Here is a 288,358-nt window from a genome sequence, read left to right as displayed (position 1 = left end):
GAAGATGTTATCATTTTTTTTTAGTACTCCATTGTGCAAATGTACCACATTTTCTTTACTCTTCAGTTGAAGGACATCTAGGTTGTTTCCAGGTTCTGGCTATTACAAATAGTGCTTCTATGAACATAGTTGATCAAATATTCTGTGGTATGATTGTGTCTCTTTTGGATATATTCCCAAAAGTGGTATTGCTGGGTCCTGAGGTAAATTGATTTCTAATTTTCTAAGATACTGCCATACTGATTTCCACAGCAGATATACAAGATTGTACTCCCACTAGCAATGGAGGAGTGTTCCCCTTAGTTCCCCTTACTGCACATCCTCTCCAGCATAAGTTCTCATCAGTGTTTTTGATCTTGGCCATTCTTACAGGTGTAAGATGGAATCTCAGAGTTGTTTTGTTTTGCATTTTTCTGATGACTAAGGATGTTGAGCATTTCCTTAAGTGTCTTTCCTCTGTCTTTTAGATTCCTCTGTTGAGAGTTCTCTGTTTAAGTCTGTACTCCATTTTTTATTGGATTATTTGTTCTTTTGATGATTAATTTCTTGAGTTCTTTGTATATTTTGGAGATCAGACCTTTGTCAGATGTAGGGTTGGGGAAGACGTTTTCCCATTCTGTAGGCAGCTGTTCTGACTTGTTTGTCATGTCCTTTATCTTACAGAAGCTCCTCAGTTTCAGGAGGTCCCATTTGTTAATTATTTCCTTCAGTGTCTATGCTACTGGGGTTATATTTAGGAAGTGGTCTAATGTACCAATGTGTTCGAAGATACTTCCCACTTTCCCTTACATGAGGTTCTGTGTGGTTGGTTTTATGTTGAGGCCTTTGGTCAATTTGGACTTGAGTTTTGTGCATAGTGATTGATATGGATCTATTTCATTCTTCTATATGTTGACATCCAGTTATGCCAGCATCATTTGTTGAGATGCTTTCTTTTTCTCTTTTTACATTTTTAGCTTCTTTTCCAAAAATCAGGTGTTCATAGGTATGTGGTTAATATCGGTTTCTTCAATCGTTACCTTTGGTTCACCTGTCTGTTTTAATTCCAATACTAGTCTTTTTTCATTACTGTAGCTCTATAATAGAGCTTGAAGTCAGGGGCATGATGCCTCCTAGTCTTTTTGGCTATCCTTGTTTTTTTTGTTTCTCCATACAAAATTTAGTATTGTTCTTTTGAGGTCTGTGAACAATTGTGTTGGTATTTTGATGAATATTTTGAATTCAATCTGTAGATTGAGTTTGGTAAGATTGCCATTTTTACTTTGTTAATCCTACGTATCCATGAGCATAGATCTATCCATTTTCTGATAACTTCTTCAATTTTGTTCTTCAAATATTTAAAATTCTTGTCATTCAGATCTTTCACTTGTTTGTTTTAGACTTACCCCAAGATATTTTATGTTGTTTGTGGTTATTGTGAAGGGTAATGTTTCTCTGATTTCTTTCTCAGCCTGTTTATCGTCTATACATAGGAAGGCTACTGATTTTTTTTAGTTGTTCTTGTATCTTGCCACATTACTGAAGGTGTTTGTCAACTGTTGGAGTTCCCCGGTAGAATTTCTATGGGTCATTTATGTATACTATCATATCATCAGCAAATAGTGAAAGGTTGACTTCTTTTCCAATTTGTATCCGCTTGATCTCCTTTGGTTGTTTTATTGTTCTAGCTAGGACTTTGAGTACAATATTGAATGCATATGGAGAGAGTGGAAAGCCTTGTCTTCTTCCTAATTTTAGTGGAATTGCTTTGAGTTTCTCTCCATTTCGTTTGATGTTGGCTGTTGGCTTGCTGTATATATTGCCTTTATTATGATTAGGAATGTTTCTTGTATCCTTGTTTTCTCCATCATAAAGGGGTGCTGGAATTTATCAAAGACTTTTTCAGTATCTAATGAGATGATCGTATGTTTTTTTTTTCTTTCAGTTTGTTTATATGGTGGGTTACATTGATGGATTTTCGTATGTTGAACTGTTGTTGCATCTCTGGGATGAAGCTGACTTGATCATGGCGGATGATGCTTCTGATGAGTTCTTGGATTGTGTTTACCAGTATTTTAGTGAGTACTTTTGTATCAGTGCTTATGAGGGAGATTGGTCTGTATTTTTCTTTCTTAGTTGTGTCTTTGTGTAGTTTGAGGATCAGGTAACTGTAGCCCTGCAAAAAGAGTTTGGCAGGATTACTTTTGCTTCTGTTGTGTGAAACAATTTGAGGAATATTAGTATTAGCTCTTCAAATTCTGGTAAAATTCTGTGCTGAAAGCATCTGGTCCTGGGCTTGTTTTGGTTGGGAGGCTTTTGATGACTACTTCTGTTTCCTTATGAGTTATAGATCTATTTAATTTTTTATCTGGTCTTGAATTAATTTTGGTATGTTGTATTTATCCAGAAAATTGTCCATTTCCTTTAAATTTTCCAACGTTGTGGAGTACAGGTTTTTGAAGTATGACCTGATGATTGGCTCTCTGAATTTCCTCAGTGTCTCTTGTTATGTTCTCCTTTTCATTCCTTATTTTGTTAATTTGAATATTCTCTGTCTCTGTCTTTTTGTTAGTTTGGGTAAAGATTTGTCAATCTTGTTGATTTTCTGGAAGAACCAACTCTTTGTTTCATTGATTCTTTGTAGTGTTTTCTGTAGGGAAATGTAAGCATTACAGCTTCGGAGTTGCAAAGATATCCTGACTTATCAGGAAGCCAGGCTATAATTAGAGACACAACAGGGCAGCTCTGGAGGGGTAGAGTCACAATAGTACAGTTCTGGAGGCTGGAGTCCCAAAAGGACAGCTTAGCCCTGGAGGGAAGGTGTCCTGACCTATTGGGAAGCCCAGGCTACCTGAAGCTGGGGTGCAGTGCAGGGGAGGGGGATGGTCTCCCAGCATGATATAGCAATCTTACTTTTCTCCTGGAGAGCTGCTACAACTGAGCTCTGCTCTGTTCCCCTAAGGGATCGTCCTGACAGAGCTATCAGCTTCTTCTCAGGCCAAGATGTTACTTCTTTGGCTAACACGCTCCTAAAGGGGAAGCGGAAGCTCCTGCAGAAATGTAGCAATCTCCTCAGGCTCCAGCGATAAATTGTTACTCTTTCTCCTCAGCCTTGCTCAGCCTCCCTTAGGGAGCATCCCAGCAAGGTTCTCCTGTTCTTCTGTTCTGCCCAGGCTTCCTCAGACCCCCTTAGGGAGCATCCCAGCAAGGTTCTTCTGTTCCTCTGTTCTGCTCAGCCTTGCTCAGCATCTCAGCAAGGTTTTTCAGCTCAATTCCCTAAGGGAAGTCCCAGCTAGGTTCTTCTATTCTGTACTGGCAAATGAAGATCATCACCCAAGACTCTTGAGAAAGAGATGTATTTTGGAGGGAGTCTGGAAAGTGGCTGCCTCTGCCAGTGTAATGTAAGACAGCCTCCAACTGAACAGGCAGTTAGGCTTATATAGGACTTCTTAGGCAGAGTTTTCCCAGGGAAAAGAGGGATTGGTTGTTTTCCCTGCTCAGGGATTGGTTAGTTTAGTTAGTCAGGGGCAGAGATGGCTCTGATTTTAGAGCCAAACTGTTTCTTTCACTGGTCCCTTTTAGCCTTTGACTCTAATCTTAGGACCAGGGCATATTCCTTTCACTGGCTCTGATACTATGGACAAAGATGTTTCTTTGGCACTGGTTTCAGAGTCGAGGCATGTTTCCCTGGTTGTGGGTTCAGGGATAAAGCTGTTTCTTTCCCTGGCTCAGGTCTCAAATACAGGGTGTATTTCTTTTACTGGCTCTGGATTTAGAGTCAGGATGCTCAGTGATTGGTTGGTTTCCTGCTCAGGGATTGGTTGATTCCATTAGTCAGTTGGTCAGTTGATCAGGGGCAGAGATGGTTTCCTGCTCCAGTTGGCCTTTTTACCCTACATTTTCTTTGTTTCTATTTTATTAATTTTGGTCCTCAATTTGATTATTTCTTGCCATCTACTCCTTCTGGGTGAGTTTGCTTATTTTTGTTCTAGATTTTTCAGGTGTGCTGTTAAGTTGCTCATGTGGGATTTTTCCAGCTTCTTTATGTAGGCGTTTAGTGCTATGAACTTTCCTCTTAGGACTGCTTTCACTGCGTCTCATAAGTTTGGGTATGATGTGTGGCCATTTTCATTGAATTCTAGGAAGTCTTTGATTCCTTTATTTCTTCCTTGACCTATTATTGGTGATTCAGCTGAGCTTTGTTCAGTTTCCATGTGTTTGTGGGCTTTCTGAAATTAGTGTTGCTGTTGAATTCTAATTTAAAGCCATGGTGATGCAATAAGACACATGGAGTTATCATAAACACTTTCAGTAATGTAGCAGGATACAAGATTAACACACACACACAAAAAATCAGTAACCCTCCTGTATACAGATGACAAATGGGCTGAGAAAGAAATCAGAGAAACATTACCCTTCACAATAGCCACAAACAGCATAAAATATCTTGGAGTAACTCTAACCAAACAAGTGGACTTGTATGACAAGAACTTTAAATCTTTGAAGAAAGAAATTGAAGAAGAGACTAGAAAGTGGAAAGATCTCCCATGCTCTTAACATAGTAAAAATGGCAATCTTACCAAAAGCAATCTACAGAGTGACTGCAATGCACATCAACATTCTTCACAGACCTCAAAAGAACGGTACTCAACTTCATATGGAAAAGCAAAAAACTAAAAAAAAAAAACTTGAGGAGGCATCACAATCCCTGACTTCAAGCTCTACTACTGAGCTACAGTACTGAAAACAGCCTGGTATTGGCATAAAAACAGACAGGAGGACCAATGGGACTGAATCAAAGACCCGGATATTAATCCACACTCCTTTGAACACCTGATTTTTGACAAAGAAGCAAAAAATATCAAATCGTAAAAAGAAAGCATATTTAACAAATAGTGCTAGCATAACTGGCTATCAACATGTAGAAAAATGAAAATAGTCCCATATCTATCACCATGCACAAAACTCAAGTTCAAATGGATCAAAGACCTCAACATAAAGCCAGCTACCCTGAACCTCATAGAAGAGAAAGTAGAAAGTACACTTGAATGCATTGGCACAGGAGACCACCTCCTAAATATAACCCCAGTAGCACAAACACAGAAACAATTAATAAATGGGACCTCCTGAAACTGAAAAGCTTCTGTAAAGCAAAGGACATGGTCAACAAGACAGAACAATAGCCTACAGAATGGGAAAAGGTCTTCACCAACCCCACATCAGACAAGAGGTCTGATCTCCAAAATATACAAAGAACTCAAGAAATTGGTCATCAAAAAAACAAATAATCTAATAAAAAAATTGAGTACAGACTTAAATAGAGAACTTTCAACAGAGGAATCTAAAATGGCTGAAAGACGCTTAAGGAAATGCTCAACATCCTTAGTCATCAGAGAAATGCAAATCAAAACATCTCTGAGATTCCATCTTACACCTGTAAGAATGGCCAAGATCAAAAACACTGATGACAACTTATGCTGGAAAGGTTGTGGGGTAAAGGGAACACTCCTGCATTGCTGGTGGGAGTGCAAGCTGGTACAGCCCCTTTGGATATCAGTGCGGCAATTTCTCAGAAAATTAGGGAACAACCTTCCTCAAGACTCAGCAATACCACGTTTGGGTATAATATCCAAAGGGTGCTCAACCATGCCACAAGGACATGTGCTCAACTGTGTTCATAGCAGCATTATTTGTCATAGCTGGAACCTGGAAACAACCTAAATGCCCCTCAACCAAAGAATGTATAAGGAAAATGTAATACATTTACACAATGGATTACTGCACAGCAGAAAAAAAAAATGACATTTTGAAATTTGCAGGCAAATGGATAGAACTAGAAAACATTATTTTGAGTGAGGTAACCCAGACCCAGAAAGACAGTAATCATATGTACTCACTCATAAGTGGTTTTAACCATAAAGCAAAGAAAACCAGCCTACAAATCACAATCCCATAGAACCTAGACAACAGTGAGGACTCTAAGAAAGACACACATGGATCTAATTTACATGGGAAGTAGAAAAAGACAAGAGCTCCTGAGTAAACTGGGAGTATTGAGACCTTGGGAGAGAGTTGAAGGGGAGGTGAGAGACAGGGAAGGGAGCAGAGAAAAATGTAGAGCTCAATAAAAGTCAATAAAAACATAAAAAAAAGATACATGGAGTTATTCCATTTCTTTTGTATCTGTTGAGGTTTGCTTTGTTAGCAATTATTTGGTCAATTTTTTGAGAAGGTTCTATGAGGTGCTGAGAAGAAGGTAATTTTTTTGTGTGTTTGGATGGAATGTTCTATAGATGTCTGTTAAGTCCATTTGAGTCATAGCATCTGTTAGGTTCCTTATTTCTCTGTTAATTTTTTTTGTCTGGCATACCTGTCCAGTGGTGACAAAGGGGTGTTGAAATCTCCCACTATTAGTGTGTGGGGTTTATGTATGATTTAAGCTTCAGAAGTGTTTCTTGTAGGAGGAGGGCCCTCTTGTTTGTCTTGGCCGCCCAGAATCAAAAAATCACACAGAAATTGTATTAATTAAATCACTGCTTGGCCCATTAGCTCTAACTTTTTATTGGCTAACTCTTACATCTTAGTTTAACCCATTTCTATTAATCTGTATATCGCCACGTGGCAGTGACTTAATGGGTAAAATTCTTAGTTGACTTTGCTTTCTTCCTCCCAGAATTCAGTTCTGTCTTCCCTGTCTACCTAAGTTCTGCCCTATCAACAGGCCAAGGCATTTCTTTGTTCATTAATGAAAGCAACACATAGACAGAAGGACCTCCTACACCTGTTTTTTTTTTTCATATGAGGGTGCCCTTGTATTCGAGGCATAGATGTTCAGTATTGAGATTTCATCCTGATGGATTTTTCTTGTGACTTACATGAAATGTCCTTCGTTCTCTCTTTTGATTGATTTTTAGTTTGAAGCCTATTTTGTTAGATATTAGGATAGTTGCACCAGCTTGTTTCTTAAGTCCATTTGATTGGAAAATCTTTTTCCAGCCCTTTACTCTGAGGCAATGTCTGTTGAAGTGCGTTTCTATATACAGCAGAAAATGGTATCCAATCTGTTAGCTTGGGTCTTTTTATAGGTGAGTTGAGTCCATTTATATTAAGGGGTATTAATGAGAAATGATTGCTAGTTCCTGTTATTTTAGTTTTCATTGCTGGTGATGTTATTGTGTGTGTTTTCACCTTCTTTGGGATTTGCTGCTATGAGGCCATCGATTGTCTGTGCTTTTGTGGATGTAGCTAACTGATTTCCTTGGGTTGGAGTTTTCCTTCTAGTACTTTGTGTAGGGCTAGGTTTGTGGTTAGGTATTGGTTAAATCTGGTTCTGCCATCTTGTTTTGTCCTTCTATGATGATTGAAAGTTTTGCTGGTATAATAGTCTGGGCTGGCTTCTGTGGTCTCTTAGTGTCTGCACAATGCTTGACCATGACCTTCTGGCTTTCATTGTTTCCATTGAGAAGTCAGGTGTAAATCTAATAGGTTTGCCTTAATATGCTACGTGGCTTTTTTCGTTTGCAGCTCTTCATATTCTTTCTTCATGCTGTAGTTATTGTGTAGTTCTGTATGTTTAGTGTTTTGATTATTATGTGGCAAGGGGACTTTTCTTTTTTCGATCCAGTCTGTTTGATGTTCTGTAAACTTCTTGTATCTTCATATGCATATATTTCTTTAGGTTGGGAAAGTTTTCTTCTATGATTTTGTTGAATATATTTTCTATGTTTTTGAGTTGGACTTCTTCCCCTTCTTCTATCCTTATTATTATTAGGTTTGGTCTTTTCATGGTGTCTCATATTTCCTGGAAATATTGTGTTAAATTTTTGTTAGATTTAATGTTTTCTTTGACTGACGAGTCTATTTCGTCTACCATATCATTATCTCTTGAGATTCTCTCTTCCATCTCTTGTATTCTGCTGTTTGTGCTTGCATTTGTGGTTCCTGATCATTTTCTCATATTTTCGGTTTCCAGAATTCTCTTAGTTTGTGTTTTCTTTATTGCCTCTATTTTGGTTTTCAAGTTTTGAATCATTTCTTCATCTGTTTGATTGCTTCTTCTTGGTTTTCTTTAAGGGATTTGTTGATTTCTTTCATTTTTTGTTTGTCTTTTTCTCCATTTCCTTGAGGGAATTTTTAATTTTCTATTTAAGGGCCTCAAACATTCTCCTAAAGTTATCTTTTTAAAATTTATTTATTTATTATGTATACAATATTCTGTCTGTATGTATATGCCTACAGGCCAGAAGAGGGCACCAGACCTCATTACAGATGGTTGTGAGCCACCATGTGGTTGCTGGGAATTGAACTCAGGACCTCTGGAAGAGCAGGCGGTATTCTTAACCGCTGAGCCGTTTCTCCAGCCCCCAAGTTATTTTTTAGGTCATTTTCTTCTGCTTCATCTGTATTGGGGTGTTTGTGTTGCCCAGATTACGAACCCAAGAGAGAGACCACCAGAGAGGTCCAGACTGTAATAAGCAAGGTTTAATCAGCATAATACAAACATGTTAGGAACTCATTTCCATCCCCGTTGTAGTGAGGTAGAGAGGAGTTGTATCTCCTCTGTGGGCTAAGCTTAAAGGCATAACTACAAAGAGAATCTTTGAAGTTGCTTTGGCACGGGTACAGGACTTTTGCTCCCTCCCATTTTGCTAAGTCAGCTTTCTCCTTGTTCTTAGTGCAAGGCCACTGTTCCTGAGTTAGGCCATCTTTATCAGCCTGTACCAGGAGGCTGGCTAGGCTGAGCTAAGTGACCTTGTGCTCGGAATCTCCCAGGTGGGAGAGGGGAAAGCCACTATCTTCCTGGTAAAACATTTTGCTAGGAAATTTCTTCTCGCCCCTTTGAGAATAAGGGTGAGGGTCCTACAGTGTTCAAGTCCTGCTGTTGTAGAGCCATTAGTTTTTGTTGGTGTCGTGTTGTTCTTTGTGGTGTTGAGTGTGTTCTTGTCTACCCATCTTTTCCTCTGATTGGTGTAGTTGGGGAGGTGTCTCTGATGATCAACCTTCCAGCTGCCAGTGGAGCCAAGGCTCAGATGGTTGCTCCTCCTGGTGTAGTCAGGGCCAGGGTTCCAGTCACGGGGGAGGGTGTCACTGGGCTTTCTGGAGGTTTCTTGTCACTCTCAGGAGCTGTTCTGTAATCCTGGAGGTCATTCAGGCCTGCCCCCAGGGAGGTTGCTGGCTCGGGCCTGCCCCCACGGAGGTTACAGCTCCAGCAGAGGTCCCTGGCTCTGGCCAGGTCCCACAGAGGTCCCTGGTTCAGGCCTACTGCCTTGGTGGTCGCTCCCTTGTAGAGGTCACTCCTCAGGCCTTTTCTAGCAGAGGTCCATAAAATATTTAATGTTCAAAAGAAATAAATTGGGCTGGAGAGATGGCTCAGAGGTTAAGAGCACTGACTGCTCTTCCAGAGGTACTGATTCAATTCCCAGCAACCACAAACCACGGCTTGTGTAAGCAAACATGCAAGCAGTACATTGTATACATAATAAATAAATAAATCTTTTTTTTTTTTTTTTAAAAAAAGAAATGCTGGTCAGTGATGGCTCATGTCCTTAATTCATCACGCGGGAGGCAGAGGTAGGCAGATCTCTGTGAGTTCAAGGACAGCTTGTTCTATAGAGCAAGTGCCATGACAGGCTTCAAAGCTACAGAGAAACCCTGCCTCGAAAGACCAAAAAGAGAAGAAGAAGAAAAAATGAAATGAGCTATCAAGTCCGGAGAAGACAGGGAAGGACCTTAAGTACATCTCATTAGCCACAATGGGATATCACTATGTAGCCATCAGAACACAAAGATGATAAAATAGTAGACAGTGAGCAGACTGTTAGATCTTGGGTACATTCATTTCCACACAAAACCTATCAATGACTGATTACAGTATCTTTATTTAAAATTGATAAACCCGGAAGCGAATGCGATGTGCTTGAGAGGGTCAATGAAAAACCTGTAGTCCATCTAGACAAGGGCGTGTTATGGTGCTAGAAAGAGCTGAACATGAAGCCTTAGCGAGAAGAAGGGGTGTTTTCCTGGTTCAGTGCTGAGTTAAGAGTCAAATGCAGGCGTTATGATTTTTGTGCTAGGCCACATCGCCATACACATACATTTAGCCTTATTTGCCTCAAATGGTATATTAAATATCAAAACTTTATTAAACAATAACACCCATACAACTGTAGCTGAATTGTTTAAATAGGATGCTGGCCCCGCCATATCAGAGATACATATGCTATAAACATTATTTTGAAAACATGCAATTAGTTGGTCAGGCTTAACCTGTGTAATATCACATGAAAGTCATTATAGAATAAGCAATAAATATTACTTAGTATAAAGTTTATTCCCATGTATAAAAAGTAAATGTAATAAGAAATTCATTAAAATAAAACACAGCTATTTTTTTTTTTTTTTAGGAAGGCTATGCATTCAAAAATGGGTTGCTTTTTCCAGATAACATGAATACTGATACAGTTGTACTGGTTAACTTCAAACTGCTAAGGACATGTTTGTAAAGCGAAACATGGCAGAAACACAGTTCATCAGACTGAAGGCATCGACATGAATTATACATGTTTCAGCTGGCCAAAGACAACATCTACAAAAGGTGATTATTTGTATTTATATCTTACTTTAATTAAAAATAATTTTAATTGCATTTATTTACTTATTGGAGGGTAGCGAATGTATGCATGCCACTCCACACATGTGAAAGCCATCAGAGATCAGTTTGCAGGAGAAACTTGTGAGACCTGGGGATTGAATTCAGGCAGTCCGTCTTAGCAGCAAGGGTCTTTACCCACTGAGCCTTCTCTTCAGCCCAGTATTGAAATTTGTTCACTTGGTGTTGGGGATCAAACCCAGGTGCCTGGTATAATAAGCAAAGTGTATATTCTACCACAGTTCCCTCAACCCAATATAGTATTTTGTTTGTTTGGCTTTGGTTTTCTTTTCTGTTTTTTTGTTTCTTTCCTTCTTTCATCCTTTTGATTGAGACAGAGTTTCATTCTGTAGTCAAGGTTGGCCTGGAAGCTGTATCAATCTTTTCCCCTTAGCTTCCTAAGTACTGGTATTTCTGGTATATATCCGCATGCCTGTCTCCAAAAATCTAATCTTTAAAAAAATTACAGAAATACTTGACATTCCTCTAATAGCATAAATGTCATCCATAACATTTCAGATCCAACAATGAGTAAAATTTAATTCACATTCAATTAAAACAAAAATATTATGAATAATATGAATTTTTGTTAAGCACAAGTAAATCTTTTAGCATTAAAATTCTCCTGTACATTTAGGAGGAGTATACATACAAATAAATTATATGAGAAATAGAAAAAATCTGATGAGAAATTTGGAGATCAATATAAGGGGGCGTTAGTACAAATCACTGCTAGAGAGTCTGTCTGGCATGTGCAAGGCCTTGGGTTTGATTCCCAGTGCCAACGTCACCGCAAGAAAGAAACACGTCTGGAGGTAAGTGGGAAAGCAGGGCGCAGAGGACCGTGATCCTCTCCAGCTGTGGCTCTCTCTGAGCGTCCCTCCCCCGCCCCTCCGCCCTCCTCACTCAGGAGCACATTGCTAACAGATGTGCAGCTCCCACAGCCCGAGCTCGTGCTTTTTTTCTGTCCTACGAAATGGTGTTTTACAGCTGCATCTTTGCCACTTTCAAATCTGATTATAGCCATATTCTATCCATTTCCTAATTGTAACGGAAGAAAAACTGGTCTATCAAAAATAAAACCTATGCGAAAACAGGCCTAATGTTTCACAACTGTCCACTCCCCGGAGAAGAAGGCTAAACTAAACAACAGACCAAACCGCCCCGCATTAACCACACTGAACAGCTCGGCACCAGAGGCACCGCGGGAAGGGAGCCGGCAGTGCGACCGAAGTCTGTGGCGGCTTTACACTGAGAGATCCCTTTCAGTTTTCCGCTGCTTGCTAACGGTGGTTCTGTTACAGTTCTCTGTTTGCAGTCCAAGTATCCTGACACCTAGATGCTCTAGAAACACCAGTGATTTCACAGTTTTCGTGGTGAATTTGAGATCCCTTCAAGTTAGAGTAGACAGCAAATGTAAGGCTGCAGATGGGACGGTGTGAGGCTGTCACAGGTCCTGAAGCTAACTTTGGGGTTAGGCTTGCGGAGGCAATAGACTATTTCAAATTAGGATTCAGTAAAAGAACAGGGTATGGTGTGTGGGGGCCAGGGGTTAAACTCTTCCCTATCATGAGCAAGGCCCTGCATTCTGATCCCCAGCACACTTGGGACGCAGAGGCAAGTGGATCTCTGAGTTCCAGGCTAGCCTGATCCACAGATGGAGTTCCGGGACATGTGTGCATGTCTGTGTGAGTGTATGCCACAAAAGTGCAGGTACCTGAAAAGACCAGAAGGTGGCACTGGATTACCCCCCCCCATGGCGTTATAGGTGGCTGTAAACAGCCCAATATGGATGCTGGGATCCCCTGGAAGAGCAACAAATGCTCTTAACCACTTGAACAATCTCTCCCACTCGCCCATGTCTTTTTGTCTGTACTTGTCCTATGTATTTAGGATTGTCCTCTCCTGTAGAGTGTGAGATGGGGCTAGATGAAGTGAATTACGCATCACAAACCCAGCTTTTATCAACCTAGCAGATTTCAGGCAATCATGCCTTAACTCTGCTGGTTACAAAGTGAGCAAGGTCAGTCCTAGGAACCTTTTCAGAAGAGAACTAAAGTCAGTGTCAAGCACATAATTGTACGAGGAAAGATGTTATGGAGAGAAGATACGAAGAACAGAACGTTAGAGGCAATATGGGTGACTTAAAAATACTTCTAATTACATGAAAGTGTTGACGGATGATTTATTTGTGACACGCAGCCTATCAGTCTGAAAATGTAAAAGGATAAAGGTTTCCAGTCTCTAAGGACTGCTGTCCTCCTTTTATCTGCCCTAATGAGGATCACGTTGTCTTGTGTTTGCTTTATCTGAGACAAGAGCTCGCTAATTACTCCACGTGACCTCTGACCTAAGGCTGTAGCCCAGCCTGTGCTCAAACTTGTGATCCTAAGTGGTGAGACTGCTGGAGTGTCACACCAGGTCCAACCAATCACAGTGCTATAAAAGAAACGCACACACACTTACATTCACACACTGCAAAATGATATGGATTTTCTAAATATTTAATTTGGGTGGAGCTATCAAATAAAAGCAGGTTGCAATCTCAACTCTATAACATTGTAAAACAAAGTAACAATTTATAAAGGATCTTAAGGAATAGGGAAATGTCTGACAGAAACAGACAACAAAGAAAAGCACCAGTGTTTTTTTCTAGTGATTTTTCAGGACTGTGTGGTTCCTGGATTCCAGAGAACCTGGTTCCTTGCCACGTAACAAGCAAACGAGCTCCAGCAGACAAGCATGTAAGTTAGTATGTGCTCCACGCTTAGGAGTCATGCTCTGCTACGGTTTGTTCTGGTGCTGGAGCTCTAACCCATGGTCCTGCACACATGTCAAGCACAGGCTTTTCCACTTCTACACCCTTATGACTACAATAGAGAAGCATCTGCTGAAACTGTGGTGTGTTTTTCCATATGTTAGGCTGTACTAGAAATGAGGGAGACTGAGAGTTTAGCTTAATGATACAGCATGTGCTTAGCATGTGTGATGCTCTGTTCAATATTCACACACACACACACACACACACACACACACACACACACACACACACACACAAAGGCTTTCTGATGACTTCAGTTGATATTGCTGAGGAATCTAACACCCAGGGTCTCAGGCATATGAAACCAGTGCTCAACCTCTTGCCTCTATCTTTCCCTCACTAAACTTCTAGCTCGATATTGTGCATGCGTATATGCATATGCATGCCAACACATGTATGTAGGGGCCAGAGGGTGATCCTGGTATCTTCTTCAGTTGCTCTCCACCTTAATTCATTTTTAATTTTTTTTTTATGATTTTTGAGACAGGGTTTCACTGTATAGTCCTAGTTGTACTGGAATTAACTCTGTAGACGAGGCTGGCCTCCTGAGTGCTGAATTAAATGCTTGCGCCACCGCTGCTAGACTCACTCCTTTTTTTCTTTCTTTCTTTCTTTCTTTCTTTCTTTCTTTCTTTCTTTCTTTCTTTCTTTCTTTCTTTCAGATTTCTCTGTGTAACAGTCTTGGCTGTCCTGGAACTCACTTTGTACACCAGGCTGGCTTTGAACTCACTGAGATCCACCTGTCTCTGCCTCCCAAGTGTTGGAATTAAAAGTGTGCACAACCACCGTCTGTCTTGTTCTTGTTTTTTTTTTTTTTTTTTGGCAGGCTTTTTAGCTGTCCTAGAATTCACAATGTAGAACAAGCTGGTCTTGAACTCACAGAGATCTCTGTCTCTTGAGTGCTGGGTGTAAAGGCGTGCACTACATCACTGGCTCTACCTTAACTTTTGAGACCAAGTCTCTCACTGAACTTGGAGGTTCCTGATTCAGCTACAGTGGCTAGCTACCAACCCCAGGGGTTCTCCTATGTCCTTCTCTCCAGTGCTAGGATTATAGGGATGCATCCAAGTACTCATGCTGCTGCTGTTGTTTTGTGTTTTTGTTTGTTTCAGACATGGATACTGAGGCTTGACCTCAGATACTTTTCCAAACTAGATGTCTCTTAAGCCTATGAATAGTAACTTTTAGAAACAACAACAAAACTCTCTTGGCCCTCTTATCCCACGGAAGCAAGATTGATAGCAAGTGAAAAAAACTAAGACCTGCAAATTTGGTGAAGGCTCTGCGCCAATTAAATCAGAAAACCAGGTGATTATATCAAGGCCCCAGATTTACACCAAAATGTCAAGTTCTGTGAAGGATTCTCAGCCAAGAAGAAATCCTAATGGAGAGAAGATCCAGTATCATGACTTGAAATAAACTAATGATTGACAGTTCCTAGTTTGCTCCTTCTACTAACTAACTTTGTCTTGTTTTGAGACAGGGTCTGGGTAGGGCTAAGACTGTCCTTGAACTCTCACCCCTCCCAGCTCAGTGTCCTAGGTGTGGGGATTATAGGCACGCACCGCATTACCCAGCTATAGCAAAGATTTCTGAGCCAGTACAACATACATTTATAGGCACACATCACACTACCCAGCTATAACAAAGATTTATGAACCAGTACAACGTACATTGCAAAATGGCACTTTCTTCTTCACTTCAAGGAAATGGAGCTGAAGTCTCTTACCAAGATGATAGAGATCCAGTTCCAGTCCGAGCCGGAAGCAGAACTGTGGTGAGTTCTGTTCAGTATGTATTGCTTCTTTATTCCTTGCAGTTTGTCATAGAAAGCTGAACAGGCAAGTCTTTTTTTGTTTTGGGAAGAACAAATCATTCAAACCACATGAATGTCTTACAGAAAGGCGGCAAGGTGGGCTTAGTGAGATGGGAGAGACATTGACTTTTTAAATACCCTGAATCCTTTGGCTGGCCCAGGATATGGAGGCGGTGGTGAGACGCTGTGTTTTCTGGTCAGTGCTACTGCCTGTTCATAGGAAGGTAGCCCTATGTCCTCTGAAGGCGGAGATGAAGGCAAGACAACCTCCTCAGGGCTTCTGAAGATGATGGAGGGTATGTGTCTGGTCCTTCTTGTGTAGACAGCTGAGGAACTAAAGAGAGAGATGACATTTAGGTTTAAGAAAGGCAAATTTCTGGGTTAAGGTATGACATTAAACATTCTAGAAGCCAGGCAGTGGTGGAACACTCCTTTAATCCCAGCACTCTGGAGGCAGAGGCAGACAGATCTCTATGAGTCTGAGGCTAGCCTGGTCTACACACTGAGTTCCAGGAGAGTCAGGGCTACATTGAGAAACTGTGCCTAGAAAAATTAAATGAAGAAAGAAATAAGGAAAGACATACAGACAGACAGACAGAGAGCACTAAAGTTACACGTGGGTCAGAAACTGTACTCTGTCATCCTGTGATCAAAGTCAAGCTCCCTGACTCAGGTTCCTCCTCTCTAAACTGGGTATAAAGCTATCTCAGCAGAGTTGTTGGTGTGGGCGGAGGAGGACGTTTGATGTAATACTTCCAGCAGAGTGACTCTCTTTCCCTCCTGCTCCGGAAACCAAACCCAGACTTTGCTGTGACGGGGCACGATGCTAAGCCACAGAGGTAGTCTCCACAGTCTTGCTGCCTGGTTGACCCTTGACCCTTTCTGTCAAGTGATCTAGACATGGCCTGCCCTCCATGTTTATGTACCTCCTGAACCCCCCTTTCCAAGCCTCCCTTACTCTGGCCTCATTGTGTTTTTCATAGCTTTCTTCTCTGTCAAATAGACAGAATTTTCAGGCCCCATCTGTCTCTCTGCTCTTTTTTCCACCCCCGAGACAGAGTCTGATGTAGCTCAGTCTGACCTCAAACTCACTATGTAGTTAAGGATGACTTCGAACTTCTGCCTCTACCTCCCCAGTATTGAGATTATAGGCATGAAGTGCTGGAGATTGAATCATTGACTCTATAAATGCTAGGCAAGGGATCTACAGCTGAGCTGCCCTGCAACCTGCTTCTCTGTGCCTTGACTGGTACTGTTACACTCTAGTCATGCTGTCTCTTTCTTTTCTCCAGTTTTAGTGACCTAAGCCCATTTACGCTTGGCCAAGCACATGGTAACGCAATAGCCTAGAGTATAAAGACCTGGCTCCACCCTCAGCACTGAAACACAAAGTTTAACCTCCTCTTCTCTTCTCCTGTTTTCTCTTTGTATTGGGATTGAGCCCAGAGTCATGGGCACGCTGGAAGGCAAGTACTGTCCCATTGAGTTACCATCTCTAGTCATTCTGAAATGTTAGTAAAGGGTCTTTTCAGGTTGCTGAGCTGGACTTGAACTCATTATAGTAACTGGCCTTAAACTGGAAAACCTCCTGAGTTCTAGAACTGCAGATTTGTACCACCACACCTAAAAAAATCCCTACAGTTTCACGAAACTTCATCAGCCAGTGAAAACTTAATGCCACATGGGTCTGATGTTTTCAGCCTATGGCTTTCCACTCTCTTCTGTGAATTGCAAACTACATTAAAAATTTTAAATCACATGTATATGTGTATATATATACATGTATACATAAACATGCACACACACATACACACACATACCACACTGTGCTTGTGGAAGTCCGAGAACAACTTTCTCAGTTGGTTCTCTTTATCATGTAGCGCTCTCTCTCTCTTTCTCTCTTTGGGGGGGGTGGGTTTTGAGACAGGGTTTCTCTGTAGCTTTTGAGCCTGTCCTGGAACTTGCTCTGTAGACCAGGCTGGCCTCAAACTCACAGAGATTCGCCTGTCTCTGCCTCCATGGTGCTGGGATTAAAGGTGTGCGCCACCACCGCCCGACTCATGAAAATCTTAAGGACTGAATTTGGGTCATCAAGATTGGTGGCAAGTCCTTTACCCACTGAACCATCTCACCAGTCCAGAAGGTACAATGTAAATGTTAGTAAACTGAGCTGTTTAGACTGTGAAGTTGGCTGACTATAAAGTATCAATGCATCAGCTAACCTCCTATGAATAAGGGTAATATGATAATTAAGATTCAGACAATTTTGACAAACCTCTAATTCATGTCTATAGAATTTTTACCACTAAAGGACAGTTCCCATAGGTCTAGGGAGTTGTCTTGCAAAGCTGATGGTAAAAGCCAGACACAGTAGCGAATGCGTGTGCAATCCCAGCATGCTCATCGTCATTTCAAGTGTTTGTTAGACATTTGTCTGTCTGCTTTGGAGAAAAGTCAGCTCAAGCCCTTTATCTTTTTATAGGTTGTCTTTTTTTGTTTTGCCCTTCCTTCAACTATCTTTTTTTTTTTTAAAAAAAAAAAAAACACTGTTTTGTTTTATATCAGTAGCCAGTGCTCTTAACTGCTGAGCCATCTCTTTCAGACCCTCTTAGTCTGTCTTTAAAAAAATCTTAGAAATAAAATATTATTTTATCCTGTCAAATCCCAGTTTCATTTTTCCCTCAGTCCTTCAGCCAGAAGTCAGGCCTCAGCTCACATTCTCTCTGTATGTCCTCCAGCTTCCTCATAGCCATCGAGTCTCACAGCTTCTCTTCCCTCAGACAAGTCCAGACTCCCGACTCCCCTGGGAGTCCCACGCTGGCATCCCAATGGGCGCTCCTCAACTTCACAGATTCTTCCTGTTCCGCTGCGTATTGTTTAAGAAATGTGTCTGCTTTTGCCATCACTATGTTCCCAGGAGGGAACAGATTACTGCTTTCTTAAAAACCTTTTCCCCAAAAGAAACTTTCTATTTCTCTTGTTCCACGGGGATCACCTGTGACCATCTTCCCTAAACTTAAATGACCTAATCCCATCATAATTTGAGCTCTCTTTCTCCCTCTCCCTCCCATTCTCTAGCCGAATGGTAACCACTCTATGTCTTTTTTGAACAACTCTCCTTCACAAGTCACAGAATCCCCCGACTAGGAGGTATACAGCAGCAACGGCAGCCCGTAGCTAGACACCAGCTGTGCAGAAGTTATACCAGGACTGGGGCAGATTCACTGTCATCTGCTGAGTTAAAAAAAAAAAAAACTTACTTATGACATGTCTTAACTTAAATTTCATATGAGCATATGAATGCTGTGTAAATCTATAATCAGTACAAGATCTGAACAGGTTTTGTGCTTGGTTATTTTAGGATGGAATCATATCTTAGAGGAATATGCCAGAAAATATAAATCAATCAGTGAATGCAAGTGTACAAGATGCTCAGTGTTTTGAAAATACTGTACCAGACTAACCAGTCAGACGAAGACTGTGTGGTTCCACTTATGTGAGTCAGAGTAGTAAGATTCACAGAGGTGGAAGGTAGGTTGGTGGTGAGCTTGGGCTGGGGGCTGGGGACTTGAGCAGAAGATGGGGAGTGGCTGGGTTCTCTGGCATGGAGCTGGAGATGACTGTAAAGTCATGTGAATGAGATGAATTCTGAACAGGAACTACTTACTTACAAATAACGAAGAAGATAGATTTTATTTTATGTAAACTACTATTCTCAAAATGCATTAAATCTACAATAGTGTTTTCTTTTTCTTTGTGTATGTGTATGGTATGTGTGTGTGTGTGTATGCTCATGGGTGTATTCATGTGCAGAGGACAACTTCGGGTGTTGTTCCTCAGGAGCTATTTTGGGGTGTTTCATTTGCTTGCTTGTTGGTTTGAGACAGGGTCTCTTATGTAGCCCTAGCTGCCCTAGAATTCTGAATGTAGATCAGGCTGGTCTTGAACTCACAGAGGGTCATCCTGGTTTTGTTTTTTGTTTTGTTTTGTTTTTGAGACAGGTCTCTCAACTCACTGAGACCAGTACTCACCAAATTCGCAAATTCGGCTGTCCTGGCTATCCAGAGAGCTCTAAGCATCCACCTGTCTGTCTGCCCAGTACTGGTAGTGCAAACACACGCCAGCCAACACGTGCTGCCTTTTTACATGGGTGCGAGGGTCCAGTTCAGACGCTCATGCCTGCATAGCCGGTGTATTACTGGCTGGCTATCTGCAGCCTCGTAGTTATTTCTTTCAGTTTTTGTTTTTTTGAGACAGGGTTTCTCTGTGTAACAGCCCTGGCTGTCTTAGAACTCGCTCTGTAGACCAGGCTGGCCTCAAACTCACAGAAATCTGCTTGCCTCTGCCTTCCTCTGTTGGGATTAAAGGCATGCATACCAGGAATTTTGTTTATTTCCTTATTTTAATTTTTACTTTGTTAACATTTTAAAACTTGTGAGTGTGTGTGTGCATGCATGTATGCATGTGTGTGCGTGCGTGCATGTAGGTCTGTGCAAATGAGTGCAGGTGTAGGTGGAGTCCTGTGTCCTGGAGTAAGAGTTTTAGGTGGCTGTGAGCTTCCTAATGTGGGTGCTGGGTATCAAAGTTGGGTCACCTGGAAAAGCAGCATACACTCTTGATGGCTGAGCTATCTCTCAGGACCCTAAAAACATTGTTTCCGTGGGCAAAAAAATAGGATGAAAAAATTTGAAGACCTTAATCTTCATTATCGATACCTTTTCAGACATTCACATAGCAATAAAATAACAAGTGATTCTCTCAGATGAGCTAATGGGAATGCTGTGCTGGCCTTGGACTGGCTATATTGCTGAGGATGCTCTTGCATTCCTGATCCCCCAGCTCTTCCTCCCAAGTGCTAGGATGGCAGTCACGGTCCACTCCTGGCTTATGTGGGGCTACAAATCAAACTCAGGGCTTTGCATGCTAAGCAAGAACTATACTAAGAGAACTTCATCCCTAGTCCCTGAGGAAATATACTCTACTAAATGTTGTGGAGAAATGTGTCCTTTGTATTTACTGATCCCATATAAAGGATTTTTATTTTTAAGTAAGTAACCTTTAAAATGATAATTCTAATGAACTAACAGCCAAAATCATAAAACCGGCAAAAGAAAGAAAAAGATACTATGAAATTTTTAGAGGAAGGTTTTTTGTTTTTCCTATTCATTTCAAAGATGAGGAAAACTTAAGGAGGGCAGGAGAGATGGCTCAGCTATTAAGATAGTACACTGCCCTTCCAGAGAACTCTTTGGTCCCCAGCACCCACACCAGTTAGCTCACAACTGCCTGTAACTCCAGCTCCAGGGGATTCAATGTTCTCTGGCATTCTCAGGCACTTGCACACATGTGGTGCACATAAATTCACACAAGTAAGCACATATGCAAAAATAATATTTTTTTTTAAATTAAGGAATTTAATGGGGCTTAGTGGTATGCCTGTAATTTCAGATTTTGGAATTTATTAATTCAAGGCCCACCTGGGATACAGAGTTTGAGGCTAGCATAAGTTACCTAGATAATGTCTCAAATGACAGAGAGCGAGGGGAGAATTTGCTTTCAGATCCATTATTAGATCCATTATTAAACAGTAGCAGAATTAGCATGAGAACCTTTGCCTTCTAATTACTAAGTGAGTATTCTTCCTCTGCAAATTATTCCATCATTTATTTATATCTGATATGAAATAATTAAGAACAGTCTTATCCCATTAGTTTAAAGAGTGCAATTAAAATTTTCTGGTTTCATATTGGTCTACATTTAGACTTGAATGGTTGTATAATCATCTTTTAAAATGAACAAAATGCTGGGCAGTGGTGCTGCATGCCTTAAAACCCAGAACACAGGAGGCAGAGGCAGGCAGATAGATCTCTGTGAGTTCGTGGCCAACCTGATCTACAGAGTGAGTTCCAGGACAGCTGGGGCTACAGAGTGAAGCCCTGTTTTGAAAACATGCCCCCCCCCCGCTCAAATTAAAATGGGGGCTGGAGAGATGGCTCAGTGGTTAAGAGCACTGGATACTCTTCCAGAGGACCTGGGTTCAATTCCCAGCACCCACATAGCAGCTCACAAATGTCTGTAACTCCAGTTCCATGGGATCTGGCATTCTCATTCAGACATACATGCAAGTAAAACACAGATGCACATGAAATAAGAGTAAATAAATTGTTGAATAAAAAATTAAAATGCACAAACACCTTCCATTTGTAACCAGTCCAGGGTGGGGCTATTACTTGGTGGTAGAACACTTGCCCCACCTGTGTGAGAGACACTCGCTTCCCCCGGGTGAGGCCTGGGCTCGGTTCCGAGCAGTGGGAAAAGGATATGGGGTCCCCAGTATGAGCCTCTTCGTTGACTTTGAAAGTGTGAGCAGGAATACGTGAGCATCAGTACTAGCAGCCTGCTTAGGCCTGGTGTGCCTTTCAGAAATGTCTCCACACTGAATCACCAAGATGCTCGGCAACTGCATTAGCTTTTGTCAGCTTGGCATGAGATGCAGTTACCTAGCTGGGCAGTGGTGGCGCACGCCTTTAGTCCCAGCACTCAGGAGGCAGAGTCAGGTGGATCTCTGTGAGTTCGAGGCCAGCCTGGTCTACAGAGTGAGTTCCAGTAAAGCCCGGACTGTTACAGAAAGAAATCCTGTCTTCAAAAAATTAAAACCAAAACCAAAAGAAAAGAAAAGAAAAGAAAAACCCAATAAAGAAGATAAAGAGGGCGGGCGGGCTGAACAGGCCGGGGGAGCACCGCAGGAAGCAGAGCCCCTCCGCGGCCTCTACTTCAGTTCTTGTCTCCGAGTTCCGGCCTTGGTTTTCCTCAGTAGACTGTGACCCAGGATTTGTAAGCCAAACAAACCCTTTCCTCCTCAAGTTGCTTTTTATCACAGCAGTAGAAACCCTAACCAAGACAGTTTTGCACATTATTATGGTCCCTATGAATTCTTATCGATCTCTGCTAATGTACTATTTAATCCTTAATTGGTAATAATTTTATTAATTTTAAGGTATCAGTAATAGGTTAAAGCCAGTCCCCTCTCCCTTGAAACAAAGTGTCCTATGTCCCAGGCTGGCTTCCACTTTGTTATGTAGCCGAGGGTGATCTCGGAACTTCTGACCCTCTGGCGGCCTCCACCTTCGTAGTGCTAGTGTTTGTAGGCGTGTGCCACCACACCAGGCTTATGCGGTACTGGGAACTGAAGCCGGGGCTTCTTGCACACTAGGCAAGCACTCTACCAACTGAGTTAAACCCTCAGTCCTTAAATTCTACACAGATCTATTAGGCTTATGACCCACTAAACTGCTGGACGTCCTGTTTGTGACACAGTCACAATGGGGCAGCAGTGTCGCAGGAGTGGTGTGTGCATTCGAGGCAAGTGCCCGCTGCTGACTGGCGTCTCTGGTCTCTGTATGGAGCCCAGACTGGTACTGATCTTGAATCCTGTTTCCCTACCTCCCGACTGCTGGGATTGTAGATCTGAGCAGCTACACCTAGATCTTGTATTCTTTCGAAGGATCTTAGAAATAGCATCTTTAGCACACGTTTGCCACGACACACAGGTGCCCATACACACATACACTAAATAGATAAATACATTTAAGAAATTTTAGAAGTAGCATCATTAGATTGTTAATGTGGATGTTAAAACATCTGTCAGCCTAGATTCTGGGAAGACGGAATTAGATGTTGTGTGGGGCCTTAACAGGCCCTGGAGTAGGGAGAGGACACTAACAGAGAAACTGGCAAAATGTAAGTATAGAGTTTAGTTAATGATGATAGTACAGTATGTGTGTGTGTGTGTGTGCGCGCGTGTGTGTGCATTGTGTGCGCGCGCGCATGTGTGCGTGCATTGTGTGCACGCACATATGTGTGTGCATTGTGTGTGCGTGCGCATGTGTGTGTGTGCATTGTGTGCGCGTGCTCATGTGTGTGTGTCAGAGGTCAGCATCAGTGTTTTTCTCAATTACACTCCTCCTTGATTTTTGAGACGGGGTCTCCCCCTGACCAGGAATTTGCTGAGTAACCTGGGCTGGCCAGCAAGCCCTAGGAAGCCTGTGTCCCCACCTCCCGGAAGTTGGATTACAGGCTCGTGCTGCCCCACCAAGCTTTTCTAACTGCTGGTGATCTGAACTCAGGACTTACGCTTGTGCAGAAAGCAGTTGACTACTGAGCCACATCTCCGGTCATATTTCCTTAGTTTCGACAGATCTAATATGGTAACATAATTGGAAATATTGAGAGAAACTGAGCAAAGGGTGAACAAAATTTCTCTGAACTGCCTTTGCAATCTTTTTGATTATCTAGGATTGTTCTAAAGTAAAAACCTCAAAACAAACAGCTATCAGTCTGACCCACTTAAATAACAAAACAGAATGTACATGAATGAAGTTAATGGTTGACTTACCCCAGATATGACTGCCTATTACATTTGGTGATACACAGATAGTAACCAAATAGGCCAAAAATAACCAAGAATACTCCAGCAGCAATTAGTCCAGTCAGAAGGCCCATAACATCTATCTTCTCTTTGTTAGCATCTTAAAAGGAAGCAGTAAAATAAGTTAATAGCATGACTGAAAAGCATCATCTATAATTTCAATAAATTCCACACATTATTAAGGAGAATTCATAATTGATAACTGACTTATTTATTCATTGCTTTTTTGAGACAGGGCTTCTCTGTGTAGCCTTTGCTGGCTCTGTAGACCAGTCTGGCCTCGAACACACAGAGATCCTCCTGCCTCTGATTCCTGAGTGCTGGGATTAAAGGTGTGCACAACAATACTGCCAGACAACATTTATTTATCTTAAAGTCTTTGTGTTAGAGACTCTACCTGAAAAAATTAAATAATATTTGTTATTTAAATTTATTTTTCTCTTTTTGAAAAATATTTATTGTGTGTGGGCATGTTGTCATGACACATGTGTGTATGTCAGAGGACAGTTTTTGAGAGTTTGTTTTTGCCTACTACCATGAGAGTTGAACGTGGGTTTGGTGGCAAGCATCTCTACCTACTGAGCCATTTTGCCAGCTCTTACATGATATTTCTTAGACTCCTAATTATGTTTATTATTTTTTTACTTAAGTAAGTCACATTATATGAAGAATATCCAACAGTAAGTGCGATAAACATGTCCTTGGCTCGGCTAGACGTAAGTGGCTACATTTATTAGGCAGCCATGTCACAGTCCCTACAGGAGGCGCCTAAGACGAATGAAAGAATCAAAGGCAGCTAGGAGAAACAGGTGGAAGGCATTACAAAAAATTGGTTATCAGGAACAGAATGACGATCAAGTAGGACCAGTCAGTAGCAAGCTGGAATAACTATTGTTGATAATCTAGTGGATATTTAAAAAACCTCAATAAATGGCAAATGTTTGATGTGACAGATATGCTAATTGTCCTGATTTGATTACCACACATTGTATATAAGTGTTTAAACACCACACTGTATTCCATAAACAGGTACAATTATTATGTATCAAACCATTATAAAGAAAAGCAAACAGCTTGAGATGACCACTACAGGTAAGGCAGGGGCTTTCCCTTTCCCAGAAGCTACGACTTCTAATGCTGTCCTCATGGTGCTTCTTGTTCTTCTCTTGGTGTTGCAGACTGAACCCAGGCTAAGCATGTGTTCTACCACTAAGATACATCTTCAGTCTTTCTCTTCTTCCTGCTCCTGGGGATGGGGTGGGGGTGGGGGAGCTGTGGTCTCCTAGGCTTCATGCAATCACTTCACTGCCTCACTGTGGGCACGCCCGTACCGAGTGCGTGTGCATGCGTGTGTGTGTGTGTGTGTGTGTTCCTTTCTGGAGATCAAGTCCAGGTGCATGAATTTGTAGTTAAGCATTCTCTATGTGCTGCAGCCCCAGCCCGACCTTCAGCCTTACCCAGCAATCTCATTTACTTGTCATGGGTATTTTGTTCACTTGTAATGCTAACAAAAGATAAAGTTGTACTATTTTATAAGCTGAAACTCACAGAGTCTTACTTTTGTGCAAGTTTTAACTTAGCCCAGCGGCTTAAACAACCTTTAAGCCCTTATCTCATTTCCCTAATATCTCACCAAACTTGATTTTCAGTATGTAAACAGAAGAAGGTAGCCTCTGTCTCTCACAGCTCAGCACATAATTGAGAAACCGTCCTTGGTATGCACGTTGAGCAATAGCCAAACTCAAACACGAAAACGAAAATGTGTTACAATGGTGAGAGTGAGGATGGCGCGCCCGTCTGTAGTTCACCTTACCTGATCGCGTGGTCGGTCCTTTCAGGGAATAATCCCGCCAAAATGTAATCTGCGGGAAAAAGGACATTTCACATTTCTCTACCTTAGGATCATTGCATTTGTTCCTGGTGTCCTAGATTGGAGGGTAAGCTCTTGGCATGTGACAGGCAGGAGCCCAGTTCAATCCAGCTGAAGGCACTGACTCATTGTGCTGTGTCTGCTGTCTGGTTAATTGTGAAAGGATCGCTGCTGGTCCCAGATCTCCACTGCCATGCCCCGCCAGTCTCCCTTACCCAGCTGCCCGTCTGGGAAAGGCTGGTTCTCTGCACTGGGGTGTGGGGCTCCGTTTACTAGGAGAGTTGAGTTTACTGACTTGCAAACTTATCTCTGAGGCTGTCCAAGTTCTATGTGCTTTGAAAAAATAGAAGAGTTTTGAGGAACCATGATTAAATTAGAACTTTTATTTTTTTGCTCTTTTTTTTTTTTTTGGTTTATCAAGACAGGGTTTTGCTATGTAGCCCCGGCTGTCCCTGAGCTCACTCTGTAGACCAGGCTGTACTCAAATTCAGAGATCCACGTGCCTCTGCCTGCCGAGAGCTGGGATTAAAGGTGTAAAACACCACTACCAGCTTAAAATATATTTTTTTTAAACTATGAAAAACATCATTAAATCCCAACAGGCACAACTACAAAAATACATTCTTTGTTTTCCCACTTCCTACATGTAGTAAACATTTGCCGGAAATGAGTGACTGGAAAAGGTTATGGAAAAATGAATAACTAGGTTCTCTCAGTATGAATTTGGAGGATCCCTGGGGAACTTCTTATTCAGCCAAGGGCAAAGGAGGACGGATGCCGAGGAAGGAGTGTGAGAGCTGGCAATATTTACATATGGAGGAAGTGATGCACTTAGCATTTCTCCAGAAATTTCCAAATGACAGCAGTGTTTTCTGTCTGTTTTTTGTATTATTTAGATTAACAGGCAGGATTTAATGGAGACTTAAAAAGAATTTTAAAAAAGTAAAACAACACTGGGGGCTGGAGAGATGGCTCAGTGGATTAGGAGCACTTTGTTGCTCTTGCCAGAGGACCCAGGACTGGTTCTCAGCGTCCACCATGTGGCTCACAGTCATCCATAACTCCAGTTCCAGGGAACTGGGAAGATGAGTCTGACCTCATCCAGCACGAGCCAGTATGTGATGTACAGATATACATGCAGAAAAAAACACTCATATGCATAAAAAATCGGCAATTAATTTTTAAAAAAGTCTTTTTCCCCACTTAGGCCAGGTATGGTGGCACATGCTTTTAATCTCAGCATTCAGGAGACAGAGTCAGGAGGTTCTCCACTTACCAAGACTCCCAACTCAAAAAGCAAAAAACAAAACCAACAAAACCACAACAAAAAACACCTTCCCTTAAACTTACACAGACAGATCAATAAAATCCTGAACACCAAAGGCCGCTTTACACCCTCAGTGCCAGAGGCTGCGAATGCCTCAGTGGTTGAGAGCTGCTGTGCAATCCTAAGGACCAGGGTTCAGACCCCAGCACTCAGGTGACAAGCAGCACATATATACACATAAATAAAGAAAAGAAATCTTTCTTTTTGCTTTTGTTTTTTGAGACAGGGTTTCTCTGTGTAATAGTCCTGGCAGTCCTGGAGCTAACTTTGAAGACCAGACTGGCCTTGAATTCACCAAGATCCACCTGCTTCTGCCTCCTGAGTGCTGCAATTAAAGGCTTGTCCCCATCCCCACCCTCACCCCCTCACCCTTACCCCTGGCTATAAAATAAAATAAATCTTCAAAAGAAAAGAAAAAACAAACACATATCATTCTCAGTGTCTGGCACATAGGAGACTGTCAATAAATAGTTGAACTATAGATATAGACAATCAAAAAGGTAAGATTACTAAGAAGAAAAATTGCGCTTAGTTTTCAATAATTGAATTTCAAGTTAAAGTACTAACTACTGATGTCTTAGTTGCTAGGAATGGAACCCAGGGCCTTGTGCTATCTAGTGCTGTGGCCTCTGAGTCATCTTCAAATAAGATTGTGAACTGAAATCCCCTGTTGCCTGAGACTATTTTTGGATATAATAAACACTGAACACATGGCCAGGCACAGTAGCACATGCCATTAATTCCAGCACTTGAGAGGCCAAGGCAGGAGGATCTCTGTGAGTCTGAGCACAGCCTGGTCTACATAGCAAGTTCTAGGATATCCAGGGCTACACAAAGAAACCATGTCTCAAATAAACAAACAAACAAATAATTTTTTAAAAAGTTAAACAAAATCATCACATAACTTGTAATTTGCTAATTACTATAAATGAAAGCTAATTAAGCACAAAGCCTACTTGAAAGAGGCTTACTTGGCACTTGAAGAAGAGGAAAGAGGTAACAGGCATACAGTTTAGATTTTGTTTAAAGCACACGGGTCTATGACATATTTGTCGCCACTTTCTCAAAGTACACTGAAATAACCTTCCAGGTGACTGACATCCCTAAGGCAAATTACCGTTTTCTCGTCATCCCTGAAGATCTCTTTGGCTTCTTCATAACTGCAAAACTCTTCATAGCATTCTCTCTCCAGGTCCCCGGGAGTGAAGAGCTCTAAATCAAACCTGTTGTACAGGAGACGGCGGTGCATGAAGACGTTTGCTGCTTCTTTTGATGCAAAGACTAAAAGAGAAATACAAAAAGATTTCTAACACAATTAAGCTAAGGCAGAAACTTTCTGTTTTAACTGATATGGGTAAATGATACCAGCCTTTCCTGGGTAGCTTCTAGTTTAGCCCCCAAAAATAGCTTTGGTGAAACGGCTTCTGGGAAATCTCGGCAATTCCGGACAATACTTGAGTTGTTTATGCCCCAAATTATTAACATAATAAAACTTATTCAAGTTTCAGCTGCCCTTCCCAGTGATTATTTTTTTCCTGAAAATAACAGACGAGACTACTTTCCCAAAGGTTGTTTCCCTATGATTTTCCCTGTTTTTCTTTTTAGTGCTAGACTGCAACCTAGGGCCTTAATGATAAGTTAGTATGCTTTTTTTTGGGCTGTGTGTGTGATGTGTGTGTTTATGTGTTGGTACACCTACCCATTTGGAGCCCAGAAGAGGATGTTAGGTGCCCTGTTCTATTACTTTCCATCTTACTCCTTTGAGGCAGGGTCTCTCACCGAACCTGAAGCTTGTAACTTTGGAAATGCTGGCTGGCCAGCAAGCTCCCAGAATTCACCTGTCTCTACTTGCCTGGCCTGGGGTTACAGGTGCACAAGTGGTCATTCTTGCTGTCAGGCTTGCATAGCAGGAACTCAGTCACTAAACTCAGTTCCCCAGCTCCAAGTTTACATTTTTATATTGAAGGTTTTATATAATCTGATACTAAAAGATAGAATTCTAAACTGTATATAAAATTATAGGCTAATTAGAAAATTAGCTTAGAGCCATTCAGTCCATCCCAAAGGAATGGCTCCTTTCACCAATGCATCTCACCCTCCAGACAGGCATTCACAGCACCTTGTGGGATTTTCTTCCACACTTGCTGAGAGATCAATGGGAAACACAATCGGGTGAAGCACATGACAGGATGAGGCAGGGCAAGCGTGAACTGAAAGTCAGCCTTGGCTACACAGCGAAGTGAGAAAAAAAACAACGTATGTGTGCGTGAGTGTGTGTGCACGTGTGTGCACGTGTGTGCACGTGTAGAGCAGGTTCCCAATATAGCTCTAATTGACCTGGAAAATTCTAGATAGCCCAGGATCAAGTTCTATGATCCCGAGGTGCAGGGATTGCATGTGTGAACCTCCCTAGTCAGTGATCAGAAGCATAGAGAATATCCCTTTACTAGGAATAGGAAGACAAAATTAGTTTTCCGCCAAGTAATTTTAAAAATAGGACTTTTAAAGCCCCTCACAATCAAAGTTTAATATATCTGTTTAAATATATTGAAATGAAGGTTTCTTGAAGGAAATGGTGGTACCTGAACAATTTTAGTTCCTAGCCCTTTATTATAAGTAGGTAGAATTACCTCTAGCAGGTTGCATTGTCTCTAGATTGTATGGTTTGTCTTGTTGGGTTGGGTTTGTGTGTGTGCATTCCTTCCGCTTTCCTTGTAGCCATATAAATCTTTGGAGCAAACATACCTTTATTTACTTAGAGAGTTGAGAATAGTGAGACGTATTTGTGAAGTTTCTAGTAATCTCCTTATATGTGATTTTGCTGACCTCTCTGTATGGAAGTATGTTTTGTCTAGGAGGGGGTATGATTTGTTGAGTTTTGTAATCTCAGACTGGCTATTATTCTTAGCATCATGAGAATACTCATATTTTGCCCAAGATCTTATTCTATACATTAACTATCTAAGTAGATTAGAATCTTCTAGATCCGTCTTGGCCAGTGTATGAGTTCCTGGCCATATATGTCGACTAAGCACTAAAAAAGTGGCTAGTCACCGGGCGGTGGTGGCGCACGCTTTTAATCCCAGCACTCGGGAGGCAGAGGCAGGAGGATCTCTGTGAGTTCGAGGCCAGCCTGGTCTACAAGAGCTAGTTCCAGGACAGGCTCCAAAAACTACAGAGAAACCCTGTCTCAAAAATCAAAAAAAAAAAAAAAGAAAGAAAAAAAGTGGCTAGTCTAACTGATGCATAAAACACAGAATTTTAGACTTCATATTGAAAAATATTTGAGAGAGCACAGGCAAGTTATATATTGTATATACTTTGAAAAGGCATTGTGGCTATAAGATAATATCATAAACATTATTAAAAATCTATTTCACCTATTTCCTTTTGCTTTGTAGAGGCCCAAAAATGTGAACCTAGTTCCACCTTGTCCGAATGTCAGAGAGTTTGGAGGTGGCTCAATATTTAACAACAACCAGGACTACACAGCCTGACCCAGGACGTGGTTACTTGGTTCTTTTGGCATTAAGATGGCACATACAGGTAGATCCACTCCATCCTGACAGATGGTCAGGATATGCAAGCGTACTTCTGCTCCTTTCTTTGTGATTGGAAGTTTAACCTGGGGAATGGTAGCTTCCAGGATACTTGGTCTAGCGTGACTTTACTGCCTAAGCAACAGAATGCTAATGACTTGATGTCTCAAAGTATTAAAACAATTAACTAGTCCAGTTCTCTGTTGTATCATGTTACAGAAATCTTTTGTTGTCTTCTTCCTCCTTTTGTATTGGGGTATAAAAACCCATGGAAAATGAACTGCAGCTGATTTTAATATTCACTGGAACTCCCTTCCTATACTATTCTATGTTTTCTGTTTTATTATTTTATTTGCGTCTTCATCTTCTTTATTATTTTTCTGATCTATACATCCCTACCCTGGCAAGTGGTATTTTTGTCCAGGCTGCCACAACATTGCTTGTTATTTTATTTTTGCTTTAAGTCATTAATTAATGAATTAATTAATCTAATTCATTAATTAATGAATTAAGGCAGGATCTCCCTATGCAGTTCTGGTTGGCCTGAAACTCACATGGGTCAGGCTGGTCTTGAACTTTTACAGAAATCCACAAGAACTGCTGGGATCCACACACTACCACACCTGACTTCTTTTTGGTTTTTATTATGCCTATTAGAAAAAAGTTAAATTATTTATGTGATTCATATAATATTTCTTTTATTATCATTATTCCAGAGTGTCAATTTTTTGCTCTTTTTTTCTGACAGTACTGGTAATCAAAGCCTAATATAGAAATAGGATAAAAGGGTAGACTATTGAATCCACTTTTATCCAAAAAAAGACTGTTAATCTCAAAGTATTTTAAATTGGTATGGATTTTAGTTTATCGATTAAAATTTAAGATTAACTTTTTATACTGTATATATATTTCTACTCTTGTTTAAAATATTGTGTTTATGCAGCTCAATTGAAAATGTAATTCATAATTAAGAAATACAGATTTATAAAAATATACTTAGTCATCTATAATAGCCAAACTTCTAGTCATGGTAATTAGGTTTTCTAGATATACAAAGATATATTTTGGATAGATAGGTATTCTTCAAACATTTCAAAAACCTACAGAATATGGCATTTAAAATGTTTTAATAACTTAAACTTTTCTTGACAGTGAGACATGTCTACTCCTGGCAGCACCAATATACTCAAGAAAAGATAAGGGGCATCAAAGTAACTCTGTATGGAGTTTATTTTCTTTCCTTTTTTTTTTTTTTAATTGTTTTGTTTGCTGTGGTTTTCTTTTCTTTTCTTTTCTTTTCTTTTCTTTTCTTTTCTTTTCTTTTCTTTTCTTTTCTTTTCTTTTTAAGACAGGGTTTCTCTGTAGCCTTGAAGCCTGTCCTGGGACTCACTTGGTAGATCAGGCTGGCTTTGAGCTCACAGAGATCCACCTGTGTCTGCCTTCTAAGTACTGGGATTAAAGGCGTGAATCACCACCATCCAGCAGAGTTTATTTTCTTTATGGCAAAGGCTAGCCAGATGAGCAAAGAAATTGCCCATGCCTCATCTACTGACAGTTATTGTCCCAACTGGGCCAGCAGAACACAAGAAAAGTGACTGCTGAGCTTTGCTAAGACAAAGTAGGAAGGTCTTTCAAAATCCTGATTTACAGGAAACTCTGTCAGATATGCTAGGCCTATAGGTCAAAGATAGATGCCCCAATGTTGCAGAGGAACAACAAAAACAAAAACAAAAAAACCCACCCCCCCCCCCCCCCGCCTCAAATGAAAACAAAACCTTTTTCTGGGTATGGTGGCAAAAATCTTTAATCCTAGCACTCAGAAGGCATAGGCAAGTGAATCTCTGTGAGTTTGGGGCTAGTCTGGTCTACTTGGCGAGTTTCAGGCCAATCAGGACTACATAATTACACTCTGTCTGAAATAATGAAAAATTTTTAAAAAATTACTTTCTTCCTACTTTGCCTTCTCAAAATCTTGTAGAAGCATTCTCAAAGAGTTAATAAAAATATTACATTAAAAACAAAACAAAGGCAGGTGGTGGTGGCACACACCTTTAATCCCAGTATGTGGGAGAGAGAGGTAGGCGGATCTCTGTGAGTTTGAGGTCAGTCTGGTCTATAGAGCGAGTTCCAAGACAGCCGGAGGTATATAGTGAACCCTGTCTTGAAAAATCAAAAACCAAATGCAAAAATAAACAAACAAAAAACCCAGAAATGTAACAAAACACAAAACCAACCAAACTTCCTAATGGCATCTACTTCCCACAGAGCGAACAGCAAAGCCCTCTGCCGTGGTCCTCTGCCGTGTGGTCCCCGCCGTTCTGGGCGGGTTCCTTCCACTCTCCTGTCTTCCGCTGCAGCTTGCTGTGACTCCCACCACACTGTGTCCTCCCCGCCTGTGTGATTTTCCCAAGAGGAACTTCCTTATTTTAGCCTGCTCTTTTACCTTCTCTGGGATTTAGTTCAATGTCACTCTGACCCCCATCCTATTCAGTCAGCATATTTTGTCATGTTCTGCTTTTCCTGACAGCACTGAGCCCCAACCTGCTTTTAATATTCCTCACTTACTATCTGTTATCATGAAGTTCTCTTTAAAATTTTTAAAATTAATTTATGCATATGCATATGTACCTAGGTGTGTTTATGTGTACAGTATATGTGCAGGTGCCTACGGAGGCCAGAGGGTGAGAGAGAGAGAGGAAGAGACAGACAGACAGACAGAGGGCGTGCAGAAAGCAAACACGAATGCGGAGGCCAGAAGGGGACATCTGGTGCTTTCTATTACTCTTAGCCCATTCCCTTGAAGCAGGGTTTTGCCCTGAACCTCCCTGGTAGGCCTAAAGCCAGCAGGCTTCAGCTGTCCTCTTGTCTGTCCGTCTCAGAGTTGTATTTACGGGCATGTGTAGGGTTTCTGGCTTGTTATGTGGGCGTTAGCATCTGAGCTCAGGTCCCCAGATTGTACAGCAAGCGCCCTTAACTGTCTCTCCAGCCCTTAACATGGACCTGAGCTCTATAGATGGAGTCAATTCATAGGAAAAAGCTGGTGTAACTCAATTTGGTGGAGGATTAAAGAGGAAACCCGTGGGGAAGACAGCTTAGAGCCTGCCCAGCTCAGCCTCATGAGCCTGCTGGGTACTGCTACTTCTCAGGAAAGCTCAGATCTTTACATTTTACTGGCTAAAGAGATAGTACCAATCAGTCATCAATCTTGGCACTTGGAAGGCTAAGCAGGGATAGATTACCATGCACATAGGAGAGCCTGGGTTTCAGAGTGAGATTATATCTTTGAAAAAGAAAACAAAGTAAAAAGAACTATAATGATGTTTTATCTATATTTCAATAAATAAAGCTTGCCTGAGGATCAGAGTGCAAAGTTAAGCCACTAGGCCAGGGAGTAGTGGCACACACCTTTAATCCCAGGACTCGGGAGTCAGAGGCAGACAGGTATCTGTGACTTCAAACTACCCTGGGTTACACAAGATTGATCCATAAACAGATGCAGACGGTGGTGGCTCACATCTTCAGTCCCAGTGTTTGGAAGTTACACACATTTAATCCCAGCACAAGGGAGGTGAAGTTGGAGGCAATATGACTGGGTGGAGAGAGGAACATAAAGGGGAAGAGAAGGAAGTCACTGGAGTGTGCAGTCTGAGGTTTGGTGGAGACACAGTGCAGTCGAGGCCGGTCTGAGCACTGGTAGAGGTAAAAGTTCTCTCTAGTGGCTACTGTTTCTCTGATCTTTGTCTTTAACCCCTATATCTATCTCTGGGTTTTTATTATTCATGTTACAAAGAACCATTGAGAACTTTCTCATGGACAGTCATCCAACTCATAAATACCCATCCAGCTTGCCCTAAGACCCAGCAAAGCTACTTTTCTTTTTGAATAAGGTGTTTCTATGTATCCCAAAACTGGTCTAGAACTTACTTACTATATAGTCCAGGCTGATTTTGAACCCACAAAGATTCTCCTAAGTGCTGGGATTATAGGCATGTGCTTCCACACCAGGCTATTAAAAATACTTTTAATTAGAAGACAAAAGACAAAGAGCTATGATACTTTTACTTTTCCTGCAATTATATTCCTGATAATGTCATAAATATAACCTATGGTTACCCATGACATTGTAATTGAACTTCACCTAAACGTGTCTTCTTGGGCTGGGTGGTGGCGGCGCACACCTTTAATCCCAGCACTCTGGACACAGAGGCAGGTGGATCTCTGTGAGTTCAAGGCCAGCCTGGTCTAGAGTGAGTTACAGGACAGCCAGGGCTGTAACACAGAGAAACCCTGTCTTAAAACAAACAAACAAACAAACAAACAAGCAAACAAACAAGCCCCCCCCCTCCAGAAAAAAAATGAAAACGAAAACCAAAAAGAGTGCCTTTGAGGATCTACAGTTTGCCTCTCCTCTGAGAGTGAGTGTCAGTTCTGCCAGGGCTAACCTTACACGTGACCTTCAGGGCCACTGCAGACTTCCCCAGCTTTACTCCTCATCTCAGGAGAAACACTGTCAAATTTGCCCCGTTTGGAATGCAGCAAACTTCCCTGGAGTGCCCAGTGCTCCCAGGGAAGGCTACTTCCTTCCACCCCCTGGATCACTGTGTATGTGTGTGTGTGTGGTGTGGTGTGTGTGTGTAGAGGTGGTGGGTGCTGGCCTTTGAGCCTGTGTGTATGTGGGGGAGGGGTGGCCGGTGTAGAGGCCTTTGAGTCTGTGTGTGTACGTGTGTGTGTGTGTAGAGGTGGTGGGTGCTCGCCTTTGAGCCTGGGAGGGGGTGCTGGTGTAGAGGGGGTGTTTTTCTTATCATGAATTCTCCTAAGAGGCTGGCTGTCTATGTAGTCCATTGTTACAAATCCAATACTCAAATATTCCATTCTTTTCTTCTTTTCCCTATGCTTTCTAAATAAGACCCTTCTAGTTCAACAGTGTCTTAAGATTTTTTTTTTTTTTTTTTTTGGTTTTTCGAGACAGGGTTTCTCTGTGGTTTTGGAGCCTGTCCTGGAACTAGCTCTTGTAGACCAGGCTGGTCTCGAACTCACAGAGATCCGCCTGCCTCTGCCTCCCAAGTGCTGGGATTAAAGGCGTGCGCCACCACCGCCCGGCTTTAAGATTTTTTTTTAATAGAGCTGTTCAGGGGGTTCCTTTCCTGACCCTCAGTTTTAGGGGTACTTCCGTATCCATGATCTTACTTTTTATAGTTTCAATTACCCCAGGTCAACTAATGTCTAAAAATATGGAATGGAAAAATTGTATGTCCTTCTGAGTGACGTGATAAAACTTCCTATTCCTTTCACTTCATTCTGTCCAAACTATGACTCGTCCCTTTGCTCAGTGTCCACAGTACGGGCACTACCTGCTCATTAGCCATCTGGTGGCCGTTCTGACAGACCGTGCCTGGAAGTGGGCTGTGTTTGCCCATAGGGTTCAATACTGTCTGAGGTTTCAGGGATCTGCTGGGGGTTTTAGGATGTACCCGCTGAAGATAAGGGGAGGATACTGTGCTTTGAACGTTTCCATTCACTCTTCTCATTTGCAGATGGAAACTTTGTGTTTCATACAGCTCTTCCAGCATGAGCGGCTGCCACTACTCTTTCCCATTTTCAGGGTCCTCCCTTCCTCCCTCTGTCACTGTGCTTGGGGAGAGCATCTGTTTACCCCACCTGGCCCAGCAGAACAAACTTTCCTCAAAGACAAGATAGCCCTCTCTACAACCCCAGCAGCCAGCAGAGGGCGTGACACATGTGTGTGCTTGTCTAGGGCTCCCGGCTCATTGCTACGAACATCCGAACATCCGTAAGGCCTCTCTGCACTTGCGTCTGACTTCTAGCTACTTCACGCTGTTTGTGATGGCAACGCCAGTCAATGCCTGTCACAAACGCACTCCTGATCAACCTAGAGCACTGTCTGCGTCCTACTGTGCATGGAGGCTTGGGAAGCCCAAGAAGGGTCCCCTCATTCTGAAAACTTGTCTGTTTCAAATCCATCTACCCAATCGCCTAGGCTAAATATTACCCCATCGTAACACACACACACACACACACACACACACACACACACACACGGCAGGGGAGCACACCTCACACTTTGTTAATCATTAATAAACCTGTCAGGAGTATTAGTAACAGAGCCTACTCAAGTGAAAAATGAACTGCGAACTGTGTTGTTGAATGTTAGCTGAAGATGTGTTACATTCTTTTATGCCGTGGGACGTTTGTTTAATGATGCAAATTGGGTTGCATTCTTTTACATCACATTTGTTTAACTCTGTGAAGCTGTGTTACTTTGCCTGTCTAAAACACCTGATCGGTTTAATAAAGAGCTGAACTGCCAATAGCGAGGCAGGAGAGGGATAGGCAGGGCTGGCAGGCAGAGAATAAAGAGAAGAATAGGTGAAGGAATGAAAAAAGGAGAAGGAGAAGAGTACATCCGGGGCCAGTGGGCCAGCCACCCGGCCACCCGGCCACCCACCCAGCTAGCCAGCCACCCTTGGAGTAAGAAGTCAAGGAAGGTCTTATCTATAGAAAGGTAAAAAGCCCAGAGGCAAAAGGTAGCCGGGATGATTTAAATTAAGCTAAACTGGCTAGAAACAAGCCAAGCTAAGGCTGAGTATTCTTAAATAAGAATAAATCTCTGTGTATTTATTTGAGAGCTGGGTGGTGGGCCCATCAAAGAGTAAAAGACCAACAACAACAAAAAACCTCATCAACAGAACTGGATCTGATCAAAAGGGATAAGGGACAGGAATGTGTGAGTAAATTCAAAGTTCAGTGACTAAGTAGGGGAAAGAGTGCAGAGAGCCTAGGGCTCTCTTTTTTCCCCTCCTGGTCTTGCTAGGTTCGGCTTTTAAAATGGAAGTAGGAACCAATCCGTTTGTGACCAGCAACCGAAAATTCTGGGCTAGCAAGCCACACACTTATCTCTCAATCACCTGCCTTTATATGGACAACATAACATTTGGGGAAAAAAGAAAAAAAAAAAAAGACCAGCGGGGTCATTCCGCCTCCCTGTGCCATCGTTCTACGGAGGAAGTTGGTCAAGACTAGGGGGGTAGAGTTCTTTGCTCGGGTCTCACAGGTCCAGACTGGCGGGCAGTGGTGTAGCGCTTCTCCATGCGGGGACTCCCAACAGCGCACCAGCAAGTCCTGACAAGAGTCTGGCCTCCCTCTCGGGCTTTCCAAGAAGCCTGCTCTTTACACATAGCTTCATATCGGAAAAGGCAACTCGAAGATTTTCGGACTTTGAAATAGGCCTTCAATTCAGTTAACCACAAACCAGGTGTTAAAAAATCTGTTTACCAAGGGAAACTCAGAGATAAATTTGTAGATATTGTAGTTAAAGAACATAAAAACCCACAACCCTATACCCCCCCCCATACACACACAAATTAAAACAAAAGATGCATTGTTGCTCTGTGGCTCACGAAGGTGTGAACCCTACCACACTTCGGCTTGAGATCTATATAGTAGACCACTCCTGGTTTTCAGAAGGGTTTTCTCCCAATAGGTGGCCAAACTTACTTACCTTCTTCTCGGACATGTTCGGAATCCTTTAGGCTTCTTGTCCAATGAGGAACCGCGAGGGTAAGTCTGGTCAGCTGGCTGAGAGCGATCAGAAGTGGAAACATAGTCTAGCGACTGTCATGCGAACTAAAACAAAAGTAATAAAGACACATTTTTTTTTTTTTTTTTTAAGGAAACAACAGCAACAACAAAAAACCCTGTGCCCCCGTCTCAGTGGATTGGGTTTGAGTGGGGACGGAGTCAGGGACCTGTTGTATCCAAAGCCGCCGTGCCACTGCGCCCCACGCGCGATATTTAATCTATCAGATCCAAGGCTCTCCAGGCAGGTGAAACCCCAAGGAGTGCCGGGGAGCAAAAGGTGCTCCCCGGAATCTGGAATCTGCGGAGGAGAGGTCGGACACTGGCCAAGGCAGACACGACTCTGGCCGGCGCAGACCCGCAACTAGATATCTGAACGCCACCGCATAGGCATCCCCTCCCGGTGACTCCCCACTTCGCCAACCCGTGCCGCACCTGTGTCCCCGAAAACATGTTCCACCAGGCCTTGGGCGGGAACCGAGTTGTCTCCTAGTCGCCGGGGCGGCCTGGCCCTGCGTCGCTGACGCTGTTTGGATCCTGGCGACAGTTGGAACCTCGTCCTTCACGGCGCCCGGGTGACACCAGCGCGCAGAGGAGGCATCTAGGGTCCGCGAAGGGGCGCTCGGGGTACGTGCGCGGCACTGAGCCCAGCCGGTGTTCCCCGGGCCGCCGTCACCGCTGCGGGACAGGGAGGAGAGACGAGTCTTTGGAGGCCACCTGGCTGAGCTCCTCCTCCTGGACCCAGTCCTCCGCCCTGTGCGACCGGTTGCAATGCTCTCAGCAGCTGGCGACAAAAGCAGACCGCCTGGGGCGCAAGGGGAGTTTTCCAAATTTAGATGCAAGACTTGGGCTCCTGAGGTTACCTTTGGCCAGCTGTTCTCACGGGGTGGGAGTGGGGGGTGTCCAGGGGTGAGAACACAATATTCATCCGAGAAAAATGCACTGTGTTCGTGATTTGAATTGACACGTGACCAAAAATTAATTAATTACTTTAGTTCTTTGATGGGTTCATCAGTTCTGGGATGTCTGTGGAATCCTTTCAAGATGTCTGCTATGTCAAAATTTTTTCCATGATAAGAAGATAGCAAGGCATACTTTCACCTCTTTCATTTTCATATTCTCTCTCTCTTTCCCTCCCTCTCTCCCTCCCTCCGTCCCTCCCTCTCATTTACAGTGGAAATTTCCAGAAGCTATTTGACATGCAATGATATCATCACTCTGCTAACGAATAAAACACCAGTGGATGAATGCTTGCGATTTTTAGTACCTCCCATTCTACCAGGTTAGTGTCCGCATGCAAATTTAAACAGACTTTAACAAATTGTACCCATTCTCAGTATGTTTCTGCTTTTATTGGGTATTTTTGGTCATAGCTACTGGGACAACTAATAACTTCATCCTTCTTGGACAAGTAATCTTAGATCTTGAACTTTTCGTTGAGTTTTTCAGAAACAAAAAGAACAATAAGCTTACTTCGTTGTCATGAGCTGAAGTAAAATTTTGGAAATGTCTCTTTTAAAACGTTATGTGAGAAATATCATTACAAAAAAACAATTCAAGATGCCCTGAGCTCACAGTTTGAGAATGAAGATAGGGACAGGACATCTCCACATTCTTCATGGCCAAATCACATGCTCTGTCACTCTTGGGAACAATATTTTACATTCTGTTCTCTGGCCAACGTGGCCTGGAATTTGGTAAAGGTGAAACAAGACGACTCCTTTCTATTCTTCAATTAATTCACTTTTGCCCAAATTCGTTTTTCCTCCCCACAATGCTATTATCTATTTTATTTTGATTAATGGAGCCAAGTATTTTCCCTAATCATCCATCAACACTTTTTGTTCCTTATAAACAGTGTCTGTGTCCACGCCTTTCCCTTTTCATGTCCGTCTTGGGTTTTAGACTGTCTGGATAATGAGTCTTCTTTCCCCCTTGTTTAAGCAATTGAGATCAGACTATGGAGAAGACAGAAATTTCTTTTTGTTGAACACAAGAACCGGAAATACCTTCCTGAGAATTAGCCATTCTTCTGCTTACCCGGTCAATCCACCACTGGAAGCCCTGACCGTGGAGAGATAAACTCCATTTTCCTTCGGGAGAACTGGATCTTTCTGAGATCTGTATCTAAGAATGCAGGCCTGTCAAGTTCTCCTAGACAAGAGCAGATTTCTTTACTTCCTTCACAGTACTTGGAAAAGGGCCCTCCTCATTTTTATATTCAGCACACTCTTTTTCCTTCTTTTCTTTCTTTCTCTCTCTCTCTCTCTCTCTCTCTCTCCTTCCTTCCTTCCTTCCTTCCTTCCTTCCTTCCTTCCTTCTTTCTTTCTTTCTTTCTTTCTTTCTTTCTTTCTTTCTTTCTTTCTTTCTTTCTTGGGGTGGTGGGTTCGAGACAGGGTTTCTCTGTGTAGCCCTGGACGTCCTGAGACTCACTCCCTACACTAGGCTGGCCTTGAACTCAGAGATCTGCCTGTCTTTGACTTAGTGCTGGGACTAAAGGCATGTGCTACCACCGAGATTTCATACAATGTAACTTGCTCATATTCACCTCTCCTACCCCACTCTTCCCATATCCTCCCTCACCTCTCTACCCACCCAACTTTGAGCCCCAACCCCCCCCTCCCCTGCCGCCAATCTAATCCAGTTTACATTGTCCTGCTACTCTTGGGAGAAGGGTTTTCCCTGCCCTATCAGGAATCACACATCATTAAGGAAAACTGAAGAATGTCAATAGCTCCTCAGCTGATGCTGGGCTTTGCCTGACTTGAGCTTTGGAAGGAGGGTCTTGGGCTTGCTGTCAGCTTCACACTATGTTGGGAGAGGCGCATTGTGGGAAGCTCCCTGCTGTGAGGTCAGCAGATGGGAATCTGACAGTATTCTTTGATAGAATGAGTCTACCCACATCTCTGGAAATTTGGGCTCAGACAATTGAGGCTTTGTGCTGGCAACAGATAACAGCCTTTATTCTGGCTGAGAGGGGAGTCAGAAAGACAAGGCTGTTTCTCAGTGGTGAATTTCAGCCTGCCTGCATGTTTCCTAAGAAGGGCACAATTGGCGCTCACCACTATGGAACTCAGATATTCCGAGGTAGCTGGGGGAGTGGGGGAGCTAGTAGCAGACTCCTGATTTCTTCTGTTGTTTACTTTCTGCATTTGAATTTTTATTTTACTTTTTTTTTTTAATAATCACAATATTCTTCCACTTTTTTTCCTAAAGTGTTTTGGGTTCTCTCCTAGACAGTGTTTCTCTTACTCTGGCGTCTGTGTGGTTGGGCCAGATGCTCTGATGCTCATCTCACACAGAGGGACAGCGAAGCATGGGGAGTGAATGCAGAGGAGCTGGGGTCTTGACTCTTTCCAGTGCTTGCTTTGAATTATTAAGCAATGAGGGCTATGGGCAAAGAATTATTTAATTTCAAAGGAAATAAGAGAAAACAAAAACAGAGCCATGCGATTAATGGACTTGGTTGATGTGTTGATGCAGCTCTGGGTTTGAGCACATCACGCCCACCCACTCACCTCTGTGAATTCAGGAATGAAATGGAAACTGGCTCCTGTGTGGGCACGAGGATGGACCCAAGGCTGTGACGGGAAACGCTCAGGTCATGGTCATCAAACTCTTGGATGTAAGGTCACATCCACGTCCTAGGAGACACACGGCTGACTGTAGCAATGGACTGTTTGGAACAGGAGAGGAACTGAACATATGTTCTGTGACATTTAGCCTTGACATTTCAACAGCAATTGACTGCGGTTTTAATTTATCCCAGTAAAATCAGCAAGCAGAAAAGAAAAGACTCCTACTTCTCGACAGTAATTGTGTATCCGTGTGCAGGTATTTTCCAGAGCTATTGCATAGGGGCTAAAGAGTCTATTTTAAACATTTGCCAGGGGCCCTCTTGGGAAACTTTTGACAGAGTTTAGATATAATTTCATCATTGAAGAGCAGTGATCATTAATAGGAAAACAATTCAATGAGATCAAGCACCCTGAGAAATGTCATCTATTTTCTCGTGCTATGGACCATTCTGAGAACCACACGTTACGGTTAGAAAATGTATAAATAACCCTGTAGTCCTTCCAAGGCACTCGGGAACTTGAAATGCTGTGGTTTCTGAGCTGCCCCAGGGCCCTGTGACAAGGACTTTTGCCACAGTTTGTCACAGAACTTTCGGTGTGCATGTGGACGTTGCATTTTTTTTTTTCCAGCTGTAATTAGTTCATTACTCCTGCTTAAACCTCTCGAAACTGGTATTACAGGTAGTCACCACCACTCCTGGTGCCACACAATTTTTCTGGCTTCTTTTGTAAACACATATTCAAATAATCATAGTATTCTGAATGGACAGATTTTTTTTAATGCAGATTTTATGCAGAATCATTTGCAAAAGCATACTTTCCATACAGGGCACATATAGGAACTGAAGCAAGCCATGCATTTCTATCCATGACAGCACCCACACGTTAGCATGGGTGAGAGATGCAGCTCACCAGGAGAGCGTTTGTCTAGCTTTTGGAAGGTGCTGGGTTCCATTCTCCACACCAGTAGGATGAGGAAGAAACCACATAGCGAGTTCCTATACCCTTAGCTACTCTGGAAGCTGAGGCAGGGGGATCATGAGCTTGGAGTCACGTGGGCAGCACAGCTGCACAGCACAGTAATGCAGTGGCTGTGGAGTGGCTCCTGGCTGACAGACAGGTTGCACGGGAGCGCTCCTAGGAAATGCGCACACAGGGTTCCTTTGTTGTCTTTTAATACTGAGTTATTTCACATAACATTCTGTCTTAAACTCTCAAATGTTACGATATGGAGTGTAGGTTTTTCAGTAATTTGCTGATTGTTCTTCCCATCTGGATAGTCTTGAATCACCTGCTTTTTTTTTTTTTTTTTTTTTTTTTGTAATTTTGGGATTTTGTTTGTTCGTTCTTGTTTTTGATATAGGATTTTTCTGTGTACCCTAGACTGGCCTTGAGCACTAAAGGAGTTTTCCTGCTCTAGATGGGTGAGATTACAGACAAGCCCCAGCATGTGCGGCATAATTAAGAACGTCTATGATTTTTTTTAAAAACTGTTTCACTTCCTCAATATTCCTTTTTAAAGATTTATCTTCTCTTTTCAGAACTTAGATTTGAAAAACATAAAGAATACATAATTATGAACACTGTCTTTCCTGACTTCCTGTTCTCTCTCTCTCTCTCTCTCTCTCTCTCTCTCTCTCTCTCTCTGCTTCCCATGCTAATGAAACATGTCAGTTAGCTTCCTGCCCCTACTGCCGTGCCATGGTTTCCCCACAATGCTCTCCTCCTGGAACTGTAAGCTGAAAAAAACTTTCTTCTCTAAAGAAAAGAAAGAGAAGAAGAAGAAGAAGAAGAAGAAGAAGAAGAAGAAGAGGAAGAGGAAGAGGAAGAGGAAGAGGAAGAGGAAGAGGAGGAGGAGGGGGAGGAGAAAGAGGGGGAGGAGGAGGGAGGGAGGGGAGGAAGAGGAGGGGGGGGAGGAGGAGGAGGAGAACAATGTCTTTTCTTTATAAAGTCTCAATGTCTTTTTTTTATAAAGTCTTAGACATTAAAAATTCTAAATGAATTAAATTATTTATTAAGAAATTATCTTTGGGCTAGGCATGGTAAGGTATGCCTTTAACGTCAACATTAGTGAAGCAGAGGCAGGCAGATCTCTGTGAGTTCAAGGTCAGCCAGGGTCACACATAGTGAGATTCTGTCTCAAAACAAATAACTCGTTTATTTTTTAATTTAAAATTAAAAATTTTATGTGTATGAGTGTTTTGCCTATATATAATGTCTTTGCACGACACAGGTACCTGGTATCTGTAATTACTCCAGACCCCCTGGAACTGGAGTTACAGACAGTTGGGAGCTGCCATGAGGGTGATGGGAATTGAGCCCAGGTCCTCTGAAAAAACAGCCAGGGCTCTTAACCATTGTACCATCTCCCCAATCTCAAAACTATTGCTTTTGATATCCTGTTCTCTTTTTGTTTTTGTATATTCCTTTTCTCCCTTCCCAATTTTAACTTTTTTCTCCTTTCATCCCTTTGAATTGCTTCAAAATTGGCTTGGTAAACATTCTAATGATTGTTATTTTTTTATCTTTCCCTCCCTCCCTCCCTCCCTCCCTCCCTCCCTCCCTCCCTCCCTCCCTCCCTCCCTCCCTCCCTCCCTTCCATCCTTCCTGTTTTGATGTTGGGGTTGCAGGACTTCACGCATGCTATACATGTGCTCTCCCACAGAGCTGTGTCCCAGAGTCTCAGTCCTCTGCTTATATTCTTTCCCTCTCTAAGGATTTGTGTAACCTTCTCAACCATATGAAAATACCATTTTTGTAAACTGAAAGTAAAGCATAAATACGACAGTCCAGCATTTGTAATTCCACACAGTTCAGCCTAACAGTTTTCCTCAGCAGGCAACATTTACCGAATGGATGACCAAGCGAAGGCTTTTCTCATGAAAGTATTCTAGGAAATTTACATTTAGAGTCCAAGGACTTGGTATCAGCTGTGAATTCAGGAGCTTTTTTTTTTTTTTTTTTTTTTTTGCCAAGTATTCTGGGCTATCCTCAAATTTGTCACCTCTGCTCCTCCATCCAGAATGCTGGGGTGATAAGCATGTGCCACCACTGGACACAGAGTGTGTAATCACAGACCATTACAGGACACTTGCCGAATGTTCATTCCTTTATCCTTGTCACTAATGTGTTCCAGAGAAGGCTCAGGATAATCTCCTGGTTCCCTACCTCAGTGCTATTCTCTACATGTTTGAATGGCAGTGAACAAAGTTACAGACATGCATCTTCTTGTGAGTGTTCCTATAGATACATATACATGAACTACCATCTCACAAAGCTACAGACACACATCTTCTTGTGTGTGATCCTATAGGTACATATACATTAACATCTCACAAAGTTACAGACACGCATCTTCTTGTGTGTGATCCTACAGGTACATATACATTAGCATCTCACAAAGTTACAGACACGCATCTTCTTGCGAGCGGTCCTACAGATACATATACATAAACTAACATCTCACAGATCTGAACTATTAGGAAAGAGATAAAAAGCTTGTTGACATATCACGGGCGTTGGAAGAAAGGTGAGGTTCCTTAAAATGAATTATCATTTCAGTCTCATTAGCAAATGTGGCATATCTGTGATTCCCAAGCCGTTCCCTCTGGCACTCTGCTATCCTCAGTGGGCCTCAGAACGGTTGAGCTTTGAGGTTACAGATGAGGCTTGCAGAGGAGACTTCCTAATTAGGGAAAACACTGAAGGTTCCTGAGACTGCTGCCTCTGTCTGTGGAGACTTGGACTTTAAGGTGCTTTTAGTATTTTAATATGGTAACTCATACGCTCGTGGCTTCGAGCAAATCAAAACGAGATCTTTCTTTAATGCACTGGCCAACAGGTGCAGAAGTTGTGAGAGATTAGTTTAAGGAAACTGGGTAAGTGAGTTAGGAGGGGCGATGAAACCAGGGTTTCTGGTTTCTACCGTAGCAGGATTTCGACTTCACCCCCTTGGCATTTGGATTCTACTTAATCATTCAGTAATTGCTCTTGTGATTCCTGCCCCATGAATCATGAAGGGAGGCTTTTGTTCTCTTTCAGTCACAAACAGGTGAAATTCAAGCTCTACTCTGACAAGGGCATCACCCGCTCATGCAATGAACGACATGCTTTATAATTATATTTTCATTTAAAAAAGAAAATTCCAAGTATTTGATATCAAAGCAACTGTATTTTTTTTTTTTATTTATTTTTTTTCTTCGAGAAAGGGTTTCTCTGTGTAAGCCTTGGCCATCCTGGAACTCACTTCATAGACCAGGCTGGCTTCGAACTCAGAGATCCGCCTGCCTCTCCCTCCCAGAGTGCTGGGATCAAAGGCATGCGCCACCTCTGCCCAGTTAAATTTAATTTTGTTGTTGTTTGTTTGTTTGAGACAAGATTTCTATGTGTAGCCCTGGCTGCCCTGAAACTTGCTCGGTAGCTGGCCTTGAACTCAGAGATCCGCCTGCCTCTGCTGCCTGAGTGCTGGGATCAAAGGTGTGCGCCTCCACCACCAGTCTACAACTGTACATATATATCAAATAATATAGAAGGATGCCTTTCCTAAAGTAAGACTATTAAAATCAGTTTAGTAAAAAGCATTTTTTAATTATTTTTTTTAAGATTTATTTATTTTAGTGCATGGGTGTTTTGCCTGCAGGTATGTATGTGTACCGATTGCATGCCTAGTGACCACGGAGGGTGTTGGATCCCCCTGGAACTGGACTTAGGAACAGTTGTGAGCCATCAAGTGAGTGCTGGGAATCTAACCCCAGGCATCAACCATAGCAAGGCTCTTAACTGCTGAGCCAACTTTTCAGCCCTAAGGGAAGTTTTTGCATAGCTCACACCTATTAAAATGAACCAGTTAGAACTAGTTTGCTTTGTTTTGTTGGGTTTTTGAGGTATCACAATGTAGCTCTGGCTGGCCTGGAACTTGCTATGCAGACAAGTTAACCTGGAACTCACAGAGATCGGTTTGCTTCTGCTTTCTGAATGCTGGGATTAAAGACCTTTGTCACCAAGCCTGTTTGAAGAATAGTTTTAAATAATTATGTTATAGGAAAATTTGCTGTGTTAACTGGTGATCGCTTGGACACTTTAATATTGTAACTATTTTCTTTGTATAGCATCTGTTGTGATACCTAAAGTTCTAAATGTTGATTTTTTTTTTAAAAAAAATATTTTATTTTATATGAATGGATGTTTTGCCTTCATGGAAGTCTGTGTACCTCTTAGTGCCTGTTGCTCAGGTCAGAAGATGGTGTTGGATTCCCTGGAACTGGGGTTACAGATGGTTGTGAGCCACCATGTAGGTGCTAATAATTGAACCCAGGTCCTCTGGAAGAACAGCCAGTGATCTTAACTACCGAACCATCTCTCTAGCCCTTGTAAATGTGTTTTAAGACACATTTTTAGTAGCCACTCTGAAATGAATTCCAAATGACTTTAAAGAAGTGAAATTTAAAAAATAAATATTAAATGAAACACTAGAAGAAAACTGTGTGTGAGCTAAGCAGCTACGTTCTCGGGGAGTGCAAGTGTACCCTCTTATCAAAGGGGCCTTATAGACTGTTTATATCCCCTTATAGAGTGGTGGTGGGGGGTCACAAGACTCATCTGAGTACCCAGTCACTCCCTGCTACCTGTTATATGTAACTGTGTGTTAATTGCATGAGACCTCAGGGAGGGGCTAGAGTAGACAGTCCAGACCGACCAGAGAACCGAATCCGTCTGTGCAGTTACACGGAAGCTCTCATTCCTGCCGGGTAAAGGCTTTCCAGATAGTGCCTTTTGGGGGAGGAGCACCCACGCCTTTGTAAGTCATCCTATCTAAGCTTTTCAGGTAAGCCCAATAAACTCAATGACTTCCCAAAGTAAACTTTGGTGGAACTGTGTTTGGTTTGGGACCCTGGGGAGCTGGGTAGATGCTGTTTACATCTCCCCTAAGGAAGAAATTTTAGCAACAAAATGCAAGTCTCTAATATCTTTATGGTATGGAAAGGATTCATAATAAAGTGAAAGAAAATTATTAAAGAAAACAGTAATAGATTTTGCCTCATAAGAGTCAAATACATTTAGGTATTATGATAAACCACTAAAACAAATGATAAGTGGAAAAATATTAGCATCGTATATGAGAAATGAAAGGTTAAGATGATTAATCTTTAAAGTGCATAAGTCAACCTGTTGAGTAGTTGAGAGAGCTTGCTACTCTTGCAGAGGACCAGAGTGAAGTGGCTAACAGCTGCCTGTAACCCTAACTCCAGGGCATTGGATGCCTCTTTCTGACCTCCATGAGTACCTGCCCACACAAGGCACATACATACAAATAACTAAATTATAAGATAAATCGCGAAGGTATAACAAGCCAGGCATTATGACACATGCCTTTAATCCCAGCGTTTAGGAGAAAGAAGTGGAACTCTTTGAGTCTGAGGCCAGCCTGGTCTACGTAGCAAGTTCCAGGCTTACGAACAGACAACTCATAAAAGAATAAACCGAAGTCGTCAGTAATCTTAAGAGATTACTAGACTGTAGTAAGCGAAGCAGTAAGGTTTCGTTTCTACTGCTTTGGTTGGCTTAAAAAGTGACACCATCAGGGCTGGGAAGGGCGTGGCTCCAGGGCGTTCTCAGTTCACAGCTGGAGTCACGGCTTCAGATGGCAGCTGTGCCCTTCTGTAACTGTGAGGATGCTGCTCTTCCGACACCTCAGCCTTGCCTCATCCATCTCTGTGAACTTAACCATTGCACTTGGCGGATGATTTCCTTAGGCACCTCGTGAGTCACTGTTTAATTACAGACCGTATTTCTTCAGTTTGTTCTGTATTTTACAACTTCATCATTTTCTGGACATACAATCACAAGCTCAAGAGAGTTCTAGTTTATTCATGAATTTAAAAAAAAATTAGAGTGACCTCAATAAAATCGAGCTAGCTAAATCCTGACCTCTATGAATCTTCAAAAAAATTAAATGCTTTTCATCAGCCTTGACTGGTGACAAAGGCTGAGATACCAGTACTTAGAAATGACAACTTCTAGGCTACCATGATCTACATAGCAAGTTCCAGGCCAGCCAGGGCTACAGACCTGCCTCAAAACAAGTAATCAAACCCCATCTCTGAGACACCAAAACTCTAAAAACTAAACAGACGTTTTATCATTTCTATTATAAAAGTAATAAGCCGGGAGGCGGTGGCGCACGCCTTTAATCCCAGCACTCAGGAGGCAGAGACAGGCGGATCTCTGGGAGTTCGAGGCCAACCTGGTCTACAAGAAGTAGTTCCAGGACAGGAACCAAAAGCTACGGAGAAACCCTGTCTCGAAAAATCCAAAAAAAAAAAAAAAAAAAAAAAAAAAAAAAAAAAAAACAGCTGTAGCCCTTCATCGGTGGTGTAGCAGAAACCGGAGGCCTTGAGTCACAATGGTTTGTGGCAATGAACTCTTGCAAGTAAGACGTATGGGCTAAAGGGCAAACTGTGACTCATGGGCCCCAGTGCAGCTTCCACTATAAGATAAGATTCCTCCTCCTCCTTCTTTTCTTCTCCTCCTCCTCCTTCTTCCCTTTTTCCCCTGTTTTTCTTTCTTTTCTTTCTTTCTTTCTTTCTTTCTTTCTTTCTTTTTTTTTAATTTGGTTGTGATTTGGAGGGAGGTTGCAAGGACAGAGAGCAGATGAGAAGATATGGGGAGAAAAGTGGGATCAGGACTCATGATGTGAAATCCATGAAAATTTAATAAAAGGGAAAGGAAGCAATAGCTGCATTCAGAACAGAAAAATAAGATGGGGGAGAACAAAAATTACAACTCTAAGTACACTAGTTGGAGGTGACCATTGCTGGCCCTAATCATATGTGTATATATTACACATGCTTTCAAATTAACCTCCAGAAAGGATTATAAATGTTTATGTAACAAAACAAGACAGAGGAATGCCTCACTGAGAAAAGGTACCAAGTCACATGGCTAACATAGACAAGAATTATGGGTTAATGTAAAATATAAGAGTTAATAAGTAGCCTGAGCTAATAGGCCAACCAGTTTATAATTAATGTAGACCTCTGTGTTTCTTTGGAACTGAACAACTGCGGGACTGGGCAGGACAGAAACCTCGGTCAACACATATTTATTTATTTAGGTGTTTTGTTGGTTTGTTTTTTGAGACAAGTTCTTGATATGTAGTTTGGCCTATCCTGACATTTTTTCCTTTCCTTTTGTGGTGTTGGGGTATATAAACAGGTTTTTGTTTTGTTTTTTAATTTTATCATCATTGATATTTTGCCTGCACGTATATCTGTGTGAGAGTATCAGAAACCCTGGAACTGCAGGTACAGACAGGTGTGAGTTGCCATGTGGGTGCTGGGAATTGAATCTGGGACCTCTGGAAGAACAACCAATGCTCTTAACTGCTGAGCCATCTCTCCAGCTTTAAACAAAGGGTTTTGTTCATGCTGGGTTAGTGCTGCATTGAGCCTCAAAGCCTCAAGATGTGGCTTGGGTTAGCTTTTAACTTTCATTCTTCCTACCTCAGTTCACTAATGCTAATATTACAGGCATGTGCAATAAGATGGTATTGTTTTGTTTTTTAAAATTTATGTAAAATTTACATATCAAAAATCACCATATCATTTTTTGTCTTTTATCTTTTTTCTATTTTCTTTTTTTCCCCCACTGAGACAGGGGTTCTCCGTAGTTTTGGGGCCTGTCCTGTAACTCGCTCTGTAGACCAGGCTGATCTCAAACTGACACAGATCTGCCTGTCTCTGCTTCCCTGGGATTAAACGCTGGGATTAAAGGCGTGTGCCACCACCGCCCAGCCCAAGTCATCATTTTATACGTACAATTCAAGAACTTTCAGTCTGTGCATAATGCTGTGCACAATCATCACCACCTAGAGCATTTCAATTTCCTTAAGAGAGGTCCCATAGCTGTTAATCACTCCCCATGCCCCCTTTTGCCAGTTTCTGACACCATGACCTTACTGTCTCTCTGTAAGGATTTGCCTTTTCTGCATATTTCATATAAATGGGATCGTGTAGTATGTGTTCTTAATAACTTGTTCTCAGTATTCATTGCAAAGTTTGTACATGCTCTAGCATATATCAGTACTTTCTTGTTTAGAGCTGATGGCTTTGAGAATGGGAGGCAGCTGTGCTACCACTGAGCTACACCCCCAGACTCTTCATTCCTTTGTATGGTTGAGTTTCTTGCATAGGTGAGTTATCATATCTGTTAACCAGTTGATGAACATTTGGATTGACTTGTTATCAATAATGTGAGTGTAAACACATAAGTACAAGTTTTTATGTAAACATGTATTTTGGTTTTCTTTTTTTTTAATTGATATTTATTGAGCTCTACATTTTTCTCTGCTCCCCTCCCTGCCTCTCCCCTCCCCGCTTCAACCTCCCCCAAGGTCCCCATGCTCCCAATTTACTCAGGATATCTTGTCTTTTCCTACTTTCTACTTCCCATTAGATGAGATCTATGTGATTCTCTCTTAGTGTCCTCATATGTTCTCTTACTCATCAGCCTGTGACACATAGATACAATCCAAAAACTTCCTGATATCCTTGTTTTTAACTGTTGTGGCTTGCTGTATCAGAGTCACCAAGTTTGAAATGAGTTCAATTATCATATCCTTCAAGAATTAACTCATTCTTCTGGACTTGAGAGACAGAACAAGCAACACCTGTCCTCATCCAAACCCTGTGGATGTATTTTTCACCCAAGAAATTTCGGATTTCAACCAAAGACCCATTCTCCTGAATAACAACATTGATGGGAAAGTGAGCATACACGGACCTCATCTTGTAGCGGAAGCCCAGCGTAACACCCTTGATCGTGTTTTGAACGTGGCTGCAGATGGTTCTGATGGTGGCCAGTTCCTTCCTGTTGCCCCGCCATTTGTCAACCTGGAGTCTCTTCTTCCCAAGAAGGCTCAGCTCTACATTGATGTGATAGAAGTCTCTCCGAGGTTCCGCTGAGGACCTTCACACTGTGTGCCCCTTTAGAGTGATGTCCACATTTTCTGGAATGTCGACTGTCTGACTGCTGAGAATGGTCTTCATTCTCTCAGTAGATGGGGCGAAGAGAGCTGGTGACCAATTTCGTGAGTTCTTTGTATATTTTGGAGATCAGACCTCTGTCTGATGTGGGATTAGTGAAGATCTTTTCCCATTCTGTAGGCTGTCGTTTTGTCTTGTTGACCGTGTTTTTTGCTTCACAGAAGCTTTTCAGTTTCAGGAGGTCCCATTTATTAATTGTTTCTCTCAGTGTCTGTGCTGCTGGGGTTATATTTAGGAAGTGGTTCCCTGTGCCAATGCATTCAAGTGTACTTCCCACTTTCTCTTCTATGAGGTTCAGTGTGACTGGCTTTATGTTGAGGTCTTTGATCCATTTGGACTTGAGTTTTGTGCATGGTGATAGATATGGGTCTATTTTCATTCTTCTACATGTTGATATCCAGTTATGTCAGCATCACTTGTTAAATATGCTTTCTTTTTTCCATTTGATATTTTTTTGCTTCCTTGTCAAAAATCAGGTGTTTGAAGATGTGTGGATTGATATCCAGGTCTTCTATTTGGTTCCATTGGTCCTCCTTCCTGTTCTTATGCCAATACCAGGCTGTTTTCAGTACTGTAGCTCTGTAGTAGAGTTTGGAGTCAGGGATTATGATGTCTTTTATTGTACAGGATTGTTTTTGCTATCCTTGGTTTTTTGCTTTTCCATATGAAGTTAAGCACTATTCTTTCGAAGTCTTTGAAGAATTTTGCTGGGCATTGCATTGAATCTGTTTGGTTTTTTGTTTTTTGAGATAGGGCTTCTCTGTGTAGCTTTGGAGCCTGTCCTGACACTTACTCTGTAGACCAGGCTGGCCTCAGATACACAGAAATCTGTCGGCCTCTTGTCTCCCAAGTGCTGAGATTAAAAGCGTGCACCACCAAGGTCTGGTGTAAACGTGTTTTAATTTTTTTGGTACACATTTAGGAACTGAATTGCTAGGTCATATGGTAATCCTATGATTAAGTTCTTGAGAAATATGTGGGTACTGTGTTCACGGTTGCTGGGAACTGAACTCATGTCCTCTGGGAGATCAGCTAGTGCTCTTAACCGCAAAGCCATTTTCCCAGTCCTTAGTTTAATTCTAACTAATTCTGGTCTTTTTGAGACAAGGTCTCTCTATTATGTGGCTCGAATTCACAGACATCTACCTTCCTCTGCCTCCCAAGTACTGGGATTAAAGGTGTGTGCCACCCTGCCTGGTTTCTGTTTTTATTTTTTAGTGTGTGTGTGTGTATGTGTGTGTGTGCTTGTGAGAAAGAGAGACACTTGGGTAAGCATTTGGCCTGCATTTTTTTAATCGAATCCTTACAACTTTGTGTAGCAGGTCTCATTATCTCATTATTCTGCTCATCATATAGGATTCTGACATTCAGGCATATTAAGCTACTTGTTCAAAAGCTCACGCTGGTTGACAGATCCAGCATCAATGTAATATAGTCTGGCTTCAGAACCTGAGATGCTGTTATCCTTATTGTTTTAGGACACATGAGAGAGCACACAGTTTTTTATTCTTTTGAAGGCACAGTGAAGGGAGAAGTAGAGGAGCTGTGTAATGTGTTTAGAGAACTGGAGGTGGAGAGTGGAGTATGAGAAGGAAGGGGCCTTTGACATGAATCTCAATCAGAAAATTCAAGAAGAGGAGCTAGGATGAATGCCAACTAAGTGAAAGGGCCATTGGAAAGTTGGCAAGTCAGTTTCACCTCCCGTGCCCAGTTCATTCCATTGGTAGCAGCAGCCTGTGGCTCAGCACGGAGACACTGTATCCCTGCTCAGTGGGAAAAGATGGGATGATTCATGAGTAGTGTCTGCCACAGGTGAGGGAAGGGAGATGTGTCATGCTGGTGACGTGAACTGTCATCACTGACTGATGACAGAGAGCTGAGAAACTATGGGTCATGCTTTAGAAGAGAGTGGCAATCCTGTGACCCTGAGTCCTACAGTATGTGCAGGAAAGTGGAGGCTGAGGTAAGAGATGAGCAACGAGGCTGCATTGGTGTGCATTAAATAACAGGCTGAAGACTTCACCCTCAGTTCACAGACAACGAATTGAAGCTCTCTGAACAGGGCACTAGAAGCACAGACACTCTGATACAGAACTGGTGGGGGCATGCAAGATGAACTGATACTGAGAAAGACTAAGCACAAGGGAAAATGCTATTTAGGGCAATATTGAACAAAGTCAGCTGTTGGAGATAAAGTCCCATGACAACAGGGAACTACCTTTTCCTCTATGAATTTGATAGAGGTTAAATGCAAATATGAGGAAATGAGTCCTGAATATTCTACTAGTGATACATTGGTTCAACTAGTCCCAAGGGTAACTTAGGAATATGTATACAAAGCCTTTAGAATGATCTATTCTTGTCAACAGTGGTGGTGCATGCTTGTAATTCCATCATTTGGGAGGCTGAAGTAGACTACAGACACAAATTCAAGGCCAGAATGGTTCTATGTGGTGAGTTCAAGACCAACCCACATTACACAATCTGTCTCAACAGCAACAAAAACCAACCAACCAACCAAACAAACAAAACTGTTCCCTTTAATGTATAGAAATTTGTGCCACAGGGTAGTCTTCGAGATTGCACAGACAGCACTCCAATGATGTTACTTGTATCACTATCAAAGACAATCATAAGCGGAGTATAGATGGATATTGCATGTTTGTTTCCTGGCCACCCAGTTCCGAATAATCACACAGAAACTATATTAATTACAACACTGTTTGGCCTATTAGTTCAGGCTTCCTATTAACTAACTCTTACATCTTAAGTTAACCCATTTCTATTCATCTGGGTATCAACATGAGGCTTTGGCTTACTGGTAAGGTTCTGAAGTCTTTCTCCTTTGGCAGCTACATGGCATCTGCCTGACTCTGCCTTCTTTCCTCCTCTGTCTCTACTTGGATTTCCTGCCTTGCTATATTTCTGCCCTGCCATAGGCCAACACAGTTTCTTTATTAACCAATGGTAATAAAACATATTCACAGGATACAGAGGGGAATTCCACACCACAGGAGAGTTGCTTAACCCCCAAATCCCACACCAACCCAAGCAACAGTCAGAAAAAAACATGTAACCTAGGTATTATCTGTGCATCTGTGCTTCCTACCAGAGAAACTGAGTCAGGACTCAGGTCACTTATACTCAACTTACAGAACTCTGCATGAAAACCGCTTAGCCATCAATGTTGGGTTTGTTAGAATATTTATGAGGGATGGAAGAAAATCTTTCTCCCAAATATTGAAGCTAGAGATGCTGCGTAGCTGTAGAATGAAAGCTTGGCATATGGGTTAGATCTCAGTACTAAAGAGTAAGTAAACAAATGAACAAATAAACATGAAAAATAGCTAACATGCAGCTTGATGTTTTCTCTCTGTGCATTGTTCTGTGATAGAATCCATGTTCTTGTTACTCTGTCCCACACAGCACGGGCTTCTTGTCCCTTTTTTCTTGTTAATTGTTTTTTTTTTTTTTTTTAAAAAAAGATTTATTTATTTACTATGTATACAGTGTTCTGCTCACATACCAGAAGAGGGCACCAGATCTCATTACAGATGGTTGTGAGCCACCATGTGGTTGCCGGGAATTAAACTCAGGATCTCTAGAAGAGCAGCCAGAGCTCTTAACCACTGAGCCATCTCCCCAGCCCCTTGTTATCTCTTTTAATTTAAGGATTTTATTTTTTTTACAGTTGATTTTAGAGTCCAGCCTTAGCAGGATTCTTTAAAAAGTTGGTTTGTTTTGAGAAAATTGTTATTAATAAATTTTTGTACAATATGTAAAAATGATTTAAAAAATGACATAAAGGCTGTATGTAGGGGCACACACCCATAATCTCAGCACTCAGGAATTTGAGGCAGAAGGCTTAAAAGTTCAAACTAACATAAACCATGTAATAAAACTCTGCCTCAATACAAGTGGAGCACCCTCTTCTGGTCTCATCAAAGTGGAACACCCTCTTCTGGTCTCATCATACTCATGCTGTGTGCATGCGCACAGGACACACAGACATACATTCAAGTAAAACACTAACACGCATAAAAGAAAGAATATTTCTTTTTTTAAAAAATTAAAGGATAGTTGGAGAAATGGCTTGGTGGTTAAAAGCACTTGTTGCTTTTACAGAGGACCTGGCTTCAATTCCTAGCACCCACATGGAAGTTCACAATCATCTGTCATTCTGGTTCCAAGGGACTTGATACCATCTTCTGACCTCCACAGGCACCAAGCACACAGGTGGTGTGTGTGTATTGTTTACACATGTGCAGGCAAAAGTCACACGCACATTCACACTAAAAAAATATTTAAATAGATCTAATTAAAATTTTTAAAGATTTGATTTGATTTATTCATGTAGGTGTCTGTGTGAACGTATGTACACATGTGTGTGCAGTTGTGCACACCTATGTGCACATGGGGAGGCAAGAAGAAGTGTCAGCATCTTCCTCTATCATTTTCTTCCTATTTCTTTAACAGGGTCTCTCCCTGAACCTGGAGTTTAAGTTTTCTCTGCAGCTCTGGGAGCTGGAGAACCCCGTCAACCCTGTCTCCATCCTTATTCAAGCTGTGGCTCCAAGCATGCACAGGAAGCTTCCTTACCTGTGTGCCAGAATTTGTGCATCAGGACCTGAGCGCCAGTGTCATAGCCGTACAGGAAGCTTCCTTACCTGCATCAGGACCTGAGCGCCAGTGTCATAGCCGTACAGGATGCTTCCTTACCTGCATCAGGACCTGAGCTCCAGTGTCATAGCTGCAGAGCAAGTGCTCTTGACGGCTCAGCTGCCCGTCTAGGTCCCTCGGTTCTAGACTTTGATGAAGTGAGAAGATGATTAATCGCGTCCATATCATTTGAGAATGCAGGCCTTGCTAAATTTATATGATTCAAGGTGTTTTTGTTAAAAGCACTTATTAGAAAAGCAGAAATCCTGGATAGTTGGCTCAACAGCTAAGAACACTTACTACTCTTGCAGAGGAGAGTTCCCAGCACTCAAGTTGGGTGACTCACAATGACCTGGAACTCTACTCAGGAGGACTTGATGCTTCTAGGAACACTGCACTCCTGTGCACAAACCCACTCAAAGACACACATATATACAGAATTAATTAATAAAGACAAATCTCTAAGGAAGAAAAAGCAATAATCTAATCACAAATGGTCACAAAACTAGTTTATGTCGATGGAATTAAACTTCCAGAGGACACCTAATACCGAGGTGTTTTATCCCTTCTCGTGTTGCGAGCTTTTAATTAGGGGACTCAGTGAGTAAAGACAATTGTTGCTCTACCTGACGACATGAGTTAAGTTCCTAGGACATACATCGCACAAGGAGAAAACAGACTCCCACAAGTTATGTTCTGACCACACATGCACCATGGCAAGGCGGCACTTGCATACACACACACACACACAACACACACACACACTAAATGTAAAAATTTTACTTAAGATATCTTTTACATGCTGCAAAATTTACCTTTTTTATTTATAACTCAGGGATCTTAGCATTTTCATAAGGTTTTGAAACTATTAAGCTGTTGTGGAATATTTAAGATGTGTTAGATTCGTTTATGCTGTGGAATATTTGTTTAATGATGCAAAGTTGTGTTGCAGTCTTTTATGTTGCATTTGTTATCTCTGTAAAGCTGTGTTACTTTGCCTGCCCAAAACACATGATTGGTCTAATAAAGAGCTGAATGCCAATAGCTAGGCAGGAGAGGGATGTGGAGTGGCTGCCAGGCAGAGAAAATAACTAGGAGGGGAAATCTAGGCTCAAGGGAAGAAGAGGAGAGGGAGGATGGAGAAAGAAGAAGGAGAAGAAGAGGCCAGGGGCCAGCCACCCAGCCACCCAGCCAGCCACAGAGTAAGAAGGAAAGAAAGAGATATAGAATATAGAAAGGTAAAAACACAGAGACAAAAAGTAGATGGGATAATTTAAGTTAAAAAACCTGGCTAGAAATAAGCCCAAAGGTCTGGCATTCATAAGTAAGAAAGAATAAATCTCCATGTATTTATTTGGGAGATGGCTGGCAGGCCCCCCAAAAAGTAAAAATAAAAGAAAACCCAGACCAACTGCATTAATTCCCAGGTATTTTTAGCATTCTCAAGTGAAACCCCGTCCTTCACAGTCATCCACGTCTCTCCTCTCCAGTTCCTATGAACTGTGAATCTACTTTCTGTCTCTATGATTCAGTATTTTTAGATTTGCTGTATATCTGGAATCATACAAAATTTTGTATAGAACTGCCAAACTATTTTCCAAAGTGACTGAACCATTGTATATTCCCACCAGCAATTTCTCCCTACCCTTGTCTGCACTGTTATTGCCTATCTTAATTTGCTGTTACTGACTCAACAATGGCTTTCTTTCTTCTCTGGTCTCCAAAACTCGATCTCACTTGCTGGCCATAATCTGCTCTTTCCCCTCCCTCTGCTCCTTCCTCTCCCACTTTCCCCTTCTTTTCTCCTTTCCTCCTTTCCTGGGAACTGAACCTAGGAACTCTCACATACTAGGCGAGCACCCTCACTGAATCTATCCCAGCCCTCTTTTTATTTTGAGATACAGTCCTGGAAGTTCCCCGGGCTAGCCTGGAAATCACTTTGTAGCCTGAGCAGGCCTTGAACATGTAGTCTTCTGGCCTCGGTGTCTCAGGTATGAGTCACTGGTATTACAAGCTGTGCCACCAGGCAAGCTGCACTTCACTTTGCATTGTTTATCTCAGCTCGTCTGTGGGTGACTGAAACTAGCAACCTACACAGCGTTTTAAAATTCAGGACCTTGCTAACTAGCCTGAAATGTTGGAGGCACTGGAAACAAGAATAGTTGTCTAGTCTAGTGATAGAGGCCTCCAACATCTATCTCTGTCTGTCTCACTCCTGCGGTAGCTCTAATAAACACCGTGACCCAGAGCGGCTTTTGAAGGAAAGGGTTTATGCCATTATATAGTGTATAATCCATCAGGATGAGAAGTCAGGACAGGCACTCAAGCAGGGCAGGAACCTGGAGGCGGGAGCTGAAGCACAGGCCATGAAGGAGCTGCTTCCTGGCTTGTTCTCCATGGCTCACTCAGCATTCCTTTTAATAATGTCCAGAGGGGCACTGCCAACAGTGGGCTGGGCCCTCTTGTATCATCATTTACCTAAAGGCCAATCTGATGGAGGCAATTTCTCAGTCATACAAGATGACTCTCATTTGTGTCAACTTGACAGCAAAACAAACAAACAAAACCCCCAAACTAACCAGCACAGCTTCCTTTTATATTTATTTTTAATATTTTTAAAAAGATACATTTTCAGCAATTACATTTATTTAGCTTACGTGTGTGCACATGTGCCATGGTGTGTGTAAGCCACAGTGTGCATATGGAGGTTAGAAGAAAACTGGTGGGTACCAGTCTATGGGTGGCAGGGACTGAACTCAGGTTGTCAAGTTTGGCTGCAGGAATCTTCACAGGCTGAGCCTTCTTGACAGCTCTCATTTATCATTATATTGGCCCCAAAGATAATTGAATTCAGAGCTGCCGATTAAAGACTTTTGGCATAACTTGATGGAGAAATATTGAATTTTCCAAGACATAAATTTAACCAGAGCTAGATATAATGTAACCTCTATGAGGAAAATTAGAAAACTTTATTGAAAGGAATAAAAGAACACATACATAAAGAGAAATAACATGTCCAAGCATAGAAAAGTTGAATTCTTCCTACTATACTCCAATTCAATATAATATGACAAATATCCCAACAGGACCATTTGTGGAAAGTTGACATTAGCAATTCTAAAATTGATGTGGAAAAACAGAAGATTAAAAATAACCAAGACTCTGTTAGAAGAGACTATGGTGGAAGGAGAATTGCCTCATCAGCTAATACCATGACTTACAGAGCTACAGGGAGTAAGACAGTATGATATCAGACTGACATAATCGCTGGAACTGAACACAGGGCTGGCAACAGACATACGGAGCATTCATGATGTTAAGCCATATTTGAATAGATGTGACATTGACATCGTAAGGACTAGAGGGCTGTTTCAGATGTCATACCAGGACAACGACGGAGAGGGATGAGTTAATGTGCACTGGCTTTGTGTTAGAGTATAAGATAGAGAAAGGGGGAACTAAAGAAAGTCCTATTTTTAAAACATTGTGCGCATGCGTGCACGTGTGTGTGTGTGTGTGTGTGTGTGAGACAGAGAGAGAGAGAGAGAGAGAGAGAGAGAGAGAGAGAGAGAGAGAGAGAGAGAGCGCAGTGTGAGCACAGTTCCCCCAGAGGCCAGCAGAGGCTATTGAGGCAACTGAAGCTGGAATTGAAGCTTTGTGAACTGCCCACCGTGGGTGCTGGGAACTAAACCCAGGTCCTTTGCAAGAGCAGCATTTTTAACTGCTGAGCTGTCTGTTCAGGTCTAAAGAAATACTTCACCTCATGGTCTCATGCATAGGTTGACTGGCTTTTTCCAAGATACTGAAATCTCAGGGGAGAAAAAAGAAAAGAAAATTGGAGGAAGTGACATATTTTCTTTTACAATTATGCATAAGGAATTACTACCCCTCAGGGAACTGGAACCAAAAACATTAATACACCAATGAGAAATGAGTTTCCTTTTCATTCCTTTTAGGTAGCTTGGTGAAGAAGTACTAGATTAATAATGTGAAACCTGGGGCTGGAGAGGTGGCTCAGTGGCTAAGAGCCCTTGCAGCTTTTGTGGAGGGCTTGGTTTAATTCCCAGCCACAGAGTGGCTCATAGCCACCTTCAGTTCCATAGGACTTTTTATTCTTTTTCTTGTCTTTGTGGGCATTGCACACTTATAGTGTACATACATATATGCAGGCAAAATTCTCATTTACATAAGAGAAAAAAAAGAATCCAAACCCTAAACTTTGGGCGGGCGCAGGAGGAGAAGGAGCGAATAGAGCGTCTGCTGCACAAGGGGAGGACCTGCCTCTGAGTCCCTAGCATCCGTGTAAAACGCTGGATAAGGCTGAGCATGCCTGTAACCCCAGGGCTGTGGGAGGCAGAGACAGGACTGCCGGGGTTTTCTGGCTGCCAGCCTAGCTCCAGGTTCGCGAGAGACCCTTTCTCCAGAGAATGATGGAGAACAGTGAGCAGTCACTCAATGTTCTCCTCTGGTTCCCACCCGTGTACTCAGAAGCAAACACGTGCAAATACCACACACACACACACACAGAGAGAGAGAGACAGAGAGACAGAGAGAGAGAGAGAGAACACCAAAAAGGAAACAAATAGGAAAAAAGAGAGCCAGCCTTCTAGTTTGACTGTGCCCTGAATTATTTGTTGACCTTGAGTCAATAACCGAGTCTCACTGAACTTGAGTTTCCTGACGAGACACTTGCCAAGGCTCAGCTTTACGTTGAGTCATCCCTTGTGCTAAAAAAAACCTCTCAGCCAAAAAAAAAAGGTAGGCATATGCATTCATCATTTTAATAAAGATATATTCTATTAATTTGGAAAAGCTGAAGAGAGTATTAATTTTCCTCCCACGGTCTTAATGAAGAAATAAGAAACTAATCTCCCATTACCATTCAAGGAGCAACCCACTCCTTCACAGCGCGAGAAATTAATGTAACAGAGCCAAGCAGCCGCACCATCTGCATGTTTCTTCCTCTCTCCCATCTATGGCTCTGAGCTTTTCTGCTGCATAAAAAAAGTTTGAAAAGTTAACCGAGAAGTAATGTAATTTTAAAATTCAAGCTTGCTGCATACTTACTTGGGACAAAATATCTGTAGCTTTCAGAGCGTTGTCTTAGTAAGATGTACTGGTTTCCTGACTGAAGTGCATCAACTGTTGTGTCTTTGGTAATCAGGGTCTCCCCAGTCACTGCGACTTGGACCCATCACACTTTCTTTTTCAAAGGTGTAATTTACAGATAGTAAGTCTTGACATATTGACAAGATATTATCTTGACAATATCTTAGCAAAGTTGGTTTGATTCTCATTTTTTCGAAGGTTTAAATTTAGAAAGAATGGGGAGGCAGCTTAGTAGTAAAGTGATTGCCATGAAAACGCGAGGATCTGAGTTTAAATCCCTGGCACAAACATAAGAAGCCAGGCCTGTAGTCCCAGCACTGGAGAGACCGAAACAGGTACATTCTCCAGGTTCTGTGGCCAGTCAACCTAGTGAAATTGTTGAACTTCAGGTTTAGTGAGAGATTCTTTCTCAAAAAATAAGGGGGAGAAGATTGAGGAAGTGTTGAACTCTGGCTTCTACACTGACGCACACACATGAGCATGTACAACCCAGCCCCGTTCCCAACACCAAAGGATTGGGATGAGATTGTAGCTCAGTTGGTAGAGAGCTTGCCTCGCATGAGTGAAGCCCGGGGTTTAATCCCCAACACCACATAAACCAGGTGTAGTTGTTCTACCTGTATTCCTAGCACTTGGGAGGTGGAGGCAGGGGGATCAGAAGTTCAAGAACATTCTCAGCTACTAAGAGAGTTTGAGGCCAGCCTGTGCTTCATGAGATCCTGCCTTAAATGTAGCTGGGCCATGATGGCACACACCTTTAATTCCAGCGCTTGGGAGACCGAGGTGGGCAGATCTCTGAGTTCAAGTCCAACGTGATCTAAAGAGTGAGTTCCCGGACAGCTAGAGCTACACAGAGAAATCCTGTCTCAAAAAACAAACAAACAAACAAACAAAAAACCCAAATAAGAAAGAAAGTAAGTAAATAAGTAAGTAAATGGAGCCAACCTGGAACACACTGTGTAGCCCAGGCTGGCCTCCAACTTACAGAGATCTGTCTGCCTCTGCCTCCTGAGTGCTGGGATTAAAGGAATGTGTCACCACCACCTGACTATATATGCATCCCTTGTTCTCACACTTTTCTTTCTTTTCTGTTGGATTTCACTGTTTTTATTTATGAATTCACCTCCTGATTAATTCCATTTCCAACTTGCACACTGCTTTCAAGGCAATTTTAATTTGTGTATGTCTGTGATTGGAGTGTTTGTGTTGTAAAGTATTCAAATGCGGGTGTGTCATGCTTGCACCTGAGCAGAGGCCAGAAGAGGACACTGGGTGGCCCTACCGTACCACTCCCCACTTTATTCCCTTGAGTCAGGGTCTCTCACTGAACCTGGAGGTAAGCTGGTGCTTAGTGAGTCCAAGAGATCCCCCTGTCTTCAATCCTACAGTGCTGGGTTCTGAAAGGTCCTCATGGTCACACAATAAATACTCAGACACTGAGCCATATTTCTAACTTGCAATTTTAATTTTGACAACTATCTTAAAATACAGCCTTTTCTGTTTTCAAATTATTTTGTTTTTATTAATGTTTATTTTGTTCTCATTAATTCAGTTTATTCCTGGGTCTTACTGAGAAAAAAAATCAGAAATGTACTAAATGTTTCTCATGTGTTTGTAGACAATTTATTTTAGAAACTGTCATTCCTCTGAATATTCTAGGTTTTTGTGGACAAGCTAATGCTGTTGCTTTTTCTTTTCTTCTTATTATGAGGCAGGAGTGTTGGCAGAGGCTGTTAGTTTGTTCCCGGCCACCCAGACCCAAAAATAATCACACAGAAACTATATTAATTGTAATACTGTTTGGCCAATAGCTTAAGCATATTTCTTAAGCTTGCTCTTACACCTTAAATTAATCCATTTATATTATTTTATAATTTTTCCATGAGGCTTGTGATTTACTGGTAAGGTTCCAGCTGGTGGCTCGTGTCTTTCTCCTTCAGCGGCTACATGGCATCTGTTTGGCTCTGCCTACTCTCCCTCTACATTTGTTTGTATTTTCTGCCTGGTTTTACTCTGTTAAGCCATTGGCTGAAAGCATCTTTATTTAACCAATTGCAATAAAACATATTCACAGCATACAGAGGGGAATCCCACATTACAGGAGCTCCCAGTGTTGTCCTTATATCTGTGTCCTTTTCCTGTCTCACCTTCCTGAGTGATGAGACTGCACAATCGAGACACCACACCAACAATCTTCAAGTTTTGTATTACAGCTTTGTCATCAGAGCCATACCCATGACTGTGGCTCTTTTTCCCCTCACCCTGTCTTAGTTACTCACTGTTCTGTTGCTGTGAAGAGATGTCATGACCAAAGCAACTTATAGAAGAAAGAGTTTATTTGGGGATCACAGTTTCAGTGGGTGAGCCCATGGCAGTCACGGTGGGGAGCATGGCAGCAGGCAGGCATGATGTTGGAGAAGTAACTAAGAGCTTACATCTTGATCCATAAACATGAGGCAGATAGAGACCAACTGGGAGACCTGTTGTGGCAGAGGCTCTGTAAGCAAGACTGGGGTTTCTGAGAAGGAAAAGTATATTATCTCACAAAGGGGACAATTATTTCTCCTATTCTTTAGTATGGCTTAAGATGAATCAGCCTTCCTAAAAGGTGGTCTCTTGGACAGGTGATTGACGGGCCCAACTGGATGAACTCTTCAGGGAGTAAACAACAGTATGAAATATTCTAATCTTTAGGGCAGATCAGAATGTCAGGTTTCCACCTAAGGCCAGAGTAGATTCCATTCTGTTGACTAAGCAGAGCCCTGATAACCTCAATGCCCTGTAAGGCTGCTGTAATGTTTTCCCCTTAAGAATGGAGACCCTAAAATCATTTGAGAGACAGGTTGAAAATAGGGAATAGATGTGATGCATTTCCATCATGAAAACCCAGTGGTATAATGCAGTGCTATTTACCAGATGAGATTGGCATCTGGACTGGCGTGTCAATACCACTCCCTTGTACAGTCTCCAGGTAGGAAGACTCATCCAGGAGGAGGAAAGAAATTCTCCAACAGAGAACTGAGAACATTTCCTGCTTTTGGCCAAAGATTGCTCTAGTTATGTATTTGTTTGTTTATTTACTAATTATGTATATAGTGTGTCAGCATGTTTGTCTGCAGGCCAGAAGAGGTCATCATATCTCATTATAGATTGTTTGAGCAACCATGTGGTTGCTGGGAATTGAATTCAGGATATCTGGAAGAACAGCCAATGTTCTTAAACCCTGAGCCATCTCTCCAGCCCCAAAAACTGCTCTTAAACTGCCTACCCATTTTCTATCTCCCGCCCTCATCGTTTTCTCATTCTCAAATTTTAGAATGTCTTCATGTTAGCCTAAACCTCCATTTGTAGCTCTGGATGGCCTTCACTCCTGATTGTCCTGCTTCCATCTCCTAAGTGTTAGGATTGTAGGCGGGCACCATCATGCCTGCTTTTACGAAGTGCTGAACTTGAACTCAGGAATTGTTCATACTAGACAAGAACTCTGCCATCTGAGCTGCATCTTCAACCTGAGAAAATTTTCTTTTAAAATACTTCATTCTTATTTTACATTATGTGTGTGTCTGTGGTTATGTGCACGTTGAGTGCAGCTCCCTGCAGATACCAGAAGAGGGCATCAGATCCCCTGTATCTGGAGTTACATGAAGACACATGTAACTTTAACTACGTAAAGATGTATTACATTTGTTTATGCTGTGGAATATTACTTTAACTATGTAAAGATGTGCTGCATTTGTTTAATGATACAAAGATGTGTGTTTAATTATGTAAAGATGTGTTGTATTTGTTTCACCTTGCCTGCCTAAGGCATCTGATTGGCCTAGTAAAAAGCTGAAAGGCCAATAGCTAGGCAGAAGAGGGAGAGGTGAGGCTGGAGGACAGAGAAAATAAATAGGAGAAGAAATCTAGGCTAGGAAGGAGAGAGAAGCGAGAATGAGGGAGAAAGAGAGAGGGATGCTCAGGGCCAGCCAGGCAGCTGCCATACAGAGAGACATGGACATACAGAATGGAAAAAAAGTAAAAAGCCCTAAGGCAAAACATAGATGAAGAGAAACAGGTTAATTTAAGTTATAAGAGCTAGTGGGGCAAACATAAGATATGGCCGAGCATTCATATCTAACAATAAGTCTCTGTGTAATGATTTGGGAGCTGGTTGGTGCTCAAAGAAAAAGCCTGCTACAGTCACAGGCAGTTGTGAGCTGACCAATGGGGGGTGTGTGTGTTGGGAACCAAACTAGGGTCCTGTGTAAGAGTAGGATGGCTCTTAACGACTGAGTCATCACTTCAGCTCCACAGAGACTTTCCTTCGCCTATCATTTTTATCAACAGGGGTTAGTATCAGAGCTGAATGGTGACTTTTTAGAATTTTGCCTTGTCTGGGTCCATGGTAGACTTGCCAAATGAGAATTCCCAACCTGCCACCTTTCTTCATCAAGGCTCTGGTTGTCCTATCCATGATCTCCAGAAAAGTCACTCACTGTATGGGCTGTTCTATGATTTGGACTTTGGGAAGTTAACTATTTTGGGAAAGTTTATTTAGAAGACTAGAGGTTTTCTTTTTCATAATGCTGTTTCTTCTCTATGCTAACAAACTGATAAGAACAAAACCATTATTTTAAGAGGTTTTGATTTGATAGAAATAACCATAATTAGAAATGGAATTGAAAAACATTTTCAAAGTTTTTCTGATCTGCTCACAGTGTAAATAATACACACAATAGACAGGAAATTTCTATATGGCAAGATTATTTAAACAACATTTATTATGGTAGGTCAGTTGGTTTACTATTTCATACTAAGGAAATGAGTCTTTGGCCCTGAGGAGGCACAAATGAATTTGGAATTAATTGTAGCTTACTTGACTTTGGGAACAGTGTTTGAATTCTCTGGACTACGACTTTATTTATTTATTTAAAGCTGTGGCACAGGAGTTTGAACTGAGATTTTTGTTTCCTTCTGACTCTAAAATCTTCGATGATACAGTTGAGTGCACATCTTGAGCCTGACACCGGTCAGGTTCACTGATGGGTGAGTGTGTGTGCCACACAGCACATGAGGTGGTTGGAGGCCAACTCTGTGGAGTTGGTTCTCTCTTTCCACCTTTCTGTATCTTCTGAGGTTTGAATTTAGGTGTCCAGGCTTGTAACAGCAAGTGCCTTTTCCCCCTGAGCCAAGCTCTTGCTGGTCCCCATTGGATGTTTTAAGCAACATTTCATTCAGCTAGAATTTGAATTTGCATGCTAGATAATTCTGGTGTAAAGACTTTTCTTGGTAGGCTACCTCACCTTGGCTTTGTGTTTATGTGTCTTGCTTAAGTTGGACCCACACATTGCATATGGCTCCTTACACTTGACTTGACCTTCTGAACTCTGTGAACAAAGGAGTCCAGCAAATATCCTGGGTACTTTATGAGTACGAGTTTTAAGAGCTCTTTCATCCTTTTCCCTCTCATGTGGGATTCCTATTACTGTTGCAGAGATTTATTGAGATTGAAAGAAGAGAGTCTGTGTCCTTGAAAAGTTGGGGAGCAATGTTCAGGCATAAAAATGGAACCACATGCTTATGAACATCATATAGAAGTTCAAAACGTTTGAAGACAGACAAATTAGAGGTTGAGGATATATCTAGTTAAGCGACTGAACAGAATTGGAAGGGCAAGTGAATTAATTATCTGGGTAGCTGCCTCAGTGTTCACTGTAAGGTTGAGACTCACTACTCAGACCGAGGAAGGAAATCACCTTTCTTTTGCATAAAAGGCTCTGTGTGAGACTGGAGAGATGCTAAGAGCACTGACTGCTCTTCCTGAGGATCTGGGTTTAACTCCTAATACCCATATGGCAACTCACAACCACCTGTAACTCCATTCCCAAGAGATCTGACACCCTCCTCTGGCCTTCCTGGGCACCAGATACACTTGTGGTGCATATACATGCATGTAGGTAAGACATCCATCCATACATATATAAAGAGGTCCTGTGCATTTGCATTACTGTGGCATTGATTCCAATGATAGAACATTATTGTATCTTTGATGTCAATGATAGAACTGCCTCTTTCTTGGGTAATTTTGTTCTTTGATGCTTTGTCATTGTAGCCACTTCTCTCTTCAGCAGTTAGAGTAATGGGGAAGCCTCCTAAATCAATCAGATGCTTTATCTACATTATGTAACTAATATTCAAGGAAGAAGGGTTATTGGTTGAACAGAGATGAACATTTATTGGATAATTTAGCCTAAGTGAGGGCTCTTTTTAATCTCAAAGCAAGTATCTAATGCGGAATGAATATCCCTTCTCCAATCACCAAAGGTACAAGACAGGGCTCAAGTAAACACAGGTTTACTTAAGATAGAGGGTGCGGTCTATCTTTTTAATCGAGGTATGGCAGAGAGAAGAAGAAAGGGAGTGTGGGAGGCTCAGCACAACCTGTGTACTTTCTGGGAAGTCCCTTAACTTATTGAACAGAATGATAATTCAGTATCTGAACACCAAGGCAAAAAGTAGGACCAACAGGCTGTTAATGCTGATGGAGTTAAATCCAACCCCCTTTCTGATACTTTCTATTATTATTATTATTATTATTAATTATTTATGTATATGAATATTTTGTTTGAATGTATGTCTGTGGGTCATGTGTGCGCTGGGTAACCTTGGAGACCATAAGCAGTTGGATCCCCCGGAACTAGAGTTACAGATGGGTGAAAGCTGCCATGTGGGTGCTGGGAATAGAACTTGGGTCACCTGGAAGAGCAGTCAGTGCTCTTAACCACTGATCCATCTCTCCAGCCTCTCCCTGGTATTTTAATCAGTTCTAGTTAGTAAAGAAAATTTCTGACCATGAAGAAAAAGGTAACTGGAAATGACAGCGTTTAGTCTAGCAAGACTACCAGTTTCAGTGAATTATGTACACATATTAGAATTAAATAGAATTCACATATTAGAATTAAAGAGAACCAGTCCTGATTAGTAGCCTAACTTTTAAATATAAAGATCTATGGCATCATGCCTCATTATATACCTAGGCTAATTAATTCATGCATATTGCTTCAGACATGGCAACATATGATAGTTACAATTTGGTGATTATTATTTTTAAAAATAATTTTATTATTTTAAAGTGTGTGTGGTCTTTTTATACTTGAATGCCAGTGCCAGTGGTCAGAGGCTTTGGCAGTCCCTGACCTGGAGTTACAGGCAGTTGTGAGCTGCCTGATATATTCTGAGAACAGAACTCAGGTCCTCTGAAAGAGCAATGTGTGCTCTTAGTTGCTGAGCCATCTCATCAGCTTATCCGGTCTTAAACTCCTGATCCTCTTGTCTCAGCTTCCAGTGCTGAGATTACTGGCGGGCATCACCATGTTTACGATGGAGGTGGATCCCAACGAACCCCAGACAAGCAAGGTCAGTGCAGTTGCTAAGGTCCATACACGAATGAGTTTGAGTTAATGAGATGTGACAGGTTGTCTGCTGGGAGGTTCCTGGGAAAGACTTTTCCCCTTTCTAAGTAGTCACTAGATAGTGAGGGCTTCTCTTCATCTTTGCATTATGGACCTGGATGTATAGTCCAATCTTCAGACCCAAAAGCTCTCATACTAGCCAGAGATGGTGCCCACCTCAGAGGACAAAACAAAGTGGATCATTGAGAAGATCCAGTAACAACATCTAGAGCCAACTGTTGGCTTCCCCATGGCCTGAAACAACATTTTTCCTAATTGATTAACTCAACTTAAATGGAATTTTTCTGTTATTTGTAGTAAAAAAGCATCCTGATAGTAATTAAAAATTCCATCCCAAAATGTTCACTTAAAAAATTTATTGCATTAAAGGACAACCCTATCCACCCATCTTTAGGACCCATTATTTCACTTTCTTTATCAAAATCTATGAGGAAGACCTTCAAATTGGAGGAAATGACTAAGAGAGAGTCTGATCCTATCGCTGTTAAGATTTTCTGGTTATCTGGGAGGATGATGATGTTATTAAAACACCAGTAAGGAAGTCAGAATGAGGCTTTAGCTCAGAGTACAGAGTGCCAAGAAGGCACTTTTATAAAATTGTCAAGTTACTCTTCTGTATCTTTATTAATTTTTCATTAAATTTAATTTTTCTGTGTGATTGTGAGCACATATGAGCGTATGCATGTGTGTGTGTGTGTGTACATGCAACATGCAGGAGTCAGTCCCTTCCTTTTACCATGTGGGGCCCTGGGGTAAAACTAATGTTGTCAGTCCTGGTGGCTGGCACTTTCACCTTTGGCCCTTCATTAAGTTTTGACTTAGAAGTTCAAACAAGCAGAACACCAGAAAAGATGAATCATTCTGTTAGGGGGAAAAGCCAAAGTCTGGGGAAGGATATAGATGAGTAAAGTAATATGAGGAACAATTGTATCTTTGTCATTGTTCAACTGCTTAAAGAGACACTATGACCAAGGCAATTCTATAAGAAAGCATTTAACTGGGGTTTGCTTATAATTTCAGAGGCTTGGTTCATTGTCATCATAGAAGAAAACAAGATGGTAGCAGACATGGTACTGGAGAAGCAGCTGAGGGTTATATCTTGATCAACAAGCAGAGAGAGACAGAGAGAGGGGGGGGAGAGAGGAGAGAAAAAAAGAGAGAGAGCCTGAGATGAGAGAGAGAGAGAGAGAGAGAGAGAGAGAGAGAGAGAGAGAGGAGAGTGGAGAGAAAAAGAGAGAGAGTGAGCCTGAGACTAGAGAGAGAGAGAGGAGAGAGGAGAGAAAAAGAGAGAGAGCGCGAGCCTGAGACTAGAGAGAAAGAGAGAGAGAAAGCTGAGAGGAGAGAAAAAGAGAGAGAGTGAGCCTGAGGCTAGCATGAGCTTCTGAAACCTCAGAGCCCACCCCCAGTGACATACAACAGGGCTACACCTACTCCAACAAGGCTGTATCTCTTAATCCTTCTAATCCTTTCAAATAGTTCCACTCCCTGGTGACTAAGCATTCAAATATATAAGCATATGGTGGCCATTCTTATCCAACCACCCCATTTTGATATTCTTTTTTTTTTTTATTTTTTTTTTAATTTTTTTTCCTTGCTGATTTTTTTTATTAATTAATTAATTTAATTATTAAAGATTTCTGCCTCTTCCCCGCCACCACCTCCCGTTCCCTCCCCCTCCCCCAATCAAGTCTTCCTTCCTCCTCAGCCCAAAGAGCAAGCAGGTTTCTCTGCCCTGTGGGAGGTCCAAGGACCACCCACCTCCATCCAGGTCTATTAAGGTGAGCATCCAAACTACCTGGGCTCCCACAAAGCCATTACATGCAATAGGATCAAGAACCCATTGCCATTGTTCTTCAGTTCTCAGTAGTCCTCATTGTCCATTATGTTCAGCGAGACCGGTTTTGTCCCATGCTTTTTCAGTCCCCGGCCAGCTGGCCTTGGTGAGTTCCCGATAGATCATCCCCATTGCCTCAGTGTGTGGGTGCACCCCTCGCCGTCCTGAGTTCCTTGCTCGTGCTCACTCTCCTTCTGCTCCTCCTTTGGATCGTGAGACTTCAGTCCAGTGCTCCAATGTTGGTCTCTGTCTCTGTCTTCTTTCATCGCCTGATGAAGGTTAATATTCAGGGGGATGCTTATATGTTTTTCTTTGGGTTCACCTTCTTATTTAGCTTCTCTAGAGTCACGAATTATAGTCTCAATGTCCTTTATTTATGGCTAGAAACCAAATATGAGTGAGTACATCCCATGTTCCTCTTTTTGGGTCTGGCTTACCTCACTCAGGATAGTGTTTTCAATTTCCGTCCATTTGTATGCAAAATTCAAGAAGTCATTGTTTTTTACTGCTGAGTAGTACTCTAATATGTATATATTCCATACTTTCTTCATCCATTCTTCCACTGAAGGACATCTAGGTTGTTTCCAGGTTCTGGCAATTACAAACAATGCTGCTATGAACATAGTTGAGCATATACTTTTGTTGTATGTTTGGGCATCTCTTGGGTATATTCCCAATAGTGGTATTGCTGGGTCAAGAGGTAGGTTGAACCCGACTTTCCTGAGAAACCACCACACTGCTTTCCAAAGTGGTTGCACAAGTTTGCATTCCCACCAGCAATGGATGAGAGTGCCCCTTTCTCCACAACCTCTCCAGCAGAGGCTATCATTGGTGTTTTTGATTTTAGCCATTCTGACCGGTGTAAGATGGTATCTTAATGTTGTCTTGATTTGCATTTCCCTGATTGCTAAGGAAGTTGAGCATGATCTTAAGTGACTTTTGGCCATTTGAACTTCTTCTGTTGAAAAGTCTCTGTTCAGCTCAGTGCCCCATTTTATAATTGGATTGATTAACCTTTTACGGTCTAATTTCTTGAGTTCTTTGTATATTTTGGATATCAGACCTTTGTCAGTTGCGGGGTTGGTGAAGATCTTCTCCCAGTCAGTGGGTTGCCTTTCTGTCTTAGTGACAGTGTCCTTTGCTTTACAGAAGCTTCTCAGTCTCAGGAGGTCCCATTTATTCAATGATGTCCTTAGTGTTTGTGCTGCTGGGGTTGTACGTAGGAAGTGTTCTCCTGTGCCCATGTGTTGTAGAGTACTTCCCACTTTCTCTTCTATCAGATTCAGTGTGTTTGGACTGATATTGAGGTCTTTAATCCATTTGGACTTGAGTTTTGTGCATGGTGATATATATGGATCTATTTTCATTCTTCTACAGATTGACTTCCAGTTTTGCCAGCACAATTTGTTGAAGATGCTCTCTTTTTTCCATTGTATACTTTTAGCTCCTTTATCGAAAATCAGGTGTTCATAGGTTTGTGGGCTAAAGTCAGGGTCTTCTATTCTATTCCATTGGTCGACTTCTCTGTTTTTATGCCAGTACCAAGCCGTTTTCAGTACTGTAGCTCTGTAATAGAGTTTGAAGTCAGGGATGGTAATGCCTCCAGACAATCCTTTATTGTATAAGATTGTTTTGGCTATCCTGGGTTTTTTGTCTTTCCATATAAAGTTGATCATTGTCTTCTCCAGATCTGTGAAGAATTTTGATGGGATTTTGATGGGGATTGCGTTGAATCTATAGATTGCTTTTGGTAGAATTGCCATTTTTACTATGTTGATCCTCCCAATCCAAGAGCAAGGGAGGTCCTTCCATTTTCTGGTGTCCTCTTCAATTTCTTTCTTCAAAGACTTAAAGTTCTTGCCAAATAGATCTTTCACTTCCTTGGTCAGAGTTACCCCAAGGTATTTTATGCTATTTGTGGCTATCGTGAAAGGTGATGCTTCTCTGATTTCCCTCTCTGCTTCCTTATCCTTAGTGTATAGGAAGGCAACTGATTTTTTGGAGTTGATTTTGTATCCTGCCACATTACCAAAGGTGTTTATCAGCTGTAGGAGTTCTTTGGTAGAGTTTTTGGGGTCGCTTATGTATACTATCATATCATCTGCAAATAATGAAAGCTTAACTTCTTCCTTTCCAATACGGATCCCCTTGATCCCCTTATGTTGTCTTATTGCTATTGCTAGAACTTCAAGCACTATATTGAAGAGGTATGGAGAGAGTGGACATCCTTGTCGTGTTCCTGATTTTAGTGGGATGGCTTTGAGTTTTTCTCCATTTAATTTAATGTTAGCTGTCGGCTTGCTGTAAATAGCTTTTATTATATTTAGGTATGCCCCTTGTATCCCTAATCTCTCCAAGACCTTTATCATAAAGGAGTGTTGAATTTTGTCGAATGCTTTTTCAGCATCTAATGAAATGATCATATGGTTTTTTTCTTTCAGTTTATTTATATGGTTGATTACATTGATAGATTTGCGTATGTTGAACCAGCCCTGCATCTCTGGAATGAAGCCTACTTGATCATAATGGATAACTTTTCTAATGTGTTCTTGGATTCGGTTTGCCAGTATTTTATTGAGAATTTTTGCGTCGATGTTCATGAGTGAGATAGGCCTGTAATTCTCTTTCTTGGTTGGGTCTTTGTGTGGTTTTGGTATCAGGGTAACTGTAGCTTCATAAAAGGAATTTGGCAATGACTCTTCTGTTTCTATATTGTGAAATACATTAAGAAGTATAGGTATTAGCTCTTCTTGGAAGTTCTGGTAGAATTCTGCATTGAAACCATCTGGCCCTGGGCTTTTTTTGGAAGGGAGATTTTTGATAACTGTTTCTAATTCTTCGCGACTAACAGGTCTATTTAGATCGTTCACCTGGTCTTGGTTTAGGTTTGGTATATGGTAATTATCTAAAAAAGTGTCCATTTCTTTTGCATTTTCCAGTTTTGTGGCATACAGGCTTTTGTAGTAAGATCTAATGATTCTCTGAATTTCCTCTGTGTCTGTGGTTATGTCCCCCTTTTCATTTCTGATCTTATTTATTTGCGTGTTCTCTCTCTGTCGTTTAATTAGTTTGGATAGGGGTTTGTCAATCTTGTTGATTTTCTCCAAGAACCAACTTTTTGTTTCATTGATTCTTTGGACTGTTTTCTGTGTTTCTATTTTGTTGATTTCTGCCCTCAGTTTGATTATTTCCAGTCTTCTACTCCTCCTGGGTGCGTCTGCTTCTTTTTTTTCTAGAGCTTTCAGGTGTGCTGTTAAGTCCCCAATGTATGCTTTCTCCGTTTTCTTTAAGTGGGCACTTAGTGCTATGAACTTTCCTCTTAGCACTGCTTTCATCGTGTCCCATAGGTTTGAGTATGTTGTCTCTTTGTTTTCATTAAATTCAAGGAAGACTTTAATTTCTTTCTTAATTTCTTCCTTGACCCAGGTGTGGTTCAGTAGTTGACTGTTCAGTTTCCATGAGTTTGCCAGCTTTCTGGGGGTAGCTTTGTTGGTGGCTTCTAACTTTAATCCGTGGTGATCTGATAAGACACAGGTGGACACTGATATTTTTTTGTATCTGTGGAGGTTTCCTTTGTTTCCAAGTATGTGGTCAATTTTCGAGAAGGTTCCATGAGCTGCAGAGAAGAAGGTGTATTCTTTCCTATTTGGGTGGAGTGTTCTATAGATGTCTGTTAAGTCCATTTGATTCATTACCTCCAACAATTCTCTTAATTCTCTATTAGTTTTCTGTCTGATTGACCTGTCCATTGGTGAGAGAGGTGTGTTGAAGTCTCCTACTACTAGTGTGTGTGATTTGATGTCTGCCTTGAGTTTTAGCAATATTTCTTTTACATAAGTGGGTGCTTTTATATTAGGGGCATAGATATTCAGGATTGAGACTTCATCCTGCTGAATCGTTCCTGTTATGAGTAGAAAGTGTCCCTCTCGATCTCTTCTGATTGATTTTAGTTTGAAGTCAGTTTTGTTAGAAATTAGTATGGCCACACCTGCTTTTTTCTTAGGACCATTTGCTTGAAAAACCTTTTCCCAACCCTTTACTCTGAGTAGATGCCTGTCTTTGTGGTTGAGATGAGTTTCTTGCAAACAGCAGACTGTTGGATCCTGTTTTCGTATCCAATCTCTTAGCCTGTGCCTTTTTATTGGTGAATTGAGACCATTAATATTAAGTGATATTAATGACCAGTGGTTGTTAACTCCGGTTATTCTTACTGCTTTTGGTAGAAGAGTTTGTGTGTCTCCCTTCTTTGAGTTGTGCTGTTGAAGGGTCGCTAGATGCCTGGGTTATTGTAGGCAGTGTTGGCAATGTTGGATTCCTTGGGTTGTGATTTTCCTTCTATTACTTTCTGTAGGGCTGGATTTGTGGCAACGTATTGTTTAAATTTGTTCTTATCCTGGAATGTCTTGTTTTCTCCATTGATAGTGAACGATAGCTTGGCTGGGTATAGTAGTTTGGGTTTGCATCCATGGTCTCTTAGTTTCTGTAGTACCTCTATCCAGGACCTTCTGGCTTTCATGGTTTCCATAGAGAAGTCAGGTGTAAGTCTGATCGGTTTACCTTTATAAGTTACTTGGCCTTTTTCCTTTGCAGCTCTTAATATTCTTTCTTTAATCTGTATATTTTGTGTTTTGATTATTATATGGCGAGGGGACGTTTTTTTTTGATCCAGTCTGTTTGGTGTTCTGTATGCTTCTTGAATATTCAAAGGAATATCTTTCTTTATGTTGGGGAAGTTTTCTTCCATAATTTTGTTAAAAATGTTTTCTGGACCTTTGAGCTGTGCCTCTTCTCCTTCTTCTATCCCTATTATTCTTAGGTTTGGTCTTTTTATTGTATCCCATATTTCCTGAATGTTTTGTGATGAGAATTTGTTGGTTTTGGTGTTTTCTTTGATCAGTCCGTTTATTTTCTCTATGTTGTCTTCAGAATCTGAGATTCTTTCTTCTATCTCTTGTATTCTATTGATTATGCTTGTTTCTGTAGTCTCTGCTCGTTGACCTATATTTGCCATATCCAGCTGGTCCTCAGTTTGTGTTTTCTTCCTTGCTTCCATTTCAGTTTTCAATTCTTGGACTGTTTCCATTACCTGTTTGATCGTTTTTTCTTGGCTTCCCAGGGTATCATTTACGTATTTACTCATTTCTTCAAACTTTTTGTTATACTTCTCATCCATTTCTATGAGGGCGTTTTTTACATGTTGTTTAAGGGACTCTATTGCTTTCAAAAAGTCAGTTTTTTCCTCTTCTCCTGTGATAGGGTGTTCAAGTCCTTGTGTTGTAAGATCATTGGGTTCTGGTGTTTTCATGTTGTTTTTCAGATTGTTGGGTGAATTCTTGCCTTGGCGTCTGCCCATCTCCTCTTACCGATGCTATCTATTGGGTTTGATTTAATTGTAGCGGGGCAATCTGTTCTCAGTGCAGGCTTCACTGTTTCTTGCCCGCACTATCCTGTATCCAGTGCCTCCGCCGCCCGGGCCTGCCTGCCGGTGCCTCCACCGCCCGGAATTGTCTGTGCGCCGGTGTTTCCGCCGCCTAGGCCTGCCTGCCGGTGCCTACGCCACCTGGGCCTGCCTGCGCGCCGGTGCTTCCGCCGCCTAGGCCTGCCTGCCGGGCCTGACTGTCGGTGCCTCCGCCACCCGGGCCTGCCTGCACGCCGGTGCCTCTGCCGCCCGGACTTGCCTGCGTGCTGGTGCCTCCGCTGCCCGGGCCTGCCTCCCATTTTGATATTCTTAAAACTTAAAAGAGTTTCAAAAGTTTTAGTCTGGCAGTGGTGGTGCATGCCTTTAATTGAGACTCAGATGCAGGAGGCAGAAGCAGGTGGATCTTTGTGAGTTTGAGGCCTGCCTGGTCTACAGAGCTAGTTCCAGGACAGCCAGGGCAACACAAACCCTTCCTTGAAAAACTGGAAAAAAAAGCAAAAAAAGAAAAAACTTTGGGTGTATGTTCATATGACTGCATGTGCACACAGTGCAGGTGTTTGAGGAGGCCAGGGGCATGTTGGAGTTTCAGGTGGTAGTGAGCCACCTGATTGGGGTGCTCTTACCTGCTGAAATATCTCTCCAGCACCACTTTTAATTTTTTCCATGTGACATATATGTAAACAAATATGTAAATAAATTCAATAAACCATAAATTCACAGTAGAATGTCTTCCATATATAGCACATAATTTAGATAATGTTTTCTAATAGATTCCTCCGTGATGTCTTAAATTCTATAGGTGATTGCCATGCTAAACACAGCAGAGATAAAAGTCAACAAATCCAGCGATTTTTAGAGACATCTCAGCCCCAGTTGGTACTACCAATTGTTATGTGAAAAGTTTGAGTTGTAAGTAACTTTTGCTTCCATTATTTATCTACAAATATGTGTCAAGCACCAGACTGAGGTTATAGGTACAAAATGACTAAGATTCTGTCTCTGATTGCCAGGCTTGGTGGTATGTGCCTATGGTTGCAGCAGTTTGGGAGGCTGAGGTGCAATGGTTAATTGGGTCTATGCTTCAGTCTTATCAACAACATAGCAAGGATTCCATCCCTCCAAAAAAAAAAAAAAGAAAAAAGAAAAAAAGAAGAAGAATTGAACTTTGTTTACAAGCATAGACACAAGTAACTATAATGAAGGGTGTTAATAATTGTGTAACTGTAACAAGAATCAGTACAGGTTTTCACTGCCATGTGTAGGTAGGTGAAGAAACCTGTTCATTTACTTAGCATAGATATTATCTCTTGTTATTCTCTTAGGGAGTTGTTGTGTTTATTTATAACACATTTTAGCTATGTAGGATGTGAAAACTGTGATCCGAGAAAGACTAGTTTGGGAGATATGGAAATATGATCACTCCCTTTATTACACCAAATAAAAACAACATTCTTTAACCCTTAGACAATTATGGTTAGAACTAGATTAAGGCAGTGTGAGGCTTTAAGTTATACCAAGTGCAAAAATAATTCTGCATTATAACCAAGATTCACTATGTATTTGTAAAGAAATCTATAGATTTTGTAGTCAGGAGAGGTCTTAACTGCATATATGTAAGACTACATTAAGTTGATTGGTTAGGTAAAACAGACAGGAAACAAGCAGGGAAGAAAGAGAGCTTCCTATCAGCTGGACATGGGCTCAGGTGGACTTATTACCTGGGCATAGTGGCATATAACTTTAGTTCCAACGCTCAGGAGATAAAGGGAGGTGGGCTTCTCTGTGAGTTTGAGGCCAGCCTATTTTACATAGTGAGTCCCACATGTATGGAGGTCACAACAGCTTTTTGGAGTAAGTCATCTCCTTCCACCTTTAGATTGGGGATTGAACTCAGGTCATCACTTGGTAGCAAGTGCCTTTACCCACTGAGCCAATTCACCAGCTCCTCAGACTCTTTTATGAAATAAGGTCTTGATATAAAGACCAGGATGGACTTAATGTGTGGTCTTCCTAATTCGGTCTTCTTTGTGCTTGGATTGTGCTGATGTGCCTGCCTAGGCTTTCATCTGGAAGGCTCCTGCCCCGACTTCCCTCAGTGATGAACTGACCATGCAGAAATGGAAGTCAAACAAACCCTTTTCTCCCCAGCTTGCTTTTGGCTATGGTGTTTCATGACAGCAACAGTAACCCTAACTAAGACAAAGGGTTGGATCCTTGGAACTAGAGTTATGGATGGTTGTGAACCACCAGGTGGGTGCTGGGAATTGAACCCTGGTCATCTGGAAGAGTACTAAGGTGCTCTTGACCACTGACTGAGCCATCTCCCCAGCCCTGAATTATTTTCTTGAAGCTCCAGCTGGCCTCTCAACTTTGATGGTTTTATGAGATACAAATAAAAATAAAGCAGGAAACGGTTATAGCAATGATTAGCAAGCTTCCTTGTTGGTGTCACCAGTTAACATCAAGCTATTAAAGTATTTTCTGCAGTAGGAATAGTTATACTTATTTATCAGTTCTGAATGACTGAAAAAATACAGTTTACCCATGTTATGAGCCGTTCAGTTTGATTTATTACACTTTGAGGAGCTACAAGGATAGCTGTTTTCTGTGTTCTCTCACTGGATGTAAAAGAAAAAAAATTAAAAGGGTTTAAGGCAAGTGCTTGTCATCATAACTTGAAAATTTAAAGTGTGGAGAGCAGGAAGAAAGCTCATAACACCCAGGCATGGTCTGCCGTGCGTCCTGGAAATAAACTGGAGACATATGCACAGAAGCTACTAGAAGAGGTGGGTAACAGCTGAACATTCCTAGAATTGATAGCCATATACAGCAGATCTTAAAAAGCAGGAGAGAACTCAGTTCATCCCAGAGAAATTGTCTCAGTCGGGGGTGTTGCCAGGCTACTGGAGAAGGAGCCAATCCCAGACACCAACAGGGCGCCACAGCCAAGCTCATGAGCCGGAGAAATGCCTCAGTTTTAAGAGTATGCACTGCTTGCTCTACCAAGGGATTCAAGTTCATCTCCCAGTACCCACGCTGGGTGGCTTAAACCACCTGTAACTCCAGCTCCAGGTTATTTGAATTTTATTTTAGATTTATTTTATTATTTTGTGGGTTATGAATGTTTGCATGTGTGTTGGTGGACTGTATGCGTGTCTGATGTCCACTGAGGCCAGAAGAGTGAGTCTCCTGGGATTGGAGGAATTAACAACTTTGAGCAGCCATGTGGATGCTGGGAATTGAACTTCAGTCCTTTGAAAGAGCAACAAGTACTCTTTGCCACTGAGCCAACTCTTCAGTCCATTTTTTTTTTTTTTTTAAATTACATGCGTGTATGAGTGCAGGTACCTGAGAAGGTCCGAAGCATGGAATCTCCTTGGCACCGAAATTACATCTGGTTGTGAGCCACTGGATATGGATGCTAGGAATTGAACTCAGACCTTCTTAACCACAGAGTCATCTCTCCAACTCCTAAATATGTTTTTATTGATAGCATGGTTAGAAATTTAAGTTCAGAGACCTTGTCATTCAGATATTGGTAGCATGGACAAACTCTGTAGGCCTAGAACATATTATATTAATACTTATGTTGAATGAGTTCTCAATAGTGCAATATTGTTAGGTGTCAGAATAGAGACTAGGTGCTTAAGGACTCTCTAACAGGCCTGAGAATGTCAAATGTGCCTTCATCCCTTCCCTCTCCCTTGCTAAATGGTTGGATTAGGTACCTAAAACTAGCACCAAGGTCTATTCCACTTCCTTCTGCCTGACTTAAACTCCAAGGCCCAGCAATCAGAATTTGTTACTTGGCTACACTGACTCACGCATCCAATGAGGACTTAGCAGCTCACCTTAGCCTGTGCTTTCTGCGCTTCCCAGAGACAGCTGTTACCATCTGACCCAGAGGACATCGCGCCTCCCTCGGTCACACCAGGGTAATGAATCTCCTTTTTGCTGAGAATTGGTGTCTGGGTGTGTTCTGCATCGACTCCGAGGCCCCTTCAGGTGCAATCATCAGTGTGAATAAAACTTCTTTTTCTTTAAAATTAAAAATAAAGCATTTGAACAAATAGAAATTTTATAGATGAATGCAATAAATCAGATTTTTTTCTGACTGCGATTTAAATATATATACTTTTATAAAATCTTTGAGGCTATTCTATAATGTTTTGATTATATCCACCCCCTCCAGATCCTTCTGGATTCACTTTCCATCTCCCAACACGTTCCCCATCTTATAAAAAATGACATTTGCTTCAATATATCTAATAAGTATATATATATATGTATAACTTTTTAAAAAAGCAAAACAAAACTCTTGTCTCTTTCTCCCCTTCTTTTCTCCACCCCCTCCACCTCCATGTTTTCTCAGTCTACAGAACCATCTTGTCAGTCCCTACATTTCCTTTTCTATTTAATATTTCACACACACACACACACACACACACACACACACACACACACGAAGTGACATTGTCGTCTTGAATGGAAACACATTCATGAGATTCAAACACCCCAAATTGTAAGGTCTTAAATGGAAAAGTGCCTCCACTCCTACTCTCACGCTTTTCATTGTTCCCAATAAGCAACACCTTTTTTGTTTGTTTTTGTTGTTTGAAGACGGGGTTTCTCTGTGTGTCCCTAGCTACCCTGGAACTCACTCTGTAGACCAGGCTGGCAGCAAATGCAAGGGATCCGCCTGTCTCTGCCTCCTGAGTGCTGGGATTAAAGTGGTTTTTTTTTTCCCCCTTTCTCTCTACTCGTTTCAAAGGCTGTTTAAAATGGATACTATCAGGGCGTGGTGGCACATGCCTTTAATTCCAGCACTTTGGGTGCAGAGGCAGGTGGATCTCCATGAGTTCCAGGCCAGCCTAGACGCCATAGTGGGACAGTCTCAACACCTCCCTCGCCCTCACCCCCTAAATAAAGATACAAAAGGCAATGGACGTTTAAAGAGAAGCATAGACCATCCTATTAATGTTTTTCATAGGCGCTTGTATCAAAACAATGAAATAAACTAAATGTTTAACAAAGTTTGTCGCAGGACCTTGGGGACGCCCATTATTCTCAGTTGCGGCTTGTAAACCGGAAGCGCCTTTGGGTGGGCAAAGATGAACCGGAAATGCTGAGCGGGCGACCCGGATCCCACGGTCTCCGCTGAGGTAACGGGACCCCTTGGTTGCTGTTGGGCCGTTTAGGAGGCGACGCTGGTATTTTCACCCTGGGTTCTTAGAAAGGTTGCCCTGGACATCGGGCGTTCCGTCGGTCGTCAGCCTCCAGTCTCTGTCAGGTGTGTCTAGAACCTTCCACCGCCAGCCGCCGCCCGCGGGTCTGCTGGTCGGCGCTGATGCCTGTGTGTAGTGAGAGACGCGTGTGCTGTGTGCTTTAGGGTTTTGCTTTTTACTATTTACTTTTTGGATACAACGTTGAATGTTGGACATTCTTGTGAAAAAGTTTTTAAAAGGTCGGCTGCTCAGAGTTTTGTCACATTGTAATAACTCAGTGAATTGGCGGGATTTACGGAATAGCCCAAGCATAGGGCAAAAATTCTAACTCTCCAAATTATGTAAGTATGGTTTCCTTGAAATGTTTAGGTTTTTTTTTTTTCTTTATTCTTCTAGTAATTTTCTTCTGTTAAAATTTGGGTTTTGAGTCAAGGTCTTGATTTTTAGTGCAGGATGACGTCTAACTCTTTATCCTCCTGACTTAGCCCCGGGATGCAGGGACTTGACAATATTCTTTAGGTGTGCTTTTTACAGACAGATTTAAATGAAAATTTTCTGGGAATAAAATTACTGTCTTCTTAATCCCTAAGATGCCGAAATTAATTATGGGTCTAAATTATTCCTGCATTGTCTTGCTCTTCTACCTCACGTTGAATTTTAGAAAAAAAAAAAAACTGAGTGTGAACTGTGAAAGAATTTATGGGAACTGCATAATTGCCGCCTTTCATTTGGGGCATATGGAATCCATTGAGAGTCGTCCATTTGGAAGAAGAATTGGACTTTGCTAATCTCCGGTCATTTTCTCTTTTGCCTTAGTTGTGACAAATGTCTATGACTATCTTTGTTTTGTACCTCAAGAAGCAAAAGAATCACGAGCCTCAAAATCAGCAAACTCTGTGTGGTGGAACACGCTCTCTAGTCTTTTTCAGTTCTTCCGCCCGTTTGTGTATTGACAACACTCGTCAGTTAATGGGTTGGCCCAAGGTGGTTAATGGGTTATGAAAAAAAAAAACAGATTTATACTTTGATAACATATGAAGTGTGTTTACGTGACTTGAGAATGTTTAATGGATGTTTTGCTTTTAAATCATAATGCCCACTAGGCGGCAGCATAGTGTTTCCAGTGTCGAGCTCTGCCAGTCCTAAACCCACTGATGCTGTTGATCTGACAGTAGTGAATTTCATATGCTGACAGCTTCTCCCGTGCCATGACCTGACCAAATGATTCATGCAGATACCGCAACCATAAAGTGTTCTAGGACATTGCTGTTTTTTTTTCTTATACCACATCCAAAATGCACGAACAATAGATACTTTTCTATTTTATTTATGTATAGGCAACTGCTCCATTAAAAGAAGTCCTGGTCAAGGTCTAAAACATTGATTTATTTTTATTATTTTTTTTGACATTTATTTATTTTTATTTTGTGTGTGTGTGTGTTTTGCCTGCATGTATGTCTACCATGTTCATGCAGTACCCACAGAGGCCAGAAGAGGGTGTCAGATCCCCCTTGAAGCTGGAGTTACAAACTGTAAACTACCATGCTGGAGCTGGAAATTGAATCCAGGTCCTCCGGAAGAGCAGCAAGTGCTTGTAAACGCTGAGCCCTCTCTCCAGCCCCCTACACTGATTTCTTGACTCATGAAGGGATCATTCTCTGTAGTTTTACTCCACTGTAGGGCCCTATTTTATTTTGTGATGAATTTATTAATGGAATGCACACTGGGACATGTGCAAAGGACTATAGTTGAAGGAAGTGAATGATGTTATGATTGCTAAATTATTTTCTGTTAGTTGTGGTAACAGATAAATGAGAATTATATTATTTATTGGAAATTTAATCTGTATAATCGACTTAGGCCTATAGTGAAATGAAGAACTTGAACAGGTTTGCAGACTAGATTCCCACAATACCGTTCTAGGAAGGTGGCAGTATCTGTAGTCCTTAGCTCACGATATCACGGTTCATATGATCCTCACACGGAGAACGCTTTCAGTTCCTTCACATCTTTGCACACTTCAGACTTACGTTTAGTTCATTTTAAAGTTTCTGTCAGGTTTTCTATCCCTCATAAAACTTGCTGAAAAGAGTAATCTTTCAAGAAACTCAAAATGTCCTTTTATGATTTTTCTAATACAGTAATTTAAATATTTATCAAATACCTACTGTTTTCGCGATTTGTTTTCCACTTAGAACTAAATGAACATTTTACAAATAGCTAATGAAAGACAACATTATGACAAAATTATAAATTAATAAAGAACAGAAGATATTTTTTAATTTTTTTTTTTTTATGATCATTGGAGTTTTGCCTACATCTATGTCTGTGTGATGGTGTCAGAGCCCTGAACTGGAGTTATAGACAGTTGTGAGCTGCCATGTGGATGCTGGGAATTGAACCCAGGTTCTTTGGAAGAGCAGCTAGTGGTCTTAACTGCTGAGCCATCTCTCTATCCCTCAAAACAGAATTATATAGAATAGGTCCTAAGAAAATGGGTGTATATGTAAGATGCTAATGACATGGTCTGAACCATAGGTGTAGCTTAGAAAAACAAGAAGTGAGGCATTCATTAGAAAAGGTTCACTTAGGAAGACTGGAGGGGCAGTTCAGCTGTTAAGAGCACTTGCTGCTCTTCCAGGGGACCAGGGTCTGGTTCCTAGCACCCATGTCAGGAGACTCAAAATTTCCTATAACTCCGGTTCCAGAGGGTCCAGTGACTCTTCTGTTCTCTAAAGGCACCCACACAATCATGACGTATACATATATACACATAATTAGAAATGAAGATAAATCTTAGTAAATACATAAAAATGTAAAATTTCATTTGTTTTATTTTTGTTTTTTGTGGCAACTTTGTTTATTTTCTTATTTAAAATATTTCTTCCATTTATGCCTTTAATTATTCTTTTTTCTCTTCTGAAATAACCTTGCCTAATTTTTCATTTTACTAATGTTCTGACTTTTTAGATTTGAAGCCTCGGCCTAGAAGTCACTTGCTTCTGTAAGTCTCACCTTCCCAAGATATCCTTGATTTTCCAATGCTGGCTTTGATATTCCTTCCTTGTGCTGCTGTAATATTCCCTGCAGATCTTTGCTGTCATATATGATCAAATTGTTACAATTTTATTTTATATGTACTTATGTTTCTGTTTTAGAATTCCTTGAGGAAAAAGTAAGTCTGAGTGCCTGTCTGTCTGCTTTCTTATTTTAAGATCAAGTTTTGCTATTCAGTTCAGGCAGGCCTGAACTAAATTCTCCTTGTAGCTAGTCTTGAACTCAGAATCCCCCTGCCTCAGTCTCCTGAGTGGTAGGTTCTGGAAAGATGGAACTTTTAGACTCAACTTCTATTCTTTTAAATCTGTTCTTGTTTTTAAATGGTTTTTTTTTTTTATGTGAAAGGTTGTTTGCCTGTATATATATGTACCCTGTGCATATCTGGTGTCCTCAGAGACCAGAACAGGTTGTTGAATCCCCTGGAACTCCAGGAGTTACCTGTGCTTGTGCTGGGAACTGAACCTGGTTCTTCTGAAAGAGCAGCTCTGAGCCATCTCTGGTCCCTGGATGTATTTCTGCTTGTATTATTTCTTTAGGCTTTAAGGTTCATGTTTTTGAAATTTTACAATCATTGTCATGGCTGACCTCAAGCTCATGGTCTTCCAACTTCCCAAGCAGCTGCGACCGTAGATGCATGGCACTGAGTCTGACTATGGTCACCCTGAATCCTATAATCTATTCATTTTGGAATTTCACTGTTACCTGCCTACTCGCTTAAGGAAGGGAAAGTAGATTTCCCTTTGTCCACAAAGCTCAGCATTCACTAAAAGTCCTCTGGACATTTGCTGTATCTTACTTCTTTGACTATTTTCCTTTCTGTTTTTTAATTGTGTGATATTTACTGGTTTCCTTCTACAAGATGGAAATAGTTTTCGGTTTTATGCTCTATCTTTTCTTGATTGCTTACGACCTTAAACCTCCTCCTTGTATCTCACTTCAGTCTCATTTTGTAAAAATAATTATCAATGACCTTGACTTCTTCAGATAAATCTGTGTTAGTTAACACTGCATTTCTATTCTCCAGACAAATTTGGTACCTCCTGTTTAATGTCTGTATGAAAATATTTCTCCAAGAACTATTTCTTGAAATCCTTAGTAGTCTAAAGTCTCTTTTTCCATAGGTTTGTAAAACCAGAGTTTCTATCTTGAGTGACAGTTTTTTTTCCATCTAATCTGATTTGCTGTTGTATTTGTAATTAGTTTTTACAAGACAGTACATTCACGGATTCATGGCCACACAAACAAACTTAGTGTGCCATCTTTATAGATGAGGTGGTTGAGGTGGGCACTGGGACTTTGGGTGTTTAGAATACCTTTCTTCTGTTTACTTGTTTACCTACTCTCTTTTTGTTTTGTTGGTGTTTTTTTTTTTTTTTTTTTTTGACAGAGTCTTTCTACATAGCCCTGGCTGTCCTGGAACTCTGAAACTCACCTGTCTCTGCCTTCCAAGTGCTAGGATTAAAGGTGTATACCCCCAAGCCCCACTCACTCTGTCTTTTATATCACATCTGATGTTTTATGCCTGTCATATCTTAGGCTATACTTAGTGGAATATATTCATTATCCATATTGTAAATACCTTTCTGGAAAGGCCATCAACTTAAATTTGTGTTACTTATTTCTAAAGCAGAAAGATGTAGTGAATTATGCTATTTTTCCTCTATTATCTATATACATATGAAGTATGACTTTTTTTAAAAAATACAAAGCTAGAAGTGTAGTTTACTTGTAGAATATCTGCCTATAATGAATGAGGCTTTGGGCTCAGCCTCTAATGCTACCACTGCCACCATCATCACCAGAAAAACAAATCTAGCCAGGTATGGTAGCATGCTGCCTGTAGTTCTAACTACTTGAGAAGTAGAGACAGGACAGTCACTTGAGCCCGGACTTCAGGACCAGCCTAAGCAGTACAGAATGGGCCCATCTTCACAAAATAAAATAAAAGTCTCTCTATAGATATTCTTCCATATTTTTTTATTGTATAATTATTTGTTTTGTAACGTCCTTTCTAGATTTTTTAAAAAAGCTTTATAATACCTTTAAAAACAATTATTTGGGGGCTGGAGAGATGGCTTAGTAGATAAGAGCACTTATTATAGCTTTGCAAAGGACCTGGGCTCAGTTCTCACTATCCAAAACAGGCATTTCAAAACTGCCTGGAATCACAGCTCCAGGGAGTCTGATGCCTCACTGGGAGTCTCCTGTCTACCAAGCCCTCTGTAATCTTATAGTATTGTAAATACCACATTTCTAAAGGGTCCCTCTACAAGCACCAGGCATGCATGTGGAGCACAAACATGCATGTAGTCACTCACACATAAAATAAAATGCATTAAAAACTAACCCCCGCCCCACACACACACTAAAACCAAGCCAAACCAAACCAACCAACCAACAACCAACCAAACAAACAAAAACAGCCAAAAAAACAAAACAAAACCCCCGGCTGGGTGGTATTAGCACATGCCTTTAATCCCAGTGCTAGGGAGGCAGAGGCAGGCGGATCTGTATGAGGCCAGCCTGGTATACAGATTGAGTTCCAGGTCCAGGACAGCCAGGGCTGTTACACAGAGAAATCCTGTCTTGAAAAACCAACCAATCAAACAAACAACAAAACAAAAGCAACCCAACCTGTCTGTTGGAAAACCATTTATCTTAGAATCACTCTGATTGCATATGCTGCCTTTCTTTGAATCATGGCTTCCTAATGTCCATTACTAGCTTTTCCAAAGGATATGAATGATCTTTTCTGTCCAGTGTATCATGCAGCTTTCCAGGTACTAATTAAATGTCTGCCTTTTGTAAATCATTGTATTTGATGAAGTGAGAATACAAAAGTGAGTAAGACCTGGTCACTGATTAAAAAAATTACAGAATAATGGCTAAGGCAACTATTGAAAATATAGGAGAGAATGTGTTAAGTGTGAATACAACCAGTTCCATAAAGGACCTCTCAGCTCTTTGCTTGTAGAGGGACCCTTTAGAAATGTGGTATTTACAATACTATAAGATTACAGAGGGCTTGGTAGACAGGAGACTCCCAGTGAGTCTTGTTGCCAATATGGTATTAGATAATTAGTGTTTGTCTTTTTAAATCAGTTTATAATTTTTATTAATCTTTTTCAGTGTACACATCACACCAGTTTATGTGTGACAAGTGGCTAGTTTTGCACCAGGATTCACTTTTTGTGACAAATATGATCTATATTTTGTAGTTAAATACAACTTTAGCAATTACTTATACAGGAGGTATATTTATCAGATGGAATTGATAATAAGTTTAAGTCCTAAATGTGTTGTTCCTAACAATGAAAGGAAGTGTGATCCAACCAGCTTTGGACACACATTAGAAATCTAGAAGTGATCATTGTTTAGCAAAGAATTTTTGGGAAAAAACGTTTTAGTTATTGAAGAATCAAGTTGTTTCTTACATTTATGAAGAAATTATTGACAATTTTGTTTTATTTTTGAAAGTTTTAGTTAATATCAAAGCCTACTTATTGTTATTATGTGAAACGATAGTGTGAAATTGATGCCGTTAGAGTATAACAATAGGACGTGACTCATGTAGTTTATGTACACACACTTTCAACTGTCGTGACAAACGGTTTCATGCTGTGTGATTAAATGCATATTAGCACTTGCCCTAGGCATTTGGTTATTACCATCTTGACTTCATTACATTTCCACACTGTGTGGCCATATAATTTATAAGATAATACACACATCGCTTTGTTGCTGATAGGAATTATTCTGTTTTATGGATGGTGTCCTTTAATTTTGCCTTTCATGGATTATAAAATTGGTTAATATCTGTTGAAGTGAATCACTGGAGAAGCAAATAAAGATGTTGGCCTCAGGTCACAGTGTCATTTGTGATACTGGCAAAATCTTACAGGCTCATTTATCCCTGTACATGATTGATAACAGCATGGGTTAAATGGAGAAAGCTTTGCTTCCATTAAAGGATCATCATGAATGAAGACCTCCCACTTAAAAGTCAGGCATGATGAGAAGACAAGAGACTATCTACAGGTCAAATTAAATAACTTAAATAATTTAAGTAGAATGACAGTGTCATTTGTCCATTTTGTGTTATTACTCTGACCCCTATCAGGATTCTAGGCTAACTTACTTTCACTGTAGAGTATTTAAGGTGTAATTTTTAATAAATACCTTCAAAGATAGAAAAGCCTTTATAGCTCTTAAATTTCAGCAAAATATAAATTTATATTATGGGCTTTTGAAAACCTTCTTAAAACCCGAGGTGCTCTTCATCTATAAGATCAGTGAAATACTGAGCACTGCAGTAGTACTCGAAGAGTTTTATCATAAATTGGTTTTACTTTACAAAGTTAATTTTTTTTATAAATTTTTATGTTTTTTGAGGCAAGGTATTTCTACATCACACTGGTTGGCTTGGAACTCTATTTAGACCAAACTGGACTCAAACTCACAGGAATCTGTCTGCCTCTGCCTCCTAAGTGCTTCACTTAATGGGAGTAGAAGTGTGCACCACCATACCTGGCTCACAATAATTTTAATAAGAAAGTATTTATAATGGCTATGAAGAATGTATGTATGTGTTACTATGCTAAACAATTATTTATTATCATTATGGATAATACATTTGTTATAGTAAATTCCTGTAAATAAATGGACTACTTATAAGAGTAAATTAGTAACAGTTTGAATCAAATGTTAAAATAATCATCAGTTTTTAATGGCTACTTTTTTTTTTTTTTGTTTTTGTGTTTTTACTTTTTTCGAGACAGGGTTTCTCTGTGGTTTTTGGAGCCTGTCCTGGAACTAGCTCTTGTAGACCAGGCTGGTCTCGAACTCACAGAGATCCGCCTGCCTCTGCCTCCCGAGTGCTGGGATTAAAAGCGTGCGCCACCACCGCCCGGCCTAATAGCTACTTTTGTATTGTTGTTTCATATAAGGAAGCATATATATTTTCAGAAATTCCTGTTATAAATTCTGTAATTGAAACATGAGACTATCTTGATCTGTGAAGAGCCAAAAGTGATGTATCTTGTACTCATAAGCATTCTCTTTTTTTTTCAGTCCTGAAGAGTAAACCCAGGGCATAATACAGTCTGATCAAGTGCTCTACCATTGAGCTACATCACAGCTCTGGTTGTTTCTTCAGTGGCTTTTGAACATTTACTATAAACTAGGACTTTATATATATTACCCTGCTTAATCCTCACATTGTGAAAGCACTATCGTTATTACATAGATTTTATGTAGATGAGTATGCTGAAACACACAGAGCTGACACAGCCAGTAAGAAGACAACAGCCATATATGTTGTGGATATTGTTAGAGGACTCTAAAAGAGGCATGTTTTAAATACTTAGCCGAGTGGTAGTGATGTATACCTTTAATCCCAGCTCTCAGGAGGTAGAGGCAGCTGGATCTTTGAGTTCTGAGTTCAAGGCCAGCCTGGTCTACAGATCAAGTTCCAGGACAGCCAGGGCTATACAGAGAAACCCTGTCTTGAAAAACAAAACAAACAAAAACAAAAAACTTAAAAAGAAATTTTGTATCACAAATTTCGAAACTGGTATATTTCTTACTGTATAATGCTACCTGTAACATTATAAAACATTCTAAAAAATTCAGATTTATTCACTTTACTTGGAATATTTTGCTTGTATGTGTATATATGCACCATGTGCATACATGTTGGATCAGGTAGAACTGGGGTGATGGATGACTGTGAATCACCATGTAGATGTTGGGAATTGAACACAGGTCTTTTGCAAGAGCAACAAGTACTTTTAATTGTTGGGCCATTTCTCTAGGCCCCCATAAAACATTTTTTTATTATTTTTATTGTATGTACAGTGATGTTTTCCCTGCAACTATGTCTGTGTGAGGTTATTGGGTCTCTTGGAACTGGAGTTACAGGCAGTTGTGAACTTCCATGTGGGTGCTGGGAATTGAACCCAGGTCCTCTGGAAGAGCAGCCTGTGTTCTTAACCACTGAGCCATCTCTTTAAACCCATAAAATATTTTTTGACAGTGATCCATAGTAAGAAATGTATTTTACATTTTGATCTTGTATATATACTATCTATATACATGGTTACATTGGCATGTAATTAAAGATTTATAAAACATGAATATTACTGATATGTTTTAAACCATTCTGGTGATTTTTTTCATAGAAATATTACTTTCAACTAAATTGATTTTTGTATATCTCTAAGGGTTGTGCTTCAACTTAAAGCTACAACAAAGTTTTCCTTTCATTATAGAAGTTTTATATGCATACATACATATATATGAATATATATATGTATACACACACATACACACAGCTTAAATGATCCTGGGGATCAAACTGAAGTCATCAGAATTGTTGGTGTCTTTACCCACTGAGCTATCTCATTGTCCTACTCACTTAAAAACATTTGTTTATACAGGGTCTCCCAATGTAGACCAGGCTGGGTCTAATTCAAAGATCTACCTGACTGTGCCTCCTGAGTGCTGGGATTAAAGCCATGAACCACCATGCTTGTCATCTTTGTATTGTTTGAGGACCACTCTCATTTAGAGTGTCATTCTACACACACTCATGTCTTTGTGATCAAATAGGAAACTGGTTTTGCAGTCTTATTTGAAATTCTAGGTTAGACATAGTGAACTAACCACATTCAATTTCTCCGCCACACTTGTTGTAATGGTTAAAGTATTCCAACTCATAGACAAGAGGGGGCAAGAGGTGATTGAAAGTTTTTGCTAGAGGGGCTGGAGAGATTGTTCAGTGGTTAAGAACACTGGCTACTCTTCCAGAGGACCTAAGTTCTATTTCCAGAGCCCACATGGCAGCTTACATGCATCTGTAACTCCAGTACTAAGGATCCGGTGCTCTCTCTGACCTCCACCAGCACTGCATACATGTGGTTCACAAACATACAAGTAGGCAGACTACCAATGCACAGAATTAAAATGAAGGCAAAAACAGAAACAGAACAGAACAAAACAAAACCCATGGATGTGTTTGTAATTTCCAGAAAGTAGGTAGAAGAGTAGTATGATTGTCTTCAAGTTTGGAAGTCGGCTTGACTCTTGGAAACACCGAGTCTTCTGAAAGGCATGGATAAGATTTGCTCATAATAAGGCAATTTTATTGAAAATCTATATTATGTGAATCTTTTCAGGTTTCCTGACCCAAAGAGATGGAAGTTGGTGCTCTGAAAAAAAAATAATTGTGGTAGTAGTGACAAACGCATACTGCTTATGACAGATGATATCTCTTGGGGATGAAAATGAAAACTGAGTAGAAATCTCACTGAACTTTGGAAACCTTACATCCGAGCTTTCATGCATCTGTCGGAGTGTACACTGCCCTTTTCCCTCTCTTTCACTTCAAGAAAATGGGAATTCTCTGGAGAAGATGAAAGGCCTGAGAGAAAACGTTGGAGGGAGAAACCCCTCGTGAGTTCTAGTTTTGTTACCCGATCAGCCTTTTCTCAGTGTTTCCGTTGATTTTTTTCACTGCATGCTTCCATTAAAAAAGAAAAAAAAATGGCCCCAGCTTTATTGAGGTAGATTTTCTGTGCTGCATAGTTCATTCAGAGTGTGTAAGTTGGTTATTTTTAGTACATTCACAGTTGTACAATGGTCATCACAATCAGTTCTAGAACATTTCCTTCAAGGAAACCTTACACCCATTGGTAGTCAGTCCTGAATCCCTCATAATACCCCTCCCACCTTGCTTGCCCTAAGCAACCATTGATCTGCAATCTATGTCTATGAGTTTGCCTATTCTGGACATTTAATATAACTAGAACAAAATGTATCTCTATTGATTATATTCCTACGATGTATATACTGACTGAAGTTAATCAAAACATTATTATTTTTGTATAATATTGTAGTTATATTTCTTTTATTTCTCTTTGGGTTTTTACAAGCTTCTGTCACACCCTTCATTCTCTTTATTTTACCTTCACACAGTTCTGTTGTCATTTTATAAATCAGAGGTAAGTTTTCTGACATATTTGCCATCATTCTTCCTCTTCCTCCTTCTCCTCTTCTTCTTCTTCTTCTTTTTTTTTTTTGACAGGGTTTCTCTGTGTAACAGTCTTGGCTGTCCTGGAACTTGCTTTGTGGACTAGGCTAGCTTCCATCCACCTCTGCGTCCTGAGTGCTGGGGTTAAAGATGTGCACCACACCATCCAGCTCATTTTTATTCTTCTTATATAATGTTTCAAACTTTCATCTCAGATAGGGTTCATTATTTTAAAATTCTTTTGTGAAGTTCTGTCAAATTTTCTGTTTCATTTTCTCTGAAAAAAATGTGCATTCTTTCCTCATGAAAATGTCATTTTTAGCTAGATATGGTGGTGGTGAATGTCTTTAATCCCAGCACTTGGGAGGCAGAGGTCAGTATATCTCTAGTAATTCCAAGCTGACAGGGGCCACATAGTGACACCCTGTTTTAAAAAAGGTCTTTTACAATTTCCTTTTTTTTTTTGTTTTTTTGAGACAGGGTTTCTCTGTGGTTTTGGAGCCTGTCCTGGAACTAGCTCTTGTAGACCAGGCTGGCCTCGAACTCCCAGAGATCCGCCTGCCTCTGCCTCCAGGGTGCTGGGATTAAAGGCGTGCGCCACTACCGCCCGGCTTTCCTTTCTTTTTTCATTCACTTAAAAATATCTTATTTTGTGCATATAAGTGTTTTGCCTTCATGTATGTCTGTGCATAGTGAGTGTGCTTGGTGCTGGCAGAAGTCAGGAGAGTGTTGGATCCTCTAGAACTGGAGTTACAGATGGTTGTGAACCAGTATGTGTGTGCTGAAATCTGAACCCAGGTCCTCTGCGAGAACAGCAGGTGCTCTTAGCCTCTGAGTCTTCTCTTTTGCCTCTTTCTCTTTTTTTAAACCTTAAACATACTTTCCTAAAACAGAATTGTAATTCTGTGAAATTCACACTTTTAAAACATACAGACCAGTAGTTTTGTAGCAAATTCTGAAAGTTGTGCAACTACCACCACCACTACCAAATTCCAGAGCATTCTGTTATCTCAAAGAGAAGCCGAGCCCTTACTACTTATTCCCTGTCTTCCCTCATACCTGGCAACCACTTACCTATTCCTGTCTGTATAGATTTGCCAACTCCAGATGCTTCATGTAAATGCAATCAAATAACATGTGGCCTTTTGTGTTTGGTTTCTTTTACTGAGCATAATGTTGTTTAGGCTCATACATCCTATAGCATGTAACAATATTTTATTCTTTTTTATGGCCCATACTGGCCTACGATATAGACATGCTGCATTGTCACTTTGTTTACCCATCCATCAGTTGGTGGACATTTGAGTTGTCTCTACTTCTTACTTACTGTGACGGATGCTGTGATGAACACTCATGCACAGTTGTTTTGATGGGGATTTCTGTTTTTACTGGACTTACACCTAGGGGTAGAATGCTGGTTATCTTGTAGCTCCATGTTTAACCTTTTGAGGAACTGCCAAACTGTTTTTCAGAGTAGCTTAATGATTTTATAATCCCACCAGTAATGTAAGTGATAAGTTTTCCTTGTCTTGCCAGTACTTGTTAATGTCTGTTTTGTATGTGTGTGTGCGTGCTCACATGTTCATGCATTGGGGATGCCTTGGGAAGAGGGGTTTGGGGTGAATCCAGGGCTTTACACATGCTAGGTAAGTACTCTGCTACTGAGCTACACATCTCTCTCTCTCTCTCTTTTTAAAATTTATTCAGCTGTTTTATCTTAATACTTCTGAAATGTATCTCTTTGTGGTTTTGATTTTTATCTCTTAATTAGTAATGATAGTAAATATATTTCATGATACTTGCCACATGTACACTTATGCACACACATAAACACATATGCTTTGGAAAAAATTTTATTCTAATCTCATGGCTGTTTTGTCTTTTTACTGTTTAATCATAGTAAGCTATTATATTTTCAGTGTAAAAGTTTTTTTGTCCGGTTTTATCCCATGCTTTTTTTTGACCCAGGGCAGCTGGCCTTGGTGAGTTCCCGATAGAGCATCCCCATTGTCTCAGTGTGTGGGTGCACCCCTCGCGGTCCTGAGTTCCTTGCTCGTGCTCTCTCTCCTTCTGCTCCTCATTTGGACCTTGAGATTTCAGTCCAGTGCTCCAATGTGTGTCTCTGTCTCTGTCTCCTTTCAACGCCTGATGAAGGTTAATATCCAGGAGGATAACTATATGTTTTTCTTTGGGTTCACCTTCTTATTTAGCTTCTCTAGGATTACGAATTATAGGCTCAATGTCCTTTATTTATGGCTAGAAACCCATTATGAGTGAGTACATACCATGTTCCTCTTTTTGGGTCTGGCTTACCACACTCAGGATTGTGTTTTCTATTTCCGTCCATTTGCATGCAAAATTCAAGAAGTCATTGTTTGTTACTGCAGAGTAGTACTCTAACCGGACTTGCTGAACATAGCGGACGAGGGCTGCTGAGAAGTCAAGAACAATGGCACTGGGTTTTGATCCTACTGCATGTACTGGCTTGTGGGAGCCTAGGCTGTTTGGATGCTCACCTTACTAGACCTGGAAGGAGGTGGGAGATCCTTGGACTTCCCACAAGGCAGGGAACCCTGACTGCTCTTCCGGCTGCTGAGGGAGGGGGAGTTGACTGGGAGAGGGGGAGGGAAATGGGAGGCGGTGGCGGGGAGGAGGCAGAAATCTTTAATAAATAAATAAAGAAAGAAAAAAAGAAAAAAAGGTTTTTGTCAAATATATGCTTTGCAAATATTTTTTTTACTTCATAGATTATCTTTATTATATTCTTCAAAGTACAAACATTTGAAATTTTGATAAATCCAGTCTGCAAAACCAAATACCTTTATGGTGTTCTTGTTCATTTCTTAAATGGAAAATTCTAAGCCTTTAGCAATTCAGTAGTTTTTTAACTGCATTTATTATTGTTGTGACCAAAATAGCTGACAAGAAATAACTTTACAGAAGGAAAGATTTATTTCAACTTTTGGTGTGAGAAGATTCTGTCCATCATGGTGGGAATGGTCTCTCAGATGGAGACAGCTAGGCTCCGTTTGTGGTGGCAGGAACTTGTAGCAGGTATTCATTTTTACATGTCGTTAACCGGAAAGCAAGGTTGGCTTGTGATCCTCAAGACCCATCCCACAGTAACCCTCATCATGCAGCTAGGTTCTACCTCCCAAAGGTTCCACAGATTCATCCCAACAGTATCACAGCTGGGAACTAAGCATTCCAACACGAGAGTCTGTGGGCAGCATTTCACATTCAGATCACAAACACCTGCTGCCCTGTGAGTTCTTCATAGATTCCCTCTATTAGGCTGGCATTCTCGTCTGTCCTTACTTTGTTGGGAATTTTATCATGAGAAGGTATTGGACTTTGTTAAATACTTTTCTTGCATTTATTAAGATGATCCTATTGTTCTTTTCCTTATCCCATCAATATGGTTTATTACACTGAAAGATTTTTTTAGCATATTAAAACAACCTTGTATTCCTAGGATAAGCCCTACTTGGTTATGATGTGTAATTCCTTTTGTGTATGTGGTAAAATTTTATTGAGCATTTACATGTTCTTATTCCTAAGGACTTTTGGTTTATGGTTTTACTTCCCTGTGAAATATTTGTCTTGTTTCAGTATGAAGATGATATTGGCTTTGCAAAATGAATTAGTAGTGTGTTTTCTTTTATATTGTTATCCAGAAAGTTTTGTGTATTTATTCTTTAAATTTTTGGTAAAATTTACCAGTAAAGAATCTGGTCCTGAGCTTTTTATTTTGTGAGAAATTTTCTAACACTAATTCTGTCTCCTTACTCATGAAAGGTTTATGTTGATTTTTGTCTTGAGTCAGTTGGGAAGTTTATCTGCTTTGAGGAATTGTCCCATTTATTCATAATACCTCATTTGTGGCTAACATTCTTTTCCATAGTAATGTGATGAAATGATTCATTTCTCCCATTTGACTCCGAGCAGAGCAGAGCAGTTTCAATACTGTTTAGGTAGTATTAATGTTAATCAACATCCATTTTAATTTTTTTTTCACTAAACAGCTCAGATGTTGAGGGCTGATTGGCTACCTAGGTGACAGTTGATGGACCATAGTTTGGTATGGTGCCTCTCTGCCTTGATTGCAGGATGCGCAACAAAGCAGCTCCTTTTTACCAGTTGTTCAGACCTCCCTCATGGCAGCTGCTTTGAATACTCTTTGGGTGTATTCAGTAAGCTACGCAGTATGTGACTCCAGAAGGCACTACAACTGTTCAAACAGCTTGGGCCAGTCTTTTTGCCATTGCCAGCCTCAGTGCACTCCTAATTCGAAGTCATTTTCATCCAGGCCAATGTGGAAGTTCTTTCCATGGTGACCCAGCAGAAGATCTATAATGGGGGCAAACACGATCCTCTATTTGCATGAAGGGGCATGGAATGACTGGTGCAAAATTCCCCTGCCACTCACCCCTTTGCTGGCTACATAAGCAGACTCCTTGACTTTCTTTTCAAGGCGTCCTGGTACTACTGTCTTGTGTGGCCTTCTGGTGGTGTATACTAGCTCCATTAAAAGGATTTTCTTAAGTGGGTTTGTCTCCTTTGATCTTTATCATTAGTAGAGCAGGCTGAGTTGGTAACTTAGAAGCTGTGTAGGCGGTAGTTGTGGCTGTAGGAGTAGTTGTGGCGCAGGAGAGTGGTGGTGGCAGGAGGGGTGGTGGTGGCAGCAGTAGCCGTGGTGGTTAGAGCATAGATGAGTAGGGGAAGAAACAGTGAGGAACAGAGATGCCAGGGCAGATTGCGGGTTCCAGTTGCTGGAAGAATTTCAGAGATAATGCCAAGCTTTAAGAGCCAAAGGTCCTGAAACCCAAGACTTGAGAGCTATAGCATTAGCTGCAGTCAAAGGCAGTAGTTCTGACACTGTAGAAAAGAGAGCTGTAACTGTTGCCACTGTAGTAGCTGAGAGTCCCAACACCCAGGCTTTCCCAGGGATTGTAACACTGCAGTCACTATCTGCTGTTGCTGCTCACTGCTATTGGAAGGTGGTAATGGCAACAGCTGGCAAGTGGCAGCGACACTGTGGTTAAAGGCCAGGGCAGTAAGCGTCTAGCTGAGGATCCAGAGCAGTAACTCACTGGCTTCTAAACCAGTAGTTTAGGTCTCTGACTCTCAGACCTGAAGTAAACCTCAAGGATGCTGGTCTAGCTCCTGGGTCATGGGTCGTCAGGGGTCTAGGGCTGCCAAACTAGAAGAGCCTCTTCACCTCTTCCTGTCTCCACAGCTTTGTTCATGCAGAACAGTAGGACTCAGGCAGCAGGCGGCATCAGCAACATGCCCTCATTCATCCTTGAGTTTTTGCCATCTGAATCTTGATAAGTCTACCTAAATGTTTGTCGGTTTTAAAAATATTTAATTTTTTTGCATCATTAACATTTGTCTCTTTCTAGTATCTGGTTAATTTATTTCTGTTCTCTCTTTGTAATTTTACTTTTGATCTCTCAGAACATGGTTGTCAACTTGACATACCTGGGAAGAGGAAACCTCAACTGAGGAATTGCCTTTATCAGATAGGCCTGTGAACATATCTGTGGGGAATTCTCTTGATTGCTGATGGGGTTGGGGAGAGCCTAGCTTACTGGCCACCCCTGGGCAAGTTGTATAGGGAAGGTAGATGAGCCAGTCAGTTTGCAGGATTACTCCATGGTCTCTGCTTTAGTTCCCACCTCCAGGCTCCTGCCTTGAATTCCTGCTTTGACTTCTCTCCATGATGGACTGTATTGTGTAAACTGAGATAAATTCTTTTCTCACCAAATTGCTTTTGGTCGTGGTGTTTATCACAGCAACAGAAAGCAAACTAGAACACTTATTATCACTCTAAGTGCTAATACTCTGAGAGTATCAATCTTTTTTCCTGTGGTTGATTTTTAAGATTTTTTTCACATTATTTTGGGTCACTTCACTGTGATAACTGTGTTGATTTTTTTATTTACTAATTGTGGCCAGTCTACTTCAAACATACCAGTTATCTGTTTTTTTTTAAATTATGTATCTTAGATAATAGAGATTTCAATGAATTAAAAAGTCTGCCAGTGGCACATACTTATAATCGATGAGAGGCTGAGTTAGGAGTATTGGAAGAGGGAGGTCAACCTAGGGAGACCCTGTCTTAACAACACCATGCTGTTTGATAATTTCAAGACTGGCCTTATTTCTTTAAACATAGTAATTATATGCTAATGAAGTGCATATCTGCTTCTCTTGTCACTCGCCTTTCTTTGCTGGTTCCTATAATGCCATACATCTTTCTTCTCCTCGTTAACTTTGTGTGCTGTTTATGGTCCTGGAAAAACTCTGTGTGAAAATTGTTTGACTTCTCAGGATAAAAGGAGGAACTTTATTTGCTTCTTCAAGTTTCTTCAGAACATTACCAGTGTAGAAACATTTAAAACTGTGTTAATAGTTTGAAGTTTCTTTCACTTAACAAATGTATCTGAAATTAAAATTAAGGTAACTGTTATAGAAGACTGGGAGAAGGGAATGTGGGAACAAAGGGGCCTGTGATAATGATAGGATTCTGCATTTTGATTGTGATATCAGCAGCAATAAATGTGCACAATAAATGTGTGTAAATATATATATACACACACAAATAAATCCATGTATCACTGTACAACTGTATGTATGGATTGTACTAATATCAGACATACATTTTAAATATTGCATCATTGTTATACAGGATGGTAATACTGAAGATGTCTCAATGATACTGGAGATGTCTGGTTCATAGGACTCCCTTGTGCTTATCTGTGCAACTGCTTTTGAGCTTATAATCATGTCAGACTGTGAACACTACCTTTGCAAAGTAGCTTCATGTGAAAGCAAAGTTCAGAAAGAGAATGCATGGCATCAAGTCTCTGGTGAAGGGTCAATATTAGGAACCCAGCCTTCACAAGTTTGGTGTGTAGGGTCAGAAAGTGTAGTCTTTTTTTTTTTTGGTTTTTCGAGATAGGGTTTCTCTGTGGTTTTGGAGCCTGTCCTGGAACTAGCTCTGTAGACCAGGCTGGTCTCGAACTCACAGAGATCCGCCTGCCTCTGCCTCCCGAGTGCTGGGATTAAAGGCGTGCGCCACCATCGCCCGGCTAGAAAGTGTAGTCTTAAAGGGTACGCAGGTACAAGAAAAACCCTCAAGCATGAGAAGTAGAATGAAGCCCGTGCTGCCGAGTGTCTTTCTATAAATATTGGAGTATGAGGGATAGCAACATTATTATTTAGTGTTGAACTTGGAGGATTATGGGGTAACGTCTTTTTATGGTAGCTGTGGATTTTCTAGAAAAACATAAGTAATCTTTTTGAATTGCAGGAAATGAAATAAAAATTAACATGGAGGATAGCACCAAATCCTCATCATCTACCTTCACGCTTCAGAGTTCCTTAGAGACAATGGCTTCTATTCAGCTCCTGGATTTCAGAACAAGTTTACTCGAAGCAGTGGAGGAGCTGCGCATGAGAAGGGTGAGCCCCTCTTAAGGTTTTAAATAGAAAGCTTTGATTTTTCCAGTTTCTTTTTTCTTTCAAGACTCCCGAACAACCTCCTATTTATAAAGAAAAAATAGGAGTTGTGGAGTTGGTTCTCTTCTTCCTTTTCTACTTGGGTTCTGGGGATCAAACTCAGCTCAGAAGGTATGTATGTGTATGTGTGGCTAGTATTTGTAAAACGTACTGGCTTTAACAGGTATGTTGGCTAGTTTTTCTGTTCCCTTGACACCGCTGAGGCCATCTGAGAATAAGGCATCTTAATTGAGACTGGACTGTAGGCAGGTCTGTAGGGCATTGTTTTGATAGATTTGGGAGGGTCCATTTACCCAGGGTGCCACCCCTGGGCAGATAGTTCTGGATGGTATGAGAATTTGAGCAAGCTAGAGAGAGCAAGCCGATAAGCAGCTGTCCTTCCTGGCCTCTGCCTTAGTTCCTGCTTCCAGGTTCCTGCCATCATGTCCTGTCTGGATTTCTCTGGACTAAAGCCTAGAAAATTTGATAAACTCTTTCCTCAAGCTGCTTTTGGTCATGGTATGTGTGCTGGCTAATTTTATGTCAGATTGACACAAGCTAGAGTCATCTGAAAAGACGGAACCTCAATTGAGAAAATGCTTTCATAAGATCCAGCTGTAGACAAGCCGGTAGGACATTTTCTTAATTAGTGATGGATGTAGGAAGGCCCAGCCTATTGTGAGTGGTGCCATCCCTGGACTGGTGACCCTGGGTTCTATAAGAAAACAGACTGAGCCGGGCGTGGTGGCGCACGCCTTTAATCCCAGCACTCGGGAGGCAGAGGCAGGCGGATCTCTGTGAGTTCGAGACCAGCCTGGTCTACAGAGCTAGTTCCAGGACAGGCTCCAAAGCCACAGAGAAACCCTGTCTCGAAAAACCAAAAAAAAAAAAAAAAAAAAAAAAAAAAAAAAACAGACTGAGCAAGCCATGAAAGAAAGCCAGAAAGCAACATATGTTCACAGCCTCTGCGTCTGCTTCTGCCTCCATATATCTGCCATATTTAAGTTCCTTGTCTTCAATGATGAACTGTTATGTGGAAATATAAGTGCAATAAACCCTTTCCTACCCAAGTTGCTTTTGGTCATGTGCTGTAGGAATTCCTACCACCAGTAGTCTTTAAGTTACCCGCCCACTTGGGCGTGGCCTCTTATGCTGATTAAAAGCGTGTGTCTGGCCTCTTTTCCTGCTGTGGGATTTGGTTGCTGTTCCCCTTTCCAGCAGAGGATTGTAATCTGTGAGTTTCAGTCCTGGAGTTTTACCACAGCGATATTAGCCCTAACTAAGACAGTGTTTTTATTATAGCAATAGAAACCCTAAGACAGCAAGATAGCTTTATAATGCAAAACTTCAAAAGCATTCTCTTCTGGGATTGTGCTGATCTAAGTCTGAAACCGTATTGTTAACTCTGTTGTAGGGTAGACTGCAGCTGCTTCTGGAAAGAGGAAATGAACAAAAGCCACTGTAGTAGTAATCTGGTTTTATTTGCTTGGCTTTGTTTCGGTTTGTTTTTGCTCTCATCTAATGTTCATTATTGATCAGTCACTCTCTTAGGTACTTTGTTGTTAGTATTTCTTTTCTTTTTTTAATTTTAAAACTTACCAATTTTTAAAGATTTATTTTATATAAATCTGTCTGCATGTATGCTTTTATGTCAGAAGAGGGCATCATATCCCATTATAAATGGTCATGATCCACCATGTAGTTGCTGGGAATTGAACTCAGGGCCTTTAGAAGAGCAGGTGCTCTTAACTACCAAGTCACATCTCCAAGTATTTTGTTTGTTTTGCGTTTTGAGACAGGGTTTCTCTGTGTCCATGCTGTCCTGGAACTTGCTTTGTAGACCAGGGTGGCCTCAAACTCACAGAGATCCGTCTGCCTCTGCCTCCTGAGTGCTGGGATTAAAGGTGTGTGCCACCACCACCTAGCTACTATTTCTTTTAACATTTGCAAAATCTCATCTTCTAGACAAGTGAACCAACACTCCTGTTCTGAAAATAAGCTACAAGTGAGAAAAAAAAGCTGAAACATTATAAACTTTGTTCTAAGTTTTAAATTATTGAAATTTACTATTATAAATTTCATGCTATTTAAGTTACCTATTAGTGTAATATCTTATATAATGATTTATATAAAAGTTATCTATTAGTGTAACAAAAATGTGTTTAAAGAAGAAATCCTGCAAAGTAATTTATAAAGTAATCTTTATAAAAACATGTCTTGATAAATGTAAAATGTTAACTTTCCTAAGTGAAACAACTTCAAGACACTAAAACTTCATGCTTTATGTTTCAAACGTTATATTTTGTTTGTTATTTGCAGATTGAAATTCATAACTCTTTAACTGTCTTCTGAGGAGGACTGGGTTTGATCTCCAACATCCATTAACAGCATGTGTGGTAGTTCAAGTAGTTAATCCCAGGGAGATAGAGTCAAGAGGTCAGAAATTCAAGGTCATCTTGGGCTACATAGTGAGTTTGAGGCTGGCATTGGCTACATAAGATCCTGTCTCAATCAAAGAAACCTTTGCTATATTTAAGGTTAGTAAAAGAACAGTGCATGTATTCAGTTAGTGTGTATGTGCATATCATTTGTGTGCGTGCGTGCACGTGTGTGTGTGCGCGCTAGAGATCAAACTTAAGTTTTTTAAAAATATGTTTATTATTTTTTTGAGATGGTTCACAGAAATTGCCTGCCTTCCAAGTGCTGAGATTAAAAATGTGAGCCACCATGCCCAATTTTAATACATGTTTTTGATAATTATTTAATAATTTCATATATTTTAGTTAAAAATTTATTTACTATTTTATTTTACTGTATGAATGTTTGCCTGCATGTATGTGTGTACATGTGTGCCTGCTTCCCACAGTGAAGAAAGAATCAGATCCCCTGGAACTGAAGATACAGACAGCTGTGATCAATCATGTGGGTACTGGGAATTGAACCTATGTCCTCTGGAAGAGTAATCAGTGCTCTAACTGCTGAGCCATTTCTCTAGCCCCTCTATATATGCTTGTATGTGTGGCCACCAACTGGAGTGTGTTCCATCTATGAGATGCCACACCATTAAGGAAAACTAACTTTCTCTCTCTCTCTCCTGGAAGCTATAGTTCATTATCTAGGCATAGGATTTCATGACTACTACTCTTTATATGCTGAATTTTTGTCAAGCTTGAGCTTGCATAGGTCTTGTATATGCTTTTACAACTACTGTGAATTCATTTTATATCTGGAAAACAGTTTTGCTGTTGTCATCTACTGCCTCTACTCTTACAGTCTTTCTTTTCCATTTTCTGTGTTATAGAGGTCCCATTTAGGTCTGAACACTTGGCAGTGTAGGCTGAAGTTTCTGTCCTACAAGCTGCTCCTAAGTAACTACACAGAGGCTTAATATTATATAAATGCTCAGGCTTATTACTAGCTAACTCTTACATTTTCAATTAACCTATATTTTTATCTATGCTTGCCATGTGACTTGGCACCTTTTCTCAGTACAGCATGTTCATCTTGCTTCTCTCTGCGTCTGCTCCCTACTCTTCTGATTCTACTCTTATTCTTCCCAGCATTTTCTGTTTGGCTCTTCCCCTAACCTTATCCTGTCCAGATGTTGGCCAGTCAGGTTCTTTATTAAACCAATCACAGAAAACATATATTCCCACAGTGTAAAAGAATATTTCATACTGCAGTCTCTTATTCTTTGCAGCTTATCTACTATGGGTCTCATGTTAATTGCCATCTCATCCAAAAAAGAAGTCTTTCTAATGACTTTTGAAAGATGTAGTAATTTATGGGTATAGCAATGTCATTAGGAGTAGGTTTAATACTATGTTCCTTTTGTTAATTAATGGCAGTAGGTTGTCCCCTATGGTATATGACCTTTCATTTTTTTCTCTTTCTTTCTTTCTTTCTTTCTTTCTTTCTTTCTTTCTTTCTTTCTTTCTTTCTTTCATTTATTTATTTATTTTGGTTTTTCAAGACAGGATTTCTCTGTAGCTTTGGAGCCTGTCCTGGAACTAGCTCTTGTAGACCAGGCTGTCCTCAAACTCACAGAGATCCACCTGCCTCTGCCTCCCGAGTGTGGCATATGATCTTTCTAGCCATATGTTTTTGGTCTCAATAATGGCCAGGTATGGGTTCTATCTTGGGAAGTGGCCTAAAACCCTAGAAAGGGGTTGGATACTCCCATGACATTCATGCCACTACTGTACTGGTGGGCATATCTTGTCAGGTTGGTCATTATTTTAGCTCATAGATTTCATAGGTGGGTAAAATTGATGCTTAATTTTTCCTCTGGTAGTGTACTTAGCACTGTGAAAGATTGCCATGGTTTAGGCAAGGGATGAAGCTTTCAGGTCAATAGCAGTTTGATTTCTTCGTGTTCTGTGACTCAGGTATGTGGTATCTTCACCAAGAGGGTCTTTTCATTAAGTTCTGGAGAGCTTGCAATAGTTGGGGAAATCTATGGGACTTCACTAGCCAACAACTACAATAGGAGTAACCCATTTCAGACATCAGATTTTTGTTAGCCTGTGATTTCTAGTTGAGGCATTATTGTCCTGCTATAGGGTAACTCCATAAACTCCTTTTATATATACAGATGCATATATTTATATTTTAGAAAGTTTTTTTTTTTCTGAAGTAGTTTTCATATGACTTTTTCAGAAGTCTTTAGTCTTAGTTACCCCTCCCTGTGTTCCCTACTCTACCTGCCCTCCCATCTCCCAACCTGTAGGCAGAGACTGCTTGTTCATTTCCAGGTCACCCTGACCCAAAATAATCACACAGAAACTATATTAATTAAAACACTGCTTGGCCTATTAGCTTATGCATATTTCTAGCTAGCTCTTACATCTTAAATTAATCCATCTCTATTAATCTGTATATCACCTTGAGGTGCCTCACTGGCAAGGTTCCAGTGGGCTCCAGTGAATGTCTTTCTCCTTCAGCGACTACATGGTGTCTCTCTGACTCTGCCTTTTTCCTTCTCTATCTGCTTAGAATTCCCACCTTACTCTATTCTGCCCTGTCATAGGCCAAAGCAGTTTTGTTCATTAACCAATCAAAGCAACACATATACAGAAGGACTTCCCACACCACCAACCTGTTTAATCCTCTCTGCTCCATTATCCCACTTTCTCCTTCTATCTCACTGTGTTCTTTCTTCCTTTCCTTGAAAGATCTAATTTTCTGATCTCTGGGTATTTCAAATGAAACACATGTATTCATTTATTTTTCTTGCCACAGGTGGTGCTACACACTTTTATTTATTTTAAGATGTTATATACAATATATTTAGGTCATACTCTTTCCCTTCTTCCAACTTCTATCAAATCCCCTATTTTCTACCGACTCAACTTCATATTCTTTTTTTTAAACAAACACAAAACCATTATGTTGTGATTTTGTCTTGTTTGAATTTGTGCAGATTCTGTGCATTTGTGTGTGTCAGCCCTGTTGTGTATGGAAAACATTGTCTCCTTTTATTCATCACCTCTGGCTCACAATTGTTCCAGCTCCTCTTTCACATAGATCTCTGAGTTTTGAGTGGAGGAAAAAACACATACTTACAGATTCAAAGCTTGTAGTGGGAGCTGCTGGCTGTGTTCCTGCCGCCCCAGCTCCTGGTTGCCTGGCTAGCTTATGCCCCAAAATAATGACACACAAACTATATTCTATTAAACACTGCCTGGCCCATTTCTATTCATGTGTGTAGCACCTTGAGGTGCCCTTACCAGGAAGATTCTAGCCTACGTCCATCCTGGGTCGGAACTTCATCGCATCTGCCCTGGCGATGAGCTGCATGGCGTCTGTCTCTGAGAGGAGCTGCCCTGAATCTGAGCTCACTTCCTCTTCCTCCCAGCATTCTGTTCTGTTTACTCCACCCACCTATGTTCTAACCTATGAGGGCCAAGCAGTTTCTTTATTAGCCAGTGACCTTCCTCCATCAAAAGCTAACACCCACAAATAATTCATTTTTCAGTTTTAGTAGACTAGGCTCATCATGTAGTCCTGGCTGGCCTGGCACTTGTTGTATAGATCAGACTGCCTTGAACTTGAAGGGCTCTACTTTCCTGTGTCTCCCCAGTGCTGGGATTAAAGGTGTTCACCACTATGTTGGGCTAAATTGGTAGGTAATGATACAATTTGAAAATAATTAAATGCTTTAAATTAGTAAAGATGTACAATTTAACAATCTGAGTCAACAAAATAGCCCATATTGAATCTATAGTATGTGCAATTTAGAATTTTGACTCCTTTTCTTATTTATTTTGAGGCAGTCTCCTGTGCTTCAGACTTGCCTTAAATTGGTGAAGCAAAGGATAGCCTTGAGTTCCTGATCATTCTGCCCCTGTCTCTGAAGTGCTAGATTTTAGATATGCACCAGTACATGCTGGGGATTGAACTCAGAAGGCTTCATTTATGCTAGACAAGCTTTCCATCAACTCATCCCAAGATTTGAGTCTGATAAATAACCTTGTCAGACAGACCCATGGGATTGCTGATAAGGAGTAAAAGTGATCCATAATAGCAAAGGGATCCCAAATTGAGGATTCGGGTGGTTGGTACATGACTGGCGTAGGGTAGGACTTATGCTGTACTTGAGAGTCTATATTGTATTGTATTGAAAGTAACACAGAAATTCCTATTTCAATGTAAAATCTGTTGGATTCTAAAAATTAGAAGGAGTTTGAATGTTTTTTAAAAAGATACATTTCTGATCCAAATCAGTTGTATAAGGAGGATGAAAGACATTTACCATGAGGCCTTCAGAACATTAAAATATACATTTACTTGATGTCCTCTTATAAACCATTTCTGGGTCTTGTACTTTAAGAAGGTCCCAGTTTTGTAGGTACAATATACCATGCCAGTTAAGAACTGTGTTACCACATAGTGTGCATCATGATAAAATTATAAATAAAATTACTTGAAAAATCTGTTAAGTATCCAAATAGTAATAAGTCCTTGGGCTCTATGTAAACAATAAATATAATTCAGTGGAATTTTGGATAGTGTGAAGTAACAATGATTTGCTAAGGAAACTAAGAGAAAACTGACCACACAGTAGTATATTCTGTAGAAAATAATCTTACATCATCTTTCTGTGCTGCAAAATCAATGCCACTACTATTGATTGAATCATTACAATCTGTAGAATACATATCTTTATTTTCAATGGAATTGGATAAATGGATATTAGCCATATTGCCAAAGTAGCATTGTTGCATACTTATACTTTCTTGGCATTTTGACTCCAAATTTTCCATTAAACTTATTTTTAATCTTTATTATTTAGATTTTATGTTTTTCTTTACTCTATCAAGTGACTTTAAAAAGTTTTAATAAAAATGCCTGTGAGATTGTCAACGAAAGAAAATAAATTTAGCAAGAAAAATCCTATCTCCAAGTTCAATAAAGTATCCCAGAATATAGGATCCTTAAAGTGCTTATTTTTTATTAGATGCCTTAGGACTACAAGGATTTAAGTGTTTTTACAAAAACAATAAAAGAGGAGTAATTTGATGGTTTATTTACTCTTTATAACCTTTAGAAAGTGTCGTGCCTTTTTAAAGTGCTTGCTTCAGGCTGTAGTTTTACAAGATGGGCTGTGTTGGTCAGACCCTTTCAATTCCTGACCCTGAACAGATTTAGGGACCTAGCACATACAGTAGACATGTGTTCAGGAAACCCAAACTGTAACTGGCTACTTTTAGTCTCCTTTCAAATTTATAATCTGTCTTTCTAAAATTGCTCAATTCAGTTTCTCCATGTTGTTTGGTAAAAATACTGTGCACTTTTCTGTATATTTTCTTAGTCTAATTAGCCAAAAGTTGCTTAAGATAAATATCTCTACTATTGATGAAATGACCCAAAAGTTCATTTTAAAATAGTATTAAAGAGGCTGTTTTTATATTAACAGATTACTATTAGGAAAGTTTCTCATTAACACATTCCTATTATTTATTTTTAAATTATTTATTTTTGCTTTAATTTAGATGTATGTATATGCGTCTCTTTGTGACTATGTGAGAGGCATCAGATGCCCCTTGAGCTGGAGTTACAGGCAGCCGTGTGCTGGCTGATGGGACTGCTGGGAATTGGAACTCATATCCTCTTAAACATTGTGCCACCTTTCAGCCCTCATATCAATTCTTAATTTTTATGTTTTTCATACGACAACTGTTTCTAAGTTTTATTTGAAAATGTTCTACCAAAATCAGAATGTACTTACATGTAGGCAAAAGATTTTAAAACACATGCATGCGCGAGTGTGTGTGCATGTGTGTGTGTGTGTGTTGTATTGATGGACTCAAATGTATCATGGCATGTGTGTAGAAACCAGAGATCAACGTTGATAGTCTGATCTTCCCTTCTATCATGTGGGTCCTAGGGGTTAAACTCAAGTCACCACACTTGTGCTGCAAGTACCTTTACCCACTGAGCCATCTTACTGACCCTGGTAAAGGATTTTCTAACTTGTGTGGGCTATAAAGAGTATGAAGACTTTTTCAAGCAGTGTATCATAACAATCCCTATGTCTTATCATATCCACAATCTTTCTCTCTCTTTTAAGATTTATTATGTATATAGTGTACTGTTTGCATGTATGCCTGCAGGCCAGAAGAGGGCGCCAGATCTCACTACAGATGGTTGTGAGCCACCATGTGGTTGCTGGGGATTGAACTCTGGACGCCTGGAAGAGCTGCCAGTGCTCTTAACCTCTGAGCCATCTCTCCAGCCCCATATCCACAATCTCTTAAAAATATAATTCAGTATTCAAGAGACTTTGGAGACAGATAATTTGGGATCAAATACAAACTCTTGACAGAGTTAAGACTGTTGTAGTATCCATTACTTGGGTGGTTGAGCCAGGAGTTACAGACTAACCTGGGCAGTATAGCAAGATCTTACTTCAAATATGAAACAAGAAAACAAATCAGCTGTCAACCTGACACAAACCTAGAGTCACCTGGGAAGAGGGAACCTCAACAAACTGCCCAGACAGATCAGACTGGCCAGTGAGCATGTGTGTGAGACATTTTCTTAATTGTAACTGATGTAAGAGAGTTTGCTCTACGGTGGGCAGTACCATTCTTGGCTCTGTGGGTCTGAAGGTAGTGAGGCAAACCAGTAAGCAGCAGTCCGTCATGGTCTCTGCTGCAGTTTCTGCCTCAGCTCCTGCCCTGACTTTCCTTGATGATGGAATGTAACCTGTAAGGCAAGTAAGCCCCTTCCTTCCTGTGCTTAGTGTTTTACAAGTTGACACAAATTAGAGTTGACTGGAAAGAGGGAAGAAGAAAGAGGAATTTTCCGTATTCGATGGCCTGTAAGCATATCTGTGGGGCATTTTCTTTCTTTTCTCTCTCTCTCTCTCTCTCTCTCTCTCTCCTTTCTTTCTTTCTTTCTTTCTTTCTTTCTTTCTTTCTTTCTTTCTTTCTTTCTTTCTTGTTTTTCTCCTTTTCTCTTTTTAAACTAAGATTTAAAAAATATTATCTTTCCCTATTTTACATATCTATCCCTGTTTCCACTCCCTCCCCTCCTCTTACCCCACCCTACCTCCACTCTTTAGAAAGGATAAGGTGTCCCATGAAGAGTCAACAAAGTCTGATACTTTGAGGCAAGACCAAACCTTTTCCCCCTATATCTAGACTGATAAAGGTATCCCTTCAAAGAGAATGTGCTCCTAGTTTGCCAGTTCAAGCACTAGGGATAAATCCTGGTCCCACTGCCAGTGGCCCCACAGACTGCCCAAGCCTCACAACTCCCCACAGTCAGTGGGCCTAGTTTGGTTCTATGCAGGTTCTCCTGCTATCAGTCCAAAGTCAGTGAGCTCTCACTAGCTCAGGTCAGCTGTTTTTGTGGGTATCATCATCATGGTCTTGACCCTTTTGCTCTTCTTTTGCGCCTCCCTCTCTTGAAATGTAAACCAAAACAACTCTGAGATACCATCTTACTCCAGTCAGAATGGCTAAGATTAAAAACACCAATAATAGCTAATGCTAGAGAGGATGCTGGTGGGAGTGCAAACTTGTACAGCCACTTTGGAAATCAGTGTGGCGGTTTCTCAGAAAATTGGGGATCTATCTACCTCAAGATCCAGCAATACCACTTTTGGGCATATACCCAAAGGATACACACTCATACCACAAGGACATTTGCTCAGCTGTGTTCATAGCAGCACTATTTGTAATAGCCAGCACCTGGAAACAACCTAGATGCCCCTCAACTAAAGAATGGATAAAGAAAATATGGTACATTTAAACAGTGGGGCATTTTCTTGATGGTTTTATTTGGGAGTAGCCAGCCTACTGTGGGTGCTGTCACCCCTGGGAAGGCGGTTTGGGTTTAGAAAGCAAGCAAAGCAAGCCAAAAGCAGTGGTTCTTCATGATCTCTGCTTTAGTTCCTGCCTCCAGGTTCCTGCCTTGAGTTGCTTCCTTGGCTTCCCTTGATGCTGGAATATAAACTGTGAATTGAAGTAAATCCTCTCCTTTCCCAAGTTGCTTTGGTCATGGTGTTTGTCACAGCATCAGAAAGCAAACTAGGACACTGAGAAACTATCCTTTTGCTACTTTGATTTTTTTCAACTAAAATAGTAAGAATACCTGTCTCATAAATCTTTTCCTGGATCAATCAATATATACATAAAACTGAGAACAGTATCATGATAAAATCTTACAATCTGCCTACTTAAAATAGTGTAACCACATGACATAGTGAAAGCTGTATCTTCTACATTAAAAAATCTTTTAAAAGATTTATTTGTTTTATATGTTTCAGTGTTTTCTCTTGTGCTCTTGAAGTTCAGAAGAGAATGGCTGATCCCCTGTAATTGGAATTAGTTGTAAGCTACCATGTAGGTGCTAGGAACCGAACCCAGGTCTCTCCTGAGAAATATGTGCTCTTAACTACTGATCTACCTCTCCAGTCCTCTTCTACATTTTAACACAACTTTTTTTCAGAATAAATGTATGCATATTGTGTATAATGCACATATATGTATTTATTTTTAGGTAAGTCTCCCAATGTTACTCAACCTGGTCTTGAACTTGAAATCTGTCTGTTTCCCTCTAGAGTAGGTGAGTTTACAGGCATGTACTACTATCTCTGACCATTCAATTTTAATTATAGATCATATTATTACAAGATATTCTAATGTCACCTTCACTTTTTGTGTAGCATATAATGTCGGTATTTGTTGGCATGAACTTTCTTCCTTCTTTCAAGTTTAGAAAAGCCATAGTTTTGTCTTAGGGTTTACTTCTTACTGGTGTGAGTCAGAGAAGTCCTCATTGGTAGTTATTCATGAAGTTCTTTTCTCTGCCAGTGACTTTATTTAGAGAGTACATGTAACCCCATTATGGTAATGAGATAATGGGGTGTGTGTGTTGGGAAGCTTCTAGGAAAGATTTCCTTTTTATTAAGACTGTTTTTTCTTTAAATAAAATTCTACTTATGATGATGATTATGATGTGTGTGTGTGCTCATCCTACAACATTTGTGTGCTGGTCAGAGAAAGCCTTTATAGAGTAGGGTTTTTTCTTCTCCCTTTACATGGATTCTAGGGTTTGAACTAAGACCATCAGGTTCTAAGAGATGCACCTGTGCCTGCTTCTGCCTCCCAAGTGCCAGGATTAAGGTTTATGCCACCATGCCTAACCTCTATCCAGATTTTAGATTACTTGATTGATACGGAACCACAGTCCTCTGCTGGATTTATAAATTTAATTTGAAGAATTCCAGGTTCCCCCCTGTGAATGTGAAGATGTGTCATTTCTGTCTCACTAGAAAGAGCTGGAACTAAATCTGTGAAGTTTTCATTTTTATAGCATTCTTTTTTCTTTTCAATTTAGGAAGCAGAGACTCAATATGAAAAGCAGATTGCTAAAATTATTATGGAGATACAGGAACTGAAATGGCAAAAGGTAAGTATTTCCTTCTCAGATTATCATCTTCAAGCATCTATTTAAAATACATTCCGGGGGTTGGAGAGATGGCTCAGTGATCAAGACCATGCTCCTCTCGCAGAGGACCTGTGTTCTTTTCCCAGTACCCAGATAGAGTTCATCATCATCCACTGCTCCAGTCCCAGGGCGTCTGATACCTTTTTCTGGTTTTTTCAGGTTCCAGACATGGACATAGTATATATACATACATGTAGGCAAAAACATGTAAACACCTAAAATAAATCTTATGCTCTAACATTTACTACAACATTTTAAAATTTCTCACATATATTTAGAGGTACTGTAGCATTTGAAATATAGGCTCATGACAGTTCCCACCAAAATCAATGATATTTGTGGCTTCAGAGTTTTTAAGCTTTCTAATATAACACCAAAGACAATTCTGCTGAAAACTCTGTTTGCATCTAACAAATACTATAGGGAATGAGTGTTTCTGAAGGTGCTGAAAGCTCAGGGTTAGGGCATGCTTTTGCAGGGTGGTATATCATGTACCCAAATAGAAAACGTATGAGCTATGATTTTATCTGTAATCTTATCTGCATTAAAACATCCAAGGTAACAGTTCTTACACCTTTCCACCAAAATAAAATACCCAAAGAGTAAAGATTAAGTTGATGTTGCCTCTTCTTAGGGGTAATATCTCAGATTAACAATTCAAATGACAGAGTTTAAATCTGACTAGAAATTAGGGGGCATTTGAAGGTAAGACTAGCAACCAGGGCAGGATTATGTAAGGGACAGATCTACAGTCCTGTCCATGGAGAGAAAACAGGTGAATACTAAGTGCAAATTGAACTATGAGTAGATTTTTAAATGTAAGTTGTGCTTGGCTTCTGAGTTTGTTTGAGACTGAGTCTTGTTGCATTCAGTCTGATCTTGAACATCTGTGCTCAAGTGATCTTTTTGCCTCAACTTTATAAATAGCTGGGATTACAGGTCTTTTCAGCTGCACCTGGCTATATCTTTTAGGAAGAATCAACAGTATTAAATTCAGAATAGGAGGATCTGGAGTGGTGGCTCAGCAATTATGAGCACTGACTGCTCTTCTAGAGGACTCAGGTTCAATTCCCAGTAACCACATGGTAGCTGACAACTGTTTGTAACTCTAGTTACAAACAAGAGATCCAGTGCCCTCTTCTGGCCTCCACAGGTACTAGGCATGCAAGTGGTACACAGATATACATGTAGACAAAAAACTCAAACACATAAAAAAAAATAAAAGTAATTCAGATAATTAAAAAGTTAATGTAATTCTTTTTAAAAATACCAAGAGCATGTTTGAGAGCTCTTAGGCTGATTCCAAGGCTTGTATTAACATAGAGGAATGGCTGGAAAGTATTAGAGAAAAAAGGAGAATGTAGTGGTATTTTGATCCTTAGACATATTATAAAGCTATAAAATAATTAAAATAGGGCTAGTAAGGTGGCTCAGCTGGTAAAGGCACTTACTGCCAAGCCTGATGCTTGAGTTCGATCTTCCCACTCACCAGCCTGTGACCTTCACACATGTGTTCATATACACACACGCATACACGCGTGTGCACACACACACACATTTAAAAAGTTAAAATAGTTTTGTTGTATATATGAGTGTATATTCAGCACATGTATCATAATACAACCCAGAAATAGAGCCAAATACAAATGGTAATTTAATTAATGATAGAATTAGCTTTCAAGTTAACAAGGAAGAATAGAATATTTAATAAATAGTATTGAAGCTGGGTTTTAGTGGAAGAAAAAATAGAGCCAGATTCCTATAGTACTTTATAGACTTGTATAAACTGTCCACACTGTTAGCAGTGTGAAAATGATTGTGCTGTGTTAATCAGAATGTCATCAAACAACCTGCTAAAAAATAGCCGTAATCTAACTCATTGTAGTTTGAACATTTTGTAATCTCAAGGTTCCAAAAGAGGCACATCAGGATGAGAATATAGAGAGGGTTTCTGGCTTTAGGCTCAAATGCCTTTATGTGGATCATTTTAAGTTGGAGGGTTGATAGGAATTGAAAAATTTGTGATGTAATGTTTTAAGATAGGTCAAGGTAACAGCATGAGAATCTTGAAGCTACTTTTGAGAATGAAGCATTTTTTTTTTAATAAACTAGGTATTTTACACAAGTAAATAAGTACTTTAAAGTTTCTGCATTGGTCCAAAACAGAAAATACTAGGCACAGTTTTCTTCCACAAACAAAATAATGTTGATGCTGGTGTTCTCAGACCTCTTAGTTCTGAATGTTCTTCTTTCAGTTCTCAGTCCTTCTTCCTTTCTTCATCCTGATCTGGAGAGGAGACTATTTTTATTTAGAATGTAATAAATCAAATCTACACTGTTTTATCAAGTCATGGTAGCTTGTATGATTGATCCTGGCAATGACTGTTTATAATATATATTATATTATATTATATTATATTATATTATATTATATTATATTATATTATATTATACTATATTATATATTTCCTGTCTTTTTATTATTGGTCCATTAGATAGGACAGTAGTTATAAAACAGTCCCATATTTGAACATGCCAACATGGAAAAATGCAAGGAAAAATGATTATTATCAATTATCCTAAATTGCTAAGAGCACCAATTTAAACCAAGAGAACAGAAACACAACTTCAGTCCATTATTGGACTCATCTCACAGGTGGCTGAGAATTCGGAAAGCAATATTGAGGCAAACAATTGGAGATATCACTTAAGAAATAGTATGCATTTACTCATTTAAGGTTCTGGACTGCCAACAAAGAGGAAATAAAATATTTAGGCATGTATAAGGAATTAAAACCCTCATAAAGCACTGCAGTTGGTGACTCTGATGACCTAGATTAGGAGACCACTTGCTTTTTATTTATAGAGCCATATGGTAAATATTTCAGACTTTGTAGATCAGATAGTCTTCCATCACAGCTATCTACCCTTAGATGAGTAACTATGTTCTTTTTGGGGGGGTTTCTTTGCAACTATTTAAAAATGTAAAAACAATTCTTTACTTACAGGTCCTGTAAGACAGGTAGATGGTCAAATCTGACCTGCAGATCCTAGTTTCTTCTTTTTATTTTATTTAATTTTTTTTAGAAGGTCTCACTTTATAGACCAGGCTGACCTGGAACTCACAGATTCATCTTCTGCCTCTGCTCTCTGAGTGCTGGGATTAAAGGCGTGTGCCACTATCCCAGGCAGATTCTAGTTTCTTGACTCCTGATGTAGCTCTAACTCTGTAGGCGCAAGAGTAAAGGCCGTCTGTATCATGTATTTGCCTTACTGACACATTTCCTTTGATTGGGAGCTGTTTTGTTTTGTTTTCCTAAGACAGTCTGTTTCTACAGTTTTCTTATCATTTTCTAGTCTTAAATCTCTTGGTAGCATAGAACTATAGGTATTGAAGAATGAAACCTAATATCTGTTCATTTAGGAGATCCCAAGATCTATGCCCTGGAATTTAGATATTGTGCTGAAAGCCAAAGTACCTGATACAATTTTTTCAAACATGGTTTTCAAGTATTTCATTTCTTTCGAGTCATTTTCAGAAGACATCTTTGAGTTTTTAGTCATGTAGAAGAAATGTGCTAACATTCAGTATTGATACGATTTTGAAACCTAGTACTTTTACTAGGTTTGATTGAAGTAAGGAAATACCTCAAATCGGGGGGCTCTGTTTTCCCTTAAGACTGCAGATGATGGAGACAGTGAGTTTCTGAATTAGGGGCAAGGGTTTACAAGGATTTCTGAGTGCTCTGTCACTACAGAGCCTGTTTAGAAACACATCAAGAAATTCTTTTTACTTTCACAATGGTACTTCCATGGCAAGACATTTTATTTTAGTCCATCCTGGGAAGAAGTAGGCAATGATGAGAACACAGTCAGAACCCATCATAGGGTTAATTTTAGGAAGTCCATTTACAGGAGCTGAGGTTAGGATATACAAGAATGACAGTTTAACCAGGAGGGCTCTGCTGACACAGGAAGTATCAGCAGGGACAGCCTCAGCAATCTTAGTAAAACTTCTGTTGGTGCTATAATTGAGTTTGTTTCCAGTCAGTCCTTATTCTGATGGGTAGTTTCATGTTTTTAAGAAATTCCATTAAGGTCCTCTGGTGCCACCAAGTGTTTGTCCTTAAAGTGTCCTGAAAGAGATTTCTTGTGTAATTTACAACCACATTTTCTTTATAGCATGGAGCCCTTTGTGAGCATTACAAATAACCTTTAAAAATCTCTCAAAAGATTTGGCTTTGGGGTATTACAGAGCCCAGGATCACGTATCAGTGAAGATTAGCTAGGGCATTTGCTTTCTGTTTTCGGTTATCCTTTAGTGCATATATGCCCTCAGGAAGCGTTAGAACACTGGAATGGTTGACTTGACAACTTGGATTCCTGCTGAAGTTTTAAATCTAAAACCTCCTTATTTCTATAGTATTCTGAAATCATGGCTGTCTACAGACGCACACCTGGTGATATGTTGACTCACTTCTCTCATGATAATTGGCAAGCTTTGCTGAGTAAGATAAGTTCTGTCATCTTGGTTGATTTACCTCTGTTAAGGAATCATAATATAGAGGTCAGTGGAGACTGTTGTAGCATGTCTGATAGTTCTCCTATTTCCATTAGAAATCTTAGCTATAAACAAATAAGATTGAACCTAGATTTAATTTAGAGAGAGTGCCTGTCTTAGTTAGGGTTTCTGTCATTATGAAGAGACACCATGACCATGGCAGCTCTTATAAAGGAAAACATTTAATTGGGGTGGCTCACATTCCCAGAGGTTTAGTTCACTATCATCATCGTGGACACGGCAGCATGCAGGCAGACATGGTGCTGGAGAAGGAACTACATCTTGATCCTGCAGGCAATAGGATGTGGTCTGGGGTACTGGGCATGGCTTTAGCATATATGAGACTTCAAAGCCTACCCCCACAGTGACACACTTCCTGCAACAAGGCCAAACCGATTGCAACAAAACCATAGCTCCTAATAGTGCTACTCACAGAGTTACCTGCTTCTGCTTTCTGAGTGCTAGGTGTACATACCACCACACTTGGCTGATCACTTTTCATTTAAAACTATATTACATCTAAATCCTAAAATACACATATATAAATAATATATAAAAATAAATGCCAATGTGTATTTATGTATGAATATAAAAATGAATAATATGTAAAAATAGAATAAATATCCTGTGTGTGTTGTGGAAAACTGTCCTCCAGGTATGACATGGCTGCTGCTGTCTTGAAATCAGAACCATGTGGCGACTGCACGAGACTCTCACACGAACTGGCCCACTGGTGAGAGATCACATGCCAGCTGCTGACATGCCGATGAGAAGGAGGTTCTGACTTACCATTTCTTACAGATGGGTTGTGGTGAGGTGTAAGGAAAAGAGAGTACAAATTGTATCTGTGTTAAATATCTCCCTATGGCATTTAAAATTTTGGGACCCATGAAAAAGATTTAATAATGAAGAATTGGAAAGTAAGGTAAAGATGAATCAAGGGAACAAGGCATAAGGGAAATAGGGTGTGATGTCCAGTTCACCAGGCTGGTTAGGACTGTGTTTTCCTCATAGTTGAGAAGGAGGAACCCTGGTTCTAGCATGGGTGTGTGAGAGTGTTTGTGGTCTTGCTAAACTCCACAGTGAGTTGTATTATCTTAAAGAGGCTCTGGTCCATCTGGGTGACTTAGATTGGCATATCAATTGGATTTGTAAAGTACAGAAGTGATCAAGAGGGGATGAGGAAAAAATAGAAAAAGGGACAAGATTTGTATCAAGACAAAGTATTTAGGAAAAAATAACAACAAACCAAATTTAGTGCTTTTAGGCCTGAACTCCAGAAAAGCAGCAGTGTTCTTAACCATTGAACCATCTCTGTAGCCCCTTAACTTTGAAATAAATAGAATAGAAAACACTTCAAATTAAGTATTGAACCTAAAGAATCAGACATATAACGTTCACCTGAAATAGGGGGGAGGTGAGAAATGGGATCATATAACTGCAATCAAAGAATGCCTGGGGACTAGAAAAATGGCCTCCTGGGTAAAGTGCTGTACAAACATGAGGACCTGAGTTCGGATTTTCAGAACCCATTTAAAAGCCAGGTGAGATAGTGTAAATTCCAGTGTTCCTACAGTGAAATGGGGAGGTGGAGACTGGTCAGTCCCTAGAAACTTGATTGCCAGTTAGCCTGAAGTACAAAGCAGTGAGTAAGAAACCCAGTTTCAAATAAGGTGGACCAACACTTGAGTTGTTTTTGACCTCCACACTTGCCTTTGTGGCACATGTGTAGACAGAAGTTTCTGTCCCGCTCAGCCCCTCAGCTATTCAGCTCCAAAGAAACATACAGAGGATTATATTAACTATAATCTGTTTGACCTATTAGCTCAGGCTTATTACTAACTAGCTCTTACAACTTAAATTAACCCATAATTCTTGTCTATGTTCAGCCACATGGCTTGGTACCTTTTCTCAGTAAGGCATTCTCATCTTGCTTCCTCTGCATCTGGCTGTGACTGTATCTCTGCTTTCCCTCTTCCCAGAATTTTCCTAGTCTGGTTGCTTCACCTATAGTTTCTGCCTGGCTACTGGTCAATCAGTGTTTTATTAAACCAATATGAGTTTATATGATCTATAAAGTGTATAAGAGCATTATCCCACAGAACACATGCAGGCTTGAACTCACAACACACATAAACAAAGATAAGAGAAAAAAGTGAAATTCTTTGCTGTACTTTGGTTTTACAAAAAATAGTTTGGCCAACTTAAAGAAGTAAATATTGGCTGGGCAGTGGTGGCGCATGCCTCTAATCCCAGCACTTGGGAGCCAGAGGCAGGCGGATCTCTGTGAGTTTGAGGCCAACCTGGACTACAAGAGCTAGTTCCAGGACAGGCTCCAAAGCTAAAGAGAAACACTGTCTCAAAAAAAAAAAAAAAGTAAAGGTCATTGATCATATATACTTAGATAATAAATTGGCTTCTCTGGGAATTCCAACCCCAAGACTAAATTCTTCTTGTATAGTAGGGCTGTTAATTTTAATCAATTTAGTTAGAATTTCTTCCATTTTTCTTCCCTCCCTCTCTCCCTCCCTCCTTCCTACCTTTCTTTTTTCCTTCTTTTTGTTCTTTCTTGACAGCTTAGGCTAACAGTCTCTGGAACCATGGTGGGCCTTGCATTCCTAATCTTCACCTTCTATATGCTATGACAACAGGTGCACTTCATCACATCTGGCTTGGCGTTGAAGAAAGTTTGAAGCCAACTGTTTCTAGAGTCTAATTTTTTTAAAAATTGTTTTATATATTTTTCTCTGCTCCTTTCCTATCCTATTTCCTCCCCTTCTGGCCTCTCCCATGATCCCCATGCTCCTAATTTACTCAGGAGATCTTGTCTTTTTTCTACTTCCCATATAGATCAGATCCATGTATGTCTCTCTTAGGGTCCTCTTTGTTGTCTAGGTTCTCTGGGATTGTGAATTATAGGTTGGTCTTTCTTTGCTTTATGTCTAAAAGCCACTTATGAGTGAGTACATATGATATTTACCTTTCTGGGTCTAAGTTACCTCACACAATAAGATGTTTTCTGGATCCATCCATTTGCTCACAAATGTCAAGATGTCATTATTTTTTTTCTGCTGTGTAAATGTACCACATTTTCCTTATCCATTTGTCTGTCAAGGGGTATTTAGGTTGTTTACAGGTTCTGGCTATGACAAATAATGCTGCTATAAACATAGTTGAGCATCCTTTGGGTATATACCCAAAAGTGGTATTGCTGGGTCTTGATGCAGGTAGAGTACAAAAATTTAAAAAGCAATGTGCTTTTATTATGAATAAGCAAATGAAACCAAAATTTATGTATAATTTTATCACCAAAAGCTAATGAAATTGATTAAAGTCATATTTCAAAGGAATAAATAGAAATAAATGTGCTTTAAAATATTTTCATTTTGATTATTTTTTATATGATGTTTTGTCTTTCTGTATGCATATGTATATCATGGGCATGTCTGGTGCCCACTAAGTCAGAAGAGGGTATCCAATTCCCTGGGAACTGGAGTTACCAATGATTTGAGCTACCACGTGGATGCTGAGCCTGGGTCTTCTGTAAGAACAGCAAGTGCTCTTAACCTCTGAGCCATCTCCCCAGCTGCCTGTGCTTAACTTATTTTAACTGTAAACCTAATTGAGTTTTAAAGTCAGAAAACTTACCAAACTTTGTTTTAAACTTCTCATAATGTTTTTTTCCTTTTCTCATAATTTAAAAAACAGGAGACTCTCCAGAATCAAAAGGAGGCGTTAATAAAGCAACATAAGGAAGCAATGGAAGTTTTTAAAAATCAGGTGATTTTCATGATGGACTAACTACAATTGAAAATTGTGTATTTTTTCTCTTTGCAGTGAATATTACGATAAACTATTCTCTGCACACACAGAAAACAAAAGAACATTATGGAAAACAAGAAATAAATTTTTTACTTATAACTCGTGCTAGTGTAGAGAAATTTGGAAAAATGTTTTCTTGGTGATATAGATGTATCTGTCCTTAATAATTTTGATATGTTCTCATTCATCCTCTTTCTTTTGTAAAAGTATGCTATTGCCATCCCTTTCCCATACTGCTCCTTTACAGAAGTTGATCTATTGAATCATGCATGGTGCTTGGGTCAGTTCACCAGTAATTAAAAATATTAAGAGGAAGATGTGAAACCAGGCATGGTGGCACATGCTTTTAATCCTAGCACTCAGGAAGCAGAAGCAGATGGATTTCTGTGAGTTCAGATTGATTTCAGTGAGTTCAAAGTCAGCCTAGTCTGTATTTTGAGTTCCAGGTCAGCTGGATACATAGAGAGACTTTGTCTCAACACAACAAAACAAAAAGCAAATATCAGCAGCAACAATACCCCCAAAAGAAAGAGGATATGAAGGAGGGAGAGAAGAGGTGATCCTTTTTGCTCTCTGCTGAAATATCCATGAATAACAGCTACCAGTAATTGAAAAATAAAGAAAATAAAACTAAAACATTTTAAAGTAATGAAAGCTATACCTTCATTACTTTAATTTTATCAACTTTGACTTTCTCAGATTCATCTCTGCTTACTAGAAAATGTTAGCTTAGATTTTCATTGGCATTAATTCTACTTAGCAAAAAATAATGCTTCCTGTAAAACAGCGACAGCAAAAGCAAATATTAGCTTAGGAAAATACACTCAGAAAATACAATACCTTCTAGAATGTTGTCTTTATATCCCACTGTTCTCATTCTTTCTTCCCTCGCTTTTGTCTTCATTTTCATACAACTATGTGTGGAGAAAAAGAAACACAAAGAAATAAACCTGTGTACCTAACATCATAGTTGGTTGAGGTTAGTGATAATTTATATCTTGGGATGAATTGTGTTAAACAAAGCAAACTTCCTTTTAATTTGAAATAATTCTAACCAATGCTGTAAGAGTTTTAGCTGAAGGGTTAGGAAGCAGAAGTCTAACACAGTGTTCTGGACTGCAAAGTCTGAGTCTTTGCCGTCACAAGACACCGAGCACATTGGAAGGTCCTGGTACCCTCGGGAGACATCTTCAGATTCTCACATTTGTTTATTTTATAGTACTAGAGCTCAAACACAGGGCCTTTCACATGGTTGGAAAGTTCTTATCACTGTGCTGCATTCACAGCCCGTGCTTATTTCTAAGTAAAGAACTATTGAATGCAAATGAAGAGTGTGGGAGAGATAGAGATGTCTCAAAGAAAAAGTATTGACAATTTTGTTAAAGTCCTTAATGCTGCTTAGGATATTTTATTTTTTCCTTTGGCATATTCACTTTCATCTTGCTATTTTAGAGTGACATTTTTAAAGTAATAAAAGTCATTTTAATTTCATTATCATAAGTATTTAATCAAACTCAGAATGTAAGTATTTCTCATGCAAATATAAATGCTGTGATTTCATATACTTATACCTTTAGAAAATGATACATGATATTGCTTAAAAGTAGATAGTAAATATTCAGACATTTAAGATTTCTGGAGGGTTAAACCAAACTTCAAGGGAATTATTGATATTTAAATGTGATTTAGTTATTATGTGCTTTAGTGATTGCCTTTCCTTCTCTTCCATTTATTTATGTTTTCTGAATGTGAGAATATGTTCAAATTGTATAAATTCAATATAGAAGTATAAAATGCTTTCGTATCCTTCCTGATGAGAAGAAATCACTAGTTTACTTACCTGTATTTTAATTTTAACTTACCAGCTGCAAATGAAGATGTATGCCTTGGAAGAAGAAAAGGTAGCTATTAATTTTAAGTTATAGTTAAATGAATTTAGCATCACTATTCACTATAATAGAAATGGGTGTCAGTAATGAAATAATGGAGAATGTTGGTTGATTAAAATCTTATAAGCAGAAAAAAACCTCAGGTCATCATGTTGCTTGACTTTATGATTTTCTGATTGAGAATATTCAGGCTCAACAGATGGGATGACTTTACATGGTAAAACTAGAATTCAGGCTTCTTCAGCTCCCAAAGGAATTGTGCTTCCTTCTGCCAGAGTGCTTCCTTCTACGGTCATCCCATGCTCTAGTGCGGTGGTTCTCAACATGTGGGTCATGGCCTCTTTGGGGGGGGTCACATATCAGATATCCTGCATATCAGATGTTTACACTGCGATTTACAACAGTAGCAAAATTACAGTAATGAAGTAGCAATGAAAACAATTTTATGGTTGGGGGTAACCACATGAAGATCTGTACTAAAGGGTCACAGAATAAGTAAGGCTGAGAACCACTGCTCTAGTGCCTTTCCAGTGTGAGCAACTGCTTTCAGTATAAACTCTTGAGATGATTTGTATCTGGTTGCCAGCTAATTTAGAGAAGAGACATGATTTCTAACAAATCAAGAAACTTACCTCGCACTAAATATTTTCTAATGTTAACAATTAACATGTATTATGTTAAGTATGCCAATGGACATCGAATTTACAATATTAATTTACACACATACTCTTAAGCAAGAGACTTTTAAGGAAAATTCTTCCTTATCTTTATACTCATAATATAGATGCACCTATGTCTTATTAATTAGAATATATTTGCCTCTCTGCATCCACAGTTTTGTATGCATAGTTTAACAACACTAATTAAAAATACTAGTTAAGAAAAATTGCTTCTGTGTGGATACATAGATTTTATTCACAACATCATTTCATAACCAGTGTCTTATGACAACTATTTATATATAATTTATATTGTTTTAAGTATTATAACTAATCTGGTGATAATTTGAAGTATATAAGAGAATGTATGTAGGTTATGTGCAAACACTATGAGCATCCTTAGATTTTGGTATTTATAGAGGGACTCTTAGACTCAGTTCCTTGTAAATTCTGAGAGATGATTGTATGTTCTATGTAAGAATTTAATAATTATATAGTGTCTATAAGTTTGCTTAAAAGTGTTCTTATAAATTGAGTTATAGTTAAAACATTTTATTTTATGATAATTATAATTATATAAAGGTTATTGCAGTGTTTGATGTTTAAAGGCCATTATAAGTATACTTTGTCATGTAGATGTTTGTTTAAAGTCTGTGAAATATTAGGTTTAAAATACAGGTTTTGGTTCTTGAGTTCTATTTTCTCCTTTTATATTTATGCTAAAAATAAAATATTGGAGTGTGACCTTTTTTTTTTCCTTAAAGGGAAAATACAAACTTGCTAAAGAAATCAAAGAAAAAGAAATTGAAGGATTGAAAGAAACATTAAAAACACTGCAGGTAAAGTAACTTACAGTTTAAAATTCAATTTTCTATTAGCATGCATCAATGAAACACCATGCAGCATGGCTAACAAAGCTAATAATAGTTTTTATTACATTATAATTTATATAATACTTTTGCTTGTGTACCATAATTTGAAATTTTAATTTCCGTTTGATAAATATTATAGTATATTAAATAGTATATACAGATATTAAGTAGAATACACATATACATATAGTATATGTATATTAAAGTAGCCTTCATTGTTTGTTACTGCAATATAGGTGACTTACTGTTTTATTGCTATGAAGAGAAACCATGATCAAGGCAGCTCTTATCAATGAAATCATTTAATTGGAGATTTGCTTACAGTATTAGAAGTTAGTCCATTATTATCATGGTGGAGAGCATGGTAACACACAAGCAGGCATGGTGTTAGAGAAGGAACTGGGAGTTCTGCATCCTGATACAAAGGCAGAGAGAGTGAGACTAGATCTGGCTTGGGCTTTTGAAAAGCCCACTCCCAGTGACACACTTCCTCTAGTAAGGCCACACCTACCCTAACAAGGCCACACCTCTTAATCGTTCTCAAATAGAGCCACCCCTAGTGACTAAGCATTGAGTCTGCGAGGCCTATTCTTATTCAAACCACCGTAGGTAAATAGCTGTAGTTTTTAACATTACATGTATGAGGAAAACAAGTAAGGCTTATATGTTACAATTTATCTGTTGCCCTTGAAAGTTAATAAGTATTCTAGCACGTGGGAGACAGAGAAAGGCAGATCTCTGAGTTAAAGGCCAGCCTACATAGTGAGTTTTAGGATAGCTGTGGCTACATAAGGGAGAGACCCTCTCTCAAAAAACAAAAACAAACAAAATTCTGGCCTTAACTGAATATTTGCTGCATGGTACAAGTATTACAACTCTGAAAGGAAAAGTAGTCGGAAGCCAGGCCACACCTACAACTCTGAAGAGAAAGGTATCCTGGCTGTCAGAAGTCAGGCCACACCTACAACTCTGAAGAGAAAGGTATCCTGGCTGTTTGTTGTGGTGGGGGTTGGTTTCCCCACCGGAATGTAATTCTCCAAGGGAGCTGTTACAGCTCAGCTCTCCTTGCCTCTGCTAGAGGAGTTTCCCCTCAGAAATGCCTGTTGTCTGTGCTCCAGAGAAAGTCGTTACTCTGCTTCATTCTGCTAAGGAGGACGCCCTCCTGCAGCAGAAATGGAGCAGTTTTCTTCTGTTCTGGCAAAAGTTGACAAGTTGTTACTTCTCTGCCCCACTCCAATCTGGGGAAAGAAGGTCTTCAACCAAAACTCATTCAAGAGATTATGGGAGGGCCGGGCGATGGCGGCTCACGCCTTTAATCCCAGCACTCGGGAGGCAGAAGCAGGTGGATCTCTGTGAGTTCGAGACCAGCCTGGTCTATAAGAGCTAGTTCCAGGACAGGCTCCAAAACCACAGAGAAACCCTGTCTCGAAAAACCAAAAAAAAAAAAAAAATTATGGGAGGGAGAAATTCAGGACAGTGGCTGCTTCTGCCTCAGTGGAAGTAGGTAGCTCCCAACTAGACAGTACAGGCTTATATAGGGCTTCATAGGGGTGGAGTTTTTCCAGGGTGAAGATTTTCTGGGTGGGAATTGGTCGGATTTCAATCCCAGAGTTTGGACAAGTTTAGAGATTGACTGGATTTTGTTATCAATGATTGACTTGTTTGTCTGCTCAAGGATTGGTTGGTTTTCATACTGAAGCAGAAGACCTCAGTTCAGGGGCAGAGTGTGTCTCCTTGACTCTGGTTTTAGGGCCAAAGTATGTTTCTTTAACTAGTTTTTGTTTCAAGTCAGTGTGTTTCTTTGACTGGCCCTTTTACTCTACACATGTGAAGTCCTGATTTTCTGCAAAGTTAAAGACTGAGAAATGATAGCCTTTGCCCTTAAATTGTTTAGTCTCATACTGGTAATTTATTCAGTACATGTGCACAGAAAGTCTGCTGTGTGCCAAACACTTTTCTTAGTGGGGTGGATACAGCGGTGAGCATAAAAGAGGAAAGATTTCTGCTTTGAGCCTACAAAACTAAAATTAAGTCAAAATGGAAATATTACTGCAGAAAATGTTTTTATGGTTTCAGAGTATTACCATATAGATAGCATTGCTTACCGAGAACAAATAAGAAGATCAAATGTAAAATTGCTGATTATGATTCCTTGGGTTCAGTGTCACTGTGACATAAGGAGCACATACCTTTATCTGTGTAATTTTTTACAACAAGCTTATACCAATCGAACACTGAAGAAACAATGAGAGACTGTCTCAAAAAACAGAACAAAAATTCTAGCATTAACTGAATAATTGCAACATGTGAATTCCTTATTTTCTGCAAATATAAAGGCTAAGAAATTATGGCTTTTGCTCTTAAATTTTTCTCAGTCTCATAGAAAATACAGAAGATATTCAGTTATAATTTGGAGTATCCCATTAAACAGCTGACTTGGGATATTAAAATCTGTCAGTGTTAAGTAGTAGTGGCACACACCTGTAGTTTTGGCACTTAAAAGGCTGAGACAGGAGGTTTATGAGTTTGAGGTCATCTTGGGCTACATACATACCCTGTATCAAAACAGAAAAAAAATTCACTCATAAAAAAAAGCAAAGGCAAAATACTTTTGCTTAGAGAGAAACTATATGCAATACATGGTCCTTGATTGGATCTTGCACCAAGGAAAGACATATCCATACAAAGAATAAGGTTTCAGTGGGGAGATCTGGATAGAACTATTTGTTAGACTCTAAAAATTACTGTTACTATTTCTCTGGGTGTAATTGGTATTGGGGTTGTATAGAACAAAGTCTTTGTTCTTAGAAAATGCTTAAAATATTAGGGGTGAAGTTTTCTGATTGAAAAATATAAAACATTGCTTAGAGAAATAAAAGGTGAGATATGACATGATTATTGAGTATGAGTCAGTAATTTTAAGACTTTGTTTTTGTTCTTCTGTGGACTACTTTTTTCTTGCCTGTATTTCTTTATCATCACTGGAAATTTTAACTAAAATTTACTCTAGTTCATTTTTCTTTTTAATTAGTAAATTTTGTTCTTTCAAGTTTATATATATATTCTGGTCCTGTTCTCTCCTACCCTTTCTTATTTTTTTCTTATCCCAACCAACACCCTGCAGTAAACTTCTTTTCCTGTTTGCTAGTTTTGTTTTTGTTTAGTGTCCCACAGAGTTTAATCAGGACCAATTATGTCAACCTGAGTTTTGAACTGACCATCAGAGCCTGATTAACTCACCAACGGTTACCCACTTGGATATTGTTCCCCTTCTCTCCTAAAATCTGTCAGTTGCCAGCAGATCAGCAGTGTATGGTAGGTCCCAGTGAGTCCATCCCCTTGCCCCATAACTGATCGTTGGGAGAGTCTGACTCTAATCTAGTGCTAGTGCACAACTGCTGAGTTTGTAATTGCTTTGACAGTGTCCTGCTTACAAGATGGGATTTTATATGAACCCACATATGGCTAAAGACTTGATCCCTGTTTCCAAAAATCTAGGAAGAACTGAGGAGCCCTCACAGTCAAGGTTTCTTAGCTGACCACTTGCTCCCCAGGGAACATCTTGCAGTACCTAGGGCAGTGGTTCTGTCGCGGCCCCCCTCGACCAGCAAGGAGGACGCGCAACACCGGAGCTCTTCTTGCTAAGCAGTTTATTCCAGGACTTTATTCACAGCAATCTTTTTCCCTTCTCTCCTTCTCTCTCTCTCCTTCTCGCTCTCTCTCCTTCTCTCTCCCCCAGCCCTTAAGTAGGCCTGGGCCGCCAGCCTCAGATTGCCAGGTGGGCACTGCCCGTAGGTCCATGCATATGCAAGCAGCTGACAGTCATTGCATGATAATAGCATAAGTCAGGCTTTAGCCATAGGGGTTGATTATCACAGAGAGCACTCGCTTTTTGGATCGCGGAGGGCGGGAGCCAGCACCATCAGGTGCGACTCCACGCAGCTCTCTACATTGCCATCAGGTGTGGCTTCATGCAGCTCACTACAGTTCTCTACCTTCCTAATGCTGCAACCCTTTAATACAGTTCCTCATGCTGTGCTGACCTCCCAACTGAAGGCGTAAGTCATAAACAATCCCACACCAGTTTGGAATTATGATTAATAGGGTGGTATTTATTTAAAGGGAAAAAAACTTACAGATCACTGTCCCAGACAACAGCCCTCTGCGCAATCAAGAAGAAGTCTAGTCGCCGGAACCAGAGCAGGAAGAGAGCAAGAAGGGAAGTATCCGCTTTTTTAAAGGGAGAGAGACCACGCCCCAGTGGGCTGGTATCTCAGTGGCTATTGGCTGGAGGAGCGGAAGGACCTTCTGCAACACCCAACCATAAAATTATTTTTGTTGTTACTTCATAAATATAAATTTGCTACTGTTATGGATCCTAATGTAAATATTTTTGGAAATAGAGGTTTGTCAAAGGAGTTGAGACCCACAGGCTGAGAACCCACTGGCCTAGAGAATTCCGTGGACAGTAGATGCTGCTACCATCTAGCAGGCAAGGCCAGGAATGCTACCTCACCCTCCAACACAAAGCACAAGGCAGCCATTGAGAGCAAAGAACTGTCAGGCCTAACACATCAGCAGTGCTGAGTTTGAAAATCTGCCTTAGAGTACCATCAGCAAAAGAGACCGCAACATCGCCTTTACCAGGGGTAAAATCAGAAAACTTACGGAAGAGGAGCCTTGGGCCGCATCTCTCCTCTCCAATTCCTCCCCAGTGGAGTTGGGAGATGCCTTTCCCAGGCTAAAGACAGGTTGGTGAAAGGATTAGGAAGATGACAAGAGGCATGGGCTGCTGTTGGATACAGTCCACAAAGGGAACTGTGGAGACCCTTCTTTAACTAGGAGAGGAGACTCCACGTGGAGCAGTATGACATCTGCCCATGTCAACTCAGGGCAGATGCGCCAAGATCCCTAAATACGGCTAGTATGTTTTGAAATCTCACAAGTCAAAGCATAAACTTTCAGGTTCACAAAGATCGTCTTTGGCATGCCAGCCTGTGGTGTACGTACAGATACATATTTTGCCCCTCCCCCCCATTATTTCTCACCACATAGTGGAGATTTGTTGTGAATCCATTTTATATCACATTAACTTTCCTTCTTTTCCTTTTCCTTTTCCTTCTCCTCCTCTTCCTCTTTCTTCTCCTCCTCCTTCTCTTTTCCTCTTCTTTCTTTTCTCCTCAAAACACCAAATGGCCGATGCAGCCAGGAGGAGATTATGAGGCCACAACTGCTTCCATGGGGGATCAGCAGCAGTTTTAGGGGCCATGGTTGTTGTCAAGGCCATGGCCATGGTTGAGGCCATGGGGCTTGTGGGGGTAAAGCCAAAGAGGAGTGGCTCCTCGTCTCCAGGCTGTGTCACCTAGTTAAGGACATGAAAATCACATCCCTGGAGAAGCTCTATCTGTTCTCCCTGCCCATTAAGGAACCAGAGATTATCGAGCTTTTCCTTGACGCATCCCTAAAGGATGAGGTTCTAAAGGTAACGACAGTGCAAAATCAGACTTGGACTGGCCAGTGGACCAGATTCAAGGCTTTTGTTGCTTTCGGGGACTACAGTGGTCATCTTGATCTTGGTGTTAAGTGCTCCAACAGATAGCCACTGCTATCCGAGGGACCACAATCTTGGCTAAACTTTCCATTGTCCCTGTGCAGAAAGTTGACTGTGGGAACAAGATTGGCAAGGCCCACACTGTTTTATGAAAAGTGACAGGCAGTTGTGGCTCAGTGCTGGTGCATCTCATCCCTGCCTTCAGAGGCACTGGCGTAGTCTCTGCTCTTATGCCCAAGAAGCTACTGACGATGACTACTACATATCAGGCAGGGGCTTCGCTGCCACCCTGGGCAACTTTGCCAAGCCCAGCTTTGATAACATCTCTAAGACCTACATTTATTTGATTCTCAGCCCCTGGAAAGAGATTGTGTTCACCAAGTCTCCTCTGTAGGTAGAGACTGCACTTTTCGTTTCCTGGTTGCCCAGACACGAATAATCACACAGAAACTATATTAATTACAACACTGCTTGGCCAATGACTTAGACATATTCCTAGCTAGCTCTTAAATCTTAAATTTATTCATTTCTATTAATCAGTGTATCATATCACCATGCAGCTTTGGCTTACCAGTAAGGTTCTGGCATCTTTCTCATTTGGTGGTTACATGGCGTCTCCTGGACTCTTGCCACTCTCTCTATGTATATATCTCTTTGTGTTCATCAAGTCTTCTTATCAGGAATTCATTGACTGTCTTGTTTAAACCTGCAACAGAGTCTCTGTTCAGAGGACCTAGACTCCAGCTGTGGCCACCATATAAAGATTTTTATAGAAGAAAAATAATGTTAATTAAGTCTGTTAAAAAAAAAGAAAATAGAAATCACTAACACTGTAACCATTATAAAAACACCCTTTCTAATTTGTGGGTTTTTTTTTTTTTTTTAAGATTTATTTATTATGTATACAGTGTTCTCCCTGCATGCCAGAAGAGGGCACCAGATCTCATTATGGATGGTTTGAGCCACCATGTGGTTGCTGGGAATTGAACTCAAGACCTCTGGAGTCAGTTTTATTGACTGTCCAGAAGCATGAAGAGGAAGATGGATAGAATGTGATTAAACTGGGTAGGGACTATGGCGATAGATGACCTCTATAGCTCTCTCTCATTATTTTCTCACTAACTTCATAGTGTTCTTATATACTATAGGATACTAATGACTTTTGCAGATCTGAAGGCATATTTAATAATTTGCTCTTTTTACTATTGAAGTTTAATGGTCTTAAGTCTCACCCAATCACTCTGATGAAAGAGAACAGAATTCTTGGAGCTGTGACTATGTGTATGTTTTGATCCATGAATAGGTCTTAGCCATTTGAATGATGTTTTCATCAGGAGGATAGAGGACATGTAACACAAAAGGTCTTGGAGTAAATGACAAATGATACTGGAACAAGTTGGCATTGTGAAAAACTGACTCTAAACACAGACATACAGTTGACACAAAATAACAAAATGGATCAGAGACCAAACTGTCAAATATAAAACTATAGCAATTCTATAGAACACAATGTAGGAAACAAATCTAGGAGGGTTTGGCATTGGCTTTTGAGGCATGAGACCAAAGGAATGATCCATGCAGTGACTGTAAACTGGGCGTCATGGAAATGAAAAGTTTCTGCTTTTTGAAAGACTTTCAACATAGTGAAAGACGAGCTCCAGATGAGAAGACAGTATCCACAGAAGGCTCTCCTGATGCAGACATAGTGAAAGACAAGCTCCAGATGAGAAGACAGTACCCGCAGAAGGCTCTCCTGATGCAGACATAGTGAAAGATGAGCTCCAGATGAGAAGACAGTATCCACAGAAGGCTTTCCTGATGCCGGCTGCTCTCCATCACATTCAGTGCTCCAGATGAGAAGACAGTATCCACAGAAGGCTCTCCTGATGCCGGCTGCTCTCCATCACATTCAGTGCTCCAGATGAGAAGACAGTATCCACAGAAGGCTCTCCTGATGCCGGCTGCTCTCCATCACATTCAGTGCTCCAGATGAGAAGACAGTACCCACAGAAGGCTCTCCTGATGCCGGCTGCTCTCCATCACATTCAGTGCTCCAGATGAGAAGACAGTATCCACAGAAGGCTCTCCTGATGCCGGCTGCTCTCCATCACATTCAGTGCTCCAGATGAGAAGACAGTATCCACAGAAGGCTCTCCTGATGCCGGCTGCTCTCCATCACATTCAGTGCTCCAGATGAGAAGACAGTACCCACAGAAGGCTCTCCTGATGCCGGCTGCTCTCCATCACATTCAGTGCTCCAGATGAGAAGACAGTACCCACAGAAGGCTCTCCTGATGCCGGCTGCTCTCCATCACATTCAGTGCTCCAGATGAGAAGACAGTATCCACAGAAGGCTCTCCTGATGCCGGCTGCTCTCCATCACATTCAGTGCTCCAGATGAGAAGACAGTATCCACAGAAGGCTCTCCTGATGCCGGCTGCTCTCCATCACATTCAGTGCTCCAGATGAGAAGACAGTATCCACAGAAGGCTCTCCTGATGCCGGCTGCTCTCCATCACATTCAGTGCTCCAGATGAGAAGACAGTACCCACAGAAGGCTCTCCTGATGCCGGCTGCTCTCCATCACATTCAGTTTCCTCTTAAACCCAGTAAGAGGAAAACAGACAACTCAAATAAAAAATATGCTGTAGATCTAACACAAACCTTACCAAAGATACACAGACAGAAGACATGTGCTCATATAAAAAGATGCTCCACATCATATGCTATGAAGGAATTGCAAAGTAAAGTGTCAAAAATAACACTGTGCTTTAAAATTGAAATAACCAAAATCTAGATCACAGAAAAGCTGTGGAGACAATTTGGCTGTTTCTTACAAAATTCAACATTCTTTGTTAAAAAGCAGAGGAAAAGAGTAAAAAAGAGACTGAAGCATGTTAATAGTGAAAACACTGTGTGTGGTGCTATAGTGCTGGGCACATATCATTACCCACTTGTCCAGACACATAGACTGTTCAAGAGTGAACCCTGTTGTAATCTGTGGACTTTGAGTGATAATGTGTCATTGTAGGCTCACTAATTGTAACAGGCACATAATTTGTGTGTGGGAGGGGAAAAGAGGAAGGAGGGAGGGAGGGAGGGAGGGAGGTGTTAATAGTCAGGGAGGTCATCTAGGTTGTTTCCAGGTTTTGGCTATTACAAACAATGCTGCTATGAACATAGTTGAACAGATACTTTTGTCATTTGATGGGGCATCTCTTGGGTATATTCCCAATAGTGGTATTACTGGATCTTGGGGTAGGTTGATCCCAAATTTCCTGAGAAATCGCCACACTGATTTCCAAAGTTGTTGCACAAGTTTGCATTCCCACCAGCAATGAATGAGTGTGCCCCTTTCTCCACAACCTCTCCAGCAAAGGCTATCATTGGTGTTTTTGATTTTAGCCATTCTGACAGGTGTAAGATGGTATAAAAAAAAAATAGTCAGGGAGGTTGCTCTTGTGTGAGGAGAGCAGGGAGTCTATGGGATATTTGTACTTTTCTCTCAGTTTTGCTATGAAACTGCATATATGTTTTTAAAATCTTGAAAAAGAGACCTACAGCTCTCTAAGTGGAGTCAGAATAATTCTTATCACCCAAATTTTTACCATCCTTCTAATTTTATATAATTCAAGGTTTATATTTTTGTGATGTGAAATTAATACTTTTGACCTTTTAAACTGTGATGACTTCAAGTTTTACCTTCCCCAATAATCTTCATCTTTTCTCCTTTCCATTTTTGTAGAAGATACATTCTGCATCTTCTCAGTGTGCCTTACGTGTCTTCGTACTCTCACACTTCCCTCGTCTCTGTGAGCTTGCTGTGTCTTACGTTGTTTCTTTACATTTATCTTCTAGTTCACTAATTTTTCAACTATGTTTTATTTGTCATGTAACATGTCCATTAAGTTTTTTATTTTATAACTGCATTTCTGTTTTATGGAAGTTCAATTTGGTACACTTTCAAATTTGCCTTTTTTATAGCATCTTATACTTTTCTCATGCTTTTTACTTTGTCTTTTACGTCTTTAATCATATAAAATAATTTTATATCTTTGAGATTTTTATCTCTTATCTCTAATTATTGATGGTCAAGTCTTCCTGTTTGCAGTGTCTGCCTGCTGAGTTTCCCCTTGGAGGTCTTTGTGTTTGATGTGGTTCATAAATTTTAACTTGCTAGCCCCTCTTCACAGGAAGTACATTTTCTGCTGAAACTATGTCATGTAACTTTTCTACAGAACTCATTTAGGATGCTTCCTTTTTTTCCTGAATCTCAAAATGTTAGTGATCATCCCCTGGTTGTGTACACATGCAGGGAATGCTTTATAATACATGTTTAGGGTTTTAGTTTTTCATGGGATAACTTTTATTTTTGAACAAGTTTTAGTTAAAAACAAAGTTTCTTGTGTTGGTATACTGAATGTCTTTGCAATTAGGAGCAGCTCACTGACAATATTTATTGCACATACTACTGGGCTACATAAGGATATTTTTCATACAAATATACATGTACTAGCCCATCTTACCCATACCTCCCCCCCCGTTATTCATTCTTGTTCCCCCAGTTCCACATCTACTTTCATGTCATATATACACATGATTTTATGTGTCTATGTAAAACCTATGAACCACAAATGAGAGAAAACGTATATTTGTCTTTCTGAGACTTATTTTAGTTTACTTATTATGATCATCTCTAATTGTGCCTATTTTCCTGTAAACCACATAATTTATTTTTTATTTTTAGCTAAAAATTCCATTTTTATTATGTACCATATTTATTTACCCAGTCCTCTGTTAGTGGATACCTGAATTCATTCCATACTTAGCTGTTATGGGATTGCTGCAGTAAACATTGGTGCACAAGCATCTCTGTCATATGTTGATGTGCTGGGCCCTATGGGAGATGCTGACTTCCATAGTATCTGGGCCAGTTTGCATTCACATCAATAGCATGTGAACGTTCCTGTTTGTGTACATCCTTGGGAACTTTATTTTTTGAGACAGGGTCTCATTGTGTAACCCTGACTAGGTTGGAACATGCTATGTAGACCAGGTGGTGGTCTTGAACTCACAGAGATCTGTTTCCTCCTGTCTTCTGAGTGTTTGGATTAAAGGTGTACATCACCAAGCTTGGAATTACTTGTTTTCTGAATGACTGTCATTCTGACTGGGTGGGATGATATACACTTAATTTGTGTTTTCTGATAACTAGCAAGAGTGGACATTTTTTAATATTTGTACTTCATCTTTTGATAACTTTTGTTAATTTTATTAGCACATTTATTGAGTGGGTTATTTGATTTTTTGCTATTTAGTTTTTTGAATTTTTTTTATAGACTAGATATTAATCTCAAAGATTTTCTCTCATTCTGTAGGTTGTCTCTTAATTCAGTTGTTTCCTTTGCTGTGGAGAAACGTTTTAGTTTTATGAAGTCCTATCTGTCAGTTGAAGACTGGTTTTATGCTTTCATAGGTACTGTGTTTAGGCAGTTGCATCCTGGTATTCCAGTCTGGGCTAAGGATTTAAATGTGCTAATTATCCAGGTGAAAGTGGACTGCTTTATAGATACATGAGTAATTTTCAATCTTTTATATACCACATTTTATTTATATAGTATTTATTATATTTATACTTAGTTTTCTTCCTTCTTTCTTAAGACTTTAACCACAAGTTGCTGACTCAGGAGGGTCTTTACCGACCATGCAATGAAATTACATTTCCTGATTGTTTTTCTTTAACTCTTACCATGTAGTTTAACTTAAGTACATTGCTTATGGCTTATCTTCCTCAGAATAAAAGTGAGCAAGCATTTCCTGGGTCCACTGTTGTTACTCCCAGTACCTGCATTTATGGACTTTCCTTACAGGGTCCAAGCAGTCAGTATTTACTGAAGAAGTGACATACACATAACTATTCTGTTGAGGTTATGGCAGCTAGCTAAGGCATTTGTTTCATAGTGAATGTGAAACAGTTATTTTATTTTTCTTAAAGTTTAACAAATCTAAGTTATTGAAGAAAATGAGAATTCATACATGGCTGGTTAGAGTTTAGCCTGGTCAGCTATTCTGGAGGACTAAGTGACAATTTTCAAAAACAAAAATGTATCCAGTGTGAGCTGGCCTGCAAGAAAAATATGAAAAAGCAGAGCGACGTTCTGTTAAGGGAAGGCCCAGAGATGAAGGGCTTCTGTCTCTGTCTGATAGCAGAGAATCAGAAGGACCATCCTCTACTATGCCCGGGGATTTGGAGATCTTGCAGCAGAAGCAAATGAGAAAGACATGGGACCCGAGCAGTTGAGCCCTTCACCTGTGTGCCTGGCACCAGGCTCACCATACACCTGCTTCGGTCTGTAGTGGTCACAGGTGGCAGCACCGATGGCATTCCCTTTGCCCCGAGTCAGCAGCTGGTAATCCCTTTGGTGCTTCCTTCCCTCAGGTAGCTTCTCTTTCTCTGGACCACTCCTGAGAGTGAGGAGCTGTACTCCTTCCTTCCTGCTCCAAAGTATTAAAAGTAACTTTGTAATTTTTTTTTTTAAAAAAGAACAAACCTTAGAAATTCTACTTTTTGAAATTTGTTCTGCTGAAATGACTACAAAATTCAAATATAAGCACATTTCAGAATAATTCACATTGTTAAAAAGCTGAAAACCAGGTAAGCCTATAAACATGAGAGGGATTAGGTAAATTGGTGAAGTTAAACATTGGGCTACTATATTTTATATAGCCATTGCAAATTCTAAGAGTCCTACAGACTGGGACATCTTTTGCCGTCATATCCCTCTAGCTCTCCTTTAAAGTTCAATTCACTAAAGCCAGAAGCACTAAAGTAGTCAGTACTTACGGAAGGTCCTGAGATTTTTTTTTTACTTAAAATAATTTTTAGTCCTATGTTTATTTGTTCTTTAATATGTCCTTCAACAAACACTAGTTTGAAGTATCAAACTCTACCAGATGCAGTTTCTTGAAGTTACCATTCTTTAACATGGTATAGTTCTTACCACTCACTGTCTGTCTACTATTACTGGACCAGAAAATACGCTCTTATGGCGAGGGACCTGTCTTATTCAAGCAGTATCCCAGGAACAGATGTAGTGATAGTGTTCCTGTAAATATATTGTGAACAAAGGCAATAAATGTATTTTTAAAGACAGGATCTCAACTATGTAACCCCTTCCTTCCAAGTGCTAGGATTATAGGCACAAGACACTGTACTGCCTTGAATATACTAGTGTTGTAAGAAGAGAGTTAATATAAAAAATTTGAAAAAAGTTCACTAAAAATTGTAATAGATAAATGCCACATTTGGTAGCATGCAGTTTTGATGTCAGAAGGAATTTAAAGTAAAGAATTCTAATAGATTTTCCTTCTCTTTTCAAGGTTTCTCAATATTCTTTACAGAAGAAAGTGGGTGAAATGGTAAGAAAATTGCATAATATATATTTTTACCACTTGGATTAGAACACAAGATCCATAGTAATATTGTAATATAACTGTGACTTTTAGTAAAAAAAAAATTCTAGAAAATTGATACTGGGTATTGTTACAGTTTAAAGGCCTGCCACAATTTCAAAGTCATTATAACTTAGATCAATTTTGCAAATTTATTTGTAGATTTTTTTTTTGAGACAGGGTTTCTCTGTGTAGCTGTGGTGCCTGTCCTGGGACTAGTTCTTGTAGACCAGGCTGGCCTCAAACTCACAGAGATCCGCCTGCCTCTGTCTCCAGAGTGCTGGGATTAAAGGTGTGCACCACCACTGCCCGGCCAGATTTCTTAATGCTTACATATTACAAATAAAATACGAGGCAATGTTCATCCTTTGTTGTTCTACATTCATGATAATTTATGGTATGGTACTTGTTATTGTCCAGGTAAGTATTTGCTTTTTATTTTTATGCATATAAAATTAATATTTACTTTACAGAATAACATTTCATGAAATACTTATTTTTTAATACTCTCCCTCATATTTAAGGAAGAGATTTTTGTTGCTGTTGTTATTGAGGTTTTTTTTGTGGTTTTAATTAAACAGAATTCTCACTATATCTACTTAAATCTTCAGAAGGCTTCTTGGGTGGGCTTATGCTATTACAATCTCATTCTTTGGAATAGACTGTAAAGCAAGTAAAATTAATTTTTGGCTATATTTTGGCTATTGCATAAATAAGAAATGGAGACTGTTGCTGTAACATTGAAAACCATTTTAAATATTTTGCTTCTTGAAATTATTTGAGGTGTTAAAAATAATAGGAAGATTGTTAGGCTTGATTGAATAGAAGATGTGAAAATTCTGTTGCTATTCAACTGAAGAGAATAAAGATGACATTGTCAGACTATTTTAAACTGTGATTTTAATTAAGAAGCTGAAAAACTATATTCCACTTTAGCTGTAAGTACCATGACATTTGTGCTGAAAGTCATCCTCAACGCTACAGTGGTTTTACACAAAATATAGAGAAATTGAATAATGTGCCCTTTGACCTGGGAGATAAGGCTACAGTGAAGGATCAAAGGCCACGTAAAATGTATTTTACTTTATTCCAGTTTAAAATTTCATTGAACAGATACTCATAATCTTTAAAAAAAAACCCACAGAAATATCTCCAAGTTTTTTGTTAGTATATGAATGATAAATTATATTTTTTTCCTGACAGTTGAAAGCATTATATCACTTTTCATTAAAACTATCTTATATATTGATATATTGATTTTCTTGCCCATTCATGGGCAATATTCTTATATAAAAGTTAAAAACCATATTTTTAAACAATATATTTGCCATATAATTCTTAATTTATTATTCTATTCTTATATAATTCTCATGACACTTTCTTTATTCAATGTTATTCTTATTTTATGAAAGTAGAACATTATCTTCTATACTATTTAGCACTATGGCAAATAGTCAGGAAACAGGATAGACATTCTAATATTATCCAGACAGAACTTGTAGAACAGCAGAGTATCCTAAAATGAGTAACTTAAAAATAGTATTGAGAAATTTTAAAGATGTCCATGACTCCATAGAGGTGAACATTTAACTCCTAACAAATGCCAATCTACAGGGAGTTCAAGAAACTGACTTCCCTGTAAAGGTGGAGATATGCCCCTACAGAAGCTAACACATCACAGATCAAAATACTTTTCTGTCTATCTCACCTTGGAAAAGTCATGATCATTACCAATAATAATGCAACAAAATACATTGAAAAGTAAATTTGGAACATCAAATTAGCCATTACTACAACTTGACCACTGAGGAAAATTCTATTGTATATAGTGGCAGCTGGTAGTGCACTTAGTTAAAGTTACAGATGACCATTATGACTGTACACTACTGTCTGCTTAATGTAGTAAAACCTTGTCCACTGCCCTTTGAGTCATGTTTGGCTTCTCTTTGTATATTACTTCCCTTTAAGGAAAGAAAAGAAGAAAGATGTCTTCTTTCAAAATTTCAATATTTCAGTGTTAAAAGTTTTGATAAAATTCAGAGTGACAGTACGTTTTCTTTCAGAATAAAATGTCTCAGTTTATATTGTTGATCTGTATATATTTGTGTCTGTGCACAGTGTGCATGCCTTGTGCCCACAGGTTCAAATGTCAATATATGACCAAGAGAACTAAAGGTGCCCATGGAATTTAAAAGTCTTAATAGTATTTATTTATCATGACCAGTGAATAGTCTGGAGTATCTGAAAAGCAGAATTTTATCATGCAAATCAATGAAATTTCTTTTCCTTGGATTTCACTTTGGCATGAAGCCAAGGATTTTTGGACTAAGTATATTACAGTTCAATATATATGTAGTTCTATGGATAAGGAGTGCCTGTGAAAGGAATCTCCAGACTTCGTTGTGTTTTTCACTAACAAGTTTATTAACTTTTATAGATTTTGACTGCCTACTTACTGCTTTTTAGCTAAAAGGCTAAGGAGACTGCTGTGGGATCATAAATTAATATGTAATAGACAGTGTTCTCTTAAAGACTACATTAGTATGGATTGAAAGTGAAAATGTCCTTGACTTGAAAATGTTCCATTAGATTCCAGTTAAACTGGGTTAGATTTTTGCATATCTGGTAAGAATTAATGTAATTCTCTTGTGAGAAATTAATGGTATTTAAATATAGTTCATTATTTTCTGTTGCTTAGTAATTGATAATAGTAGTGACCTAAGTGGATATAAATTTGTATTAATTTGTGGTATTAATCCTTCTCAGTAGGATTCAAATTTTACCAATTATGTCTCCAATTTTAGTATATTTTCTATGATGTTATATTGTCTTTCTGCCACTGCAAAGTATTGTTATTGGTCCCTATCATTCCATTTTTTTTATTAATTAATTTATTTAATTATTAAAGATTTCTGCCTCTTCCCCGCCACCACCTCCCATTCCCTCCCCCTCCCCCAATCAAGTCTTCCTTCCTCCTCAGCCCAAAGAGCAAGCAGGTTTCTCTGCCCTGTGGGAGGTCCAAGGACCACCCACCTCCATCCAGGTCTATTAAGGTGAGCATCCAAACTACCTGGGCTCCCACAAAGCCATTACGTGCAATAGGATCAAGAACCCATTGCCATTGTTCTTCAGTTCTCAGTAGTCCTCATTGTCCATTATGTTCAGCGAGACCGGTTTTGTCCCATGCTTTTTCAGTCCCCGGCCAGCTGGCCTTGGTGAGTTCCCGATAGAACATCCCCATTGCCTCAGTGTGTGGGTGCACCCCTCGCAGTCCTGAGTTCCTTGCTCGTGCTCACTCTCCTTCTGCTCCTCCTTTGGATCGTGAGACTTCAGTCCAGTGCTCCAATGTTGGTCTCTGTCTCTGTCTTCTTTCATCGCCTGATGAAGGTTAATATTCAGGGGGATGCTTATATGTTTTTCTTTGGGTTCACCTTCTTATTTAGCTTCTCTAGAATCACGAATTATAGTCTCAATGTCCTTTATTTATGGCTAGAAACCAAATATGAGTGAGTACATCCCATGTTCCTCTTTTTGGGTCTGGCTTACCTCACTCAGGATAGTGTTTTCAATTTCCGTCCATTTGTATGCAAAATTCAAGAAGTCATTGTTTTTTACTGCTGAGTAGTACTCTAATATGTATATATTCCATACTTTCTTCATCCATTCTTCCATTGAAGGACATCTAGGTTGTTTCCAGGTTCTGGCTATTACAAACAATGCTGCTATGAACATAGTTGAGCATATACTTTTGTTGTATGTTTGGGCATCTCTTGGGTATATTCCCAACAGTGGTATTGCTGGGTCGAGAGGTAGGTTGAACCCGACTTTCCTGAGAAACCGCCACACTGCTTTCCAAAGTGGTTGCACAAGTTTGCATTCCCACCAACAATGGATGAGAGTGCCCCTTTCTCCACAACCTCTCCAGCAGAGGCTATCATTGGTGTTTTTGATTTTAGCCATTCTGACCGGTGTAAGATGGTATCTTAATGTTGTCTTGATTTGCATTTCCCTGATTGCTAAGGAAGTTGAGCACGATCTTAAGTGTCTTTTGGCCATTTGAACTTCTTCTGTTGAAAAGTCTCTGTTCAGCTCAGTGCCCCATTTTATAATTGGATTGATTAACCTTTTACGGTCTAATTTCTTGAGTTCTTTGTATATTTTGGATATCAGACCTTTGTCAGTTGCGGGGTTGGTGAAGATCTTCTCCCAGTCAGTGGGTTGCCTTTCTGTCTTAGTGACAGTGTCCTTTGCTTTACAGAAGCTTCTCAGTCTCAGGAGGTCCCATTTATTCAATGATGTCCTTAGTGTTTGTGCTGCTGGGGTTATACGTAGGAAGTGTTCTCCTGTGCCCATGTGTTGTAGAGTACTTCCCACTTTCTCTTCTATCAGGTTCAGTGTGTTTGGACTGATATTGAGGTCTTTAATCCATTTGGACTTGATATCATTCCATTTTTTATTACATTTCTGCTTCGTGTGTGAGGATGGGGTGTGGTGGAGTATGCGCTCACTTGGGTCAGAGGAGAACTTGTGAGGCTGGTTCTCTTTTCCCACCATGTGGTTCCCAGGGCCTGAACTCAGTTCATCGGGCTTTGTGGCAAGTGCCTTTGCCTACTGAGTTATCTGTCTGACTCCTTGTCATTTGATTTTGAAAATTATGTATCATCATTGTATCTTTATACATACATGTAACATGACTTGCTTATGAAAATCAGAGGGCAACTATCAGAAGTTGTTATAAATGTATGTGTATGGTTATTTTATATATAACTTCAAATTTTTTCTTGAAAATAGGAACAAAAGGCCCATTTACACCATCTAGCTAAAGAAGATTATCACAAGCAACTGAATGAAATTGAAAAATACTATGTTAAAATAACAAATCAGTTTGGATTGGTGAGAGAAAATCATGTAAAGTTAGAACAAAATGGTAGGTTGATATTTTATCTAAGTTTGTATATTCAGTAGGGAATATTTAGTGGGCTTCCTTATTATTAGTAAATTAAACTTACCTGATAGCAAATGGCAGTTTAATGGAAATTAAATTAAGTTAGCATTATACATTGCATTAGGACTGTTTTATTTATATAATCTGTTTCTGATATCTTTTATGTTACAGTACAAGAAGCAATACAGTTAAACAAAAGACTTTCCACCTTAAATGAAAAACAAGAATCTGAAATAGACAGTTTAAAGAAGGTACGATTGATGTATTAAGCAAAAAAAACCTATAGTCTAAAATAATTAGTCTTATAAGATATTATGGAATATTGCAAGAAAACAGTTGAGTAATTTTTTTTGATAGAAGTTAGCAAAATATAAGTTCATAAGTATTAGGTATGATTATAGCAAATATAATGCATGTTTTTCCATCTATTAAAAAATATTATTTTTTCAATTTATCATCAGAGGTATGGCCTGTAATTCTTAGGGAAATAGGAATAGCCTGTAAAAAAATTTACTGTGTCAGCTAGATAGTTTGTTTACTTCTTCTTTCCTTCCTTCCTTCCTTCCTTCCTTCCTTCCTTCCTTCCTTCCTTCCTTCCTTCCTTCCTCCCTCCCTCCCTCCCTCCCTCCCTCCCTTCCTTCCTTCTTTCCTTTCTTCCTTCCTTCTTCAGGTAACATATATGTGCTAAGTAATATGTGGTGCTGAATATAACTATGAAGAATATAAAACATGTTCCTACTTTAATGAAGTTTATGGTATGTTTTAGTTTATTCACCTATTGATGTGCTTAAGGGGAAAAGGGTTTATTTTGACTTGCAGTCAATCACAGTAGGGAAGGCAACATAGTAAGTAGGAGCTTGAAGCATTTGGTCACATAATACCTACACTGAGAAACAAACCATGAAGAATGCTTGCTGTTGCTCAGCTCCCTTCCTTTACTTATACAATCAAGGATCCTAAGCAAGGGAATGGTGCTACCCACAATGGTCAGGTCTTCTCACTTCATTTAACCCAATCAAAATAATTCCCCAAAAGTATGGCCAGAGGTGTGTCTCCCAGGTGATTTTATTGCAATCAAATTGAGATCCTGGGGTCTCCATTGTAACTTAGGGTTCTCCCTAGAGCATCATGTAATGGTTTCTTCTTTTTTTCCCCCCAAGACAGGGTTTCTCTGTAGCTTTGGATCCTGTCCTGGAACTAGCTCTTGTAGCCCAGGCTGGCCTCAAACTCACAGAGCTCTGCTTGCCTCTGCCTCCCGAGTGCTGGGATTAAAGGTGTGCGCCACCACTGCCTGGCTATAATGTCTTCTTAAGATCTCTTTTCAGGCGTGCCCTGTGCCCTGGGTGCTTCTACGCCCAGCATTGCCACTCTGGCAACTACTGCAGCCTGTGCCCAACTGTGCCTCTGGCCTTTCGGGCTGCACTGTGCTCTGGCCTCCTGCAGCCCCTGGTGCCCTGCTAATGCGGCCGTGGAACTCAGCACACTGAGGGAGACAAAGCCTTTGTTGAATTCTTTTTTTTTCTCCCTTTCTTTCTTTCTTTCTTTCTTTCTTTCTTTCTTTCTTTCTTTCTTTCTTTTTCTTTTCTTTTTTTTTTTTGATTTTCGAGACAGGGTTTCTCCGTAGCTTTTGGTTCCTGTCCTGGAAGTAGCTCTTGTAGACCAGGATGGCCTCGAACTCACAGAGATCCACCTGCCTCTGCCTCCCGAGTGCTGGGATTAAAGGCGTGCGCCACCACCGCCCGGCTCTTTGTTGAATTCTTTTTTTTTTTTTTTTGGATTTTTCGAGACAGGGTTTCTCCGTAGCTTTTGGTTTCTGTCCTGGATCTAGCTCTTGTAGACCAGGCTGGCCTCGAACTCAGAGATCCGCCTGCCTCTGCCTCCCGAGTGCTGGGATTAAAGGCGTGCGCCACCACCGCCCGGCCTTTGTTGAATTCTTGATGGATGAAATTAAGGAAGAGAAGAAAATCCAGAAGCATAAGTCCCTTCCCCAGAATGTTTGGAGATTGGGAGCTGGAAGTGAATGGGACAGAGGCTAAATTATTACGCAAAGTTGCTGGAGAAAAGATCACTATCACCTTCAATATTAACAACAGCATCCTTCCAACATTTGATGGTGAGGAGGAACCCTCACAAGGCAGAAGGCTGAAGAACAGGAGCTGGAACTGACATCCACTCCCAATTTTGTGGTTGGAAGTTACAAAGAGTGATGGCAAGAAGACCCTTGTACTGGATTGTCACTACCTGAGGATGAGATCAGACAAGAAGAGGAGGCTGGGAGTGATATTTTCTCTATTAAGGAAGTTAGTTTTCAGGCTACTGGTGTGTTGGCTGAGGTTTCTATCCCTGTTAATCATAAACTGATTGGCCTAGTAAGTCGTGCTTAAATCCGTTCCTTTCTGTCTAGAATTACTTCCCAAGCTCTCTCAGGTTTTTTGTGGATGCAGCTGTCCACACATTGGGCACCATTTGTTGGCTGAGGTTTCTGTCTCACCAGTCCTGCAGTCTTTCAGTCCCAAAGAAATACACAAAGGCCTATGTTAATCATAAACTGCTTGGTCTAGTAACTCAGGCTTCTTATTACTCTCATAACTTAAATTATCTCGTAATTCTTGTCTGTGTCAGCCAAGTGGCTTAATACCCTTTTTGGTGAGGCAGTCATATCTTGCTTCCTCTGTGTCTGGGTGACAACTGAATCTTTTCTTTTCCCAGAATTCTCCTGTTCTCTTTGTCCTGTCTCTACTTTCTGCCTGGCTACTGGCCAATCAGTGTTTATTTAAAATACAATTGACAGGGTACAGACCACTGTCCCACAGCACTGGTGATTCCGAATCCACGCAGATTCCCTGGACTGGGCCTTGTATGACCACCTGATGGATTTCCTTATGGACCTAGGGGCAGACAACACTTTTGCAGATGAGTTGGTGGAGCTCAGTATAGTCCTAGAGCACCAAGAATTTATCACCTTTCTTGAGGACTTCAGAAGTTTTGTCAAGAGCCATAGAACTGTCAGAGACTGAGGGCTTTAATTTAAATGGCAAGTTTTGACCAGTGAACAAAAGCTACCTTGATGTCAGAATCATGCTTTGAAATGGCTGTCATCCTAATATGGGAGGAAAAAAGCAAGTTTAAATTATTTCTGTTAACGCTTCCATTTACTATTCATTTGGATATTTTTCTCCTGTACAAATCTATTATTTGTAGATTTTTGTATAATATAATGATGGATAATAAAATTAATGCTATCTACTCCAAAAAAAAAAAAAATCTCTTTGAAGAGCTTTAGTTCCAGCAGTTGGGGAGGCAGAGACAGGTGGAGAGTTTGAGGCCAGCATGGTCTACAAGAGCTAGTTCCAGGATAGGCTCCAAAGCTACAGAGAAACTCTGTCTCGAAAAACAAACGAACAATCCCCCCAAGAGACCCCCCCCCCAAAAAAGATTTCTTTGCTGGGATTCTGACCCTGCCTGGCTTCAACACTCTCTGGAATCAGGGATCTAGACATCATGACCCCTTCAACTTTTACCTCTTAGGTCTACAACCAGTACCGCTTGGGTAGTGCTGTCAAGTTCTGCTGCCAGATGCAGGTGTATCTTGCCCTTCATGGACCACACCTCTTATCAGCTTCTGTGTGCTAACCCTTGGGAGGCATTCTCCTAGGCAATTACTTTAGAGGAATAGGGAAGCAAACACTTTTCCCTAACTACATTCTTAGTTACACTATCTCCTTTCAAATAAGTTTGTATTTTGACAAGTTGGAGCCTTTGATGGGTGGGGTTTTGTCCTTAAGACACTATTCCTATTGTGTGCAGAACAGGAGGATTTTTCTTCTATAGTGTTGATCTCTTTAACAGTTACAAAATTGGTATGTTTATATCCACAAAATAACATGCTGTTTTGATTGATATTACACTGAATCTATAGATCAATTTAAGAAAAAGACCTGACATCTTGTCAAAATTGTCTTCCTTCCCTGGAACATGGATAATTTTCCATTATTTGGTTTTATTTCAAGTCAATTTGTATCTTTTATTAGTAGATACTAAAAATATAACAATATAATGGGTTTCACGAGAACATTATAATGCATGTATATGATATGTTTTAATTGCATTCAGCCTTCATTGCCTTGTTTCTCTGACACCAATTGATAGTCACCTTCTCAAATAGTTTCCCTTCTATTTTATTTTTTTTAATGACTGTGAGTTTTGTTAGGGAGCTTGGGTACCTTACCAATGGCTACATCACAGAAGATGTATATTCTTCCTCCAGCAACCATTAACTGGCTATAAATTCTCAGGCAGAGGCAGGGCCTTGTGAGTTCTTCCTCTCCTCCATAACAGGATGTTGGTGGCCCCAACCTTCTGCAAGTAATCGTAGCTTAAGTTCAGGATTGCAACAGCTATCTTATACCTGGGAGTCATTTTTTTTTTTTTTTTTTTTGGTTTTTTGAGACAGGGTTTCTCTGTGGTTTTGGAGCCTGTCCTGGAACTAGCTCTTGTAGACCAGGCTGGTCTCGAACTCACAGAGATCCGCCTGCCTCTGCCTCCCAAGTGCTGGGATTAAAGGCGTGCGCCACCACCGCCCGGCTCTGGGAGTCATTTTCCACACAACTCCATGCCCTTCCTCCAGCTCTTAATTCTTTCTAATCATTATAGTGTTCCCTGAGCCTTAGAGGGGGTGATATAGATGTCCTATTTATAGATGAGCATTAATCTCATATTTATTTTCATTTCTTTGGCCAGTTATAAACTTGTACATTTGCTGCTGCACTAGCCAAAACTGACAGCAGCACTAACCTATACACATAAACACAGTTGTTTTGAAGGCAGCTTGCCCATTTAACAACATAGCAGCAGTAGCGTGCACTCTAAGGCAGTGGTTTTTCAACCTGGAATGTAGGAAGGAATCGTGCTGGCCTAGCAAAGTGGCTGTAGTAGATTCTTTTCTAAGGTCCTCTAGCCCCAGGAAATAGGGTAGGGTTCTGATATCACACTTGATTTCCTCCTTTTTAGTGGGCCTTGAGTCCAGCTAGATAGCCGTTGGTTACCACCAATATGTGAGGGCTGTTTATTGGAACTTTTAGTTACTTTGTCATGCTGGTTATTGTTGTTTATAGGTATTACAACTGGGTAGAACTATTAATTTCTTCCCTACTTTGGTGCCTTGGATAATATTTTCCATTACCATGAAAGCTAGACTGCAGGAAGGGGCTTTCAGGTTAGATCCAGCTCTAATAATCACTTGAGCTTGGTGTCCTAAGTATGAGCTATCTTCAGCAATCAGGTCTTATCTTCAACCTCTGAGAGGCAGCCAAGGGCAACAGCAATCATCTCTCTTGTTTTGGGAGTCATTTGGATTACCCTGATTAACCATTTGAAAGAAGATTTCTGGTGCTTAGTACTGGGATTTTGTTCATCTGTGACTTAATAGCCTTTAATGTGTGTGTGTGTGTGATTGAATACATATACACTTACGTGACATATGTGTTGTGTATAATTTTAGGTAAATTTAAGATGTAGTGGTTTGGATAGGGATGGTCCTTATAGACTTATGTGTTTGAATACTTGGCCCATATGAAGCTGCACTATTAGGAGGTGTGGCCTTACTGGAGTAGTTGTAGCCTTGTTGAAGGAAGTGTGTCACTATGAAGGCAGGCTTTGAGGTTTCATATATGCTCGAACTACACCCAGTGTGACACACGGGGTTTCCTTCTGCTGCCTGTTGATCAAGATGTAGATTTCTCAGCTTCTTCTCCAGCACCATATCTGCTTGTATGCCTCCATGGCCAGCTGTGATGATAATCAACTAAGCCTCTGAAACTGAAGCCAGCCCCAATTAAATGTTTTTCTTTTTTTTCTTTTCTTTTCTTTTCTTTTCTTTTCTTTCTTCCTTCCTTCCTTCCTTCCTTCCTTCCTTCCTTCCTTCCTTCCTTTCTTTCTTTCTTTTTTTTTTTTTTTTTTTGGATTTTTGAGACAGGGTTTCTCCGTAGCTTTTGGTTCCTGTCCTGGAAGTAGCTCTTGTAGACCAGGCTGGCCTCGAACTCCCAGAGATCTGCCTGCCTCTGCCTCCCGAGTGCTGGGATTAAAGGCGTGCCCGGCCTAAATGTTTTTCTTAGTAAGAGTTGCCATAGTCATGATACCTCTTCATAACAATAGAAACACAAACGAAGACAAGGTAGTATGACTCCTTGAGTCTTTATTAAACAACATTGATATAATGTATCCCTTGTTTCTCCCTCCTTTTGTATTGATCTCCTCCCACTTCTCCAGTTGGAGCCCCTGCCCTGCTTTTCTGCTGTATTAATCTCTTACATTTCTTTTAGACACTTTTTTAGAATTTCTATATTTTACATCTTTGTTATTGAATTTATTTTAATTCAAATATTTACTTTATTAATAAGGGTTTTTAAAAGGTTCCCTGTTTGATGATTCCCACAATTTTGCCATATCTGATGGTTCTTATATTTGATTATGCTTTTATAAAATAGTTTCCCAGAAGGAAGGCCTTGCTAAGAAGAGGATTCTGTAACTTTCTTAGAAATGGTTTCTTTTTTTCCTGTACAAGGAGAATATTCACTAGTATCTTTTGTGAGTTCACAGTAGAGCTTCTATAGGGAAAGATAGCAGGAGTAGGTCCACAGGCCCCATGACTTATGCTCCTGGAGTTTCACACTAGCCTCCAGCAATTGACCAATTACATTTAAGGTTTTCCTAATCTGGCATTGATTCTTATAGAAATTGCTGCTCTGGTAAATGGAAACTCTTTCTGTTTGACTGTACCTTCATTTCTAGGCTAGCAAGTTTGTCCAGGATCTACCTTCTGTAACAAGTCTAAGAAGAACCGTTGACTTTTCCATTTGCTCTGGTTTCTACTTGTTAGAATACTTAAGTACCTTACATCGTCATAAAGAAACTAGAAGTCATTTATATGTATTTGTAATTTTGCTGAAATTAGTATTTTATTGAGCATCCAAAGACATGTACATATGTTTGAAAGAATTTGGAGTCTTTCAGATGAACTGTATACATTCTATTGCATAATTTAAGCAATCAGGAAATTTGTCTTTTTCTTGTCAGTCCACCTGAAGAACAGCAGCTCTCAGGATAAAGATTGACATACTGTCTAACATAACAGAATTCAAAGACCATTTATATCTGTTTCATTATACAATATTATTATAATATAGAAGTAGTAGCTGGGCGGTGGTGGCGCACGCCTTTAATCCCAGCACTTGGGAGGCAGAGGCAGGCGGATCTCTGTGAGTTCGAGACCAGCCTGGTCTACAAGAGCTAGTTCCAGGACAGGCTCCAAAACCACAGAGAAACCCTGTCTCGAAAAACCAAAAAAAAAAAAATAGAAGTAGTAAGTCTTTTGATGCCAGTAAATTAGTTTTATATTCTCTGAACTCTATTTTTATGTCTCAGGGGTTAGAAAGCAAAAGCATTAAGAACAGTAGAATACATAGTAAATAATCACATTTCTATCCCTTAGAAAAGGCCTTATGGCCAGGCATAACAGTGCAAGCCTGTAATCCCAGCAATTGTGGGTTTAGGAAGGAACATCAGGTGTTGAAAGCCAGCCTCATTTACATAGTGGCAGTTTGGGTTACCTAAGGTGCAGTTTCAAAAGGAAAAAAAAAGCCTTATGTGTAATTTAGACATATAAATGTTGCTTTGTGGATTTGAGAATTTTTTATTAATTTTTATTGAGCTCTACATTTTTCTCTGGTCCCATCCCTGCCTCTCCCCTCCCCTTCAACTCTCTCCCAAGGTCCCCTTGTTCTCAGTTTACTCAGGAGATCTTGTCTTTTTCTACTTCCCATGTAGATTAGATCTGTGTATGTCTCTCTTAGGGTCCTCATTGTTGTCTATGTTCTCTGAGATTGTGATTTTTGGTTTGGTTTTCTTTGTTTTATGTTTAAAAACCACTTATGAGTGAGTACATGTGATAATTGTCATTCTGGGTCTGGGTTACCTCACTCAAAATGATGTTCTCTAGCTCCATCCATTTGCCTGCAAAATTCAAGATGTCATTAATTTTTTCTACAGTTTGTTTCTTTTTGTTCTAAAGTTTTCAAATGTTCTGTTAATTCACTAGTGTGAGATTTTTCCAGCTTCTTTATGTAGGCATTTAGTGCTATGAATTTTCCTCTTCACACTGTTTTCATTGTGTCCCATAAATTTGGGTATGTTGTGTGGTCATTTTCATTGAATTTTAGGAAGTCTTTAATTTCTCCCTTTATTTCTTCCTTGACCCACTCACGTGAGCACTGTTTAATTTCCATATCTTTGTTGGCCTTCTGGAATTAGTATTGCTTTTGACTTCTAATTTAAACCATGGCGATCTAATAAAATACATGGGGTTATTTCAGTTTTTTTGTATTTGTTGAGGTTTGTTTTGTTACCGAGTATGTGGTCAATTTTTGAGACGGTTACATAAGGTGCTGAGAAGAAAGTATGTTCTTTTCTGTTTGGATGGAATATTCTATTCATGTCTGTTAAGTTCATTTGAGTCATAACATCTGTTAGTTCCCTTATTTCTCTGTTCATTTTTTGTCTGACTGACCTGTTCATTGGTGAGAGTGGAGTGTTGAAGTCTCCCACTATTAGTGTGTGTGGTTTAATGTATGATTTAAGTTTCAGAAGTGTTTCTTTTATATATGAGGGTGACCTTGTTTTGGGGGCATAGATGTTCAGTATTGAGATTTCCTCTTGGTGGCTTTTTCCTGTGACTAATATGAAATGTCCTTCTTTGTCTCTTTGGATTGATTTTAGTGTGAAGTCTTTTTTGTTAGATATTAGGATAGCTACACCAGCTTGTTTCTTAGGTCCATTTGATTGGAATATTTTTTCCCCAACCCTTTACTCTGAGGCAATGTCTGTCCTTGAGGTTGAGGTGTGTTTCTTGTATTCAGCAGAAGGATGGATTCTGTTTTCACATCCAATCTGTTAGCCTGAGTCTTTTAATAGTTGAGTTGAATCCATTTATATTAAGGGATATTAATGACCAATGATTGATATGTCCTGTTAATTTAGTTTTCATTGCTGGCGATGTTAATTTGTGTGTTTTTCCCTTCTTTGGGATTTGCTGCTATGACACCATCAATTGTGTTTTTGTTGATGTAGCTTACTTCCTTAGGTTGGAGTTTTCCTTCTAGTATTTTGTGTAGGGCTGGGTTTGTGGCTAGGTATTGGTTAAATCTGGTTCAGTCATGGAATATCTTGTTTTGTCCTTCTATGGTGACTGAAAGTTTTGCTAGGTATAGTAGTCTGGGCTGACCTCTGTGGTCTCTTAATGTCTATATAACACTTGACCACAACCTTCTGGCTTTCATTGTCTCTAATGAAAAGTCAGGTGTAATTCTGATAGGTCTACCTTTATATGTTACTTGGCCTTTTTCCTTTGCAGCTCTTAATATTCTTTCTTTAGTCTGTATGTTTAGTGTGTTGATTATTATGTGGCAAGGGGACTTTTTTTTTTGATCCAATCTGTTTGATGTTCTGTAAGCTTCTTGTATCTTTATAGGCTTATCTTTCTTTAGGTTGGGAAAGTTTTCTTTTATGATTTTGTTAACTATATTATTTTGTGCTTTTGAGTATAACTTCTCTTTCTTCTATACCTATTATTCTTAGGTTTGGCCTTTTCATGGTGTCCCATATTTCCTGGATATTTTGGGTTAAGCTTTTGCTAGATTTAAAGCTTTCTTTGATGAGTCTATTTCCTCTATTGTATCTTCATCGCCTGAGATTCTCTCTTCCATCTCTTGTATCCTTCTATTTATGCTTGTGTTTGTGGTTCCTGATTGTTTTTTTTTTTTTTTTTTTTTTTTTTTTTTTGGTTTTTTGAGACACGGTTTCTCTGTGGTTTTGGAGCCTGTCCTGGAACTAGCTCTTGTAGACCAGGCTGGTCTCGAACTCACAGAGATCCGCCTGCCTCTGCCTCCCAAGTGCTGGGATTAAAGGCGTGCGCCACCACCGCCCGGCTGTGGTTCCTGATTGTTTTCTCATGATTTCTGTTTCTATAATTCCCTCATCTTGTGTTTTCTTTATTATATCTTTTTCAGTTTTCAAGTCTTGAATAGTTTCTTTCATATGTTTGATTGCTTTTTCTTGGTTTTCTTTAAGGGATTTGCTGATGTCTTCCAATTTTTTGTTTGTCTTTTCCTCCATTTCTTTGAGGGAATTTCTCATTTCCTCTTTAAGAATTTCAAATATTCTCCTGACGTTATTTTTTAGGTCATTTTCTTCTGTTTCATCTATATTTGGTTGTTCAACTCTTGCTGTTGTAGGGTCTTTAGGTTTTACTGGTGCTGTATTGCTCTTTGTGGTGTTGTGTGTGTTCTTACCTTTTCTACTCATCTTTTCTTCTAGTAGAGTGGTTGGGGCTGTCTGTGATTCTGTTGATTAATCTTCTAGGTGCCAGTGAATCCAAGGCTCAGACGGTTGTTCCTGGTGGTACAGTCAGAGTCCCATGGTCTTAGTTACCTGGTTGGTCACTCTGTGTTCCTGGAGGTTACTCAGTGCTCCTGGGTTTTGCTCCGCTCCCTTGGATTTTGCTCTCTCAGGCCTGCACTAGCCTAGGTTGTCGGCTCAGACCTATTTCTGTAATGTCCCTGGTCTGGATCTGTTCTTGCAGAGGCTTCTGGCTTGGGGTTGGTCCTGTAAAGGACTCTGACTCCAAAATACTCCCTCAGAGGTCCCAGACTCATGCTCAGACCGGCAGAAGTTTCTGGTTCTTGCCTACTCCCTTCCATGTCCCAGACTGAAGCCTCTACCCACAGAGGTCCTGGCTCAGGCCTACTTCCTCAGAGGTCCCAAACTCATGCCTGGACCTGCAGAGATCTCTGGTTCCTGCCCACTCTCTCCAAGGTCCCAGATTCATGCCCAGACCCACAGTGGTCGGGGCTTAGGTCTACTCCTTTGAAGCTCCCAGATTCACGTCCAGACCTGCAGAGGTCTCTGGCTCTGGCCCACTCGCTCAGCGGTTGCTCCCCTGTATCTGCTCCTGTGGAGTCTGCGTCTCAGGTCTGCTCTAGCCCTGGTTGCTGCCTCAGTCCTGCCTCAGTCCTGGCAAATGTCCCTGGTCTGGATCTGCTCCCACTTCCATGGGACTTGCTTTCTGAGGCCCAAGCTGGCCTAGGTAGCTGGTTCAGTCTTACTCCCATGGAGCTTGTCGCCTCAGGCCTTCTCTGGCCCATCCCTGCTTCCACAAATGACCCTGGTCTGGATCCACTCCTGCTCTCATGGAGGTCACTGTCCGAGGCCTGCTCTGGCCCAGGTCACTGGTTCAGTCTTGCCCTCATGGAGTTCACTGCCTCAGGCCTGCTCTGGCCCGGTTTGCGGTTCAGTCCCACTGCTGTGGAATTTGTAGCCTCAGGCCAGCTTGAGCCCAAGGTGGAGTTCACTGCCTCAGGCCTACTCTGGCCTAGGTTACCAGCGCTGACCTGTTTCTCTAAATGCTGGCCATAGTTCCTCTCTGGGCTTGTGCATTCTCTTCCTAGACGAGCACAGTTTAGTACTGAGTCACATACTCAAAAGGCCACTTATACAAATTACTACACTTACCTAATTGTCTATCTTCTTTTTGGTCTTCTGCCTCCTGAGTTCTAGTTGGCAAATCTCACACTTCAGCAAAGGGCCATGCTGTGATGGCTATTCTTGGTGTTTACTTGACTACATCTAAAATTAACTAAAACTCAAGTGGCTAGTGTCATATGAGGGATTCTTCTTAAGTCACTTGAAGTAGGAAAAAATCACCTTTAATCTGAATCCTTTTAGTTGGGAAGATCCACCTTTCAGCTTCTGGTGAATCCTATGGGAAGGACATGGGAAAAGAGGCTCTTTGCTTTGACCTGCTTCCCCTCACTTTCCTTCACTGGCATTAGAGCCCACTTCTGCAGGCTTCCAGCCTGTACTAAAGACCAGCTGAGACATTTAGCCTTGTGGGATGAACTGGATTCTTGGACCTTCTGCTGGTAGACAGTCAGTGTTGGATTGGCAGACCCACACTCTGTAAGGCACGCTAATAAACCCTATATGGATAGATATAGATATATGGGTATAAAATACATAGATTCTTCCTATTAGCTCTGTTTCTCTATATAATCTTGACTATAAGCATGCTGTCTATGTTAAGCCTCTCTGTACCATGGTCTAAGTGTCTCTAAAGCTAGGCATAGCTCTCAGTAGCAGAACATTTGCCTGTCATTGGTTACCAGGATTTGTTTTGTCTTCTCCTTTTCTTTTTATCCTTTTATTGTATGGAATCATATATTTTGCTTTGGGGAAAAATGATGTGTTTGGATGGGAGGGAAACTCTGACTGTGTCTTTGTTACTGTCCTATTGCTGTGATCAAACATCATGAGCAATCAGGCTTGAAGGAAAGCATGATCTCTCTCAGCAACATTAATATATTGTAAGTGGGCCAGATCGCCAGACAAGAGTCATGACAGGTTTCTAATAGCCCCTAAACACTGAGTCACCAAGCAATCCTATAGTAACCCATAAACTTTTTGTTTAAACCCACCAATCAGCCCCAAGACTTATCTTTCTTCTCTGGAATTCCCCTAACCCTAACCCGGTTTAAAGGTGGGCCTGCCAGCCTCTCGGGTCATTGCTATGTGCCACCCCAACATGTTCGAATTTTAATAACGTGGTCTTCCTTATTGGATTCGTGACTGGTGGTCTTTGATGGCACTACTCACCGTCCTGGTGCACTTTTCTCCTTACACTGTACATTTTGTAATTTTTTTGGCTTCATTTGCTCCTTTGCATTATAGGACTTCATGAAAGTAATTACTAAAAGCCAAGTGACAGCTCAGTATTAGATGCTGGAATTTCCTATGCTAAGGAAATTCAAAACTGAAGCAGACTCTTTGGACAAGAGCAAAAACCAATCACATTTTTTACCGAAATTTCACAGGAATGGTATCTAGCTCAGTTGCTAACATTGTTCCCATTTGCAAGCCTGGCTCCTACTAGATTGGCCCATTAAGCCACACTTGCAGTATTCAACTGCTTTCCTTTCCCCCAAAGCCCAAAAACGTTTCGCATTTCTCTGCCACAGAGCATGGTCAGGCCTGTCACAGCTGTAGCCCCAATCCCAGTACCAACTTCTGTCCTTGTTATTTTTCTATTTCTATGACAAACAGCATGACCAAGATAACGTATACAAGAAAACATTTAATTTGGGGCTCATAGTTCCAGAGGGTTAGAGTCCATGACCATGATGGCATGGAGCATGTCAGTAGCCTGGCCATGGAGCAGTAGCTGGGAATCTGATGAACAAGGCGTGGGTTGGGGGAGAAACAGGGGTAGAGAAAGAGAAAGAAGGGGAGGGAAGAGAGAGTGCTAACTGGGAATGCCATGGCCTTTTGAAACCTCAAAGGCCATCCTCAGTGACACACCTCCTCCAACAAGGCCACACCTCCGAATCCTTCCCAAATAATTCCAGGAACTGGGGAGCAAGTATTCAAACACATGAGACTATGGGGCCATTCTCAGGCAACCTGACACAGTCTGGTGCCTGATACTCAGTCTGGGTGAAAATGAAAGTCACAGCATTTAGTTTTCTCATTGGCAATATTTCTGTCAAATATCTAAAATAATGACTATATTTCTATGTTAACTTTCTGACTCAGGAAAGGATTATAACTGAATCATTAGACAGGAAAAGATTATGAATGACTCATACGGCATATGGCCATCCGTACCTTATGCCAAATGTCCACAGCTATATAAACTAGGTTGTAGGATCAAATGGTATCACTACTGCAATGGCTACAGTGCAGATGTGCAATATGAAGGACAAGGCCAGAAGACTGCTTGATCAAGACAGGGCAAATGAACACTGACTAGAAGACTGAGAAGATGTGTCTGTCAGTCACTTGTCTCTTGCTGTGCTGGAATAGCATTATAAAAACAATTAAAGAGACACTTTTGAGTTATGGTCTAGAGGGACAGCACACAGCGTGACAGGGGGGCATGGCCACAGACGGGAAGGCTGAGAGCAGGAGCAGGAAACCAGCTGATCACATTCTCCTTCATTCCCAGGGATCAGAGGGAGATAACAGGAAAGTGGGGAGGCAATTCACACACAAAACCCTCACCCACCAGTGACATGCGTTTCCAACAAGGTTCTGCCTCGTTTATTCTGTGAAGGAGACAGAATCTTTAATATCTACTAACTTATATCTCCACATTTCTTAGTTTAAATTCCAGGGAAATTCTTCCAGATGAAAGAAAAACATGAGGAATGGCAAATTATACGATAATTTTTATTTTATGTTTTAATGACTTTAAACTCTATTACATAAAAATTGCATTAACAAACTGAAACCTAGTGAACAGAAAAGTTAAAAACAAGTTTATCACACATAAAATGGATTATTCTATAATCAGCAATGTCAAGGTTAAACACGAAATCCCCACTGCCACAGTGGGAATTGGTTATAATAATAGTAATCTAACAAATTAAGTAGAAAACATAACTTCAAATAGAATAAAACTTTTCAAATAATACAATACAACCCTAGCTAAGCCGAGGTTTGGATTCATTGAGACCTGAGATAAAAATGGATATTTGCAATTATGGTTATTTTTAATCAGCTTCCAAAACTAAGACTGATCCCATTAATTCTGGGAAAGCCTGTGTCTTTGGATGGCCATAATGCTTGTCTTTACAGTCCTGGACAGCAGGCAGCAGTTGGCCATATCCGATGGCCACACAGGTCTACATAAATCTTGGACAGGTGTCCAACAGCTTAGCCACACTCTTGAGCCACACAGGTCTACATGGGTCCTGAAAGGAGGCAGCAGCTTGACCACATCCTATGGTCACACAGGTCTACATGGGTCCTGGACAGGAGGCAGCAGCTTAGTCACATCCGATGGTCATACAGGTCTACATGAGTCCTGAAAGGAGGCAGCAGCTTGACCACATCCGATGGTCACACAGGTCTACATGGGTCCTGAAAGGAGGCAGCAGCTTGACCACGTCCTATGGTCACACAGGTCTACATGGGTCCTAGACTGGCAGGCAGCAGCTTGACCACATCCTATGGTCACACAGGTCTACATGAGCCCTGGACAGGAGGCAGCAGCTTAGTCACATCCGATGGTCACACAGGTCTACATGAGTCCTGGAAATGAGGCAGCAGCTTGGCCACGTCCTATGTTCACAGAGGTCTACATGAGTCCTGGAAATGAGGCAGCAGACTGACCACATTCTATGGTCACATATGTCCACAACCTAGGCAAGTCTAATAGGTTTCGGTGGGTCAGAAAAGAATCAGTTGGTACAATTCATTTTCCTTCATTATATGATACTCAAATGCTAAAAAAAAAAAAAAAAAAAAAAAAAAACTACATAAAACACAGCCCCAGCTTCAATTTAGCAGCTCATCACCAGCATTAGAGATGCTAGTTGACACTGCCTGCTTCCTCTTGTGGACGCTTCTCCTGATCTTCAGTAGGGATAACACTGTAATGGCAGGCCTTTCGGGGGTAAACAGTTCAAACAAGAAATAGAGTTGATAGTTATAATGATAATAATAGAAAAATAAAAGAAGTATTATAGAAATAATATTAATAATAATAGAAATTGACAACTGCCAAGGTTTACAAATGAGTTAATGAAACAAAATATAATAAGGGGGGCAAGAAGACAAAAAAACAATTCATAAACTAAATCCAGCATTAAACAATATATTGAAACGTGTTCTTCTGTGGGTTGAACAGCAGTTCCTAAGCTTGCAGTAGTTACATGCATCCTATAGGCGGCACTGGGCAGGACTCCCCAAGTTAGGACTACGTTGAAGAGACTGGGATTTATGCATGTTGGACAGCTCAGTATCTGTTGTCAATATTTTCAAACCATCCTGCTTGAGGTAAAGAGAAGCATCGATGGAAAAGTGCAGGGGTGCCATAGCCATAGCAACCGGGAGGATGTTGTTACAGTAAGTGACTGTGCAGGATCTCCCATACCATCCTCTTCCTAAAGATGGGCATGTGCTGCTGAGAAAAGGTGGCAGGTTGGTCTCTAGAAATGTAATCTGCATATTTGCAGGTAAACACGCCACAGTCGCTCCCGTTCAGCTGTTGAGGAATCTCCTCTGATGTCATGCTGTATTGCTTCCACTCCAAAGGGTTCAGCTCCATGTTCCTTCGAGTCTTGCTCTCATTTTGTAAATATTGAAAGATGGTCTCACAAATGCTCTGCCCTGTGTGTCCCATGGAGTCATAATATATAATACTCTGTTTTCGGAGGTCGATTTCTATTAGGCTCCAATGTGCGTTCTGGTGGATAGGCACTAAAATAATTTCCTTTTCAAAGAGATCCATTGCCCGAGTCCATCTCTTCACAGCACTGTAGCCGCCATGTTTTAGCTTGGGGTAAAAAAAAGTGCTAAACACATGGAGAGCAGGGTAGCTTTCCTTTTCACTTCTCTTAACCAGAAGATTCATGTAAAAATTGATTACCTCGTCATTGAGCCATTCACCAGGCTCTAGGGTCTGAATATCACCTCGAGTAATGTGCAGTTTGAATGCACTACTTAAGACCTCCTCTTGGGGCCCTGGACCTAGCGCCTTCTTGATTTCTTTTTCCATGTCCTCGGTAATATCACGCACTTCATCCGTTCCTCTGCACGTCCCTTGGTCTGCAACAGGCTTTTCCTGTGTTGTAAATACGGGCGTCTTGTTGGGGAGTAAGCTGCTGCTGCCACTATGCGGGATTTGAGCCCGTACTCGCTGCAAGTCAGACTCTGAGTGGTGTCTCCTTCTTTCTTCAAAGTTTACTCCAGCTTTCTTCTGTGCATCAGAAGATTCTTCTGGAGACATCTTTACTATTTTGTCTGGTGACAGACATTCTCTTGTGGCAGCAAGAGTAGATTGTTTAGGATCACACTTAGTTGTTCTGGATCCGTGACTGTGCTCTTCCACACAGCCTGTAACCTTCAAACTATCCGTAAGTGCCCTGTGAGCCCTGGGTGGGTCAGAAATCGTGTCATCATTGTATTGAAGGTGCTGGCGGAACTTTTGGTGCTTTACCCTATGGTGGTCTAGGGGAAATGCCTCCATGACCCAATAGGGCCGCTTACGACCCTTGCCACCATCAGGAGATTTTCTCCCAGTTACAGCCTGCTCCTGTGGACCTTTGGCCAAGTCTAGGATCTTTAGTTGTCTTGGCCTCTCCTCCCAGGGTTTCCGGGGCTGCTCCTTGACTGGCTGTTCTCTTTGAAGCCATCCATCTTGCTGTTCCTGAGCTAGCCTCTTCTGAGCCTTGCTGGGCTCTTCAAACTCCCAATCCGTTCGACCCTCTTCCTGGCGTTTCAATTTTCGACCATGTCTCAAAGCTTCTGACTCCGTCTCCGTGCCTCCTTCATCCTCGTGCTTCCTTTTTCGACATTGTCTGGAAGCTTCAGGCTTCACCTCCATCCCACACTGTCCCAGGTGCCACATGGTATCACTGTGTGGATTGCCCGTGTTGGGTGACCGACCCCGATGTATGGAGAACCACTTATTCCAGTAAATGATAGTTTCACAAGTTTGTTTAAGGTCAGAAATCTATCCAGTCAATGGATGAAGAGCTTTTCTTCAAAAACACAGTTGATTTGGGGGTTCAGGGTCAGCCAGAATATGAAGCCAACTGAGTGGGCAACGTCAGGAACCGATTGGTGAATCAATCAAGTGTTGGCAGTTCACCAGTGTAGGGGAAGCCCCGCCCAAGGGGGCGTGTTCGCCTCGGGCTAATGTTTACATATAAATTTGGAGGGCATGAGCCCCGCCCGGTCCTTTTTGTACTTCCTGCCCGTTGCTGGGTCCCTGGTGTTGTAAGCTATTCCTTCATTAAAGTTTACTATTTCATATTAAGCTAGCCTGGTTATTACGCCACATCACACCAGGGTCCACTGTGGGAAACCCCGTGGAGTTCTAAGAATCCTTCCTTAGAAGAGTCCCTCTAGAGTAAAGTAACCAGCTAAGGAACCAGGTCATCAAAATCAGACAGACTGTCCTAGTCACTGTAAGACACCAGGCCTTACCCGCGAGGCGAACACATCCAAGGCAAGCCTCACAAGTGATACCTGAGTCCGAGGTTGCCCTAGATACAACCTTCAACATTCCACAGCTGGTTGTGATGTGACCCGAGATAGCGTAACTCAAGTTCTTTGGAGGGTGGTGGCTCTGCTCACCCCAAACTGGGTTGAAGAGTTGGAGGACAGGGTTGGAGGGCTGTGAACTAATCACACACATCTCAGTTCCCTTCTGGAGAGCACAAGGTTACACAGATCATCTCAGCTAACCTAGTTCATCCTGATTACAATTTTTATCACTCAGAAAATTTTACATCAGGGTCAATAACAGAAAACAAAATATAATTGTCCTTCAAAATAGCTCCTCACAATGTGCTTATTAATTACAAAGAATAAGCAGAATTTCACATTTGTAAAACCCAGGAGGTACTGTTGTGTGACAAAACTTCTCATAGGGAAATGAAGCATGTGTCTCCTCTCCCTACATAGGGAGCCCAGGACGGACCAAAGTTCAGAGAAAACCAAAGTTCAGCTCAGTGAACCAATGAGTTTTATTGGGTTACTTACAAGATATGGGTGAGGGGTTTCTTACAGGAGCAGAAATGAAGCACAGACAGGTGCATCATCATAGCCCACCCTCAGCATGGGTGACAGCTCACAGAAGCTGGGGACCTGGAAGCACTTCACACCTTGCAGACAGCTCAGCAGGCTGCAGAGTGTCCTTTCCACGTGACTCCGTGGGCCTAGACCTCTTCAAAGCAGCTGTCTGGTTTCTGCTCCTTCCAGGCAGCTTGTCTGAGGTTGGCTCTTCTGAGAGTCTTCCTTGCTGCTCAGCTCTCTTCCATTTGAGAGGGACTCTCGGCTTTTATTACTTACTAAGGCAGGGAGGGGCATAGTGAATCTGGTTGGTTTCAGGCACTTTTGAGCTCTGTTGAGTTCTTTGCCTTCCCACTTAAGGGGCTTCCCTTCAGAGAGGAATGCTTCAATCTTTGAGGAAACTGTTGCACAACGGGTCCCAACTCACCAGGGATCAGTATGTTACCATGAGAGTGTAAATAAAACTCAGCATTGTCAATAGGATTCACTGAGAAAAAGGTACTCGCTGCCTTGGTGACGTCCTAGTAATAACAGAAGCCCTGAACTCATGCCTAGAAGACTCCAGGAGGAATTCCACCAGGGCTGGAGTTACAGATGTCTGGGTTTCTGGTGGGTGCAGGGATCTGAATGGCAGTCACCGTGTTTGGACAACAAGCACTTTCACTACTGGTTATCTCTGGCTTCTTGAGCCTCTCTTTCATCTACTTTCAAAGGTACAGAGACTTTTTAGAAATGTTGGGCAAACAGTCAGGTCACATATTGCGTGTTGCTCACACTGAAATGTGACCCCTTAACAAACTGTGCAAGGATATTTACACCAGTGATTACTGGAAGAAAAAGGTACTTTTCTCTGTGAAAGGTGTGAATGTCTTATGATATTACCCCAGGTGTCATTTTATTCTTATCAAGCTTCTTTCTCTTCTTTCTAACTACACCTCAAATGGATTTGTTCCCAAAGAGAGAAAAAAAGTTCAGGTCCCACACGATCCTCACATCACTGAAGAACCTGATGACCGAACTGCCTCTGTGAAGTGAGCACAAGGCTTAGAGGATAAATTTTCTGTGCTAGGCTTGTGAAAACAGGGTTTTAACTCGTGTCATTTACAAGGAAGTTGTGCCTACCTTGAATGTACCATGTCAGGGGCCCAGTATGAACCAATTCCTGGTGCAGTTTGTTGTAAGCTTTCTCATTAGGACCGTCAGTCCTCCAGTAACAACACGGACTTATTATGAAAGCTTGGCCATAGCTTAGGCTTTTGTCCACCAGCTCTTATAATGTAATTAACCTGTTTCTATTAATCTAAATTCGATCACATGGCTTGGTTACCTTTCCTCCATCTCCCATGTCTGACTTCTTCTGCTTCCCTTTTGCATCTCCCTAGTGTCCAGATACATTCCTCTCACTTCCTGACTTCTCTCTGCTGGGAATCCTGTCTATCTTCTCCTGCCATTGGCCATTCAGACCTTTATTACCCCAGTCACAGCAAGACATCCTCACACAGTGTACAAATATCCGACATGTCCCCCTCTTTGTCTAAATAAAAAGGAAAAGTTTGAACTCTATCATAGTAAAGCTATATTCAGGAACAATTCTCAGGTAAGGATTACATTCACAATGTTCGGTCCATTTATATTTGCAACATTTGGAGAAAGTACTGTATTATCTGTCTCATCTTGGTGAGTCCAAAGTTTTATTTAGAACCTAAACAATGTTGTACCATAACTTGTATTACCATCCTAAACATATCTTTTTAGACCTTAAGACATTTTTTTTTAGATATACAACTTAAGTTTTTATGTTTCTCAAACATAAACTTACATCTCTTACGTAGTTTCTCTTCTGAATTTGGTAACAAGGAAAGCTGTAACTGTAATTATCTAGGTTTCAACCCCATCAAAGAAAGAGAAGGATATAATATTACCTTAGTAAACAGGAAGTGCAGAGCAAACAACTTCCAGAACAATAGAAATGACAAAGACTGCTGGCTGCCTGGATAGTCACCTAAGGTTCCTCTGCAATGGTGAGGCATCCATCTTCAGTCTTCAGGCCTAGAGTGTCTTACAGATTTTCCTGTAAAGCAGGAATTTTGAAGGATTTCTTACCTTGTCTTGGTAAAGTTCAGCAGTCACTTCCTTTTGATTTCTTCTCATTCAATTTGGACATCGTACTATCAGCACTTAGGGCAAAGCAAGTTTCTTGCTCAGTGACTACGTTTGCCACATTGAAAGTTAGCTCCATATGGAGGTTCTTGGATACTTAATCATCCTGTTTTGAAGTAAATTGGTATTGCCAGGAGCAGACTTATTTCACTGTCATGAAAAGCCTTGTGTTAGTAAAACATCTTAAATGCTATATTCTGTAGATCTCTGAAGTGTTTTTAGACCATCTATCTATCTAAAATATGTTTGGCCTTGAAAACATACCTAACATTACTATAAGTTTGGTTGTTATAGAAGACTAACTACTAACTTGCATTTCTTAATTACCTTAAGTAGTTTATAATAATAGCTTTCAAGGACTAGACATTTACATTGCATAGTTAAGTGAAAGTAGTCACAATACCTTAAGCAAGTATAGAAACATATAAACCATATAACTAAAATAATATTAAATTTGTTGTGATATACAAAAGTCCATACCAGTGTAAAATATTTGAGACTAAGAGTTGCTTTTTGAATTTAAAAGTAGATTCAGCAATCTAACATTTTATCCTATCATTTCATTTTTATATATTTATTATTATTATTTAATTGAAAATTTATATATCAATCCCAGTTCCCACTCCATTTCCTGCTCCAACTCCCTCCACCTTCCCCTGCACTCTACCCCACATCCTTCCCATGTGGAGTCAATATAATCTAGCACATCGCTTTGAGGCAGAACCAAGGCCCTCCCCAATATATCAAGGCTGTGCTAGGTATCCCTCCAAAGGGAATGACCTCCAAAAAGCCAGTTCAAGCAATAGGGATAAATCCTGATCCCACTGACAGTGGCCCCACAGATCAACCCAGCCATACAACTGTCAGAGGGCTTGGTTTAGCCCTATGTTGGTTCCCCCACTGTCAGTCAGGATTCAGTGATTTCCCATTAGCTCAGGTAATCTGTTTCAGTGGGTATCCCCATTATGGTCTTGACTCCTTTGCTCATATTATCACACCTCCACCTCTTCGACTGGACTTTGGGAGCTCAGGCCAGTGCTTCATTGTAGATCTCTGCATCTGCTTCCATCAGTTGCTGGATGAAGGTTCTATGATGACAATTAAGGTGGTCATCAAGCTGATTGCAGGGGAAGGCCAGTTCAGGCACCCTCTTCACTTTTGCTTAGGGTCTTAGCTGGAGTCATCCTTATAAATTCCTGGATATTTCCCTAGTGCCAGGTTTCTTGCTAGTCCCATAATGGCTCCCTGCTTCTACCTTCCCCTTCAACCCTCTCCCAATGTCACTATGCTCCCAATTTACTCAGGAGATCTCGTCTTTTTCTACTTCCCATGTAGATTAGATCTATGTAAGTCTCTCTTAGGGTCCTCATTGTTGTCTAGGTTCTCTGGGATTGTGATTTGCGGGCTGTTTTTTTTTTGTTGTTGTCGTTTCGTTTTATGTTTAAAAACCACTTGTGAGTGAGTATATGTGATAATACTGTCCAGCTGGCCTTGGTGAGCTCCCAATAGATCAGCCCCACTGTCACAGTGGGTGGGTGCACCCCTAGCGGTCCTGACTTCCTTGCTCATGTTCTCCCTCCTTCTGTCCTCATTTGGACCTTGGGAGCTCAGTCCGGTGCTCCAATGTGGGTCTCTGTCTCTATCTCCATCCATTGCCAGATGAAGGTTCTAAGGTGATATGCAAGATATTCATCAATATGGGATAGGGTCATTTCAGGTTCCCTCTCCTTAGTTGTCCAAGGTACTAGCTGGGGACATCTCCCTGGACACCTGCAAGCCCCTCTAGAGTCAAGTCTCTTGCCAACCCTAAGATGGCTCCCTTAATTAGGATATATACTTCCCTGCTCCCATATCCACCCTTCCTTTATGTACTCCATTTTTTTAAAAAATTAGATTATTTGTTCTTTTGATGACCAATTTCTTGAGTTCTTTGTATATTTTGAAGATCAGACCTCTGTCTGATGTAGAATTAGTGAAGATCTTTTCCCATTCTATAGTCTGTCGTTTTGTCTTGTTGACCGTGTATGCCTTTTCTTTACAGAAGCTCTTCAGTTTCAGGAGGTCCCACTTATTGTTTCTCTCAGTGTCTGTGCTACTGGTGTTATGTTTAGGAAGTGGTCTCTTGTGCCAATGTGTTCAAGTGTACTTCCCATTTTCTCTTCTGTGAGATTCAGTGTGGCTGGCTTTATGTTGAGGTCTTTGATCCATTTGGACTTGAGTTTTGTGTGTGGTGATGGATATGGATCTACTTTCATTCTCCTACATGTTGATATCCAGTTATGCCAGCACTATTTGTTAAATATTCTTTCTTTTTTCCATTTAATATTTTGTTTTTCTTTGTCAAAAATCTGGGGTTTGAAGGTGTGTGAATTGATATTTGGGTCTTTGATTCAGTTTCATTGGTCCTCCTGTCTATTTTCATGCCAATACCAGGTTGTTTTCAGTACAGCCTGTAGTAGAGTTTGAAGTCAAGGATTGTGATGCCTCCAAAAGTTCTTTTATTGTACATGATTATTTTGGCTATCCTGGGTTTTTTGCTTTTCCATATGAAGTTGAGTATCGTTCTTTTGAGGTCTGTGAAGAATTTTGCTCCAAACTAACAAAAAAAGACAGAGAGAATATCCAAATTAACAAAATCAGAAATAAAAAGGGGGATATAACAACAGACATGGAGAAAATACAGAGAATCATCAGATCATATCTCAAAAACCTTTCCTGTACAAAATTGGGAAACTTAAAAGAAACGGAAAACTTTCTTGGTAAACATCATTTACCAAAATTAAATCAAGACCAGATAAGCAAATTAAACAGACCTATAACTGCTGAAGAAATAGAAGCAGTCATCAAAAATCTCCCAACCAAATATAGCCCAGTATCAGATGGTTTCAGCTCACATTTTTACAAGATTTTCAAAGAAGAACTAATACCAATACTCCTCAAATTATTCCACACAATAGAAACAGAAGGAACTTGGCAGACTCTTTTTATGAGACTACAATTACCCTGACACCCAAACCACAGAAAGACATTACTAAGAAACAGAATTACAGACCAGTCTCGCTGATGAACATTGATGCAAAATTACTAAATATAATACTGGCAAATCAAATCCAAGATCACATTAGAATCATCATCTACCATGATCAAGTCGGCTTGATCCCAGAGAAAATCTGTCAATGTAATCTACTACAAACTGAAAAATAAAAACCACATGATCATTTCATTAGATGCCAAAAAAGCATTTGACAAAATACAACATCCCTTCATGATAAAGGTCTTGGAGAGAGCAGGGATACAAGGAACATACCTAAACATAATAAAGAAAATATTACAGCAAGCCAACAGCCAACTTCAAACTAAATGAAGAGAAACTCCCAGCGATCTCACTGAAATCAGGAACAAGACCAAGGTTGTCCACTCTCTCCATATCTATTCAATATAGTTCTTGAGGTTCTAGCTAGAGCGATAAGACACCAAATGGAGATCAAGGGGATACAAAAGAAGATTGGAAAAGAAGTCAAACTCTCACTATTTGCTGATGATATGATAGTTTACATAAGTGACCCCAAAAATTCTACCAAGGAACTTCTACAACTCATAAACACTTTCAGTAAGCTAGCAGGATACAAGATTAACTAAAAAAAAAAATCAGTAGCCCTCCTGTACACAGATGATAAATGGGTTGAGAAAGAAATCAGAGAAACATCACCCTTCACAATAGCCAGAAGTAGCATAAAATATCTCGGAGTAACTGTAAGCAAACTAGTGGAAGACTTGTATGACAAGCTTTAAATCTTTGTGGAAAGAAATTGAAGAAGGCACCAGAAAGTAGAAAGATCTCCCATGCTCTTGGGTATGTAGAATTAACATAGTAAAAATGGCAGTCTTACTAAAAGCAATCTACAGATCAATGCAATACCCGTAAAAATCCTAGATTTGAGAATTTTAAATATAGACAGTTTAATATAAGAAAGGAGCTTGGTGTAGTGGTGCATGCCTTTAATCAAAGAAATTACCTGCAATCCCTAATCAAAGGTTTTAAAGAACCATTCAGTGCATAAACTTCAAATGAAAATTAATTCAATAGTTTAGAACCAGCACAATTTTAGTGATTGTTGAATCATTTATTTTATCTTGTTTTTACAGCACTGTAATTAAAGTTGGAACTTCATTGATGCTAGGCAAATTCTCTACCATTGTGCTACGTCCCCCCATTGTTGTCTCAATTATTTATCTTAAAATTATTTTCCAATTAATTTTGTTTAGTATACAAAATAATGGGTTTAAATTGGCATATTCATACATATGTGTCATTGTTCTTTATTCTCCTTTTCCCCATCCTCCTCCTCTCTCTCTCTGTTCTCTCCCTCTTTCACTTGGTACCCTTCTTCCAGTTAGTCCCTATTATGTGTATTCCTTCTTCCTGCTTCTTACTTCCCTTAAGATTTCTTCTCCACTCTCATGATCCCTTTTCTAGTTTATTCACCAACAAACATATATCTAAACAGACATACACACACTTTAAATGTTCACATATGAGAAAAAACATGCAGTATTTGTCTTTCTGAGTTTGTCTTATTTTACTTAATATAAAGATATCCAGTTTCATCTGTTTTCATAAAAATGTTATGGTTTCATTTTTCTTCATGGGTACATAAAATCTATCATGTAAATGTACCACATTTTCATCATTTATTTGTAATTGATGGACATCTAATCTGTCTTTTGTCTGACTACTGGAAATAGTTGAATAGTACAGCTATAAACATCCATGTGCAAATATTTCTGTGTGTTGGCTTACAGTTCTTTAGGTATACACCCAAAGTGGTATAAACTATATCATTCAGTAGTTCTATTTTTAGGTATTGAGGTTCTTCTGTATTGATCTCCATAGTGACCAATCTTACCAGCAGTAAGTCAGGATTTCTCTTTCCTAACATCCTCACCAGCCTTTGTTTTCTTTTCCTTTCTCCTCCTTTTTCTTTGCTTCAACAGGGTCTTATGTAGCATAGGCTGTTCTAAAACTATGTTATGTAGCTGAGGATGACTTTGAATTTCTGTTTCTCCTATGTTTACCTCCTGAGTACTCAACACCACACCCAGTTTCTGCATTGTTGAGGATTAAATCCAGGGCCTTGTGCGTGTTAACCAAGTACTCTACCACCTGTGCTTCTTCCCAGTGCCCATTTGTTTCCTTCCTAACAATTATTCTAACTGGGGTCAGATGGCATCCCCACTGCCCTGTGTGTGTGTGTGTGTGTGTGTGTGTGTGTGTGTATGAGAGAGAGCATAGAAGTCCACATTGGGTATCTTCCTCAGTTGAGATAGAGTTTTTCACTGAACTGGAGCGCAGTGATTTGGCTAGACTAGCTAGTCAGTAAGCCCTAGGGACCTGCCTGTCCATACCCTGTTGGTACTATGGTTATAGATTTTTTTGGTGATTCAGATTTAGGTCCTCTTGCTTTTGTGGCAAGAACTTTCACCATTGAGCCAGTCCCTCAAAGCAGTTTTAATTTGCGTGTGTCTGATGGCTAAGGATGTTGAATATTTTTAAAGGTATTCATTGGCTGTTTCTATTTCTTCTTTTGAGAATTCCCTATTTAGTTCAGGAATCCATTTATTGACTGAATGATTTTTGAAGTTTTTATGTTTAATTTTTATAGTTGTTTGTGTATCCTTCATATTAATCCCCTGGCTAATGAGTAGTTGGTAGCCGTGGCCTCCCCTTCTAAAAGTTGTCTTTTCACTCTGGTGATTGTTTTATTTACTGTGCAGAAGATTTGTCAGGTTCTTTAGGGAAACAGAACTGATAGAATGTATGGCGTGCATATGCATGTAATATATTTAATATATATTATGAGGGCAGGTTATTAGATTGGCTTGGGCTATGACCTATCGAATCAATAATGGCTATCCCTAGATGGAAAGGCCAAGAGTCTGGTAGTTGTTCAGTCCACAGGACCAGAGCTCCTAGAGAGTTTCTGGTCTCCAGTCTACATTGGAATCCTAAAGAAGTAGGTTCTAACACCAGTGAACGGATGCCTCAGCAGCAGGCTAAATGAACTTGCCAGCCGGAGGGGAGAGCAAGCAGGCAAAAAGCAAAAACTTCTTCCATGTTCTTTTATATGGGCTGCTACCAGAAGGCCCAAATTTAGAGTGGGTCTTCCCACTTTGAGGGATTCAATCAAGAAAATCTCCCACAGAGTGCTCAAGCTTTAGTTGATTTCGAGTGTATTCAAGTTAACAAGTTTCTTCATTTCATTTCCTTCTATTTGTCCATTCCTAGCACAATTCTGTCATTACTGGAATCCTATTCCAAAAGAGTCCTTACATATGCCTACATCTTGGAATGTCTTCCTTGGGACTTGCATTAAGGTCTTTGGTCCACTCTGAAGTGATTTTAGGAAAGGGTGAGAGATAAGGTCAGGTTTTGGAGTTCTGTTTGTGGAAATTCATTTTCTGTAGCATCATTTGTTAATGAAGCTTGCTTCTCTTACGTACAGTTTCGATAGTTTTGTAAAAAATTAGGTGGCTGTACTTGAGTTTATTTTTGGGTTCTCTATCCTATTTCATTAATCTGTGTGTCTTTGTATCTGTACCATGTTGTTTTTTCTACTTTGTCTCTGTAATTCAGGATTGGTACATTGGTACCTTCATCATCATTCTTTCTGCTAAGCACGCTTTGACTATTTGAGTCTTTTGTTTTCCATATGAATTTGGTAGTATTTTTTTTTTCAGCTTTCTGGAGGATGCCATTAGTATTTCGGTGGGGATTGCATTGATCTGTAGATTGCTTTTGTTAATAAAGGCATTTTCAAAATTTTGTTTCTGTCCATCCTTGAGCATAAGAGTGTCTTTTTTCAGTACAGTGTCTTAGTCTTATAGAATCCTTTTAACTCCTTACTTTTTATTCATATATATTTAAATATTTTGAAGCTGTTGTGACTAGGGTTCCTCTTCTGATTCCTTTCCTTCTGAGTGAGTTCATTATTTGTATGCAGAAAAACTACTGATCTGGTTATGCTGATTTGTATTCTGCTGCTTCCCTGAAAGTGTTTTTTGGATCTAAAAGCTGTTGTGGTTTAAGTGGAGGGCCATGTTATCTACAAACAGGGAGGATATGACTTTTTAATCTTTTATTTGTATGTTTTTTCTCTTGCATTATTGCTCTAGATAAGACTTTGAGTAATAATAAATATGAGAGGAGAGAATGGGCAGCCTTTTCTAAACTTCAGATTTTCAGAAAAAAACACTTTTAGTTTTTCACGAGTTAATATAATGGCTATAGATTTCTGTGTATAACCTTAATTACATTGAGTCATGTTCCCTCTAGTTTCTTCAAGGTTTTTATTATGAAGAGATTTTGAACTTGTTGAAAGCCTTTTTTGTGTGTGTCAATTTCAAGGATCATGTGGTTTCTGTTATTAAGTGTTTGAGTGCTAAATTACACTTACTGGTCTATGTATGTGGAACAGACTTTGGTCCCTAGAATTAAACCAACTTGTGGTATATGATCTTCTTAATATTTTTTCCTTTACTTTCTCTCTCTCTCTCTCTCTCTCTCTCTCTCTCTTGGCATGCTCTCACTATATATCCCTGTCTGACCTGAAACACACTATGCTGGCTTCAAACTTAGAGATCTGCCTACCTTTGTCTTCTAAGTGCTCTGATTGAAAGTATGTGACATCACGTTCAGATTTAATGTGTTATTTTAATCATTTGACAAGTTTCATTCACACACACATATACACAAAATGAATTTTTGTCATTTTTACCTTTTTCCCTGATGAAAACTCTTCTCCCCATCAAGTTCCCTTCCTACCTTCATGTCTTTCGTGGTGTGTGACTGTGTCAGGGTTACCACTGCTACGATGAAACACAACTTCTGCTTCCTTAGACAGGAACTCAAACAGGGCAGGAGCCTGATGGCAAGATCTGATGCAAAGGCCGTGGAGGAGTGCTGCTTACTGGCTTACTCTCTGTCACTTGTTCATCCTGCTGTCTTATAGAACCTAGGACCACCAGTCCAGGGATGGAACTTCCCACAATGGGATGTCCTGTAGCCCCCATCAATTACTAACTAAGAAAATGTTCCATATGCTTGTCTACAGCCTTTGTTTGTTTGTTTTCAAGACAGAGTTTCTCTGTGTAGCAGCTCTGGATGTCTTAGAACTTGTTTTGTAGACCAGGCTGGTGTTGAACTCACTGAAATCTACTTGCCTCTGCTTCCTGAGTGTTGAGATTAAAGGCATGAACCACCACTGCCCGGCCAATCTTCCCTTCTCCCGCAGTGGTATGTTTATTTTTTTCTTTTTTCTTTCTAAAAACTATCTTTTTTAATTTTACATACCTTAAATCATAGTTCCCACTCCCTCCCCTCTTCCCGTTCCCTCCATCTTTCCCCCCAACAACACCCTACACTTCTCCTCCTCAGAGAGGGTAAGGCACATTGCTTTAAAGAAGGATCAAGGTCCTCCCTACTATGTCTAGGCTGAGCAAGGTATCCCTCCAAAGAGAATAGGTTCCCAAAAAGCGAGTACAAAGGCAGGGATAAATCCTGGCCCCACTGCCAGTGGCCCCGCAGTCTGCCCCAGCCATCCAGCTGTCACCCACATTTCGGGGCCTAGTTTGGTCCTGTGCTGATTCTTTCCCTGTTCAGCTGAAGTTGGTGAGCTCCCATTAGCTCAGACCCCTTTGCTCATATTATTGCTCCTCCCATTCTTCGACTAGACTTTGGAAACTCAGCCCAGTGCTCTGCTATGGCTCTCTGACTCTGCTTCCATCAGTTGCTGGATGAAGGTTCTGTGGTGACATTTATGATAGTCATTAAAGATTTATTTATTTATTATGTATACAGTGTTCTGTCTCTCTGTATGCTTGCTGGCCAGAAGAGGGCACCAGATCTCATTACAGATGGCTGTGAGACACCATGTGGTTGCCGGGAATTGAACTCAGGACCTCTGGAAGAGCAGTCAGTGCTCTTAACCTCTGAGCCATCTCTCCAGCCCTGGGCCTATCAATCTTATGGGGGCATTTTTCTCAATTGACGTTCTCTCCGCTCACATAACTATAGCTTGTGTCAAGCTGACAAAACTAACCAGTACGGGGACCCACTGAATTTAATTAGGGTTGTTGCATGAGCATGGATAGAGGATTTTCACTAGAGCACAAGCAATCTAGTAGTAGATAAACCCCCAAGGAATGTGACACTCCCTTCCTCTAGTACCTGTTATTGCAATAGTCCCTTGGGAGGGTGGGTTCTTATAAACCCCTCCCGTTTGTTTCCATGATGAAATGTCTTGTCCTGATTGTGTGGCCATAGCTACTGTGAGTTAATGAGTGCATAGCCATGCCATAACTAGAAGACATCTATTTGAAGGGTTTTTCTTATCCTCTAGGTCTTACATTCTTTCTGCCTCTGATTCTGTAATGTTCTCTGAGCCTTGGAGGGGTGATCTAGATGTCCTTTTTAGGGCCATCACTCTGTACTTTAAGCAGTTATGAGTGTCTGCATTAACTCCCACCTGCTACAAGAAGCTTCTTTGACAAATCCTGAGAGCAGTGCTACTTTACTCATGATGTAAGCATGAGTATTTAGAAGGCAGTGTGAAAACATGTCCATCGACCAAAACAGTAACAGTAGTTATAGTCCTAGTGTGGTCACAGTGTAGCTGTAGTCATAGTAACAGTAGTTATAGTCCTAGTGTGGTCACAGTGTAGCTGTAGTCATAGTAACAGTAGTTATAGTCCTAGTGTGGTCACAGTGTAGCTGTAGTCATAGTAACAGTAGTTATAGTCCTAGTGTGGTCATAGTGTAGCTGTAGTCATAGTAACAGTAGTTATAGTCCTAGTGTGGTCATAGTGTAGCTGTAGTCATAGTAACAGTAGTTATAGTCCTAGTGTGGTCACAGTGTAGCTGTAGTCATAGTAACAGTAGTTATAGTCCTAGTGTGGTCACAGTGTAGCTGTAGTCATAGTAACAGTAGTTATAGTCCTAGTGTGGTCACAGTGTAGCTGTAGTCATAGTAACAGTAGTTATAGTCCTAGTGTGGTCATAGTGTAGCTGTAGTCATAGTAACAGTAGTTATAGTCCTAGTGTGGTCACAGTGTAGCTGTAGTCATAGTAACAGTAGTTATAGTCCTAGTGTGGTCATAGTGTAGCTGTAGTCATAGTAACAGTAGTTATAGTCCTAGTGTGGTCACAGTGTAGCTGTAGTCATAGTAACAGTAGTTATAGTCCTAGTGTGGTCATAGTGTAGCTGTAGTCATAGTAACAGTAGTTATAGTCCTAGTGTGGTCACAGTGTAGCTGTAGTCATAGTAACAGTAGTTATAGTCCTAGTGTGGTCATAGTGTAGCTGTAGTCATAGTAACAGTAGTTATAGTCCTAGTGTGGTCACAGTGTAGCTGTAGTCATAGTAACAGTAGTTATAGTCCTAGTGTGGTCATAGTGTAGCTGTAGTCATAGTAACAGTAGTTATAGTCCTAGTGTGGTCATAGTGTAGCTGTAGTCATAGTAACAGTAGTTATAGTCCTAGTGTGGTCATAGTGTAGCTGTAGTCATAGTAGTCGTCATAGCGGGGGGGGGAGGAGAGGAGGTGGCTCTCTCCGAGATCCTATGACCTCTTCTTCCACAGACTTTTGACCGAGTTTATAGTACCGGATATGAGTTCCCTCCTGTGAAGTATGTCTCAAATCCAAGCAGAAAGCAGTTGATCACCCCTGTCCTAATCATGCTACTGCTGCAGCAGTGGATACATCTTGCCTGACAGGCCACTATTGTAGTTCATATAGTTCCCAGGGCCATCTGCATGCATTGTGAGTTTAGGAATTGATCATTTTGGTGACTCTAGAAGCATACTGTGAGCTAGCTTTTTCTTTTCTGTGACCAATTATCTGAATAAACAATGATAGAAATAATTTATTTTAGCTCACTATTGCAGAGGTTTTAGCCCACAGTTATTGGCATACTTGCTTCTGAGCCATGATGGGAGAACATACTGACAGGGTGTGTATGTGGAGCAGAGCAGTTCACTTCTATTATGGACAGGAGGCATAGAAGGGCCTGGGACAAGAGACAACACAAATCCAGGACTCCAGTGATTTACTGGCTGGCCTAGACCTCACTATGTGGACCAGGCTGGTCTTAAACTCACAGAGATCTACCTGCCTTTGCTGCTCAAGTGCTGGGATTAAAAGTTTGCCTAATAAATCCTCCTGCCTCTTCCTGCCAAACCAACACTCCCTTTTTACTTTCCCCTTGAAATCACCTGTGACCTGCTATTCCCATTTCTAGAACCCACCCCCATGGTTCTTTTTCAGTTTCCATTTTTTTTAGTTACTCCAGGTTATATACTCATACATGAAGATAACCATAAATGTCTTTCTGGGTCTAGGTTATATCACCCAATATAATCTTTTCTAGATCCATCCATCTACCTGAAAATTTAATGATTCATTGTTCTTTAAAAGTAAATAATATTCTATAGTATATATGTACCACCTTTTCTTTATCCGTTCATCAGTTGAAGGATGTTTCTTTTCCTAACTGTTATAAACAGAGTGGCAGTAAATACGGCTGAGTAAGCATCTGTGGAAATGTATGTCGTTTGTGCATATACCAAGGAGTGGTATAATTGGATCTTATACCACATTTTTTGTTGTTGCTGAGAATTTTACACAATGATTTTCAGAGTGACTGGACCAGTTGCCATCCCACCAACAGCCAGTGAGCCTTCTCTTCTACCCACATACTTGTTAGCATTTGTTGTCTGTTGTTTTCTTGATCTTGATCATTCTGAGTAGGGTAAAGTGAAATCTCAAAGTGATCTTAATTTGTTTTTTCTTCATTGCTAGGGATGTGGAACCCTTTCTGAGATGTTTCTTAGCTACTTTTGTTTCTTCTTTTGAGAATGCTGTTCGGATACATAGCCCGTTTTTTTATTGGGTCATTTGTTTCTTGATCTTTTTTTGAGTTCTTTGTATATTCTAGTTATTAACTCTCTCATATGTGTAGCTGGCAAAGATTCCCACTCTGGGCTTTCTCTTTACTTGGTTGATTGTTTCCTTTGTTGTACAGAAGCATTTTAGTTTTATGAGATTCCATTTATCATTTGTTGGTCTTAGTTCATGAAAAATTAGAGTCCTACATAGAAAATTCTTCTCTATACCTATGTCTTGTATGGTGCTGCCTATATTTTCTTCTAGAAGTTTTATAATTTTGGGTTTCACATTGAGGTCTTTGATTCATCTGCAGTTGGCTTTTGTGTAGGTAATATTTACAGACCTAATTTCATTCTTACGCATGTGGACATTTTATTTTCCCAGCACTATTTGTTGAAGTTGCTGTCTTTTCTCCAGTTGAGTATTTTTTTTAATCCTTTGGCTGTAAAATTTCAGAGTGTTTAGACATTCTAGGTATTTTATTTTATGTTTTACAAAATTTTTACATAGTCTTTATTTTTAATCTTAGAAAAAACATTCTTTTTGAAAATTTCAGAAGCTAACCAACTAATTATATCAGTCATATCATTCACTTAAAACTCCTAATCATTAATTTTCTTAGAGATAATTTTGTTTCTTTTATACTGTTGTGTGATTTTGTCCAGAACAGTTAAATTATTGGTTTGTGATAAGGTAGAATTCCTTTTTTTGTGTGTGAAGCAAAATGAAACAGATCAAACTTCGTTGATAGATAAACTAGGTATTGCAGTTCTGTATGCTTCCTCCACTGTTGTGGCAATCGTGAAGAATCCTGATATTATCTATGGGCAGCATTCATGACCTCTGCTGTTTGTCTGAGTAAATGTCAGACTCTCCAGGAGACTGTGATATTAAGCAGACTCTCTTGTGCTGGAAAGGGAGGGGTGGGGAGAAAACAGCATGGTATTTATGACTGCAGGAACTATAAGCTGTAATTTCATGAGATCAAAGCATGTGCTGTTTATCTGTTACACTAACGGCTTTGAATAAAATGGTTAGAAAACAGACAATGTACTAAAAGTTCAGGATATTTTAAAGCTTATAAAGGCTGTAAAATTAAAAGCACAGCTTTTCAGTAGAAAATTATTTCACGGAGGTCTTTGATTTCAATTTATTATGCACTTAAGATTAATTAATATATACAAGAAAGAAAAGACATGAAATCATTACTGTTCACTTTTTCAGCCATCTATTAGTTTTCTATACCTATTTTCTTCTAACTTCTCTGTTTCATAATAATTATTTTAATGAAAATTAATACATTTTAGAGTGACTCCTAAAGACAACTAATTCCAGAAGTTCCACTTTTTGTATTACTGTAAAAGATAGGAAAGAGTCTGACAAAATGGCCTAACAGGTAATGGCACTTACCCCCAAGTTAGAGGACCTGAGTTTAATCCCTGGAACCCACGTGGTGCAAGGAAAGAACACAGGTTGTGTTCTGACGCCACATGTGTGCTGTGGTTCATACACCCATACATATACATACAAGTAAATACATAAATATAATTTAAGAGAAAAATGGAGAAAAGATGTTAATTGCATTTTATTGCCATAAAGAAGAAGAAAACCGTTAGACTACCAATTCTCATTGTATTCAGAGAGTTTTAAATTATATAAGTGACTTTACGCTTAGATGTACACCTCTTACTAACAGGCCATGGAAGCTTAGGAATGAACCTCGAGCACATTACTAGTATGAGACAACTAGCTTCAACTTAATTTCCAGTTTGTTTGAATCTTATTTACTTAATACAGTTATATCTTGGTGTAGGAAAAGCTAATATTAAAAAACTAAAATTTCAAAACCCATTTTCAGTTTTCCTCTGAAAGATATCTTTGCATAAGAAAGCAACCTGAAATTGCTTTTAGAAAGGCTATTAATTATATTAGGAAAAACATACATTATCATATATGATACTGGCATATTTAGCCAGTATTATTGGTATCTTTAAAAAATAGAACCAGTTGAGACTAGAGAAATGGCTCAGTGGTTAAGAGTGCTTTTGGCTCTTCCAGAGAAGAGCCAGGTTTGCTATCTAGCACCTTTATTGAATGTTTGACAACTACCTGTAACTTAAGCTCCAGGGGACCCAGTGCCTTCTTCTGGACCCATGGACACCCACATATATATATATATATATACAAAATTAAAAAATTCTTATTCAACCAGTTATCATATTATTAGATTAAATAATGTATAATATGAATATCAGTCAAATATTGTATAAGTCAGAGTAGAGATCAAAACTTTAGTATCCTTTAGCAGATATTTTACCTCTGCCTTAATTTTATACATTTTAAGATCTTAGATTATTGAAGTTTATCTTTCCTTCTGTCATTCTCCATAGTCATTTTAACTGGCGCCCCATTTTTTTTATGTTTACCAATGTGGGAAATGGTAAAAAAAATAAAATAGAATAAAATGTTCAAAAAGTTCAGTTAAAGAACATTTAGCCTATTGAAGACTAAAATAATGATTCATTCATTATATTGTTTCCTGACCAGAATACACTTGAATCTAGACTTAAAATACAGAATTATCCTATTTTAAACTCACAGGATAGGAATTCTTGTTTATAACAGTCCAGATTATTTCCCAGTCTCAAAATATAGTGCTCTTCTTAAAGTTGGCACAATGCTGATAACTCACACTGCTAAGCTTTACTTTTCCAGTTTGCTCATAAACTTCACTGGTCTACTCATCCCTAACACCAGCTACTTCTCTGTGATGTGGGTCTGAAGTGCGGTGTTGTTCCTTGAATGGAGGGAAGGTGGCTGTTCAGTCACAACTTCTCCGCACTGTACTTATGCCTATTACTTTCCAACCGTCTTGCAAATTGACTGTAAACTCTGCTACCATTAACAATAATCTGTTTGGCTGACTTTAAGTGCCTTCATCAAATGTTTTTATTGCCATTTACGTTATACTAAATAAATCAAACTTGACCAAATTTAATTTTCAGCAAAGGTAAGCCATATCTCTTTCAGAGTTATCATTCTTTTCCAAGTGTATTCATTACATCTTTTAGTTCCTCTTAAATTTCTGAAGATACTCAGGTATGATGGACTATAAGTTGTAAAACAAGATACTTTTCCTCAAGAAGCATATAGAGCTGTGATTGCCAACCTTCCTAATGCTGTGACCCTTTAGTATAGTTCTTCATGTTGTGGTGAGCTCCAACCATAAAATTATTTTCATTGTCTCTTCATAACTTTGCTACTGTTATTAATTGTAATATAAATATCTGATATGCAGGGTATCTGATATGTGACCTGCTGGTTGAGAACCACTATTATAGAGGGGAATTCACTACTGTTAGCCAGAGGGAATGAATCTTAATTCTTTAAATAAATAAAAGTAATACCTAATTATTCATGACCTGTATTAAGATGTCAGAGAACTTACATGTAGGAAACAATTCTGCATTGTACTGCATCTGTGACAATCACAGATTCCTTTACTCAACAGAGTAGGAATATCACAAAGTAGTTGCTCAGGAAACACAAGTTTCTTATCTGCATTTTGTAGATGAGAACATTAGAAATAAAATGGATTAAGTGACTTACCTAAATTTACACATTGAAAATAGAACCATAATTGAAATGCATATAAAATTTGGCCTAGAGCCTATGATCTTAAGAATTCTACAAATAATTATAGCAGCATATGTTGTTCATCCACACATGTTGCTGCATTAGCTGCAAGAGATCATATATTTGTCAAAATGGGAGTGTGTTCCACTTTCAATGACTGTGACAAAATACCTGACGAGAACATAGGGACGAATTGTTGTGGCTCACAGTTTCATAGGCTTCACTTTACATCCCATGGCTCCATTGATTCTAGGCCTGCAGTGAGGCAGAACATATGGCAGAGATCCTATGGAGAAGTTTCTTTCCTCATGAGGGACAGAGCATAGAGAGTGTGCTAACAGGAAGGGGCCAAGGGACACCCCTCCTCTGGTGTGGGACAATTGTCTATATTCTGTCAATTATATTTTAAATAAATGCTGATTGGTCATAGCCAGGCAGGAAGTATAGGCGGGACAGCCAGACAGGAAGTAGAGGTGGGTCAATGAGAGAAGGAGAATTCTGGGAAGAAGGAAGCCCATTCCTCTGTAGTCCTGACCAAGCCACAGAAGAAGCCAGATGTGAATGCCTCACTGATTATGGTACCGAGCCACATGGCTAACATAGACAAGAATAATGGGCTAATATAAGTTGTAAGAGTTAATAAGCCTGAGATACTAGGCCAATCAGTTTATAACTAATATAGACCTCTGTGTGATTCTGAGGGAACTGGGCAGGACAGAAAACCTCAGGCAACACTCCACAGTGACCAGCTTCCTTCACCTATGCTCCTCTTCCTTATTTTGCTACCTCCTAATATTTTGAATGCTGAAAGAATACTCATCAGATCCTACTGTTTGCCTAAAGCTTATCAGCTGACAGCCAAGCCTTCATACAGGGGCCTGTGGGAGACATTCTACCTTGCGTTCCTTCCAGACTTCTCATGTTCATCTCATAATGCAAAATGAAAAACCCAGTACAGGGCTGGTTAGATGGCTGAGCAGATAAAGGGGCTTCTACTAAGCTTGACAGCCTGACATTGCTCTCTGGATCAAACTCATAGCCACATAGTGGAAAGAGAGAATGGACTCCTCTGACATCACACACACCCACACACACAGTGAATAAATGTAAAAAAATAAGTATTTCTCTGCCAAATGAGAGAAATTAGAGTCAAAATTAAGCAATCTCTTGCAAAGTCTTAGGGGCATGAACAAATTGTAGATACGTTCTTGATCATAATGTAACACAGATATCTTAGCATTTCTCTTGTTATAATAAATACCATGACAGAAGGCAATTTGGTAAGGAAAGGGTTATTTCAACTTATAGCTCACACTCCATCACTGAGGGAAGTCAGGGCAGGAACTCAAGGCAGGAACTGAAGCAGCAGCCATGGAAAAACACTACTTACTGGCTTGCTCAACCTACCTTCTTAAACAACTCAGGGTTGTGTGCCCAAAGGTGCACCACCCCCAGTCGTCTGGGCCCTCCCACATCAATTATTAATCAAGACAATATCCCACAGACTTGACTTGAAGCCAGTCTCATGGAGGCATTTTCTCAACTGAGATTCCTCTTTCTAAAGGATTCTAGCTTGTGCCACACTGACAATAAATAAATAAATAACCAAGGCAGATGGCATCTAGTCCAATTCTGAATGGAGTCTTGTTCCCATCTGAAACTTCAGGAGTGTGATCTTTGCCCTCCATATTTACATCGGTTTTATTATCTAAGTTCCCGAAGGAACCATTCATTAAACTCTACTTACAACATTTTCAGGTTTCTGTAGCCCAATCTTTTCAAGTTCCTATCCCAATTGGTTTTGAAGGCTGTGGTGTTTTGAATAGTTGTGGCTCCCATAGACTTACGTGTTTGAGTGCTTGGCTCATAGCAAATGGCACCGTGAGGAGGTATGGCCTTGTTGAAGTAGGATCATCTAATCTGCCGGTTTTCATCTTTTTTATAAAAAAGCTGTGGAATGTTTTATGATGTGGGAGCTCAGTATTGAAACAAATAAATCTTGAGCATGTGAACCTGAAGAGAAACTTGGAAGAACTCTTGAGCCGTACCTGTTAGTTCCAGTTTTTATAAGAATCTCAGCAGAGCATTGCTGAGGCTTCTCAGAGCACAGTTTGAAAGCTGTAATCAGATCTAACAACTTTTTGCAGGGAGAGGAACTGAGACCTACGAGAAGGGTAGATTATTCAGTATCAAATAATAAACAAAAAAATCTCCACTTGCCACACTTTATTATAACATTTGTATTATTCTGGACAAACTGTAACCTTCACAATGTTAACTCTGGTCATGGTGATGTCAGCAGGTATTGCACTGCACACGATCAGTCTCAGCCAGTCACCATCTCCCCTCATGCTACTGTGAGGTTTGAGCAGGAGCATATGATACAGATTTCGTAAGCAAGAGGCAGTTGGAGGAAACTTTTTGTTGTTTTTATAGACTACCCAGAGCTGGCTGTGATGGTGCATACTTACAGTCACAGAACTTGGGAGGAAAAGCCAGCCTGCACAACATAGTGAGACTGTCTCAAAAAACAAAACAAATACTATTCCTGAGTGAGATAATTACTATATAATATCAAAATTGGCCTCTTGTTACAAGTCCAAGGAAAAATAATCCAGCAGACAGATATGACCAATTATTGGTAATGTATATTGAGTACTTGTGTTCTCTGTTATGTGATAGAGGATATCCTTATTATTTGATGGTTTAAGATGTGACATATAAACAAGAATGAAGTGATGAGAGAGAACAGAAAGGCTATTCAGTGAATTTCATGGTACTTGTGCAAGAGTGACCTATTTAAAGCGCCTTTCAGACTCTTGCTCTGGCTCACTGGTTATTTCCCCTTCCAGTCTTTCAAGACTTTGCCATGTGGTCTCTGTTTTTCTTTTTACTTTTCTTTTCATAGTTTTTCTTTAGTGAATTTGTATTCTTAATTCAGTGTCAACTCCACAAGATGATTTCACACATCTGTTTCCAGCTTCACATTTGCCTTAAGCTTCAGATTTTAGAACATCTCCACTGCCTTTCTCCTCTTTCTGCCCCCCCCCCCTTCTCTACCCTCCTCCTCTTCCTGCCTCTTTCCCTCCTTCTCATCCTCTCTCGGCTCCCTCAGCATTTTGTATTAAATCCCAGACTAGCTTTGAAACCCCAGACTCCCGCTGTCTTCTTATCTCAGCCACCCAAGGAACTGGTACTTTAATACAGCCTGAAGTACCACCCTTGCTCCTCTGCCATTTACTTTAAATTGCTGAAAGTTCTCTCTCTTTGTTCTTTATTGTAACATCTAAACTAACCAGCTACAGACCGGAGTTTGCTCCTCACCTTTTTTTGCATATCTGAAAGAGACAAACAAACAAATGCAAGTTTGAAAACTGAAACCGGACCATCCTGTGAGTGCTATGGCCGTTGAGAGTGAGTTATAACTGGATTACCAAAAACATCGTTCTGGGGAATTTATCATCTTTTATACTTTGAAAAGCAAAGTAAGAGGAACATTTTTTTAAAAAAAATTAACGGCTATGAACCAGGGTTGGTGATTTCTGCTTTTGGCTTTAAGTGTCTGTCCAGACATTTTCTATCCCTTCTCTTACACAGTTCATACATACTCTATGTTTTTCAACAGTAAAGCAGACTTCCCATTTCCTTTTCATTTTTATGTTCCTTTCTCGTTTCATGATCCCCTTGTCATTTCTTCTAACCTTACTTAGCTGCCCTGGAATCACCTTTGATTGATGTGGTTTTTTAATTCTTTCTTCAGTCTATCACATCTTCTTTCAGAGTGTCTCATATTATTTTGTCCACGGGCAGCAGGAATAGAGACACAGCTTCATTTCTTGCCTGGAGGATCCTGAGAAGTTCCCTTAATCTTTTAAAGATCTCAATTCAGGTAAAACCAGACCCTTGGATTCAACACATAAAAAAAATTTCAAGATGAGCCACTATGAGTTGGGGTTTATTAAAAATAGGAAGATATGGACTCAGGAAAAGCACACCCAAGTACTTTGGGCTTCTCAAAGAAGAGCCACAGTTTATTCAAAATCAAAAAATTACCACTGGATTACCTAAACCTTCACTCTGGGGAATTTATCATTTGTTATCTTTTATACTTTGAAAAAAAATGTAAAAGGAACATATTTTAGAAGAGTTTAATGTCTATGGGTCAGGATTGGTGATTTCTTTTAGGGACCTATAAAAGAATCAGTTTATTCAAGATCATTTTAAATACATATTTTAAACGGGGTGGAGGGTCTCCAGAAAGAAAATAATGACATGCCCAAGTGTGGGTATGGGCTTCTCAATTCAGTGTTTCAGCATTAGCCATATATATAGTTTTGCTGGCTCTCAGGTTACATCTTAAAAGGTTGCTTGACTTTTTTGATAAATAAGATTATGGGGTGACTCCAGAGAGGACTTGGTTGGATTATATCTGATAAAGAAAGCTGGGAGCTCCTAAAGCTGCACACAAGTTTAGGACATGTCTTTTTTTACTATAAATGGGGTTTTCTATTGAAATTCCTGGAAGCTTGTAGCTGGGAAAGGAGAAAAGCCATAAGCAAACATTAATCATGTTGGAATTCTTGGTTTCAACTGACAAGAGGCTTGTCAGAATCCTGGATGAGGGTTTTTCTTTTCCCATCATCCTGTCATTTCCCTGCATTTTTGACCTACCTCACACTTATCATCTCATGTTGGTTTTCATGCGTAATATATCAGTTAGCCCGTGTTCTGTTCTCTGTAGTTCTTCCCCTCTTTTAAACAAACCAATTTATTCAGCTGCAAGCTTAAGGGAGCACCTGTTGGCACTTGACACACAGTAACTACTTAGTAGGTGTAGAAAGAATGTTCAACTCAGTTCTTCTCCTTTACCTGCCAAATCCTGTCAGGGTCCCGTGCTAGCCCAGACCACAAATTCTTTCTCTGGACCAGACCCCAACATAAACTATCTCTCTCTGGACTGGCGTGGAGGTGCGGGAATAAAGACACAACTCACATGGCTTTATCAAGAGGGAGATTCTCAGAGATCCCTCATAATATCCTGAGTTCACATGCTGAAGAATTTCTCTCGTTTATTCTCCAAACAGTCTTTATACCAAAACGTAAACTGAGGGATAAATACATTAACATTCTGTTTCCTAGATAACCAGGTGCATGGCTTTTAGTCACTTGCACAACTACCTGTGCTTGCTATCACGTCTTCCAGGCCTATATGCTAGCTGTCATGTAAGCTGAATTAACATTTCTTTTTAGGTATCCTCCAAATTACAAAGAAAGAAGCGAAACAACATCCTGACCTTTTGTTAGGTTAGCAACAGCCTGTCTGGAAGGTTATGTGATCATCTCAGGTGTGGCCTATGGCTTTGGAGCCTGGCAGCCATACCATGTAGAAATATGAGCATACAATCCACTTTTATTAATTTTAATAAAATCTGTGCTTCTGCAACAGGACATGTGGTCATGCCTTGCTTGGGCAAAGACCTCTTCATTTATCCAAATTTTCCAGTCTCTGGAACAGGCATTCATATATGCAAGTTCCTGTCTTAGGCATCTGGGGAGAAGAAGCTTCAAACTCATCATTGACTGCTGATCTCTGTGAAGAAAAGAGATTAATGGAGAGAGATACTTTTTGGGCTTTGTGTCTTGGAGCCATATTTTCTTGCCAGGATAAATTTTAATTTCATTGCAGTCAGATCATCTCAGTAGGGCCTCTGGGTCTATGTGTGTGTCCCAAGTGTCTGGAAGCAGCTCAGCATCTGTCCCTCAGAGCAGCATGGCACCCTGCAGTGTGGAGTGGCAGTAGCAGGTCCTGTGATCAGGCCCACCTCTCTGTGGGGGCTGGGAAGACTGGATCATGGACTTTTCTCCAACTCCTCTATGGGATGTCATCAGGTCTGCCACTCCTTTACTGTATATGCAGTCATCTCATCCAGCTTTATTTTCTTTCTGTGAAAAAAGAACATAAACACATCCTCAACCCCAAATTAATATAGGTCGGATCTTTTCATAATTCATTGCAAGGGCTATTTTTCACCTTGCCTTAGCAAAAGTCACCTTGGTGCCATTATGCCAGATCTGTTTGCAGTATATCTGTCTGCAACTTTTATAAGTTGTTTTCAAGGAGCCATATCACGCTACACAGTTCCTTTTCATTAGTAATCATAAATGCAGTTCTTCCATTGGAAGAGCCATTTGTAAAATTCAGCATAACATCCTTTAAGGGATCTTTAGCTATAACATTAGCAAAATATAGTTGGGTGAATTGCAGCAATGATCATCTGGGAAAGATTATTACTCTGGCCCTTAAATTGAGTAAATACAATTGTTCAAGAATCACTATCTTAAATTATCAATTAATCTATTGCTTAGTATAAGAAACATTGATCATATTCAATTTTCTGTTAAACGATCTCCTAGATTTTATCCTGCTCTTCAGACAAGCTACTGCTTTAAATTAAGAGTTTAATATCTTAACTGGCAAAAATGGGAAGATGCAACAATAAAAGCATATTGTTTTTTCACAAAATTGCTGTAGAATAAGTTTTGTACTTAATACATACTTGTCATAGCAGAATCATAATTAATATACTGTACTTATTGATTATTGTATATCTACGTGTTGATTTATACTTTACCTGCTTGAGTACCTGTTTGGCAGCTTCTATAAGCTCTTTACTGAAAATTGGCTCTTTTTTTTTAAAGAATTTTCCTTTTATCTCAAGATTTTTCATAATATTGTAACTAAGGCCTTAACCATTGTATATCTCATTAAAAGTTTGTAAACTATCCTCTTCTTATGCCTAGCTGATAGGAAAATGGTGCTGGCCTAATTAGACATCAACATGTAGAAGAATGAAAATAGATTTATATTTATTTCTATGCATAAAACTCAAGTTTAAATGAATCAAAGACCTCAACATAAAACCATCCACATTGAACTTCACAGAAGAAAAAATTAAAAGTACACTTTGGCATATCTCAAACACAGCCTCAGTGGCACAGACATTGAGAGAAAGAATTAATAAATCAGATCTCCTGAACTGAGATGCTTCTATATAGCAAAGGACGTAGTCAACAAGATAATATCAGTCTATAGAGTGGGAAAATATCTTTACTTATCACTAATCCATTTCAAAAACATACGAAGAACTCAGGAAATTAGTTATTAAAAGAACAAATAATCAATAAAAATTTATGTTACAGACCTAAGCTGAAAACTCTCAATAGATGAATTTAAGATGACTGAAAGACACTCAAAAAATGCTCAAACACAACATCCTTAAGCATTAGAGAAATGCAAATCAAAACTCTGAGATTTTATCTTATCCCTGTAAGAATGACCAAGATTAAAAACACCTATGACAATGTATGCTTAAGAGAGTGTGGGGTAAAGAAAAAACTCCTCCACTGCTGGAGGAGTGCAAACTGGTACAGCCACTTTGGATTCTAGTGTGGTGACTTCTCAAAATTAGCCCTAAGTAGGACAGACTATTTTCTTTAAGGCTCAGGAAACATTGTGGATGAAGGGGTGGAAAGAATGTAAGAATTAGAAGATAAGAGAGAAGCGTTGTAAAATACGATCTTCTTGGCACGGCTCAGCTCTTGCAGTCATGATCTTAGCAACTGTAGTTGCCTGTACTGGGCCTGTGAAAGACTGAGCCTGCTGTCTTCAATCTTGGCTCAGGAAGGGGTTTGTGTGATCATACCCCATCCTGTCTAAAGTATTGACACTGATGGAATCTCAGAGAGAGGCAGTCAATATCTTCATTTGTGAACCCACAAATGAGCTCACCAGGCTCCACTGTATAGTTCAAAGCCCGTGGACACACAGACTGACAAGTTAAAAGTCAGTATGTCATGAGACAGAAAGATATGAATGTGAAGAAGAGACTTTTAAGGAGAAGAGGTTTAATAGAGGTGGGAGGGAAGATGGAGTGTGTGAGAGAGTAACCAGATGTGTTCTATATACATTGATGAAATTGTCAAAGAACTTTAATAAAATTTATATATAAAAATATTCTGTTGTTAAATGAAGTATAATTTTAAAGATTTGGACACTATCACGAAAACATCTTGCTTTGTTAAAATATGTATACTGAATTTCCTTTTTGTTTGTTATGTTAAGGAACTAAAAAGAGTAGCTTCAGAGTTGATTAAGTCCAAGGTCACATGTCAGCATAAGATGGAAGAAGAAACTATAGATCTGATAATTAAAGAACAAAAATATGAAGAGCTTCAAGAACGACTCGACATGGTATTTGATTAAATTTTCTCAAGTTTATAAAATTAAATCTTACTAAAAGTATGAGAACTGTGGGTTTTATTGCATGAAATATTTCTTCTATGTAAAGTAAAAATTAAAGTATGAATCTTTTTTAAGTTATTGAACTGTTACTTTAATCTCAGCACTTGGGAGGCAGAGACAGGATGATCTCAGTGAGTCTGAGGTTAGCCTGGTCTACCAAGTGAGTTCCAGGACAGTCAGGACAGTTACACAGAGAAACCCTTCTTGAAAAAACAAAAACCAGAAACAAAAACAAAATTTAACTTTTTTGTCATTAGTAAATCTAGAACAAAATAGGCTATAACAAATTTCATCCCACTCAGATATAGCTTCAGTGATTTTATGGCACAGTGGTGTCTCTCTAAGTCACGTCTAAGATGGGAAATTTTATAGTTTTAATGCTTATGTTTTTACTAGACTATATTAGGCTTCTTAATTCACTAGAGCCAGTGTCTCAACACAAACATGGGTGCTGAATCAAATATAGAATGTACTAAATTTTACATCATAACTTTAAAATTCTTCAACTTTAAAGGAATTGGAATTAAATAAGAAAATTAATGAAGAGATTACCCATATTCAAGAAGAAAAACAGGTAAGCACTACTCATATATTTTGGAAGTTAGTTAATATTTTCAAAACCAGTAGTAAGGTGAGAAGTAGATGTGAGATGATATTTGCCTAGGTGTGAAGTAGGCATTCAGCTAACATGTACTGAGTGGGCATGTTTGTATGTGTTTAACCAGTCGAATGTATACTGCTACTTTTTGTTAAAAAAGCCTTCCTTCCTTCCTTCCTTCCTTCCTTCGTTCCTTCCTTCCTTCCTTCCTTCCTTCCTTCCTTCCTTCCTTCCTTCCTTCCTTCCTTCCTTCCTTCCTTCCTTCCTTCCTTTCTTTGAGACAGGTTTTCACTAGGTAGCCCTAGTTGTCTTGGACTTACTTGGCAATGTAGATCAGGTTTGACTTTGAACTCACAGAAATCCACCTGCTTCTGCCTCCTGGGTTTAAAGGCCTGTGCCTTTACATCTATTTTTGTGTGTGTATGTGTCTTAGTATGTGCTCACATGTGTGTACACACATCTGTATATGTAGAGACCAGAACTTTTTAGTTCCTCTGAGCTGGAGTTGCAGATGCTTATGGGATGCCTGGCTTGTTAAGTGAATGCTGGAGACCAAGCCTGACCCTCATGATTGTGCAGCAGGCACTCTTAATTGCTGGGCCATTTTTTATGTCAGGGTCTCACTGTGTGGTATAGGATAGCCTGGAATATGTAGACCATGCTGGCCTCAAACTCATTGACAATCCTCCTATCCTATCACAGCCTTCCAGGTACTAAGATTATAGGCATCAGCCACATATTTCCTAGCTAAATTTCCATTTTTCAGAAGTAGCTTTATTATTTGTTAGTAATATCTTAGCAAATAATTACTGAAAATATATTAACATACCACATGTGATTTTAGAACAATTTCCTCTTATCTCAATTTATTCTTGTGTTTAAAGAATAGCTTGGAAAAACTAAAGTTATTTTAAATTTTTTAGATTTATCTTATGTATATGAATGTTTTACTGCATATGCATATGTGCACCATGTGTGTGCCTAGTGTATACAGAGACCAGAAGAGGGCATTGGATCCCCTGGAACTGGAGATACAGATGGTTGCGAGCCACCATGAGGGTGCTAGAAATTGAACCTGGGACCTCTACAAAAGCAACAAGTATTCTAAACTGGTGTGCTTTCTCTCCAGCCCCCTTTCTTCTGTTCTATCTTTTCTTTTTCTTGCTTTACCTTCATTTGATTGGTGATACCCTAGTCTACAGAAACATTTTATAATATTATAATTCATTTTAATAGAGATATATTTCTATATCTCTAGGTGATCAAGCCAACAGGTTTATTTCATTTTTAGATTCTTTATCTTATTCAGCAATATCATAGACTCTGGCACATTTCAAAATTATTTTACAAGCTAAGGGACTTTTAGAAATAATACTTGATAAAAATTTGTATAAATTATTTTAGATAATAAATCAGAGAAGTGCTATCATTTTAATATAAAATATCAAACTTAAGCTAAAACAATAATAGCTTAAAATCTAGAAATGTGCCAGGTGTTGGTAATGCACACCTTTAACCCTAGCATTGGGGAGGCAGAGACAGGAAGAGGATCTCTGTGAGTTTGAGGCCAGCCTGGCCTATAAAGCAAGTTCTGAGACAGCCAGGGCTCTGTTACACAGAGAAACCCTGTAACAGAAACGCAAAAATGTGAGCCCATTTTACCTTAACTGAAGGTCAGAGAGTTTGAGCTTTATCTTTGCTCTTTCAAAGTTGTTGACAACAGATGTGACTACAAAACAAGATATCCTAACCTAGGGTGTGGTGACTTGGTGTTTTGGACATTAAGATGGCCTGTAGAGGTAGATCTGCTCCACTTGACCAAAGATCAGAGAATTCAAGTATGCTTCTGCTCCTTATAAAACAGAAGGTTTAACTTTGGGAGTAGCTGCCTTCAGGATACTTTATCTAGGCTGTGTTCACTGCCCCAGATATCAAATGCTTTACTCAGAAATTAATGGCTTGATGTCTCAAGTATTGAAACGAATAACTGTTCTGGTTGTCCTTTGAATCATGTTCAAGAAGTCTTTTGCCATCTTTTCCCCTTTTGTATTGGGGCATAAAAGTGTATGAAAAATAAATGCTAGTGAACTCAGAACTTGAAATTCAACATTCAGTACTCAGCATTTGCTGAGTTGCTCTCCTGGTACTATCCTGTGTCTCTGTGCTTCTTTCTTATCTCTGTTCCTCCTACCTAATGTGTCTAATCTTCACACCCCTACCCTGGAACGTACTAACACACCATGGCTAGAATTGCAGCAGTCACCCCAAAAGGGCCGCTTGCAACAAAACCCTGTTTCGAAACAAAACAAAACAAAACAAAAATCCCAAATAAACAAGCAAAAAAAAAAAAAAAAAAACTAGAAATGTATCTGGAGAATGAACTTAGAAACATGGTATATTTTTATGTTTTTGAAGGATATCATCATTTCTTTTCAACACATGCAACAATTACTTCAGCAACAAACTCAAGCTAATATTGAAATTAATGAAGAATTGAAGGTGCTAAGGGAAAATAATCAGGTTATGTATATATTGTTTAAATATATTTCTATCTAATAAGCTTCCCATGTTTAGTTGCATTTAGGTATCTTGTTCTACCATTTGATTTAAAAAGGTAAAATACTAGATTCCTTCATCAGTTTTCAGCATCAATATCTAAAGTAATAAATATATTTTTTAACATTTAAGTAACTACTTAAATGTTAAGTTTTATCAAATATCCGACTTGAATTTTTTGATACAGGGTCTCTCTAATATAATCTTGGCTGTCCTAGAACTTTTTGTAGACAAGATTGGTCTCAAGCTCACAGAGATCCACCTGCCTCTGGTTTTAGTGCTAGGATTAAAGGCGTGCGCCATCATGACCAACTAGTATATGACTTTGTAATGGAATAAGTGTAAATTTTCTGTTTTAGGTTGTGACCAAGGTCAAAATTGAAGGTTGAAAAGAAAAAGTGTCAGTCACATTTAAAAAAAAGTGTCAGGATTTGGAGGCCTATCTTTATAAGAATATGACCAAACTACCATCATCTTCAGAGTAGGTAATGATTGGACTTCACACTCCAAAAGGAGAGGCTTCTCTCTTGCCTCCTTCTTTGGGGGAAGATCCAGCTAAATAAGGTGTCTACAAGGTAGATTCATTGTAAGACAATGAATGAAGGGGGGATGCTACCTTACTCCTTGACTGGGTGCTGGAGGTACCATAGATAATGGGGAGTCCCTCTGCTGTTGCTAGTAGAGTGAAGCGAAGTCAGTTCATGTAGAAATTTACCAAGAATAAGAGTCACGCTCAGGTCTGATCTAGACATTTAAAAGACTTTTCAAAGTGTTAGGAGTAAGCTATGTTTGAGAAATGTGTTGTGTTCCAGTCGAAAGTGGCCTTGGAAAGGTGAACAAGAGAACTTCGTTGATTCTGGACTCGACATGAAGGAACATGGGAGTGAGTGAAGGGGCAGGAACATGACTGGGTTTGACTATGCCAAGTGATGGGATGGCCACTCCATTATCTCATAAGGAGATGGGGCATGTTCAGATAGGGTGGCCAATCCATGCTTTTTAAGCCCCTTTGAAGGCAGCAAAGCAAGTAAATTGGAACATGTCCCATGACAACTATAGCCATCTCCCATGCAGGGACAGTCATCATAGAGAATTAGGGCTAACTTCGAGTGAGTAACTAGAGTGGTTACACAGGGACTTGTAGTGAGAAGTAAATGTCTTCCTTCTGTTTAATTTTGTTCTCAATGTCTTGAAGTTTTTAATGAATTTTTATCTTTTGAATTTATGTTTTGTAAGTTAAGTTATGGAAGTAAGTGCTGGAGGCTTGGAGCCCCAACAGGCATTTTCTTGTTTTTGTTGCCTCTCAGCCTTGGTTCTTGGCTGCTGGTTCTTCTGCCTTCTAGTGCCCTGGTGCCTTGCCTAACCACCCACTCCCCTGCATCTTTTCATTTGTTTGGGGAAATCTTACTTTTTAGTGAATGCATAGCTGCAATAGGAGAGGTTTGTTGTGGGTACATGTACCTTTCAGCACTCTGTGGAGAGGCATGGCAGCAGCTCTTCCTGTTTCAGGTTGGCAGCACCTTGGCATGGACAATGAGTATCCAGTCCAGTGCTGAATGTATCCCTGCCTATCACTCTAATCTTGCCACAGTTACCCTCTGCCCTGGGTTTATATAGAGGGCCCACGGAAAGGAAAGATCACTTCCTTTTCTGGCTAGAATGTGATGCATTGGGTGAAGCAGGTGGCAGGAAGAAGTGGGGCCCAGAAGGTTGTGACTCTTGTTCATGCTGAGTTGTCATGAAGCTTTTAGGCAGCTGTGTGGGACTTCAATTGTGCTGTAATTTTTTTCCTGGTCCAGAGAACCATGCCCTTAAATAGAAAATGAAACGTCCTATGGCAGAGAGAGAGATAAAGGAAAATTTACATATTTTAATACCTCTAATAGCTTGTTTCCTCTGCCTTTTTGTTTTGTACCACACAAATTTTGTTAGTCCATCGTCGTTGAATAGAACTAAACTTGAGCAGAGCAAAGCAATTTATCTCACCATTGCTGCCCTATGGCTTATCGTGTAAAGGGTTCTGCCTGACTTCAGTTATATAGGAATTAAAATGTCAAAAATACAAAGGGAGAGAAGTGGACCAGTAGAATCAAGCTATTCATCCCCTTAACCTCTTCACCCATTTTTATAAAAGACTAGTAGAAAACAACTTTTATAAGCAAGAGCCTCTTCACACCTTTTCCCAATAGCATATGATTTATTTTGGGGAGATATGGTATCACTCTGTAGCCCAGGTTTACCACAGCCTATGGAATGCTGATGTTGTAGGCATGTAAGCACCATGTCTGACTCAAGTTCATTATGAGTAGTTGTTACAAGGTCATCTGGTAATCCATGTGAAAGAATTGAACCATAGTTTCTGGGATGATCCAAGTATTAGAGGTTAGCTAGTTTATTCTGTGATGGAGTAGAGATCCAGAAAATAAGCAGTTTTGTTTGGGACCTTATAAATTATAGAAAAAGCAGTATTACAGCTTTGTCCTGGTCCCAATCTGTGTTATGTGCTCAACATATTTTCCTAGAAGCATGAGAGCTGTTAAGTTTGTGTTCCAGTTAGTTTCTGTCCACTTGATACAAACTAAAGTACACTGGGAAGAGAGAGCATCAGTTGAAGAATTGCCTCCATGGGATTAGCCTGTAAATATTTCTGTGTTGATGGAGGGGGTCAGCTTACTATAACTGGTGCCATCTCTGGTTAGTAGTCCTGGTTTGTATTAGAAAACCAATAAGCAAGTCATACAGAGTGGAGAGCAAGCAGTGCCCCGCCATGGTCTCTGCTGTAGTTCCTGCCTTCAGTTCTTGCCTCCAAGTTCCTGGCCTGACTTCCCTTGATGATAGAATCTCTTTGTGAACCAAATAAACCCTTAGCTTCTCAAATCACCTTTGGTCATAATATTTTTCACAGTGATATAAAATAAACTAAGCAAGTTTGTTAAATCAGTTGTACGAAAATTGTACTAAAATTTTGTGGTATCTATAGTGTTCATTGCTTTGAACTACTAACCAAGTCTGCAAGTATGGCCCTAGGATCTTTTAAATGTGCACCAATATGTTGAATATTCAAATGCCTTTCTTTTTAATTATTACAATTATTACCTGTCTCTTGATATTAAATAGAAAATTATATAATATCTTACAGTACATTTCAAAATATTGTCAAGTAGCCTGCTAAGAATGCAAACATTATCTTCCACTATCACCATAATTTTATAAAATATATGTATTTTAAAGATAATCTCAGGATAAAGGACAGAAAAAGGATAAGAAAAGTCATGTAATCACATCTGGCCATGGACTAGAGAAGTTTGTCATGGATCAGTGCTTAGCTGCAGACTGATGTCTAAGAACCCCTGATATATAGCATAACAAAATATTAATGCTGAGCTCTTGCTAAGGATCACATTGCTTAGATACGGCAAGGGTTTTCCTGAGGAGCATTCTAATTCCACATGCACTAAAAGGGATCGTTGCTCTTGCTAATGGCCAACTGGTTTTCAGTGCTCTGCAGCTAGACTATCATCCCTCTTATATTTTTAGCAGTAAATTTAGAAAGACCATAGATACCTAAATTCTAGTTATAACTTTAGTTATATTTCTATAGTCATACTATTAAGATTAATTTTCATATTTTACTCCTGTGGTTGTTATGTTATTACTGTATTAACTAGAGCAATATACTGCTTTTTGAAGGTTAAAGCATTTAGTGAATGATTTCAGTTTGACCTCTGACAATATCCTTTTTTCACAGATGTTTTTCAGATTTGCTAATTCAGTTGGAATAACAACAAATTTTCATGTATGTTTGTAATATGCACAAGTTTATGATCATGATAAATATGTCCATGAAGACAGCAGCAATGTAACAGCAGGATCATCAGTGCATGAGAGTGTCAAGCGTGCTGTGGACCTTGTGAAGTTTTATTAAATGAGTGAATAAACTTGGGCTATTTTCAACTCAGAAACTACTTGGCTAGGGCTCCCAGCTAAAGATGATTAATTAAACCTACATTCACTTCTGCCGCCTTGTGAAACTATTATAAAATGGCAATAAATCCACAAGGACATGAAAATGACAGAAGGAACACAAAAGGCTAAGTTTTAAAAGTGAACTATGTGTATAATTATCAGAAACAGAAAGTAGAAACCCAATTCAAAATCGTGGAAATGAGGCCTGGGATGTGGTTGAGTTGTAGGATCCTTGCCTGGCATTGTGAGTTTTATCTCAGCTTGGTATAAGCTAGAGTCATTTTGGACAAGGGAACCTCAGCTGAGAAAATGCCTCCACTAGATTGGCCTATGGGCAAGCCTGTAGTGCATTTTCTTAATTGATTGATGTGGGAGGACCCAGCTCGCTGTGGAAAGTTTCTCTCCCTGGAATGGTGGTCCTGGATGCTATAAGAAAGTGGGCTGCACAAGACATAGGGAGTCAGCCAGAAAGCAGCATCCTCCATGGCCTCTGCATCAGCTCCTGCCTCCAGGTTCCTGTCCTGTTTGAGTTCTTGCCCTGACTTCCCTCGATGATGGTTTTTGATAGGGAACTTTAAGATAAAATAAACCATTTTTTCCCCAAGTAGGTTTTGGTCATGGTGTTTTCTCACAGAAATAGAAAGCCTAAGACAGTGAGACACTGGATTGTATCTCTGCACCACCAAACAAAACTAAACCCAGAAATCCTGTGTTTTTGAATGGGATATGTAGTTAGTTGAAAGACCCAGATGGGAACACCTGTGTAAGACTCTATTGCAACCCCACATTCCTCCTCCCACCCCACTGGTTCTCTCCTCTTTGCTATAGACTTGGAGGTGTATGCTTAGAGTTTGAGAGAGAGCTGAGGTTGAAAGGAATCTAATAGTATGTTGGGGCTCCTTATAGTTAGGAAACTGGTTATCAAAATATTAGTGACCTGAAATTGATCATGTCTCTAGCAGAAATGACAACTATCGTAAATTAATTCTTCTCTCTGCCCCTCTCCTCTCCTTTCTCTCCACTTTCTGTCCTCTCTCCCTCCATCCCTTTTCTTTCCCTCCTGTTCGCCCTTCTTATCTTCATCTCTCCTCCCCTTTCCCTTTGCTCTATCTATTAATAAATACTCTTTTGGAAATATAGTGAAAATAAGTTCAATAGTCGAGCCTGTCATTGTAGTTCTCCTAGATACCAGACATCTATTCCAATTCCCAGAAAAGAGAATGGGAGTTTCCTTTCTGGGCAAACTAACCTGCCCAAAAGGAAGATTATGGTTCCTTTAGTTATTTTTCACAAGAGAAATCATTCAGGCAGAACTTCCTACAGTGAAGTCCAGTGTTTGACAAACTTTTGACGATCTTTTAAATACCTCATTCTTAAGTACAAATAGATTATTAAGTATTACTGGACACCTGAATAAAATCTCTCACGGTCTAAAAACCATGTAAGCAAAAACTGCTTAAAGGAAAAATACTAATCCACAGGACAAGAATTAGAAATTCATAAACACAGAATAAGAGAAACGCTACTAGAAATATACGTGCAGTGGAAAAGTTGTTAGGTAATGTTGAGATACTTGCTTAGAAAGTAGAATCAACAGAACCATGGATAAAATTGGGAAGTAGCTCAAGTGGTAAAGGGCTTGTTGTGCAAACAGGAAGTCCTGACTTAAGCACCCACTAACAAGTCAGCAGCTGTGAGCCAGACAGTGGTGGTGCACACAAAGGCAGGTGGATCTTGGTGAGTTTAAGGCCAGCCTGGTCTACAGAAAGAGTTCCAGGACAGCTAGGGCTGCACAGAGAAATCCTGTCTTGCAAAACAAAACAACAAACAAGCCAGCCGTGGTGGTGTGTGCTTTCGAGTGCTAGGAGGCAGAGTCAGGCAGATCCCTGGGGCTTATTGGCTGTTGAGCCAGATTACCCTACCTGGTTGGTGCTCTAGTTTAGTGAGAGATGCTGCTTCCGAAAAGTCCTGAGAAATGATGACACCTGAAGTGGACCTCTGGTCTCCCTGTGCATACACACGTGTGCACACAAGGTAAGGAGATGTAAATGAGAGAATACTTTGGGAATTAGCTTTCTCATAGGCAAAACTGGACATCAGGAAAAGAATGTAATTGTTTCTGCAAAGGTTGGGGAGATATTGCCAAAGCAGAGTTGTGCTACACTCAGCCAATCTAACTTCTCAGTAGCCATAGAGGATCCGAGAAACAGTTCCCATCCATGCCTGCTTTATCCTGACAACAGTTCGCAGTACCCGGAAAAGGAAGTAAAGGGACCTAGGAAACAGGAGACTGCAGGAGAGAAGGGAATCCTCACTGATCACCTGGCTTGTGCAGTCACTGGAAATAATAAATCAAGCTGTAAATGGAAGGATGGAAGGGCTCCAAAGAACTGCAACCAAATACCTGAAGGAGGTGGTCTTTTAAAGATAGGATACTAACCAAGAGCAATTGATTGACACACCTAATATGCACTGTTTCAAGAACATGATGCTATTGGTCATTTATTGTTAATAGAATAGAGATTGTGGTATGTTCGCTCATCTCTTTCCTAAACATCAATCCACTTTTTAAAATAGAGTATGCTGCCATATAAATAGATATTGTAAAAATATTTGTTAGAATGTTACAATCTAAGTGCCTATTAATTATACAACACTGTAAATATTTAGAAACTGCTCTATTAGATGTAACCATTATGTGGAAGTGTTCCCAATATCCTGAAGTAGAGCAATCAAAGTAGGTCTTCATTTAGATGTTTCAAAATTTCTAGTGGGACAGAGGACAGTGTTCTTGTCACAAGATACAAAATGCTTTTTATTGGATGTGGTGTCATAATTTCACAGACATATTTATACATTGATAGTCTAGATGTAACCAAGAACTCTTTAAGTAGCACGTCCTTACGACTTTTAAGTGAGCCGGGCGGTGGTGGCTCATGCCTTTAATCTCAGCACTCGGGAGGCAGAGGCAAAAATAAGACTTTTAAGTGAGATGAATTTATATTTAGTAGTATGGGAAGTGAATAAGACATAGTTTGCCTTTTAGAAAAGCAAACTACAGAGCAGTACGTTTGTGTGATAAGGTTCTCAACTGTGTATAAAGAATCTCATCACAGAAACTTGTAAAGTGCTAAGTGTTGGGAGGAGAACTCAAAAAGGCCATTTCCACCTTTCCCTTCTACGTTGTTTTGTGTAGCTAGAAGTTTTTACCCAGTTTACATAGTTTTATAAATAATAAACAGATGAACTTAAAATTCTAGATGCATTGGGTATATAGATACTTTTTTTTCGGTTTGCTTTAATTACAAATAGATAGTAAAGAGACCTAATAATGTTAGTGATAGTGACTCATAGTTCCAACATCCTAGCCTTAGAAAACACTCGACAATGTTTTTATTATTTCTAAATTTGTTAAACTTTTTATATATGCTTTATAGCTTTCACATCTTGTATTTTTTTATTTTAAAACAATCTTTTTTATTTTACATACCATTCCAATTCCCCCTCCCTCCCCTCCTCCTGCTCCTCCCACCTTCCTCTGACCCCACTCCCCATCCATTCCTCAGAGCAGGTGAGGCAGGACCAAGGCCCTCCCCCCCGTATCTAGGCTCCATAGGGAATGAGCCCCCAAAAAACAGTTCACATCATGTAAATTTTTATTTTTTTAAATTTATGTTTTTTTTTTTTGAGAGAATGGGATAGGGTGGTTCTATTACATTAGGTCAATGAAGTAACTAAGTGGTGTATTAAATAAGCCAAGCTAGAAAGTATTAATTTGAAATTAGAATTGTTTTTTAAGGGTTTCTATTTCTAGCTGGTTAATTTCTAAAATAAACAGGTAAAAACATCTTATGGTAGTTAAAATTTTTAGTAGGTTAGGCAGGATTATGCTACATTTCACGCTTTTCAATGCTGCACTTTATATTACTTTTTCAGTACATTAAAACTTATGCAGTGAAACTGAATAATGGCAATGTTTTTATACCCTTTTATAGCCGTTTCTTCATCATAGCCTCCCCCTATTTCCTGCTAGCTAAACTCTAAGTACCTTTCTGTTAATTTATGGAAATTGTTGTTGAGGTAGCATCACCACTAATCTGTACGGCACTTTCAGCATGTTTCACGCAAAGGTCTGAGCAACATAAAACACATCAAAATTCATTAATGTGGTATTGATTATTTTTTGGATAATTAATTTTATTGCAGACCCTTGAAAGAGATAATGAGCTGCAAAGGGAGAAGGTAAAGGGAAATGAAGAAAAGTTCCTTAGTCTCCAGAATGAGCATGAGAACGCACTTGGAACTTGGAAGAGACGTGTAGGTTCATTAAATTGTAAAATAGTGAAGTATTTAAAATAGCTATTGAGTACTAAAAAAATTACAGAATTGATGTCAGACAGTTTCTTCTTGTACTCTTATATTTGCCAAAGTGAGTGTATTTTTAAAAACTAAATTTAATAAAATTCCCTCTGGTGTTTTCATGCATAGAAGACTATATGTGTATGTTTTTATACACACATATAAAGCATATGTGACTATATAGAATAGCTATTAATATGTGACAAAGAAAAATTAACTTGCATCTAAATAAAATAATTAAGTATATCTTAGTGAATAGGAATCATATGTGAACTATTGGGCAAGATTGTTGTCCTCAGTAGTTTTGTTGAGATGTGTCAGAGCCATGTTAGAACATGTATGCAGTTCTGAGTGCTGTTGTACTAATATCTTACCAGGAGATTATATGTTGTAAACAGCTACTTCTTTTAAGTCATTTTTTCAATTACACTAAATGTTAATTTGATAAAATATGTAAAACAGTTGTAGAAAATGATGTTAATTCAAGTTGCAAAGCAAAATTTTACTTAGAAGACTGATGGATCACAAAATTGGATTTTCTTTCTTAAAACCAATTTTCATTGCTTTTACAATTCCTTAGAAAGGAATTAAGGTAATTGTCTCAAGCTATGGCATGTGGAAATCATGGCTTTAATCATTCTTTAAAAACAGAATTAACACAGTAGAAAGTCACAATGAGTTTATGAAGCTATTATATATATGTATATGATTCTATTTTAGACTTTTGTACTAATTATACCATTTCCACATATTATACTATTAGATATCTGAATATAAGTATTATGACATTTTGTGTAGATGATTTTATTTGATTTCTGATTTAAAAAAATTTATTTGTAGTTAATAAGTTTTCCTAATTTAGAGTTTCAAGAGATCAACTTGGTCATTGATGGTTTTGATATGCCTTATTCAAATCTAAGAAAAATATTTCATACTTCCATCACAATTCTAAAAGTTGGTTAATAATCTCCACCAGGAGAATGTATCATCAAGCAACAAGTACAGTAACTTCAATTAATCTGCTTTGCCTCCCAGTACCTTCCTTCTCATGCAGTCTTTAAAGGGCTGCGGAAGTTGTGCTGTGAGATGGGGGAAGCTGGGAAATAAAAGAAGCTGCAAATGACATAGAACAAACATGCTGCAAAAATTGGCACCTGTATATGGCACACACGTACACACACACACATATATACTATACATACATACACACATTGTGTGTGTGTGTGTGTGTGTGTGTGTGTGTGTGTGTATGCATGCAGATGTTTATATCTGGAAACTGGGCTTCCACTGCCTGTGCAGTTAAGTAAAGCAAACTAACATTCATTTTTCTCTTCTGAGAATACAACAGTGGCCATCTTCCAAGGGCAAAGAATAATTAAGAATAGAGGAAACGGGGCTGGAGAGATGGCGTATCTGTTGAGTCCTCTTGCAGGGTTAGCTCTCAGTGCCCACACTGGGAGGCTAACAACCAGGGTTTCTGATGCCCAGTTCTGGCCTCCATGAACACATACACATGTGCAAAAGTACACAAACAAACTAAATAATACATTTTTTAAAAAAGGAAAAACAGCTTTATTGGTGAGACTATAATTTATAAGTTTAAATAAAATGGTTTTATCATAATATTTTTTAGATTGTACAACTATAAACTTTCATAAACCACATATCATAAACTATCATAATCATAAATCAAAACTAAAATAATCTAAGCAAAATATAGTTGAATAAGAAAAACACTTTGGTTTTGTAAGAATTTTCTTTCTTTATTTTTATTTTTATTTTTATTTTATATACCTTGGTGTTTTGCCATGGGTGTCAGGTTCCCTGCACCTGAAGTTACAGACAGGTGTGAGCTGCCATGTGGGTGCTGGGAGTTGAACCTGGGTCCTCTGGAAGAGCAGTCAGTGCTCTTAACCACTGAGCCATCTCTACAGCCCCTGTAAGAATTTTCTTAAATGAAGATCAGGTCTATATAGTTTGTGTGTCTATCTGTTTGTAATCACATATGAAATTCCTGTGGAATAGCATCCCCCCAAGAAAGTGACTGTGAGCTGCACAGACAGTAGAAACCCAGTTTCCAGATGGAAACATGGGCTCAGGTGCCATGTCTGTTGTAACACTTGGTGTTCCACACGTCCAGCTAGCTCAGCTAAACTCTGCACATCCAGTGTGGTGCAATGATGAAGACAAGGTCATGCAGGTGGAACTTCTGTAGGATTTTAGGACTAAGGTTAAATTCTTTTTTTTTTTTTCTATAAGAAGGTATTTAGGGGCACAGGCTCTAGGTTCGATTTTTGGATTGCAATCCTGATTGCTACTTTCTGTCTGCACTAATGTGGTCAAGTTACTTAATCTTTCTAAGTCTGACATTTCTCAAAGAGGATGAATGAATATACAATCATGTTTGTTAACACTAGTCATTGTTACAGTGTTATCTCTTAAGTGTTTTAAGTAGTTAATTTTGCTGTTATTTTGACTATTTTATAAAACACTAATGTTTTCAGGTAAAATTTATGCACTTGCTCATTTTGACTTAATTTTATTCTAGGTTGAAGAACTTAATGGAGAAATGAATGAGATTAAAAATGAGTTGTCATTACTTAAGGAAACTCATGTTAAATTGCAAGAACATTACAACAAATTATTCGATCAGAAAAAAGATGAGGAATGTAAGAAGTTTCAGGTAAATTTAAATATGTTTTGGGGTATTAACTGCTAAATAGGAGCATCATTGGTGATTTTTTTCTTTTTATATTTTAAGTTGCCAGTTTTTAACAAGTTAGTTATAAACATGTTAGTCGTACATTTGGCTTCTAAGTCTAATATAAGGTTCAAGAATCCCTTGGATTTAGATTTTGAATTATTCCAGGGCCACATTTGTTGAAAACCCTGTTCTTGCCCAGCATAGTGGTTCGCACTTTAATCCCAGCACTCACAAGGCAGAAACAGGTGAATCTCTCTGAGTTCAAGGCCAGCCTGGTCTACATACCAAGTTCCAGAATAACCAGGACTACATAGAGAGATCCTGTCTCATGAAAGAAAAAAAAAAGAAAAGAAAGGAAGGAAGCAAACACTGTTGTTTCTTCTCGTGCTGTAGCTTGATACTTTCTTTGAAATCTGTGGGTCTACTTCTAGACTCTATTCTGTTGACTCTGTATTTATTAGACACATGAATTGATGCCAGCAGCACAATTTAGTGCAGCTCTAGAGTTCTTCAGTTTGGTTGTTTTACTTTTTAGTTGCGTTTTGCTGATGTAGATTTCTTACGTTTCCATTTCACTTTTAGAATTTATCAAGTTCTGAAAGAGAAGTCCTGCCAACCAGCTCCCAAATAATGACATGGAGACTTCTGATTAATTATGAAACTTCAGCCTATAGTTTACTTAGGCTTGTTCCTAACTAGCTCTTATAATTTAACCCATTTGTATTAATCTGTGTTCTGTCATGTGGCATTACCTCTCTTCTATCTTGCACCTCCTGTCTCCTTCTGTGTCTCCTGGAATCTGCACACCTAGATTCTTCCTCTTTCTTTCTCTCCCCAGATCCTGCCTATACCTCCTGCCTAGCTATTGGCCGTTTGGGGTTTTGCTTTGGTGTTTGGTTTTTCAAGACAGGGTTTCACTGTAGCTTTGGAGCCTGTCCTGAAACTAGGTATTGTAGACCAGGCTGAACTCGCAGAGATCCGCTTGCTCTGTCTCCCAAGTGCTGGGATTAAAGGGGTGTGCCACCACCGCCCGGCTAATTCAGCTTTCTTTTTACAACAGTCACAGCAGTGCATGTTCACCGTGTACAAACACCGCAAAACACAGCCAGCAAACACTCTCAGAGCTGTCTCCAGGTTCCTTCACTGAGTTTGTGCCTTGACTTCCCTCAGAATGGACTGTGACCGGGATTTGTATGGTGACATAAGCATTCTCTTCTCTAAGTTAGTTTTGCTCAATATTTTATCATAGCAGCAGAGATGAAAAGGAGGACACTGAGTGTTTTTTCTTAAGGTTGTTGCCATAGGATGTGTCCCTGCTTTTTTCTTAGTGAGTTCATTGGCCCATAGAAGATCTAGTGGGTTTTCTTTGTTGATTTTACCTTCCTTTGCTGGATTTACTTATCAGATCTGAGAGTTTTTAGGGAGAGTCATTGGTGTTTTTCTCAGTATAGGCTCATCATCTACAAGCAGGGATAATTTAACTTCTTCCTTTCCTATTTGTATTGTAAGACAAGGTGTCCTTGCCTTATTCCATTTTTAGTGGACATGTTTTCAGTTTTCCCCTCACTGAGTACCATGCTGGCTTTACAGACTTCTTAGTATGTTCAGGTGTAATCCTTTGAGCTCGGTTTCTTCAGAGCTTTTATGAATGATATTGATCTTCCCCCAAAAGTCTTTTCTCTTTTCTTTTTTTAAACTTTATTTATACTTTTATGTATATGTATGTATACCTGCACACTAGGTTGTGGGCCACCATGTGGTTGCTGGGAATTTAACTTAGGACCTCTGGAAGAGCAGCCAGTGCTCTTAACTTCTGAGCCATCTCCCCAGCCTGCTTTTTCTCTATTTATTTAGATGATCCTATAATTTTTATCCTTGACTCTGTTGCTAAGATAAGCTTATTGGTTGTGTATGCTGAAACATTCTTTTTTAACAATTTATTCTATGTGTTTTTCATATGATGTAGCTTAATCCCATTCATTCCCTGTCTCTTCGCATCTGCCCTCTGCCCCTGCTTCCCCTCCCCAGTAAAACAAAATTCAAGAGGAAAAAAGGAAGAAAATAAAATGAGAAAATTTTTTTTAAAAAAGGGAAGGAATTAAAAATCTCATAATGGAAGCTGCAGTGTGACCCAACAAGTCACACTATGCACCCTTTGTCCATACATCTCTACTTGCAAGTGTTCATTTCAAAGAGTCACTGGTCTAGTTTGAGGCACCTGTTTTCACTACACATTCAATACTGCCCCCCCCCCCCCACACACACACACTAGGACTCTTCCTGGACGTCCCTCTGCTACTTTGCAGCTTTGGGTCTACAGGTCAGGTCCCTTCATCTGCTCCAGCAGATCATAGATGGGTCGAGTGTTGGGGCAGGTCAAGTCATAGCCCTAGGTTCATGCCTGGGCAGATGTAGGAAATGGGAACAGCTATCCCATAGTCACAATTTCAGGGCTGGCTCACCTACACCTGCACTAATAGCGTTGGCTCTATTGTGCTGTCCTGGAAAGGTACAGGACCTGCTCTCCCAAGTGTTGCAGCTGGTGTGGGTCTGGGATGGCTCTCCCGTGCTTGTGATTACAAAGCCAGCTCTCCCACCTGACTCTGGTGTTTATGGGTGCCGGGGGAGGTGGGCAGTTCTCTCCCACTCATGTCACCACAGGATAGATGGGTAATGGGGGCGGCTCTCCCATGGTCAGTTTGGGGGCTGGCTCTCCCACACATGTGCTAACAGTGTTGACTCAATCGTGCTGCCCTAGTGAGGTGCAGGGTCTGAGAGTTGCAGCTGGTGGGATCAGGGATGGCTCCCCAACTCTGTTGAAACATTCTTGTGCCTCCAGGATGCATCTCAGTTGACTGTGGTGTACAATCTCTGTAGTGTGTTGTTGAATTCCGTGCCAGTTGTGCCTGATGTCTTATTTACACAGCTACTGCAGTGTATTTTCTATTGTTCTTTATATCTGCCTGACTGCAGGGATGCAGCCTTACTTTGGCCTAATTTTGAATAACCAGTGACTAATAAAATTAAGCACAAGTCTGTCGAGTCTTGGACATTTTGTTGTTGCTGCTGGAGAGTCTTTTAAAACTATTATTTAGATTCTACTGTATGTTATTGATTGGCTTACGTTTTCTTATATTTTATTGGTTCAATTTTATTTAATAGGTCATATTTGCCAAAAAATGTTCATTTATTTTATATTTTTAAGATGTATTGGATTGTAATTTTTCAAGATTGACCCTAATGATGATCCGGACTTCAGGGACATGTTATGTCCATTTTCATTTCTTGAGAGTGGGAATTCGAGTCTTTCTTTATCAGTTTGGTTAGAGGATTGTCTGCCTCTTCTGAGAACTAGGCTTCACTGGTTTCCCACACATTTTTCCCCTTGCTATTTTGATGTTGCCTCTTTTCTTCATACCAGTTATTTTGGATTTATTTCCTCTTTCCAGCTGCTGATTATTGCAGCTTAGAGTATCGATTGTTTACTTGCTTTCTATTTACAAGCTGTGAAGTTTCCTCTTGGCACTTTTAGCTGTATTCTATAAACTTTGATATAATTTTCACTCTCACTCAGTACTGTGGATTGAACCTAGAACTTTCCACGTGCTAGGAAACACTACAGCACTGAGCTAAATCTCAGCACTTGTAATTTTATCTTAAAATTATTATTATTATTATAAGACAGGGTTTCTCTGTATAGCCCAGGTTGTCCTTGAATTTGTGATCTTTCTGCCTCCATTTCCTAAATCTGGGATTACAGGTCTGTACCACCATGTCTAGAAGTTCAAAGTGTGTTTAGATTTTTATTGTGGGATATTTTTTGACACATATTAAAAGATTGCTTCCCTGAAAGGCTGTTTTAATTCATTCTCAGCCATCATAAGAGTTCCTGCCAACTCTCTCTCTCTCTTTCTGTCTCTCTGTCTGTGTGTGTGTGTGTGTGTGTCTCTTTTTCTCTTCTCCTCCCCCTCCTCTCTCTCACCATTTGGTTTTGGAGACAGATCTCATTGTGTAGCTTTTACTGGCTTGATTCTCACTATAGACCAGACTAGCCTCAAACTCATAACCTTAGCCTCCTGTGTACTGTGAACACAAGTGTACAGCCCCATGCCTGTTTTTTTAACCAGTTTTAATATGTATATTACTTTATTTTATGTGTTTGTCAGATTTCTTTCCTGGGTTTTAGTTTATGCTTTTACTTGTAATTAAACATGTTCAGCTATCTCCCACATACATCTCTAAATGACAAACTTTCAGCGAAATTAACCAAAAGAGATTATCTAAATTAATAAAATTAGAGATGAAAATGGAGACATTAAAATAGATATCAAGAAAATTCAGAGCTTCATAAGAACATTTTAAAAATCTATATTTTTCCAAGCTAGAAACCCTATATTTTTTGCTAGAAACTCTAAAAGAAGTAGATGGATTTCTAGATATATAAGGTCTATTAAAGTCAAATCAATATGAACTTAATAATTTAAATAGATTCGTAACATCCAGTGAGGTAGAAACAGTAATTTAAAATTTCTTAACTGAAAAAAGTCCAGGGCCAGCTGGATTTAGTGTAGAATTCTGCAAGACCTTCAAAAAGAGCTAATGCCAATTCTCAAATTATTCTGCAAAATAGAAACTGAAGGAATGTTTCTGAATTCCTTTTACAGAGTAGTATTGCCCTGATACCCAGACCAAAGATGCAAAAATAAATAAAAAAAAAGGAAAGAAAGAAAGAAAAAAGAAAATATAAGCTAATCTTTGATGGACATAGATGTACAAATTCTCAACAAAATACCTACAAACTGAATTCAGGGACACATGAAAATGATTACATACCATAATCAAATTTTCTTCATCCTAGAGATACAGGGATGGTTCAACATATATAGATCAGTAAAAATAATCCACCACATAAACAGACTAAGGGACAGAAGCCATGTGATCATCTCACCAAATGGAGAAGGGCCTTTGACAAAATCTAACATCCAATTCATGATTGAAGTTCTAAATCTATCTCTAAGCCTTTCCTTTCTATGTTGAGCCACATTTGCTGAGAAGCAAATTATGTTCTTTTTTCTTTCCTATTCCTAGTCATTCTTCTGCAGAAAAAAATCTGCATAAAACAATTACCCCAGCCCATCCACCAATCGCTCCATCCACTGGACACTACACCAGCAGACACTGTATCCAACATATACTTTCCAGTCTCTTTCAAGTGCTTGATTTTTTTTCCCCAAGGCCCTTTTCTCTGTCATTGCTTTGTTCTTTCCCTTTTACCTCCTAGACTGCCCCTTAAACTGGTAAAAAAAAAAAAAAAATTAAATAGCCCTTATTACCAGTAACTGAAGACAGTGTACTGTAAAGGTTTTGTATACATTATCAAATCATGACAGCATTTTCATGCTATCTATGGATGAGAAAGCAGGCAAACTTGAGGGTGAGCTGGGTTTAGTTAACTGGCTTAGAATGAAAAGTGAAGAATATTTCTTCTGCATTCATCTCCCTCTCAAGCCCCCCACCCTGCTCTCCCTATCCTCATATGTGACTCCTCATCATACTTCAAAGCAGGGACATAGGGATTCCATATAGTGCTGCATAGTCCCTGCTTTATTAAAGCTGTCTTCTTTCTTTTCCAGTATATATGCCAAACTAAGTTTTTTGAGGGTAGGGACTGTTTTGTTCATTATTGAATTCCAAAACCTACTGTGAGATCGGTATTTCTGTGTGAGAATGATTTTATTTTTCAAACAGGGTCCACACTGTAGCCTAAGCTGACCTGGAACAGCTAAAGTAAGTCCAGGCAGGTCCCAAACTCCTGATGATCCTCTTGCTTCAGCCTCTTAAGTGCTGGAAGTAGAAGTATGTGCCACTACTCCTGGTTTGTTTTCTGTCTTATGGGTGCATAAAATGCTACCTAAAACAATTTGCCTGGCCCAAACAAATCTTACCCCTAATTTGCTTGCCTGTGTGGTATAATAATATGATAGATATATTTGTTTTATTATTACTTTTTTTATTTTCGAGACAGGGTTTCTCCGTAGCTTTTGGTTCCTGTCCTGGAACTAGCTCTTATAGACCAGGCTGGTCTCGAACTCACAGATCTGCCTGCCTCTGCCTCCCGAGTGCTGGGATTAAAGGCGTGAGCCACCACTGCCCGGCTGATAGATATATTTGAAAGCATATTGAGCTTTTCAGTTTGTTCAAATGTGAGACTGTATACAGGGAACTTCAAAAGTCATTTGATTTTCAAATAGAAATTGCTGAATAGTTGAACTAAAATTCACTTTTATCAACAAAGTTTTCTCAAATATTTAACACATTTAAACAATCTTTTCTATTTTATACTAGAGTATTCCAGAACTAAATAATGAAAGTAATGAAAAATCCAGTGAAAAATCAGAAAATATCACCATGCAAAAATATAATTCTGATCAAGAAATATGGGGAAAAAATACAAGGAGTTTTTGTTTAGATACTGATTACTACAGAGAAAAGGAAAAAATTAAAGATGTACCTGTAGAAGAAATTGCAGAAGGTAACCTTAAAGCTACATTGATAAAGCTCCATGGGGGCTTTCTCTGGCATTTAGGGGGTTACAGTTACAGCTTTGCATGAGGACCTTCCAGTATAGTGGGGAAACACCTTTTCACCTGTGTGTAAACAAGCATTCTGCACGTGAGTCTATAACAGTGACTTTGCAGAGAGCATGCTCTGGGTCACCAGCACACTTTTGGTGAGCACACCACATTGCCCTTGATTTAGATGCCCACAGTAAGCACTGAGATGATTTCTAATTTCCCCACTTAAAGTGGCACTGGCCGAGGTGTTCAACTGAGGGTGGATAGCCACTCGGTGGAGACTTTGGATAAAAGTGATTGAACCAATATAGCCCTTAAGACCTGAAATTTATGTTCTAGGTTATTTTAACTATACTTGTGATTTGATGCCTATAGTTAAAGCAAAGATAAATAGAATTGTCTTGGGTAGGTAGGTTGACCCAAAATTTTCCAGAATTTTAAAATACTTATAGAGTAAGAAACAAAAAAATGATTGTTGTGAAACATGATCAAGCTAACTATCAACTTCTGAATGTTGTTAGACTTGGGCTGTAATGGAGGTTAGTATATACATTAATTTTTATCAGGATTGTACTTTATGCTTCAAAGGAAACTATAGGAAAAATAAAGACCATTGTGCAAATATTTAACACTGCTTGCCCCACTGGGGTAATTGCTATTGGGAACTAAAAAGTTTCAGGGCAAAGCCAAGAATTTAGCTTGCTTTAGTATAGGAATGCAAAATTTGAAAAAAATTGATGTCATCTTTGTATGATTAATGTCCAGTAGACTATTTAAGACTCAATATGTTTTCATAAAATGTAGGTGACATATGTTGTAAACAAACTTTACTGATAACATTTTATTGTGTCCTTTGCATGACAGACTTACAGCCTTTTGAAATAAGTGCCAAAAGCAAAATTAATACTATGGTGACTCAGGATGGACACCAAAGTGGAATGTCCCCGAGCAAAGCCCTTTGTGTAGATAATGATATAACTGATCAAGAACAAACCTTGAATGTTACTGACTACAGAAAGTCAGTCAGTGTAGAAGTAAAAGACAAGGTACGCTTGGAAAAGGACAAGGGATGTGCAGAATTTAAATCACTGAACAATTTCTTTATAGAGCGAGATGAATTACTGGAAGCAGAGAAGACGTGCCTGGAAGGGATTGAAGGACTAGGTCTTCTCCACAGTGGTGTAGATACTCCTCTGGAGACTGGGAGTGACAAAGAACCCCTTAATGGCATTTCAGATGAGATGGCCCACAAAAGAAACTGTAACACAGATGTTTCTGAAAGCAAGCTGTTCAAACAGCAATTCAAATTGCTTCCCGCAGACCTGGAAAATGCTACAGAGAAGGAAGTTACAAGTCATGACCAAACCAAAGCAGGGTTAGATTCAATTCTAGATATAAAAGTAAAATTCGATCATTGTAAGAAACATGGCTTACAGGATTTAGGTAATGTTATGTTAGATGGTAAGAACCAAAAAATGAAAGAGACCTTAAGTGAAGAGAGTGAGTGCAGCACAGTACCCTTTCCGTGCCATCAACAAGCTAGGAAGGTTGCCCAGCAGCCTGAAGCAACTGGTGCCTGTGCTGCAGTGATCAGCCCACCCTGTCCACCTGCTGTTTCTGGAGATAATTCCAAAGTACTTAAGAATTCACCAAACAGTATTAATACTCTGCCGACATTGGTGAAACCTGACTCAAGCCCTGCAGAAATAACTATGCGGAAAAATAACATACAAAACAGTCCATTTAAGAACCACTTGGAATCTTCAGAAAGCCGTATGAGCATCTCAAACGTTCCGGTTAACCAAGGGGACAGTCCTGCTTCACAAGCCAGAGATTTTAAATCTGTAGTTCCCATAACTTCCACAGGAAAACCACTTTCCAGTAAGAATCAGATAACTGAAGCTACAAAACGTGCTCTCTTTTCCTCGGTGGATGTTAAGAAAAGACAGTGCATGTTGCTAAATAATAGAGAGAAAGCAGAGGTATCAAATGACATCCTGTCAGAAGGAACATTTAGTGAAGGTCAGTTGGAAGAATCACGTTTGTCTCATGTATCGCCATCTGCAGATTCAGTAAACACAAGTGCAAGGTCGGCCTTTGATCTTCCCACTCTAGATAAAAAACTCAAGAAAACACCAGGATACGTGAAGTTTGTAGCCCCTAGTCCTCGTTCAAAAATAAATCAAATTAAGAACAAAACAGTGGGCATTTCCCTTTCCAGTTTTCCTTTATTGGTAAAGGAGAGACCAGCAGGTCCAGAAAGCAAAGTGATCTCTCAAGTGACTTTTTGTAAAAATGTTGATCTGGATGACACCAGAAAAAATACTGAGCCAGGTAAGGAAACATGGCATGCTTGAAATTTTCTTTTTAATATCTGTTACTTAGCTATTCTGGACAAAAAGTCTCCAGATTTGTTTAAAGTGTAAAAGAACATACGTGTGTTTGTGAATATAAAATCACCTAAGCATAATATAGAGCATACATAAATAGAACGGTTCTCTTTAGATGAGTTATTTTTAACCTAAGTCTAAGTAGTAGTATTGGTCTACTACCAATCACATTTGGGAGTGTTTTTCCTTGTCAAAGTATGGCACACCACCACCAGGGTGAGGTCATGGAGGTAAATTAGGAATAGCTGCCTAGTGCAGAAGTCTTCATCTCTCTGAATAAACTGGTCTTTTCTTTTTCTGTTTTTCCTTTTGTACCTGTTCCTTCCCTAGCACCACAAATTCAACTTCTCTTGGCAAAAGTGAAACAAAGGAATTTATTTCACATCATTGGGTTTTGTTGTGATTGCTTGAAGCATGTTAATCCTTTAATAATTATGCACCTGTTATATTCACATGGTACTTCAGCGATCAGAGGGTCCATTTTCTTGAAGTAGCACACGAATGACTGAAAGAATAACTCCAGGAAACAAAATGATAACTTGGTGAAATACAGGATTTGGTAGTGATGTGGCTATTATACATTGAGGTTCATATTCCCTGCTTTTATTTTACTTTTACTACAAATATTTAAAAATGAACTACATATTGGGCTGTGGGGGCAGCTGGTAAAAAGCAGTTGCCATGTGAAAGTAAGGATCGTCAGTACCCAAACAGATGCTCATGCTGTGGCAACCCACTTGAATCACAGCAGAGGGAAGCAGGGGATTCTTGGAGGTGGCTGGCTAGCCAGATTAGCTGAATAGGGCCAGTTTTGGGTTCAGGTGAGCAATCCTACCTGTACATACAAGGTGGAGTAAATGAGGAAGATATCTGATGTTGGCCTCTGCCACACATGCCAACATGCATACACATATCATACATGCAGAAAACTCAGCATGAATAGGTAGCACACAGCTGTGAGTTAAATATATCAAAGCGGTAGCTTGTGATATGAAGAAAAGTATGTTCACTCTGCTAATAGTAATCTCACAGTCAAGGTTGTTGAGGTTAAAGGCATTAAGATTTCTTGGACAGCCTTACTAGCACTGAACTGTTCATTTTCCAGCTTTAGTTTCTCTTAAGTGTCTTGCTAACTAGATTTTAAGGGAACTTTGCGGATTTAACACATTGAAGAAATGCAGGTTACAAGGAATGCTTTATATAGTTCAGACTTAATAGGCTTTGTTCAAACAAAAAACTGAAGAAAAAAACTTAAAGAGAACAATAGGGTCTTAAAAATAAATATACCTTGTTTACTAGCACCATCGATGTAAGGGGGAAAAACCAAAATGCTGTATAGCCTTGTTTCTCAAACTGCAATTTTTAATGTTAAACATAGCTTTTTCTCAGCACTTTCTCAGCATGTTTCATTGGCATAAGAGATATCTAAAACTACACCTTTTAAGATTTATCAGCTATTTTAAGTAATTTTTGTTAAGCCCAACAGCCCCTACTTAACAGCCCTTTGTGACATTTTCAATATAGTTTATTTATAGGGAGGTGTTTATGTTCAGTATTCCTCACTAAATTTGTAAAATGCTCATTATATATTTACATGTGTGGGTAATATGGTAGTAACCAGGAAATGAGAATATTTTGTATGTGTGTTTAAGAAGGTATTTATACCATATTATCTTTCTTAACAATTTAGGAAACAGTAATAATACAATCTTGTTTTCTGAAATGAATGCCCAAAAGGAAAGTCTAGGAATTATCCAGGTAATATCCTAACTGACATGGAAATACTTGGTTTTTAAATACAAAAACGTAAGATCAGAAAGTGAAGTCATTAAGATGTGTCTAGAGAATACAGTTCACTTGTTGTCATTTCCTGTTTGTCAATCAGATACTGCCAGCTTTAGCAGAGTTGCTGACACTGTGAGTGACTGGAGTATCCACCTAGATCCCAAGGGACAGCTGGGTGAAGGGAGGAATGCAACTGCAAAGACGCTTTATGATTCTTCTTTTCCCACAGAACATGTAAGTCAATTAAAAATATTGCTGAGCAGACCTCAGTGAGCTAATTCTCCAGAAATGTGTAGCACTGTATGCATCTGGAGACTGTAAGCCCTAACTGATCTCCAGAATAATATCAAGAGGGCAACATGGCACCATTTTTCACAATTAAGGCTGATAGAAAACAGCAGGAAAAAGTCACAGTGTATAAATCAAGTAGATACAATCCAGCCTGTTCAGGGGACTGAGGCATCATCATCTTATATACTCCTGTCACCTCAGCTTAGCAATAGTAGGTTTGAACATTCAACATTTTTTATTAATAAGCTATCAGATTAATTTATATTATCTTTGGAAGTGCATGAAAGGATAAAATGTCCATAATGCAATGATAGGAAGTATGCATTAAACGGAATATCTGTTGAGATCAATGGTTCCTAGGAGCCCATTCAGTATAAGAGCTACTAACCATAGCTGACAAGTTATTTGGTTAAATTTCTAAATTTTATACCTTAGTGTATAGAACTTTACCCAACAAGTCTGTGTTGTTCAAAGTTTTTACAAACAAAACGAACCCTGTCCAGTGCTGGTGTAGCTGATAAAAGGTAAGCAATGCCACTCATGAGATTACCATAGCAGCACATTCTGCAGATCTTTGGGCATTTAGAGGCATTAAACATTTTTTCACACTGCATGCTAGCATCCCAAACAGTTTCAGCCATGAATATTTCATTTCCCTTTTGAAATGGGAGAAACCTCAAGTAACACAACTCTTCTCACAGTAGTGAACTTGGCACGAGGAAGCCTGACTTCCCAACTGGTAAGTCATAAAGTAGAAAGCAAATTTCAGTCAGAGCCAGACATCACAATCTAAGTGAGGCCAAATCTTAATGTGGCCTGACTAACCTCCCCTCCAGCATTTTAAGGGTCCAACAGAATATGATATTCCTTGAAAACCCCTTTTTGTAGTTAATCTCTAAGTTCTTTGTGTCTGATACCTAATGTTCTCCCTACAGTAAATGTTTCTCAGGATCTGCATTTACAGATTTTTTTTATAATTTCCAAAGAAACATGGTTATCACACATTCTGTAAAAACATCTATTTTACAGATGAAGAAGGAACACAAATGTGAATCTTTTCCAAGGTCACTTAGATGTAATTATCTATGGTGGACCTATATTACATGTCCTAGCTTAATCCAATGTTGTTTTTCTAAACTCTTCCAAACAGAAAAAAGATTTGACTTACTGGAGCATATAAATCAAACCTCCTGTGTACAGTGGTACAGTAAACATCATTATCTCTCTAAACTTAATAATTATCACATAATGTAGGAAAAAATCAGAAGTAGATCTTGTAGAACAAATGACAACATTTTACAGTACACACACCTCTGCAGGGTAAGGAAAATGGTGTTAGAGCCAGGCCACGCTCACCCCTTTATGGAGCCTGTAGCTCATGACAGAACTAAACTGTGAGACAATTTGGCCTGCAAAGTCAAAAGTACTTACCTGGTGCTTTGCAAAAAGTTCACCTAAGTGTTCTACATGACGGGTGATGTTATGAGGACTAACAAGCAAGAATTAAGATTAAAGGCATGTTCCAACACTGCCTGGCCATCTTAATTTCTAAGACCAGAGGAAATAATTGTTTTCTCTATAAACTGCTATGATCTATTTTTTTATTTTTTGGAGACAAGGTTTCTCTGTAGTTTTGGAGCCTGTCCTGGAACTAGCTCTTGTAGACCAAGCTGACCTCAAACTCATAAAGATCCTCCTGCCTCTGCCTCCTGAGTATGATCTAAATCTTAAAAAGAGCTAAACTTAAGATTTATATAAAAATGTTTACATTAGGTTTTTAAAATCTTGGGATATTAATGTAAATTATTTTGTGTTTAGATAATATACATGTAAATCCCTCACACCAAAAACAAAGTAACCATTATCCTAAAGCTATTCAATTTTCCCTTTAAAAAAAATAAAATAAAATTGAAATCATTTTTGAGGACCAATGTTTTCCCCATGAAACCACTCCAAACTTGATAGGGATAAGTTGGAAACAAAGTCAGTATTTAATTTGTGATAGTTATTACATCACACATTCATAAAAAGTACTGTTTTTTGAAGCTCTTTTGCACAACTGTTTGTGAAAAAATTTCAAGACCAGAAAAGTGCTCACAGGAAAAGGCAAGATAGATGATTCTGTAGAATAAATGAGGACACTTAGAAAAGGAAGTCTAGCAGCCAATACCATAATACCGGCATATCTTTCTGGATAATGGAATAATAACAATATTTAGTTTCTTCATATTCCTATTTTCAAGTATTGTATCAGGAAAAAAAATCTCTTAAAACAGAAGTTGTTTTGTGAATACAGCTTTCCTCTTCTGCCTCAGTGTTCCTCCTGCTCTTCTCAATAGTGTCAGCAGCCTGGCAGAAAAGACTTTTTTTTTTAACCTGTTTGAATTTCTAGTCTTCTCCCACCACTTTGACAGAGTTACCAAACAGACATTTCTGGGGTGGGTGGAAGACAGACTGACAGTTATCTGCAGTTTTAACTTTATTTCATCAAAGCCCAAGACCTTTTAAAAAATATTTGCGGTATCCCTGGGACACACAAGTGTTTGAAGAGTTACTACATAAGACAGACATTCACATTAGGGACCGCTGCTGCCAAATTACTATAGTAATTCTTAAGTCAGGCATGAGATAGCTTTACACTCCACTCTGATTGCAGGTGTTCTGGGTTTTCCTCACTGCCATTTGTATGGTAATTTTGATGGTGAAATAAACATGGTCTTTCCTAGGTGAAAGCAGAACCTTGGATTTCAACTGTGCAACAAAGCAATTCACAGGCAAAGGAGGTGACAGACACTCCTGATCTACTCACCTTTTCACCTAGTAACAAAGACTGGCAGAGTCTTGTGATAAACCAACTAACTGAGATTGAAAAGTTGCTAAGCTTAGAAAACAGCAACCAGACCAAAAAAAGAAAAGCAGAAGAGATGCTGGAAAAAACAAGCGACTAAATGTTGATAAATGTCATAGTCAAACTGATGAGCTCAGGTGAAAGTCTGATAAAAGCTTTCTGTAGTCAACCTGACATGATACACTCGGGTCAAAGATTGGTCATCTTAAGCTTTACAGCTAGCTGCCTTCACTTCACCAACTTTTTCTAGTAGGATGAAGACTTCATCTTGTATTTGCAGAGCTTGCTGTTAGCATCAGGCCTCTTTAAACTTTTATCTTCCCTTTGTATAATTCCTTCAAAGCACTGTTTGTTAGTTCCTTTCTTTATAGAATTCAAATATTATGGTTAAGACAAACTGTCCCTTTTTTAACATTAGTTTGTTTTCTAGAGTTTGTGATATTCCTTAAAACTGAGAAAATAAATGGCCAGACTGGTCAAATTTTAATTGAAAGTATTTTACTATGACTTAAAACATTTTTTCCCTCAAAGAAAAAACATTTGCATACAAATTCAGGTATCAGAAAGACTCAAAAGGCTATTTTTCACTTTGTTCAAGTTTTGTTTCCAGGCATTAAGAGTGTCATACAGCTGTTGCCATTGCTGTTTTCCAAATGTCCGATGTGTGCTGTGACTAAAAATTAAGAACAAAGTATTAGTCAACCTTTTAACTGTTGAATATTCGTTCAAAACACTATACAGTTGAAGATTCCTTAAATCAAAATTAAATATCATTTAAAGTTAAAGGAGAATTTAAGCATTAGATGTTTAGAAACTCTTTTACATATTGATCTCCTCAACAACTATAAAGCAGACACAAAGTCATTAGTATTCTAGCCAGTGCTTAGCCATTAAATGAAATGTGCTGGAAAATAGGGCTCTTTCATTAAATAAGCTAATCACATTCGGTCTGAACCTTAATAAAATTATGATAAACAGCCACTGTTTAACTACAGGCAACTCGTAAGGACACTACCTTGGTTCGCTAAACATTTAAGTAAAGTAATCAGAACAAACTAAACCGTCCTACAGAAGGAAGCAAAAATATTATAGTTCTTACCTGACAACTACTTTTCTCTGGGTCTGATCAATTTTGCAGTAGACCATTTTAGTTCTTACAGCTGGAAGAGATTTTTTACACATTAAGTTATATATAAGATTTCTAAGGAAAAACAGCTAGGTATGACCATCTGTCCAGAATAAAACTCTACATTTGTAGATAACATTATTTTTTTAAAAAAATTAGCTCTTTGAATACAGAAAATTTAACCAGGAGGAAGGTTATGTGGTATCTGATGAATACTAAAGCAAACCATTCAGTATTATAATGTTTTTACTGCGAACTCCAGTTTAAAAGGCAGATGTAGTGGCTCACACTTAAAATCTCAGCCTAGGGCTGGAGAGATGGCTCAGAGGTTAAGAGAACTGACTGCTGTTCCAGAGGTCCTGAGTTCGATTCCCAGCAACCACATGATGACACAGACCCATCTAGAATGAGATCTGGTGTCCAGAACACTATATACATAATAAATAAAATAAAAAAAAAAATCTCAGCCTATGAGAGACTGAGACAGGAGAACTGTCTTGAGTTTAGGCCAGCCTGAGTCATGGTTTTGACCCTGTCAAAACAATGAATTCTATTCTGTTCCACAATTTACTCATGGGGAGGATTAGCCTTCAAATAATAAAGTATTACTTCTTTAGACAACAGTTGTATATATTAACTGTACAATCTTTCTAACTTCAAAATTAAAAAGCCTGGAAAAATATTCTTGGTTCACAGGTATATCATTCTATTTGCATTAATGTGTTTAACCTTAGGATTACAAATAAGGTCCACACTCCTGTCCTACAGACACACAGGTGGTTGTGAGCTGCCCAACGTCGGTGCTGGGAAGCAAACTCCATTCTTCTGGGAGAGTAAGAAACACTCTTAATGGACAAGATGTGGGCTAAAATTCCTGTTCTTTTTGTTTTGAGAGTCTTGCTATGTACCCCCAGTTAACTTATGGTAGTCCTTCTGCCTCAGCTTCCAGAGTGACAGGATCAGAGCATCCATCAGCATGCCCACGGAAGCGTCCTTGCTTCTAACCACTATAAATAGCACTGTGAGATTTTAGAAATAGGACAAAAGCCCAAAGCCACAGAGTTTATATATTTATATATAGACTTTTCATTCTACTACAAATAAATTTGATTACCTGCTAAACAAATATATCTTCTACCAAACAACCCAGGCTTACTAGCATAAAGTGCATTTCAAATTAATAATCTTAGGATCCACATCACAGATATTCTAAAAGCAATGAGAAATGTTCTGTTGTCTTACCATCAATAACAAATGCTTCAACATCATCAGCTCCAATCTGTAGCTCTTGCTGCATTGTATCAAAAGAAATCTCTTTGTTTTCCACTGCCATTCCCATGAAAGTGAGGAGTCTCATTTTCGCCATATTTTGTTCATGTAACAGGCCTGAAGAACAGAACAGTGAGCCCGGTTGAGTGTCCATACAAAGGTTTGCACAACCATACTTAAGGTGCAGTTGTCAATATGTGTGAGCATTTACATAGAGCAAACCTGACAAGTTATATTTGGCATTAGAGTACTGATTTTTTTCTAAACTATATTATCTTATAATAATGAATAACAGAATATAGGTGATTAGGTCTAAAGTTAAGCATGGGCCACAAATAATATTTTAAGGTCCTAAAGACTTTGTATATTTTGTAATTTTCAGGAAATAAAAATATATTTAGCACATTTCATAAATTTCATAAAGCTTATGTTCACCAAGAGCTCTTCATTTAAACAAGTTCTAGAAAGTAAAGAATCATGTTATTTAAACAAAGAGCTCTTAGTGAACAGAACTTCTGCTTTGTATATTTGATGGTGTAATACTTGCCTAGCAACTATAATTTATATTTTCTTCCTTCTTTCTATTTTTCCAGACAGGATTTCTCTGTGTAGACCTGGCTGTCCTGGAACTCACTCTGTAGACCAAGGTGCCAGTCTGACTGACTCTGCCTCCTAAGTGCTAAGATTAAAGATTTGCACCAATTTACCTATCTTACTAAGTTATATTTCCATATGCCATTTCCCTTCTGATTCCTCTGGATTTAGTATTTGCAAACCAGGACTATCAAGGTTTGTTTGTCATTTAACATTTTCAGGCCAACATACTCAGTAATTAAAATTGTACTGTTAGCAGATATGCATGTTTGATAAGGCCAAAGAATAAAATTATACAAATCATTTAGTATTTGTATTATAATCTCTAACCATACACAGTATATTAGTTATTTAGATCACAAAAAAATTGTGAGTAGAAATAAACATAACAAGTAATCCTTTTTCTTAAAAAAAGGGATCAAGTAAAAACTATAGGCAGAAAATTTAAGCCCATTTATAAAAGAGTGTAAAAACACAAAATAACTTTAAAATTCTAAAGCTTTTTGAATTTTTTCCCTTTCTTTTTTTAAGGCGGGGGGGGGGGATGGGGGGAAGACAAGGTCTCTCTATGTAGCCCTGACTGTCTTAGAACTCATTATGCAGACTGGGCTGGCCTCAAACTCAGAGATCTGCCTGCCTCTGCCTCCAAGGGCTAGAAGTAAAGGTGTGCACCACTACATTTGGCTAGCTCTGAATCTTTAACCGGATCCTATGCAGAATTATAGCAGAGTGTTAATGTACTTGTTTTGACGGTACTTTATGATCAAAACAAGCTTTAAAAAGTAGTTGAATTATCAAGTGTATTGTTAAAGTTATTTAAGCACCCACGAATAAAATGACAGTTAAAATATTCATGTATTAGTGGAAGACAAGGGAAGCCCGTTAATCCAGGGCATGATTATCTGTTAATTAGCTGTAATTATGATACAGGCTTCCGATTTGGCACAGATTCAACAAATAACATGATCATCATAACTCAAACGAATGAGGTACACAAGTAAGTATTACTGAGTTTAATGGTAATCTACAAGCATCGAAAAATTAATTAGTGCACATTAACCCTAATTAACAAATGCAAATCAGATGGTGATTAACTTTCTGAAGCAAGAAGGTAGCAACTGGGTAACATCAGATTACATGTGGACATGTTAGGGCAATTTGGTTGACACAAGATAATCATACGACTGGCCCAAGTTGTCAATGTTAATTTAAAAAAATGTTTTGACAATCTAATGCCACCTGTGGAATATAATACTTATAACCTGATTTTCACTACAATAAATACCTAACAATACATATAAAACCTCCAATATAAACATGTAATACCATTTCTCCTATAGTATCTGTAAAAAAGTCAATTTACAGTGAAGATGCTCAAAAACAAAAGGCAAATTAGGAAATTTGTTTTCTAGTTGGCACAATAAATTAACAGTTAGGAATTTGTTCCAATCAAAGAGTAAGTATTAAAAGATTCTAAAAGAAAAATCCCTTTGCAATCTCAGTTCTAGGTGCATAAACACAATCCTCTGAGTATGAAAAATAATACTGAGTTTTCAAATTCTGAAGGTCTGATTAAAAACTGCATGCAGAGATGCCTGTGCTTAGCTTATGGACCAGATTAGTAAAGCTGTGTCTTCTTCCACTATCCCTTCTCCACCTTCTTTCTTGAGAAAAGGCTTACACTGAACATGGCTCCGACCATTCAGCTAGATTGCCTAGTCTGCAGACCTTGACTCTGCCTGTTGGTGCATGACCAGCGTTAGGATAGCAGGCACAGACTGCCTCTCCCAGCTTTGACGTGGGTGCTGGGATCTGACCCCAATTCTCATGCTTGCGCGCCACATACCTTAACCTACTGAGACATCTTTCTAAGCCTCTAAAAATACCTCTTAAATAGTTTACTGATGCTCTTGTGCAGGACCCTACTGTAAATGAAAACAAATGTATCAAAGGAATGAAGATTATTCCTGGAATGAATTGCATGAAATCTTTTTTTTCTGTCTAAAAAACAAGTCACATTTATAGTCATTACTTTTATAAACAAGGAACCAAATGTATAGCTTGTACAGTTCTGAAAAGCAAACTATTACACAGATGAAGCTTGAGTTACAGATCTGAAGGCAGCAGCGCTTTGGTTCATGAACTGGGCTCCCTTCCTAGAGGAAGGCTCAGGGCTCTCCATCGTATTTCAATTTTAAAGTTATAAAAAAATCTAATTTTATGGAAACATTTATTCATTACTAATATGTCAAAACCTTAATGCAGTAATAAAAAAATGTGCATCATTGAGCAATTTCTGCATTGTCACTGACCCTTGTCTTAAAATGCTGCAATATAGAAAACGCAGTTTTAATGCATGCAATAGCTTATGAACCAGTGCTCCTTTGAAACAGTCAATTACACATGGATGGGGGAGTGTCAAAGTGTTAATTACTACTCCTTTTGCCTTGGTGCGTAAATAAAGAGGTTGCTGACATTAACATTCCATCACACGGCTTCATGCCACAAAGCAAATTAACTGGGACAGAATATGTTTTTCTGGGTCTAGTGCACCTGGCAAAGTATTCAACACAGACACTCATGCATCTCTTTAATCTTGGTGTATTTCAAATGCCATATGTTCAAGTGAGTCAACCTTCCCCCAAACCAACAGCTGTACAGAATGTGCAGGTGTTGGGAATTAAGGCTAACCAAACTACAAAATGAGTTTAGTCACATAAATTCCAATAGTCCTCTTCAGTATCTACATCTCACATAAGGCTAATCATTCAATTTTAATATGAAACACAAATCAACGTCTACTGTCTTTTAATTGCTGCCCACCAGGAAAATAAACTCCCTTTATTTCAGTTGACTTACAAACCCTATGAGTTTTAGAATATTTAAAACCCATTCAAAGGCTGGAGAAATGGCTTGGCTAGGAAAGACACTTGCCATCAAGCCTAACAACCCAAGTTTGATACCTGGGACACACATAGTAGGAGAAAGCAGACTCCTCCAAGTTGTCTTCTGACATTATACATTTATGTACACAGACACGCACATCAGTAACTAAAATTTTAATACGAATAGAAAACTGTTTAAAACCAAACAAAAACACCAAAGATAAAATCAGATTTCTTATGCTGTCTTCAAAATATAGTTCAGAGCTTTTATTACTATGCAAATACCACTACACATCCATTTTGGCAGTGGAGTCAACCATATATTTAATTGTAGCCCCACTAGCTCAGTCAGTAGAGCATAAGACTCTTAATCTCAGGGTCGTGGGATCAAACTCCACGTTGGGCACCAGATGTAGCACTAATTCTAATTGTTCTTAATAACAAAAACTTGGAGTCAGCTATCGCAGTGAAAGCTGAAAGCTCAGACAAGCAGAGCCGTCAGTCACTAGAGAGTTCTTACCTCTAACAATCCTCAGATGGAGGGGGCAATCCTGTCTCTACAAATCCTCAGACTGAATGCTACCTCTCTGAAACCTCAGACAGTCCCTGAGACTGAATCCTCATTCGGCATCCATCTCTACAAATCCTCAGACTGCATCTGAGCTCCTGTCTCCTCCTGCTTTATATTCCTCTCTCCACTTAGCCATGTCACCCTTGTCTCCAGCTCCCTAGTGCTGGGATTAAAGGCGTGGGAGCCCAAGTGCTGAAGGCATGAAATCAAAAGTGTTGGGATTGATCGATCACCTTTGTGTAAATTCTGTTTGTCTTTCAGACAGATTCAATCCCATGTAGCTCAGGGTGGCTTCGAAATAACAGAGATCCGTCTGCCACTATTTTCCAAGTGCTAGGATTAAAGGTGTATGCCAAGTGGCCTGGCCTCTATGGCTAACTAGTGGCTTAGCTCTACACTCTGGATCTTCAGGCAAGCTTTGTTAGATTACAAACAAAATATTACTACCTTGAATGTTTTTTACTAAAAGGGTGGGGGGGGAACCTGATACAATTCTGCAACTACATTATTCTTTACACACCATCAAACATTCCAAATAATAATAAAAATCAAATCAATCTTAAACATTAGTCTTTCTTCGTCAAGTCTTACCAGCTTTTAAAATAAGGTGTAATGGCTCAGGACCTTCCCCACAAAACAAAGAAACAAACCCCAACAATCAAAACCCAACACTTACCAAGTGAATCAATGAAGTCTTTATTATTCTGATAGAATTTGACATACGATGCCAATTTAGCACTCACAAAAATGGTTAATAACTAGAGATAAGAGACAAAATAGTATCAAGACAGAAGCTAGATGTACATTCAGATTTTAAGACACTAATTTCGAACAATAATTCTCCATGTTTAAGTTAATGCCCAACCACCCAACTAGTTCATTTAAAAAATAAAAATAAATCATCTAATAAGGAAGTACAGTGAGCACTAAACTACCTAGATTAAATGGAAAACAATGCACAAAACTAATTGCACTTCAGAACTATGAACATGGATTCTTTGGTTTTGATTCTAACAGAATGTCTTGCTATATTTGTTCTCCCAAATGCTGGGACCAAGACTGGCTATTCTTGTTTTTTATCTTAATTTGGGGCAGTGATATTAAGCAATAAAAAGAAATGTGTTTTAGTGAAGTTCAACATGTCTAGACCAAGAAAGAAGATACAGGAACAGTGTTCAGTAGATAGAGAAAGCTGACCCTAATCCTAATTAATACCAGTCTGTTCCCCACAGAGAGTAGGGTCTCTGCCGCATGAATTCCATACAAAGGGGGACTTCTGCTTTATTATGTAAGACTGCAGAGAAAACACTATTCACACCAAGGGACAAACTACTTACATCATGGATAAGCTCGCCTTCCAAAAATTTGACTGGCTTTAGAGTAAGAAGATGGTCAAAAAGAAAGGCATTTGGATCCTTTAGTGCCCGCACAATACACCTTGATAAGAAAACAAAAAGTAAGCTGGGCCTTGAATCTTAGCTTCTTTCTGACTACTTTGCATATTAGAAGATATATTTAATTCAGTAAATTAAGAGTTCAATATCCAAAAGCAAAAGATGCAAATTTGGGTTAAAACCGGTCAGTATCTTTTTATTGAGGTGTGCTTGGTTACCTGTAATACAACAGCAGGAGCTCACAGGCGTCACATCTCATTCACCCTTATAGACTGCATGACCACTCACCCTCACAACAACCTAACAGACCATTCTCATGACCGTATTAGAGATCAGGACAGATACTCAGAGAAACAAGAAACTCATCTCATAAATACAAATTAAGATCTGGAGTGAAAGTTTAAACACTGATATTCTCAAAGTAGGGCCTCTGTCATTATCTCTCTGTGTGTCAACCCCCGCTGTGTCCAAGTCCATGGGCAGTAATAACCCTATATGGAAATTTCCTAAAAATCTAATTCTAGCCTCACTGTTATGTTAAATCTAGGACTATGAAAATCCTTATTTTCTCATTAACAACTGGTTAAATTTTGCTGAGCAAACTTTTCCCTATCTACAAACCTTATTAAGAGAAACTGACGTCAGAGTAAGTTTTAATTCTTTGGCTGTGCTTATCAGCCATAAACAGCCTGTATAGTAACACCAAGTGGCTATTTCACATGTATTATCAATCCTTAATGTGCTACTGACTACCCTGGTCTGCTGGCAGTTGCAGAAATTATGTCAATTACTGAACTGAATTCTGTAGCTCATCCAAGCAATGCTCAATGTTACCTGTGGGCATCAACTCGAGCCTGGGAAGCATTGTCTTCTGTATAACTCCCAAGCAATTCCACCATGACCTTTGATGCAGCATCACTTAAAAAAAAAAAAACCATCATCATTTCATTGGTCTGAATTTCATTGGTCATTCATCCTCTGTAGATCTTATGCATATATAAACAGTGATGAAAATGGCTGTTCTCAAGGTATGACAGGCAAACTGCGATTCCCAAATAGAAAATCTCCCTTTACCTTCTAGTCTTTGCCAAGCAACAAGTTAATGTGGAAGGCAGGACAGGTTGATTTGCCAGGCAAAGAAGAGGTGAGTAAAAAGGCTCAAGGTAAGCTGTTAGGACAGTGTGACTGTTGAGCCAACATCAGGCATTTAAATCACTGCTTAAAATAGCTTTCCAATTTAAATCATCCTTAAAATTATGTGGATGGTCAATTCTTACTATTATAAAACGGATAGAATAATTGAATCCATTTATTCAACTTGGATGCTTATAAAATGCTTCTCCTACCTGGGGATGTAGCTCAATGGCCGAGTGCTTGTGAGAGGCTCTGGGTCTAATCCCAGTACCTCCAAACATGAAGCCAACAAACCCAACATTTACCTTTGCCTTTCTCACTTCCTTTAATTGGTGATCTTCATTCAGTCAGTCGAGAAATTATTGCTAAGCGGAGAAAAATTAGGTTTCCCCTTTTCTTTTTCTAGATTTTTTTCCCCTTCCTATCTGCATTCAACCTGAGAAGCACAGCAGGAACTGTTTGCCTTAAGTTCAAAGATATAGATAGGCATAGTTACATGGCACTTAACATCTTAAACACAGTGGTGAATTATAAAAATCCAAAGGAAAGCATTAAGAAACCTCATGGACTAGTCATAGTTAATTGTCTTATTCTCTATCCCAGGCACACCATGTCTTCCAGCTTTAGCAACCACAGTATAAGATCTAGTACATCTTAACTATACAAGTCTCTTTATTAAAAACCAAATACGCCATTTAAAATGCACAGCATAGAGGCTGGAGAGATGGCTCAGTGATTTAGAGCATTGTCTGCTCTTCCAAAGGCACTGAGTACCGAGTTCAATTCCCAGCAACCACATGGTGGTTTATAACCATCTGTAATGAGACCTGGTGCCCTCTTCTGGCCTGCAGATAGATCACAGTATACAGAATAAATAAATCTTTAAAACAAAATGCACCACATGACAGGACATAAACGGGCTAGCTAACTAGGATCAGTCATTAAACTGTAGGGATACATGTGATGTGCAGGCATACATGCAGGCAAAACATCTCTACACATAAAAATAAAACACACACACTCTTTTTTTTTTAAAGAGAAAGTATTCAGCAGTGAAGTATATTCTAATAGCTTACACCAGGACATGTCCAGTAGCCCTGGTAGATGTTACTGACCTACCTTTATTTCTCTGAGAATAGCTGTGGAATTCAATTATTCCTTTCAATACATAACAGACTAAGAGCCAAACAAGCAATAATGATGATAAATTCTCCAGAGTGGAATTATCAACTCCACCAAGCACCTGACATTCACAGGCAATCACAACACCCATCAACCTAAAACCACTGTTATATATATATATAAAAAAAAAAAAAAAAAAAAAAAAAAAAAAAAAAAAAAAAAATCAACTCAACTCCTAAAGGAGAATTTTAAAATGCAAAGTATAACAGGGAAAGATAGTCACATTTAACACTAACCAGTGTTTGCTTAGTAACGAAGCCCTTAATACCCCACTTGTGATGTCCTTAACGACCCAAGGTAAGGAGTAGTAATACTCTTTCCACTTTGAAGTACTAGAGCTTCACTAAGCAGTCTATTCTATTCAGGGTCATGCAAGAGGTGAGCTCAAGGTCCAGAGACCTGACTCTACAGCCTGAACACTGAAATACACACCTGTCCTCGTACAGACTAGAAGCACTCCATCTGAAATGGTCCTCTCAATCCTTTACTGACAACGGGTTAAAAATGCTGTCACAGCAGGGCAGCATGGAGTAGAATACCCACTGCCAGGACCAGAGGCACACACCACACCTGGCCCAAGTGTTTCTGGGTATGGAAGTCCGGGCTTCACCTGTGCAAGCACTCTACTAATTAGGCTCTATCTCCAGCCTCTGACCCAGTCAGCCTTTGCAATTACCTTTTAACTTAGTAGCTAAAAATCTAAGAAATAGAATTCTGATGACTGTGGAGAACAAAGGAGAACTACTCGATCAACTTGTCAAGAAATGTCCCCGCCTACTTAAATAGCTGGAGAGATCATCAGCGCAGTACTCTGCATACCTTTTCTTACAATCCACGAGCGCCTCATAAAGTAGTCTTAAGAGGGTGTGTTTCTTTTCAGTGGTGAGCTTCCAGTCGGAAATCCACTTTCTCACCTACAGTAAGATTTACGAAAGGAAAGAACTTATTAACACAACTGACCAGATGTTCAGTTTAAAACTCTTAGAAGGCAGACTGGGCAAGAGGATCTGTTCAAGCCTCATCCCCGACTACACAACACGTCAGATGTCAGCCTAGGCTACACCCCACACTTCTCCAAAGGAGAAGCAGAGATAAAATTCAGGACACACAGCTGCTACTATGTCAGCTTACATCCTAAGTAAGCTACATTTCCTACAAACCGAATAGGCACTCCACAAGACACTCACTTGATCCAGCTCAGTTGGGATGTACTGGATGGCCCCACACGATGCTGCCACCTTGATGAGGCTGCAGTACACTGTGTACCTTACAGGAGTGTTCTTATCCATACCGTGGAAAAGGTTGCTGAGCCTGGTTAACAAACACGTAACAATGGCTGAGGTCAGCAATCAAAGTACCATCACAACAAACCTGAGGCAGCATTATCAATCACTTCATAGTACAAAGGAGGGAATTGGGGCACAGAAAGTTAAGAGACTGCCCAAGACATTGCTAAGAAAAGCTACCAACAGTCAAATTCCAAACTTCCTGCTTTTAACAATTACAATTTATGCCATACAAGCAGCCCTTTGAGTGCTTTGTTTCTAAAAGAGATTTATTTTTATTATTCTAAAGTGCATTTGTATGTGTAGCAGAAGAGGCCGGAAGTACTGGCCCCTGGGAGCTGCAGTCAGGTCCTCTGGAGCCATCTCCAGCCTCCTCTCGCAGTCTTAAAACTTACAGTTGCAGTCTCAGAGAAGGGCGTTCACCTTCCCGAAACTTGACCAGCTTTTCACACAGACTTTCAATCAATGCTTCTTGCTTGTCTGGTTCCAGGATCAAGAGGAGGGATACCACACTGTTCATCACACTTTCAACATCTGCATAGGCAACAAGAACACAGTCAGCAGAGATACAACATCCAGCATGTCTAGTTCAGTATGTTATTCCTTGTGTCTCAGTGCACAGTCGCTACAGCTTGGCGACTGTTTGAGAAGACTCTTGATTCAGGGAGAGCAGTAAGTATATCGCATTCATGAGTTCACACTGCACCAGCACCACTGCAAAGCCAATACTCAGAAGACAGGTGATGATTTACATAATCATTTATTTTCTGTTATGATTTTTATTGGCATAGTATCCAATCATCTTGAAATTACTGGCTGGATTTTAAGTCAGGGTATCTCAACGGAAGAAAACTTTGTACCTCACGTAGAGAATTACTTAGAAATGAAAGGCTGTTAAATTTCTAGCTGTAACTCATTTCCAAGTATTACAGATATTAACTGCACACAAAATTTATTTCAGAACTCACAGTACAGAAATTCTAGCTCTCAATAAATGGGGAGCAGTCCAAAAATTATCTATTACTTGAAGTAATGCCCTCTTTGATGCCTATCCAAACCTCTTCGGTTCATTTTAAAACATCAACAACTAGTATGTGTAGAAACACAGATATAATTTTATTTATTTATTTATTTATTTATTTATTTATTTTTGATTTTTCGAGACAGGGTTTCTCCGTAGCTTTTGGTTCCTGTCCTGGAACTAGCTCTTTTAGACCAGGCTGGCCTCGAACTCACAGAGATCCGCCTGTCTCTGCCTCCCGAGTGCTGGGATTAAAGGCGTGCGCCACCACCGCCCGGCACAGATATACTTTTAAAAAAAGTTTCCCCATAATGGCTTAATTTACAGGTCTAACAGAAAAAAAAAAACTGAAATTATATGAAAAGATTATATTAAAAACAACTGCTTGAAAAATCTTTAATTTAAAAATATTTTCCTATATTTTGATTGTATTTTCTCTTCCATGCTGCTTAAAAATCTTAAAAGTCTCAAACCAAAGCATATAACTGCTAAGAAAAATTTTTAGGTAAAGAAGTTCTCTTATGATTAGTAAGAAATATTTTGCAGAAAGAATTAAAACAAACCTTTATCATCTTCCTTCAGACACACATCACAGGCTTCAATAATCTGAGCTAAATCTACATGAAGTCCACCTTCTGAGTTCTCTTCTGAGATCTCAGCTCCTTTTGATTTCAAATAAGCACGAAGTTCAGCTGCCTGTGAATCAAATAGGGTTGCTTAATTTCTATGTCCATTTGTAAAACTGACTCACAACCAAACACTATCAAACCCATCTGCCCTGCTTCCAAAGTAACATGCAAGTGCTAACTAATCGCCTTCAGGTTGATTCCCTCTCCCCCAATACAGCCCATGCAGCCACACTTCACCAAGATCATCTTCAGTTTCATGTCACCCCCATCCTGCCGAATTCCAGTCAGAAGCAAATGCTTTCTCATATAACCCAAGGGATTTTTCTGCTGGGAGGGATGGGGACTGCAGAGAAGTCGATCTGATTAGGGTCAGAAAGAACTTTTGGTCCAATCAAAACAACTAATTACTAAAATAAGTAATTTGAACTTTTCCCTGCTTTACTCCCTATTTATGATTTTTAATAATGTTTTTTTTTCTTTGATGGTTTGGCATCCATGTAGTCAAACATGCATACAGATGATTTTTAAATCTACTAAAATAAAAAACTGAAGCAGCAGAGGAAAGAATTTCACTAGAAAATGCACAGGTGGCAGGGAGTGTTAGAAACACAACTGTGTCTCAGCACTTGAGACAGAGGCAGGGGGATCTCCATTGGTTCCAGGCCAGCCAAGGCTACACGGTGAAACCCTTCTCACAAAATAAAGCAAAAGAGAAATGCACAAGTGGACAAAGCCAAAAGAACCTTGGAGGAGATAACCAATAGTTTTATTCCCACAAATGTGTCTAGCTACCTCAGGAAATAATCACAGAGATCTGATGGCATTATTTTTCCAAACAATAACACAGCAACCTCATATAAAAAGTTGGTATAGGCTGGGCATTGTGGCCTACGCCTTTAATCCCAGCACTTAGGAAGCAGAGGCAGAAAGACCTCTGTGAATTCGAGGCCAGCCTGGTCTACAGAGTGAGTTCTAGGACAGGCTCCAAAGCCACTGAGAAACCCTGTCTCGGAAAACTTAAAAAAAAAATAAGTCAGACAATTAAACGTCTGTTATGAGGAAAACGAGAAGCATCTGTCCTGTATGCCGAGGTGTAACCTCGACTCGTCCACTTCAAGTGTCAGGTGCGGACATCACTCCGCACAGACGCGGGGCTGACAGGTGGGGCTGTGCGAACAGCGGGCGCGGGTCACCGCCTAAAACACAGGCCCTCAGGACCAGCATTCGGACGCCAGCTCAGAGCTGCTCTTCCCGGACGGCTTACGCCGACCACACGCGAACCTCACCGACACCGCGCCCTGTCCGCGGAAAGTTCTAGGTCGTCGTCGGGGACTTAAACGAATCCCGACGCCCACCAGGCCTGCGTCCTGAGCGTCGGCCGCGCGCGCGCCGAGACCCGGGCTGGAGAGCGCGCCCCCGCCTCCCGGTGCCGGAGGTCCCCACCCCCGCCGCCCCGCGGGCCCCGGGGCGCGCACCGCACCTGGTCTTCTTCGCTAATGTCGATGAAGGCCGGGACGCTCATGGTGAACGGCCGGCAGCGGAAGACACTCCGCTCGAGGACCACGCCGACCGGAAAAGAGAACAGGACCGCGCGGCGTTACGCACAACCGCTTCCGGGTCAGTCAGCTAGGGCGGGCTTGGTGGGCGGGGCCCGCTACGCTACTTCCTCCTCGCGGGCGTCTTGGTCCTGCTCTCTGCCTCACCTCGGCACGGGCTCCACCCTAAAACCAGCTCCCCCGAAACTTAGGTGGGTTGGGCTGATTTGTCCTCGGCTGGCCTGCTGCTGGTCAAGCTCTGCCCCAAGCAGCCCCCGGAGCCTCCCTCGGCTCCACCATTCGGAGCCTAGTGAGCTCTTGCTGACTCTGACAGCCTTCCAGATGGCCCCTGTCCTTAAAGCCTTGGAGTTTTTTTTTTTTTTTTTTTTTTTTTTTTGTTTTTTTGTTTTTTTGTTTTTTTGTCCTGTGTTATGCTTCAGCCCAGTTTGGTCCAGTTGCTAAGCAATGTTTCTAGTTGCTTGAGGATGAATAGTTTTCAAAGAATGCTCCCACTTAACTAATAAGGACTTATCCAGAATATGCAATATCTCAGTATCTATTAGGGATGATTCCAGGTTCTCCCCTCCAAAGATGCCAAATCTATGGGTACTCAAGGCCCTTATGTAAAAATGGCTTAGTGCGTGTATATTACCTATGCACCCCCCCGTATACTTTAAGTTATTGCTGGGATACTTAAAATACCCAAATACAATATAAATTCTATGTACTGTGTTTTCTAGGTAATGACAAGAGACTCAGCTAACCTAGTACAGATATTTTCCTGGAATATTATAGTCTGCAGTTGGTTGAATCTGTATGCAGAACTTGAATTATGAAGGACCAATTATATAAAGAACGTTGAAATGCAACAATTAGGGGGAAATGCAATTACAAAGCGGACTGAAAAAGTGAAAACAGACCTTATCAGAGAACACGCACATGATATCCTCAGTTGAGAAAATACCCCATCAAATGGCCTGTCAGGCATTTTCTTAATTAATGATTGATAGGGGAGGACCCAGCCCACTGTGACTGGTGCCACTCTGGGTAGACGGCCCTGAGCTGTACTGAAATCCAAACTGAACTAGCCAGGAGGAGCTGCCTCTGCTCCAGGCCCTGCCTCGGGTTTCTGCCTTGGGCTCCTCTACCCTGACTTCCTTCAGCGATGGGCATGACCCAAGAGTTATAAGGTGAAATAAACCCTTTCTCCCAAGCTGTTTTTTGGCCAACGTTTTATCACAGCAATGGAAAGCAAACTAAGACAATCTTCCTGGAGTACTGGGTTACAAAGCAGAATGAGCAGGAGATACACTGTCAAGGAAGAAAAGGAAGGGAGGCTAGTTGAAGATGGGGGAGCAGATTTCTGAGGAGGAGAGGAGGAAGATAGAAGAGGAGGGAGGAGGTGGGAGAAGGAGGAGTGTAGATGGGGAACCAGAATGTATTAGGATACTCTTCTCAGAATTGTAGATGGGAGAAGATACCCAGTAGTCCTGTGAAAATATTGATACACTAGTGAATAGTTAAGGCCAAAGCCAGGGCACCGAAGCTGGAGTGCAGTCCTTGCTCATGGTCAGTAACCTTTGCTTTGTATTTGAAAGATATGTTTTCTCTGAGATTAATACTTTTCTTTCTTTCCTTTTCTTGTTTTGTTTTTGTTTGTTTGTTTCTTTGTTTTTGAGACAGGGTTTCTCTGTGTAACAGCCCTGACTGTCCTGAAACGCACTTTGTAGACCAGACTGGCCTCGAACTCACAAAGATCCTCCTGTCTCTGCCTCCCGAGTGCTGGGATTACAGGCGTGCGCCACCATGCCTGTTGAGAATACTTTTCAATCCTACTTTCCGTTTCTTTCTGATTCTTGATGAAAGTTTGTTGATCCAATTGTTTTCAACTTTAGTGTTGCCAGCTTTTCTTCAATATTTCATTTTAACTCATCAATAAATCTTTCTTTAAAAATACAGATACTTTGTTGAATATTTTAATATTAACACTTCCCCCCTTTTAAAACAATTTTCCTTTTTATGTGACTTTGTAAAGTGAAAGAACGTGACTTCAGGGGGTTCTTGAGAAGGGGTAGTGAAAGGACAGGGAGAAAATTGTTTGAGGCTTTAGATATTTACTCATTTATTAGAGTGTTGATCTCTCCGATGTAATTATGCACCAGGCACTACCGCAGGTGTTTGGGCTACCAGAGCAAACAAAATCAAGGCATGCAACTTATTTATTGTTTATGTTGCTGCGATGGAATCAAACCATGGCTTTGTATGTGCAAGCTCTCTGTCACTACGCAGTAAACAGTCCTTGTCTTATTAGGATCGCTATTACTGTGACAAAACCCCATGACCAAAAGCAGCCTGGGGAGGACAGGGTTTGTCTGGCTTCCACCTCCACATCGTAGTCCATCAGTGAAGGGAGTCGGGGCAGGAACTCTGACAGGGCTGGAACCTGGAGGCAGGAGCTGATGCAGAGGCCATGGAAGAGTGCTGCTTTCCCTCTTGCTCCCCATGGCTTGCTTAGCCTGCTTTCTTATAGGACCCAGGACCACTAGTCCAGGAGTGGCACCACCCACAGTGGGCTGGGCCCTTTTAAAACATGATTCTGATCTCAGGGAGCAGGAAGAGGGGAGGGAGAGGAAACTGGGATTGATATGTAAAATGAGAAAAGATTGTTTTTAAAAAACAAATTAAAAAAAATATCCAGCCAGATGTTGGTGGCACACGTCTTTTATTCCAGCACTCAGGAGGCAGAGGTAAACAGATCTCTGTGAGTTTGAGGCCAGCCTGATCTACAAGAGCAAGTTCCAGGTCAGGCTCCAAAGCTACAGAGAAACCCTGTCTCAAAAAACAAAAACAAAAAACAAAACAAAAAAAGATTCCCTTCTCTCAGATAACTCTAACTTGTATCAAGTTGACCTAAAACTAGTCAGCTTAATCCTCTACAATTTTTTGATGATACTTTTTATTAAATTCATTTTAACGAGTAAATACAGCATTATTTTTAGTTAATAAAATGTTTTCTGATCATGTAAGTTTTCCCCCCAAAATAAATCTCCCTTAAATCAGACAAATGGTGCAAGAAATGCTTATGGCTGGGGATGTCCTGAATGTTTCAGAAAAGAAAATGAGAGTCAGTTGAAGCCAGAGCCAACTGATTGCAGCTTGAGGCCACGAAATGCGGGTCACTGGTGTGTCAAAAGCAGTAAAGAGTTCCCACTTGCTGCCATGACAGCAATCTGTCACTACTACAGCACATCCTTCTTGAGACTGTCTCAAACATGTCCCCAGAACATCCCAAAACAGAAGGAGCAGAAGGTTGAAGAAAACCCTAAATATTCTGGAAGGCAAAGCCATTTCTCTCTTGTTTCTACTGAATTGCAAGCATACTTTTTATGTGAATGCTGGGGACACGAATTCAGGTACTCGTGATGGCAGAGCAATTGCTCTTACACACCTAGCTCTCCTAGAATCTCCTATGTGCAATTCTTTGTAGTTAAAATTTTTGGAAAACTTGCATTTGCCGTACCTGCTTCCATCTGTTTGGGGGATGTATGTCTGTTGTGGGGAGAGCCTGCGGGTTGTGAGCACATGTGAATGTGGAGTTTAGGGGAGAGACCTTTTGGACTTGGGCCCTTGTGCTTGCACAGTGCCCACTGAGCCGTCTGGGAGGCCCAGGGCTCCCTCATTTTCAAGGCACCGCTTGATTAGCACCGACTCTTCTGCTTTTGCCCTTCTTCCTGTTTTGATGTCTAAAGCACGACTTTGATGTTGGGAACTGCAGCGATCCTACTAAAACCTAGCTGTGGCCTTAAGGTAAAAGTCACAGCGGCAGGGAGAGGTGGAAGGGGGCTCATGTCCTGATAGCAGGAAGATGTAGTGTCAACCACAGCTGCTCTTTCTGGGCTTGTTTTAATGGAAGAGGAAATAAGCAAGCCTCCATCTTGTTTTCGTGTGCTATTACATGGGCTCTGCCTCGTACAAAAGAGTCCGATTTTGACCGACTCAGGAAAGCCTGAAGTCTGAAGTTACTATTTTATAAATGAAAGGCTTATTTATGTAAGTGCGTGTTGCTGGTTTTTACTGTGCACATTTATGGTGGGAATCTTGGCCTCCCCTGACTGTTGTGATGTAATGCTAAATCCAGAACACTACTATCCTTTCGGGATCTTAGGATTTTACAGCCAATAATTAAGTTTTATACTAGTGAAGCAGCATATGATTACAGTGACTTTATAGGGAAGCAAGTAGCGTTGAGTTCAGCTGATTGGCGCCTCACCGAATAGATTACACATGAGCTACATACAGCAGAGTGAGTCCGGAACTTGACATCGCAAACACGCTGGCCACAGGCAGCACCATCTTCCCAATAGCCTCCCTGCAAGGGGGACATGCCCCAAGGTCCCCTCTTCACTGCATGTGGCACAGCCATCTGTTGGGTTTGTTGAGGAAATCATATTTATCATTCATGTTTTTAAAGTGACTTTAAAAAGGCTCACATAACCCAGCGGGAAGAATTCGCTGTTTGTCCAGGGCCTTAGTGACAGTAAATGACGCAAACACAAGAGGAGATTTATACACTAGTCGTTTTTAATTTTTAGAGGAAAAAAACGTATTATTCTGAGTCCCTAGATGAGCCACATCAAGCATGCCCTTGCTCTGCCTGTATTTGTCAAGGTTCTCTAGAAGAGCACCTAGAGAAATATGTGTGTGATTACACAGGAGGTGAGTTATTAGATCTGCCTGCACCGTCAGAGGCTGCGGAGGCTCGTGGTGACTGTGAGTTGGAGACCTGAGAAAACCAGGAACTGCTCAGTCTGAGAAGCTGAAAACTCTGGAGCGAGAAGGCTGGAGGGTGAAGCCTGGGAGCCGACTGAATCTGTATCAGTGCTAAGGCAGCTGCTGCGTGAGCGGAGGTCGTGGTGGTCCAGGAGGTCGTGGTGGTCCAAGCCCTCACGCAGATTTCAACTTCCCCTTCTCCAGTTGACCCAGCAGCCTACTGGACAGGGACACTCACAATCAGCAGCTCCATCTCCATCAAGGATCCACTGACAACAACAGCAAAAACCATTAACCCCGCCCGGTGTTGCACATCTTTAGTCCCAGCACTAGGGAGTCAGAGGCAAGTGTGTCTCTCTGAGTAGAGGCCAACCTGGTCTACACGGACAGCCCTAGGTTAGTGAAGGCTATATCAAAAAGAGAAAAGAAAGGAAAATTAAAGAAGTAATTATTTAAAGTGACTCCACACGTGGATATGTTTTAGGCAGCTGCTGTCATGTCATGAGACAGAACACACACCAGAAAAATATTCTTAACTCGGGGGGGTTGGGGGGCTGGGGGGTGGGTAGAGCTGCTGTTAGTAGTACTCAGACATCTACACTGGCCTGCTCTTGGGGTCCTGACAGAATGTGTCCTCAGCTGTGGCCACCAAGAGCGCCTCATGCGCATTCACTAGGTTCCCTTTTGTTCCCTTTTATTTTTTTTTTTTTTTTTGGTTTTTCGAGACAGGGTTTCTCTGTGGTTTTGGAGCCTGTCCTGGAACTAGCTCTTGTAGACCAGGCTGGTCTCGAACTCACAGAGATCCGCCTGCCTCTGCCTAGGGCCCTGCCCACCACCTATCTCTCCTTTTCTCTCTCCCTGTCTATCTGTTCCCTTCTCTCTGTCTCTTCCCCTTCTCTCTCTCTTTCTGCTTCTCTCTTCTCTTCTGCTGCTCCTGTCCCCAGAGACCCATCTCCCACCTCCTCCTTTTTAAGTTCCTTATCCCCTAATTAAGAAAAACTCTCATGTGAATTCTGTCTCATGGCATCTTTCTCTTGTGTGCCACTTTTAGTTTTTTTTCCAAGAAAAAGTTACAACAGCTACCACACCTAAAAACTTCTGTGCCTGTTTACCTCTTATTTTTGCTTGTTGGTACATTCATTTTAAAAATAGAGTATGTGAAGCTGAATGGTGGTGGCGCCCGCCTTTTAATCCCAGTACTCTGGAGGTAGAGGCTGGCAGGTCTCTATGAGTTCAAGGTCAGCCTGGTCTATAGAGCGAGTTCCAGGACAGCCAAGGCTACACAGAGAAACCCTGTTTCTAGGGAAAAAATTAAAAAATGGAATGTGTGAACCCTTCATCTGTTACAGAATATGTATTTGTGTGTGTGTGTGTGTGTGTGTGTGTGTGTGTTTTCAAGATGGGGTTTCTCTGTATAACAGCCCTGGCTGTCCTGGAACTAGCTCTTGTAGACCAGGCTGGCCTCAAGCTCACAGAGATCTACCTGTCTCTGCCTCCTGAGTGCTGGCATTAAAGGTGTGTGCCACCACCACCACCAGGCTCAGAATATGTGTTTTTAAACCTTTGTATCGACGTATAACATATGCTCAGAAAAACACATGAGCTCTGTAGCACACACTACGGTGAGTCACCATGGGCCTCCACCCCTGTCTATACCGATGATAGGCCTATAAAATGTGGGGCGCCTCTTTGGAAAACAGTTTGGCAGTTTTTAAAAGGTAAAGTGATGATTCTGCCATAAGTATATATCCAAGAAAGCTAAAAAGGATATATTCATACAAATGCTGCTGCATGACAGCTACATGGCAGCTTTGTGGTAGAGATGAAAACATAAAAACCTTCAGTCACGTGTGCATGCATGTTTATAGCAGCATTACTGATAAAGGACAAATGTTCATAGTAGCCAATGCCCATCATTTCGTAGACGCAAATACAACGTATTTGCACAATGGAATATTATTCATCAATAAAAAGGAAAAATGGCACTCATGGTGCAACAGATAGAAACCCTGGTGACAGCATGCTAAATGACATGTGGGCTTTGGGTGGACATTTAGGATCGAAGCTATAGATCCAGCAGAAGGGCACCCTTTCCTGGCCCTTTTTGCACCCGGGGTTTAGATGTAACATCTGGTTAATAAAATAACAGGAAAATTGCTATGTGGCGCTCTCTAGAAAATTCATTAAATGGAAGCAGATTTGCTTTGCAGGAACCTTTGCCCCCACCTCTTTCCTTCTTACATTGGACGCAAATGGGAGCTGGAGGAGAGACATCCATTTTGCAACCCCAAGGTAACAAATGGAGGATGAATTTTGTAAGTCAAAGGAATGCACTCAAAAGCTAAAAGCACCCTGGGTCCTGGATCCCCGCGGAAGTGCCTTATCAGCCTGGGGGATGTGTCTCCAGACTTGTAATTTTCCAAGAACACGCCGCTTATCTGTGCAAGTCACTGAATGTCCATTTACTTTTGTTACTCTCAGCCAACCTTACTGAGAACTTGTGTGAGAACTGGAGGGCTTCCTGAAATCTAGCACTGGCTTAGTGAGAGGTAAAGCTTTGATAATGAGGACCCGCTTGCTCAGGCTGCAAAGTGCAGAGGACTCTTGTTACACGACGTAAAAACATTCCCCACGGAAAACTGTCTCCTTTTGTTTCTTGGGACATAAACCATGATGTTTTATGTTGTTGTTGGGGAAAGAGTAGATTTTAATTTATGTTGTCAGAGCCTGGTTACTTCTTGCTCCTGACAGTTAAGTCACAAAGGACAGAGTAAATTCAAACTAGAGCTGGTCACTTTGTAAGTAGAGATGACAGGTACGGCAGTAAGGTTGACCACCACTCTCTTAATCCACTGTGTGTTGGTACCACAAACTACCTGAGGCTTGGTGTTTCATGAGAAAAGAGGTTTGTTTGCCTAATAGTTCCGGAGCTCCAAGCCAGCTTTGTCTCACCGTGGACAAGAAACAGAAAGACTGATGACAAGCAGAAGAGACCAGGGATGTGGGGATCAACTTGTGCCGCAACAGCTCACCCACCTGAGAAGCCAGCATCAGTCCCATCCGAGACCTAGGACCTCAAACCTAACTGCCTTGCGTTGAGTCCCACCCACTAAAGATTAGCCTGCCTCAGCACTGCCAGGGTTTGCAACATGAACACAGTCCCCTATCCCTGTATGAAGGGGCCCTTCTGTGGGCGACTTTACAGCAACAGAGTTGAAGCTGAGGGGACCTTAATGTATAATGCCCAGTAAACATGGCTGCACTTGGCTTGGTACAAAAGCCTTGTCCCCATCCTCCTAGGCTGTTTGTTGTACAAACACCACCCGTTCATTTTGGAAAAGTGAGTAGGCTAATAGGAATAGCACTGGACTGAAATTCCCTCCTAGACAGCAATTAATTGAGCTGAGGTTGCTTCATTTAGAGACTGGTTTGACACGGTCCCTACATCTCCCTGTGTTTCTGACACCTACTGCCTAACTTAATCGTTTATATTGCACGTCTCGCCGTGGTAAGCACTGGAGCTTAGGGTCATGGGCAGAACTACTGCCTAGGAAAACATCTTGGTGAAAATCAATCTGTTTCTCTTATTAAAATATCCATGCACGGCCGAGCGTTGCTTACGTCAGCAATCCTCACACCTTCTCTGCACCTTGGAACCACCCTGAGAGCTTCGTGAATTCTCGCTCTTCCCCGCTTCCCCCATCCATCTTGAGGCTCTGCATCTTAGCAGATATATAGCTGGACAAGAAAACTTGGACAGAATCTGGGGCAGGTGTTCGTTGAATCACACTTTGAGACACACTGGCCTATTGAATAAGATCCCAGCTCCTGACACGTTCCAGGTTCCACCATTTTGAACTGCTTTCCCTCAACACGCCAGCCTGGTTCAGATTCCAAGACTTATACCTAGAGTGTTCATGCTCCGTGGACTTTTGAGACTCCTAAGACACGTTTTGTGTGTGCTTCTCTCTCCCTTTCTCTCCAGAGGAAGCAAACACCCACTTCCTTGTCTGCCCTCTGCTCCTGTATTTGATCTCTACCAAATCTCTCCCTTTTCCCTCCAGGCTTCGAGTCCGTGACAGCCATGGCCATGCGTGAATTACTAGTCTTTGTAGCAAGGGCTCTCTAGCAACGTCTTTGATACTCATGAAACACTTAGAAATAGTCAAAGACTATATATGTAGTTTCTGGAACTGGCGAGACGGCTCAGCGGTTAAGAGCATTGCTGCTCTTTCAGAGGACCCAGGATCAGTTCCCAGCACCCACACTGTGGCTTACGACCACCTGTAACTCCACTTTTAAGAGATCTGGCTTCACAATCACCTGTAAGTGTATGGTGGCACACACATAAATGCAAGCACATGTGAACATGCACGCACACACACACACACATACGCTCACCATTAATAAAGATAAATCTTAAATATGTATTTGGTGGAGCTGCAGAAATGTCTAAGAGGTTAAGAACACTTGCAGAAAACCTGGGATTAGTGGTTCTCAGCATCCACATGATGACTTACAACCATCCATAACTCCAGTGTCAAGGGATCTAATGTTTCTAACCTCCGTGGGCAACAGGCACGCATGTGGTATATATGCATACATGCAGGCAAAAAAAAATAAAACATTACTTTCTAAAAATTAAACTACAATTCATGCATCTCTAATTATGAGAAATCAAATTAAAAAAATAAATGGAGAGGTTGGGTTAAAAAGGGGAGGGGCTTTTGTAAAAGAAGTCATCTCAAATCTGCGCTGGTCTAGAAGCTCCAGGGTGAAGCAGGTTTAACACATCAGGGTGTGTCCTCTGGGTTTTCCTGAGGACCTTGCTGAGGCAGGCCTGACTCCAGACTGTCCTCACTAGACCAGGGTCAGTCACTTCCGACAGCTTCCATTGCAGAGAGGCCGCTGGGAAAGTTGTCAAGGTAAAGCTATCCCAACCCACGTGAATCTGACGGGAAGGCAGCCCCTTTCTGCTCAGTGGTTATCTTGGTTTTCTGTGCAGATATAAATAGACTCCTATGATTTTATATCCTACCCCATACGCATCCTAAACAGACTATGAAATTTTCACTTGTGACTTCCCAAATGCAAAGATCTACCCACCAGCATTCTTCTGAAAGTGTTGGACTGGTATGTGGTGACCAAGGCCCCTTTCAGTAGATCTCTGCACAGACTCTCAACCTCTCTGTCTGCTGCCTTGGCCTCCCTCTTGGCCCTGGCTCCTGTTTTCTGTGCACACCTCTCTCTTCATCACTACATCTAACCCCTCTGTGCTGGGATAGTCCCAGCCGTTCTCTCCTGTCTGTGCCTGAGACTGTGTTTTATGTAGATAGCCATAATTCTAGAACAGAAGTTGCTTAATTGATGCTGTAACTTGGCATGAACTAGAATCATCTGAAAGGAAGGAATCTCGATCGAGACAGTGTCTCTGTAAGATTGGGTTGTCAGCAAGCCTGTAGGGTGTTTTCTTAATTAGTGATTGATGTTTGGGCAGCTCATTGTGGGTGAGAACACCCCTGGGTTTGTGTTGTTATAAGAAGGTTCTATAAGAAGGCAGGCTGAGCAAACCATGAGGCACAAGCCAGGAATCAGCATCCTCCATGGCCTCTGCATCAGCTCCTGCCTCTAGGTTCCTGCCCTGCTTGAGGTCCTGGCCTGACTTCCCTCACTGATGGACTACAACCTGGAAGTGTAAGTGAAATAAACGCTGTGATGGTTTGAATAAGAATAGCCCCAGAGTCTCAGAGGTTTGAATGCTTGGTCACTGGGGAGTGGTATTACTTGATAGGGATTAGGAGGTGTGGCCTTGCAGGAGTAGGTGTAGTCTTATTGGAGGAAGTGAATGTGTCACGGGGGTGGACTTTGGGGATTCAAATGTTCAAGCCAGTCCTAGTCTCTCTCTCTCTCTCTCTCTCTCTCTCTCTCTCTCTCTCTCTCTCTCTCTCTCCCCACCTCCCCTGTAGATCCAGATATAGAACTCTCAGCTACTCCCCAGCACCATGTCTGCCTGCATGCCGCCATGTTTCCCTTAATGATGACAATGAACTAAACCTCTAAACTGTAAGCCTGCCCCAATTACATGTTTTTCTTTATAAGAGTTTCCAGGGGAGCCTGGCGGTGGTGGTGCACGCCTTTAATCCCAGCACTTGGGAGGCAGAAGCAGGCGGATCTCTGTGAGTTCGAGACCAGCCTGGTCTACAAGAGCTAGTTCCAGGACAGGCTCCAAAAGTCACAGAGAAACCCTGTCTCGAAAAACCAAAAAAAAGAAAAAAAAAAAAGTTTCCAGGGGGGACTGGAGAGATGGCTCAGTGGTTAAGAGCATTGCCTGCTCTTCCAAAGGTCATGAGTTCAATCCCCAGCAACCACATGGTGGCTCACATCCATCTGTAATGAGGTTTGATGCCCTCTTCTGGCCTGCAGACACACACACAGACAGAATATTGTATACATAATGAATAAATATTTTTTTTTTTTAAAAAAAGAGTTTCCAGGGTTGTGGTATCTCTTCACAGCAATAGAACATTCACTAAAACAACACTCTACCCAGGTTACTTTTGGTCATGATATTTTGACATGGTAATGGAAACCGTAACTAAAGCAAACACCTTAGTCAGTCAGGCAGTCAGTCAGTCAGTCAGTCAGTCAGTCAGTCAGTCAGGCAGACAGTCAGTTTGTTTGAAGTCCACCATTAAATCTAGGACTAGCCACTTGCTAGGCAAGGGCTCTGCCTCTGAATGAATTACTTTGTCATCCACTACGGAATGCTTTGGAGAACATTTCACCTTTATGTGCCAGACCCTGTTCAACATGCAAACCCAGCCAAAATCCCTGCCCGTGAGAGTCTCTCATTCCAGCAGAGGCAAACTCAAAGACTTAATACCATCTGCAAATCACAAGACATGTGGGAGATAGATGTTCGAGTTTTTTTGTTTGTTTTTTGTTTTGTTTTGTTTTTTTCGAGACAGGGTTTCTCTGTAGCTTTGGAGCCTGTCCTGGAACTAGCTATTGTAGCCCAGGCTGGTCTCGAACTCACAGAGATCAGCCTGCCTCCACCTCCCAAGTGCTGGCATTAAAGGCGTGCACCACCACCGCCAGGCGACGCTCGAGTTTTTATTTGACCTCTGTGAAGGAGTACAAGATGGATGTTTCTATAAGAGATGGTATGCGTGTGTGTGCAGGTGCCTGAAGAGGGCAGAGGCATTAGATCTGCTTAGGCTGGGAGGTGGTAACAAGAGTCTCACATCCGAAGAACATTCCAGGCAGAGAAAGCCGTGTGTCTGGAGGCCTGCAGTCTTGAAAGCGGACGAGGCTGGAGACTGGCGGGATTCCGAGGAGTTGGGGGAGTGAAGGAGTAGAAGACGGAGCTGCCGAGGAGCACAGGGCCAGGATGTGAAGGGACCATGCCCTGCTAAGGAGTTTGCACTTTACCCTGTAGACAGCCGGAGTCCTGTTGATGAGTTTATGCAGGGGAATGACATGTTTATATTTATTTTGAGGAAGATAACTCTGGCAGATGTAGTGGGGTGGTGAGAGACTGGGCAAGTCACTTAACCTCGCTCTTCCTCTGTTTCACCATCTATCAAGCAAGACCAAGTGTCTCTGCTCTCCTTACCTCATAGGATTCTGCTGAGGAAGAAATGAGATAAGAGATTGTGAAAACACTTTCGGATGTATGTGGTTCTATAAAAGTGCAAGTCAGCCGTGTTGTTATTTCAGCTGGGCCGTGTGTGGGAACGTGGCTTTAGAGGAATCTGAAGAGCCAAGGAGAGAAGCAGAGGAGAGGCCCTAGTCCTGTCTCCCTCAGAAAAGAAAACCAAATAATCCTTTAATTTATTGAATCCCTATTTTTGGCACTCTAGGGCACAAAGAGCTAAAGGGATTCTTCTGGAATATAGAGGGAAGCGGCCCATGGACAGCTTATGGTCCAACTGGAGACGCATCATCCTCCTAGGTCACAAAAGTGAGGACCCACTGCTGGGAGTGGTGGCACACGCCTTTATCCCAGCACCCAGGAGACAAAAGCAATTGAGTCTCTATGAGTTAGAGGCTAGCCTGGTCTACATAGTGAGTTCCAGGATAGCCAGAGCTATGCGTTGAGACCCTGTCTTGAAACACTGCTTCCCCCCCCACAAAAAAAAAATAAAAGATTAAAAAAAAAAAAAAAGAGTACTCAACCCAGGAAAAAGTCAGCTTGTGAAAATCTGATCCAATCCAAAAGCAAGATGAGAGAAGGAGTGGAGACTGGAGGCATTGAGAGTCTCTGGGAGAAAATAAAGACTGACTGGGGTTAAGACCAGATAGTATTCTTCCAGAGGACCGGAGTTCAGTTCCCAGCATCTCCACCAGGCAGCTCACGACCACCTGTAACTTCAGGTCCTGGGATCAACGTCTTTGGCCTCTTCAGACACCTGCAACACAGGCACAACCTTCCCTCCCCTATAAGTAGAAAGAAAAAAGAAAAATATTTAATTCATCATAATAATTCAATTGGCCAAATAACAGCCCTATTGTTCTGGAAGAAGAGAACGGAAAAGCAAGGTAGAGAAATTAATTTCAGAGTCAGGTGCAATGTGCAAGTCGTCCTCCCAAAAGCAATGTTCTATAAACAAACAGCCACATTTTGCATGACTTTCTTGGTAACAAAAATGAGTAAACCTCACTGAATCTTGTACCGTGGGTCATTCTGCCAAATGCTTCTTTTGAGTTGAGTGTTGGGTAATGTATCCCGGGTAGACTAAATATTTCCTTATGCTCTTTCTTGCATACAAGTTTAACCGTCCTTCACTTCATTTAAATAATGCCATTTCCTCTCTTGCTATCCCAAGTCCTTTCCTGGAGTTTTGAGTATTTATTTTACACTGGATCATGGGTAGCTTGTGTGTTTGTGTGTGGGTATGTGCATCTGAGTGAGGTTGCCTGACGAGGTCAGACAAGGGCTTTGGATTCCCTGGGGCTGGAGCTACAGGCTGTTGTGAGCCTTTTGGCATGGCTGCTGACAACCAAGCTCGGGTCTTCTGTAAGAGCAGTCTGTGCTCTTAACAACTGACCCATCTTCCCAGGCCCTAGATTGTGGAAATTACACGTCTGTTTGCATATTTCTTGGTAGATTGCGATAAGATGTACATTTCTGTAAAAGAAGTAGACCCTCAGTGTTGAAAGATATTGATAGAGGATGACATAATAAATAACTTAATAAAGCCTATATTAGTTTTGGGGAGCCTTTAAAACATTTAACTTATCACATATGTTTTATGTTTACTTAATTATCATCTTACCTTATGTTTTATAGGGAAGTATATAATTTTTATTGTAATATTTGATAAAGCAAGAATTCAACTGAATTTACATATTTATTTTTGCAAATGTGTGTGTATGCACATGTATATTGAGTGTAGGTGTGTGTGTACACTATGTTTTGTGTGTGAAGGTCGGAGTCTACTCCCAGGAAGACCTTGGGTGTAGATCCATGCCTTCTCTCCTGCTTGAGACAGTTTCTCTTTCTGCTCACTGCTGTGTATGCCAGGCTAGCTTGCCAAAAACTCTTGGTGATTCTCCTGCCTCAGCTTTCCCTCTTCCGGAGGAGCTTGCTAGACTGGGAATCTGAACCGAGGTCATTCGGCTTCTGTGCTTTACCCACAGCGCCATCTGTCTTGACTGGAGTTCTTGTAATGCCCTTGGCACCTACCATCACTTCATTGTCTCTATAAAAACTGTTCAAAGAGACGGGAGTTAGCAATAAGAAACAAGGAGCAAAAATCCAGTAGAGCATAAATTGTGCCGAGCCCTGGGGCTTGGGGGAGTGATCTGGCCTGGCTGGAAATGACGTTTTCATTCCAAAGCTGATGTAAAGTGTGTGCAGTGGACAGTGAACGTGACAAGTGACTGGCTCTGCCAAGGGCATGATGTAACCGGAAGAGATGGGCTTCGACATCAAGCAGAGCTGGGTCCCAATCCAAGCAGTGATGCCTTCAAGCTGGATTCCTTGGGCAAATGACTCTGTGAAGCACAGCTGTTAGTATCCCCCAGGGTCCCAAGAATGAACAGCAGTGATTCCCAGAAAGGACGTGCACGCGGGGACGCCTTTGGACTTAGGTCTGCTGTTAATGGCCTGTTCAGAAAAGCATTTTTAAGCCAGGTGGTGGTGGCGGCACCACGCCTTTAATCCCAGCACTTGGGAGGCAGAGGCAGGCGGATCTCTGTGAGTTCGAGACCAACCTGTTCTACAAGAGCTAGTTCCAGGACAGGATCCAAAAGCTACAGAGAAACCCTGTCTCAGAAAAAACAAACAAACAAACAAACAAACAAACAAAAAACCACTGTGGGGTATTTTCCTCAGAGTCTTCAGACCTAACTAAAAGACAGCCACTTTCCCTTTGAGATTTAGGACTGGATTACGAACATGTGAAAGGGGAATGGAACTGGGAGAGGGTGGGAGAAAATGCACTGTAGCTAAATTGAGAGCTGAGCAGTGATTAAGGGTGGGTGAGGGGCAAAGAGAGGGCATCAGCAGGTGTAAGCAGAGGAGTGTGAAGGGAAATGCGTGGGGCAGAAGCAGACGGGGCAAGGGGATTGAGGAGTAAGCGCCACATTTTAACGGCATCCTCTCTCTTACTCACTGGGGCACATGCTTTGGAGCAAACTAAGAAGTATAAGCTATACAAAGAAGAAAATTATAAGAAAAGTATAAGCTATACAAAGAAGAAAATTATTGCCCAAAGTTCTTCCTGCATCCCAAGCGACTCGTTACTCGTTGCTTATGTTTTCCGCGTTCCCCTCGGCAGTTCCACTTATCACCATGACAATTGTCTGGAGAAATATTGGAATAAAGATGAGCTAAGGTTAAGGCTTGTGTTGTCTGGAAGCCTTTTCGGGCCTGTTTGCAAGGCTAGTCCTCTGAGCTCACTTTTTTATGCATATGGACTGTAAACATTTAAAATCAAAGGAAATAAATACGATCAATGTCACTTATTCTGCAGGTTATTTATTTTGAGACAGGGTTTCACTAAGTAAGCTTGGCTGGTGTTGAACTCAGAGATAGGTTTGTCTCTGCCTCCTGATTAGAGGCCTGTGTTACCATGCATGACTTCTTCACCTGCAGATAAAAGACACACCCACCCACACACTCATACACACACACACACACACACACACACACACACACACACACACCCGCATGCATGCGTATGCACCTGGCCCAGCTACAGCACCTGTGTGGAGGTCAGAGGATGATTTATGGGAGTCAGTTCTCTCCTCTTACCTTGTGGATCCAGGGATTGAACTCAGGTCGTCATCCCTAGTGGCAAGTGCCTTTACCCACCAAGCCATCTTGCTGGTCCTGGAGAATTCCTCTTTAAGGGAAGACCACTCCTTTCTTTGAAAGAGAAACAACGTAACAGAGCTGTCTGAGTTATGTGGAGAAAATGCCAGTCCTGCTTTGCCAGAGCAGCTCGGGATGAGTTGCTAACTTGCTTTGAGTAACAGTGAAGGATAGTGCTACTGCAGGCCCGCAACAGCTGGGTAGAAGTTATTACTCAGAGCTTATACGTGCTGAGACCCCACAAGAGGTTTTGACACTCCTTAGTGGGAGGCAGGCAAGTTGTATAACCTTTGTGTTGAGGTTTCAGGGCAGGATCTGTCAATCCAATGGAAGACTGAGGGCTGAACACTGAGATACTTTGAGGCGACCTTTTTGAAAATGGAGTCAGCAGCGAACTCCAGGTTCGGGCAATGTTTTTGAGCACGCGTTAGCTAACGCCTTTTGCTGTGGTACTTTGTGAATGAAAGGAAGAAAGGACAGCAGCCTGAGTAGACACAGGAGGAGGAACGGAGAGCGAGCGGTGGCGGTCCGTGAGGAAGATGGCTTTGGTAGTCTCATAGTAATAGTCACCACTCCCATGGTCCTCCTCGCGCCCGCCTCTCTGGAGACTTCTCTAGGTACTGACTTTTGTAGCCTAGCTATGAGGTAGTACAGATACTGTTCCCAGGGCTCAGATCAGAGGAAACAGTGACACAAAGATGTTGTGCACTTCAAAGCGTCTGCATTTCACGTCTCCTTGAACGGGGCCATGGCATTTGCGGTCATACAGGATGATGGTCTCACACTGAGAACCAGGCAGAATCAATGACTGACATGCAAACGCTGAAGAATTTAGGGACTTATATCAGAACATTTGTTAGCTATTTTCTCTTCACAAACAACAACAAGAAGCCGGGCAGGATGCTGGGGAGGTGGCTCAGTGGTTAAGAGCATTAGCTGCTCTTCCAGAGGGATCCAGCCCCAGGGTGGCTCATAGCCATCTGTAACTCCAGTTCTAGGAGATCTGATGCCCTCTTGTGGCTGCTGTGGGCAACTGGCACACACACGGTGCGCACATATGCATGCAGACAAAACACCCATAAGCATGAAATAAAATAGTTTGAATGCCCAGAGCTCCTGTAAAGTGGGCATGGAAAGGAATGTGTCTGTAATCTTGGAATTGCTATGTGGAGGTGAAGGCAGAGGCAGGAAAGCCTCTGGAATAAGCAACAAACAGCAAAGTACTCTCAAATTTGGTAGAAGTTGAGGACTGACTCCCTAAGATTGCCCCCTGACCTCCCTGTGCATGTTATGATATGTATCTACCTCCCACACCTAGGAAGCACACACATACACAGGGTATTTTTTTAGTTTTATAATAGAGTTTTTTTTTTTTTTAATTGGTTTTTCGAAACAGGGTTTCTCTGTAGCTTTGGAGCCTGTCCTGGAGCTAGCTCTTGTAGACCAGGCTGGCCTCAAACTCACAGAGATCCTCCTGCCTCTGTATAATAGATTTCTTTTTAAAGGGTAAAACAACCAGACAATTTGAATTCAAGTCCAACAGGACCGCTGTCAGTCAGCCATGATACCATGGTGTGTTCTCAGAGTCTTTTTGGAGAGGAGGAAGGTTCTGACACTCTATCCATGTTCATCCTTCTTATTTGCAATGCAATCTACAATTTCTTGTGGACATGTTAACTTCTCTGTATCTGTATCAGGATTTTCAAAGTCAAATTGATCTTCCATGGCCATAATGTTCTTCAATTAGTCCAAACGGTCTACGCCCAGGTTCTTCATAAAATGAGAATTTACTGAGAGCTTTTCTGGGTCAGCCTTGTAGAGTTTCAAGACATACAGTACTGGGTCTTTGACTCCCTCTAACGTCAAAGGGGGTGCGTCACTCTGTGACCCTTCAAGGGACCTGGGTGAGAGCCCAGGCAGGCTGCAGAGGCCAGGGCCTCCTCCGGGTTCCCTCAGGGCAGAGCGTTGTGCTGAGTGGCAGGGCCAAGGCCAGGGTGGGCAGTGGCGCGAAGGCCGCGGGTAGGCGGAGGACGCAGGCGGAAAGGACAAGCAGCCACGGCTAAGCCAGCCCAGGATGCAGTGTGCGTAGGTCTCCTGAAGAAGCTGCCGCTAGCACTGTACTAGAAGATTAAAAAGAAGAAGAAGAAAGAAAGAAAGAAAGAAAGAAAAGAAAGAAAATCAAAGCTTAATAAAGACTGTGTAGATTCAAGATATGTATGACTATAATGTATTGTTATAGCGTGTAAAGTGTACCACAATTAAATTATCAACTCACCAGGCTGAGCGCCAGATTCCCAGAACGTGCTCCTCTTAAGGGATAGCTTGAGGACTGGAGAGATGTCTCAGCAGTCAAGAGCATTTGACGTTCTTGCAGAGGACCCAGGTTCTTTTCTCAGCACCCATGCTGAGCTGCTCACAGCTGCCTGTAACTACAGTTCCAAAGGATCTAATGCCCTCTCCTGGCCTCCATGCGCACTGCATGCATGCAGTATACATACAAGCCGGCACACACATATAACAAACATAAATAAGAATTTGTTTTTAAACAAAGTGGTTTGTACCCTTTGAGCAGAATCACCCCATTAGTATTCGAGTCAAATGATAACTGGGTATCTTTTTTCATGCATCTGTCTTTCCTGCCTCCCAGGCTTGCTCCTTCATGGACAGAAATGTGTAATAGTCTCTCTGTATTAGCACACCAAGTATATATTAATTATGAAAACAAAAGTCTGGAGCTAGGAATATGGTCCAGTGGGTAAAATGCTGGCAGCATGTGAGGACTTGGATTCAGATCGCCATCACCCAGACGGAAAACTGAGAATGGCAGTGTACTCCTATGGCGCTATAGTGCGCGTGCGTGCGTGCGTGCGTGCGTGCGTGCATGCATGGACAGGCGTGGAGGCCGGAAGATCCCCAGGGCTCGCTGGTCCACCAGCCTAGCGAAACTTTAAGCTCCAGGTTCAGTTTGAGACCTTGTCTCAAAACCTAAGGTAGAGGAGCCATTAAGGAAGACACGGAGCGTTAACATTAACACATACATGCACCAGAAAACAAGTGCGCGTGCATGCGTGCACGACAAACAGAGACACAATACTTAAGCAATTTGAATAAAATTTTAAAAATTACTCAAAAATTCATATAGGGCATATTAATACTAATTTCAGAGTTTTGAGATCAGACTCCTGGAAGGATGGTGCCAAGTACTAACCGCTAACTATTTGGGAAGCCTTTGCAGTTTAAGGAGCATGTTCCTGTCTTAAGCACCTCTTCTATACCTTCCTGATAAAAATCTATCACAGGAGATGGTCTGAATTTTGCTTTTAAATTTTACTCCAATGCCAAGGTATGGCAGGGTGGGAACTGATATAAGGTTTATGGCCTCAAATATGATCAAGATATTAGAGAACAGGTAATAATAACATCTATAAACCTGGTAGAATTTATAGTGTGATTAATCTTGTGTCTAGCCCTAGATGTTAGGAAACACATTGAGGCATCGAGTAAAATTCTTATAGGATGTAAGGGGCCTGGAATAGCTAAGTAGTACCCTAGGTACTTCGATTTTTAAATCTTACACTCCCTGCTGATAAGCCCACGGGGAATTCTGGGCTGTGACTTTGGACTGCGTGTAACTCCTAATGGTTTGAGCAAAACCAGGATTTAACTTCAAACCCGAAAGGAAAAACTCACATGTACACGGTGAAGGAAATAGTGTGATGAATTCCGTGTACAAGGGTCCTGATGTGACCGACTGTGAGGTGGCAGTCAGTGTTTAGCCTGTCATCTTCACTCCAGCCCAGATTCATGGCTTGAAATGAATCCCAAACATTATATCCGTTATCCGTAATTATTTCTGCACGCAGCTCCAAATGATGAAAACGCCTTTTAAATTTGCCACAGCTAAAATATTAATCATGAAACTCAATAATAAAACCCAAAAAGCTCTTTTAAAAAACAATAAGCCAAAGATCTTGACACGTCACCAGAGGAGACAGAGATACGACGGAAATTAGCATATGAAAGACTGCCCCAGGCCGCGCGCCAGCAGGGACTGCAAATTAAAAAGGGTGTAGTCGGCTCTGGCTGAGAACCAGAGCTCAGCTCCTATCACCTGCGCCTGGCAGCTCACAACCACCTTCGGTTTTTAGACAGGGTCTCTCCTCGATCCTAGAGCCCACCTAGGTTCGACAAGATGACCAGGAAACCCAGTTATCAACTTTTGTCTACCCTGCCCCAGAATGGTTATCACCACACCTAACCTTTTTTTTTTTTTTTTTGCCTCCAAGTCAGGGTTTCTCTGTGGAGATCCTACTGCCCTAGAACTAGCTCTGTAGACTAGAATACACTGGCCTTGAAATCACAAAGATCCTCCTGCCTCAGCCTCCCTAGTGCCACCACGCCTGGCCACGCCTAGCTTTTCTTATGGGTGCTGGGGTCTGAACTCAGGTCCCGTGTTGCACAGCGAGCATTTTACCCACAGGACCATCCCCTTAGCCCTCAAACAAAACTTCTTTAAATATTCTTGGGCTTGGGCTAATGTGTGGTGCGGACATAGGTTCTCAGTTCATTTGGACAGACACTGTTCAATCATATGGGAGGAATATGTTTAATTTTGTAAGAAACCACTAATTTTCCAAAGTGGGTGTGATGTTAAGAATTCCTACCTACAAAAGATAACAAACAAGCAAAACACAGCACTCTTGTCTCTCTGTGTTCTTCTCAGAGTTCTGTGTTGTGTTCTGGATTTGGGCCACTGTAACTGTATATAGTGCTAGCTCATTCTTGTCTTTTTTTTAAATTTTTGAGAGCGAGAAAAAGAGCGCGTGCGCGCATGCGTACAGTGCTCACAGAAGCCAGAAGAGGGTATCAGAGCTCCTGGGGCGCTACATGTAATCCCAAACCATTTTATGAAAGGGAAAAGAGGTGATTTGACTGTGTGCCAAAAGCTGCCTTTAGCTTTGTCGGACTAATTCTGGATTCTGACTTTCTGTATTATATGACAGTAAATTTCTGTTTCTTCAGGTCGTTATGCTGTGTGAGACTGTTAGAGTAACCATTGAATGCGATCTTGAATCTCACTTAAAAAGTGTAAAACAGTGGGGAAGGACGATATATATATTTGGAGGGAATAACAGAGCGTAAGAAAGCTTGGAACGGGAGGGCCCGCTGGGACCAGGTGAAGTGTGGTGTTTAGATGGGGGCAAGAGAGTGTTTGAGAGGGAGGCTCTAAAGTGTCGCCTCTGTAGCTGCCTCCGCAGCTGGAAGTCCGGCTCTGCTCTGAAGACAAGTGTGACGGAGGCTTTGCTGGAAGAGAGAGGCCTGATTGCACACGGCCAAGCTCTGGCTTCAAGGAGGGTGTGAAACTCCCAGGCGCCACCAGGTGCTGACGGGAGGGGATTTAGCAGTTCCCAGGTGTTCTGCAGAGGAACAAAGGCTTTCTGAGTCGCTGTTCTTAGTAATGACAATGGCCGTTAGCAGGTAATAAAAGAACTGTTCATCACCCTTTAGTCACCGGATTGTTCGAAGGTATTTGTCTGTGTGTGTGTGTGTGTGTGTGTGTCTTTGTCTCTCTCTTTCTCTGTGTGTGTGTGTGTCTGTGTGTTTGTGTGTGTGTGTGTGTGTGTGTGAGGAAGGAGAGGTGACTGAAACTATGAGGCCGGGGACGCATGACTGCAGAGACCTGGTTTCTTCAATCCTGTGCTTTCCATGAGAAACTGGGAATGGTGCTGACCTAACGCTTCGTAAACTCTTATCTCTCTTAGGGCGTCTCAGACAGCGCACACTGGCTGCTTTTGGCTTCATGCTTCAGAAGTTTAAATAAATAACCCTTCCCTTCAATTCAGCAGCTATCAGGGAAAATGATATTGTTTTTACTCATCTTGGCGAGGGGAGGCCCATCTGAAGTCCCCACGCTTTCAAGCAGAAAGAGCATTTCTGCCAATGAAGCGTGGAGTGACTTCCCAAGTCGAAGGCGAACTTTTTTCTTTTTAAATCACAGACAAAAAAGATGAATGCTGCCATCTAAACTTTGCCTGACTGTTATTTTCCCTAATATGGTCAGTGGCTTCCACAGCGTCGAGATGAGAAGGGATTTTGATAATGATGTTGTCTTCTCTCGGATAATGAAGTTTCTGACATTTAGGTGAAAAAGTCAGAATACTTCTTTGTCAGACGGGCTGTTCAATGCATGAGAAAACCCTGAACTCGCATTGGTTTGAGTAGCCGCGAGGGGGCACGGCAAGGTTACTGTACTTAGGGCGAAGAGAAATGGATGTTCTTTAGAAATTCCACCAAGTTCCTTTCATAAAAGTGTATCAATCCCCATTAAAAAACACAACTTGATGACCTTGACTTCCTCTGGCAAAATAACGAGGAGAGTCTGCCATGAATTGGACATCAAAGAACCAATAAATTTAACGAGTTGTTTTCAACACTAAGGGCTCCACTAGCTGGTGTGTTTCGCTATTACTGCTCTGTGGTATGGAAAAAAAATTCTGTCTTTCAAGCTTTGCCAAAAAGAACGTGCCCAAGGCCTGTCTTAGAAAGACGGAGACTGGTGACAGAAGTCTGTGGCCCACTAGGAATGTCTCTCACGGCACTTAGAGTCCTCTCACTGGATGCTCATAGTTGAATACACTTCTAGACTCTTTGTCTAAGGATGGTGGGCTGGGCATATGGCTCAGTTGGCAGAGTGCTTGCCTAGCATGCAGAAAGCTTTGAGTTTGAGTTCCAGCATCATAGGAACTGGGAATCCCTGTAAGCCCTGGGCTCAGAAGGTAGAGGCAGGAGGATCAAACACTAAAGGTCATCCTTGGTTGCACAGCCAGTTCAAGGCCAGCTTGAGACGTGGGAGACAGTTTCCAAAAGAGTGAAAACGAAAATATAAATAAATAAACAAACAGTAAGGGTGCCATGTTAAGCCACACACTTCTAGATGACCTTTCTCAGGGAAAATGAAGTTAAGAAGCCTGGGGACACAGCAGTAAGGACTGGGTGCTGAGAGGCAAGTTGAGATAGGAGCCGGGACAAGATTGGCATCTTCACACTCTTTCGCAAGCATGTCCAGAGTCCTTCTATTGTCTCAGGGGCTGCAAATTCAGATGTCTACGGGACACAAGGCAACCTCCCTGAATGCTATGGCTAATAAGCCTCGTCTGGGAAAGAGAGCATCTTCCTATCTCTGGCCCGTTGCTGGCAAGTACAGCATCATAAACAGTTTGGGATGAATTTTGCCAGAGCTTGCGTGGTGTTTTAAAGAAAATGGCCCCATAAGGAGAGGCACTATTAGTAGGTGTGGCCTTGTTGGAGGAAGTGTATCACTGTGGTGGGTAGGTTTTGAGGTCTCCTATGCTCAAGCTGTGCCCTTTGTGACACACAGTTGCTTCCGCTGCGTGCAGATCAAGATTCAGGACTCTCAGTTCCTTCTCCAGCACCATGTCTGCCTGCATGCCACCATGTCTCATCGTAATGTAAAGTACTAAACCTCCGGAACTGTAAACCAGCCCCAATTAAATGTTTTCCTTTATAAGAGTTGCTATGGTCATGGTGTCTCTTCATAGCAGTAGAAACTCTAAGATTTGTTTTTTTTTTTTTAATAAAAAATGACTTTTAAATTTTTTTTCAAAAAGCAAGAAATTTGTATCTTTATATATAATTGTTTTGGTATATTGGCACATAGTTGAAATATTGTTAAAACATTGTGCAGACTAAACATTGTACACATTTGACTTTTGAGTCGCTCTTTACCACTTCTTCCTGTTTGATGTTACTGTAACTTTGCTGGGAGACTGGACAGGCTTTATAGAATGTAGTAGAAATAGAGGTTGTCATTTGAACACACTTGAGATATTAATACTGGATGAAGGCAGAGTTTAGACTTGCTGGCCGAGAGTAGACGGTTTTCCTAGGATGCCTCAGATCCTAGATTCAACCTCTAGCTCCACACAAATGCAAGAAGAAAAAAGAGAAACCCTGAAATCCAAAAAGCCAGAGACAGGCTATCTTCCCAGGTCGGTTGTTAAATGGTTGCCGTGCAAGCGTGAGGACTTGAGTTCAATCCCCAGACCCATACTAACGTGGCCTTTAATCCCAGTACTCGGAAGGCAGAGTCAATCAGAACTCTGTGAGTTCAAGGCCAGCCTGGTCTAAAAAACAAGTTCCAGGACAGCCAGGACTGTTACACAGAGAAACCTTGTCTTGAAAACCCAAAAAATAAACAAACAAACAAAATGCTGTTTTGTAGCTACATGTTTATAATCTCAATACTGGGAAGGCAGAGGCAAAAAGATCGCCAGGGCTCACTGGCTGGCTACCCGAACCTAATTGGTGGGTTCCACATCAGTGAGCAATCCTGGCTCAAAATAAGGTGTGGGTAGCACATACTAAAGGAAGGTACTGGAGCTGAGCCCCTGAGGCCACAGTGATGAGAGAAGGGAAAAGGTCTTCTGCAGAGCCTCAGAGATCCCTTGCTGGGCTGGGGGCGTGGTGTAGACGGGTCAGCCCTGCATGCACCACGTTCTGCTGTAATACGTGTTTGGCGATTAGGTGCTCAGGGAAGTAAAAGGCTCCCCATTTCTTCAGGCCACACACATAACATTCATAATAAGTAATAACATAATAAGTAATTTTGTATTAAAGATACAGCATCCATTCTCCAGCTACAAACTAATGAACCTCAGAAGCCTGTGTATTTAGCACTGCCACAGAGAACGTAACACACGTGAGATATGATTTGTGCCTGCCTGGGAAATCTCTAGTTCCCCAAATTTCCTCCCATTTACCACTTTCCTCAGAGCCTGATCTTTGGGTCAAGGTACACTGTAACTGCCAATCTTTTGAGATGCACGTAAAGCGCCCTGAGTAACCCAGGATATTCACAATGGCTAAGGCCACTGATGTGAAGGCTGTCTTTAGAGCATCAGCCAACAGGCTTGTTGGTCTAGGGTCCATTGGGCGGAGCTGGTGAGGACCCATTAGAGCATTGATGGAAAGACAGGAGATAACTGACCTGGGAGCCCAGTGCACGGTCAGAGGGGACAGCGGAGAGGTACAGCAGAGGACTCCAGGTACCACAAGAACACTCAGCGCCCAGACAAGCCGGAGAACTTGGAGAGGGAGGGTTATTAGATAAGACCATGTACCAGAAGGACCTCACTGCCCCGCTCGTCGTGACTACAGTGGTTACTGCTGCTGTCCTATCGGCCTCTGACCAATCTCTCTCAGCACCCTGACATTTTCAGAGGCATAGTCAACATAGATGCATTGCAGGGGTGAAACCTTAGACCATCTTTTTGCTTAGAAGAGTAAGGAAAGGCCTGCCCACTTACAGCTTTTAGTGAAAATATTGAATGCCTTAATTTACTTTCTTTACCAATTTATGTTGGAAATTTAAAATATTTTAGTAACTGCCAATAACTACTATCTCAAGTTATTGGTAGAAATTGTATGGATTTTTTTTTCAGTTACAGTCAGTTAAAAAAAAACACCTATTTTTTAAAAGCAGAATGTGAGGCCTTATAGTGAGTTTTTTTTTTTAAAAAGCACTTAGCAGAAGAAAGATAAAAAATTCTCTCTGCATATTAAATAAGCAAACACAGTGTAATAAGCACAATAGTATGAATTCACAGTTTTGAGTAGGAAGGTTTTTTACTATTTATTTAGTTTGGTGTGGTGCTTTCAAATTAGTGCCAGAGCGAACACAAGAGCAGACAGTGTGTGAAAACCGACTGTGTGAGCGTCCACGTTGATCCAGCGGTGCTGATCAGTGCTCACGGTCATATTAGGTCAAGGTCAGAGAGCCTGGGCTGCGTCCCTTCCCTGACATTTTGATGAGCAGTTTAAGGAGCGGCTGGTGAGGTTTTCACACACTGTCTACTGTTGTGTGGGGACAAGCGGCAGAGAGTAATAACTCCCTCCCCATTTTGCCTGACTGCCCACTGTTGCTGGTACCATCAACACACATGGTAGCCGGTACTGTCAACATATACGGTAGCCAGTATAAATTAGATTTTTTTCAACATAACATACTGCATATAATATAGTTAAAATATTGCAGGAGGTTTTCAGAATTAATAACATTCCTTTTTCTGACTTCTATAGGGCTTGTGTAGTATTGATATTTTGTATTTTTAGATATAATCCACATACTATAAAATTTGCCTTTAAAAACATAATTTAGTGGTTTTTTTTTTTTTTTAGAAAGTTGTGATTAGGGAAATAATTTGATTCTAGAATATTTTAATCACCTCTTATAGAGACCCTGAATCTTTTGGCAACCACTCCCCAATTATACTTATATTTAGTTGACTTATATACAAGCAGCTAGGGAGAGGCTATTTCAGAATCAAATTATCTGTGTGGGCCAGGTGTCCAGAGACTGCTCTCTAGGTGACTTTCTCTAGTAAGGCGAGAGTGTAGCTTTCTCTTGTAAGTCTGCCTGTTCTAGGCCCTCAGTCCAGATTTTTACAGGTTTCTTTTTTTATTAAGAACATGGATATTTCAGCAGACAATAAAGCAGGGGAAAGCAATGTGGCAGTGAATACCTGAAAATATGAACATCTCATGTTTAATTTCCAATGTGTTTTACTATGTGAAAATATTAATAAATTAGTAGCCTACTTACAGAGTTGGGGGAGGCTTGTGGAGACGCTAAGTGAGGGATTTAATACAACAGCTGACCCAAAGCCTCCATCACATTGTGACTGCTGTTATCAACGACAATCTTTAGTGTCCTGTGTATTGTTAATTCATAGACAGCAAATACCTTTGATTATTTTAATCCCGTTAGCCTTTAACTCACTGTTTAGCCCAAGCTGGCCTCAAACTCATAATCCTCCTACCTCAGCCTCCCCAGTGCTGGACTATAGGTACACCGCCACAACTGGTTTCAAAACACCCTCCAGAAGGAACAAATAGAACCCTAACCTGGAAAATACTTCAGAGTAAGTTAGCAGGATATTGTGATTAGCAAGAGCTACAATTTATTGTCACACAGTTAACAATAGATTGCAATGTTTATAAGCTTTGCGGTAGTACTCAGGGGCTGGAGACATGGCTCAGTGGTTAAGAGCACTGGCTGCTCTTCCAGAGGACCCAGGTTCCATTCCCAGCACCCACACAGAGGCTCACAACCTTCTGGAACTCCAGTTCCACACGTTGAGGACTCCAGGCACACATATGGTGCACAGAAATACATTCAGACAAGACATTCATACTCATCAAATAGACTAAAAAGATAATAACAAACATCTTTAAAGATAAAAAATAAAGTAAAAGACAAAGTAGAACTTAAATATAACATCAACAGTGAGGGCCTCTAACCAAACACCAAATTTCTTTTTCCCAATTAAATAATTACTTTGCACATCTCAATATAATGTTAGGGTATAAAGGTTTTGTTTCAAGTATATTTTTTTATATGTATGCTGAAGGTGTGTACATTTGAGTTTAAATTCACTGTGGTAGTCAATATTTAATTATTGATCTCTGAATGTATTGATACATTCCTAAAAGTATTTCTTGGCAGGTTTTGAAATGACCATAATTCTTTGACATTTCTCCCTTCAAGAGATGTTGTGTGTGTGTCTTTGTCCCCTCCCCTTTAATATGATGGACCTATGGTTGCTTTAACCAAAAGAATATGGAGAAGTGATGTCATGTGGCTCCAAAGCTGGATCATAAAATACGACACGGATTCCCTTTGTCACTGAAACACTGGCAGTTCTCAGTTCTAACTCAAAGCAGTTCAGTCCTTCCCAGCCAAACCTAGACTACAGCCATCCTGTCAAATGGCCAGACTAGGCCACAAGGCCATCTTACGTCTTAGCGATGAGCTCATCCCCCAGGTGGCCTCTGTTAATATTACACAGAGGAGCTTTTGGGTCTGTCAAAATCCCGGCATACAAAGTTGTGTGATATAATGAAGAGGGCTATTTTTTCAAGCCACTTTAAAGATTGCTTGCAACAGCAGCAGCTTTGGAACTAAGGTCACACATGTGTCATCTGCCATAACATCAATCCTTTGCCCTGGTGATAGTGGCCAAGCAGCTCCCCTTTATCCCTCACGGTGCAGAATGTAGCTTGCTCTCCTTCCCTCTTTTCCGCCCTTTTGTTTGTTTGCTTTGCCTGTTGTTGCTAAGGCCTTCGAGTGGTCAGGCATTGGTTGTTTTGATCTCTGAATGACTCAAACAATCTGACCCAAGGCTTATGCAAATGGATTTGGAAATTTTACAAAAAAGTAATATCTTGAAAATTCCTTCCACTCACATGTACCCAGCGAACAAATGTTCTTGAAGTCTTTTATTAAACTGGATGTTCATCTACAAAGTTAAATAGGAAGTTGAGGTCATTATCTTTGATCTGTTCACTTGAAAAATGCAGAAAATGAAAACGGAGATATGAGAAAAGGGGAGACTCCATTTTCCATCTTTCTAAGTTAATATACCTTTAATCCAGATGAGAAAAAGCCATGAAACATTGCCCACATCACATCCCTGGGTTTTGAGCTAATGGGTTATTTTTAAAACTTGGAGGAAATCTTTATTCATATCTTGGCTGAAGGCTTCAGAAGAATCATTTCTAGCTACAGATACAGCACGGACAATGCAGGAAAAATCAGGTATTAGAGAACCAAGTCTCCTCAATAGTGGTTAAGATCCTGGGTATCTCGGGAACAGGTGAGATGAAGTTCTCATTTCTTACCTTCTTAGAGAACACAACTATGCTTTGACATCCATCAGAGGTATAACTGGGCATCCCCCTTTCCTTCCTTCCTAACATTACAGACCTGTAAACTTCTGAATGATGGTTGCTGAATGAAAGCAAAATTTCTGTGAGTACAGAGGCTGCTCATCTAAATGTATATGGAGGAAAGGAGTCAAGACTATCAGAAGCAAAGGAAGAGAAAGAGCTGGCAGGAAAATGAACAAGACAGCCTTTTCTCGGAACAATGCAAAGATAAAGTACATTTGCTGCTTACTTAGTTAAGATGGCTCCCCTACCCCACTCCTGTTTCTGCTTGCATTTCCTGCCGTGAAAATGGCAGTGAGTGCTTGCTAAACTCTAAATTGTTCTCATGAGGATTGTAGGGCATTTCTAGACGCTCTACTGGCCCTAAATGAACATATCGTTGGAACCCCAGGATAGGACATCTGAAGTTGGAAGGAACCCTGATACCATGCCATTCACTGTGTGGTGGCAGGGCCAGCAGCCCTTGGCTTTATACCGGAACATTCTAGAGATGCAGAATTTATGTCCCCACAGCAGACCCCCTAAGACAGAACCAAGGAGTCCAAACATTGGGTCATTAAAGCATGAGAAGAAAGTACAGACAATACCATCTGCTGTACCACGTGGGAGGGGATTGGTGCAGCCTAAGAAGATGAAACTATCAAAGTGGTAGATACAGGTAAGGAGGTGTTCAAGTTCCATTTTAGAAAGAGAAAGACATTATAAACTAAGATCAAAAGAAAGCTCACAGCAGAGTGGTGGTAAAAACAAGAAGAAGAATGGAGTTGCTGTAATGGGGAGAATTAAGCATCAAATTAATATCCAGAAAACAATGGGAGTGGGAGATAAAGGTGTTTCTATGGGACAGATTAAGACCCACTGAACTAAGACAGTGGGAGTCTCCGGGACTAGGCTATATATTTTGTAAACAAGGCAAGATTTTTCTGATCATGCTTAAACAGTATTATTACCCTATGGATTCTTTGGAAGAATTCTCTTTCAGCGTGGTGCACATACATGTGGAGGTCAGAGGTTAATGGCAATTGCCTTCCTCAGTCTCCACCTTCTTTCCTGAGACAGGGTCTCTCACTGTGTTGCCTGTGCGACACAGATTTGGCTAGAGTGCCTGGCCAACAAGCTTCTGGGACCCTCCTGTCTCGTTTTCCCAGAGTGAAGATTACAAACACACACCACCATTCCCAGCTTTTTACACAGGGGCTGGGGACCTGAACTCAGAACCTCGTGCTTGTGTGGCAAGCCTTTTGTGGACTGAGCCGTCTCCCTGAATCTTTAGCAGAAAGCTGAAAGTCCGCAGGAAAACTCCAACATCAAGGTGTTTGTTTGTTTGTTTGGCTTAGCATGATTTTTGCTTGAAGCATGGAAAACATATTTTCAGACTGGTGTAGCAGGTGTTTTTCTTAATTTTTTTTTTAAACCAGAAGAACTGCTGAGTTCAGAGGAAATGAGTGCACTTTTATTTAAATTTCCCGAGATTAGAGGAAGAACATATTGCCAAACAATGCCTCTTCACTTCAAAACCTCGGCTCATAAATTATTGGAGGATATCTTATTAAAAGTCTGTAAAGTTTCCTATTAAGAACGGTTGATTGCAGTCCAGACTAGCATGGCTTTGGTGCTTTCTCTGAAATACCACAGCTGTCGGGAAGAAATATACTTTCAGACAAAAGGTTTTGTTTCCCTAGCAATAAATTATTTTAGTGATATCTCGAGATAGATAAAACTTTCACTTATGTTTGAGTGAAGGAAGATTCTACTGATAACTTGTTTTTAAAAAAATCTATAAAAAGAAAAGGAGAATGTAGATGTAGATAGCGAATTAAATCCGACTTCCTTTAAGTTGAGCGAAGCAATTCTTTGTAAAGTCAGGGGAGATTATTATTATGGATAATGAAATGATTTACTGGAAAACGTGGAAGTAACGTTCAATACGGCCACATCTCGGCACAGCATCAAGTTGGTATTTTCAACTTTAACCTTAGAGCCATTAAGGAAAGGAAAACCCTCACTCTAATGATAGCTTTATGTAAATTGCCAGGGAAAACAACCTCTCCGCAGTGTTGTGGGACGTGGAAGAGGTGGGAAGTGCCTTGTTTGTGGTGTTGATGTAGTGACCTGGTGATTTCATGGCAGGTGAGGGCTTTGAAACAAAGTTATGCTCCCATCTCCTCGCCCCCCCCCTCTCTAATGAGGCCCTTTCTTTACAAAGCCATGAGACTGAATTCTATCAAACACATTTGATTTAAGAATTGCAAATATCCTCTTACTGCCTGGGAGTCATGATGGCTACCAAGCAAATTGCTGAAGACTTTTAATTTATTTTCTATGAACCTTTTCAGGGGACATTGGATTCGTAAAACATTTTGTAAGCCAAGAAAATGGCGCATAGTTCTCTCTCTCCCCTGCTTTTTTCTTCTGACTTTTGCTTCCAAATCCAGTATAAGCCACTCAGAAAAAACCTGGTCTATTTCACCATTTCCAGAGCGATGGGCGTTAAGGAAGATCTAGTCTGTTTTCCATCCAGGGCCTGAAGAATCTCTTGATTACTGGTAAGCCCAGAACTTTGATATTTAAGTATTTTGTTTGTTGTTACCATTGTGGGTTGTTGTGTTCCGTTCATTCTATTTGTTTATTTTGGTTCTTTTGGCAGGGGAATGAAGCCAGGACCCTGCAGACTGGGCCCTCCCCACCACCTAGCTGTATCCTCAGTCTGTAGGTTTTGATTTTAGCAGTGGGATCATGATGTTGAGACTTCACAAAGCTTAATAATGATAGAATTAATCAACCTGGATGAAGAGAGTTAAGTGGTACCAAGGCCACAAAACACTGATGAAGCAATACTTGTGCGATAAAGAAATCATAATTTTTCATGACTTTGGACTTAGGAACGACAGAGCTGTGTCAACATATTGCTCACGCTCTTTTTCAGAAGTAATAATTGAAAAAAAAAACCTCAACAAAACAACCTAGCTAAGCATGTGGAGCATGCCTGTAACCAGGCAGTTTCGAGGCTTGAGGTAGGAGAATTCAATAATAGTATAGGCCAGCTTATACTCTGTAACTTGACTGCAGTTTCAACCGCCCCCCAACCAAAACCGAAGCCTACCAACCAAGTAAACAAATGAACAAAACAATCTCCTCAAAACCCCAAAATAAAATATAAAAGCAGGCAGATAAGACTCCTCAAACAAAAGAGGATCTTTAAAACTTTAAAAAATGAAAGCAGTGTATCTGAGCAGGGTGAAGTAATGCACAGACTTACTCCTGGCACCTGGAAGGTAGAGGCAGGCAGATCTCTGTGAGCTCCAAGCCAGCCCAAGTTACACAGTGAGACCCTGTATTAATAAATAAAATAGATATGATAGGTATAAAAGATACATAATCTGCAATCTCCTGCCTTTTAGTAGAGTATCCAAAAATATATAAATGATCTGACCATCTCTGCATATAAAAATACATAAATGATCTGATCATCTCTGCATATAAAAATACATAAACGATCTGACCGCCTCTGCACATTTATCAGCAGTTCTATGATTGAACAACTTCCCTTTGCCCCAAGTAAGGACTCTGCATGCAGTGAGTCCACGCAGCCTTCCGAGGCCTGCACTTGTTAAAAGGACATTAATCATTTGAGCAAGGTCGCAAGCAACAAAGGCCAACGAGAGGTCAAAGTGCATAGGTCCAGTCATTTATCAGGTAGAAATGGGCTACGTTTCAATAATTTGTAAAATATTCTTTTATGAAAAAGCTATCGGTCATTGTATAGGCTGGCGAAACTCTGATTATTCCTTGGCACAAAATGAATGATGACAAGGAGTCGAGAAACACTATCTGGGTTTAGACTTTTGCAGGACCACCACGGCTTGAACATGCGTTTCCAATTTCTATAAGGATGTGATTATGATGTGGGAATGTCTTCCTGGCTCAAGAGAAAGATATGTCAGAATCGCTTTGCCTCTGATAAACAGATTAGGATCAATTGGTTAAGGCGAGGGCAGAGCTGGGAGCACTGAACACCGTGACGATTATGGTTTGCCACTGGCTTTTGTGATGGTAGAAATGATCTTTTCCACGCAGGTCCAGAGCGGGATGTGGTGGATGGCCTTGTTTCAGCGTATCAACCCTGTAACCCCTTGTACTGCTCTTCTCCTCTTCTCGGTTGGGGACACCATGCTTGTTGACGGCTCCAGACACATTTTATAAATTTGAAAACTCGACTTTCAGGGACCTCAATCCTTCCAAATTCAGAGAAACAAGCCCTCCACCTCCCCACTGTGTGTGACCCTGAGTTTAATCAAAGAGCACACTTGTCTTTGAGATTCTTTTCAACAGTTTGATTGAGATATAATTCACATACCACACAATCCACCCACATAAAGTATAATTTGACAGTTTTCTCATAGCTGAGTGGTGTAACCATTGCCACAATCCAGTTGAGAGTATTTGCATCGCCGCAAAGGGAAATTTCCATTTCCATTTCTCCCAAATGCTCAGTTTAGACAATCACCAATTCTCTGTCTCTTTAATGTATATTTCGTATCGGGGGGCCTCCGTCTTTTCGCGGAGTGTTTTCAGATCTCATCCACCTTGTAGTACACGTTTGGCCTCCTCATTTTTATGGCTGAATAGTGTTCCATTCCATAGCTATGACCCGCTTTGTTTGTCCGTTCACCAGCCGATGGGAACTCGGGTTGCTTCCTTTTTGAGGGGCTAATGGGGGCAACGCTGCTGCAGTTAGCACACATGAACAAGTTTTAACATGAGCTTAGGCTTTTAGATTTTAGGTATCAGGGAGGAGAATTTTGGGTCACATCGTGACTTTGTATTTAATGGTTTGGGGAACTGTCAAACTATTTTCCGAAGCAACCGGCCCATTTACATCTCCACAAGAAATGCTGGACCACCCTAGCTTCCCCTCATCACTGGTAAAACTTATTACTAGAGAATTCTTACTCGCAGTCTCTGAAGTATTGGTTGCTGTTGTTACAGTGTCAGAATTGGACCCCAAAAGTCATTAGGCTAGGGAAAGTTTCCACATGGCAGAAAAAAAAATGATCTTAAATAATTAATCGGGACATATATTTAATAGATATGGCATCTGAACTTTTATTTTGCCAAGAGTTTCATATCTTTCAGCGCCACAAAGGATTTAACACCCACGTCTAGCATGAATTACACCCCCCATTCTCATAAATTCCACTGGAAAAGAAGATATTTGTAGCAGTCATGGTTAGGAAGATACAAGACGGGCTACCTGTGAAGGTATCTAGGAAACACAAACACTATAGTGGCCCCATAGCAGCCTCCTGAGCTTGTGTCAGTGCTGTGGCACAATTACACACTGTCAGTTTGCTTTAAAGAAGTAGCCGGGGGGGGGGGGGCTGGCAAGATGGCTCAGAGGTTAAGAGCATTGCCTGCTCTTCCAAAGGTCCTGAGTTCAATTCCCAGCAACCACATGGCGGCTCACAACTATCTATAATGAGGTCTGGTGCCCTCTTCTGGCCTTCAGGCATACACACAGACAGAATATTGTATACATAATAAATAAATAAGAACTAGCCAGTTGGAGGGCCTTTGGTTCTTCCTTCTTTCGCTCCATTTTCTCTACTGGAGCATGAACAGAGGGCCTCCTGCATGCAGTGTGTGTGCTCTACCATTAACTACATCTCTAGCTCTTTAAATTTCATGTTAATAGGTTGACACTGATCTCACTACATGGTTCAGGCTGGCCTTGAACTTATGATTCTCCCGTATCAGCTTCTATAGTGCTAAAATTACAGGTATGCATGCCATGCCCGGGAAAGATGCTTGGATCCTAAGAAAGCAATAGTAGCCACGGACAGTACCCTATTCCCTCCTGCCTCCTACAAATGGATCAGAACTTATTTAAATCCCTCTCGATTTTTGGAGGAATAGGCAGTTTCCAAACTCTGCTATGATAAGTAACATTGCTATGAGCAACACAAGCAATTCTCCCTTGCAGATTAAGAGCTGATGCACTGAACTTTCCACAGCTGGCTTTGGCCTTGTGGAGACCCAGCCAGAGATTATCTTGAGACTGTGTAAAATTGATGCAAAGCAGACCTTCACTTAGCAAGGGGCTCATCTGGAAGACCCCTATGAGTCCACTAAACAGGGACATTCCAAGAACTCAATTTATCTGTCTTAAAAGGTTAAGCTCGTGTGTTGACCCTGCCAAGATTCAGACCTATGCTCCTGAAGGCTGTAATGAGTTGAGACTGCTGTGGGCCCTTCGTAGCCATTCCCTCGGGCACACCAGTGGTTTCTCTATCCCCACAGCCTGATCCCAAGCCTGCTGTGTTCTGATAGGAATTTCTCTTCCCACTGAGACTCTGCAGTATGGATTGCTTCTAGCTAAAAAGCAAATTCCACCATGATGAGAAGACTAGAGGGAATCACTGCAGTAAAATTGACATGTTAGATGTCAACACACTGGATCAAGTGCAAGGAATGACATGATACGGAGAATACGCATAAGGCTAGGCAGAAGGGGCTGGAGAGATGGCTCAGTGGTTAAGAGCATTGCCTGCTCTTCCAGGGGTCCTGAGTTCAATTCCCAGCAACCACATGGTGGCTCACAACCATCTGTAGGGAGGTCTGGTGCCCTCTTCTGGCCTTCAGGCATACAGACAGAATATTGTATACATAATAAATAAATAAATATTAAAAAAAAAAGACTAGGCAGAAAACGTAGGTCAGTCCTTATTCTGTCACTTACTAGTTTTGTGACCTTAAAAGAAGTCAGTAAATATTCTGAGTATCAGGTTCTTTTTTTTTTTTTTTTTTGGTTTTTCAAGACAGGGTTTCTCTGTATCTTTGCTGCCTGTCCCGGAACTAGCTCTTGTAGACCAGGCTGGCCTCGAACTCACAGAGATCCGCCTGCCTCTGCCTCCTGAGTGCTGGGATTAAAGGTGTGTGCCACCACCGCCCGGCCTATCAGGTTCTTTTTAATAAAATTAGTCTTATTGGATGGTTGCTATGGACTTGTATCTCCATATTTCTGTACTTCAGAGCAAAAATCTTATGGGACTAAGAAGTACATGAAATTTTCTGAAGGATGTGGATGGTGGGTCCAGCGTGCCTGTGTGTGGATGGTGGAACCATTGTGCCCATGTGTGGATGGTGGGGCCAGTGTGCCTGTGTGTGGATGGTGGGGCCAGCGTGCCCGTGTGTGGATGGTGGGACCACTGTGCCCGTGTGTGGATGGTGGGGCCAGCGTGCCCGTGTGTGGATGGTGGGACCACTGTGCCCGTGTGTGGATGGTGGGGCCAGCGTGCCCATGTGTGGAAGGTGGGACCACCGTGCCCATGTGTGGATGGTGGGGCCAGCGTGCCCGTGTGTGGATGGTGGGACCAGCGTGCCTGTCTGCCTATGTGTGTTACAGAGCACTGCCTGGTGGCCCCCTTACAGATTTTAGTCTAGCTACATTTTATAATCCAGTCATGCTACAACTCTTTTAAATAGTTATTAATCGAGAATTTCATACGTTGTGGTTTGATCATACCATCCCTCCCCCAGCTCCTCCTAGATCCACCCCTCTTCCCTACCCACCCAACGTTTTGTCTTTTTTTTTTTTTTTTTTCCTATCAAGTCCAATTTGTGCTGCCCAGATGTTGTAGTGTAATCAGTCCAACAGGGCACACGCCTTTACCAAAAACAAGCTCTGCTTCTCCCTGCATCTGTCAGTTACCGGCAATCCCTCAGCTAGGATGGGACTTCATGCCTACTTCCCTCTTCACTGCTGGGGTTTTCTCTGGCTGGAGCCTTTGCATGACGTCACAATTGCCACAGTTCTCTTCATCCCCGTTTTTCATATTGGAAAGTTGAGGCTAAGTGATGTACCCAAAGTCAAGCATCTTCTAAGGAGAAGCACCTCAATCCGTGTCTTCTGCAGTCTGGTGTATATGCTGACCCCCATCACATCATGGCTTCTATTTTAGGGTTAAGGCACCTTGAGAAACCCTTACAGGCAGATTCTGAGACCAGGTTCACTGGAGAGAAGGGGTACACTGGCTATCTAGAATGTGCCATTGGTGGCCACAGCTGGTACCTTCCCTGCTCCCAGTCCTCCCTCTGTTTGCAGTTACATCTCCCTCCCTTGCCCATCATTGTCTCACCTCCTTGTTTCTGCCTTCTACTCCCACCACAAGTCCAGGCCGTACTAGGTATTCTTCCACAGGGAAAGCCATGGCCATTGTGGCCACAGCTGGGATTTGCTCACCTGTTATAAGCCAATCTCCATTTCAGAAAGCAAGAGATCTGATGATCTTTGTATGATAGACTCACTCCCTAAAAACACCTGCCACCTGCAAGGACTCTTTCTCTTTGGATTTATGATTCATTCTACTTCCTTCGTAGAATTTTAGCCATGCATAAACTGTTTTAACCTTGAAATTATTTTATCAGTCATTCATATTTCTCAGACACAGAAATTGAAATATAAGTTGGATTCTTTTCCTATAATCCTCAGCCTCTAAAAGTTTAAAATTTTCTCCTGGATTGTTTTGATTTATAATTACACAGTAGAGTGTAGAATACAAGTAATCAAAAGAGTATAAAATCTATTTGAGTTTTTGATAATTGGCATTAAAAGTAGAAGCTCATAGGCCTACCATCACATTTTGAAATAGAATAGCCAAGAAAGTTTTACAATAGCAAAAAAGAGAAAATTAATAAATAAATATACTTCTATTTCTTTCATATTGTCTTTAGATAACATTGAAATTTCATGTGGGTCATTAATTATTGTCCAGGAATGAAAACCCATATGATAATTTCCAAAACCTACTTGACATGTAGAAATTACCTTTACATGCACTATTTTAGTTAATGTTCCTTAAAGCATAAAAACAAAAGGACTAGAAAGATGGCTCAGAGGTTAAGTACAGAAACTGTCTTTCAGAAGACCTGCAATGATTGCCCAACATCCGCTTTGGGTAGTTCACAACTGCCTGTAACTACAGCTACAAGGAATCTAAGGCCCTTTGTGACCTTGGCTGGCACCCGCACTTATATGCAGTATTCATAGCACCAACACACACACACACACCAAGAATTAATAATTACATCTCAAAGAATAAAGGTAAAAATATACCACTTTATTTATATCATATTCAAAGTCAATTTCCTATCACAGTGCATTTACAAAGAGCCAAAAAATAAATTCTTCATTGAATAATAGCATACTATGGCATTTCTGAAATGGAAATTAAGACTGTTGAATAAATATTTCATGTTTCTAATTTATGTAAAAGCACCATAGGGGCTTGCAGTGGTCCTGCTGCTAAGTATATTTCATTATACTTTATTTTTTCCAATGAAATGAAATGTTGACTTGAGAGTTGTGCTACAGACTTTTTATAGTAGGTCACATTTGACAATATTATTGTCTAGTTCATTTTCTTAGCAGGATACATTAGTATCACCAAAGTACATAAACATATATATATATATTAATAAAAGCATTTTATTAAGTTAAAAAAAATAAAAAAATAAAAGTAGAAGCTCAGAGCTGGAGAGAGGTTCCACGTTAAGAGCACTTGATGCCCTTGCAGAGGACCCGGGTTTGACTCCTGGCACCCACATGGTGGCTCAGTTTCAGGGGATCTGACACCCTCCCTCTTCTGCCTCCGCAGGCACCAGGCACACATGTGGTGCACATACACACATTCCGGCAAAACACTCATACACATAAAAATAAAACAAATCTAAAAAATAGTAAAAGATTAGCAAGCCAGCGCACCGTCTCAGAAGTTGATTTGGCGCATGCGTGCATGCAACACACTTCCGCACACCACAGCTAGCTGCGAGAGCAGCGCAGTGACAGGGCACTTGCGGTGCACAAGGTGCCCCCTAAAGTAGCACACAAGCAGCTTCTAAGATTGTGTTTATATAGATACCTATTGGTGCCATTCATTACTAGACTGAGACAGTGCCGTTGTAACAATTCCTGTCTAACTTTTCTTTAAAATGTAAGCACCGAGGACTTTCACTCTGGGCTAGAGGATAGACGTTAGAAAAGGCCATCTGCTTCGAACTTCTAAAAACTTCATGCTAAAATGCTTAATTGTCAGTTTTGACTTTGAAAAGAATTTTCAGCTGGGCAACAACTAGACTTCCTCCCAGTCCTAGGGATTGAAGCTAGGACCTGACCCGCACCAGGGAGACACTCTGGCACTGACCTGTGTGTTCAGACCTGTGTCTGCCATTTTGTTTGGAGAGTGGGTCTCTCTAGGCTGCTTACGCTTGCCTTGTGCTCTCTCTCTTTCGTCAGCTTGGCCTTGAACTTTTGATTCTCTTGCCTAAGTCTTCAGAATTCCTGGGATTACTGACTGTCATACTTATTGTCCTATTGCTGTGAAGAGACACACGTCCAAGGCAACTTACAAAAGAAAGCATTTAATTAGGGGCTTGCTTACAGTTTCAAAGGGTTAGTCCATGACAGTCGGGCTGGGGTGGGGGAGCACAGCAGCAGGCAGACATGGTGCTGGGGCAGTAGCTGAGACTACACATCTTAGCCACAAGCACAAGGCAAAGAAAAAGGGGGTGCACGTGGGGATTGGGTGGGGAGAGAGAGAGAGAAGGAGGGAGAGACAGACTGGCCTGGCACAGGCTTCTAAAACCTGAAAGTTTGCCCCCCCAGTGACACACTTCCTCCAACAGAGCCACACCTAATATTTCCTAAAAAGTTCCATCAAACATGGAAATATATGAGTCTATAAGGGCTATTCTCATTCAAACCGCCACACAGGCCTTTCTTACAGAACCCTGCTCAGATTATGTCTTTTAATATTGTGAAACCTTGTGCTTCAGCTATTACAAGGTGCACTTTCTCCGCTGTTAGGTTGCAAAACTCATTTTCCCCAAAGCTTATCAAATAATTGTTAAACCCCGCCATTCCTTTTTCACTTATGAAGTTAGCTTGTATCCTACAAACCCACTGTGTCCGGAAAGACTTGGGGATAGCGATGTTTTTATTCCAGGACACCTTTGCGCATGTTTCATTTGTGAAGATTAATTTGTATCGTCACATGCTTTATAGTCTATCAAATCCTTGGAGCCAGTATTATCTTCCTTCCATTTATGAAAATATCTAACTGGTAAGATCAGCCCTCACCCCGAAGGTAGGCTCAGTTGGTCTTCATGGAAAGAGATCAGCTGTTTTATGGTCGGTTTGGCTCCTGGTTATGTGAGTGTGTGCTTTATTTAATGACATCATAACGGAGCTGGCTTTTCCGTTAATGTCCACATTTCTCGCTTTTACGGCTTCTTGTATCCTGCTGGCATTTCTGAAGGGCAATTATCGTGTGGAAATGGAACATCAGAATGAAATAATTTCATCTAAAAATTAATTTCTTCTTAAGTTTTCATTACCATATGCCTTAATGAATTCCGCCAAGACTGGGAAAGGAGGTAGTGCAGCAATAAGGTGTGTCTGATGGGTTGCCAGCAAGACGGAACGACAGCATTTTACACGGTTACAATGACTAAGTGCTCAGTGTTGAGGAATCCGAGGACCAATAGGAAAACCTGAGCAATGCCTGAGTGTTTGTTAGATTCCCACTGTCCGGTGTCTGCCTCAGAACTCTCAAAACTATTCCTGATTCTTCCGAATATAAAATCAATAGCAGCCAATTCCAGGTGTCTGATCCCGGGCACTGTTTTGTAGTGTTTATGATTGCTATAGAGATGAAAAATGTTGGGGCCAGCAAAACGGCTCAGTGAGTAAGGGTGCTTGCCTCTAAGTCTGAGGGCCTGAGACCAACATGGTGATACCCGGGACCAGCTACAGAAACCTGTGACTTTAAACACCCAACTCAAACCCTCAGTGCAAGGCTGCCCTCCCTGTTGGAGCTTGGGTTTTCTTTGGCACTTAGAAGCATTTACTTTTTATGTCCTATAACTGTGACGCCACAGTGCAGAGTAGATGGGGGTCAACACAGAGGTCCAAGAACAACCGAAGCACAGAGAATAAGTGACTGCAAAGCGCTCATCCCTAAACAAGATATCCGTGTGACATTCCTGCCCCGAGGCTCAGGAAACATCTACAAGAGAGGGCAGAAAGATGGTAAGAGCCAGAGGTCAGGGAGGACAGCTGTGAGCAGTGGTTTCTGGACGCGACTGGCAATTGTGCTTGTGAACTGGCTGCAGCCACGCTTGCCTGCAAACGACCTACGCAACATCAGTCTAGTTGCTATCTGCCGTGGACGGTGGGCACTCATGAAGATCTACTCTCAGAGGAAGCTATTGGCCGTCTGTGGTGGCTGGGAGAGATAGAGAGAGAGAGACAGAGACAGAGACATAGAGAGACAGAGAGAGAGAGATTTCCTCAGGGTTGGAGCCCCAGGCAGCAGGTTGCCAGGATAATTTGTCTCAGTCTGTTTTTACACACACACACACACACACACACACACACACACACACACACACACACACACATTAAAATTAGGAGGGGGATTATATGAGGAAGTAGGGACCTGGGAAGAAGTGGAGTGGCAGAATGAGTCATGGATTTAATCAAAAGAAATGTATTAATATATGAAAGAAATAAAAATTGTCTAGCTAACGTATGGGAGTGAAGCAGGCACTTTAATTGTTCAGCTCAGCATACCTTTCCTGAGTGGTGGTTTGTGCAACCCTCCAGGTCTGCTTGCACTAGCTAGCACCCTGTATTAATGCACAGTTACTAAGGAAGCCCTGTAAATCGGCTTGGCAGTTTGCAGTGGCTTACATTCACCAAGGTCTTGGTTGCCATGCATCTTAGATTGACAGCAATCTCTAGGCACACAGTATTTATCAAGACTATGCTATTTGACTGTCCATACCTGGGACATTTTACCGAGCATTTAGTTTTCTTTTGAGCTTTGTTAGGCCCAGCGCTATCAGGGAAGGGCAAATCTCCCTTCCTTCACGGCTACAAGGCATGAAATAACATTCTCCAGCACATGGCTTTAGCAGCCATCTGCTGCCTGTACATCAGGTAACCGTGAATGTGAACATGCCCTGTACACACAGTTTATGTCTGCTTTCCCAGACTGCTTTCTAAAAGTTGAACCAGGTATCTCATGCTTTAATGGCGTATTTATTTTTTTTTTAAGCAGTAGTGGGACGGAAAGCTGAGATAGTGTGGATCAGACCCCTACTTTGAACAGCCAGAGCTGTTGTGGTTTTCAAGGTGCATGAGATGTGGGTGCAGTGAATGGATTCCTCCTGTCAGCACCTGTTTCAGTCTGAAAGATGGATGCTCTGCTCATAGGAGATCCTGTTAGCATGCAAAGACTATCGCTGCTTGTCCTTCAAGGGCTGGGCAGATCACTGGATGCTTGGACCGAGCAGCTAGTGACAGACAATTCTCGCTGTCTGCAGTAATGAGAGACAGAGGCAATGCTGTTCCTGCTGGTCTTTTGGTGCTAAACCGGAGAGGCCAGTTGTGGGCTGGGCTAGAAAGAAATGGGGACATTCACTAGTAAGCATGGGAAGGAAGCTGAGCTTTGGTGCCAAAGATGTATAGTCACCTGGGCATGCTTGGTATAAAAGCTTATCATCTAGTAACCATGGAAACTGCATTTAACGCCTTGTTTGGTAATCCTACTTATTAATTCATTTGTATTTTATGAGAGAGATGAAGGTGTAAGTCACAAACAATCCCACAGCAGTTTGGAATTATGATTAATAGGGTGGTACTTATTAAAAGGGGAAAAAACTTACAGATCACCATCCCAGACAACAGCCCTCTGCGCAATCAGAAGGAGTCTAGTCGCTGGAAACGGAGCAGGAAGCAAAGAGAGAGTAAGGAGGGAAGTGGCCGCTTTTTTTAAAGGGAGAGAGACCACGCCCCAATGGGCTGGTATCTCAGCGGCTATTGGCTGGAGGAGCAGAAGGACCTCCCGCAACAGAGAGAGACAGAGACAGAGACAGAGACAGAGACAGAGAGAGAACCTTGCTATGAATCCCAGACTGGCCTCAAACTTGTGATCATCCAGTTTCAGCTTCCTGGTGCTGGAATTCTCGGTGAATGTCACAATGTGTGCTTCTGATCATGGGTGTGTGTACATATGCGTGTACATGTCTGTGCAGATACACATGCATGTGTGTATAGAAGCCAAAGGTCAATGTCTGGTGCCCTCCTCAAGTGTTCTCTTATATTTTTGAGGAGGCCAGGTTTCTCACAGAATCCGGAAGTCATCGGTTGGGCTAGACTGGTTGGCCAGTGAGTCTCAGGGATCCTCCTGCCTCTGCCGCCCCAGCACTGACATTACAGATAATCCCTGTCGAACTTGGATTCTTCTGTGGGTGTTGGGGATGTGAACTCAGGTCTTCATTGTGTGGCAAGCACTCTATTCTACCCATTGATCATTTCTCCACATCTTGGTCATGCAATTTTTTTATTTTTTATTTTTATTTTTTAGATGTGGCAATAAGCAACAGCTGTCTTAGATAGGATTTCCAAGAAATTGGCTCTGAATTGGAATTTTTCCTGGAGGACTTCTTGGAGGAAGTTCTTAAGAACAATACTTCTTAAGAGGGTGAGGGAGGATGGATTGGGCATAAGAAGAAAGGAAGCCTGGATATTGGTGCAACCAAGGGCTCCTCTGAGTCCACGGGAGTTCTGTAGCTGGGGTGAGTTTTGCAGGGTTGCACTAAAATGAGATCTACTTCACCCTAATTTCTACCTCTGCCATCCACTCACTAGAGGACAAAGGTAATAATCCCTGGGGAGTCAGCCTAACTAGGAAAAGGCAGTTTCCTGGAGATGGAGTCTACTGTGAGCCTCCAGACACTGTCCACAGCTAGGGTAACTGGGACACACCCCAAAGGGGAAGACCCAGGCAGTGTGCCACAACGTTCATTACAGCAGCAATGGAAAGGGAGAGGAGGGGAGGGAGGAAGGAATGAAGGCAGAAGGAAAGGAGGAAGATTGATTCATAAAAAAACCAATTGCTGGCTCTTACAATATAAAGAAAAGAGTTTGTGTTGGCTTGCAATTGCAAGGGCTCTAGTCATGACTAAAGAATTAGACATGTGGCCTGGATCATGTGACTGACAAGTAAGTAACTTGGACCTCCAGCCCACCCTCCCTCTTTTGTTTCTCCCTTCCCCTCCCTCCCTCCCTCCCTCCCTCCCTCCCTCCCTCCCTCCCTCCCTCCCTCCCTTCCTTCCTTTCTTTCTTTTGTTGAGATAGAGTCTCATTGTATAGTTCAGATGTACTATAACTTGCTATGTAGACTGAGCTGGCATCAAGTACACAGATATTAACTTACTTCTGTCCCCAAAGGCTGGGAATAAAGACAAGTACCACCACAAGGGAAAGTACTGTTCTTTATATTTTATAAAAATTGTGAACTTACAGCCTGCTTATACTAGGTTAGTGAAAATTTGTTATTCACAATGAATTTCATAGTGCTATCACTGACTAATGAAAACCAAAACACACAAATCTACTGAAGAAAAAACAGGTTGCTCAGCTATCAGGTTATATTTCTGTGTTATTTGTCATGATTTTAAAAGTAATTTTCAGGCTGGAGAGACAGCACCCATATCAAGCTGTTCACAACTGTTGGGATAATCTTTGGTACATTGAGTGAAGACATGTCTCTGTCCTTCCTCGTCTGCCTAAGATACTTCTGATTGGCTTAATAAAGAGCTGAATGGCCAATAGATAGACAGGAGAGGATAAGTGGGACTTCAGGAACACTGGGAAAAACTCTGTGGAGTGGGATTTGCCAGCAGATGTGGAGGAAGTCAGACGTACAGTAATGAACCACATGCAGAACATAGATTAATATAAATGCGTTAATTTAAATTTTTTTTTTTTTTTTTTTTTTTTTTTTTTTTTTTTTTTTTTTTTTTTGGTTTTTCAAGACAGGGTTTCTCTGTGGCTTTGGAGCCTGTCCTGGAACTAGCTCTGTAGACCAGGCTGGCCTCGAACTCACAGAGATCCGCCTGCCTCTGCCTCCCGAGTGCTGGGATTAAAGGCGTGCGCCACCACCGCCCGGCGTTAATTTAAATTTTAAGAGCTAGTTAGGAACACACCTAAGCTAAGGCCAACTTTCATACTTAACAATAAGTCTCAGTGTCACTGTCCAAAGAAAGACCTATTCTGCACAGCTGCCTGTAACTCCAGTACCAAAGGACCCTCTCTGTCCTTGACCTTCTCCTTAGGTACCTGTATCCTTGTGGTATACAGACAATCAGGCACACACATTCACATAAATAAAAGTAAGTAACTTTTGAAATTAAAAAGTAGTAAATAAAAATTCTCAAATTCAGTCTACACATTTTGATTTATCTTAGTACAAGTTTTTGTAGAAAGTAGCACTAAAGACTTTTACGTTTGAGTATTTTATTGTTGATTGTCATTTGAAAAATAAGACCTCTTTGCTCATATTCTCACTCCTCCCACTCTTCACCTGGACTTTGGGACCTCAGTCCAGTGCTATGATGCAGGTGTCTACCTCTGTTTCCATCAGTTACTGGATGAAGGTTCTATGGTGACATTTAAAATAGCCATCAGCCGGGCGGTGGTGGCGCACGCCTTTCATCCCAGCACTTGGGAGGCAGAGGCTGGCGGATCTCTGGGAGTTCGAGGCCAGCCTGGTCTACAGAGCTAGTTCCAGGACAGGCTCCAAAGCCACAGAGAAACCCTGTCTCGAAAAACCAAAAAAAAAAAAAAAATAAAATAAAATAAAATAGCCATCAGTCTGACTACAGGGCAAGGCCAGTTTAGGCACCCTCTCCTCAATTGCTTAGGGTCTTAGCTGGGGTCATTCTTGTGGATTCCTGGGAATTTATCACCAACTTCAGCCGGGCAGGGAAGAAATCAGCATAGGACCAAACTAGTCCCTCTGAATGTGGGTGACAGTTGTATGGCTGGGGCAGACTGTGGGGCCAATGGCAGTGGGACCAGGATTTATCCCTACTGCCTGCACTGTTTTTTTTGGAACCTATTCTCTTTGGAGGGATACCTTGCTCTGCCTAGATATAGTAGGGAGGGCCTTGGACCTTCCACAAAGCAATGTGCTTTACCCTCTCTGAGGAATGGATGAGGGGGGGAATGGATGAGGGGGTAAGGTAGGGGGGTTAGGTGGAGGGAATGGGAGAAGGGGAGGGAATGGGAACTGGGATAGGTATGTAAAATGAGAAAAGATAGTTTGTTATTTTTTAAATATATATATATATATATATATATATATATATATATATGAGAAATAAGAAGAACCAGGGAGGGCAAGACAGAGAGATAAGGTGGGTCTCTATGAGGGAATGCTATCACAGTTGGTCACCACTCAGTCTGGCTGAGGCAAGGAGTTCTAAGTTCGGTGAGGTCCTTCTCAAAGACAAAACAAAGGGAAAAGTGATTGAAAAAGACATAACATCAATGCTGGCTTCAAAGACCCCCTCTCCTATGGGAGAGCATACAGCACACACACAGACACACACACACACACACACACACACACACACACTACATAAAACTCCAAAATTTCAAATGTACTTTCAAACACAACTACTAACACATTTCTACGGAAAAATATTCAAACCATATTATTAATACTAAAGAAAGATTCATCCAAGAACTTGACCGAAATGTGTGAGTATTCACCCAAGATGATTGTTCTGATTATCTTATTTGTAAATGTTCAAATGCTCAACATAAAAAAGTGATCAGTTGCCAGGCAGTGGTGGCACACGCCTTTAATCTCAGCACTCAGGAGGCAGAGGCAGGCGGATCTTTGTGAGTTCGAGGCCAACCTGGTCTACAAGAGCTAGTTCCAGGACAGGCTCCAAAGCTTCAGTGTCCTTGGATATCTACATACAGATGAATACTTTTAAATATTTTCAAGTGATTTACTTTTGAAAATAATTTTAATAGAACTTAAAAATAGATTTACTTATATAATAAAGACGTTTTGGTTAGTAAGGTTGTCAAAAGTAATATAATCTCAATGATTTCTATATCCCCTTTCATTCTGTAATGTGCTCTGACATGAATGATAAATTGTTTGGGGACGTCATTTGGGTAAATGTGTTGGTTAGTTTCTGTCTATGTGACACAATGGAGGTGGGTGGTCCTTGGACCTCCCACAGGGCAGAGAAACCTGCTTGCTCTTTGGGCTGAGGAGGAAGGAAGACTTGATTGGGGGAGGGAGAGGGAATGGGAGGTGGTGGCGGGGAAGAGGGAGAAATCTTTAATAATTAAATAAATTAATTAATAAAAAAAGATAAATGGAAAAAAAATAAAATAAAATAATGTTACTAACAACAAAAAAAAAAAACTAGAGCCATTTGGGGAGAGGGAAATCTCAGTTGAGGAACTGTCCCCACCAGATTGGCCTGCAAGGTGTTTTCTTGATTAATGGTTGATGTAGAAGAGCCAGCCCACTGTGGGTAGTGCCAAGACTTGGCAGGTGGGCCTGGATAGTATAAGAAATCAAGGTGAGCCACGGAGAGCAAGCCTTTAAGTAGTATTCCTCCGTGGTCTCTGCTTCAGTTCCTGTCCAGGTTCCTGCCCCCAGGCTCCTACTCCCAGGCTCTTGCCCTAGGCTCCTGCCCCCAGATTCCTGGATCCAGGTTCCTGCCTCCAGATACCTATCAAGTTCCTGCCCCCAGGTTCCTGTCAAGTTCCTGTTTCTAGGCTCCTGCTCCCAGGTTCCTGCCCCAGGTTCCTGTCAAGTTCCTGCCTTAGGCTCCTGCCCCAGGTTCCTACCCCTAGGTTCCTGCCCCGAGGTTCCTGCCCTGATTTCACTTGACAAAGGACTCCAGCCTCTAAGTCGTAATAAATCCTTTCCTCCCCAAGTTGCTTTTGGTCATGGTTTTAGCACAGCAACTGAATACAGTGTATAATCCGAATTTCCCCAAGTGAGTAGTCACACATCTCTACTCTGTTTAATGTCCATTCTGCTCCCAATGGAATTGCTCACTTTTCACATCCACACCTTGCATATTTCTGTCTCTTGGGGGAAATTAATGAGGCTGGGAGGTGGTGGCCCAAATCTTTAATTCCAACACTCGGGAGGCAAAGGCAGGCAGATCTCTGAGTTCAGCCAGTCTGGTCTACAGCTATAGTTCCAGGACAGTCAGGGCTACACAGAGAAACCCTGTCTAAAACAACAAACAGAGAGACAGACAAAAAAAGAATCACGTTAATTCCCATTCTCAATCTATTTCCACGTGCTGGCTTCCCAGGCTTCCTTCAAGCCCTGCTCCCCCATGAAGCCCTTCCCTCTAACCAGATCTCTGTGCCTACCCAACTTCAATCTCTAGGCAGTTGACAGTATTTTTATTTGCATTTCTTTAAATGCCTGCTTTATGTCTCCTTCTCTCCATGCTTAGGTGAGAGGTTGCAGTGAATCTTAGTGTGACCCAGAGTACCTAACACAATGCTTTACCCTTAAACATCTGCTAAATAAATGAATATGTGGAACGACCAAGGAACCAATGAATTAATGAATGAGTGAGTGAATAAATGAATCTTCTGCTTAGCTCCAGTGCTGATCACAGTTCCCACCCATCACATCAGTGTGATTGGCATGCACGGGGCAGTGAAACAGATTTTGAATTCTCTTTAAATTTGACTGGGGACATTGCCCACATTTCCGGCTTGCTTTTAGGATGAGGTCAGTGTGTGAACCATTTACAGATCCTTTTTCCCTTCTCCCGATGTCTCTGATTAAAACACCTTTGGCATTCTTCACAAAGGAAGAAGAGAGTTCCGGAGAGTCTGGATTCAAGGTCCCATCCATGGCGTCTGTTCCCACTGGGACAGGAAGGTCTAGCTGGTAGGCTAGACCCTGATGTAGGATGCCCATTGTCAGCAGACCCACAGATTCTTCCAGGAGGAAGAGCCAGGGCCTTCCTGATGGTAATCCCACTGAGTCTGGGTACCTCATTGCAGGGCTTGTCTGTGTGCCTTCTCCACGTTACTCATAGTACATGTTCATGGCTCAGAAGAATTCACTGTGCTAACAAACGAGTGAGCAATCTAATCATCGAAAAATAAACAGGAAGGGCTGCCCTTTTGTTCAGAATTGTGAAACTGTGCCTTCCAGGGACGTGGGAGTGCTAGCCTGTGCAGCCTCCCAGCTTCCTAACTTTAGCCAATACTACATTTAGCCTCAGTCACATGTATCTATCAACAAAGACTACACTTTCCACACACACCCACACTAATGCTCCTGACTAGCATCTTAATTAAACTAATGACACATCAATCAATCAGTCAACTAGCACTGGTCAGGCACTGTGTGTGTGTTGCATATATATATGCAACATATATATCCTAAAGCTAACAAATGAGGGACTGGAGAGATGCTTCAGTGGATAAAGAGCTTGCCATTCAAGCATGAGTACCCAAGTTCAAATCCCCAGAACCTACATGAGAGCCAGATGTAGTGGAGCTCATGTCTATAATCCAGTATCCTGTGGCAGACAAGAAGTGAAGGCTGGCGAATCCTTGGAAACTTCCAAGCCAGGTAGCCTGGCATGTGAAGGAAGGGTGAGATTCTGTCTCAAACAAGGCAGAAGGTGAGGAGTGACACTGGAGGTTGTCTTCTGACCTCTGCATGTGCTATGTAGCATGTGCACATCCTGCATGTACTAATGTACCTGCACACTCATGCCCCATACATGTACATACAGGTGAATACATACAAATGCATGCACGTGTGCGCACACACACACACACACCTGGAAAAATGTGAATGAAAAATAGGACAATGCTTTTGCTCTTAATCAATTTTAAGCCTTTTTTTGGGGATATGGATTTAAATTTTTGCAAAAACAAAGCAACAAAGAAAAAGCCAATACAAAACAGCACAATTTCATCTGTGTGGTTCAGAGGAGGACCAAATGAAGCTAAAGAAAGGTTTGTCATGGCAGTAGCTGGTGTTCGTTGGTGAATTCTGTGTAGATTGTTTCTGAAAACGTGATTCAGACGTTGTAACCTCACCTCCTCATTGTGGCTCAGGGTTGCTTTCGAGCTGCCATGTCTTCTCTTGTATCTTGTCTTCTGGCTGAAATGCAGGACTGGGACATGAACTCCAGGCGTGAAGCCCTCCACGAGGTGGAGAGTATCTAGTGGGCAGGTCCGGCAAAGATCTTACCTGGTGTAGACAGAGGTGTGGGGAGAGTCAGAAAGGTAACAGAGTGGAGCCTGGACCTAGCAGAGAACAGACATTATGGAGAGGAGGGGTTGTGACCACAAAGATGACCTACCAGGTAACGATGCTTTGGCAGGTCAGTGGAGAGGCTGGGGTAGTTCTGGACTGGGCGCTGTGTAGGGAGAGGAGGCAGGTGCTGGGCTGGGAGGAAATATAGAGAATTAGTAGGAGTATGAGGACAGTTAGCACCAAAAGATGAGGAGGTTGCTCAGTCCAGGTAACCAAAGCCCAACGGGCCCAGTGATCCTGAGGAAGTGAGAATATCAAAAACAGCCGCGAAGAACTGGAAGGTGACTATAATCTTCCGAGGCGCTCTTCTGACATAGGATGCAGGGAGCCACGGGTTCAGTCCAGGATTGCAAGAGCCTTTGCCGGTGACGGGCATCTACCAGCAAACAGCGAGAGGGCCCTCGAGAATGCGGAACTTAGTGGTGACCTCGGAGAAGCTTTAGCCTCCCTGGCTCACTATTATAGTCTCTAGAACAGTGGTTCTCAACCGGTTCCCCACCCATTTGGGCTCAAGTAACCCTTTAACAGGTTACATATCAGATATTTACATTATGATTCATAACAGCAGCAAAATTGCAGTTTTAAAGCAGCAACAAAATAATTTTACAGTTAGGGTCACCACAACATGAGGAACTGTGTTAAAGTATTGCAGCATTAGCAAGATTAAAAACCACTGGTCTAGAAGATCCTCAACTCTGTTGCAAATCTTTCTCAAAGATTTGTTTACTTTTGTTTTATGTGTATGAGTGTTCTGCCTCATATGTGTACAGGCTCCATGTGCATACAGTGCCTACAGATGCCAGTAGAGGGCGCTGCATCCCCTGAAACTGGCTTTACAAAGGGTTGTGAGCTGCCATACAGGTGCTGAGACCTGGAGCTAGGTTCTTTGCAAGAATGGTAAGTTCTCTTAACTGCTCAGCCCTAATACGGGGATTTTTTTTTATCACTTTTTATTTTTTTGGCTGCGTAGTACTCCATTGTGTAAATGTACCACATTTTTCTTATCCATTCTTTGATTGAGGGGCATTTAGGTTGTTTCCAGGTTCTGGCTATGACAAACAAAGCTGCTATGAACATAGGTGAGCACATGTCCTTGTGGCACGATTGAGCATCCCAAAGGCATGCATCTTATTAGTGGGATTTGATCTGGACTTTAAAAACAAGAGGAGGATGAGGCAGGATGCATCGGTGGAATTCAAGTCAAATATATATTCAGCAACTGCCCTTACAGGGCTTACTTTGTGTTAGGCATGAGCTAACATAAAAAAATATACAGTAATCTTAAAGTTTCAGAGTCTATGTGGCCTACAGGCACATTTTTCCCACATACCTCAGACTCTATCAAGGTAGTTGTTTTAGAGATGAGATTAAAACTTTGCTGTCCTTAGGGTGGAAGGGATGACTTACTTGGTAAAGTCCTTATTGTGTAGACATGAGGACCTAAGTCTGATTCACACACACACACCAGGTGCAGCAGTGTATTACTGTGCAGTTATAATCCCAGTGTGGGAAAGAGAGACAGGAGGAACCCTGGTGCCCAATGGCCCATCAGTCCAGCCAAATCAGTGAGTTCCAAAGTTCCAGGTTCAGTTTGAGACCCTGTCTCAAGTGGGGAGAAATTGAGGAAGATACTTGGCATTGTCCCCTAGGCGCCATATGCACTCACACTCATGTGCTCACACACATAGCACACACACACACACACACACAACTTGGCCACTCTTTTCTGCAGGTCTAGGGTGAGTAAGGCCCCCTCTAGGCCTGTTTTATTAGAACCCTGATTTTGAAAGGCCTACCCTCGACTTGTTTCCAGCAGGTCTAAGAGTTAGAGGTAGGCACCAGCCCTGAGCCGGGAGCACTAACAACTTTTCCGACACCACTTTGGGCTCCACTTCAGGGCCCCAAGCCAAAGTGGCCATATGTGTGTTGCTGTGCGTGGATCTTCAAGTTCAAGGACAGCTCTGGTTCTTTTTGTAAGCCCTCTCAGATCTCCAGCCAGCCTACACACTTAGGAAGTCACCCTGCCCTTGTGAAGAACAAACATTTGCAAAAGACGGCCTGGAATTCTGCAACCACTTCATTTTGGGAGGCTGGCTCTGACGCAGACATCCCCATCAACGATGGAGAGAAGCCGGCAGTGCCTCTTCCTAGAGAGAAAGACCATCTGTGGGTCTTCCACCTGGGTCCCTGGTGATCTAGTTAGCGATGCAAATGAGACTGATCTTTCTCCTTCCCTCTTCTGTAGAAATGAGCCCTCAGCCTTTCCCTCATGAGTGTGGCTGGCAGGGAATGCGCTTCTTACCATAGTTCACACGGGCACTGCTGCAGCTTGCTCTTCATGTTCACGGTTTCCCTTCAGCGCCTTAGTGCGCCTGAGCCGTGTCAGGAATGTGTTCAATTATCAAACCCCAGTGAGTCTGAAACCTGATTCTGTCTTCTTGGATCCCATTAAAGGATGGGTCTTTTATTAAGGTCACTAAAGAAACTGTTAACACTCACTGCGATAGGTGGACTGGATCATCATTTTCTCCTCCAGGTCTGGTACCTGTCGAGTATCTCAAGCAGATCAGTGGGCTGGTGGTCACTGTGTGTCTTCAGGGGTTAAGATTTGACCATGAAAAACATTCCTTGTAACACTTGGCATGCACATTCCAAAAAAAAAAAAAAAAATCCCATCAAGAGGCTGGCAGTTTTAAAATTAATTATTTGAGCTTGAACAATTCAAAAGCACCATCCAATTAAAAAAGGTAATTCGGGACAGAGGTTATTGCCCATCATGTCTTCTAATTACTTTTCTGTATTTTAAAAAAACAAAAACAAAACATTAAGTGCTGAGATAATGAACTTGGGGGCGGTGTTCCGCAGCAAATCCCAGGGTGATGGAAAAACAGTGATGACTTCCAGACAGGCACACTGGGTCGTTCCCAGAGAGCCCTGGGTTACAGGAGACAGTGATTCCAACCCCAGGCTCCTCAGAACACCTTCACAACACACTGCCCCAGGCTCACATCCAGTAAATACAAGGAAAAATAGACACAAAGGCTTAAAAAATTAACTTGGTTGATGTTTTAATTTAATCATATTTAAGAGCACCTACTTAAAGTGTGAAATTTAATGAGCTTTTTTTTTTTTACATTTTTATTCATTTAGTGTGTGTGTATACACATAGTGCACGCTGCAACACACATTTGGAGGCAAGGGGACAACTTTCAGAAGTTGGTTCTCTCTTTCCATCTTGTGGGTCCCAAGGATCCTCAGGCGTGGCTTGCAGCAAGCATCTCGGCCCACCGAGCCATCTTGCCAGTTCCTACAATGAATTTTGGCGGATGTGCACGCAGCTGTGTATCCAGGAGTGTGATGGAGCAGCTGTGTACCCAGGAGTGTGATGGAGAAGCTGTGTATCCAGGAGTGTGATGGAGAAGCTGTGTACCCAGGAGTGTGATGGAGAAGCTGTGTATCCAGGAGTGTGATGGAGAAGCCGTGTATCCAGGAGTGTGATGGAGAAGCCGTGTATCCAGGAGTGTGATGGAGAAGCCGTGTATCCAGGAGTGTGATGGAGAAGCCGTGTATCCAGGAGTGTGATGGAGAAGCCGTGTATCCAGGAGTGTGATGGAGAAGCCGTGTACCCAGGAGTGTGATGGAGAAGCCGTGTATCCAGGAGTGTGATGGAGAAGCCGTGTATCCAGGAGTGTGATGGAGAAGCCGTGTACCCAGGAGTGTGATGGAGAAGCCGTGTATCCAGGAGTGTGATGGAGAAGCCGTGTACCCAGGAGTGTGATGGAGAAGCCGTGTACCCAGGAGTGTGATGGAGAAGCCGTGTATCCAGGAGTGTGATGGAGAAGCCGTGTATCCAGGAGTGTGATGGAGAAGCCGTGTATCCAGGAGTGTGATGGAGAAGCCGTGTATCCAGGAGTGTGATGGAGAAGCCGTGTATCCAGGAGTGTGATGGAGAAGCCGTGTACCCAGGAGTGTGATGGAGAAGCCGTGTATCCAGGAGTGTGATGGAGAAGCCATGTATCCAGGAGTGTGATGGAGAAGCTGTGTATCCAGGAGTGTGATGGAGAAGCTGTGTACCCAGGAGTGTGATGGAGAAGCTGTGTATCCAGGAGTGTGATGGAGAAGCTGTGTATCCAGGAGTGTGATGGAGAAGCTGTGTATCCAGGAGTGTCGTGGAGAAGCTGTGTATCCAGGAGTGTGATGGAGAAGCCGTGTATCCAGGAGTGTCATGGAGAAGCTGTGTACCCAGGAGTGTGATGGAGATAGTGGCGTACGTCTGTCACCCAAGAATCTTCAGTCTCTACCATCCATCCCATGTCCTCAGCCACTGACACACACAGGTCCGTCTTTCATCACTCTAAATTAGCATGTCATATCAATGGGACCCTGTGCATGCCTTTATAGCAAGATTTTCTCACTCAGCAAAATCTTTTCTCAAATCCCTCTACATTACTATGTGCAGCGGTAGTGTGTTCTTACTGATGACTGAGTAGTATTCCATTGGACGGATGCACACAACTTTGTTTAATTGTTCACTGCTGACGAATGTTTGGAGGCTTTTTCCAGAAAAAAAAATTGAGTGTATTGTATTTGCTTTAATGCCCCGCCTATTTGAACAAATTTACTGTTTGTGTGGATAACCACTTCTCTTAAAAGCAGAATAAAAGTAATAAATCTACAAAACTTATCCCAGTGTTATATGCTCAAAAGAGAAGCAGCAGAACGTTTGTAATAAAGGAGTTAGCCTAACTTATTTCAGAAACAAATGCTGAATGTTCTGCATGAGTTGTGCTTGGGCATTTTACTCTCGATATTTCTTTCTTTTTTGTAATGTCTCTGTATATATGATACATGCACCTTTGTGTGTGTGTGCATATTCATGTGTGTGAGTGCAGGAACGTGGGGAGGACAGATGACAGTCTTTGCCCCACATTGCTTGTTGTTTGATGTGTACCAGGCTAGCTGGCTGCCAGCTCTTGGGGGTCCTCCTGGCTCCGCCCCTCCCATCTTGTGGTAGGTGGTAGGTGGGTGGTGGGTGGGCAGGGATTACAGTGGCCTCTACTACATCTGACTTTACATCTGGTTCTGGGGATTCATGCAGGTTTTCACACTTGCATGGTGGATGCTAGGGATCCGAACTCAGGTCCTCATGCACCTTACCAAGTGAGCCATCCCCCAGCCTTGTTGGTTTATAGTTTTAGGGCACATGAAGGGTATAAGAAATGTTACCATGGTTTTTTTTGTTTGTTTGTTTGTTTTGTTTTTTTCAAGACAGGGTTTCTCTGTGTAGCCCAGGCTGTCTTGGAATTCTCTCTGTAGACCAGGCTGGATTTGAACTCACAGAGATCCGCCTGCCTCTGCTTCCAGAGTGCTGGGATTAAAGGTGTGCGCCACCACCGCCCAGCACATTACCATGGTTTTAAGAAGCATAGATAGATGGAGATATATCTTTTATAGTTCTGGTACAGTGCTTGGCAGTATAATTAATATTTACCAAATAAAAAATGTAATGAATGAGTTGTTAATTGCCTGAAATTTACTGAGAGTAGATCTTAAGTGCCCTTATCTTCCTTGGCGTTCGTAAGCACACTCACAGGATGGTAGCTGTATGTTGATTGTGTGATTGTGGGAATTATTATACAATGTATGCACATACTAAATCATCACACCGTACAACTTGAGTTCACTCGATTTCGTTTTGTCTTGAGGCAATGCTAGCCTTGCTCACTAAATCAATTACCAAATTAATTTCAGCTTCATTGTGCAGAGTGGGAGTGTGATGACCAGGAGAAACTTCCCCTCTTTCGCCTGCCAGGATGGGACCCAGTGAGAACGCCTTTCTCTGGCAATGAGAACAGGAAAGAAAGCTGCCTTCCAGGCTCATGACCATAAACTCAGCAATGGACTTTCACACAGACTAGGAATGCTGAACTTCACGTTTGTGATATCCTTCCACACTGTTGGTACAGCCTCACCACAGGCTTTGTAAACACTCGAATGGCTTGCAGGGCAGAGGAAAACCAAATATCACATGTCATCAAACAAGTTACCACTTTGCTTAAGACAGCTATCTCCAGATTAGCAGTTTTCAACCTTTTGTTAAAAACAGTGTTTTTGGAATGTGTCTCCAAAGTGCTTATTCATTTTTGACACATAACCACACTACTCATATATATTTTATAATTATAAAAGTAAATAAATTTTTTAAAAGAGAGTATGATAAAAAAATAGAGTATTCCTAGTAGCAACTAAGTTAAATGTCTATCACCTGGAATCCCCTTGAAATATATATATATATATATATATATATATATATATATATATATATACATACATTTTAAAAAATAACAGATCTCTTTTAGGAAGCAATAAACTTACCGGGTTCCTTCCAGTCCTCAAAGTCTCGTCTGTCCCGGGCACACACCAAACAGTGCTTCTGTTATACTTGTTGGACACACCACAGGCAGGATTCAGACCATAGACTGTTGAGACAGCACCTCCGGAAGAAACAGCTATTGGCACTCTTTCTGTGGACTCCTTAGTAATCCCACTCTAAGTTGGGATGCCCCCTCTATTTCTCTGTCCACTACTTTTTCATATCCTTTTCCCTTTCCTCTTCCTTCCTTTATAAAAACATTTGGGTTTGAGCCTTGGGATAACAGAAAAATGCATCTACTCAATCTAGCTCCTCCTCTGCCAATCTGGTCAGAGTAAACAAGGGCCTTGAGGACCCGAGGAAAACTGGCACTGAGTTCCTGGATGGTGTACTGCGAGGAGGTTCTAATTGTCTGTGATTGGCCTCTGCCCTCTTGTACAGATTGATGTATGAGGAGAATCGGTCATCAAGTGTTGGAAAAATTGATAGCAGAATAGCGTGGAGATCGTAGGAGATACAAGTTGTTTGAACAGAGCTTGGAAAATACTGCCATCCCCACGCCCAACCCCCACACACCCAATTCCTCCCCCGGCATAGGATTCCCTGAGATCACTGCTAGGCCCTCAGCTGGTCTTGGAGGTTCTGTGTGGAGTCAGACAAAGGGGAGAAAACAATCCATATGCTGTGCGATGTCTTATTTTTTCCCATTATTGTTCCCAAATCCACTATAGGAATATACATGTGAAATTTTTCTTTTTATCAGGAAAGTGATTTATTCTCACTCCACCCCAAGACTTTTGCTTATTGTATGGTTTTTAGGGGAGGAGTGAGTGGTGACTTCTACTTTAGAACCACTGTCCTGGAGATGACCAAAAAACCCCTGGGATAAGTTTTTCTTCCCTGCTCAAAGAAGGGAGTTGAATTTACAGGGACCGCATTGGACATCATGTGTTGTGGGCCAAGGCAAAGCACTACAGGCTAGCTCCATGCTAACCTGTGTACCTGGCCCTCTGTGCTCTTAGAATAATGGGCAGCCTGCACTTGGTGACATTTCCTTTCACTTCGTACACTTGTGAGCTGTAGGTCGTAATTCCAACCCAGTGATCCATTCATAGGAGACACATGTTGTGTGTCTGTGTAGGCACTGCACGCTAGCACATTATTCAGGTTACGTGGCCAGCTACTGAAAACTCCCCTCTGTCTGTCCCCAAGCCAGTCAGAGCCAATGCCTAGCAACTTCAAACTGTCTTTAGTCCTTAATGCTTTAGTTTAGTCAAAAGATCTTTATTGAAGCCGCCATGAGCAGTTTCTTAGCAGGCACCTGGAATATGGTGGTCCTCAACCAGATGTGGCTCTCGCCCCCATGAAACCTCAGAGCAATGGGAAAACAGGTGAGAAACAACCCAAACATGCAGGACTATACCTGTGTCCTCACAAATCATGACATGTTCAAAAAGAGAAAGAGATCAAGATGCTCCGGGAAAGGACAGGAGGGGGTGACTCACACACGGTGCCGTATACAGCTGTGGAAGGGGATCCTGAGGATGGGACATTTAGGCTGAGATCCGAAGGAAAGGAGGCAGCCATGGGAAGATTGGAGCAGGCTGAGGGACAGCATGTGTGGAGATTCTACACAGGGACAGGCTTGAGTGAGTGCAGTTCAGGCAATGAAAGATGGCGTGTGTGTGTGAAGGGTTAGTGCGCTTCTTTCCACACTTCTTCAATGCATAGCACATCCTTTGGATGTGTATCACATAGTCGGGGTGATGTCCGTTAAATATGTCACAGAAGTGCTCCACCATTAAATATTCTACTACACAATTTATAATGACTTTGTTGGGTCAGGAGGTGGTGGCGCACACCTTTAATCCCAGCACTCAGGAGGCAGAGGTAGACAGGTCTCTGTGAGTTCAAGGCCAGCCTGGTCTACAAGAGCTAATGACTTTGTAGAATTTCTATTATGGGTATATTATATGACTTTAGCCTTTCTATTATGGAACATTTGAGCCCATAAAATTAAATAGTGACATAGTTAACCACATAATAAAGCCAGGCATGGTGATGCATGCCTTTAATCCCAGCACTCAGGAGGCAGAGGCAGGCAGATCTCTGTAAGTTTGAGGCCAGCTGGGTCTACATAGTGAGTTTCAAACCAGTCAGGGCTACATAGTAGGATACTGTCTCAAAATAAAAAAATACATAAAAATAAACAAAAATAATTTAAATTCCAAGGGGCAGAGCCTACCTTTCCATACATGTACTTCATCATTTCTTAGGGAAAACTAGAAATAAAATTGCCAGCCCTAAAAATAAATATGTCTGTTTTGGACTGGGAATGTGACCCAGTTATATAGCATGCTTGACTAGCATACATGAAGCATGGGTCCTCAGATCACTGTATAAACTGAATGTGGTGATGTGGTACGACATCCAGCACTTGGGACACAGCGTCAGGAAGATCAAAAGTTTGAGATCATCCTCAGATACATAGTGAGTTCAAGGTCATTCTCCTACACATAAGAGAGAGAGAGGGAGGGAGGGAGGGAGGGAGAGAGAGAGAGAGAGAGAGAGAGAGAGAGAGAGAGGAGGGAAAGAACGAAGGTAGGGAGGGGTGAATGGACAGATGAAGGGAGGCGGGAGTCTATTTTCATTATGGGATGTAAAATGCAAAGGCAGCATCCTGAGATGCGCTGATCTCCACACTCATGAGTGCAGTTCAAACCATTCCAGGGGGAATGAGATTTCCAAAGAGGGAGGACCAGACTATGGAGAAAGTAACAAGTCACTCAGCCTATTAAAAGTGGAATAGTGGGTCTGCCTCTTGGAACACGGGGAAACTTGAGGGTTACAGATATTTCACGTGGGTGATTCCATTTCCTTGACTGTAAGATAGAGGCAGTAACAGAACCTGCTTCACAGTATTGGTGCAGAGATGAATAGAACTGC

The 288,358-nt window shown here is 40.7% G+C and overlaps 4 protein-coding genes and 2 pseudogenes across 5 annotated transcripts; 2 read left to right on the top strand and 4 right to left on the bottom strand.

Moving 5' to 3' along the window:
- Positions 1 to 15,314: 15,314 nt before the first annotated feature.
- On the bottom strand, positions 15,315 to 38,631 carry Prrg4 (proline rich and Gla domain 4). The gene is made up of 6 exons (XM_057781782.1): positions 38,460 to 38,631; positions 37,948 to 38,072; positions 28,007 to 28,170; positions 25,506 to 25,554; positions 23,660 to 23,792; positions 15,315 to 15,598 (listed from the first exon to the last, which is right to left on the bottom strand). Exons 2-6 carry the CDS (start codon positions 38,048 to 38,050, stop codon positions 15,367 to 15,369), a joined length of 681 nt encoding a protein of 226 aa, XP_057637765.1. The 5' UTR covers positions 38,051 to 38,072; positions 38,460 to 38,631; the 3' UTR covers positions 15,315 to 15,366.
- A 61,138-nt stretch (positions 38,632 to 99,769) lies between these two features.
- Ccdc73 (coiled-coil domain containing 73) lies at positions 99,770 to 214,493 on the top strand. The gene is made up of 17 exons (XM_057781627.1): positions 99,770 to 99,901; positions 111,788 to 111,859; positions 120,168 to 120,239; positions 122,147 to 122,182; positions 123,594 to 123,668; positions 136,633 to 136,671; positions 141,496 to 141,631; positions 141,821 to 141,900; positions 186,137 to 186,265; positions 186,831 to 186,890; positions 189,330 to 189,434; positions 197,643 to 197,753; positions 200,344 to 200,478; positions 206,845 to 207,031; positions 207,939 to 209,408; positions 211,350 to 211,483; positions 214,267 to 214,493. Exons 1-17 carry the CDS (start codon positions 99,770 to 99,772, stop codon positions 214,486 to 214,488), a joined length of 3,195 nt encoding a protein of 1,064 aa, XP_057637610.1. The 3' UTR covers positions 214,489 to 214,493.
- LOC130881439 (complement component 1 Q subcomponent-binding protein, mitochondrial-like) lies at positions 142,686 to 145,282 on the top strand (annotated as a pseudogene).
- Positions 157,599 to 159,107, bottom strand: LOC130881820 (sentrin-specific protease 2-like). The gene has a single exon (XM_057781628.1). The coding sequence runs from the start codon at positions 159,105 to 159,107 to the stop codon at positions 157,599 to 157,601; it is 1,509 nt and encodes a 502-aa protein (XP_057637611.1).
- Eif3m (eukaryotic translation initiation factor 3 subunit M) lies at positions 213,637 to 229,075 on the bottom strand. Of its 2 annotated transcripts, XM_057781629.1 has the most exons (11): positions 228,960 to 229,075; positions 227,414 to 227,546; positions 226,225 to 226,363; positions 225,731 to 225,854; positions 225,363 to 225,457; positions 223,062 to 223,145; positions 222,171 to 222,270; positions 221,510 to 221,591; positions 216,757 to 216,900; positions 215,488 to 215,548; positions 213,637 to 215,061 (listed from the first exon to the last, which is right to left on the bottom strand). In XM_057781629.1, the coding sequence occupies exons 1-11, from the start codon at positions 228,999 to 229,001 to the stop codon at positions 214,941 to 214,943; spliced, it is 1,125 nt and encodes a 374-aa protein (XP_057637612.1). In that variant the 5' UTR covers positions 229,002 to 229,075; the 3' UTR covers positions 213,637 to 214,940. The 2 variants fall into 2 exon arrangements, with proteins under 2 accessions (XP_057637612.1, XP_057637613.1); XM_057781630.1 differs by lacking the exon at positions 227,414 to 227,546 and having other exon boundaries at positions 228,960 to 229,003.
- A 17,646-nt stretch (positions 229,076 to 246,721) lies between these two features.
- Positions 246,722 to 266,067, bottom strand: LOC130881024 (acyl carrier protein, mitochondrial-like; annotated as a pseudogene).
- Positions 266,068 to 288,358: the final 22,291 nt, after the last annotated feature.

The sequence above is a fragment of the Chionomys nivalis genome, chromosome 9, assembly GCF_950005125.1.
Source record: "Chionomys nivalis chromosome 9, mChiNiv1.1, whole genome shotgun sequence".
Lineage (NCBI taxonomy): Eukaryota > Metazoa > Chordata > Mammalia > Rodentia > Cricetidae > Chionomys > Chionomys nivalis.
This window is presented reverse-complemented; position numbering and strand designations above follow the sequence as displayed.

Coding starts and splice junctions, on each gene's coding strand:
- Eif3m (XM_057781629.1), bottom strand. CDS start 229,001: ATGAGCGTCCCGGCCTTCATCGACATTAGCGAAGAAGACCAG. Junction 221,592..222,170: donor AAGGCGAGCTTATCCATGAT/GTAAGTAGTTTG, acceptor TCTTATCTCTAG/TTATTAACCATTTTTGTGAG. Junction 215,549..216,756: donor TGAAGCATTTGTTATTGATG/GTAAGACAACAG, acceptor AATCTCTTCCAG/CTGTAAGAACTAAAATGGTC.
- Ccdc73 (XM_057781627.1), top strand. CDS start 99,770: ATGGAGGATAGCACCAAATCCTCATCATCTACCTTCACGCTTCAGAGT. Junction 122,183..123,593: donor ATGCCTTGGAAGAAGAAAAG/GTAGCTATTAAT, acceptor TTTTCCTTAAAG/GGAAAATACAAACTTGCTAA. Junction 136,672..141,495: donor AGAAGAAAGTGGGTGAAATG/GTAAGAAAATTG, acceptor TCTTGAAAATAG/GAACAAAAGGCCCATTTACA.
- Prrg4 (XM_057781782.1), bottom strand. CDS start 38,050: ATGTTTCCACTTCTGATCGCTCTCAGCCAGCTGACCAGACTTACCCTC. Junction 28,171..37,947: donor CGAACATGTCCGAGAAGAAG/GTAAGTAAGTTT, acceptor TTTCTCTTTTAG/TCTTTGCATCAAAAGAAGCA. Junction 25,555..28,006: donor TCAGGGATGACGAGAAAACG/GTAATTTGCCTT, acceptor TTTTTCCCGCAG/ATTACATTTTGGCGGGATTA.
- LOC130881820 (XM_057781628.1), bottom strand. CDS start 159,107: ATGTGGCACCTGGGACAGTGTGGGATGGAGGTGAAGCCTGAAGCTTCC.